We start from the raw sequence: 268,546 nt of genomic DNA, 5'->3' as shown, positions 1-268,546 counted from the left end.
GACTAGAGGCATACGTGAGTGGACTCCTCACATTGTGTCTAGGTGCTCTGATACGTAACGGGATGGGGGCTTGCTTTTACTTCTATTCCTTACGTGTCTTTATGAACTTTTTATGAATAAATGTTGAACTAAAACTATGAGATTTCTGATGAAGCCTGCGTGCCAAGACTTTTATTATGTTGAACTATTTTCCGCTGCGAAGTTTCAGCTTTTATGATGTTGAATTTTGACGGATAATTATTATTATCCGTCAAAATGTTGCCCTTCGTATGAGTAACTTGCAGGTAACAAAGACTAGAGGCGTACGTGAGTGGACTCCTCACATTGTGTCTAGGTGCTCTGATACGTAACGGGATGAGGGCTTGCTTTTACTTCTATTCCTTACGTGTCTTTATGAACTTTTTATGAATAAATGTTGAACTAAAACTATGAGATTTCTGATGAAGCCTGCGTGCCAAGACTTTTATTATGTTGAACTATTTTCCGCTGCGAAGTTTCAGCTTTTATGATGTTGAATTTTGACGGATAATTATTATTATCTATTTTATGATTTTCAATAAGTAATGTGACATTCCGTTTATGATTTAAATACTCTGATTTTATACGAAATTTTTATGTTGGGAAAACGGGGTGTTACAATGCCTAGGAGACACGCCACATCATCTAATGTGATGGTCATCTCCCCCAACAGGAAGATGGAAGTTGTTGGTCTCCTCATGTCATCTCTCTGACGTCGCACAAACTAACCCGTGAGAGATGTTCTCGTACCCACTAGTCAGGAGGGGAGTAAGACTGGACATATTCACTTCTTCCCAAAACCAATCATTTTGTACTCCCAGTGTATAGGCAATGTCAAGTTTTTAAGGCTCAACTTCTTCCCGTGCGAGATACCTTTCACCCTATGTTTTTTTTTTCGAAACTGAAATACAAAAACAACAAAAAACAAACAACACTGTTATATAAATAATAAGTAAAATAAACATTAAATATATTCTAACATAAATTTTAATTCTAACATAAGATAAGTAAAATATTCATTAGAATAAGTAAAATAAACATTAAATATATTCTAACATACATTTTAATTCTAACAAAAAATAAGTAAAATAATAATTAGATTAAATTGTATAAATAGTAAAAGAAGTAAAATAAACATTAAAATATACTTACATTGGCATCGACCTATATCCTGCATGCCACATGTCCACCGAAACAAGGTAAAAGCGTGAGGTCAGAAACATCACAAAAACAAATAAAGTATAATGAAATTCACAAACAAACTCAATCTAAAAAATAGAAAATACATAACACTAAAGAGGGAACGATATCATGCATCATATTATCATATTAGCCTGTCTTCCACCGTAAGAGCCTTAGGCCACTAGCAACAAAAAAAATGTGGCAATAACATAATTAGTTGATACCAGAGATTGAAACCAGTATGGCTTTCAAATTTCATTCATTAGAGAGAGTTCAAGGAAATTGAAGTAATTGACTATATTGAATATATGCAGCCTTCTCAATCTCTGTTCCAATCTATATGAATGTCATACGCCAGATGGTTAGCTCATATCTACAGCCAAACTAATTCCAACTGAGACATGGGAAAGCACGTTGGACTATGTTTCCTCGACGTTTGTATAAACAACAAAATCTAGTTTAAAACATTACAAGCAAGACAAAGGCGGCATCAACCAATACCCAAATAAACGAACAGATTTACCCACCATATATAATAGCCAAAAGGAAAGTTAACATATTTTGCCTTCAACTACAGAAAGAGATCAATTTTACTTTATCTAACAATTGCATAATAGACCTTTCTTTAAATCTAAAAAGCCTATCATTTCTTTCTGTCCACAAAACCCACACCGATGCAAACCAAAGTAACCGTGAAAAATTACGGCGGGCACATGAACCTCATGTGGAGTGAGATTACTCATGAAAATGATCCATAATGGTCTGAGGATCTACCGAGTAAATACCAATTCAAGACCGCACTTGTGGCCAAAGGAAACTGAAGAAATCGCAATGAAGGAACAAGTATTGAGTTGATTCAACTTGATCGCATCCACTCACACAAAAATGATGTTCTGGAGAAATAATGCCACGTCTGACTAAGTTGTCTTTTCTCAGTAATCTGCTGTGCAAAAGGCGCCAGGCTCAAATAGACACCTTCAACGAAACCTGTTTGTGCCATACACTCTCCAAAACCACATCTAAGGTATGATCCTCCTAATGAGTGAGCAACCATCTCCTCGATTGGGAAGCCACTTCCATTCATTAGGATTATTAACCTCTAACCGGATTATTGTTGTCGAATTATAAATTATGAATGATGATGTATTGTTGTTAAATAATGAGCGAGTTAATTGTTTTTCAAAAAAATTAGTGGTTGTTAAATTGTTTGTGTGTTGAGTGTCTAGGAAAAATTGTTAAATTATGAACGTAACCATCTTTGTGTTCTCCGTTCTACATATGCATCCTAATTCATTATGGATCGATTCTTAACTCTTGATCCTAGCGGCCGATTGTAACTCTCGAAGGAAGCATTTCTAGCAATTCGAGATGCTTGTGAGCAATTAAAGGTGCTTAAAAGCAAATTTCAAGTTTAAAACCCATATGGTTGGTAGTTTTTCTTCGGTTTGACCTTGGGCTGATAGGTACACAATAAGTTGTAGCCCAATATCATATTTTAAGAGGGTAAATGCTTTTCCCACCCTATAAAATCTCTCACGTGTCCTATGCAGTTCAGATTACATAATCTTAATATCATATTCACCATTTAAAACTCTCCAAAACACGTTAAACATTTTGGATTTTAGAATCCAAACAGAGTACGCGAGAAGAGAATAGGATGGAAAGAAAAATTCCCTTTTAATAGAGCCCGTTATTTTATTTAGTATATGGAAATGCATTGAATAAGGAGAAGTGGTGGATCAAAATAAGCCTTAACCGTAAGGCCAAGCAATGTGGACAAAAAAGAAAAGCAAATCTTAGCGATGTCCATTTTCTCTCATCAACATCTTTTTTCTTTCTTTTTTAATATAAACAAATGATTTCTATACATATCCAATTATTTTTCTTTGCTCTTTTTTTTTTACTTCGTCGTTTTGGTGTAGCGTTGTTTTTATTATTTTTTTTGTCTTGGTGCACTGTTCATTTGTTATGATTGTTAGATCAATTTTTGATTTAATGATTCAACTATGTCGTTAATGTTGAGAATACGAAGGCATGAATATTTCAGCCACCTTAATTTTATCACATTATTCATAGACATTTTACCATTTTATACTATTAGTTTAGAAATTGTGAGTTTGTTTGTAGATCCATCCTTTATTGTTTTAGCAAAGTTCGCAAATTTGAGATTAAGCAAAATTTACTTATACTTTTTAAATTGAAAAAAAAAAAGCAGATCTCAACAATTTCTCTTTTATTAAATTATATATTTAATCTCCAAAATATTTCTTTCATTTTCATAATTTTTATTTTATTTTAAATTTCTTATTTATTTTAACTTTATATATTTTCAATGACTGAATTGACAGACTAATCATTTTCGCATGATCAAATTTGTTGTTAAATATGATCAATTCTTAATATGAATAATTGATTTCATTTTGGTTTATAATTCCGTATATTTTATTATTTAATGGGATTAAATTATAAATCATTTAATCTTTTATAATTTTTTAATTAATTCATATGAAATAATCTAAAGTACTATAGATACATACTACATGCTCCATAACTTTATTGAAAAAAGAGGACCACAAATACCCCCACACGGACAGTGCATGCAATATCTCTGAAGCCCACTCCTTCCAAACCTAACGGTCAAATTTTTGTTGCCCATAGATTGATATAAAGCTACCCTCTTTACAAGTATCTTAATCACAAGTAAGGCATGTTTCCAATATAAGATATAATGATAGCTCAACACATATATCCTTTTCAGCAAAAACCAACCCTTAAGTTTATGATGGCATGCACAGTTAAAAAATATTAGGTTAAAACCTTTAATCGTTTAAAAAAAAAAAAACTAGAGAGAAAAATTTGTTATCACTAATTATTTTACAACTATTTTAGGTGAAATTTAAACTTCATGTATTAAGATTAGAGTATTATAAGATCATGACTCTACGTAAAGCTGACATGTAATGAAGAAAAGTTTATTTCAGAATATTAAAAAATTAAAATAAGAAAGCTTTGAAAATATTAAACCAAAAGAGAAAGAAAGTGTTCTTTGAGTTCCACACTGTCATGCAGAAGATCCTCCTTCGTTAATTATCAACCTTTGTTTTTTTTCTTTTCTTCTCTCTCTTACACACTTATCTGACAGAGAGAAAGTGAGAGATTGAGGCTTGACATGTTCAAAGATTGGTTTTATATGCTTGTATTGTGGAGGTGATAAATGAGATTCCCAAAGAAAGAAAACAAAGACTTAGAGGAAGAAAGTAAAAGAGATTCTCATAATGTGATAATTAAAAAGGGTGGATATCACATGTAGAATAACAATAGCTTTATGTTGAATGGAGAAAAAGTGAGAAAAAAGAAAGTATATGATGTATTAAAGAAATTACCTATTTTCACAAGTCAAGATGCAAACGATTTTTCCCTTAAAAGAGAGGCAAGCACAAACACACACATGACTCCCTTAATTAGAAACAATGTTGTTTAATTAGATACACGAAAACGAAACCATATAAAATACAATGTGGATGTGTATTGACGTGGGAACTAAGGAGAATCAAAGAGAGAGGAAATTATTATAAAAGCAAAAAACTATAGATATATATTTGGGGTAATAGTCATTTTGGTCGCTGAACATATAACGTAGTCATAGTAGTTATCAACGTATCAAAATTTTAAAATAGTCTATGATTATGCACTCCGTTAGTCAAAATGGTCTCTGACGCTAAAACAGTCCTTCAATGTTGACAACAACTCTTTTCTTATAAAATATAATACGACAATAAGTAAATATTTACATGGATTGATAAGACTAGACTATATATACATGTATATTATTTATAAAAAAAATATAAAAAATAAAATATATATACACATTAAATTAGGATATGATCCTTCTTTTTCTTCCCTCCTAACTTTTCTTACTTTTCTCTTTGTTCTTTTTTGTTTTTTCATATTCATTTCTTGGTGGTTAAAATAAAGTAGGGTCAATATGGTTGGGAGTATATATGAGCAATAATGGGCCTAAAGTGAAAGGGAAAGATATGCATGAAGATAGTTTGAAGAGGAGAATCAATCCTTGCATCTACTTCTCATCTACTCATCTTGAAAGGACTTCTTTTCTCTTGCTAATTCATTTAACTTATTCAAGAAACATGATATTGTTGGCAATTGTTTAAACATCAAATTCTTTGGCTAATTAATTGGATTAATTAGCTTGAATGTCCTCTTGCTTTTGGTCTTTATATTTATTGCCTAGGACCATGTAGTATTTCAGAAGAAAAAAAATAGTTGTATATTAAATCATGGAAAAAGATACCCCTCCATATGCAATAACTAATAATTTTCCTTTTCTCTGCCAAGATGTGATAATTCATGTTACTTCATGATCACGTCCCATTCATTTCTATTGTTCATAATAATACAACCAAAATAATGTCCCCTTGCTCTTTTATAGGGCCAAAATTTAAGTCACATTAAGCTATAGGGAATATCGAGAACAATAAAAAAATATCATACCTATTTGCCGTGCATGAATAATTATGCCTTGGTTTCTATGTCTGTACGGGTTGCCTGCCCTCACTCATATAAATATATATTACTTTGTCATAAACTTAATTATCTTGTGGAATAATCTAAACTTATACCCTTGTGACTTTATGCTAATCATATATTATTATAAGGTCAAGTCTCCTCAAATATTGATCCGTGTAGTTCTATTAAAATTTAGGAATCCATGGTTGGCATTGCCACGTTAAAATTGATTCTTTTTATTGTAAAAGTTTAGGTGAGCTTGCAACACGAATTCTTTTCAAGTGGTAATCCTTTTATTATTACTCTATTTAAAATGCTTAATTGATTAGAAAGAAACAAATGAAAATTAGATAGTAAATTAGTGTGTTGATATGACCAAACTTTTTTTAGCAATATGATCACACTTTATATAATTTGACTTTAGTATCCCTTTCATCATTTAATACTTATGTCGGAGTTAAATTTTTACTGTCCCTTAGGTAGCAAGTTATCATGTCAAAGATTTTTTTAGGATAAAACTTGCTAAAAAATAAACTTGAACAACATCGTATAGTCTGATTTTGTTCATAATGCAGTGAATTGAATACTCATACCTGTAATTGAAGTCTTGCATTGACCATGTTCTACCCATAATAATACCATAAATCAAAATCAAAATAAAAGCATGTCCAGATCAACTTTTTTAGGAAAACTACTCCATTCATGCCTCGTTGTGATGATGTTGTCCAAGCAATGGGAAAAATCTGCAATAAAAAAAAGGAAATGTTAACTTGTGCCTTTGGGGCACCTTTGGGGCACAAGTTTAGAAACTAAACATAGAAATTTTTTCTTGAAAATTGTGCATTCAATGTGTTAAAAGTTTGAAATTTTGACTTTTCAATACAAAAGTTACTTTTTATTTCCATTTTTAGTTTCTTAACTTGTGTCATTAGGGCACAAGTTAACATGACCCTAAAAAAAAAAGTTGAAAAAAAAGGGAAAAAATCTATACAATTAATATGTTTGCATATACTGAAGTGGCACCAGCATGTGTGCTTAATTAATGAGAATGCACGTCTAGAATTTAAAGCAAGATCTGTTCCATAGTGTGTATTTAAATCACATATTGATAACTTACCAAACAAAAATCCTATTTTTTTACGAGTGTTTTTTATGAAAAATAATAAAATCCTATTTTTATGAGTGTATTATAACCATCTATTCTTACTATAGTTTTTTTTGTTTAAAAAAAACTAGCTGTTAACATTTCATAAAATAATGTTACAAGTCCAATAATTATATTGATCTTTTATTTTTTACATACGTTTTTCTTCAAAGAAAGGTTTCAGACAACAATGCTTTATTATGTTTCTTTTGTTTGGGGATTTAAAACCTTAGTGACTAAGCTTGTTCAAATTGTGATCCACAACCACCTAATATATATGTCAATTCTAGTTCAACTTACTTCAACTTTTTTTTTTCTTCTAAATTGTGAAATTGAACCAATTATTTACACTTTAATTGATAACTTCATTATAGGTGTTTGATTATTTTCAATGTAGTTATAGTAGGTGATAATTAGTGGTGCATTATTCTAAATATCAATATCTTGAAAGAAACACATGGTACCAAAATTATTAACCTATCAAAAATACACAATAAATATGATAATAAACTTTTTATGGAAAAGTGATAACATAGTACACGCAACCATGGATGGAGGGGGCATGCTAAAAACAATAATGAATTCAAAACATCCATATCTATCCATAACTTTGAATTTTTTATGAATGTGGATATGGACAAACTCTTAGGTTCAAAGAATGCATAAAATCAAAGCATAGTGATCTCAAATTTAATTAGTTAGGCCTTACTAGAAATTCAGATTTGGAAGCCAATTTCAATTAAAGAAAGCCTATGCATTCAGAAAGGAAAATAGATAAAGTCACAAGCACATGACAAATTTGATATCTTCACAAAAGTTCAACATTCATTATTATAAAAGTTAACGCATCCCCCTTCACTAATTTCCTTTTTCTTTTCGTATGAAAGGCTGTATATATCACTTTTTTAATATATATTTCTGTCGCATAATATTTTGTTTCTATGTCCACAAGTTCATATATTGATCTAAAATACTCCATTTATGTTCAATGCATAAGTATGCAATAATCTCTATCCTTAAAAAAGTTAAATATAAATTAAATACTTATTGTATGCTTATGTAAAAAGACATGATCTCTCGAATTGGAATATGACAACAATGAATAATATAATTGTTGATTTTTAGAGTTGATTGCAAATCAAAATATTTGATCACCCTGGGCGAGATATAAATCAGAGTCGGCCCAACACATATTGAGACTTCATACATATTTTAACATGAAGCCTTTTTAAAACTGTAATATATTTCAGAAAAATGAATAATTTTTTTTTTGGATATTTTAGAATATAAAAACATTTATTAAGTGAACATAATTGATTAATTTAAATATTTCCTTTTCAATTGATAATAGAGTCGACTAATATAATCTTTATTGATAATAGAGTCAATTATATAATATATTTTATTGATTTTAATTTTGAGAAAGTGATAGAATGTGGGTAAATTGTTATTTTTTTAGATACTTAAGATGATTGTTTTAGTAATCTTACCCTTAAATCGATTCTGATTTGAACGTCTCATGCAAAGACTCTTGTATTTTAAAGCATTTAGAAGTACTATTGGTTATATGGTAATTTGAAGAAAAAAAATCCCTATGCATCACACTAATTGAACTATTTGACATTTTTACACATATTAAAAATATATAAAATAGAGAGAATGACAACAACCTTAATGAAGAGTTTGAGACCTTTCTATGGCTTAAAGTTGTCCCCTTGAAGGTGAATATATTTATCTGGCGCCTCTTTTTAAATAGGTTATCTACTAAGGATAATCTGCTTAGGAAAGGAGTTATTGATGCTACTCAATTGCATTGTGCGACTCTATGTGGGGAATCTGAAGACCATATTCATTTGTTCTTTCGATGTGACGTTTATGGGCGGCTGTGGCCTTTGGTTATGAAGTGGTTGGGGTTTGAGGCGGCTCTTAATGGCGACACAATTTCTCATGCTCATCAGTTTCGTGACCTTGGGGGATTTTCTAAAAACTCAAGGTGTGCATTTATAACGATTTGGAGTTCCGTTCCTTTTATTACTTGGAAAGATCGCAACAAAAGGATTTTCCACAATAAATCTAATACTCTTGAGACTCTCACTGAAAAGGTTAAGCTTCAGACATATTGGTGGTTCAAGTTGTACTACATTTTGTTTGATTTTGATTACCCTGTTTGGAGGCAGAATCCACTTTCTTGTCTCAAAGCCATTGTGTAATTGTTTGTTTTTATGCTTTTTGGCTGTTTGTGATCAAACCTATTGTAACAGATACTTTGCAGCTCCCTTAAGCACACCTTGTGATTGAGGAGTTGTCCATTGTTTTAATATAATTTATTTTAGCTTCTTCAAAAAAATACTCCCTCCGTTTCATAATGAGTGTCGTTTTAGGTGTTTACACACATATTAAGAAATGCAATGATTAAAAGAAAGAGAATGATTATTTTACCAAATTATCCTTATTAGCTACTCCCTCCGTCCCAATTTATTTGACCTCTTGGCTCATTTCACACAGATTAAGAAAAATGTATAAATAAAGGGGAAAGTGGAATATATTGTATTGGAAATGATAAAAGTAGTATTATTTAGTGTTATATTGTATTGGGAATGATGAAAGTTGTATTGAAAATTGAAATGAGTCAGTTATTTTGAGACACTTTTTTTTAGAAAATGGGTCAGTTATTCCAGGACGGAGGGAGTATTGGTTAGTTTTAAAAGTAATACTTTGGAAAGAATGTGCAGAGTATTAATTGGAGGTATAATTGAAAAGAAAAAGTTATTATTTCATTGGAAACTGAAAGTGACACTCGTTTTGAAACGGAAGGAGTATTACTTTGAAAATTGAATGTTAAATTATTTTGGGACAAATTTTTTTTTTTTTTTTTTTAAAAAACCACCTCAAAGTGGTTTGAAATTTCCAATAACTACGGTACGGTTTTCCAAAAGAGACGTAATTGAGGGAGTATGGACCAAAACGCAACAAATATCAAAGCAAAACAAAACGCGACGTGTCATAGAATGGTCCAACGTAACACAACAGAAACAAAGAACGTTTCCCACCATTTCATGACTCAACCAAACCAACCAACAACATTTTCATTTTTTCATTAATTTTCTCATCACAAGTCACTAAAAACCAAAAGAAACTGCCAAAAAGTCCCTTCCTTCTCTCTCTCTCTCTCTCTCTCCGGGTACACCGTACCAATTTCACCGGGTCCCACGCCACCTTCCACGCTGGCACCTCGCACGAGCCCCACTATTTTCATCTTGTACTGTTCCCTTATAACCCTGCCACACACGTGTTTTCTTCCACCTTTGTGGGTCCCACTATTATCACGTTGTTCTTCCTTCAACGACCAGAAATCATAGAAGAAAACAACAACCAGAGAAATTGTTGGATTCTACTCATTCCTACGTGGCGTTACCTTGTTGGCACAATTACGTGGCGCTTTTACTACTCCTATATCTATCCTTTTTTTGACTAATTAATTAACCATTGGTTAAAACTCAAAGTTAATGTCTTTGCTTATTTAGCCAATCCTAGTTACGATATAAACGAAACTTTTTACTAATATACCCTTAGAAATTTGCATTAACTTCGGCTTGACTTGTCTTATTCTTTATGCATAGCTGGCTGCTCAGAATTTTATTTATTTTTAGAAAAGAAAGCTAAAAATATCTTCTTCCTCTTACTCACACAAATAAACACTTACTTTTTTTTTTCTTTTCTAAAATAATTTTTTATTAAAAAAATCATAAAAAAGGAAGATATACTATCAATAATTGAGTAATTTTAGATCACTAATAGAAGAATTTTACATTTGAATCTAAATTATGATTTTGTCTAACATGTATAAATATCATTTTTACCATTTTATCAATATATTATATCTCATTTTATTTAATGATATAATTTATTAATGCAATGATAGAAATTTGTTTTTTTTGTCTTTGTGAGCATAGCTCAGTTGGTAATGACATACATTGTTATATGCAGAGGCTGGGGTTCGAACCTCAGACATCCCATTTATTCACCTTGAAAATGTGAATTCTAACCACTAGACTTCTTGACAAAAAAAATTATTTTTTTAAGGAAGAAATTTGTTTGTATATATGATGTAATGTAATACTAATGTCATTTATGCAAGATATATAGAATTGATCTAAAATTGTCTTTGTGAATTTAACTTATTTAATAAAAATGTTACAAAGGAGACGATGTTCGAACCCTAAACAACCTACTTAACCAACGCACTACTAAAAAAGAAAAATTGATCTAAAATTATTGCAGAGGTAAGTGGAAAATCCAACTATTTCCATTTCCCTTTTATTAATAGAGAATCATTTACTAAAATTTAATAATAATAACGTGTGGTGGACCATACACAGGGAAACAAAGTTTGGAAAACCCGGGTGGCACTTTGGTGACATAATGTCACCGTGACATTAAATCTGGGCCACACAACACACACCTTTGTGTGGCCCAGATTTAATGTCACCCATACATCACATCTGGGCCACACAACACAACCCTTTGTGTGGCCCAGATTTAATGTCACCGTGACATTATGTCACCAAAGTATTATCCGGAAAACCCCACCCTATAAGTTGTCAGCATACCCATTTATTTTCTTCGGTTTTGATTTCATTCATTCAATTCACTACTTGTATCGTCCTCTCACACCAAAGCGCATTATCCCATCCCCAATCCCACCACCACCTAATACTCCAAATAAAACCCACCCCCTAAAAACGCTTATAGTAGTTCCATACATAAATAAATCTCCAACCATCTTCATTTCATTTCATCCTTTCTTTCTCTCTTCATGGCTGTTGAGGCTCACCATCTTCACCTCTTTTCCCCTCAACTCATTACTAACCGGTACATATACATATCCATATAACATATCATAATATTCTCTATTATTATTAATATTTGTTACTCTTTATATATCTATGTTATTATGTGTTAGATTTTAATGTTCTAAAGTTTCATTTTTTGCAGAGAAATGATGAACCCGATTGAAACAAACACATACAACATCTACAACAACATATCACAAATGGGTTATTCATCAATTCCACCATCTACCATCAAAACCACCGCAACGGAAACTATGATTCTTCCACCGTACAACTCAATAACAACCGATTCATTACCTCAGAAAACTGCTATGAACTCTGATAGTGGTCTCACCTATAATGTTCCTCCATTGAGAAAACGTTCTAGAGATTCCAGAGACTATTCAAATTCCATCAATTTTCCTTATCCAAATTCCTATATTTCTCCTTCAACACCACAACAAAACAATCATAGAAGTTGTGCTTCTTCTTCTTTCTCTTTTCTTGGTGAAGATATTTCTCTTCAGATCCAAAGGCAACAACTTGATATTGATCAACTCATTTCACAACAAGTAAGTACAATTTCTAGAATTTAACTATGTAATTTCAATTTAGAGTATAAATCTCTAATGGGTCATTTGTAAAATAATGGATAATGACCCATTAGTATGATTCTTATAAAAATTTCATTTCTATGAAGAAAAAAAAACTAATTTTTTTGTTACTTTATTTTGTTTAGATGGAGAAAGTGAAATATGAGATTGAAGAAAAGCGTAAGAGACAAGCGATGAGATTGATTCAAGCAATTGATATGAGTGTGACAAAGAGAATGAAGGCTAAAGAAGAAGAAATAGAGAAAATTGGGAAAATGAATTGGGCTTTAGAAGAAAGAGTTAAGTCACTTTGCATGGAGAATCAAATTTGGCGTGATTTGGCACAAAGCAATGAAGCAACAGCCAATGCTTTGAGGACCAATCTTGAACAACTTCTACAGCAACGCGCCCCGGCCGGAGATGGTAACGAAGATACCGTTGTTCCGGCCGGGCCGGTTGCCTTGATGGATGATGCAGAGTCATGTTGTGATAGCAATGAGAGTATCAATGATGATGATGCAGTTGATCAGTGGAGAAATGTGGTGGGGCATAATGGTAAAAACATTGGAGCAATGAAGATGGTGGGAAATTGTGGTGGTGGTGGTGATAGCAATTTTGTGAATAGCATGAAACTGTGCAGTAACTGTGGGAAAGATGAGTCATGTGTGTTGATTTTACCTTGTAGACATCTTTGTTTATGTGCTGTTTGTGGGTCTTCTCTTCATATTTGTCCTATTTGTAAATCTTTCAAAACTGCTAGTATCCATGTTAACATGTCATGAACATGGATGAATTTACCTTAGGTAGTTTCTTAGAGAAAGAAAAGTAAAATTACTTGATGATGGAATGGTAAAAAAAATCATTTTGATCCCAATCTCTTTTCGATATTTTGTCTATGATATTTTGTCTATGTTTTTGTTTCATTAGTCCTTTTTTAGATCATTATTTTATTGTTGTGTCTCTGCATTTTTTGCTTTGTTCATTTGGGGTGCGATTTTGGTGTCATCATTGTGAATGCTATGTTGACTGTAAAAAAAAAGTAAAAAAAAAATATTCACTTGATGGGAAGGTAAAAAAAATCATTTTGATGCAAAATCTTTAGTTCAATACTGTGTGTGTGTGTATTTCAATTCCTTTTTGCTTCCTCTCTCAATTGTGATTTTCACATTTGATATGGTTATGTGGATGATTTCATGACTAATATGCCAACTTATTTTATTCAATTAAGAGATCCAATTCTCATTTTAAGACCATTATGTCATGTCACAAATTATATGACTTTTTTTATAAATTCCTCTCATTTGAAAGTATAAATTAATTTTCAAAATGTTAACTAGTGCCCCAGAGCACTGGTTAAGGGTCCAATATAGTAGGATTTGCATTGAGAGATGTGTAATCAGTGCATTAAAAACTGAAAAAGTATGTTTTTATTTAAAATTTTCTCTTTTAACTTCCTTAACCGGTGCTCCGAGGACACTGATTATCAAGACCCTATTTAATTTACCTATGAAAAAACATTTCCCAAAAAAAAATATAGTATGTTCTTAGAGCATCCACAATGGTAGTTCCCTAACAAGGACTCCTTAAATGGACCCCACGTGACACATCACTTATTTATAATTTTTTAATAAAAGTACCTATTAAGGACTCAATGACTCCAATGGCAATACACTAATAAGGACTCCAATGAAAAATATTTAAATATGTCCCACTATCTTTACATATTAAACAAAAATAATTTATCTATTACTCATTTTTACATGTGGGACCAAGTAGTACACATTTTATTACTTCTTTATGCAAGTGGGACCAAGTAGTACACATTTTATTACTTTTTTAAACGTGGGACCCGTTAGTTACTCAGAAGAGAGAGGGTCCTTATATAGTTGCCCGTTCCTTAACGGGGACTCAATTTTTCTTCCTCCAATGGAGGGTCCTTAACGGGGAGTGGTCCTTGTTAAGTAAGGACCCCCATTGGAGATGCTCTTATATACTCCCATGTCCCATCAAGTGATTTTGGAATAAGGAAATGTGAGTATTAGTTGAATCACTGCATATTTTGCTTTGTTGAATTGGGGGGTGTGATTTTGTTGTGTCATCATTGTGCAGTCTACATTAGAGTAGAGGGGAGGGTAAAAAGTGAAAAAAGTACAGTAAAAAAGTTTATGTGGACGTGGGGCCCAAGGCACAATGATCTACTACCTGACAGTTCCCCCAATAGAGAAACGAGGTAAACCTCGAAAGGATAGAGAGATTGTTTAGATAAGAGATGCGCGTGTGAGTGAATAAAGGCGCGTGGAGTCAACGTTGTAGGGTCAAGAAAGGGACGAGTGTGCGGCAAAAGCTGACACGTAGGACGCGCGCAAATGTCGCTGTTATTGTTTGTAGCATAGTGTGTCTGTAACGGGCTAACGGCCATTTTCTTATTATTATTAGCTCACTCTTTTAACCAAAAGCCATTTCTTTATCACAACCCCACACCTTCTTTTTTCACCCGTGCTTCCCAACACAATTTTCATTCTAATAAAATACTACTTAATCTTATCTAAATTCAAAATTGTTTTAGAAAAAAAAGATTGGTGGATGAAGGAAAGTCTTCCAATTTGAATCATGCTAACAAATGTTTAATGACGTTGTTTTTGCGTGTATTTTGTGGTTTGTTGTAGACGATGACATCCACCAAAGTTTAATGACGTAAGTTCATATTAATAGATCTCGTCTGTTGAATTGAGGTCTGGTGTTTTCAATTTTTATCCAATTTAAAAGTAAAAAACAATCGCAACCATTTATTTTAATCGGAGGATTGATATTTGCAATTGCGTCACACAATTACAATAAGAAATTTCATTACAAAATTTACAAGTTTCTAGTTCGAATCCAACTAAGATGTTTAACTTTAACAATGCCATTTTTAGTTGAGTTAAAAAATAAACCCTACATAAGTTTATACCTGAAAAAGGGGTGTTAATTTGGGTGGCGGTGAAGTGGATATTAAGGACCATTTTGGGGAGTGTGAAAATGGGTGATAGTAGTTGAGTGAGGCGTGTCGTACGCAACTTACTGTGTGACCATATTTCACTATCTTATCACTGTTAAATAGGGACTAGAGCAAGCAGTATCATCAACCCAATTGAATCAATTATGTCTTTCCTTTATGTCTACCTCACATTGAGACGACATTTCAAAGAAAAAAATAAAACATTTTATGAATATTGTGGTGGTGAATTAAATTTATTAATTCCATTTAAAAACTTATGAATATTAATAATGAAATATGAATATTGTACTATGAGTTAAAGTAGGGTAGGGTACGGTTGTCCTCTGAGATTAATAATTGTGTATGTACAAAAAAGATAGTGGTGCAGTGGAGAGATTTTACGGCATGCGGTTAAAAATGGGAAACACTGCTTCACTGCTATTATCATTACTTTACTGGTTTTGTTTTTGTTGTTGTTTGTTCTGATCTGTTGTACTCAATGTGCTGTTTTGGTTCAGATTTTATTTTCTGATTCCATCAACTCTGAACAATGAAATAATGATGGCTTTTTTTCCTAAACAACGGGTACAATTTTCAGTGTTTTTACGTATTTTCACACCCACCCTGGCATGGGAAAGAGGTTCGTTGATGAATGAAAATGTGGGTTGAATGAATAGCATGTGAGTGGCACGTGACTGGTCAATTGTTTTAATAGAAAGTCAATGATCAGCAAAAGAGGTGGGGATCTTGGAGCATGCGTTGTTTAGAATCTGAATTTCATTTTATTATTTTAATCAAACACTATTGCTTGGAGAGCTAAAGACAATAAAACTTATGAAAAAAAAATAGAAAAATACTACTCCCTCCGTTTCAAAATACATGTCCATTTTAGAGAAATTACACGTACCAAGGAATCAACTAAATGCTGTTATTTTTGATGCAATTCTTTGTGTTTTTTCTATAATACCCTTACTCATTTATTATTTCATTCTATTATTTCTCTCTCTACAATAAATATATAAGGGTATTATTGATAAACCAATAATTAATGTTGCATTGAAACTTGAAAGGGACAAGTAAAGTGAAACAAAATTATTCTCCAAAATGGACAAGTATTGTGAAACGGAGGGAGTACTAACTAAGAAATGTTAAGAATTAGTGTTTTGAATGTTAAGAATTCCATTAATAAAAATTATGTATTGGAGATTGTGTTAATTTATTATTCAAAATGTTTAATATCAATTTTTTCATTAAATTCTTACCCTTTAAAAAATTGATTTTGTTGTTCTTGCCAATAAAACTCAATTGACATTTTAGATAAGTTCCTTTATATAAAGGGATTAAAGTTTTTTTTTTCTAGGGAAAAGGGATTAAAGTTTGTACTCATGATTTTTCATTTTTTTTAGGGATCATGATTTTCCATTTATTCATTAGAAATTGTTAATGAGTGTATCATGCACATTCTTTAAGGACCATATGTAATAATCTAACAGTAAAAAAAATACGGTAAGCAATTAGGGAGAATAAATTAAATTTTATGTTTTTGTGAAAAAGGACATTCACACTATACAATATAATTAAATTGTAAATGCAATGCAATGGTTCTATCATAAACTATTTGTCATACAAAATATTATTAGATATTTGCGTTTATATTTCTATTTTTTTTTACAATATTTGGATCTATATTTCAAGAATGAGGGAGAGCCATAAATTTTTATTTTTATTTTATACAAAGCAAGAGCCATAATACATTTATCGGATAAAAAAATCTAAAAATATTAAACATTGTTGAAACTTCAACTACATGACATAGATATTGGAACAAATTCCAAATATTATTATGGATTATATTTTGGATGGATAATGTTTTCCATTGAATTGTGTACATGGAAATGGCCCGGAAATGATCGGCTCCATAAGAAAATACGACACTGAATTTTCAATTGATTTTTATATTATGAAAAACGATTCAAGCATTTTAGATGATGCAAGATGATAAATAGATAAATATGGAACAAGAGGTAAGAGGTCACAAAGAGAGGTGAGAGTCGTGAGGGTTTGTTTGGGTGGCAAGAACAAGTCAATAGTAGCAAATGAGTCGTTATCGACAATTTGGCATGAAATTCAATTTGACTAATAAGAAACATATAGATAACTAACTCTAATTATATAATATATGTGAAAAACGTGGATGTCATTTTTGGATAAAACCAATTGTGAGAAACAATTAACTTTGAATTAAGCAATTCGATTCAAATAGGTAATAAATTCCACCAGAAAAACAAATTATTTAGAATGAAAGAATCTCAATTTGAGCCTTTTGTTCAATATCTGAATTATCGTACTCTCTTCTTTAAAAATTGGAGGGTTAACTCTATATTTAATATGTTAATTTTGTATGTATGTATTTTTAAGTTACACTTGTATATGAATGTGTTTTAATCTAACTTTGCAACTTAAGATATTTACCTGTCTTAATAATTTAAAGTGAAATTTATATTCAACTGATCATCCCGTCACGAGAGGAACATCTCAATTTCATCATTGTACTAATGAATTTGAGTTTATTCAAGAACTAATGCAAAAAGATTGAATCATATCTCTCAATCACGTTGTTCGTAAAGAAAATATTTGTGCAGACGTTTTAGAGGAACATCTCAATTTGATCATTGTGTTAATGGCTAGAGATTATTCAAGAATTCATGCAGAAAGATCGGACCATATCTCTACATCATATTGTTCGTGAAGGAAATGTTTGTGCGGATGTTTTAGCCCATATGAGAACAAAAAAAATGAAATTTAAATTTAAGAACATTAATTATTATTATTTATTTTTGACAAAAGTAAACGATATTCATTCAATCAAATTGATAGAGTACATCGATACAATACAAATCCAAATTCGCTAAAAACAAAAAGGATAAATCTGTGAACAAACTCACAGCATCCATGTTAATAGCATAAAACGGCAAAGTATGTAGGCCTACAAATATGCCTAATATGACTATATTCAAATTTCCGAAATACTTATGTCTCCAGATTTGCAACGTTGACGACGCCAAAGTCATTGTATTGATCGGATCTGCACTTGCTCAAAGCTAATCTTTCAACCTGAATCAAATAAACACCGCACTATGACGGGAAATCAAAAACACACCGCACAAAGACTTGAAATCAAAACAAACAGAGTCGTTCAGAGACGACGAAATCACAAAAACAAACGAAAGAAAACAGAAAATATGTCAAATCACTTATTCAATTAGGATAGAAGGAAAAACAACTCGGAGGGGTGATTTTTGGGTCAAAATTGACCCTAAATCACCCCTCTGACAAGAAGAAGAAGAATGGGGCGACAGCTAGGGTTTGAGAAGGAGAGAAGAGAGATGACTTAGTACTACTGCTTGCAATCAATTTTTATATATGTATGTATAACATTAATTATTTTTTTAAGAAGTTTATATTTTGAGTAATTAAAAAAAGCTTATATTTGAGAATTGGTGTAATATATACTAATATCGGTAATCTCCAAGTCAAAAATCATGAAACAAATAAATGAGACAAATTGCAATAGTAAGTACTAGTAACCATGTAGATCACATTGGAATCAGCTATCTTTGGTCACATTCATCAAACAGCAAAATAGTACTTTCATTTTCCTTACAAAACAGCAAATAACAGTAAATAGTAAATTAGAATATAACAGTAAATAATTACCCTCCCCCATCTACTCCACTTCATTGGAAAAGCAAGTAGCTTAGCTAGCACTGGCAGTAGTCACCATGTTATGTTCCACGTTCATTGTGCAAATAAAATTTTCCATATCAATCGACCAGTCACCACCACCTTCCATACATACAGTGTCACAGTCCCACTAAATTAAAACACTGCTTAGATAGTCCAAAATTGGTTTATGTATTCATACAGAAAAATAAAAGCTACTCCCTCCATCCCGGAATAACTGATCCATTTTCTAATAAAAAGTGTCCCAAAATGACTGATCCATTTCAATTTTCAATACAACTTTCATTATTCCCAATACAATATAACACTAAATAATACTACTTTTATCATTTCCAATACAATATATTCTACTTTCCCCTTTATTTATACATTTTTCTTAATATGTGTGAAAAACAAAATTGTGTCAATTAAATTGGGACGGAGGTAGTATAATATATTAATGTTTGTTGATTTGATGCAGTTTAGGGACACAAGAAACCACAACCTCTTGAAGTGGACCCAACTTAGGTCAGGTACAAATGCCAAAGGTAGCATTGAGTCTCTAACAAGGACAATACAAAAATAATGGGTGAGAGATTTTTTTTTTTTTTTTTTGATTTTGTAGGATGGGGATCTTTTTGGGTCTATGTGGGTCCTACTAGATTAGGACCATCTGTCCCTTTGTGACCGGCAGCTCTCCAAACACGTGAATGTGATTCCCACTTATCATAATTTAATATTGTAATCAAGTTTGATAGCACAATGTTAATTAAATTGGGTCTGAAAAAAGTTAATTGATTTTTTATTTTTGAGGCAAAGGATCTGTTTGGTAAACACTAAAAAAGACCTTTTAGCTCTTAGTTTGCTTATAAGCTCATTTGACAAAAAAAGTTCTGTTTGGTAACACTTTTTGACCATGAGCTTATAGCTTATTTCACGAGCTTATAAGCTATTTTTCAGAAGCTATTTCAAGTAGCGTTTGAGCTTATAACTTCTCATATTTTCTTCCACTTTTACCCCTATTGTTTTATCTAAAATCCATTTTTACCCTTTTATTATAATTTAATTCAAACATACAATTCCCTAATATACATCCCTCGTTTTTTTCCCTAATAAATATACATCCCTCGTTATTATTATTATTTTGTTTTTGACAAATACATCCATCGTTAGTATTTATCCCATTTGCCTTATGTTGCTGACAATATATATACCTCCATTTATCTCTCTTGCCTTATGTTGTTGACAAAAAATGTATATACCTCCATTGACAAAAAAAGTATATATACCTCGTTATACTTAAATAAATTTTTTAGTGAATAAAATTTAATTTACAATATAAAAGATATATTAAATTTATAAATTTCAATTACTTTTTAAAAAACAAAATTGAATTAAGAATTCCTGAATATTTAAATATCAAGTTATATAAACTTTATATTTTGAATTAATAATACCCTTTTATGTCATTTTACATTTATCAGCTAGTTAAACCGCTAATTTTACCAGCACTTCAACTAACTTATCAGTCATCAGTCATCAGTTAGCTTATCAGCTAAAAGCTATCAGTTAGCTTATCAGCTATCCGCTATTTTTACCAAACAGAGCCAAAGTTGATTAATCAATTTAGTATATGACTTGCTCACACTATATCGTTTTGTTTATTCATCATATCATTAGAATATTAGAATATGGAAAATGCTAACACTCTTAAAATAATGATTAATTTATTAAATGATCAATTAAGGTATGTTTGTTTCAAGGGAAAGAAAGTGGTGAGGAGAGAAAGGTGAGGGAAAGAAAACCTTTCTATTGTTTGGAACTCCCTAGAAAGGTCAAGGAAAGAAAGAATTTTTGTGGGACCCACGTTGGAAACTTGAGCGGAATGCTTGAAGAACACTAGTGTTTTGTTCAAAATATCCAAAATGCCCCTATTTTTATTCATTGTTCATTTTACTATTCCAATTGTTGTCTTTTTTCATTTATTTTTTTCAATTCAACGCTAACTTTTTTTTTTTTTTTTTGGAAATAATTTACTGCCTAACGTTGGTTAGCACATGTGGTTGTTTTACGCCACATTTTATTTTTCCACTAAAACTATAGACAATTAGTTTATATATACTAAAATATTATTTGTGTTTAAGGGTATTAATGTCAATTACTAAATTTAGGTCTTTCTTTCCTCCAACTTTCTATTCCACTTTCTCTTGTACCAAACATTCAAAACAATCCTCTTACTTTCTACTCCTTCCGTTTCAAAATGAGTGTCGCTTTAGCCAAAAACATTTGTTTCAAAATGAATGTCGCTTTCAGTTTCCAATGCAATAATAACTTTTTCTTTTCAATTGTACCCTCCAATTAATACTCTGCACACTACTTCCAAAGTATTACTTTTAAAACTAACCAATAGTTAATAAGGATAATTTGGTAAAATAATCGTTCTCTTTCTTTTAATCATTACATTTCTTAATATGTGTGTAAACACCTAAAACGACACTCATTTTGAAACGGAGGGAGTACACTATTTCTTTTCTTTAACAATATTTCCTTTCTCATTCTTTCCTTACACTTTCTTTGTGCATCCAAACAAAGCCTTAAAGTTATTCTTCAATATTGTTTTACTCGATTCGAATCTAACACCCGTAAAGAACAAGAGGAAAATAACAATATCTATTTTTTTATCAATTTTGTAAGATTAAAATATTTTTATTATTTATTTAATCATAATGATCTCTAACTAAAAATCCGATAATTGATTTGACAAAATTTGATTATTCACATTCTCATTTATTTTGACCTTTTTTAATTTTTTTTAATCCATACGTAATGTTATTTGTTTTTTGCTACAATTCAACTATAATTTGTACTTGCACAAAGAAACTACTCCATAATTTAAATATGAGTACGTGTATATTTAAATTTAAAAGTACTATCATTAATGGCCAAATTAATTGGTCACCTAGCATAGTTGCACTTCGACTTACCACCACCTCAATAATTATAAAATAAAATTCGTAAGAGATAAAATAATTTACAAAGGATGTTTCTACCTAGGAATGTAGGCAAGATTTAGTGAATAATTTACCTAATCACAAGAAATGATTCCCTTTGGGCATGCTTTTTACCATAAACAATGTAAATTTTTATTGGATTAATTGCAGGCTTAGATTTCAGACACTAGTGGACATGATCTGTGATGCCGAAAGATTGTCCATATTTAATTTCTTCTGTAATTTATTTATGGGCCTGCATTTGATCACAAATTAAATCATTGAATTATTTTTATATACTACAAAATAAGTATTTTATTTTTCTTTTGTTTTATAAGTCATTGACAACTCATATATCATGGTTGAGAATATCAATTGTTTTCTCTCTCTTTGAAATTGTCTATACCACCCACCTCTATATGGATCATACTTCATGAAATTGACTAATCTTTTCCTTTTTCAATAATAAATTGTGGAATCATTCAATTGGGTCACCTCATCACCCCATGCTTAGACAACAATTTTTTGGACAAATTATTCATTTATTTGGCAATGGATATAGTGACCTGACCCCTCAAATGAATGATCGATATATTTTCTATTTCCCATCAGTTTGCCGTGTTGAATTTGATTGCTCATAAAGAATCTTGTTATGTTATAGTTAGATATCATATTCTTGGCGGTCGTTTTATTTTTTCTTTCACATTTTTTTTTTTTGAGATTTTCAACTATTGTACTTTGAAATTTAGAGGTCCTTGTCTTACTATGTCATATGCTTGTCTTCTAATTGCTTAGAAAGAGAGTCCTATTTTCATTTTTTATTTTTAAAGAGAGTCTTAATTCACAAAATAGAATAGATTGGTTTAATCGGCAAGTAATTGTCTTGTCTCTAGTATTTTATAAGGATGTGAGTTTAACTCTCAATGTTGGCATACATGAGAATTTTATCGGTGAATAATATGTAATTACGTATGTAAATGTCTTTTGGGTCTCGAGTTATTCTCTGATACTTGTAAGCTTTTAAGGCTAATTTATCTAAAAAAAAATTCAATCAAGATTAAAATATGGGAATGTGAATTCAATTAAGAAAAATAGAAAAAGAAAAGGAGTGGTAAAAGTTTATTATTCATTTTGGAGTTATGTTTTACTAAGACTATTAGCCTACAAGCTACCATGCATATATTTTACTTAAACATTTATACAAAAGATCCAAGTGGTTGAGTCACTTACATAATGAATGATCTATGCATCATCACTTTCCCTTTTTTATTTTTAGAGGAGTTATTTTCACACTACGACACCATATAATTGATGATTTTTTTTGACTAAATAATTGATGAATTTTGAAAGGTTGTTCTTGATTTGTCTTCAACGATTGGCACCATTATTTAGCCGTCTATTTATAGCAGCATGAGCCATCATGAACCGCCAAATTGGTACAATGAACATTGTTTTTCATTATTAAACCTTTTTTTTTTTGGTCATTTTCAAATTGTTTATATGGGTTACTCATTTAAGAAAACTAAGCATGATTTGACCTTAAGCGTGATTGAACATTTGGCTCTAGTTCAATATTTAAATTAAATTAAACATAGTCTAAACATAATAAACAAGGCAAATAACATACCTAGGAATATAATAATAAAAAGTTATATAGATTGTTGATTGTACTAACTTGCAATGGAAAATGACGGTTGTTTTAAATCAATTAAGCATTATATATAGTGCATCCACATTGACATTTTTGCTAATTAAGAAATGGTAATTATGTTTAAATTGATGTCTTTGTGAAGATAATTGAGATTTGTCAAACGGTACATCTCATGAAGGTGTTTTGGTTGAGTGGTGCATTGCACATTGGAATCCTCCAACTTTTTCAAGCTTTGAAGTGCCTTTACGCAAATCATCATAAAAAATTCAACCTATAAAAAATACCTCGTACCATGACTCTTATGATTTTGGATTAGGCATAGGTTTGATTTCATTTGTAAAGAGATTAAATTTGATTTTTTATTGCTCTTAATAAAATTGATTTTCTCTTAAAAATTAATTTTAACCTTTTTTTAACCTAAATTTTAAAATTGAAGCTTTTTATATACTTAAATGTATTCAAATATAAATAACTTCACATTCAACCAAAATCAATTACATATAATCGATGTAAGATGATAATTACTTTCACAAATAAATTTATATTCATGCGGTATTTCATTAAATGTGAAAGGTTTAAGAATAATAATAGAATTAAACTAATCAATATTGATAGTGAAAACTTTTTACACATGAAAACAATATGACTTTAGTAAAATCTAACTTAAAAATCATACAAATGACTTTATTATAGTTGAACATACAAATTAATCTCATAATAAATAATATTATTTATTTGTATAAGGAAAAAGGCAATCCAACAAACACTACTATAGTGCACCATGTCTCCCTTTTAAGACAAAGACGTGTGAATAAACTAACCCACTTTCATTGCTTTTGTTCCCTTTTCAACATAGAATCACACATCAATTTCATGTGGGGTCAAAGCTAAAAACCTCCCTTCATCCCACCTTCTCCATCTTCTTCACCTTCCAATGACAATTCATTTTTATGAGTAAATTGCTCATTAATTAAACATCTTAATCTATCCACTCATAAAATTAGTATTTAATTAATTATGAATTTGAAATTAATTAATTATCCAAGGCAGGTTCAAATATATATATATCCTTCTTCGTCACGTACACACTACGCACCTATCCTCCAATTAAGACAATGATACTTAAACCAATGTTACATCACATTATATATAAATTTTATCGAGAAGCTAAGGTGATAGGAGACCTTTCTAATTATCTTGGCCCATGCCATGTTGCTTTCTTTTATTTTATCTTGTTCAAGAATGTGTAGACGTGTTAGACTTTGTGCAAAAGGGTTAGAAATGTGTGTCACATAAGTTGTCTATATCATATCGGTGGTATATATAATTAAATATAATGTGTATATATATTCCAAAATTTCAGTTGGGGGTTGGGTGGACCTGCTCCAAATATTGGGATAGTACAAAACAAAGCATAGAATATGGATGTCATTAAAGAAGGCATATATAGGAGGGGTCCATGATGTGGAACCTAACTTAATTTCTTCCCTTGTGAAAGAGGGCATGCTCATGTACTAGTCCTAGGTCCATCATCATAGAATTGATTTTGTTGTTTCCTTTTGTTCTATCCTAACACATGTTTTCATCTTTTTTAAAAATTAAAGAGGAGAGGACCCCACTAATTCTCTCCCATATCATAAGTCACTTAAAAAATTAAAATTATGATGATAAAACCTATGGTGAACAATTGAATTGAAATGAAGATGGCTTCCAAAGTAGCATGTCCAATTATGTCTCCATAACAATTGTGAATCTCAAAGTCTAAAGGTGCTATAGTGAAAAGCATAGATTGAAAAATCCAAAGAATGGAATTCTTGGTTTTCAATCATATTCAATGACATATTGATATTTGAGGTCGGCCTAATTTTTTAAATCAAAATCAAATTTATTTTTAAATTAAATTAATGTAGATGGTCATACCAATAGGCATTATTTAAAGTCTCATTCTCTTTATTTTTAAGCCAATGTGAGTGAGGCTTCTGTTTTTAGATATATTCCTTTCTCAACCAAAAATTCCCACAAAGAGAACCTAAGGTTATCATGTGTAACATTGATAGTTGGTCTCCTCTATTTATATTTTTATAATTCATCCTAATTTTGTTTATAAGAGATTTATTTTGGTATGATGCAATTCTATATTGGGAAGTGCCTTGTTGGCATCTTAAATTTGATCTTTTATTACTTTTTCACATTCTATGATATGATTCTCACTTTACTTTGTAAGGATAATGGGGTGATAATATCAATATGTATATATTGTGAAGAAAAGACATGGTGGGTCAATGTAAGCAATTACAAATCAACTAGCTCATAAAAGAAAAGAGGCACAATAAACCATTCACCTAAAAATCATATCTCACATAATGAGCATTTCTTTATAGGGGAATTTGAATGACCTTCCATGAGTTTACTTTACATGAATGGATTTGGTGCGATAGGTGGAGTAATGCTAAAGAATAGGACATTATTATTTATTGCATTTTTGAAAGTATAAGCCTCCTCTCTCTCCCACTATGGATGAAAGTGAAACATGGAAAAGAAAACTAAAATAAACATGAGAATAAAAAGGAGTGACAAACTTTGTTAACTATTGTTTTTCTCTTGCTTTTAGACATATTGGTTTGTGCAAGTGTAACAATCAGCTTTCCCCACTAACATAATTTCCATGTGCTAAGGTCCACCTAGGCTTACTCATCCCATTAATGTACTATTGGAGTTTGTGGTCACAAACCCAACTTCCCCCCATCTTGGGTAAAATGATTATGCCTTTGCCATTCTTCATCTTTCCTATCTCCCTTTCTTGTCAGTAGGGACTTTGTCTAAAAGTGTTTTAATAGTTCCTTCTTGTCTACCAGAGCCTCTCCTCCCAAATCTAAATTACAAGCACCTTGGTTACTACTAGTTGGAATTTGGATTGTTAATAGTAGGTAAAAATATTTAAAAATACCTAGTTTAAAATTTAAAGCATCTGATCTCTCAATTCAACGATCATCAATGTATCAACCGTATAAATGTGAAAAATTATCGATTATTAGATTCAAACGAATTCAGGAATTGCTAGTGTCATATAGATAGGGTTTTCTAGGTGTTGCAATACTCTGATCAAAATCTAACGTTCATATTTCAGCTCAATGAATCATATTCGAAAATCACATTAAATTATAAGTTGTTCCAAGTGCATGAATTAAATAAATTTAGAAGTTACTTTGTGAAGTTGGGGTGAGATTAGACTAATCATGACAATATGACATAGAAAATTTGAAGTTATTTTGTGAATAATAGCAAGGTTGACATTAACATCTACTACGTGACCCTATTTTTTTTCACTTAAAATATATTTATTTATATAGCAAATGAAAAGATGAAAATATATTATTTTTGTTCCATAACCCTTTTCTTACTTCTCCAAAGTCTCACATTGAGTTATGAGAGAATTGAGATTCCACCAGCTATCATCACTCTTGGACGAATATATTATGAGGGGGAAAATATTTGGTATTATCATCAATATGAGAGAGTTTATCACATTGTGCTGTCTACAATACTTTTGGAAAATTGCTCTTCTCCCGGCAAAAAACATTCACTCTCATACAAACTATTAAAATACTCCAGTGTGAGTTAACTCATGCAGGTGTTACCTGCGTGAGTTAACTCACGCAGGTTATAATCCAGCGTGAGTTAATTCATGTAGGTTATAACCCCAACGTGAGTTAACTTATATGTAGGTCATAACCCTAGCGTGAGTTAACTCATGTAGGTTATATTTCAACTTACCGAACGTGAGTTAAATCATGCGGGAGGTATTTTAATCGGTTTGTATGGAAGTAAACATTTTTTTGTTAAGAGAAGAACAATTTTCATACTTGAATTTTGCTCTCCACCCAGCACATTTTGCTCGCACCCTGCAGCCATGCCCAAAATGCCCTTGCGCTAGTTAACTTGCGCAAGTATAAATTAATGTGCATGTTAAGTCACGTGGCGCAAGACTACTTTTTTTTTAAATTTATTTACTATTTTCAAATTATGTTATTAACTTTATTCAAAATTATTTTGTTTATATTAATCTAAATTATTAATCTAAATTATTTTCTTAACTTTATTCTAAATTATTTTCTTAACTTTATTAACTCTATTCTAAATTATTTTATTAACTTTATTTTGAAATTATTTTGTTTAAATTAATCTAAATTATTTTCTTAACTTTATTCTAAATTATTGATTCGATATTATTCTTTAAATAAATACAAATATAAATAAAGGTAAATACAACATTAGAAACTAAAAGCAAATATAAAATAAAGGAACAAAATTGAGGCATAAATAATATCTCATTTTATTAATAATTCATACATTACAATAATTCATACAATAAGTTTGAACTTATTCACTATATCTACTTATTTTCTCCTTGGGGTAAAAAGTAATCAATCTTCGTGGGGTAAAATAGTGAGCAGCCTTCTTGGGGAAAATACATCATCAACCCTTGGGCTAAATTTAAATCTGGTTTTTTTTACCACAAGAAGTTCTTTTTACCCACGGTAAAAAGTTTCTGCGGTTAAAAAAGCAGGTTTAAAATTATCCCATGGGTCGATCACTTCCCCAAGTCGGCTACTCACTATTTTACCCCGACGAAAATTGATCACTTTTTACCCCAAAGAGAATATTGAAAAGAAAAAAGAGAAAGAAGCGAAATAGAGGGAGAGAGTGAGGAGGGGGAGAAAGTAATATGGTGTGAGGAATTAGGGAAGTATGGAGGGGTATTTATAGGTAGAAATGGGGTAGAAAAGGGAGCCTAGGTTGTAACTACCATAAATGTGGTAAAAAAAACGTGTAAAGTTTGTTAAAAACGTGTGGATTGAAGGTTGAAAACCTGACCACCGTCCAAAAAACGTGTGTTCTTGAGGACAGACCACCGGCCAACGTGCGTGAGTTAACTCGCGCATAGGCCAGTGGTGCGTGACTTAAGTCACACATTGCTTACAACGCGCGTTAGTTAAAAAACGCTGCGTGACTTAACTAACGCAAGGGTATATTTGGAAGCAATGCAGGGCGCGAGCAAAATGTGCTGGGTGGAGAGCAAAATTCTTCATACTTTTGGTGAGTGAGCAAAATCAAGCCCACATTGATAATGGACCATAAAATTTTTGTTGTTGGAATTGACAAACCAATTTGATATGGCTCTAGTAATTTTCAGTTGAGGATTTTCTACGATGACTTTAGCTACTATTTTTTCCCTTTCATTTTTTTTGGTCCGAAAAAAAAAATTGGTCTGTTTTTATTTAAACGAGTTTTTTGGTCTGTTTAGAATCAAAGAATTAATAAAGAAGTAAAATCATAATTAAGGCATGAAAATAGTTACATTATTTTAGGTAAACCATCAATTTCATCTTTTTCCCTCATGCTTTTAAAATGGGGTTACAGTGTTTTCACACTAAAGTAATGTCTCCTCCTTAATGTTGTTTCCACTATTAGAATGTCCAATCAATTCACAATACAGTAATCATTCAGTGGAGGATCAATGAAAAGATAAAAAAATTTACATCAAAATGCAACATCATCTCATTCAATTCAATTTAGACTTTTGGTTGTTAGGCATACTATTTTCAGTGCATGTGGACAAAAATGGTAACATGTTTCATGTTCCAATTCCATCTTAATTTTGATCTTGGTAAAATATGTTGTTTCCTCTTGAATTGGACCTAGTATGATCAAGGATACCCTACCATACAATAAATAGATACTCCCTCCGTTCCTTTTTAATTGTCACTTTTGGGTTTTTTACACAAACCAAGACAACAATTACATTTTACTACTTTTGATACAACAATTTATATTTTTCCTATTATAACCTTCAACATTTAATATTTCTTTTCATATCTTTCTCTCTCTGCAATAAATAACCAAGGGTAATAAAGGCAAAACAACATTTAATGTTGCATTGAACTTTGAAAGTGACAGTTAATTAGAAACAAAAGAATTTTGCAAAAGTGACAATTAAAAAGGAACGGAGGGAGTAATAATATTTCACCATTAAGTTATAGCGACTTAAATGCTGATATACCCCATCTTGGAATTGAATTGGCTTCTAGCTGAATAAATTTATTTTTTTTTAAAAAAAAAAATACTTTTTTCTAAATACCCTACTTTTTGTAAATATCCCTTTTAAAAAGTAGGATATTTTAAAAATCAATTATAAAGGAATTATTTTTAAAAAACTTATTATATAATTATGAGTTAAATATACTTTAAGTCACTTTAGCTTATTCATTTTCTGATTTTAGTTTCTGTACAAAGTTTATTAATGTTTAGTCCCTACCTTTTATAAAAACAAGTGATTTTAATCCCTTCATAAAGACTAAAAACACCTATTTTATAAAAGATGTAGACGACAAATAGTAATTTTTTTAGAGAGACTAAATTTAAAAACATGATTAACCTTACGATTATTTACAATTGCCATTACTTTTACTTTCCCATAATTGAGGTCTATTTAGTCTATCAACTACACTTACCACATGAAGATTATTATGATCTTACACTATCTAAAATGTTTAGTTTATTGCACTTGTGTAAGAACAAATTAATAGGGCCATATTGAAGAAAAGTAGGATAGGTGTGTGGTGTAATGTATTGGGCCTCATTGACAATAGGATCCACTTGAATAAGAAACTAACAATCTGACCTATTTGATCAAGCAATGTCCCATTTTAAAAATATCTGACTCTTTTAACCTTATAATAGAATAAGAGATAGTGACTACACATGCTAAAATTGCCCCCACTTTACATTGTCATCACAGAATGTGTAGTATGAGGTTAACACTCTCCATGTGCTTATCATTCATTGATGTCATAATATAAGGGTGATATGCCAGCAATTAATAATGACACATAACACATTATTATAAAATTAAATGAAGGTGCAGATAATTTGTTGGCCTCTTCCTTGGAGTAGTGTTAGTTTGTTGTCATCATAAATTGACAAGAAATGTGACAAAAGAAGGCTAGAAGGCAATTAAATTTCTACCTTCCTAAATATATAATTGCAAAAAAAGAAAAGAAAAATAGGTGTACTATAACATATAATTGAGAGGAATATTGTTAATGTGATGATGGAAATAATTGGAAATTTCCTCCCCCACTAATTTCTCTAATTCAAGATGATCACACAATCTTGAAAACGAGTCTTAATGGTGATGTTACAATTCCTTGTACATATCTCAACTAAAATCTAAAGATAAGCACAATATAATTGCATGCATTAAAATGATGAGTGATGAGAAAAAATGCAGTAAAATACAAAGTCGGTGATCAATATAGGGTGGTGAAATAGACTTCCTTGTTTTCTTGCTAACTAAAAATAAATAAATAAAATGCAATCATGGATATGCATGCATGTGAAGCAAAAAAGTGTGTGCGACAGACATAAATGTACACGTCAATTAATAATAAAAACAGACACGAAATAACATCGAAATGAGTGTCTTTTAGTTACAGATCCTAGTGGTTTAAACCTGAAAATGACATGTATCGAATAAGACCAATACATAATCAATGCATTTTTTTTTGTGTAGGCTTAAAAAAAGGTGAATTTTAAAGCATAGGTCCAAACCTTCTCTCAAAAAAAAAAAAAAAAAAGCATAGGTCCAAACTTATGGTTCAGTATTAAATATTCATAGCCCTAAATGCAAAAACTGGTAGGAAAGATAGCAAAAATTGTTTTATCAAGAATGTAAACTCCAAAATAGTGTGTTTTACCATTGGATTAATATGTGGTATTATTACTTAGGTTATTTGATTATTTTTCTTGATGAATTAGAAGCATAAATAGTGTGTCCTGAGAAATCACAACTGATAGGATACTTCACACTTATATTGTTCAAAAACATTTGGGTTTTTATTATTAGAAATATCAAAATGAGGGATTGATATAGTTCGTAAGAAGTTGATTTATATCATATAAGAGTGTTGATTTAACTTATGTCGAGATCGTTATAATCTTGTTGGTGAATAATTAGTCGAGGTCTACTCTAACCCAAAATTTGATGAGCCAAGACTTAACTCATCTAAATTTTTTTATTTCAAAAAGAGAAATATCAAATATTAAAGTGGAGTACTGCCTAAATCTTTTTGTTTAAAGGAAATCAAGTCATATTTACTACTTAGGCTTTTTTAAAAGAAATCAAGTTAATAAAAACTTATACTTTTAATGAAAATCAGCTTAACTACTGCTTAGACCAACCATCATTGCTACCTCAATATAATAGACAAACGTAAGGACCTCCTTTCTAGTATTCTAAAATTTTTCGGTTGAGTTTCCGCTTAACAAACTAATGTAGTTGTTCATACTCTTGAAAATGCAGTCACCGAATAAACTAGTTGCCTGCGATAAGCAAATGTAGTTGTTCACACTCTTGCAAATGCGGTCCCGTCCCTAAATAACTTGTCACTATAGTTTTGATTACCTACCATTTTAAATTGCTGATATTACATTAAAAGGCATTGGTACCTCAAGTGGACAAATCATGCATATCTATAAATATATACCAAGTTAAAAAATTTGATAGTAGGAAGGAATAAAGAAGCTCCTTTATTCTATTAAGTATCATATCACATTCATATGAAGACACCAAGTGGAAGAATTTGGATGACCACAAATGCACCATTGTAGAGAACATGCAAGAGCCCCTAGCTTGTTCTTGTTCATATTGAAAATTCACAAAAATGGATTCGGTTCCTATAGTGGCTTCTCAATCAATGTACACTATAAATAAACTCTCCAAATGGAATTTCATATAGTCATATTCTCTGATATCTATTAAGTTGATTTTACACCTTTAAGCACTAGTCTCTTTTTCAATTCATACAAAGCAAAAAGAAAAGTCTACCTAAAAAGAAAAAAGAAAAAAAACATGGTTCTTCATTGATTTGAACTAGTCACGTAATCAATGATCTTGTTTCTCATTGATGATGTAACAAAAGTTCAAAGAGCGTGTCCCATATAGTAACTGCTTTTTCATGTTATGGTATAGGATTCCTTTAAGAAAACTTCCAGTCTCACCCCAAAATTTCAAGTTACATCCTCAGTCAAGTTTTGAAAAGCTCAAATTATTTAAATAAGTTTGCGTTAAACGTACTTGTATTGAGTTTCAATGAACATATTCGAGTTGAGTCTATGCAAAGGTAATTGAATTGAGTTTGCATAAACGTATTTGAACTACGTCTGTGTAAACATGGTTGGACTGATTTTGTGAAAGATCTAGAAGCTCGGATGTTGCACGAAATACGTGAACTCAATTTACATAAATGGACTCGAATTGGGTTCCCGTAAGATCTCGAAACTCAAAATTTACATGCAACCTGTGAACTTAGTTTAAGTGCATATATTTAAATTGAGTTCTAGTATGTGTACACATCATAAACTATTTCTAAAAGTATTATAAAACATTCATACAAATATTACTGCCTATATTATTAAACCAAAGAAGCTCTTCAAAATTAATAATTCTCTAACAGCATGTACTCAAGTAACACAATTTGAACCAACTGAAAGAGACTACATCAACCATGGTGCTTTTACAGTGTCCATCCATAGAATACATTATCAAAATCCTCTCTCTCCTACCTTCAAATCACAGCAAAAAGTAAGCAACTTTACATTATGGGAGAGTTCAATGGAGGCCCTCCAGTGCTGGTAAAAAGTTCTTTTAATATTCCACATATTGAGAACATGCTTTCTTCTAACCACTAGCCCCCAATAATGACCATTGCATGTGTAAACAAAGGTGTACTGAGATGATTATGAGGTGTTCCTGTGTGATTAAAAGTAAGCTTCAGAAACAATAGATATCTGCAATAGTAGTATCCACACACTTTAAACTTTATCACATAATATAAATGAGTAAATTGAAAATCTTGTTTTGTTTACATGGACTGTTCAAAAGGTGACATATTCTTGTCAAGTGACCCTAATGGCTGGCCCATGTACCACATTCTTTATTGAGAGTTCTACTTAATTGTACCAATAACTAAATCACATGAGGTGTTGGCCGTAATGATCAAAGAGATTTGCTCTATTTATCTTTGATGATGGCCAGGGCCGGCCCTGTGCAAGTGCATCAAGGCCCTTGGCACAGGGCCTAAAACTTAGAGGGGCCTCAAAATTTTGAAAAAACAAAAAAAAAAACTTGTACCTACGGCCAAAATCCGTCACTAAATGTTCTTTTTCCCTAGGTAAAAGTTTAAAAGACATCAATTTTGCTATCAATTATGCATTATCCATAGGTAAATGCCTATTTGTCTGTGGGTAAAAGTCTTTAGATTTTTTTCAGTTATTTTTAAATGAAAAATTGTCAAGATTATAACGGGGCCTCCGAATTGTCGGGGACGGCCCTGATGATGGCACATATCATGTTTTCACTACATAGGTTACAACCTGAACCACTTATCCAGAGAATAGAAAATTGACTCTCCTAAATGTACCTAATTTTTATGAGGAATGCTTCTGTCAAACTTTTCCAGGAAAGATCATTGTTGTCGTTCCTGGATTGCAGAAAATCGCAGTTTCTTCCAATTTCGCTATGCTACAGTGCTATAGCACCACTATAGCCGCTATTTGACAACACTATATACTAAATATCGTATTGCAGAATTGTTCAAATCCCGCAGCACTATGCTATATTGATGCTATAGCAACTATTTGACAACACTGGGAAAGAACTAATATTATCTAGACAATACCATTACTTCATATCCAAAAATACATAGAGCAATTGTTACAATCTTGTAGTACATATTATAGGTGTATTATTCACAATTCATATTATTCTTATTTAATTACCTTCATAATATTTTACGTCCATTTAAAAATTGTGCTTGTAGTTTTTAAGCTACCAACCTTCACAATGCAACTATTGATTTGATTAGTGGAAGACACAGTCAATTTTTATTTTAGTAAAAGTATATTGATTATCAAATGAATAAAAAGTACCAAAAAGAAAAAAAAACATCAATTTAAATTTCAAGTAAAAAAGCTGTCCCTGTATTCTCACCATACTTGAAGTTCCCTTCTCAAAGCAAAGATTCTGATAAGCATGGATGCTCCAAGTACAATTGCAAACACAAAGGTTCACTACTCATTGACTTGATAGGGGTTATAAGTGGAGGTTGCTGCCACTGCTTTGTGTCGGTTGGGATCCACAAGTCTGCTTCCTTGCTTGTACCGGCCTCCGGAATGGATCGAAAGTAAGCAGTTATCTCCCACCTGCAATCTGTTTAGAGTTGACACAATAAGTTTTGACCTAGGTTTTAGCTAATGTTTGGATAAATAGTTTAATTAAGCGTTTACGGCACAAATGTTTATTATATAAGTGCTGAAGTATAATCTATTCCTATAATAAAATATAAAATAAATTCAAACTGTTTCCATATAAGCTATAATCTGTTTTTCCAAACAGTCTAACAAGTGTTTATGCCAATAGAGAAGCTCAAATAAGTCAATCCAAACAGGCCCTTAGCCTCTATACACACACAAACGAGTCCGGGTATGCTCCATTTACCCCATTTAGGGTCTTGGATGAATGACGTGTTAAAAAAGGATTCAATGGTTCAGATTTAAAATAAACAAAACATTTATTTTTTTAATAAAAAAAAAATAGAGACAACGCCCTTCCTCTTTCTCATCTCTCGTTACAATTGATGTTACATCAGGTGTTACTCCGGTGAATTCTTCAAACGGAAGCTGGGATTTAGGATCCGGTTCAGGATCAAGAACCAAATCTGATTCCGGTTCAGATTTTAAATCGGAGAATCAGTTTTTGTATAGCGGTTTTGTGATGTCGGCAAAATATGACGGTAAAAAAGAGTTGCGGCAGTAAATTAGAGAAAGAGGAAGCGTTGCAAATTATTCTCTATATTTTTTTATTTATTAAAAAAATAGATATTTTGTTTATTTTAAATCTGAACCATTGAATCATTTTTTAACACATGTCATTCATCCAAGACCCTAAATGAGGTAAATGGAGCATATGGTAAATGGAGCATACCCGGACTCCCCACAAACACACACACTACAAAAATTGGCAAACTACTTCCAATTGATTCTAAACTAGCAATCTAATTGATTCTAAACTAGCAATCTATACGAACTGTAACGGATGATGAGATATGGGATTATTGCAAATTTACAGCAAGAAAAGTACGAGAAAAAACCTAAAAAGAAAACCATAATTACACTTTAGGTCCCTCATTTGTTTGAAGCAATCAAATCCTCAGTTTTAATTGAAAATTATGTCTGTATTTTTATTGTTCAGTTACTCACAAGTGTAATGACCTGATGACGTGGCAAACGATTTGTATACACGGCATGACAATTTACCGAGTTGTGATCTCAATGGACCCATAAGTGACTTTAGTCTATTTAAACTCCTCAAAATAAATAGATTAAATATAAAATAACACATTTAAATAAATTAACTTCCTTTACTTAATAGTAAATTCATGTATGTAAATTGTTGGCCACATAACTAGTTCTATAGGTAATTGGATGGCCGAACAACAGAAGGACCTAAATTTTCAACCAAAAATTGAGGATTTCATTACTGGAGAAATTATTGGGCATTGTTGGATCTTTACCATACTGCCTAACTGGAGGAGTGTTTGTAGATTGGGCTCTAGTGATCAAAGCTTGGTGACTCTATGATCTAAAAGGTCTAAACTAATTGAACTTTAGCATTATCTACTACATGATATCTGATGTGAGAATTATACCGTTATTTCCCGCATCCGGATGGATAAAATTGGATAAAATGATGTTTTTTCCCATCCGGATGGATAAAACTGGTCCAAATCTTAAAGGCCATCGGCTTATTGATATTTTTAGCTTGCCTAGTCTTGTACTTCTTGAGTCTTAGAGGCCCATTTTCTATCTATTAGTTTGGATTGATACAAGTTATCAGGCCATCAGGCTCAGATATCATGTTTGGTTTTTAGCATAGGCCCAATTGGAGAAGTGTTTGTATATTGGGCTCTAATTATCAAGCCATGCGGTTCCGAGGTCCAAACGGTCTAAATCAATTGGACTTCACCTCACCTTGCTTATAAACACTTTAGCTTTCTCTATTTTATTCGATGTGGAACTTATTTTTTCTACAGGAAGCAAAACCATGTCTTGACCGTATAGCAGAGAGATTAAAAATACAATTAACCACAGAGAAAGACAAGAAAAAGAGAAACAGAGCTCTTTGCAGAATAATTATGAGCCTGTTTGTTTAAGATTTAAATCAAAACAAAGGTGATTATGGAGTATTAGATAAAATAATCTAGATATTTTATGTGAAGCAAAAGCTAATTTGTGTTTGTTTATAATAGCGAAAATCAGTTTTTTAATCTTCTCTCGCATCAACGACACTCATTAAAATCAGATTTTTTTCAAAACCTACAAAACAACTTCTCATTTCTAAAGAAAAAAAACATTTTTTTTTTTAAATTCTGGTTAATTTAAAAAGCTTAAACAGGCACAATCAAAACAACTGAAACATTTTTCTCTCAATTAATTTGTAACAAACGGGCTATGTTCTGTCCTTACCAGGAGGCAGCTTCTTAGTTAGAGATTCTGAGATTGACAGCTTGCTCATAAATGATCTGAGAGAGAGCTGAAGATCAACCTCTTCCACAGCTGAACTATAGGAGAGGTTCATTGCAAGCTTGAAAACAAATTTCTCGAGAGGAACATTATCAGCATTGAAGAAAATAACAGCTATTCTTTCAACCATCCCCTAGTAAATGGAAGGTAATGAACAAATCAGCAAAACAAAGATAGCAGCCTGTGTAAAAGATCTGGGAGAGCACTTTTTATTTTTATTACAAAGTGTACAAGTGAAATTGTGCGCATGAGCTAGACGCTACACGATAGGATGTAATTGGACAATAACTAATAGCCTAACCCCTAGCATATCATCAACATAACACCGATAAGTGCTAATAATCTAAACATAAATGCGTATATTCTAACATAGCCTTTTTCACCCAGCAAACTTTTTATAGAAAAAGATTGTACTATGATTGCAGCGGTCTTATAGAAGACATCTGAAACATAGCTATAAACACCGATGATAAAAGAAACATGATAAATCTAAGTGTCTGTTTGGCTATAAAGTCTTTTCTGTTTTTCATTTTAATTACAAAACCGTCTCATTGTTTTCACTTTGCTTTTCTGTCTCAAACAATTGTAAAGGAAACAGTGAAAACAACAAAGTTATTTTTTTATCACTATTTCTTGTACAAGTATTTTTTAAAAAAAAAAAAAACAAAGTGAAAAAAGGTGTCGGATTGATAGTTTCAGAGAATTTACCTTACTATATGAGATAAAGAAAAAACTTTTCCACAAAATTATTGGAGCCAAAGAAATTCAGTGTTTTGAGATTTGAATTCCTACCTAACAAATGCAACATTCCCTATGCCCAAATTCACTGGGTTCTCAATTCTCTTTGGTACATGGTATGGTTATGCGATATGCTGCCTATTAAGTATCCGATACGTGGAGGGTATACTGTCAATAATTTTGGGTTCATAAGAGTTCTCATACACCAAAGAATATTACCAAACTTTTTTATCTAATTAAAAACTATAATTGAATGATATAAAATATCATTAATAAAAATGAAATAGATGGAATCATTAGTGTTTATCCATATGGAATAAACAACATAATGCATATAGTTCAGTCACTCTAAGCCTTGAAATTCTAATGTATTCAACATAATGCATATGTTTGCAGCACTGCTTATCTTCCTAAGGTTATAACTTTACACCTTAAGGTTCTCTCTCACCCTACTTTGGTCTTTTTCCTTTGACAAGTGTTTTCTTTCAATTAACTCTTTCAGCTTCCTTAGGTTTACTATTCATAAACTGCCCTATTTTGAAAACTTCTCACCTTTGTGCGAACCGGCACGCAGTAATTAGCGGTTCCAGGAGCGAATTATGTGACTATGTCCCTGAGTAAAAGACACTGTAATTGAGGTACTGATCTTATGGTAAATGGTTGTTGTAGCTAGGGAAGCACCTTCCTTTTCCCCCTCCAAGTTGAGATTATTGTAGGTAGGCATGTGGGGGTGCGAAAAGCTCTAAGACCAAACCTCCAGGTTAATCAGAAACTATAATATTTAAGAGTTTAATGGACATGCAATGATGTAAAATAGTTTTACACCAACATCCAATTAGAACTCATGAAATTGCCATCTAAGCCCACTTTGTTACCACAATATAAAAATAACTGCAAAATAGTTGATTTGGACGTCAGTGTAAAACTAGTTTACACAAACGGTGCATCTCCTCTTTTCTCAATAATTAATAAGTCCTAACCCTCTAACTTCGACAATGGGTTGCCATCACCAACAATGAAACAATAACAAATCTCCATCACCAAATAACATGCACAATATACTCATTTAAGATATATCTGAATCCTACATCACATTTGAAGCAACCTATATTCTATCATTCAAATTCCAAAGCATGACACATATTAGGATGAGTGAAAAAAAATTAAACTATTAAAAAAGACCAACCTTTTGTATAAAGGGAAGAAGTCCTGTAACAGTGGCATGTATGTAATATCTAAGCTGAGGATGACAAGCCCTTTGGACCACCACATTCATATACCTTGCCCTCTCAAAAGCACCTTCTCCATAACCAAAATAACAAAAATCAATTCCAATCATTTATTCTGTTCAGTTATCAAATAAACTAAAAGGAATGTACATACAATAACATAAAATTGCACTGTGCAGCCAAAAATCATTGCTTCTTATTTTTTCAAGCACCCAAACAAACATAAAAGAGTACCTAAATTAAACTTATTGAAGGTGCCTAAATTAAACTTATCATTTTCTCCTATTTGGTACTTAAACTTCAGAAATATAATAAAAAGTTCATAAACTATTCTAAATCTGTCAAAATAGTGGCTCCATATTCAAAATTCTTAAAATTTTGGGAGGGAATAACTTATCCTTAAAAAATGGCTTACATGGTGAGGACTACACTCACTTACAAACTCAAGTTTAAGTATTATCTCATCCAATGTCAGACTCTTAACACACGCACTCATACCCATTATTGGACATTTGGAGTGAGACCCAACCCAAGTGGCCCGGTAGCGTTAATTGATAGCAGGAGCCTCAAAAGATTTTGGATAGGCTATCATACCATCTTAAAATTTGGGCTAAGCCTAACTTATCCTTAACAAAAAATATGATAGATGATAACAATCTAGAGACTAACTTAATACATTGAATATAGCTAACTCTACTCGTCCGTCCTAAAATGAGTGACCTAGTTGACTGTTTTACACGTACGAATGCTTAATTCTGATCTTTAATATCTTTAATTATCTATTAACAAAAATTATATAAAGTATATTCTGAAAATATTCATCTAGACAAATCCAACAATATCTTATATGCGACAATTTATAAACATGTTGGCGATGAAAGAAAGAACAAACCTTGAGGATAAATCCCTTTAAGAAAAACAACAGAGGTAATAGCAACTTCCAAAAATTCAACCAAAACCCGACCTATTTGCCCTGCAACATTAATCATTCTTAATCAGTACTAAAACACAATAATCAAATTCAAAATCAAAATCAAAATCAAAACTTTATTTGCTAAATTTCAAACCTTGTGGAGTTTGATTCTCTCTTCGCTCCATTACAAAAAATCCCCATGTTCAATTTTCAATTCTAATTTCTCTCCAACACTCTTGTATAAAACCGAAAAACCCCTTTTCCAAAAAGGGCATAAAGTTCGATAAAAATAACAAATTTACCACAAATTCGACCCGTTTTCAATTCGGGTCACGGCAAAACCATACGGGTCGAGTTTGACCCGAGTTTTTTTTCTTCTTCTATCTGCTACTTTTGATGACTCTCTCTGTCACTACCAACAGCGAAAATGGCAGGTGAGATTCTTATTTTATTTTTCGTTTGAATTTTGATTAATTAATATTCAATTTTGATTGAAAAAGATTGGATTTTGATTAATGGTTGAATTGAATTTTGAGTTTTAACATTGAAATTTGAAAATTTTAGGAAAAAGCAAAGAAAAGATGGAAGGAGGAAGAAGAGGGAGGGCTTGTGTTGTTGTTTTGGGTGATATTGGACGCAGCCCAAGAATGCAGTATCATGCTCTTTCACTCTCCAATCAGGTTTTGAATTTTTTTGTTAATTTCCAATTTTTGTATAATTACATGTTATATTTAAACTTAATTAAGAATTTAATTTGCATGCACTGCCTGTGTATTCAATCACATCTCATCATGTAAAATTTGTGGAATTTTTTTTTACACTTTCAGTGTATAGAAATTAATTTGTGTATTGACTTGATTTGATTTGATTTCCTATTAGATGAGTATTATTATATCTGTATTGATTTATGAGTTCCTGTAATGATTTTATTTGTACTGTTGGTTGATTGATCTAATGGCTTTTCTATGTGTCATTTCAGGTTTTCCTGGAGGTAGATATTGTTGCATATGGAGGTAATTTTTTTTAGGTTGAAATCCTCTGTAATACCGGTCACTTTCATTTGGAGAGAGATAAATACACGAGAGATTGATGTATTAAATTTTTTATCATTCAAAATTTGTGATTGTCTCTTAGTGTTGTCAATCACGGATCATGGAAAATAGCAGTTTGTTCAAATTTGGATATGTTACATTGTTATAGTGTCACTATAGCCGTTATTTGACAATACTTTGTAAACAATAGCTATTTGTTCAAATTCTGCTATTGTATAGTGCTTTGACAACTCAATCCTACTTTTTCTGTATTGGAATTGTTTAAAATGAACCATTTGGGTTGGATTTTATTAGTACAACATGTCAGGAGCTAATTGCCACTTTTCAAATACAATCTGAATAAGTTTTTGTGTTCAATGTTTTTAACAGGTTCAGAGCCTCATACTTCTCTTCTAGCCAACCCATCTATTCATATTCACCTAATGGTATGTAAATGAAGTAATCTTTTGAGGACAATTTTTTTCCAAAAGTTGATTTAGTTTTGGAACATTCTCAAATTTACAGAAGCAGTGGTCAACAGCACGTCAAAACTTACCGAAGATACTTCAACCTTTCATGCTTTTGTTGAAGCCCTTGATTCAGTTTGTCATGCTTCTTTGGTACCTTTGTGTAAAGATACCTTCTCCTGATATTTTTATTGTCCAGGTTAGTTAACCTTTTATGTTTTCTTTCCCCGTTTATTGATAGATTCAATCCTACTTGCTCTTGCCTAAGTTAGATTTAATGCAACCAGAGATGTGTACTTCAAAATTGGATGAGGCCACTGTGTGAGAAACATCGCAGAAGCTAAATAAATACCATATTCACCTTGTAGTTTGTGTTCGATTAGAATAGTTTGGTGTTTAGGCTGTAAGAGAGATTCTATATTACCCAACTTTACTATCGTCATAGATGATGTTAGGCACTCTATCTGTTGAAGGAAATTTATTCTGATTTTTGGTTAGACTTGGGCCATGTTTGGATAAACAGTTGAATTAAGTGTTTATAGTTTCTATAACAAAAGATTAAATAATGTCAAACTAATTTCACAGCTATAAGTTGTTTTCATAAATTATCCTGGAGAGCTTATGGACATGTCATAAGTTGTTTCCTTATGTTCTCTACAACAGTCTCACATGTGCTGATGCCAGCAGATAAGCTCAAATAAGTCATTCCAAATAGGCCTTAAATGTGTAATGATTCAATAACAAATGAAGAAAAACAACCGGAGCTAGCAGCAATATGATTCTGAAGTTTTGTACTTCATTTCTCCCGTTCCTTTGTTTGTGCAGAATCCTCCTTCCGTTCCAACTCTGGTGGCAGTAAAATGGTCTAGCTGGTTGAGGAATTCATCATTTGTTATAGATTGGCATAATTTTGGATATACTCTACTTGGAATGTCCCTTGGAAGGAATAGCCGTTTTGTCTCTTTATACAAATGGTATTAGTTTATCATTTTTAAATTTTTACATTTGCTGAAGTGAATTTTTCTATTTGCTCTTTCATGACTTTTGCTTTCTTAAATTTGTTGCTAATGTGATTAATTTTCATAACTCCATTTAGGTTTGAGAAGCATTATGGTAAAATGGCAGACGCTTCACTATGCGTAACAAAAGCTATGCAACATGAATTGGCTCAAAACTGGGGAATTAAGTAAGAAACTCAGCTAAAAGTTCAAAAATATTGTTTCTATAACCTATAATTGTTTCTGTGAACTGTTAAGCAATCTAATATGGTGTTCATTCCTTAACTTCATAGTGCTACGGTATTGTATGACCAGCCCCCCGACTTCTTTCATCCGGCTTCACTCGAGGAGAGGCATAAGGTGATACAGTTGTCCAATTGTTTAGTGACTCTGAATGTTGTTACATATCGTACCAAACATTCTTCAAGATTTCCTAATACAATATAGATAGTTTATAGTTGTTTTGCAGATTGAATGAACACTTTCATCATCCTCTTGATGTTAGAGATTGTGTTAGCAATGGTGAGATTGCTTTACAATCCCGATATATATTGATCTTAGTTGTCGGCATATTATTTGTTAATGCCCTTGCTTCCTGCAGGAACATCACTGATGAGTAGCCAAATCCAAAATGAGACTTTATTTACAACTGAGGCTGGTTCAAACGTAAGTTTGAAGCCAAACCGACCTGCACTTGTTGTAAGTAGCACAAGCTGGTAAGTTTATCCTTTAATTAATTGCATGCGTTATTAGCATTAAAATTGTCAGTATATATGTTTTATTTACGTCGTATAACCCCAATACAGGACTCCTGATGAAGATTTTGGCATTCTCTTAGAAGCTGCTTTAATGTATGACAGACGTGTTGCTGCTATATTAAATGAAGATGATTCACTAGATGAGGAGGTCATTTGGAAAGAAATATCTGACGGAAAACAATGTTTATATCCGAGATTGTTGTTCGTCATCACTGGTATAATTTTTTTTTATATTTCACCATCTGAAGCATTGAGAATCATAAGGAACTATTTAACGAAGAATCTTCCTTGATAAAGGTAAAGGTCCTGAAAAAGCAAAGTATGAGGCTAAAATAAAGTCATTGAAACTTAAACGTGTGGCATTTCGTACCATGTGGCTGTCTGCTGATGATTATCCATTACTGCTAGGTACGTTGGTTTGTTCTTTGATTTATAAAATTTCGTTGCATAGTCGTGAATTATTTGATGTTAACATCTTAGAGTAATTTCAGGATCAGCTGATCTTGGTGTTTGTCTACATACTTCATCCTCGGGATTAGACCTTCCCATGAAGGTAACCTTGTTATATATCGTTGGATAAACCAAGATGTGATGTGATATGTATAGGCTATTTTTCATTTCATGTCATAAACTTTGCTTTGGTTTTGAAAGTAGTTTTTTCCGTGAAGTCGCCAGCTTTATATTTTTTGAGTATGTTGGTAACATTTGACATCGTATTTCATTCAATACAACTATTTCTTTGAGTCATATCTATTCAGCATGTTTCTAAATTTTCTTCTTTGGCTGTACCAGGTTGTTGATATGTTTGGCTGTGGACTGCCTGTTTGTGCTGTTTCATATTCTTGGTAAGCTATGTACTTCCTTTCAAAATTGATGCTTGTATTTTTTGAAGTTCAGACATTATTATCGTTTCATTTATTGGTCAAATCTATTACTTTCTTGAAGCATTAAAGAGCTGGTCAGCGTTGACAAAAATGGTCTTCTCTTCTCTTCATCTTCAGAGCTGGCTGATGAATTTTTGGTAAGTTTGTTTATGATTGCATGTCCGGAGCTCACTAGATAATACACAATCTATTTAAACTATATCTTAGCCATCTGTATGCATTCAGTTTTTGCATCTTTGTGGTACATTTAGATGTTAGATGCAGATAGACATTACATTTCATATTTTTAGATTGTTTTATCTCTTTAAGTTCTTGATTCACAACATGGACAATATTTATGTCTAATCATGAGCATACTAATTTGTTTTCTTGTTGAATCTACGTAGACACTCTTCAAGGGATTTCCCAACGAGTGTGATTCTTTGAAGGTTCTCAAATCAGGTGCATTAGATACCGGTGCTTCATCAAGGTGGGTTACTGAATGGGAAGAACATGCAAAGCCACTGATAACCGAGGCAAGTTCATACTGTTTTGCTTTACATATTTTCATAATCAATTCTATCATTCATATGTATGATTCATAGCCAATTCTACTGTCACCTTTTTATATGCTGCCTTGGTTTAAAGGGTTATTCCTGTTAACCTGAAATTAGTGGCATTTGAATTTGCAGGTTATATCAAGATTTTGATTTTCTGTGTTCTTAGAAGACGTCTTTGACCACTAACAGAAAAATTTGGTAAATCTGTTGGTTTGATTGATCCTATAGATGGTGGATTAGCATCATATGCTAATAATATGGTTTGACAATGTTCAAGTCAGAGTTGCCTTCAACAGAATATGTATGCAGCGATCTTTAACATCTGTCTAATGTTGACTTGCTGCATTTGTTGTAAATAGAAGTCTGAAAATTTTGTTTTATTTGAATTAGGGTTTATTTTCTTTTAATATGTACCGATTCTGAGATTCATTATATATTTCAGTAAAAGTGAGGTTATTTTATACTAAAGCTTGCAGATTAGATTGTTGTTTTCTGGTGATCTTGTGTGTACTTTTGACAAACTACTTGTTATTTAAGTGTGGCAGAACTCGCTCCCAAGATTTAATTAACAACCGGAAAGATAAGATGCAAAATTAAAAAGTGAAATTGTATACTATTAGAAAACAAATGAGTAAATGAGAAACTACAATTGAAATATCTAGGACAGTACTATTAAGAAATTATAATTAAAATATTTAAAATCACAGCAACATGACCCTTACACACACAAAAAGGAAAAATAGGAAACAATGAAACTATACAAACATCGTTTCTAGAATAATTTATTGACACGTTAAAGCTTGTCCTCGAACTCGGAGAGAGGAATCAGCTGATCCTTTAAACCTTTCTTTTTTCTTATCTCGACAACGCGTGCAGCAGCTGGTGTCCCGGGTTCTAACGGATCAGATGGCAACATATCCCAGTGGTCAAATACCAACTGAGGGAAAGCCTGTCCTCCAGTTTGAGCCCTTAATGATTCATTGAATTGAAATGATTCAATAACAGGCAAGTATGCCTTAACATTGTAAAGTGGGGTGTTAGGCCTCTGGAATTCGTCAAACACATGACCTCTTTTCTGATTAAGAACACTGTATATACCTCCAAGAGCATGTTCAGGTGCTTGTATTTCAACCAGATACACCGGCTCTAGAAGTCTCGGCTTTGCTGTAAGCATAGCAGCATAGAACACTCTTCTAGCAGTTGGAATGATCTGGCCGCCTCCTCTGTGAATGGCATCAGTATGAAGAACAACATCACAAACCTCAAAACAGACTCCTCGCAGGTTCTCATCAGCCATTGGACCTTCTTTTGACGCCATCTGAAAACCTGTAACGACAGAGTCCTTGATTTCGTTCAGATATTGTACGCCTTTACATGTGTCTACCACCATGTTGGGACCTGTTGTCTCAGGGCCGAAACACCATACTTTTTTGGCAATATCTTTGTCCCAACCAAACTCGTCAGACAATATTTTTAAACGGTTTTTTGGGTCATCCCTTGGTCCAATCTTTCCATCATCGATGGCCTCTGCAAGCCCTTCCTCCATTGGCCTTGCTTCCATGTATAAACGGTTGTGTTTGTTTGGTGACTTGCTCATCACAGTATGGCTAGACTTCTCAAGCACAGTCTCGCGGAAAGAAACGATAGGATCTGATTTTGTAATCTCAGCTCCATTCATGAAATCATCCTGCAAATCCTTCAAGCAGATTTCAAGATGCAGCTCACCAGCAGCAGCTATGATATGTTCTCCAGTCTCTGAAATTGTACACGCCACCATGGGATCTGACTTTGCTAACCGTTTAAGGCCTTCGACTAGCTTGGGAAGATCAGATGCAACCTTGCATGTAACTGCTACACTTCCCACAGGTGACACTGAAAACTTCATAGCTCTAATAGGGTGTGCGTCGACTTCTTTCTCATTTGTTAAAGTAGCATTCTTGGTAATGAATTGATCCAAACCCACCATGGCAACTGTATTTCCACAAGGGACATCCTCCACCGTTTCTTGCTTCTTTCCCATCCAAATAACCGTTCTCTGAACACTTTTCAAATACAAATCTTTCTTCTCCCCAGGGATATAATTTGGTCCCATAATTCTGACCTTCATACCAGTTGAAACCTTACCTGAAAACACACGACCGAAAGCATAAAACCTACCATTATCAGAGGCAGGAATCATCTTTGAGACATAAAGTATTAAAGGTCCTTCAGGATCACAATTTCGGATCGCAGAAGCATAAGGATCATCAAGGGGGCCCTCATACAAATTCTCGACACGATACTTTTGAGCCTTGGCAGGAGAAGGAAGGTGAAAAATCATCATCTCCAAAAGGGCAGTACTAGCTGGGAGCCAACTCTGCATAACACGCTTCATCAAAGCCTTTCCTGTTAATTCTTTCTCTTCTGACTTCAAATTCACCCCAAGTTTCTGCAACATCGGCCACAACTTACCCTTCTGATCATTCATACAAAGTTCAATAATCTGCTTGATTGGTTCATAACAAAACTGAACAAAACCGCGCTTGCAAGTAGGCGTCGATGTGTGCTTGTTGGTCCACTTTTTGGTAGAAGAGTCAAAGAAATTCTCACCCCAAAGCCTATTCATCATCTTCTCCTCATCAACTCCAAACTTTGAAGCATACATCTTAGCAAAGTTGGTGAGAGTAAAAGACCATCCATGTAAACCAGCTGAAAAAGAAACTGTTCCCTTTTCAGGGTAAACCTGAACATCACCAAGTAAAGCATCTTCATATGTTGCCATGACGACGTTCACACTCTCAATGACTCTCTGAATGGTTGAGTATGCCTCTTCTCCATCAAGATGAAGCTCAAGAAAACATCTATCCATTTTGTTAACTGTTAAAACGGGTTTAATCCTTTCTCCAAGTGCTTGTCTCAGCACAGTTTCAGTTTGTACACAGACCCCTTCAACACAATCCACCACAACAAGTGCTCCATCGGTGATGCGAAGTGCGGCTGTGACCTCTGACGAGAAATCTACGTGCCCAGGTGAGTCAATGAGGTTTATAAGGTACTTGTTCCCTTCCCGTTGTCCCTTGAAATTCTTCAAATCACCATCACTCATCTCATAGTAGAGAGATATACCGGTTGACTTGATTGTTATGCCACGCTCAGATTCATCTTGACGAGTATCTGTCATCCTAACCTCTCCTGCAACCTCTTGTGCTATAATGCCAGCAGCAGCCACAAGAGAATCAGTTAGAGTTGATTTTCCTGCATTCAAGAAACTAAATCAAAATACTGTAGTATCGACAAAATAATCCAATTGAATGAAACAGAATTTGAAAATATTTTTCGTTTTTAGTTTTCTGAGAGAATAATTGAAACAAAATTTATCAAATATTTATTGCTCAATTACATTCTCAAGTGTTAATTATCAAACAGCTTATTTTTTAACTGCAATACTGTCTGAAATTTTTGAACTTGAAGCAAAAGTTCAGATAAAATTTCAATTTCCGAACTACAATTATTTTCAAAAGATCTAGGTGTACCATACCGTGATCGACATGAGCAATAACAGACATATTCCGAATGTTGTGTTTGAGGTCCATGATCCATCGAAGTTCATCCACTGTGAACTTCACCTGCACAATTGTACATTATATATTGACAAGTTTACCTTTAAGGAAAATGAATAGTATACAAAAATAAATTTGAATTTGTCAAAAAAAAAAAAATTTGAAAAACAAAGTGAGAGAGAGATAGAAAGCCTTGTCAACTCACCATCTTGACAGGTTTTATTCCTTGCAAACAAGAGCTTGACTGTGAAAACATAAAAAATGAGCATAGGTTTAGTACTTGAAAGATCAAAAGTTTGAAATCCAAAACAATACTAATATTCATAATCACTGTTATATTTCAAACAACAAAAGGAAAATGAACTTTACCACAGACACTTGACAAGTACGAGGAAGTTGATTGCATGTTAGAGTAGAAGACTAATAATTGTCATTTATAGAAGCGAAATGTTTAGCTCATATGTCTGTTGAGTAATTCCGTCAAAAAAAAATGTCTGTTGAGTAATTGGAGTCAAACTTTGAAAAAGAGAAATTTATTAAAAAATGAGATAAGAATTGAGATAATTTGACTTGGGAAGCTTTATTTTTTATTTTTGGTAGAGTGATCCATCCAAGGAAGTTTCTTGGAGTGCTGTGCAAGAAAATTGACTAGTTCCTTTTTTCTTAAATATAGTAAATTATTTTTATTTATATTGTTTATTTGAAGTTTGAAATTCATGTTTCAACATATCAAATGTTCGTACAAAATTTTACTATATGAGTTGTACTCTTTTAAAAAAAAACTGTACGAATTGTATTTACTGTACAAAATTGTAACACTCTATTGAATACTTTTGTCACAAAAAAAAAAAAAACTTTGAATAGGTACTTCCTTAACAATTCTCTATAAATATGAAATTTCACCTATTTAATTGTTTAATTAATGTCGTATCATACTAATGATCAAATGCACAAAATTTGATTTGTAATCTTAAAAGTTGACATTTATTTACGTTATTAAAAATAATGGAGTTACACCACACGTTGTTACTTTTCCCAAGACACACTTCATAGTTGAGATTTATGTGAAATGGACGGATCATAGAATTTGTTAAATGAAATCTCATTTTCTTTTGTTTGTAGATGATGTGACAAATATCACATAAAGCTACACACAATTGTGAAGTTCCGTCTATGAACTATTTAATAAAAAAACTTCAAAGTTGTTTTGACTGTGTGACGTCTCAAACTATAAGGGGCACCAGTAAAAAAAAAAGAAGTCAAAACTCAAAGCTATGAAAATTTCTCAAGGTTTTAAAAGACAACCAAAATTACATGTGGGAGATTTTCAATTAAAAGTTCTAGCTCATTTCAATTTGGTCCCTGACTTTTGGCTGCATGTAATATGGCTTGAGTGGCTAGCAAGTCACGTTAACAGACTAAAACTAACAGGGAAATTAACTTGATCAATGTTATGATTAGTTGCTCTGAAATAGAAATTATGATTTTGACCCCAAAGTAGCAGTTCAGTTCGTAACTTGCAAATGGTTTTCATCTGTTTATAAACCCTTCTTGTGTCTTTATAAGCCCTTCGAGAGCAAATGTGTGGTGGCTTTGGCTACCCAATTTTTTATTTGAAGAAATAAGCATAATTTGGCTACCTTAAGTAAGTTCATTTGTCATTAGTTAATTAAAATAAAAAAGTAAGAAGATTATCGCTTGTTTGATAGATTTATTTTATCTTATTTTTGACAATTTATGTCTTTTTAGCAACTACAAATAGAATTTTTTAGCAATGAAAATCTTCAATACAAAATTCAAACATAAAATAATTTGTGAGTTTTTTGCTAATTAATCAGTTGCTTACGTTTAAAAAAACGACATTGTTAGTTAATTTAATATAAAATCAATTATAGATGTCACTTGAATCTTTACGAACTCAAAAAATTAAGTAGCTATTTTTAAGTTTTCATTTTCTTGGTGTGTTTCAGTTTTTATTTTCTTGGTGTTGCTTTAGTCTACATTTTATGTAAGTAAAATTATTATGAATTGTTTTGAGGGACCAAATTGTGTATTTACCTATAAAAACTAAAACCATAATCTGCATGTTATATTTCATTGGGTAGACACATGCAATTGGAAAATCAGTTTACTTGAAAACAATATTGCATTTCCCTTTGTTTTAATACATATATTTATTTGTATATTTTGGTTGTCTCATAAGTTGTCTCAAAGGGTTGTTCAAATAACATTCCCTAAGTGATAACATAGGACTAGTTGTCATCACGGTTCCTTGCAGTCCAAGCCTTTCAACAATATTGGAATGTGCATCCTAACACTTATATTATTTGTCTTAAAATAAAAATAAAAATATATTGGAATGTGCATCCTAACACTTATATTATTTGTCTTAAAATAAAAATAAAAATTGAAGTGGAGAGATGGAGAACATTAGTGAGGCTAGCCAAATCCAAAAATAGAGACAACCACAGCCCCTTTCAAATGAGAGCATTGCCAAATGAGGCAGTTAATTCAAATGACGTCTAACTCAAATAACAAAATTCTTAATCATATGTAACCTGAAATTTATTGTATAATAGTGGAGTATTCTGAATTATACATAATACATTTGCACACTTAAAAGCAGGCAACTCAGGATAAAAATCAAACCTTACCATTCTTATGCTAAATATGTATAACAAACAATATAAGCAATTAGTAGGTGACAATCTTTTTAATAGCTAAGCTCTGTTAATAAATGTCCATAAGAAAACTAATTATTCAAATAGATAAGAAAACTAATTATTCAAATAGCATATTATTTGAATAGCATAACAGACTATCATGGAACCAATAACAAATTCAAACAAAGTAAACAACTAATTATAAGTACAGTGGAAAAACTAATTGTAGCTACTCAATTGTCAGCCTTGATATTACATTAACCTGAAAACGTGCTATCTGATTAACTAAGTATGAAAATGACCCATGAAACCAAGCTCAGCAGATGGACACAATTGTGAGAATTTTCAAAATACAAAATTAAAACAGATTAGAAGAAATACCAGATTAATTAACTCATATCAAATTTATCAAAAGGGAAGCACAACCAAAAAAAAACGCAAAGAGATTGTGGAATAAATAATGCCTAAGCAGGGCAAAATCCTAATCTGTGGTACAATGCCACTGCAAATTTCAACAGAGTGAATGAACAATTTCATGATAATATCATGAAAACACCCTAGTTTCAGCCTAAGCAATTCAATTGATCTGTGACTTTACTGCTCCGGTCATAACATTATAACAAGTATATTCATCCATACCACTACCATTGGTTTGGTAATTAGTCAACACTTTTCATTAAAGATACTATTTGGCAGTAGTAGTTGTATAATTTATTCATCAAACCCAATTAGATCTGATCATTTCATTAAGGATGCTATCTGGCAGTTGCAATGGTATAACCATTAATTAAACCCAGTTAGATTTGATCATTTTCAAACTACCTTATAAAAGCAGCAGAAAACTATAGAAAAGGAGTATAAAACAAAATTTGCATAATAAGTTTAAACAGCACGATTGCAAATCTTACAACCAAGGCCAAAAATAGACCGACTCAGACAAATTACTCAAAGTACACCACTAATAAGTTTAAACAGCACACGATTGCAAATCTTACAACCAAGACCAAAAATAGACCGACTCAGACGAATTACTCAAAGTACACCACAATTTACTGCTAAAGCCGAAACAGAACTCAATAAAACTTTAAAAACTAAGGTAACAGTTTAAACAGAACATCCGCTAAGTAATAATCAAAATAGTTTTCCATTTAAAGCTTATCTTCAAACTCGGAGAGGGGTGTCATCTGCTCCTTCAAGCCCTTCCTCTTGCGAATATCGGTCACAAGTTGTGCAGCTTGTGATCCAGCCTCCAATGGATCCGATGACATCATATCCCAGTGATCAAACACACACTGAGGGAATGCCTGCCCTGATGTTGCGGCCCTCAACTGGCTGGAGAATCCGAAGGACTCAATGACAGGAAGGTATGCTTTGATGTTGTAAAGTGGAGTACCAGGCCTCTGCATTTCTTCAAAGACATGTCCACGCTTCTGATTAAGAACACTGTAGATACCACCAAGAGCTTGCTCAGGAGCTTGGATTTCTACCATGTAAACAGGCTCAAGAAGTCTGGGTTTCGCTGTCAGCTGTGAGGCATAGAAGACTCTCCTAGCAGTAGGAATGATCTGACCACCTCCTCTGTGGATAGCATCGGTGTGGAGGACAACATCGCATACTTCAAAGCAAATGGCTCTCATATTTTCTTCGGACAAAGCACCTTCTTTTGATGCCCACTGGAATCCAGCAACCACGGAATCCTTGATTTCATTCAAGTATTGGACTCCCTTACACATATCAACCACCATGTTGGGCCCGGTGGTCTCAGGTCCAAAACACCAGATTTTCTTGGCAAGATCCTTGTCCCAACCATACTGTTCGGACAAGATCTTAGAACGATTCTTGGGGTCATCCCTTGGTCCTATTGTGCCCTCATCAATGGCCTCTGCAAGCCCATCCTCCAACGGTCTAGCTTCCATGTACAATCTGTTGTGCTTGTTGGGTGACTTACTCATCACAGTGCGGCATGATCTCTCTAGAACAGTCTCTCTGAAGGACACAACAGGGTCGGATTTGATAATCTCAGCTCCACCCATGAAATCATCCTGCAAATCCTTCAAACAGATCTCAAGATGAAGCTCTCCTGCACCAGCAACAATGTGTTCTCCAGACTCCTCAATGGTACAAACAACCATAGGATCTGACTTAGCAAGACGTTTGAGACCTTCAACAAGCTTAGGAAGATCTGAAGCAACCTTGCACTGAACAGCAACACGCACAACAGGTGAGACAGAAAATTTCATAGCACGAATAGGGTGTGCATCAACTTCCTTCTCATTTGTCAATGTAGCATTCTTGGTGATAAATTGATCCAAACCAACCATAGCGACTGTGTTACCACAAGGCACGTCCTCAACAGTTTCTTGTCTCTTTCCCATCCAAATAACAGTTCTCTGAACACTTTTCACATACAAATCTTTCTTCTCCCCAGGGACAAAATTTGGTCCCATAATTCTGACCTTCAAACCAGTTGAAACTTTACCAGAAAATACACGACCAAAAGCAAAAAACCTTCCTTTATCAGAAGCGGGAATCATCTTTGACACATAAAGCATGAGAGGTCCTTCAGGGTCACAGTTTCTGATAGCAGTAGCATATTGATCATCAAGGGGACCCTCATACAAATTCTCAACACGATACCTCTGAGCTGTAGATGGAGAGGGGAGGTGAAAGATCATCATTTCAAGAAGTGCAGTGCTCGCTGGGAGCCATGTCTGCATGACACGTTTCATCAAAGGCTTTCCCATCAAGTCCTTTTCCTCTGATTTCATGGTGATCCCTAGCTTTGTCAACATCGGCCACAACTTATCCTTCTGATCATTCATACAAGTGTTAATGACCTGCTTAATAGGCTCATAACAGAACTGAACAAACCCACGCTTGCAAGTAGCTGAACCAGTGTTCTTGGTGGTCCATTTCTTGGTGGCAGGATCAAAGAAATTTTCACCCCAAAGCCTCTCCATCATCTTTGTCTCGTCAACACCAAATTTAGAGGCATACATCTTTGCAAAGTTGGTCAGAGTAAAAGCCCAACCGTGCAAACCAGCAGAGAAAGCAACTGTTCCTTTCTCAGGATACACTTGAACATCACCGAGCAATGGATCTTCATATGTAGCCATGATCACATTAGCATTCTCAATAACTCTTGAGAAGGTCTGATAAGCCTCCTCTCCATCAACCTGGAGCTCAAGGAAGCATCTGTCCATCTTGTTAACTGTCAGAACCGGCCTGATCCTTTCTCCAAGAGCCTGTCGCAGCACAGTTTCAGTCTGCACACAAACCCCCTCAACACAATCCACCACCACTAGTGCTCCATCAGTAATTCGAAGTGCAGCAGTAACCTCGGATGAGAAGTCGACGTGCCCAGGGGAATCAATAAGATTAATGAGATACTCATTCCCATTGCGCTCCCCCTTAAAACTCTTCAGAGAAGCGTCACTCATTTCATAGTATAGAGAGATACCAGTGGACTTGATAGTGATACCACGTTCAGCTTCATCAGCACGGGTATCTGTCATTCTGACATCTCCAGCAACCTCTTGCGCTATAATTCCAGCGGCAGCAACAAGGGAATCTGTCAAAGTTGATTTTCCTGCAATTTCAAAACAAGAGTCGTTATTCTCACGAGGAAAATAGTTCATAACATGACAAAAATATTACAATTCACTCAGATATAAAAAGCTAAACAGTTGTATGAAAACAATTCAACATCTTTATCATTTGCAAATAATAGCATGAATAAATATGCTTTAGACTATCAGTCCCTAAATAAATTGCATCCACTTTCAGTCCTTATTTTCCTTTTCATAGGGGTTATTTGCTGAAACTAAAAGCACCTATTTTTCATAAAAAGTTTACAAAATAAGGACTAACAGAGAATACAATTTATTAAGGAACTCGTTTGGATAAAAACACTTAATTGCAGCTTATAGCACAAGCACCTAACATGATAATCACTTATATATAAGCTATTCCTATAGCAACAACAACATACTTGCCTTTCTCATAAATTAAATTATTTTCATAAACTAGGGCCTGTTTGGACTGGCTTATCTGAGCTTATTAACAATTTCTTAAGTTGTAAAATTATGTCAGTAGATAGACTCAAATAAGCCCGATCCAAACAGACCCTAACCTTGAAATTGATAAGGTTTGATTCTATAGAGACTAACATATTTTCAACCAAATATTATAAACACCTTCTTTAGCAAACATTAAAATAAATACAAACTTCACAAATTATGACACTTATGTTTTCTTTACAAACAAACACCAAAATCATTCTGTTCGTGAAACAATACCATGAGCAACAACAGACATATTACATATTATATACCGCTAAATATTAAAAAAAAAAAAATTCATTATTTATATTTTTCTACCAAATATTTAAAAAAAAAAAAAAAAAAACTTGACAGATCATGACAGTAATATCAATTTAAGCAAACATGAATGAAACAAGAAATTCTTAATCATACCATGATCAACATGAGCAATAACAGACATGTTACGAATGTTGTGTTTGTAGTCCATAATCCGACGTAACTCATCAGCTGTAAACTTCACCTGCAAATCCAAACACAAAAACAAATCAATATTCATATTCATATTCAAAACAAACCAAAAAAACAACATTAAGAGTTTAACTTACCATTGTGCCTAGTCTTTCAAATAATCCACACGCAAAAAGAGTGTTATTCAGTTCTGAAACATGAAAGATAAAAGATTATTATAGATTGAAAGGAATATAAAAAAAAAATGAATGAGAGGATGAAAACTTACATGAATCGAAAGGCGGATCTCCACCGACAGACAGAGCAGTGGGAGGAGATGAGGCTGTTTGTGATGAAAATGAGAGTGTGATAGGTTTTTATTGTTAGGGTTGCCGCAACGCTGAACACTATCACTCCTGCATGGGCCAAAGGACAAAATGGGTATGGATTTGTTGCTTCAACATATATGGCCCAATAAACCTTTTTATCCTTCTTTTATTTAATTTCTTATACGTATATTAATTAATTAATGAGAAATATATAATTTTATTTGTTTTTATTTTTTGCAACTTGACTTCTTGAGTTGTACTGTATATGGTCACCATTCCAAGGTTATTAGCAAGTCATACTAGGAGGAGTGTTCAAAACCGAATCAATTCAATAAAAAAAACTGCAAACTGAACTAAATCAAACCGAAACCGTATTAGATTTGAATGTATTCAAATCATTTTTTTACTCAACCGTATGGTTTGGTTCAGTTTGTGGTTTTTATTTTACCAACCAAACCAAATCAAACCAAACCAAACCATACCGAAACATAAGAAAAATACTAATTGAACCTATGTCACATAAATCAATACTCATAAAAACTTTTAAAGATTGATATATTTTCTCTTTTGTTAAGTTTCTTCTTTATTTTTTATTTCAAAAGATATTTATGTACTACTTGAAATTTTATACAATGACAAAATCTTAGTGTTTTACACTTCTTATATAATAGAATTACTTTTTGTTCATGTTTTTAATTTCGTTTATATTGTTTGTTGAAAATAAAATTGTAATGTTGGATGAAATTTAAAATATTGTCGGGAACATTGTTGGAAATATGTTATGTTATAGCTTTTTAACTCGATTTTAATGTTGGAAACAAATAATTGTATTATCTCGGAAAAAAAAAACCGCACCAACTGATCCAACCCAAACCACATTGGTGTGGTTTGGTTTGGATTTTATTTTAAAAGTCAACAGAATCAAACCAAACCAAACTGCATGTTTTTTTATCTTGCGGTTCGGATGACTTTTAACCTCAAAACTGAACCAAACCGCACCACGAACACCCCTACATATTAGTGTATCTCTTATAAAACTCGACATAAAATTGTTATAGAACGATGATAAAAGAAATCTACTTAAAATAGAAACTTCCTTGGTTGTATCAGTGCTTACAAGTTAAAAGAGTTCATAACTTGATTTTTTTTTGGTAACAGTTCATAACTTGATTGAACTCTAATTGTTGTATCAACAGGATAATTGCTAATAAGCATGAAGCCTCGACATCTTTAACATTCAAAATATGTTGCAACTAGAGCTGGAAATGAGTCAAGTCAAGTTTAAGAATTTGTTCCGCTGGACTCTCGGCTATGAAGGTGAGAAAAACATAAGAAGGGGGTTGAATTGTGTTGACTTTTTCAAAACTTTTTCTAAGTGTTTTTAAAAAGGTTCAGAGTCCGAAGCAAAACAGAGTCTTGTTCAGAGTCTGGAACAGAGTTATGCAGCAAATTAAAATCAAACACACACACACACACACACAAAAAGGGAGAAATGGATGACACAAAACAATTATATTGGTTCCTCCCACAAACTGAGAGTAGTCAAGTCCCCTTGCACTTCAAATGAATTTTTACTATAATCTCAAATTGATCGAGCACACAAACAAGGGACTTCCTTTGCTTAATCACACAAGAAGACTTTTATTGCTCAATTACACAAGAAAGAGACTTTTACAGTCTAATTTAATAAAATAAAAGATTGTTTGTTTGTCCACTTGATATACAATCAAACGTGTAATACAATAAAGTTCAGATGGATTTTGAAACTTAAGAAATTCTAAAATATGAAAGTTTGTAAGAATTTCTCTAAGTGTTTGTGCACTATTTGATTTTGACAGAGTAAGCACACTTGTAAAATTCAAAGCCTTATTTTGTTTTTCTTCAACTGCTCAGGTCCTTATATACGAGAGTTTATGAGAACCGTTGTTGAAGAGCGTCAGCGCATCAAATGAGCTCTTGAAAAGATTAATCAGAGACGTTGAAACTTTTCCTGAAATGGATAATGTCTTGGAATAGACATTCAAAATTCTTTTGCTTCTAATAGAATGATATATTACATTTTCTTTGTCTTTGAATTCTATTGTTTGTTTCTGCGCGTGGTCATAAGAAGACAAATTGTACTGGAGTCTGATGGTGACATTCCTCCATAAGACGACAGACTGGTTCAAAGCTTTCAGCTTCTGACGTCACATTCAGAAGCTTGATCCTTCAGAGTCTTCATTCCTTCAGATGTTTCTGATCTTCAGATTCTTATGAACTAAATTCCTCCTCTAATAAGAATGTTGACATTCTTGCTGACCTTTCTTCAGATGATCTTGTTCCTAGTCTTTAGCTTCTCACTTGCTTCAGATGCACTCTCAAGTGTTCACAATCTTGATGTTTCAGAATCAAAACTTGATTTAAGAACTATAAATTTAATTACATGGTCCTGCATACTTGAACACATATTAACATATATCCAAGTGTTCTTGCATACTTTATTATCATCAAAACTTAAAATGCATTGTACAACATCCATTTTGGTTCAACAATCTTCTCCATTTTGATGACAAACATATGTATTCTCTAGAACAATTGTTGTTGTTTGATTAACTTAGCAACTTAAAAAAAAAAAGGTTTGAAAGCTTCCCTTGAGTTTCAGACTCCATAGGCGAGGTTTATAAGCTCCTCTAGGTCTGAGCCAGGTTAATTAATTGATTTATAATGCAATGTTAATTTTTCAGAAGCATTAAAATCTAGATTTTGCAGAGTTAAACAATTAATTGCAAAGAATTAAATTTCTAAACTCTTACTCACCTTTTTGTCATCAACAATATTTTCAACAATAGTTTTATGAAATTTTGATTAAAATTAATTTTTTTTGATTAAAATTATAGGTATAGATAATAGATATTTTCAACAATATAACAAATATAAGATCTTTAAAAAAATATAACAAATATAATATAAATTCTCATCTTTTTGAATATAACCAACAAAATAACATTGTGTTGGTCATAGGGTATAATTGGAAGGAGAAAAAGTTAGTCAAAAACTATTTATTTTCTTTATATATAGTATAGATGTATAACAACACTTGCGCAAAAACTGAATAAAAGAGGGGTAAAGAAAATCTAAGGGTTCCTAGTCCTCATCAGAGTCAGAAGAGACTTGATGTCACTTGCCATCATATCTTGCTTGGCAAGAATTGTATCCAGTTTTGCTTCCAGGGCCTCTTGTCTGACAGTCATTTCTTCCTGCTTCTTCCTCTGAGCAGCCAATTCTTCTCTGACTTCAGCCTTGAAGGCTTCCAGATCAGGATTCTGCAATGCCGCTCTGCTGAAATCAGTGATTCCAGCTGACTTAATAGTGATACCACGTTCAGCTTCATTACCACGAGTATTTGTCATTTGGACATCTCCAACAACATCTTGCACTTTAATTCCAGACTCAGATGGAGAGTTTTCGGTGGACTTAATAGTGATACCACATTCAACTTCATCAACACGGGCATCACCTAACATGATAATCACATACATATAAGCTTTTCCTATAGCAAAACAACAACCTAGCCTTATTCCAATAGCAAAAACTAAAATAAAGTTGATTTGTTTTCATAAACTAGAGCTTGTTTGGATTGGCTTATTTGAGCTTATGAACAATTTCATAAGTTGTTTCTATAAATTATCTCAAAAAGTCTTAGAAAAATTATGTCGGTAGATAGACTCGAATAAGCCCCATCCAAATAGACCCTAAACTTGAAATTGAAAAGGTCTGATTCTATAGAGACTAACAGGTAACAACATATTTTCCTCCAAATATTATAAACATATTTTCATTAACAAACATTAAAATAAAGGGTTAATTATGTTTTTGGTCCCTACAAAATTGCGACCTTGTAAGTTTAGTCCTTACTTAATTTTAATAGCTTTTTTAATCCCTACAAAAAATTTCTGCACTCAATATTAGTCCTTGCTCAATCCAAATTTGTTTAATTTATGATTAAACTCTTAAGTTTTTCAACAATTTTTTACAGGTGTGTTAAGAACGTTATTAAAAGGTCCTCCGAAAAAAATATCGCAAAAATTTGATTTCTACGTCCATATTTTTGTTACTTATATCTTAAACTTTTGTCGTTTTAAAAAATTCATATTTAATTTATTTCATGTTAAAAAATTATAGATTTTAGTAAATGAACCTTTCATAGTGTTTTAAACTTGTATAAAAAGAATCGTTAAAATTTTTTAAAGTTTAAAGATAATTAAACAAAATTTATTTTAGCAGGGACTAAAATTATAAGTAAATTTTTTTTTGTAGGGATTAAAAAAGCTATTAAAATTAAGTAAGGACTAAACTTAGAAGGTCGCAATTTTATAGGGACCAAAAACATATTTAACCCTAAAATAAAATACAAACTTCATAAATTATGATACTAATATTTTCTTTACAAACAAACACCAAATCAATCTGTTCATGAAACAATACCATAATCAACATGAGCAACAACAGACATACATATTTACCGCTAAGCATTAAAAAAAATAATTCATATCATGTATTTTTCCACCAAATATTTGAAAGAAAGAAAAAAAAAAAAACTTGATAGATTACGTCGGTGATATCAATTTAAGCAAATATGAATGTAACAAGAAATCTTAATCAAAGCATACCATGATCAACATGAACAATGACAGACATGTCACGAATGTCGTGTTTGTAGTCCATAATCCGACGTAACTCATCAGCTGTAAACTTCACCTGCAAATATAAACACACACAACAAATCACACTTCAGATTATTCATATTCGTTCAATTCAAATTAAACAAAAACCAACATCATTGATTTTAACCTACCATTGTGGCTAGTCTTTCTTATAATCCACACACGAAAAGAGTGTTGTTGAGAACTGAAAGATGAAAGATAAACGATTGTTATGGATTGAAGAAACAAAAATACCTTGAATATAGAAAGATGAGAGCTTACATGAAGCCGAAGACGGATCTCGACTGACAGACGGAGTAGTAGGAGGAGATGAGCGGCTGGTTGTGTGTGGTATATGGATGGATGAAAATGAGAGTGTGATAGGTTTTTATTGTTAGGGTTGCCGCAAACACTATCAATGCCGCATCTTATTCAAGGACAACATTGTTACTTCTACAGCCCAATAAACTTTTTATTCTTCTTTTAATTTCTTATAAGAATATTAATTAATTTATTAATGAGAAATATCCATTTTGATTTATTTTTATTTTTTATAAGGTAATGAGCAAATCATATTAGTCTATCTCCTATAAAACTTGACATAAAGTTGTTCTAAAACGAGGATAAAGTACTACAAAATCTATTTAAAATAGAACCTACATTAGTTCCATTATTGCTTACAAGTTAAAAGAGTCTATAGCACTCTTCAGTCAAGAGTAAAGATGACTTGCTTGAACTCTAATATTTGTATCTAGTTGATAACCGTTAAAAAGCCTGAAGTCTCACCTTCTTTAACATTCAAAATAGGTTGCAATTAAGTTGGAAATGAGTCAAGTCGAGTTTAAGAATTTGTTCCGCTTGAAACTCGGCTTGAGTTCGACACAAACTTTTTTTTTTTTAAAGAAAATTGAATTACGTTTCATATTATTTATTTGATTTTTTAATATACTTTATGGTATTTTTTGAGAATTATATAGGTTGACATAATTTTCATTCTACATATGTTTATAATTTTTATATCATATTTACTTACAATGGTGATTTTTTTTATAAATAAATGCATAAAATAATAACTTAAACTATCTTGTGGTTGACCTTCATTGATGAACTTTTTTTTTAAAGAAAATTGAATTACCTTTCATATTATTTATTTGATTTTTTAATATACTTTATGGTATTTTTTGAGAATTATATAGGTTGACATAATTTTCATTCTACATATGTTTATAATTTTTATATCATATTTACTTACAATGGTGATTTTTTTTATAAATAAATGCATAAAATAATAACTTAAACTATCTTGTGGTTGACCTTCATTGATGAACTTTTTTTCTTTCTTGGAAAGATTCACTAATGAACTTAAATTGTAGTTTTAAGTGGTGTTTTAATATCACGTCAATTTTAAGCAATATATCAATCTTTCAATGGTGCAATTTTTCAGAGACCAACACCTTTACATAAATTATTTCATTTGAATATTCTTTGTTTGACTTTTAATTTAATTATTTGTAGAAATCTAATTTTGAAATATTAGACGGAAATCTAATTGTTTTGAAACTTTGTGATTTCTCAATTATTTTTTAGATAATTTTCTTTTATAAGCAAGAAATGAACTTGCGAAGAAGAATAAATTGGAAGGACATAAACCTAACCCATAAAAGAAAGAAGATAAGAAAAATGTAAATAAAAAAGCTTTTCATATTAAATAAGGATTTCATTCCTACATTCTTGAATATAGTCTTCCTATGTCATTGTATCGCTCAAAGAACCAACAATACACATATCAAGAAATGTATTATCCTATTGATCCTCTATTTAGTTTCCTGGATTGATTTTCGCTAAATCTGCTACATGTTATTTATTGTTGAGAAACATGACATCCATGGATAAACTACGGTAAGAAAAAGCTCAAAGAGATTTTATATTAATAATAGTGAACAATCTTACAAATGAGAAAGTTGAAGTAAAATAATACATACCAAAACCCATATAGGCATCCACTAACTACTAAATAATACTCCTAATAACTAGCTAACTATATCTTCATTAGCCTTCCACAAGTTGGAATTTGTTCGCAACGCTTCTAAATTGAGATGACCAATACAAAAGTACATAAAAAACGAAAGAGAAAACAATGAGAGAGAGAGGAAGAAAACAAAATACTTAATCATTAAGCAGAAGCCACAACACATGTTTAACCACTTAGCAGAAGCTATCATCAACAAAACCATATGGCCAAAGACTTAACCATCCTAAGGCATAAACGCAAAGAGAGACCGAAGAATGCTAAACCACGATAGGGCAGAAGCATGTAACAAGGCCAAGAAAGGACAAAAATATCACCAAGAAACACACATCATCAAATATTTGATGTGGACATAAAATTGGAAACAATTTAAGTAGCCAATATATCTCTAACTTCCTTACAACACACTAAAGAATAGTCATTGAATATTCATCAGAAAGAAACAAAATTTAGCATAGTGCTCTAACCAGCAAAAAGTAGACATCAATATGTATAAGTTTGAAGGAAACACTAATACGTAACTCTTCCTTAACCATATCTTGATACTTACAGCAACAAAACCATACACAACCATTAAAACAAATCTATCTCAAAATTGTATGCGAAGGTGAATAAAACCAAGTGGAACTTCAACCCAATATCAAAGTTGAACAAAAAAAGATTCTCGAGAGAGCATGAGAGTCTAGCTCACTAAGTAGCAGAATACCAAGAATACAAATCTGCATGATATGTCATATGCGGGAAAGTACTTTCAACCAACAAAACCATACACAACCATTAAAACAAATCTATCTCAAAATTGTATGCGAAGGTGAATAAAACCAAGTGGAACTTCAACCCAATATCAAAGTTGAACAAAAAAAGATTCTCGAGAGAGCATGAGAGTCTAGCTCACTAAGTAGCAGAATACCAAGAATACAAATCTGCATGATATGTCATATGCGGGAAAGTACTTTCAACAGAACTTCAAAACAACGGCTCCACAAATCCAATAGAATCAACTATATTACTGAATAAAAACCCACTTGAGTTAGCCTAGTGATATTGACTTAAGACCTAAAAGTGTACTCCTCCTTAAAGTCTAATGTTCGATTCTAGTGCTAATTTGGGTGGGCTAATTTAACTTCATAAAAAAAAAAACATATTACTGAATAAAGCTTCCAAATTTGGCTTAGTCTTTGTACTCAAGAATAAGTCTCAACTGTGCATAACCCTTCGAGAACTCAAAAGTAAAGGCTCCTTTAATATACTTCATATATCCAACACCAGAAAGCAACATTATCATCAAATATGATTTTTATCAAGCATCTTGTGAGGTTTATCAACTCAAAGCAAATGACACATTCTTGTAAATCAAAACAACTTCAAATCACATATTTACCAAATTCCCTTTCATAAGGTTAAGAATAAATTGTTCCTCATTGTTATTGGAACAACACACAATGCTTTTCATCTCCTTAGCAACCATGTTCTACAAATCTCCCATGGGTTTAGAATTTGAGATTTGACTCTTCTTAAAATTCTTTTTCTTCCTTGAGGATAGAGTTTCCTTACGCCTTCCTACTTGGGAATTCTTGCCTCCTGTAAAGTTTTGCATCCTAGTCGATGATAAAATTGATTTCACGAGTTCTTCACTCTCCTCCACAATTTTTTAATTCTATAAACCCTAGTGGCGAAACTGATCACATACAAAGTGTCAAGAAATGAAGAGTCCTTAGTTCAAACTCGCGCCATTACATATATTAAATGTTACAGTAACTATTATATTTTTTTTTTTGGTTACAAGGCTAAAAGAAGAACAAAGAAACAACAGAAACCGAAACAAAAAAAAGAAGCTAACGCCTTAAGAAAAGCGTTCCTAATTCATCCGTCTGCAGTAAAGGGAGGAGACCCTCAGGAGGGTGGGAGTGAATAGTCAAATCAACATCATTAGAAGCTCCTAGCTTGGCCAAAAAATCCGCGCACTGGTTACCTTCTCTCAGAGTATGCTGAAGAGAAAAGTTTCGAGAACTGAGGAGATCTTTTATGTTTTGAATGATCACGGCATAGACATGAAAGTGGTTTGAGTCTTCCTTAATGAGGTTGATGGTAAGAAGAGAATCTGTAAAACACGCCAACTCTTCGTAATTTAGGTTGACAGCTAGAACAAGTCCTTGATAGAGGGTTGTTAACTCAGCAAAAAGGATGTCATCAGAGTGATTTATATGGCCTGAGAAGCCTGTTATGAAGCTGCCAGAATGGTTCCTAAGAATTCCTCCAAAACCTGATCGGATGGGTACACCATTGCAGCTGCCATCAACGTTCAAAATGGTACAAAGATGATTATTGTTGTTCCATCGGGTGAATCTGTCAAAGGGAGGAGCGGCTGCTGTAACATGATAAGCAGAGCTGATAGATTCTGCCAAACTATAGATATTGCAGCACAGACGGGTAAGAGACAAAGTTTCATTACCGAGGCATATAAGATTGCGGTGTCTCCAAATCCACCATAAACCAGTCAGGAAGAGAGTAGACCGAGAGGAATTAACACCCTCCTTTAGCCAAACCTGAACCGAGTTGGAGGAGAAGAATAGAGGGGAAAAGAAGCCAATTTTTTTTTTCCAAATAACCATTGAAAAATTGCAGTCCCTAATGCAATGTAAAAGTGATTCCTCATGGTCACCGCATTTAGAGCACGTAGGCGAGGCTACCATATTCCTGTGATTCAGCAAGGATAAAGTGGGCACAGCCTCATGACAAGCTAACCAAACCAAAAATTTGAATTTTTCCGGGACTTTCAATCTCCAAATCCAGTTCCAAGTGACACTATGATTGTTATCCGAAGCTTGATGAGAAATTAACCAGTTATATCCACTTTTGGTTGAGTAAATACCATTTTTGTTTTGAGGCCAAATGAAAGCATCAGCTATAGAGGGGTTAAAATGAAGCCGAGTGTTGTTAATGATATCCGCCAATGTAGAAGGAAGAATGGTGTAGAGAGGTTGAGTGTGGTGACCATCATTAGTGATAACATCATGAACAGTGAGGTGAATATCATGGATGTCTACAAACGGGACCTGAGAACTGAGAATACCAGGAGGACTCCAAATACCATACCAAAAGGAAGTGTTACCTGAACCTGCTCTCCAAGTGTATCCGTCTTTTAGAACATTTTGAGCACGTATTATAGAAGACCAAGTAGGTGAACTGTTGCGATGAGATGAAGCGTTAAAAAGGAAGTCAGGACCACTAGAATAATTGCTGGAAAGGAGATTCACCCAAAGTTTGTGGTTGTTCTGCACCAAATTCCAAACAAGCTTACCAAGGAGGCTAGTGTTTGCTGCTCTAGCAGCTCTAATGCCTAGCCCCCCAGCATGCTTCGGACTAGCAACTTTTTTCCAATTAACAAGATGAACACCTCTGTTATTATTGCCTCTCCAAATAAAATTGCGAGTAGTTTGATCAATGTTGTCGCAAATACTTTGAGGGAGCCAACTAATCTGCATGTAATAAGTTGGAATGGAAGATAAAACCGAGGATACAAGAGTCAGTCTACCTGCTTTGTTGAGAAGTTTTCCTTTCCAAGAAGCCAGTCTATTCTGCATTTTTTCTATAATAAATAAAAAATCACTTCTCTTTGGGCGCCCCTTAAGGATGGGAAAGCCGAGGTATTTATCAAGAGAGGTAGTGCTACGGATTCCTGATATTGTGGTGAGCTTGTTAATCTTAGCCTGCGGGGTACTTGAAGAGAAAAAGGCTCGAGATTTGGACAAATTAATTTTTAAACCGGAAGCCTTGCTTAAACCTTCAAACAAATCAGAAACAACTTTGAATTGGGAGCTTTTAGCCTTAGTGAAAAGAAGCACGTCATCCGCAAATAGGAGGTGAGATAGAAACGGCCCAGAATTGTTGATGCAGATTGGGTCCCACTTCCTTTGATTGACAGCAATGGCGATGGCTATTGAAAGCTTTTCCATACACAATATGAAGAGATATGGAGAGAGAGGGTCACCTTGGCGAAGACCATGAGTTGGCTTAAATTGAGGAAGCTTGTTACCATTCCATAAAACAGAGAAGGTGGAGGAGGAGACACAATGCATTATGAGCTTGGTGGTGATGTCAGGGAACCCGAAGTCATGCAGACAGTTTTGAAGAAATTCCCAGTTGACATTATCAAAAGCTTTTTCCAGGTCCAGTTTAAAGGCCACAAAACCTTTCTTCCTTTTGGATTTTCTCATGAAATGAACAATTTCCTGCAAAACAATTGAATTGTCAGTGGTGCCCCTACCAGGTAGAAAACTACTTTGATAGGGGCCAATAATAACATTTAGGATCGGTCTGAGACGGTGAACCAAGACTTTGGGGATGAGTTTATACACAATATTGCACAGGCTAATGGGTCTAAAGTCTTTAAAAATGGTGGGAGGGTCGATTTTGGGTATGAGAGCAATCAGAGTGTCAGATATATGAGGATCAAAGGCACCAGTTTGGAAAGCAGATTGAACCATATGAAAAATATCATCTCCAATAATGTGCCAATATTGCTTAAAGAATATGCATTGGAATCCATCAGGGCCGGTGCTTTGTAGGGTTTCATGGTGTTAAGGGCGGCTAGGACTTCAATTTTTGTGACAGGTTTAGTGAGGGAGATTGCGCCTAGTTCATCAATGGTGGGGTGGGTACCAGTGATATAGCTACGGTTATGAGGAGGTTGGCTACTAGTAAAAAAGTCCTTGAAATATTTGTGGGCTTAATCTTGGAGGATGTCACAATCTGTGGTGCAAAAACCATTAGGGAGCTGAAGGCTATGGATTTTATTTTTCTTTCTACGGATAATGGTTTGGGTATGATAGAAAGAGCTGTTTTTATCTCCAAATTTAACCCACATTTCTCTGGATTTTTGGTACCAAAGCATCTCTTCTTGAAAAAGAATATGGTTATATTCCTGCTGAAGTTCTTTTTCTAAAAAAGTATGTCTAAGGGAATCCACTCTTTCAAGGTAACTCTGGATCCCTTTGAGCCTGCTCTCTACATGTTTCTTCCTTCTAAAGATATTACCAAAGACTTCATGGTTGAAAATGATGGAGTTTTCTTTGACAATATTAAGAGCAGTGATGGTATTGTGATTAGAGGAGTTCCAAGAGTTTCTTACCAGACTCTCATAATCTTTGTGGTCAATCCAAGCAGCTTCAAAGCGAAAGGGTCTGGGTCCTCTAGCTAAGGGGAGGCCACCAAAGCGGAGGAGGATAGGATTATGATCATAGTGAAGTCTACAAAGCACTTCCACAAAAGCTTCTGGGAAAGACATGCGCCAATCAACATTAGCTAGACCTCGATCAAGCTTTTTGGAGAGAATTCTAATGCCATTGTTGTTGCGATGCCATGTAAACCGACCACCTGTTGTAGTGATATCAAGAAGGTTGCAGTTGTCCATAAAGGTAGAAAAGAGTGCAGCTCTGTTATGTTGAAATATGCCTCCTCTTTGATCACTAGGGAGAAGAGTTTCGTTGAAATCACCAATAAGCATCCAAGGGCTGATGATGGATTGGCTGGTGGAGGAAAGATAATTCCAAAAGTTTGTGCGCATGGTGGGATTAGGACTTGCATACACGCAGGTACAAGTAGTGATAGCAGTACCACGACTTATAGTGAAAGTGATAGAGTACTGGTTAAAATCAAGGACGGTAGAAGTAGTTGTACTAGCTGTGTGTATCATAAGCCAAATACCTCCGGAGTGACCATTTGCTTCAATAATGTGAACAGGAGAATAACCATGATTATTCCAAAAGGAATAAAGCTTGGCATAAGGAGTGTGGGTTTCAAAGATGGTTAGGTAAGTGGGATTATACTTTCTCAGTAAATATTTCAGTTGCCTTCTTGCATTATTATTTTGGGCCCCTCTGATATTCCAAGAGAGGATTGTTGTATCAAAGAGAGCTTCCATAAAAATAATGAAGATAGGAGGGACGCTGGAAAAGAGATGAGGTAGGTAACCATGTCCTCCTTGGTATCACTGGAGGTCATTTGTTGCTCTTCTATCACAGTAGCATTCACGTTCATCATGTCAAGGCTTTCTTGGCTAACCATAGCATTATCTTCCAATTCCTGATTGTTATGGACGTTGGTTTTGAATTGAGGTTCATTACCGACAGTTCCAGGATGTTGGGAAGTAATTGTATGAGAGATGGCAGTTTTGTAATTTGTGGTGTTGTGGGGGTTAGACAAAACCGGTTGGATTTTGTAGGGTGGGGTCATGCTGGTTTTTGAATGGCTAACTTTTGTGGGGCAAGGCACTTCTAACATGACCTTATCTAGAATGGGGCCTTTAGGATTTTGTTTTTCTATTGTGTGGGACCACTATGATTGACTTTGGGAGTGGTGGTGATTGTTTGAATGATTGAGTCATCATTTTCCTCATTATTGTGGCAGCGGCGCTTCAATTCTGTTGCTGAATTGGGATTGCGTGTTGACTCATAAGGATTGGGTCTAGGTGGATAGTTGTGGGGTTTAGTTTGGTGGGCCAAGCTAGTCAACACAGAAAATCTGTTTGCTTTGTTTGGATTGGCGTGTTTTGAGGGATTTGGCTGTTGGTTATTGGCGGTTTTTTTTCTCCTTGAAACAAGGAGCCAATCTCCATGTAGTTCCTGGGGTCCTTCATTAATGCTAATAACACCTCCATTAACATTAGAATCTTGATTGTTAATGTCATTTAATTCATTTTCGTTATTTTTTTTTGCGAAAATGAATGACTGGGAATGGTTGTGGCTTGCTGATCAACAGGCTGGCTAATTTCTGGGTGGTCGGCGGCGGTTTGGTTGTGGTGGTGGGGGTTGACTTTTTCAGGTTTTGTTGTTTTTTGGTTGCAGCTTCTCCCAAGATGTCCATAACATCCACAATTCGTGCAGATTAAATGGAGGCCTTCATACTGAATTTTATACCAGTGACCGTTAACCCATATTTTACCCACAACTGGCACTGTAAGATCAACCTCTACACAAACACGAGCAAACTTTCCTCTTTCCACTTTTAAGGTATTTGTGTCAACTTTTATCGGACGACCTATTGCTGAAGCCATAGCCAACAAGAAACTTTCATCGTAATAGACTAAATTGAGGCCAGGAAAACGTACCCAAACAACTGTGCGTTCCACTCTAGCCTCTAGTGACGCAAATTCCGGAGACCAGTGTGTGACAGCCAAACAATGATCAAATATCATCCAAGGACCTCCTGTGATGACTTTCTCCTTATCTGCTTCTTGGTCAAATTTGACCATGTAGAAACCATTGTCATTATCCATAATTTCAAAGCCACTTTGAAGCTTCCAAATTCTTTGTAGACGGTCCTTCATGGTGTTGTAGCCGAGGTTCTTCCCTAGCAATTTGACTACCAAAGCATCTTTCCATGGTGTGCACAATTTTTGAAAGGTCTTTGGCTCCAGATAGACCTTTGGGAGGAGTCGATTACCATTTTCCAGTTCAATGCGGACAAGTTGTTTTTCAATCAAATCCTCTTTTTCACGGGTTGGGATAACATTAGGGGATCCTAGAAGTTTATCACGAAAAGAAGTCTTGGTTTTGGGGGGGTCGGGTGGTTTTTTCGTATGCTGAAAGCTTGGTTCACCTTGAGCGGAGAAGACAAATTACAGTAACTATTATATTAGTTGCACTTATCGGACTAAATGTTTTGAAGAAGTAAACGACTATAAATGTTATCACCACTTAAAAAAGACGGACATTCACATGTCTGTCTTTCCGCTTTTTTTTTATTGCGCGAACGTTTGAAAACTACAATGATGTTTTTATTTTTATGAAATTTTGGTTATGACTACAATTAAAAATATAAATGTTTGTTGCTTTTAAATTATAACAAACCAAATTATAGCAAAAATATTATAATTGTATATTGGACCTGGGGTTATATTTGTCGTGTTGTGCAATGTAACCAACAAAAATGGAAAAGGCATGGCAAAACAAGCTACAAATAAATTGGTTTTGAGTCTTTGTTTTTTCTTTTATTTTTCAATATTCAATGAATTGGTTTTATTATTAAAATTTTGAGTTATTATTTTCTTATCTAAATATTAACAACAATATTATCTATACATATTTCCTTAAAAATAAAATAAAATTATCTATACCTATTAATATACTTATCTTATTAACATCCAATATTAGCGCGTATTTGAAAGTCACTGATGTGGTTCGTTAGTCTTGACATACATGCCTTTTTTACCAGTGCTACATAATATTTGGTGGAGGCAAGTTATAAGGCATGTATCATATTGGTAGAGTTGGTGGATCAAAGGTCCACCATAATATTATTATTTATACTTTCATTTATTTTTGTTAACCATTATATATAGTTTCAATTAACGTTGCCAATTTGCTAACCCTGTCTTATAATAATCAATTTTTGTTCAGTTCCAAACATGGACTCTAATAGGCTGCACGAGCTCAAAGCATTTGATGACACAAAAGCCGGTGTTAAAGGCCTTGTTGATAAAGGTGTTGTCAAAATCCCAACATTATTTCACCACCCACTTGATAAATTTGGTAAGGCCACAAATTCAAACAACACACAACACATTATTCCTATTATAGACTTTGCAAATTTTGGTAATGATCCAAAAACAAGGAATGAAATTACAAGAAAAATAAGGGAAGCATGTGAGACATGGGGTTTCTTTCAAGTGGTCAATCATGGCATTCCTTTGAATGTTCTTGAGGATATGAGAAATGGGGTGATTAGATTCTTTGAACAAGATATTGAAGTGAAAAAAGAGTTATATTCTCGTGATCCAATGAGGCCATTTTCATACAATAGCAATTTTAATCTTTATAGTTCATCAGCACTCAATTGGAGGGATACTTTTGTGTGTTCCTTGGCTCCTAATGCTCCTAAACCACAAGACTTGCCACTAGTATGCAGGTTAGTTATTGATTTTTTTTAAATAGCAAATAAAACCAGGTTAGTTCATGTTTTAGTCTCCTATTCCTAAAACCAATTTTTTCCCCCTTGTAAGCAAATTTTGAGATTTTTTTATCCCCACCATTTTTGAAGATGTGGTGCTCTTATTAATGACGCGACGGTGATATAACATTAGTGAGTTGAAAATAACGAGGCCACACTAACATAGAAATAGGGTTACGATTTTAAGGAAAATAGTGAGAATAAAAAAAATGTATTGAAACCAAAATATAAATAAAGGAGAGGAAGAATATGCTTTTTTTCTTCGTCTAATTTTGTCGGTAAATTTCATGACGAGAAAACTAGAGAGTAACGATCATAATTTTCGTTACATATGTCTGTTGCTAATTTTAAATTCTTTTCTAGATAGGACAGAAATTTTAGGCTAATTTGATCATTGAATAAATTAATATATGAAGATGTAATTAGGCGATGAATAATGTTGTAATTAAGTCGAGTGGAACTTACCTCAATTCAACTCAATAAGAATTGATTTAACTTGTATCAAAAAAAAAAAAAAGAATTGATTTAACTTGAATCAAGTTATATATATCCCATACATCTCATTTAGTGAATGAACTAAATTTTCGGTTTAAATTAAACTCATTTGGTCAATGAATCAAGTTTAACACAATGTTTTAAAACCCGGTGATCGATCCGGTCAAGACATTGAGTCACTGGGTCACTGGTCGAACGAGTGGGTCACTGGCCGGACCGCGTGACTATTGACCCGGTATATATATAAATATTTATGACCAAAAATTACATTATGAATGAAATTTTGATGATAAAAATCCTGTCATTTTTTTTTCTATTTAAAGTTAGTACATTAAAAAAAAAATATTCACAGCTCCAAGTTTGCAAGTTAATTTCTTAATTGCAGCACAAAAGAAATTAACTTGAATTGTGCTGCAATTAACTTGAAATTAGCTTGAATTGTGCTGCAATTAACTTGCAAACTGCATAAAAAACCTCACAAATAATAAGTTCTAATTCAGTTTCCATCTAATTCAGTGTTTGTTACTGCCTTTTTATTAAATAAATGAATGGAAAAACGGGTCAGGTGGGTTAAACTGGTTCAACGGTCCACCCACTGACCCGGCCGGGTCACACCGGGTTTCAACGGGTTAATTGCATATCCGGTCCTGTAGCCTGCCCGAACAGCTGCACCCTCCGGTTCGCAGGCCGACCGGGTCCGACCGGACGGTTCGGTCTGGGTTTTAATACACTGGTTTAACAAATTAATTAATTGTCTAATCGAATTTTAAACTATGTTCGAGTTGACTCAGTTTATTGGGAGTTCTACCGATAAGGAAAATAGAGAGATTTGTTCAAAAAAAAAAAAAATAACTTGACACAAAACTTCAAGCTATAAAATCATATATGGAGATTCAGATTCCCAACAGTTTATAATCGAATAGTTGATGAAGTTGCAAGTATTTCAGATTGAGTAACTCAATTGGTTTGAGATAAGAGATTTAAGGAGTTGATGAGTTAAATGTCTAGGGTAGAAACAATTAATATATTAACATGTGCCATTAAAAAATGACAAAACTCACAATTCTACTCTATCAAAACATTTTTTTTAAGAAGCAAAACATATTTTAAGTTCAACTAAGTGATTAAATTTAAGTGGATAATAAACTCTACTATAAACAAATTATTTAAGAAAATTCGAGTTTGATTTATGAGTAAGACATTTCTTTACCTACATTTCGGCCGAACTCTATTATTCATTCCCCTGCAAACTAGAGGGTTAACATAAACAAAAATACTTTAAATTTACACTTTGCATGTGAGCTACAAGGAAATCCTATACGGTCTCTCCACTTATATAGTTTTCACTTAGCTTTATTACTTTATAACAACGTAAGGTTTATTTTATAGGATATTATTACCTCTAAAATTAATAGGTTATCTTGTAGTCATTATCTCCCTAAAAAAAATCTTGTAGTCATTATCATCACCTTATTTTCTACTTAAAACAATAAACTCATATCGTCTATACTGTTGGTAAAGCACAATTGGAGCACGTGCACTCTATTGTAAAAATAATATAGGAGTATTCGAGACTGCTTGTTCTCACAAAAGAATAGAAAATAAATTAGACTCCTTGTATCCAATCTACATGAATGAATTAAATAAACAAATATTTAACTGATCGAGATCTTATGTTGTTTATACAATTATACTAAGAAAAGTAAGGTTGGTTAATCAACAAATTACACAAAAAATATTAGCTAAGTCAACTACTTATGCATGACAAGCAAATCACCACATGCCACCTCATGTCGGCTCGGGAAAATGTTGTGAAAGCGCTTGTCGTTGGATCTAGCATTTTCCTTAATATATAAGAAAATGTTAGATCCAACGACAAATGTTTTTAAGATATTTTCCCAACATAAGGTGACATGTGGTGATTTGCTTGTCATGCATAAGTGCTACTTCCCCACTCTATGTTTTCCGCCCATAATATAATTTGATAGGTTAACTTCATTTCCTGAGCATTTATTGATATAAATTGTCGCTATAAATAGCAGTCCTGATGTATTAACTATGTATAGTTAATTGCTTGTTGACTGCATTATCTTGTAGGGATGAACTTTTGGAATATGGTGAATATGTGACGAAACTTGGAATGACAATCTTTGAGTTACTATCAGAGGCTCTTGGATTGCATTCAAATCATTTAAAAGACATGGGTTGTGCTAAGGGGATTCTATCACTTAGTCATTATTATCCTGCTTGTCGTGAACCAGAATTAACTATGGGAACCACAAAACATTCTGATAGTTGTTTTCTCACATTGCTTCTTCAAGATCATCATATTGGTGGTCTCCAAGTTCTTCACCAGAACAAGTGGATTGATATACCTCCAATACCTGATGCTCTTGTTGTTAATGTTGGTGATCTTCTACAGGCAAGTTGTTCTTTTTTATTATTCTACGTATGTAGTATGTGTGTGTGTGTGTGTGTATATATATATATGTGTGTGTGTGTGTATATATGTATATATGTGTATATATGTATATATGTGTGTGTGTGTGTGTGTATATATATATATATATATATATATATATATATACATACATAATATATATATATATATATATATATATATATATATATATATACACACACACACACATATATATATATACACACATATATACATATAAGGTGAATAAGCGGGGTGTTCAGGGTTTGAACCCCGGCCCCTGCATATAATAATGTTTTGTCCTACCAACTGAGCTATGCTCACGGGACATATGTAGTATATTTTATTGGAGAATAACTCGTACATTTTTTTTGGAAGAAAACAATGTGTTATATTTTACTATTCTTTCTTTTTATATGCATGTTAGTGTATAATTTTTTATATTATCACTAAATCATAAAAATCAAATCATAAAATAGTTTGTCTTTTTATCTTGATTACTTTGAAAGTTACTTGTATGGATAGTTGTGATTTCTTGATGGTGAAAGACTTTTTACATTGTTCGTGTATCAAAATTAACTTATGGTCGATCAATAGTATGATACTTGTTAGAACAACAACTAGTAACAAAAGATTAACAAGAAACGAAAGTAAAAGACAATGAACGCACGAACTTTGTTAAAACAGTTCGGCCAATATGGTGTCTACCTCTGCAACTATAAAGCATCTATTGTTCTGTTTGTGCCATTCAAAAAAAAAATCTATAGTTCCGTTTGTATTACCATGATAAATTAGGGTTCAGTGTTACAAGTAATATATAGGCTTAAACGCACTTTTCACCCCCTAACTTTGCATAAGTTGCAATTTTGGTCCCCTATTAAAAAAAATGGCAAAAGTGACCCCCTAAGTTTACCACCTTTTGCAAAACTCCAATTTTGACCTGGTCAACGCCATGTGTCAAGCCACTCAGCATGAAAAGTTGCCACCTCTATATTTTTTGAATTTTAAAAAATAAAAAATCCACATATTTACCAATTGAATTAAACAAAATGAAAAAGGAAAAGAAAAAAAGGTAATGGCACGTGAGAGAAAAAGGAAAGGAAGGAAGTGAACCACACACCAGCAGCTCTCTCCCTCACCTTCAACTCTCATGTCTCATTCATCTTCATCCTTCTTCTTCAGAAAATCATCAATCTTCAATCTTCAATATTCATAAAATCATCAATTCCAGATATCTAACACACCCAGAATCTTCAATCTAAATTTTTACCCTAAATTCGTTTACCCCAAAATCATTAAACCCAAATTCAAGTTCAAGCAAACCTAAATTCGTTTACCCCAAAATCATTAAACCCAAATTCAAGTTCGGTCAGATTATGTGGGAATTCGAAGGATGATGCAGTGGTTGTATTGGTGGATGAGAAGCGTTTTGCGGTTGATTTGGGGTTTTTGGTGACAGTTTTGAACATGAGGTTGATGATATATTTATTGGGACATTGATGAGGTTTGGTACGTAGAAAAATCAAAGAAATGGCTGGGACGAAAATTGTGATGGTCACGAATTGGATGGCACAAAACAGATTTCAAGGAAGAACCCGTCTTAGTCTTAGCAATTTTTTGAATATGAATTCGAATGGTAGGAGTAAGACGAAATTCAGAGTGAATGATCAGAAGGTGAAGCAAATTGCACCCCCAAATTTTTGGATCTGCGTTTATTTTCTTAGGCTTCAGCTGCAAAATCAAGAGCATCAGAAGTTGCAGGATATGTGTTCATGAATGTGTTAATCAAATGTTTTATTTATTTCATTGAGTAAACTGACTCTAAAAGAAGAGATTTTTTTTTACATGATTTCATGAACATAACTATGTTTGAGCACCTTACCTGTTAACTTGGATGAAGCTTTATGGTCGTTGTTTTTTTTTTGTTTGACAAGCTGTTTAGATAATTTATCCATGTATCTTGTTAGATGAAGGAAGGAAGGGATTGATGAAGAAAGAAGGGAGAGAAAGAAGGAAGAAGATGAGTTGCAGATTCTCACGTGCCCCCTTCCATTTCCTTTTTAATTTTTAATTTTTTAATTCATAAAATATTTTTCTTTTATTTTTAATTTAAAAATTACACATGTGGCATCCAGTTCATTCAAGTGAAGTGCCACATAAGCATTGACCAGTCAAAATTGGAGTTTTGCAAAAGGGGGTAAACATGGGGGGTAACTTTTGCCATTTTTTTTAATAGGGGACCAAAATTGCAACTTATGCAAAGTTAGGGGGTGAAAAGTGCGTTTAAGCCTAATATATATAGTTCCACCCCTTGCTTTCTTTAATGTCATGAATATATGAGTCATACTTCTAATTATTCTCCCTACATGTTCTTATTGTGTGTGTAAGGAACTTTTATATATATATATATATATATATATATATATATATATATATATATATATATATATATATATATATATATATATATGAATGTGGCTAATTAATATTGTTATTTGAGTTACAGCTGGTAACAAATGACAAATTCAAGAGTGTCGAGCATAGAGTGTTGGCAAACATCATAGGTCCCAGAGTATCCGTTGCATGTTTTTTCAATGCAGATCTTAACTCTTTCTCAAACAACTACGGACCTATAAAGGAATTTTTATCAGAAGACAATCCTCCCAAATACAAAGAAATAACTATTTCAGAATATGTAGCCTACTACAATACAAAAGGGATTGATGGGATCTCTGCTCTTCAACGTTTCAGAGTTTGACTTGGCTACTTAAGTTGAAAAATTATGATGTATAAGTTTAAGGAAAATGCTAACAAGTGCCCTTGGGACACTTGTTTAGAAGTTCAAAGAAGAAATTTTTTATTGGAACTTGTGTTTTCACTACATTGAAAATTAAAATTGAAGCATTTTCTATATGAAATTCATAAATTATTTCATCTTTTGAATCCTTAACCATTGCTCTTAGGGCACTGGTTAGAAAGATCCTAAGTTTAAATAAGTTTTAGTTCATGCAAATATCTCAATATTTGCTTTTGCTCTTTGCGAAACTTTTTTGTTTGTTTTGATTCTTGAAATAAAATGAATATTTGCTTTTGAATATAGTTTTTTTTGACAAAATTTAATTATTGTTTTTGTTCCTTCAATATTTATTCATGTTTTTTTTTTGTTTTGACCAAACATGTTGGTTTTAAATCGTATAAGGGCTGGACAAGGACCCGTGACCCGGTCTAACCCGAAAAAACCCAGAAAAGAAAACCGAACTGAGTGGGTTAAAGCTGGTCCACGGGTCAAACGGGTCACAATTATGGGTATTTAAGGGTATGAATGGGCGGAGGCGGGTAAGGGAACTTCACCCGCGGGTACCCGAACCTACCCGATTTATAATGTATATTTTAATCATGTCAGCAAAGTATCTCGAGACACACAAAGCTTCAGACTTTCTTTTTATTGAAAATAGCACTAGACCACTAATCAATTTCCTTAAAAAGTGGATACCACCTGCATTTTGAAAACCACCAAAAGAAAACCACTAACCAATTTATCTCTCTAGAAAACCTGTGTGCATTATTGTGACATTTTTTCAATTTTTTTTTTATCGTTTAAAATTCCAATTTAGATCAAAATACTCTCAACACCACACACATTTAATTTATTTTTTTTTTCTGAAAATTTATTCTCTTTCACCAATAGAGAGACGGTGCAAGCATCTCTAGTTTTTCACCATTCTCAGTTAGTACTTCCGTCTTCATCCTAATTTCTCATTTTGTTCTTTCATTTCACTCACTCAACGTATCATGATTACTCCACTCTCTCTCTTTGCTTTTCAATTGGAGTAGTATTTTCTTTTCTAATAATTATCTCTACCCAATTTAATATTTTTTGCCTAGATCAATTACAAGTCTAGAATTGCAAAGGTTGTGCTTCATTTCAAATACCCAATCTTCTCTCTAAAAAACAAACCACAAACTCTTCAATCATCGCTGCCCCTTACTACAATTTCTTCGAGAAAATGAAAGAAAAAGTATATGATTTAGTCTTCACTCCATCTCTTTCTTTGTTTCCTCTATGTGGAACAACCATGCAAGAACCTCCCCTTCTTCTTCTTCTTCTCAAAGCTCATCTTTTTTTTGTTTTTTTTTTGTTTGATGATGTAGATCTACATACATATGAACAACCCGTATATATCCGCCCGGTAACCCGAACAACCCGGCAGCCCGAACCCGAACAACCCGCTTACTAGTTTTGGGCACAATTGGGCTAGAGGTTTGAACCCTTCGGGTTGGGCTGGGCTGCCACTTTAGGCCCAAACCCGCCCATACCCGCCCGATGCCCATCCCTACGTATAATAATTTGCTAGGCATATCAATGTTAGTCCATGAAATATGATGTATTATATATCTCATATTAACGTCCTTAAAAAAAAAAATCTCATATTAACGACCAAAAGGAAAATTTCCTATATCTCAAAGAAAAGCTATTATGCATATTTACAGAGTCGACTTAAGTTTTGTTTTAACCTTAACATCTATCAAATTTAGTATGATTATTATATCAACTATATATGTTGTTGACACTTGCTGCTATATATAAGGATAAATTATAAATACTGATATGAAATGTTTCCTTGGTATGACTTTTTTTCCCAACAATAATTTGAAAGAGTAATGATATGTGGACCCTTGCAAAGATATTAATCGACTTTTGGGTGTCTATCAAATATTTTTCTTATTGAAATTTGTTATGGGGATTAGGTGCCAAGCCCAACTCTCTGATTCCAATTCAATTTTTTATTTTATTTTTATCATTGATAATTTTAGTGTAGAAAGGTTTAATTATATAAAAAAAAAAGTGGTGATAAACACCCTTAGGTGACATACACACTTAAACCTCCACATAAATATGTGACATGTGGCCTAGACCCCACAAACACTTAGCAACTTTGTCTCTCTTCGGTCTCTCTCCTCTCATCTTTTCCCCCTCTTCCTTCCCCATCATTGGCCCCCACCACTAACCTCACCCTCAAATCTCCCCACCTCACCGTCGTCCTCTTCTCCGGCCACCATGTCTCCTTTTCGGTCACACCACCACCGGATCTAACACCACCATCACCTATCCTCCTCTTCACCACCGCCGTTCACCCCACCACCGGATCTACTCAAATCTGTCCATCCTCACCACCCCACCTCATATTCTCTAACCACAACCCTCCCGTCCAACTTTTTCGTCACCGTTATGCTGATCCGGCGTAGTGGTGGTGGTGGTTTAGATCCAGCGTGTTCCGCACGAGATCTTGCCGGCCATGGCGTCGTCGGAGAATAGAAAAATATTACGAAGATGACAGAGAGAGAACATGAAGGAAAGTGTGGAGAAGATGATGATGATGAAGGACGGAGGGTGGATAGAAGAGGAAGAATATGAAAGAGAGAAGAAGGATCATGGAAAGAGAAGAGAGTACTGAGTTTTTTTTGTTTTTATTGGATGAAATAAAATATAAAAATTAAAAACAAATGCCAGCTAGGGGGGTGTATGGGTGATATGAAAATATGAGTGGTCCATTTATCATTTTCCATCCAAATAATGTTAAAGAGTACCCTTATGACATTGTTTAAAGAATTTTGTATCCGACTCAATTATTTTACTCTGAAGCTACATGTTTATCAAGAAATTGTAAATATAAGGCAACTTTCTTGCTCTGCGAGACCACAAGGCTCTTTCTTGAAACGCAAGAGAAGCAATGCGGCTGCTTCACTTGTTTGATTTTTCCTCATCAAGTCTTACAGTCCACAAGGGTATTTCTTTAAGTGCAAGACAATCAAGGTGGTTCCTTCACTTGTTTACTTTCTTGTTGCTCTCCAAGTCATGTAGGCCATAAGGCTATTTCTTGAAATGTAATACAAGCAAAATGATGCCTATATATAAAGGCACATGTTTTCATTTGGATATTTTTGCAAGAATGATGGGTCTTAGGACAAGATTTTGAGTTTATAGGATTCACGCATATGTGGCATTTCACATGGGAAAGGCCAATTCTTTCCCATCATAGGAAAGTTGGTATTAAACCATTAGAACAATTTTATTATGCTCTCTCCACACTATATTTTTGTACACACTTTTACCACCATTCTCTCTCCTCCATATCCTTCACTCATCAATGAGGCGATTTGTAATTTTAAGATTTGAATGTTTCGTTTTCCACAATTGATTTTCAAGGGTTAGGTCGTCTGTAATGAACATATGAGATTAGCGGTAGCTGTGGCCCTTGATATTGATTCCTAAAATAGTTAATGTTGTTTCAAGTAATTACGACTATAGCAAATACCAACATCCCATGGTTTTCAATATAAACCAGTACGAATAATATAAATTCATTAAAATATTAGTAGCCAATTGCTACTCCATTTGAGATAAGTGATGGAATAAATGGATGCATGTACTTATTATGTTCCTAATTTTTTTCATGGATTAGATCGTTTGGTATGAAGAATAATAGGCTCTTTCTTTATGATTACTATTATGGTGTTTCTTTCAGATGCATGTACTTGTTATGCTCCTAATCAGTAGTACTATTTCTAATATTAAAGAAATTATCAAACATCTTAATCATTTGTTAGTTGTTATTGTGTGACAAATCTTCTTACCTAGTTTGATAAACATGTTTCCATATAACCTTTCAATTTCTCAATAGGTGTTTATTGCTTATTATTCTCAAAATTAGCCAATTGATATATATTATCATTTTTTATTGTACAATATATTTTATCTATTCTAGATATTTTTATTCTTATTTTATATATTTTGTCAAATGATCTCTATAAATAGCATCCGATTGTATTCAAGTTTGACAACAATAAACTATTGGTTGATCAAGATGAAAATCAAGCATTTTTTCTTCATGTTCTTCCTTTGTTTACTACTTATTATATCTACTAGGGCAATTCAGACATCCAAAGATGGGAATCAATGTATATATATAAATTGTATGTTCATTTATCTATTTGTTTATTATATTTAATAAAAGTTTTTTTTTTTAATTTTCAGTTGGTGTAACGAAAGAATCCAAAACAAAAATAGGAATTGATGGTTGGCGAGACTGGGGAGGCTCATTTCCGAACGTTGAGAAAGAGAATAATGGCCGAGGTGACAAAGAAGGTGGACAAAGTAAAAATGCAAAAGAAAAAGGTGAAGTCCATGAAAATGTAACAGAAGGTTGGAGAGACTGGGGAGGCGCATTTCCGCACATTGAGAAAGAGAATGTTGGTAGAATAAACAATGAAGGTGAACATGGAAAGGTTGCAAAAGAAAATGGTGAAGACAACAAAAATGAAAGTCTCTACCACTTAATTAAATGGATAGAATGGTAGAGGTCTACATTTGGGGAAAAAGACATGTGCGGAAGGTGGCTTTAACAGTGAAAATGGAGAGGAAGAGAGACAAAGATGGAAATAAGACTCTACATGTGTGTATTGTATCCCATATAGTATGTAAAATAAAATGATGACTCTATCTTACTTCATGCCTATTACATAATAATAAGAACATATATCCATAGATAAGTAGTTCTTTTACCGATATCATTATATTATACTACTTATATCATCAAAGTTATACGGAAACTTGCTGATTTAAATTCAATCATTAGTTGTGTCATGTTATATAACTAAATAGAGATTAAATTAGTTGAAAGTGATAATAAGTACTTTCATGCTATTTTTTCGAATGGGAAAAAGAGATTCTTATAAATGGAGTACGAGGATTATTGTAACTTATTCTTAACAATAAGTCAATATCCAAAAGGAAATTGAACATCGTTGATAGGCAGAATAAATACATAAAATAAAAATCTACGAATATAATCAAAGTAAGGGGGAGAACTATCAAGGTCAAACACACGAAGATTACACATGAGTGGAAGGCAGGCAGGCATAAAACTACTTTTTTAACTTTAAAACAATGGCGACTACTTTTTTCTTTGAATTTTTTTTACTACATGCTAATTAGTTATTACCCTATAAAAATAAATTGAGTTAACTCCCTTTTAAATGAGGTATCTGTAAATAGAAACAACCTGGTAGTTATCGAAAAGTTTGTTAAGCTTAAAGAGGTGGAAAGTGTCGACTCTTTATTAGTAACAAAGTGATTCATGATATGTAGTAGCCTAAATCCCACATCATTTTGAGGTGTTATTTCTTCTGAGGTGGTGCTTGGGATTAGATCTCATGTGGTTAGATGACATGGTCAACTTGGTGAACCATGACTTGGCCTGTTTATTAGGCCTTTATGCCATATTCCTAAGAGTGGTGATAGGCATACCACCATAGGTGGCATCCACCCCTACACACCCACACAAAATTTTGACATTTGGCAACTGGACCCTACACAAATACACTCACCAATTGTTTCTTTCTCTCTTTTTCTTTCTTCCTTCACCCTCTCTTCTCACACAAATACACGCTCTTCCTTCACCTTCTATCTCTTCCTTCATTCTCGTCCCCACCTTTCTCTCTTCTTCACCCTTTTTCTCCTTTCCCCCTCACTGAACACCACCACCGGCCACACCCCAAAGCTCACCACCACCGCCGGTCCACTTCTTTTTCGACGACGGTGATGGAAACGACGATCTCCCATCCATTTTTTTCAGATTTGGGCTACCTCCGTTCTACTCACTCCATTGTCGTCGTTGTCTCCCGTCAACTTCTTTATAAATCATGTGGCAATTGATGATTTCTTCAGGTCCTTTCAATTTTGAAGCAGCAAAGACAAAGGGAAGCCGGCCAACTCTGCACCTCAATCCATATAGCTGGACCAAGGTATGAATTTTTTAAAAATCAGTTGAATTTTGAAAGGGAAGGATGATTTCTTCTCATAGTTTGGTTTTGGGTAGAGACTCTATAGGGTTGTTTGTATTGACTTATTTAAATTTATGTATAATAAGCACCTGTGAGACTGTTTGAGAGCTTTTGAAAAGAATGAGCTCTTCATGATAGCTTATGAATGCAGCTTGTAACTTATATGTAAACTGTTTGACCTTATCTTATGTTATAGAAATAACTTATATGTAAGCCCTTACATGATAGACGTTTATGCTATAAGTAAGTAGTTAAGTTGTTTATCCAAACAAGAGTTGTGTAATTCAACAATCACTAGTTATTTTTTCTTGTTATCAAATGGTATATGATTCTGATTTTGCATTACAGGTTTCCAGTATTATATATTTAGACTCTCCTGCTGGTTACATAGTTGGAAATGGTGTTACAGATGAACAAATTGATGGCAATGCTCTTGTTCCATTTGTACATGGGATGGGTCTTATCTCAGATGAATTGTTTGAGGTGAAAATATACCCTTTTAAGAGCAAGTTTGGAACTATATCTATTGTTTGAAACCTTGCTATATATTGTCTTGTAAGTATGTTTCTTTAAGTCATGTTGCACTCTGTTGCAGGAGGTTAACCGCGAGTGTGATGGGAATTTCTATAATTCACTCAGTGATAATTGTACAAACAAGCTTGCAAAAATTGATGAGGTGATTTAATTATACTACAGTACTGAGATTATAAGAAATAAGTGAATTTGGCACTCATTGATGATTCTTATTATTTTAGGACATTGATGGGTTGAATGTATATAACATTCTAGAACCATGCTACCACGGCACAGAGGCAGATAAGATTATCTCCTATATTAGGTTACCGTCTAGTTTCCGTGAGTTAGGTGAGACTGAAAAACCTCATCCTGTGAGGAAAAGAATGTTCGGTCGCGCTTGGCCCCTTAGAGCACCTGTGAGAGATGGCAACGTACCAACTTGGCCACAACTTATCAATAGCAACAATGTTCCATGCACAATATGTTTCTTTACTACTATCTAAGTGTCTATATTTACCATTTAATATCTCCTTATTAGCTACTAGTTGATTTAATTGCTCGATTATCATTGCATACTTGTTTAAACCTTAGAAATGCTAATTTTTTATTGCAAAAAACAAGTAACATGACCTAACAATATCTTTAGGATGGCTCTGTTGCAAATGCATGGTTGAACAATGAAGAAGTCAGGAAAGCAATTCACACTGCAGAGGTGAGGTTTCTTGTAAGATACCTCTATACTTTGAATGTCAAAACACTAAATTATTATCTCTCTGATGAAACAGAAAAGTGTGGTCAGTAGTTGGGATTTATGCACAGACAAAATTTCCTTCGATGTATATTTAGTATAAAATACCAATCATGATGGGAATGATGTCTTAGAGAGATATGAGATGTTTGACTATGATTTGTGTGCTTTTTCTTCCTTCAAAGATAGTTATTGTGCAAAACCTCTTGTTTGATTTATTTAGCCCTTCCTATAGGCCAATTCTGCTAAATCATAAAGCATTAAAAGCCAAAGTTGGTGATGAAGTGATAGTGAAGTCACTTGAGGCCAAATTGGTTGAAAGGCAAAGTAAAGGTAGGTTCTTGTGCAATATTATTATACCTTGTCTAAAAGAAAATCTATTTTCTGACTGAAGTAGAACACATGCCATGTTATTTTACGATTTATATGAAAAATCTTCAATGCTATATAGCATTTTTCTTTGGACATGTATATTAGATTGTATATGTATGTTTGTTTTCCCTCTTCAGTTTCAATATTGTGTTTCAATTTACTAATCATTGTCTTATTTATTTTTCTTCTTCTTTTCAGCCAACAAATTTAGAAACAAGAGATGGTAGACATTCATCGGAGTCTAGCTACCGCCTCGAGGATCATTGAAGCAACATCACTAGGGAATATTTAGATAGTTTATGGACTAGAATTAAGAACAATCCAAGACACCGTGTAAAAAGTGGGGTTCTGCTTTCCCCATGGGTGAAGGATGGACGCAAAAACAAGAAGATTTAAATTAATTTAGTGTTTTGATATGATTGTAATGTAGATGTTTTCTGATGATATTTTTTAATTGGTAGGACAATGTCGCACCTATAATATTAAAGGAAACACCATATGTTGTTAGTTACTATCATTGTTGAACTATCGTACAGTTTAATGAGTCAATTTTTTTGTTATTTTTTGTTCTTTGATATAAAAGATGATTGTGTCTTTATTGACAAGTGAAATCTTCACATGTATATATTTTGCCTAAAACGATATTATTTACATCTGGGAAAGATAACTAGCCAAATATATGGTCTGTATGACCACATTTTTACAAATACGTGACCGCTATTTTTTCATAAATTAGAACTTGTCCGTCTTTAGGCGTGATAACTAGCCAAATATATGGTCTGTATGACCACATTTTTACAAATACGTGACCGCTATTTTTTCATAAATTAGAACTTGTCCGTCTTTAGGCGTGATAAACTCGCCGATTGTAAAACAGGTTATTTATGGTTGGAAATACTTTTAGTGCATTGATCAAATGAGATTATGCGTTTGATTTGCCTAAAACGAAATTATTTACATCTGGGAAATATAAACTAGCCAAATATATGGCGTGTATAACCACATTTTTACACATGCGTGACCACTTTGTTTTCATAAATTAGACCTTGTCCGTCTTTAGACGTGATAAACTCGCCGATTGTAAAACAAGTTATTTATGGTTGGAAATGCTTTTATTGCAGTGATCAAATGAGATCATGCGTTCGATTCGCCTAAAACGAAATTATTTACATCTGGGAAATATAAACTAGCCAAATATATGGTCTGTATGACCAAATTTTTACAAATACGTGACCACTATTTTTTCATAAATTAGAACTTGTCCGTCTTTAGGCGTGATAAACTTGTCGATTGTAAAACAGGTTATTTATGGTTGGAAATGCTTTTAGTGCAGTGATCAAATGAGATCATGCCTTCGATTCGCCTAAAACGATATTATTTACACCTGGGAAAGATAACTAGCCAAATATATGGTCTGTATGACCACATTTTTACAAATACGTGACCACTATTTTTTCATAAATTAGAACTTGTCCGTCCTTAGGCGTGATAAACTCGCCGATTGTAAAACAGGTTATTTATGGTTGGAAATGCTTTTAGTGCAGTGATCAAATGAGATTTTGTGTTCGATTCGCCCTAAATGGAATTATTTATACCTGGGAAACAAAAACTGGCCAAATATATGGTCTGTATGACCACATTTTTACAAATGTGTGACCACTATTTTTTCATAAATTAGAACTTGTCCATCTTTAGGCGTGATAAACTCGCAGATTGTAAAAGAAGTTATTTATGGTTGGAAAGACTTTTATGTGTTCGATTTGCCTAAAACAAGATTATTTGTACCTGGGAAGGATAAACTAGTCAAATATATGGTCTGTGTGACCACGTTTTTTAAGGTGCGCGACCACTATTTTTTCAGAAATTAGAATTTGTCAATCTTTAGGCGTGATAAACTCGCAGATTGTAAAAGAAATTATTTATGCTAATACACCATATAGAAGTAACCTCTAGTACACATGTAATGCTAAAATACCACAAGACAAGTACTTAAACTAACATCGTTGTTTGCAAAGCTACTTCAACCTTTACCTTGCATAAACCAATTCTATAGAAACACCTAACAACATTTCAAATTAATTGTAGCAATGAATATTATCTACAAGAAGTTAAATCTTCATGCTCAGGGAAAACATAGGTGTTATTCCATCTGTGATCCATGCTTTGAGAATTTATTTGGCCTTGTAGACAGCTAGATCATCATTAATCACCAAAAAAACTCCATCAATCCAACATAGATAACTAGTTACTAAGTATCTCTGCAATGCATATGATCCATGCTTCCCATGCAGTCTCTCTTGTGAGGTATCTCCTTAATTCATGACTCAATTTCTCCCCATGAGTAGCTGATTGGAAAGCTGGAAAGTAATACACTTGACCAGCAGTGTACTTTGCCAGAGTTCCTACACAGACAGGAAAAAAAACATAATTTACTTCAAGTATAAGATCATCAGCACGCAAGACTATATGGTTAGAAGACTGCAAATGCTGACAGAATTACATCGGGACACGGGGATACATTGATTGTTTACAGATATAACTACAACAATCAACACATAACTTGTGAATTCTTTTTGAGCATCTACAGACCAGTTCATAGTCAAATAGATCCATGAGTTAGAGTATCAGTTTATAATCAAATCATAGTTGAAGCCCATAAACTCATGTCATCAAGTCATCATAAAACACTGCCACAACTGAAGAATCATCAAATATATCAATTAATCAAGAGTAACAGGTTTAAAAATAGAATGGCATAACGAAATACATAGAAATTGAAGGAAAATAAAACACCTAAGGAGGCTATGTCAGTGTACTTATCACTGAATGCATACACATTTACTGAGATTTGGTACTTGAAAAACTCAGCAGCCATCTGCTCATAAAATGGATCTTCAGGCAGTCTTAGTCCATGTTCTTTATCTGTCCCAAATCAATACACTAATACAACAAAAATATCCAATGAACAAATGACTAGTTTTTATCAAACATACAAGTATTTCAATCATCAATTTTTAAAGTCAAACATTTATGCAACAAGCCAAAGCATCTTATTAAAGTCAAGCAGATGATAAATTCTAGATTACTAACATCACACATTTCACCATGGATTTCTAATTACTTTAATCAATTATTTTGAAAAGCAATTTCACCATGTAACAAAGACGTAACCACACATTTTTTCCAAAATTTCAACACTGTCCATTTTTTGAAATAAGTGTGACCACAAATCTTTTCATTAAGAATTGGTCGCTTAATCACTACGCCTTCAGAGGAACAACCAAAGAGAGACTAAATGATTGGAGGAAAACTTGCGATTTTTTACTAAGAATATAACAATGAGAAGTGAAGGTTATTCTATATATGACATGTTTGACACAAACCAACTAAAACATGACTTACCTTAACCAACACAAATTATCATCCCATCCCCATTTGCAATTACTGACAAATCAGACAATAGCAACGACATAACATCTTAATCGGCAACGAGCCAAAATGCAACAATTAGACAGTAGCAAATAACAGAGATTTTAACATAAGTATGAACTAAACTTCTAAATACTATCAAGATTGATTTAACCCAAAATTCTCACTAAATCAGTATCATACCCTAAAATGATTAATTTCTTCATCATGAATTTCTAATTCAACAATTATTTTGGAAAACAATTTTAAAGCTGATCAAATGATTTCAAAATAAATTTTAGGCTTCACCAAATACAAGATTTGAGATAAACATCACCTTCAACGGAGAGAGAGATAGCGGTCGTCGGAGGAAAACGCAAAAAGAGTGGGAGGAAATGGCGGAGAGAAAGGTAGTGATGAAGGAGTTGTGATTCGATAGTGGGAGTTGATGGAGGTGATAGAACGGCATCGACGGCGATGGTGAGGCCAAAGAGAGAAGAGGAAGAGGAGAAGGTCGATCTGTTCAGAAGAGGAATAGGAGAATATTGTGGGGTTGTGAGTGAAACTACCAAACTACCCCTTATTGCATGAAACTACCAAATTACCCCTGCCACATCAGCAGTGGTACAAAGGGGTGTATAGAAAAGGGGTGTACATGAATCTTTTTCCCTAAATGGAAATTTACTTTTCTCCTATTCAAAATTGTTCATTCCCACCTCGAAATTCCCCCAGATAAGCCCAATGCAAGTTAACTGCCGCTAGATCCGGAATGTAGTTAACTCACGCTGGGTAACAGCTCAAATTAACTCACGCCACCCCCAACGACAGTTAACTTGCACTGGTTTCAGGTCTTCTAACAGAACAACAATTTTGCAAAAGAATTGTTGTTTTTTTAAGCACCTAAACACGTAATTAAACTTGGAATTTTTTTTTAAAATTTCCAATCATTCACTACCACAAAATTCATTCACTTCAATCAATCATTCAATCAATTGTTCATTCAATCAAAATTTAAATAAAAAATAATTCCAAAAAATGCAAATGTCATAAATAAAAATGCGAATACGCAATTGTCAATTATTTACATCAAGTTCCAAAATGTCATAAAAATACGAAAATCAAATATATCACGGGGTCGAGGTGCGCCTCTCCCTCCTCTTTCGGGGAATCCGTAACTCGACGACTAGGTGCAGTTCTTCCTAGATCCTGCTAAACATACTATGATAGTATGGATGTGGCTCACCATCACGCAACGCCTCCTCCGTAATTATGTGGACATTACACATAATCTGGAGTGGGTCGAATAGCTCTCTCTCGCATACTCCTCCTCAATAATGACCTCTTAATTACGAGGACTAGGAGGTGGCTCCTCAACAACCTCTGTTGGATGGCTCATCGCAGGATGGGAGACACGGTAGAACCAAGCGGTGAACTCCCCCTTTAGTCCGCCACGGATCCTTTCCCGCAGAACCCCGATAGGCCAAAGGTATCACATGAATCATAAAATCTCTGAAGCCTGGACTATCTTTGGTGGGTGATGTGCGGATTAAGCAAGTGTGCCAAATCGTTTACCAAGTACTAAAGTAATAAGTAGAGTATCGTATCCACAGGATAGTTGTTTCGTCCAAATAATTCGCGTTACTTATTTTTAGTTTGACGATATAATAAAAGATAAAGGTTAGAAGGGTTGAAATTTTTATCTGTTTGCAACAGAGATAATTTACCTGTTTTGGTTGCACAAAAGTAAGCAACGGTTAGGATTCTTCGAATCCCCCTATTTATATTGTTGGATATTAAATAACTGTCATGTCTCGTTTATTTATCTTAGGTAGACTATACAAGTAATGAGGCGTGGGACGTGACTAACCTAATAGGTTGGAAGCTGCACCTGCTGATCACACGGTGATCCTTACGTGTGGGGTCTATAAATCTCGGTTAATTAGGTCTATCCCTCCTAAGTTTGGTTTCACCTATTGATCACACGGTGATCCTTACGTGAGGGGCCTTACCGTCTCTAAGGTAATTGAAAGCATAGACTTTTTATTGGATTTCGAAGATTTCACAAGGAATTGAAGGCCAAGGTTCATGTAGGTCTACCCATCTATGAATCTTAGGACACTCATAGCAAGCTCTCTCTCTCTCTCTCTCTCTCTCTCTCTCTCTCTCTTTCTCTCTCTCTCTCTCTCTCTCTCTGACACACACACACACACACACACGCACACACTTTGTAGTTCTACAAAGGGGCAGACAAACTAGTGTCTACCTTACTAAGGATTTAAGAGAATGCTTCTATTAGGCTACAACTTATTTCCTTCAAGTAGGTACTTGTTTTCTTAATAACTAACTAGTTACATCCTAGGTTCAGCAGAGTTACTACTCAGTCTTAGTAATGTCACCTCCTAAGTACATACTACTAGGGTCAAATCTCTTTCGGTATCTTTCTCTAATTACTAACTAATTACTTCCTAGACAGATAGATATTTGTATAGAGCTTTAAATATAAAGATACAAGCAGCAAGATAGTAATATCAATGTCAGGCCCTGTCACAACCTAAATACCTAATTTAGGGTTGCACCTGCTACAGAAATAAACTAAGGAATTTCCTAATAAAATTTAACGGCGAACAAAAGATAAATAAAATAAAAACAACATTAAATAAAATAAATATCCAACAAAAATAAATAGAGGTTCATCTTAGAACTCTAACCTAAGAAGATTTAACATTACCAACTTAAGTTTTGATGATAACAAGGTATTAAAATGTCAATTGGATATACTAATATTTGTTCAAGTGTGCAGGACCATAGACTAAAATTTTATAAGTCTTAAACTCAAGTATTGGTTCTGAAAGAACAAAAGAGATCAATGAAATTTACAAAGGAAGCTTGGGTTGCAAGAAAGAGTCTGAAGACTGCCAGAGTCGGAAGACTAACAGAAGCTGACTGCCAGAAACTGACGTCATCAAAGAGTTTAAAGATCATCAAAAGTTGAAGTTCATCAGAGTCTGAAGACTGGAAGCTACAGTTAGTTAAAGTTTGTTATTCTGAAGGCACATCATTGCAGAAGGTATAGAAGCATGGATCAATGACTATTTTAGAGAAATTAGAAGGCATTGGATGCTTATCCACTGAAGAGCGCAGGAAAAGGACATAGTACAATTGTACAACCACTACTCCATTACTCCTCTCTTCATGTATGCAATAGTACAAGATAACAGTTATGTCTACGCTGATTATTCTCTATTCAAGGAATGAATTTGAAATTGTTCTCTCCTAGGACAATAACCAAATCATTGGTGAAGATCAAGCTTCACAACGACTCTTTTTGATGTGCTGGCAATCATCAACGTATCTTTCAAACCTCTATATAAAGGAATGAAGATTTGAAGATTGTAAGAGACTCAAGAACAATTTACAAGTGCCAAAACTCTGCTGAATTGTTTTCACATCAAAGTTAACTTAGAATTTCTTAACAACTTTCATATTTTAGAAATTCTAGAGTCTTAAAGAGTCTGTATCTGAATTGTATAGTGAACACCACTGGTTGTATATCAAGTGGACAACCTCAAACATTTCTCTGTGTAATTTTGTTTGTTTATAAGTCTCTTGCTTTTGTGCTTGAGCATAGGAAATCTCTTGAATTTGTGCTTGAGTATTTGGAAGTGTCATGCTTGTATCCTTGAGAATTTGTAATCATATATTGATTTAGTGAACTCTCCTTGGAAGTGCAAGGGGGACAGTACTACTTTCGGATTGTGGAAGGAACCTGTATAATTGCTTTGAGTCTTTCTCCTCGCTCTCTCTCTACATTATCCGCTGCATACGACTCTGAACTCTATTCCAAATTCTGAACTCTATCAGACTCTCAACATTGGACTTAGTTTTAAAAAGAAGAAAAAGCTAACACAATTATACCCCCTTCTTGTGTTTTTCTCACCTTCCGTTGGTACCAGAGCTCTGGTTCTATTTGTCTTAAGCACTTAACAGTGTAACAGAAAAAGACCTGAGAAAAACATGTCATCTGTTGAATGTTCCAGTTCTGGTCATAATGTTGCATCGTATGACTATGGTACTGAAGATAAGTCATCTGGTTCAAACAAACCTCCAATGTTAAATGGAGATCCTAAGACTTTCTCTTGGTGGAAAACCAAAATGTATAGTCACATTTTGAGTTTAGATGAAGAGCTATGGGATGTTCGTGAAGAAGGGGTTGCTATCGATAGAAAGAAACACATTCCTGCTCAGAAGAAGTTGTACAATAAACATCACAAGATCAGAGGCATTCTTGCTGCTGCTTTGCCTCACAAGGAGTACTTGAAGATGAGCGATATATCCACTACTAAAGCTATGTTTACTTCCTTGTGTTCAAATTATGAAGGTAATAAGAAAGTCAGAGAAGCTAAAGGCACTATGCTTGTTTATCAGTATATATGCGTTGTTCAGGATGAAAGATGATGAAATCATTGAGGATATGTACTCAAGGTTTCAGACTATAGTCTCTGGACTTCAGATACTGAAGAAAAGTTACATAGTTTCTTATCATGGGAACAAGATTCTAAGGAGTTTATCTGTCAGATGGAGACCTAAAGTTACTGCTATTGAGGAAGCTAAGGATCTAAACACTCTAAGTTTTGAAGATCTTATAAGCTCTCTCAAATGTCATGAGATTTGTCTAAATGAGCATGAACCTGCTAGAAAGCCAAAAACTATTGCTCTAGCATCTAAAGGAAAGTCTTCAAAAGCTCTCAAAGCCAATGAGTCTGAAGAAGAGTATCATACTGGAGATTCTGATGAAGATCCAGCTGTTGTTGAAAAAATGGCTATGCTTTCCAACAAACTTCAGTATCTGGCTTGGAAGAACAAGAAGTTCTTGAGCAGAAGCAGTGGTTATAAAGGTTCAAGAAGAGAAGATCAAAAAGGATGCTTCAATTGCAAGAAACCAGGACACTGCATTGCTGATTGTCCTGACCTGCAGAAGGAAAAATCAAAGCAAAAATCCAAGAAACCAACCTTCAAATCCAACAAGTTCAGAAGACAGATCAAGTAGAGTCTGATGGCCACATGGAAAGATTTGGATAGTGAGTCAGGGTCTGATAAGGATGAAGCTGGAGATGAAGCAAATGTAGCAGTAGGGTTAGTAGCTACAGTAGCTTCAGAAGCTGAACCTGATACAGACTCTGAAGATGAAGATAAGGTATATTCTAAGATTCCCAGGAATGAACTTATTGAATCACTTAAAGAACTTCTCACACACTTTGAACACAGATCCAATGAGTTGAAAGATTTAAAAGATAAATATGTTGATTTATTAAAACAACAAGAAAAGACTTTGTTGGATCTGAAAGAGTCTGAAAAAGAGCTTGAGAGTTATGACTTCATTTTTAGAACTTATGAAAATAAACTCAAGTATCTTTGTCAGAAGCTGAAAGAAAAGTGTGAAGAGAAACCTTTAAGTAAACAAGAGATTTCTCTTGAGACTATTTAACTTATCACTTTATTACTTGTGTGATTTCGTATACTTGCTAAATTGTCCATCAATGAAGCCCTTACTAATTTTAAGATTTGAGTGTTTCCTTTTATCACAATTGATTATCAAGGGTCAGGACATCTTTAATGTACATATGAGGTTAGCAACAGCTAAGCCCATCGACAATGATTCCTAAAATATTTGATGGTATTTCAAGTAGTTATGACTATAGAAAATACCAATATTCAATGGTTATTGATAATAGTCTGTAGGAATGATGTAATTTTATTAAAATATTAGAAGTCAATTGCTATTTCTTTTTAGATAAGTGATGGAATAAATAAATACATGTACTTATCATGTTCCTAATATTTTTAAATGGTTTAGATAATTTAGTACAAATAATAATTTGTTCTTTCTTTATGATGACTATTACGGTTTTACAAACAGTTAGAACTATGTTTAAGATTAAGGAATTATCTAACGTCTTAGTCACTTGTTAGTTGTTATTGTGTCACAAATCTTCTTACCTCGTTTGATAAACATGTTCCAATATAACCTTTCAATTTCTCAATAGGTGTTTATAACCTATTGTTCTCACAACCAGCCAAATGATATATATTATCTTTTTTCTATTGTATAGTGTATTTTATCAAATCAAGATATTTTTATTTTTCGTTTGTATATTTTGTCAAATTATCTCTATAAATAGCATCCGGTTGTATTCATATTTGACTACAATATACTGTTGGTTTATCAAGGATGAAAATCAAGCATTTTTCCTTCATGTTCTTTCTTTGTTTACTACTTCTTATCTCTACCAGGGCAATTCAAACATCCAATGATGAGAATCAATGTATAAATATAAATATATAAATTTTATGTGCATTTTATTTATTTTTTTTATCATATTTAATATAAAGTGTTTTTTGATTTGTAGTTGGTGTAACAAAAGAATCCAAAACAAAAGTAGGAATTGATGGTTGGCGAGATTGGGGAGGCTCATTCTGGGAAGATGGACAAGAGAATAATGGTGAAAGTGACAAAGAAGGTGGAGAAAGTAAAGGTGAAAAAGAAAAATGTGAAGTCCATGAAAATGTGACATAAGATTGTATGTGCATTTTACTTATTCCTTTATTATATTTAATTAAAAGTGTTTTTTGATTTGCAGTTGGTGTAACAAAAGAATCCAAAACAAAAATAGGAATTGATAGTTGGCGAGACTGGGGAGGATCATTTTGGGGATCTGGAGAAGAGAATAATGGTGGAGGTGAGGAAGAAGGCAGACAAGGTAATGACTATAACAGATACTGATATTCAATGGTTTTTGATAATAGTATGTAGGAGCGATGTAAATTTATTAACATATTTGAAGTCAATTGTTATTTCATTGAAGATAAGTGATGAATAATAATTTGTTCTTTCTTTTTGATGACTATTATGGTTTTACAAATAGTTAAAACCACGATATTAAAGAAAATACCAAACGTCTTAATCACTTGTTAGTTGTTGTTGTGTGACAAATATTCTTACCTTGTTCGATGAACATGGCCCAATATAACCTTTCAATTTCTCAATAGGTGTTTATATAACCTATTATTGTACGTTGTATTTTATCCAATCAAGATAATTTTATTCTTATTTTATATATTTTATCAAATGATCTCTATATATAGCATCTAGTTGTATTAATATTTGACTACAATATAATATTGGTTAATCAAGGATGAAAATCAACCAGTTTTTCTTCGTGTGCTTTCTTTGTTTACTACTTCTTATCTCTACTAGGGCAATTTAGACATCCAAAGATCAAAGTCATTGTGTGTGTGTGTGTAAATTGTATGTGCATTTTATTTTATTTTTATTATATATAATAAAAAGTACTTTTTTGATTCGCAGTTGGTGTAACAAGAGAATTCAAAACAAAAATAGGAACTGATGGTTGGCGTGATTGGGGAGGCTCATTCTGGGAAGATGGACAAAAGAATAATGGTGGTGGTGACACAGAAGGTGGACAAGGTAAAGGTGCAAAAGAAAAAGGTGAAGTCCATGAAAGTGTAACAGAAGGTTGGAGAGACTGGGGAGGCTCATTTTGGGACGATGAGAAAGAGAATGTTGATGGAATAAACAAAGGAAGTGCACATGGAAAAGGTGAAGACAGCGAAAGTGGAAGAGACAACATAGATGGATACAGTGGTGGAGATTTGAATTAGAAAGGTTTGAGAGGTTTGAGGAAAAAGAGAGGTTAGAAAGGTTGCTCTAATAACGAAATGGAGGGGATTGAAGACATCCATAGAAATAAGACTCCTACATGTGTGTATTGTATCCCATATAGTATGTAAAATAAAATCACACCTAAATCTTACTTCATGTCTAGTTTATAATAAAAAGAACATCTATCATAAATATATAAATAGTTCTTTCACCGACATCTTTAGATTATACTACTTATATTATCAGAGTTATATGAAAAAGAAGTACCACAATTTCATGTTATATATTTTGTTCAACTAGTTGATCTAAATTCAACCATTAGTTATTTCATGTTATATAACTCAATAGTGGTTAAATTACTAAAAAGTAATAATGAGTACTTTCATGTTTTTTTTTTTTTTAAATAGCAAAAAAGTGATACTTGAAAATGGAGTACAAAGATTACTGGAACTCATTCTCAACAATAATTCAATATCCATAAGGAATTCGAACATCGTTGATAGGAAAAATAAATACATAAAATAAAAATCTACGATAACTAAAATAAGGGGGAGAAATATCATCAAACAATAACCAAAAGAACATATGTAACGTAACATCGTAAGTTTTGATCCAATGAATTACTTATATCATTTAAATTTGTGTGTGTGTGTGTGTGTTTATATATATATATATATATATATATATATATATATATATATATATATATATATATATATATATATATATATATATATATATATATATATTACACATGAGTGGAAGGCTGGTGGAAGACCAGCTACTTTTTTTAACTTTACAAAAATGGTGACTAATTTTTTTTAAAGTCTTACTACATGGTAATTAGTTTTTACTCTATAAAAATAAATTGATTTAACTCCCTTTTAAACGAGGTCTTTGTAAATAGGATCGTGTCAACTCTCTAGTCTTTGTAAAAATAAATCAATGAGGTGGAAGTTTAAGAGTTTTCTTTTGCTAGTACTATTTCCTTCGGGCTTTGATCTTCATGTTTGTTTTTCCTCTTGCATTATTTTCCTATAATAAAATATTACTTGTATTGAAATAAATAAATTGGTAATTGATTGTTTACTGATGTGAACTATTTAAGGCTTGTTGTCATGCTTAATAATTAACCCACTGACAGTTTATCATTATGGTGTGGATGTAAAGTATTGGGATTAATTGACCCACTAGCGGTATATCATTAAGGCGTCAATGCCAGGCATCAGGTTTACGTGACCGGTAAGTGGATTGAGTGTGTTGATGCATAATGTCGGGCTCAATGACCCAATGATGGATGGTGCTCAAGAAATTTGTATTGTTTGAACTAATATTGCCTTTCGGAACTGAGATAAGAATGCTTATTCTCGTTATGCACTGCACTTCAGATGTCCAGTATTGCCTTGTTTTTTTTTTTTTTTTTTAATAAAACCCGCAATCAAAGTAATTTCTTCCTAGATGACACTATAGAGGTCTGTAAAACCTAGATCGTCCTAATAGATATAGTTTGATGTCATGAGGTATTCCATATTGAGGTGCAATAATAAGTTAAAGTTTATAGGACCAGGGTTTTTGTATTCGATGTGACATAAAGGAGGAGTTACAAACTTTTCTTGAAGGAATGGTTTCCGATTTGAAGAAATCCCACGCCGACTTGATGTGGATTAATCATGAATTTAAGGTTAGATTTATTGTTGAGTTCTTAGCAGTTTCACATAGTCTATTGTTCAAGCTAGGACGATAGCTCCCAAGGTGAGTTTTGATATGACTTATTACACCAAGGTGGTTTGAGATGATCATATATTTAGGGAATTACTACACCAAGATGAGGATGATAGTAAAAAAGGTGACCCTAAAAAAGTTAAAAGGAAAGAAAGCATTCAATCTTATCCTAATGAGCTACTTGTAAGTAGTGACATGGAGGATGACTTGTTTCATCATGAAGTGAAAAGCATGGTGAATAATGATGTAATTATAATTAACTTGTTATCGTTTAGTTAGGAAAAAATAAAGGGTGTCCAGCTAACCAAGTTGGTTTACCAGATGTAAAGGACACTGATAAGTGCTCAAAAGTGATATATTTCTTGTGTTAATTTAGGCACTTTAGTGATTTTCTTTGCAAATTACTTAAGGGAAAAGCTAAAATTTGATGTAATTATGCCATTTATGCTTCAGTTACCTTATTTTACCCATCTATGTAGGAAAACACAAGCAAGGACCAAGAAATCATCAAAGATGCAAAGAAATCCAAAGGCTAACTCGCTTAGAGCGAGACAACTCGCTTAAAGCGAGAAAATGGCAGAAGGTTTGGTTCTCAGCACGCTTTGAACTGGTCAGGAGCGAGTCCAAGCAAAGAGCAACTCGCTTGGAGCGAGCAAATACACTTAGAGCGATGAAATGGTAGAAAGGTCCCAGGATTGCACACTCTTAACTTGCCAAAAGTGAGCTCCCATCAAAGAGAAACTCGCTTAGAGCGAGAAAACACCAGAAGGTCCTAGGATTTGTAAAACCAAACTCGCTTTGAGCGAGTTCATCTGGCTTAAAGCGAGTTCAACAGGATAAGGTACCCTTGGTAGCCAACCATTGGAGCAGCGTGGATTTCAGGCAACTCGCTTTAAGCGAGTTCATCTAGCTTAAAGCGAGTTTTCCCAGACTCAGCCATATAAATAGCTTTTTCTCTCATTTCTCTTCTATCTTTGTACTGTTTTATTCATTTTTCTGGTTTCTAGAGAGAGTTGAGGCATTTCTAGAGAGAGAAACACAAAACAAGGGTGTTAGGAGTAGATTATAATTTCTTGCTTATGTGCTTGACCATTTGGAAATATCTTGGTTGTGTACTTAAGCAATTGCAATCTTGTGTGATTATAGTGAAATTCTTTGGAAGTGCAAGGGGATTTGACTACTTCTGAATTGTAGGAGGAACCAGTATAAATTGTTGTGTTATATATATATATATATATATATATATATATATATATTTGTTTGATATATCCGTTGCAATCAGACTCTAAGTCAAACTCTGAACCCATCAGACTCTGACTAGTGCATAAACACTTGGAAAAGTTTTTAGAAAAAGCCAACATAATTCAACCCTGCTTCTTGTGTTTTTCTCACCTTCAATGTGGTCTGAGATCCACAAGGTGGAACGTTGAGGTCTCCACGACGAGTTGGAATGTTAAGGTCTTCATGATGAGGTGGAATGATGTGGCCCCTACGACGAGGTGTAATCAGGGGCGAATGGCTGTTATGTCATGGGGTAGCATTGGCTACCCCAAAAGGGAATTTCTTTTTGGATAATTAACATAGTTTAATATATAGCTACCCCATTAATATATTATTCGGCTACTCCAAACAATTTTGTTGGTTCAAAGAGAGATGATATTAAAATAATATTGATAATCTATTTAGTTTAGTGTCTATTCTGGATAAATTTGACTTATTAAAACTCCATATAACTCAACTTTTATAAATAACTATTGTTAGCTTTTATTTTCTTTGTTTTTTGTAAGGAAGCTTTTATTTTCTTTGTTGCCGTTTCATTACATATAAGTAAAAATTATTGTGAATTTATTTACGTTTAATATATTAGGTTTTTAAAATATATTTTATTTCTTCATAATGTTTGGCCCCTTCATAAAAATTGTGGTAGCTTCGCCGCTGGATGTAATGATGAGGCTTCTACGACGAGGTGGAATGTTGAGGTCTCAATGACGAGGTGGATTCAGATCTCAACAACGAGGCAAAATACTGAAATCTCTAAGACAAGGTGCGATGCTGAGATCTCCACAACAAGGTGAAAATTGACCAAGGCTCAAGTTCTTTTTTGTTTTGTTTATGACGTAGTGTCTGCTACACGATGATGATCGGCTAATGTCCATATTGTGAGCAATATATTCACTCAACAGATTATCTAATTGCAACACTAAATATGAAAAATGGTTCGTCAACACAATGTTTCTTATAAGATATGGAACACCGATGTGACACCCAAAAAGCAACCTAACTTCAACTACCAAATGGCCTTCACCAAAAAATAGAAACAAATAATGCATCACGAATCAACAAGAAGGAGGTCACGGCCATCAAATGCATGAGGATAACAAAACTTGTACAAAAAAAAAACTGGTGGTCTTGCGCAAGAAACAAGACATGTGCGATCACAAATGAAACAAGACATGTGCGATCACAAATAAATTATAATAATTATATATTATTATATATTATATATTATTATATATTATAATTATTCTTATTATTCTTATTAATTCTCATTTTGGTTGAATGAACCGAGGGAATCGAACCTGTGACACATTGGTAAAAATGACATGTTCAAACCATTTTTTCCTTATGCTTCTTGTATAACTAATTTGCTTTGTTAATATATATAACTTTTTTGATATTTTAGCCACACCAATATCGAAAGTCTAGGTCATCCCCTGACCATGGGTCAAAAGATCACAAATTCACAATTTTTGCAAAATCACCCAACAAGAAATCAAATCAATTACAAAAAATTTCCAAAATTTTGATGCTAGGAACTCAATAGCGGAAGCCATGAATAATTCAAAGAAAGATCAAACTATGTCCTTGACGCTAGAATTTCATAAGATTACAATGACATGATATAATAGAACTTACAAGCAAATATATAGTACAATTAATGAAATAGACTACTAACTTAGAAATCTAAAGAGCCCAATAACATAAACTCAATAACTTATTATCTAAGATACTTATCACGTAGGCCGTGCAAAATTAATGTACCACATTCAAAGCACATGACTGTGTGAAATGCCCAAATAATTGAATAGACTATTACTAAATACTACTACTAATGATATAACATTATTTCGTAACAATTAATCACAGATAAAGTCGTCCTTGCGATCCACGAGCTAAGTTGGTTAAATTAAACTCACGCCTGCAGTGTTACTTCCCCCACAACGTGAAAAGCTACCATGCAGTACTCACTAACTAGATCATTGGTTCACCTTTGCTATTTACTGAGGGGCCGGCAAGCAGTGGTTACATATAGATCCACTAACACCTTAGCAAAAACTTCTCCATTAGTATTTATGAGTTAATGCTTAAGAGTCACCAAGAGTCCATTTTCTCTTCACCATGATGTATAGTTTACTCCAAAATACATGTGTCATGTTCAGCCACCAAACCGTATATATTTTACTACTAGACCAAAATAATATGCAAGTTAACTACTCTTTTCAGTCCCACAACAAGTGGCTAGTCTATTTTATAAAAATAATTTTAAACAAAATAAATGTTTCTTTCAATTTTCAATAAAAATAAATTTTAAGGGTTATTTTGTGCTAAAAAGACACAATTTGACTTGAAGGCCTTGGGTTTCTAGCTCCGCTATTGTTATTAGAGGAAGGTAAATGTTAATACCTTTGTAAGTGCTCTTTAAATTACATAAGTTCTTCCTTAATTTTGATTGTGCCACAATCCTCTCATCCTAAATTTTTTCTAAAAAAAAAAAAACAGAGAAAGAAAATCAATAAAACCTTACCTCGTTTGATAAACATGGCCCAATATAACCCTTCAATTATCAATAGGTGTTAGCGACCTATTATTCTCACAATCGGCCAAATAATATATATTATCTTTATTTTTTTTTGAGGTATTTTATCTATTCAAGGTATATTTTATCTATTCAAAGTATTGTTGTTCTTATTTTATATATATCGTCTGGTGGTCACTATAAGTAGCTACTAACTACATTCATATCTGATTACAATATACTCTTAATTGATAAGGATGAAAATCAAACCTTTTATCCACATGTTCTTTATTTGTGCCCTAATTCTTAACTCTGTTGTGGTAATTCAGTCATCCAAAGGTGAGAATCAATGTGTGTGTATATAAATAAATTGTACGTGCAATTACTTTCTTATTTATTATATTTAATAAAAAAAATGTTTCTTGATTTGTAGTTGGTGTAACAGAAGAATCCAAAACAACTATTGGAATAGATGGTTTGATTGAGTCGGAAGGGAGACAACAAAATGGTGGTGGAGGAAACAAAATATGTGTGATGTTCAGCCACCAAGCCGTATATATTTTACTACTAGACCAAAATAATATGCAAGTTAACTACTCTTTTCAGTCCCACGCAGAGCCCCAAGCGGCTATTCTATTTATGAAATTAATTTGTCACAAAATAAATGTTTCTTTCAATTTTCAATAAAAATAAATTTTAAGGGTTTCATCTTGTGCTAAAAAGACGTTTCATCTTGTGCTAAAAAGACACAATCTGACTTGAAGACCTTGGGTTTCTAGCTCGCTATTATTATTAGAGGGAGGTAAATGTTAATATCTTTGTAAGCGTTGTTATAATTATATAAGTTCTTCCTTAATTTTGATTGTGCCACAATCTCCTCATCTTAATTTTTTTTTCTGCCAAAAAAAACAAGTCAATAAAACTTCACCTCGTTTGATAAGCATGTCCCAATATAACCCTTCAATTTATCAATAGGTGTTAGTGACCTATTATTCTCACAATCAGCCAAATGACATATATTATCCTTATTTTCTTTTTTTTTTTGTTGGTGCAAATATTATCTTTATTTTAATTGTACAATATATTTTATCTATTCAAGGTATTGTTATTCTTCTTTTATATATATTGTCTGGTGGTCACTATAAGTAGCTACTAATTGTATTCATATTTGATTACACTATACTCTTAGTTGATAAGGATGAAAATCAAACCTTTTATCTACATGTTCTTTATTTGTGCCCTAATTCTTAACTCTGTTGTGGTAATTCAGCCATCCAAAGGTGAGAATCAATGTGTGTGTATATAAATAAATTGTACGTGCAATTACTTTCTTATTTATTATATTTAATAAAAAAAATGTTTCTTGATTTGTAGTTGGTGTAACAGAAGAATCCAAAACAACTATTGGAATAGATGGTTTGATTGAGTCGGAAGGGAGACAACAAAATGGTGGTGGAGGAAACAAAGAAGGTGGAAATGGAAATGGCAGAGGTGCAAAAGGAGAAGGTGAACGCAATGGAAGTGTAAAAGACAATGGAGGTCGAATGGATAACAAAAATGGAAGAAAGAACAGAAGTGGTCGCATTGGTGAAGGTTGGCATTTAAGAGGTCCAATAGATTCAGGAGGTGGCTTTAACAGTAAAAATGGAGGGCGTACCCGTAGAGGACGACTTCCATGAAAATCAGACATATGCATGTTTGTATTGTATCCTATATAATGGAAGCATGGACTCTATCTTGCTCTATACCTATAGTCTCTAATAGGATGAGCATATTTTCCTATAAATTAATATGTATTACACTGATATCCTTATTTTTTACTTACATTTCGCAGTTATATCCTTGGTTTGATGTTATATTACTTTGTTCAACTCACAACTTCAATTTCAGTCATCAATTATGTCATATTATAAAACTCAATAGAAAGTGCTGATGTGCATGTTCAAGTTGATAGAACCATCAAAAAAGTCAACATCATTTATAGAAAAAGAAAAGAATCACACGGAAACAAAAGCTACTATAATACAACCAAATTGAGGGAGAACTAACAAGGCAAACAATGATGAAAATCAGAATGGGCCAATCCGCCCCCATGATGATCTACCTCGCTATTAACTTGTCTAAAATGGTGAGGGATGGGAAGGTCAATTAGATGTAATGGATTGAAAATCTCATTCTGCCTCATTTTATGGTGAGCAAGCGAATGATAGGCTACCACGTAAAATTTTTAAATAAAATTTGCTTAATTAAGAAATTCATAAAAACAATGTAGGCATAATTACATTAAGGATCATTGTAACCAAAAAAAATTACATTAAGGATCATTCTAAGTAATCAAAATATGTAACTAATAATATTAATATCCATAAAAAAAATTCAAAAGTTCATGATTCATCATAAAAAATCTATAATAACCAACAAGACAACAAAAATAAAAAGTTAATGAATTTACCGAGTAAAAACTAATAGAAACATGAGACTAAAATTATCAAGTCAAAGTGATCTAATCAAATGAGTTTTCTCTCTCCATTATATGAGTCAAATATAGGATAAAAAATTAGAAAATTGATTGTGATATAAATAAAAAGTAATGGAAAAAATTTCTTCAAAATAAAAAAGTAATGGAAAAAGAATGGATTTTTATCATTATTAAACCTGACGGGCCAACCCATCCGCCCTATGACCACCTCATTTTATAGCGGTTGGGAAGGGCAAGTGCAAAAAAACGGGCTAAACGAAATGATCCGACAAACTCAACCCGTTTTGTCATCCATATAGACATATAGTGGAGCTGAAATATAGATATATATAGAACCATGCCAATACTGAAAACCCATATATAAGGACTCGTCACATATATAACACACACATCTAAAGAAAGTTTCACAACCCGCTCATACTCGTCTTATAGGAGAATTTAGTTTTATCATCAATTGTTCAATGTCTGCTTTTATTAATTTCAAAACTGAATACAACCAAATTAAGTGGAGAACTGTCAAGGGCAAACATTAATCAAAAGAATTATTTTTTTTTTGAAGGAAAAAGAATTATTTTAAATAACTCCTAATTCTAACCATACATATGCCGTAATCTTAAGGACCCTATGAAACTACTATAAACATAACAATTGAAAATAACAACTACTAATATACAAAAATACTTTTTAACTAGAGGTTTATCAGCCTCCTATCAAATTATGTTTTTGCTGCTTAAATGTTGTAATCAAAGGCCAAAGGTTTTAGGTATTAGGAGAGGGTAGATATATATTTGCGTTTGAGGGGGCATGCAAAGTGAGAGAAATAAAAAAATGCTTAACCGCCATCATCATTGGGTAGCTATATGTGTGTGTGAGGGGTGGTTTATCAATTTGGCCAGCAATATAGGCGTGCTTAAGTAGTGTGGTTGTCATTGAGTGGAAACAAAACATGCATACGAGGCATTAATTCTCAACTTTAGAGTGGAAGGACGGTTAAAAATATTGAATACATCTAATCTAAAATTAGGTTTAGCCGATATCAAAATAGTTGAATGAGAAATGACTCCAAATAAGGATAGCCGAATACGAATGAGCTGAATCCTTATCAGGCTTAAAAGAGTCTTACAAAGATTATGGGGATGTTAAAAAAAGTTAAAGATGATTAAATCGATAATTTACAATCAATTCCTCTGTGTTAAGCCGGAAAGGCAAAACATGCATACAAGGCATCAACTCTAAAACTTCTATATTAATGTCAGTTCTAAAAATATTCATTCACTTTAATGCTGTCAAAAAGAAAATTCATCATTATTTATCCTTATTTATTAATTTTGTTACGTCTGCAGCAACTTAACCTAATTTTTTCCCGCTCATTTGTTTTATTAGGTTTGCAATTATTTAACCTAACAAATTCCATCTAAAAAAATGTATTGCACACCAATTTCATTCCTATCCGCTTGCCTTTTTTTTTTGAAGAAAATATTTTCTACCATATCAATGATCTTACGGGTTAAAGATTATTTATTGGTCTCTATTATAGTCGAGAAAACCCGTGCGACGCACGGGTCAAAAGTCTAGTTAATTTTGTTAAGTCTGCAACAACTAAACCTAATATTTTCTCTCCTAATATTAACCCTAATTTTTTTAGGTTTTGTTATTTTTACGTTTTGTTACATCCCTCAAATATTTTAACAAGCAACAAATTTTTACTACTAGGAAGGGATTTACAATTTATGCACATTTGTTTCTGTCATATCTAATTGTTTTGGATTTTTTCGTTCTTCTATTCTTATATAGTTTATGTATAAGTTATTCAACTTACCATCAATCTAATTTATTCAGCCATAATTATGTTAGTTGTTTTGGGAGTTAAACATATTACTATAACATGCAGTGGTAGGATGATTTACAGTAAGATAGTTGACGTATGATAATTTACAAGGAAAAATTATCATTAAAACTAAGTGCACAATATAAATGACATAAATATAGAATCATGACAGATATTTTAAACTTACATACAGAACTGATAGGAATCAAAATATATTTGCTTTGTTTCAGTAATTTATAATTTGTGTGGTGTTTTTGCCAAAATCTCTTTCGTTAAAAAATTATGGATTACTGCTTAATGTCGCTAAAAATATTTTGAATCAATTGCACAATCTACTTTTATAGTTCTATTTAAAATTATGACATTAAAATTATAAGTTGGGATTGTACTATAAAATTTTGATTTTGTCTACTACATTTATAATGTCCTAAAAATATTATTAACAGATGACAATGAGGACTGTATTAACACCACTTCAAATGTAGTGTATAAGGAGATTTTCCAAAATGTGTGAACAACCATTGTATGTTCTTAATTCTTTTATTATCTATGTAATGGATCATATCACAATATATTAGCTTCTCCATTTTTTATGATCCGGGCGGTAGCACGGGTAAAAGTTCCAGTTAATTTTAAAGTTGATTGGTTTATTAATTTTGTGGAAAACACTAACATGTGCCGTTACACATGTTAAGGTACTAAGATGAAAATTATATATTGAAATTGTGTCTTTTTACTTTTTCAAACTTTTAATAAGTACTTTTTTTTCAGTAAATAATTACTATTTATTTATGAAAAACTAATCATGTACCTTTAGAACACATGTTAGCGTGACCCTGATTTTAATATTATTTTAAGAAACAAGTTAGGATAGGAAATGGGGATCGAGATAGCAAATTAGTGGTGAAAACCAATAGTAGAACGAAAAGGGACATGAAATGAGGTGGATCCTGCAACTAGGGGTGTGCATTGTCCAATATTTTGACCGACCATACTATATCTATAAACAAAAATTTACATTTTGCATTCATTCAATTAATGATTTATATAATCTTTATTATAGACCACATACGTCATTTAATGAATGAATCTAAAATGTTAACTTTTGCTTATATTAGTGACCGGAGGGTGTATTTAGATTCATAAATCATAATCATGACTATATTTTATTATAAACCGGTTATGCAACTAGTTATATATATATATATATATATATATATATATATATATATATATATATATATATATATATATATATATATATATATATATATCACACTGTTTTCACAAAATGGGATTTTAAATGGATATAGTTTGATTTAAAAATTGGTCTTTTATCGGTTTAAAATTCAGTTACTTCTCATTTTTTTTGAGGGAGTTACTTCTCATTTAAAACTGATTTTCAAGACCAAATTTTACAAAAAGTCAAAATTTTCAATAAAAAAAATAGAGGAATGCTACGCATAGTTGCTCTAACAACCGCGGCTAAACACACGCTTCCTGATTGGGCATTGTTTCTATTAAAAGCAATGACCGGTTTATAGGTTCTCTGGGTTGTATTTTTTTAAACTTTTTTTTTCATCCATCTAAAGTTCCTCGTTTACAACAAAACGTCAACCACTTCTCCACCTTTCTTGTCCAATTCTTTCTCTTTTGTAAACACCAGTCCACCATCAACCTGGAAAAGTATCCATTAAAAATAACCAGCATAACTTCAATCTCCAGAACTCAATCAACATGAAACTCAAGCGCCAAAGGTCAAACTTTTATCCAACAAACACCACTTCAATCTCCTCCATCAACTTTTTCTTCATCTGAGTAGTGATTCATGAAAATTGTTTTCTTTCTTTCTCACTCAACGCAATTAATCGAACATGTAAATGGTGATTTCGAATCTGGGCACAATCACATATACCTGTAAATGTATATGGTATCGTCAATTAGAATATTTTTGGGTGAAGATAATGTGAACATGGTGGTAACTGGTAATGTTGCAGAAGCTTCTTCAGTTCAGTGTGTAATTTACTTTATGTGATTATCCTTTTAAGTAATTAAAAAAAAAGTAAAAAGCCTTAATAGAAAACAACCAGTAACCAAGAAAAGGGTGACCACGTGGCCCTATATTTGCTCGAGTGTGTGTGAGCGAGTGCTAAAGCGCCTGCCCCTAGCACCGCTCAAAAAAGTAATACCACAAATTTAATAAACCGGTCATGTTTGGACTCACAATTAGAGTATTGTAATACTCATTAATACTAGACTCAATGTGTCTGCATTATACACGTGACAATTCAAGATAAGAAATCAAAAATAGAAAATTAGAGAATTGTACTCATGTAATGTACTCATTAATTAATACTCACAATTAGAGTATTGAACTCATTAATACTAAAAATTAATGTATTGTACTCATTAAATCTCACAATTAGAGTTTTGTCCTCATTACATGTGACCAATGAAGGCTTGGTCCAACTGTGTGAAATCAAACGAATACAAATATGACCGGAGATTTGGTCTATTTATCATCTTCTATTCGATGTCTATTTACGAAAGAAATATACATAAGTAGAAAATTAGTCTGATTCGTAAATGAGATCCATTTATTAAAATGAATCTCAGTAATCTATCAGGTTGTGTTTATCTTTTTTCCAAATTGACGGTAAATAGAGGGTAGATAATTAGAGCAAACACAAACTCACAAGCCCAGTGTAAATAGTGGTTTCTCATTTCACTGAGATCCATTTATTAAAATGAATCTCAGTAATCTATCGGTTGTGTATATCTATTTTGCAAATTGACGATAAATGGAGGGTAGATAATTAGAGCAAACACAAACTCACAAACCCAATGAAAATAGTGGTCTCTCATTTCACCTTTCTTCAAATCTATTAGGAGAAGTGTCCAAAAGAGAAAGTATTGCATGGTCACAAAATATTGGTCACACCATTTTTTTTTGTGGTGGTCGGGGTTTGAACCATGAACCTTGCATATATTATGCATCGTCCCTACCAACTGAACTAAGCTCATGAGGACGGTCACACCATTTAAACACACATAAAAATTCATTTCATTTAATTATTTAAAAAGCAAACATTATTTATATATTTTCTTTTTTCTATTTTTCTCAATTATCTAAACACCAAGCCCTGTCTCTCCTTTCCCTTTTCCTAAACCCTAGCCGTCACATCTTTTATTCTTCTTCATCTACCAAAGAAGGGTGATTTATGGTCAATTTTGACCCAAATCACCCCTCTACATTGTTTTTCTTTCACTTTTAGCAAAATAAGTGATTTTCACATATTTTCAGTTTTCTCTTGCACGACTTTGTCTATTTTTATTTTCCGTCTTTGTGCGGTGTGTTTTTCATTTTCCGTCTTAGTGCAGTGTTTATTTGATTCAGATTGAAAGATTAAATTTGATCAGGTATAGATTTTGCCTCGTCAACGTTGCAGATCCAGAAACATGAGTATTTTGGTAGCTTGCATATAGTCATATTAGTAGGCATCATGTTTTTATCGACTTTGAATTTGTATTGTATCGATTTACTTTATTGATTTAAATGAATGAATATCGTTTATTTTTGTAAAAAAAAAATATAAATATTTGTGATCAACCAACCCCTTCTAATATAGTCATACTAGACGCTGGTTCTGGCCCACCCTATATTTTATTGATGGGGCAAGTAGTGGCAAAAATGAGTAACACGTTAACAAAAACTTCACGATAAGGATGAATTGCCACCAAGACCATGCAACGATTTTTTGTCTTCATGTGCATACATGTGATTTGACTTTTAAGTCACCAAGACCATTCTCTCAAAAAAAAAAAAATCACCAAGACCATATTATGTGGATATAATTAGGCATGACAATGGGGCGGGGTGGGACGGGTTTTACATTCCCGTCCCCATACCCGATTCGCATATAATTACCCGTTACCATACTGATATCCAACGGAGATGAGAAATTGAACCTCATCCCCGTCCCCGATGGGTTCGGGTAACCCCGCCCCATTCCTGTCTTCGGATTGAATAATTTTTTTTAATAAAAAATAGAAGTTTTTTTGCAACCCCTAGAGAAATGTTGTAATGCATTATCCAACAATATGCTCACTTTAACATTCGTTAGATCGATTGATTTTGTTGCTCCTTTAAATATCAATGGTAGTTTTTACAACATGACAATTATCAAACAAAATAACATGGCATATCAACATAATGTAATTTTTTGCATTTGGGACGGGTTTGGGTATGGGTTCGGGGTGGGTACCTATATACCCGTTACCCGTCCCATACCCGTGTTTTGAAATCGAGGAAAACCCAAACCTAGTCAAAACGAGGAAAACCCGTCAAATTGGGTTTGGCTCGGGCGGGTAACCACGGGTATGGGTTTTATTGCCATGCCTAGATATAATTGGCTAATTATGTGACAATTTTCAGTGATTATTTTGAAAGTTGTTCATTAAATTGACTTTTACAAATGTTATTGAAATTGATTACTGCAAATATACCCTTAATATCAAAGTGATCCCTAAAAGTACTTCACTTGAACAAAGAACTTTCATTCTAATTAAGGCACTGCAAAAAGAAACTAACATGGGGTATGCTACTATAGATGAAACTGAAAACAAGTCTGATAGGCTTCAAGAGCTCAAAGCATTTGATGAAACAAAAGCTGGTGTTAAAGGCCTTGTTGATCAAGGTATTCTCAAAATCCCAACCTTATTTCATCACCCACCTGATAAATATGGGAAGGCCACAAATTCAACCAACACACAACACATTATTCCTGTTATAGACTTATCAAATATTGGTAATGATCCAAATACAAGGCAAGAGCTTGTAAGCAAAATAAAGGAAGCATCTGAGACATGAGGTTTCTTTCAAGTGGTTAATCATGGCATTCCTTTGAATGTTCTTGAGGATATGAAAGATGGTGTGATTAGATTCTATGAACAAGATACTGAAGTGAAGAAAGAGATGTATACTAGAGATCGAACAAGGCCATTGGTTTATAATAGTAATTTTGATTTGTATAGTTCACCAGCACTTAATTGGAGGGATACTTTAGCATGTAGGATGGCTCCTAATGCTCCAAAACCTGAAGATTTGCCAGTAGTGTGCAGGTGAGTTCTTTTTTGTCATATACTGCTTTAAATTTTAGGCCACTTTGATATCGATTGATATCGATATTGTATATATTTGTATCAATTATCAAAATAACAATTAGCAATTGGAAATATAGAGAATAGGAGTGTTCATAAGTGGAGGCAGTATTTACCTCACAAGCCGGTTTTGTGGGGTTAAGTTAGGTCTAACTACAAAACTTAAGATGGTATCAGAGACTGAGACTAAGTATCAGAGACTGAGACTAAGTCAGTTTAGTTCGTGAACTGTCCGTTACAATTTGTTCTTTTCATTGCAATTTGATACCGTGTAACGGTTAGCCTGTGTTTTTGGGATTTATTTTAACTTTTTAAGAAGTCATAGTATTGTGTTCTGTTTTTTGTTTTTTAAACAATCCTAATTACAGTTAATAATAGTGATTTGGCACAATTAGGTTTGGAAAGGTACAATTCAGTTTTCTGTTTAAGTTAGTTACTCTTCAATTCGAAAACACAGAACTGGTGCACCAACTTTATACTAGTTTGGTAAAAAAAAAAAAGCTTCCTTAACCAAACCATGAACAATCCTATATTCATCTACATAGCACCGGCACATAGAATTAAATGCGTATTTGGGTCCAATATGTGTCTGTGTTTTACAACAATCCTATTTCAACCACCTACATATTCCTAAATTATTAAAGTCTATGTGCCAGTATTGTTTCTAGTGTTCGTGTTGTGTCTAGTGTCTATGCATGTGTTAACAGAAGTAATTATTGTGTCCGATGACTTCTTAGTGTTGAGTCCGGTGTTTGATTAATATTGTATGGTAATAGAAAGAGTATTGTAATTTTTTTTAACAGCTAAATATTAATAGAAACAGAACTGTAGCTGCACAAGATGAGCCACTACGGAAACATGCTACAACAGCCACCAAAAGGCAAGCAGCACTAAAAAAGGTGTGGTTCCTGTGCCACACAACACAGCTGGAACTGCACACCCTAAAACCCCAAAACACAGTAACAGACAGCTAAATACAGACCACAAAAAACAGAAAAAACAGCAGAGGTTATACCACAGCAACACTACCCAAACACGCACCAGCAGCACCCAGAACAACAGAACCCTCCCACGGCTACCTCAACATACAATCCCTCGTATTCCAACACCATTCGTAGTACAAACACGAGGCAATTTTCAACCTACTAAGACTCCAATGCCACGATAGGACTTTTATCTTCTCCAACAAGTCATCAACCTCCTTGATAGAATTATTGAAAATACAATCATTCCTCTCCATCCAAATGATCCAAATGGCGGCGTGCCAGATTAACCGAAAGCCCCTCCTAACCTTTCTAGGCCTGACCCCATTTGACCAACATAAAAAGTGCACTAACAGATTTGGAGGGGTTACCATCATGATTTGAAGCCAATTCAACACCTTCAACCACACCTTTGAAATAAAATCGCAGTGCAAATTAAAAAGGTGAGTTGATGTCTCTTCCAATCCATCGCAAAAAACAAAATTCACCGCTGCATCCACATTCAACACTCGTCTGAAGATGAGATTAACACGGGTTGGAATACAGTCCAACAACAGCAGCCACGAGAAGGAAACCACCTTAGATGAAGCCGAACTCTTCCAAAGGTACCTAAACAGTTTCTCCAATAGCCTATAATATGATTTTACCGAAAAACCACCATTTCCTTCCGGCCCCCACATCCAAGAATCTCCCTCATCCGTCCCACTAAACCCCTCCAGCACCCTCAAGAGATTATTCAAAAGCCCCGTTTCCCAAACAAAGAGAGATCTACGCCAAACCAACAACCAACTCCCTAAATTCTCTCAACCTCCCCCACCTTAACCTCCTTTTAATTAGATAAAACAAATAAACACGGAACGCCTCACAAAGATTGATTAGATAAAACAAATAGACGTGGAAACGCCTTACAATGAGGATTTGGCGTCACCCACTTATCTTTCCAAAAAGTCATCGACATACCATTTCCCACCTTACACGTCACCTCCGTATTATAACTGACTCCTAAGAAAGTGGAAACTGACTCATTAATCAATCAATACTTCTATTATGAGTGAATGCTACTTAGGCCTCCAAACTCTCCACTAATGAACATCAACAATTATCAATCAAAGATGCTTAGCAAATTATAAAAGGCTAGGACTGGGAGGTTAAGCTTAACATGATATTTCTACCATAGAGAGCTTAATTAATTGCTTGGTGATTTAATCTTCTTGTAGGGATATACTTCTGGAATATGGAGAACAAGTAATGAAACTTGGAATTGTACTCTTTGAATTACTATCAGAAGCACTTGGATTACATCCAAACCATTTAAAAGACTTGGATTGTTCTGAGGCGAATTTGTTACTTTGCCATTACTATCCTGCTTGTCCTGAACCACATTTAACGATGGGAACAACCAAACATTCCGATAATAGTTTCCTCACAGTGCTTCTTCAAGACCATATTGGTGGCCTTCAAGTTCTTCACAAGGAAAAGTGGATCGATGTACCACCGGTACGCGAGGCTCTTGTTGTTAATATTGGTGATGCTCGGCAGGCAAGTTCTCTATTACTATTTTGCTATGTGTATTTCCTGCAACAACAGTCGATTTTTTTTTCTACTATTGTTTGTGATGTGGATCAAACAACAACATAGTGTTTTACTAAATTCTACCACAGTAACTGTGGATGTTTATTTCATTCCTACTAACCAATACAATGTACAATGGTTATTCATGAGTATTACTCTATTTACTGTTAAGTGGGTAGTGGCTCAAGCGTAGCAAGTGGAGCTGTGAACACAACGACATAGCAGATAGGGGTGGAAGTGCCAGCCCCTTGACTCGGCCTAATTGCTTGTTGAGTTTTTGCTGGTTGGTGGAGGTACACCCCCTAATATTCGGGACCGTAGTACTTCAACATTATATTATACACTGTACCTCCATGAACTCAATAATAAAATAAACTACAGTAGCCATTGTGATTTCAAAGTCATAACAATTGGCCGAAACTTTATAATCAATAGTTTGTTATTGTGTGTGTTTTATTTATCAATTTTCTTTAGAATTGGATTTGGTGCTCTAACAATTATAATGAAATGACTTGTGTTCCAAGGTATGTTGGTGTTGAATAATTTTTATTCATATTATTGAACAATACCTAAACAACACCTTATTTGCTATAATATTTTCAATCCTGTGATTGTAAGGTAAAAAGCCATGTGCAAATTTAGTGTCACAATAAAATTCCATATTGTATGTGAAATGAACTTACATGAATGTAGCTAATTATAATTTTTATTTAACTGCAGCTTATAACAAATGACAGATTCAAGAGTGTTGAACACAGAGTACTAGCAAATACTATTGGTCCAAAAGTATCTGTTGCATCTTTTTTCAGGGCAGGTCCTAGAGCACAAGAAAAGCTGTATGGACCTATAAAAGAATTGTTATCAGAAGACAACCCTCCAAGATACAGAGAAACCACTTTTGCAGATTTCGTAGCCTACTACCATGCAAAAGGGCTTGATGGCATCTCAGCTCTTGAACATTTCAAGTTTTGAGTTGGATACTGTGTATTGAGCTGGTTTATTTAACATGATATATGAATGTCATAATAATTTTGGACTTTTTTTTTATGAGAGAATAATAATTTTGGACTTGAAATTTGTGCTATGCTTATGTGTTGAAACTAATATATTGCTAAGTACATTGGGTTTGGTTTCGAAACATCATCATGTTAGGTGAAACTAGAATCTTTGTCATGTGAAGGTACACAAGGTATAGATGTATGCTTTACTACAAATCTTTTCTGTCTAAATTATCAGTGCATTTCTAGACAAAAAAACTAGTCAGGGATGTCTTCCAAGATTTGTATATCAGTCATGGATGAATTCCAAATAGATTTGACCAAATATAGAAAACAAACAGATATAGGGGTACTTGTGGGGAAGTTATTACTCCTCGAGTTCACCATCCTATGGAAGCCTAACAGTGTGTGAGAAAATTCAAAAGGTGGGTATTGTTGATTGTTAATTGAATCATCATTTTATCTTTGTTAACTGTTAACATGTTGAATTGTTTCTAATGTGTTTCATCATATTGTTTTTACAGGGACGCGGCGGAGAGGAGATAGTTACTTCGGTTAGGCGTTCAAGTAAGATTAGGAGCATTGCCACTTCTTCTGTATAAGCTGTTTTTGATGGCTCTCCTACATAACCTAACCAGCGAATAACTTTGCTTGCCTGCAATGTGAATGCATCTTTTTCTATTTTCTACTAACAGAAGTGTCTTGTCTTTTGAATCTTCTTACTTTGCTTATAAAATGTTGAATACCATAAACATATGCAGCTGTTCTGCTCATTTGCATACCTTCTAAAAGTATTTTAAGTTGAGACTTCATAAAAAAATTGCATTGAGTTTTAGGGAAGAACAATTTTAAAAATGTGAGTGTCCATACTCCTACATTATTGTCTTTTTGAGATGAAGAACACCACTATATCATTAAGTTATAACTAAAATGAAGGTTTGAATTATAGTTCTTACACATCCATAAATGAGTTAATAAAAATAAGAAGGAAACAACTCAATTTATGATGTTTGAAACAAAAGAATGTTGGAGTACTACGTCCACAATCCATACTCCTAGATCAACAATCTTTTTCAACTCTTCTGATTTTGAAATTACTACACAACTAACATGGATGGGGAAGAGATCAAACACAACTATATATGTGTGTTCAAGATCCCATACCTGATAATCGTGCACAATTATGCAAGTTAAAGTTTTAATACTGCTCAGTAGTCAAAAGTCCCTCAAAAAATAAGTATTGTAATTGAAGATCAGAATAAAACAAAATTGTGTACTGTATCTTCAAATACTATTCAAAAGGAAGGAAGTCTTTGTAGCAATTATTTTTTAAGGGGTGACTGACTTTTTACTCTATAAAATTTGATTGTCTTTAGATCTCTTCAATGTCGCTAATGTATATATACGGGTCTATTTTAGCTATTTGAAATAATTAGTGGTGTATCTAAATAGATAGACCTGACTACTATCTCGAATGTTGATTGTAGTATATGCTCTTTTGATGCTTTGATAAATATTTTAAAAAGGTGCACATTTCTAATGTTTGTGTAATATGTTTACTTAATTCTCACATTTATAATCAATAACAATTTCTTAGAAAAATGCAACTATCTCCCTTAATTTGATTATTTTTCCTTTAGAACAATTTTTTTACAAAATATGTTATTCAACCCGTGCGAAGCACGGGTTTGTAACTAGTATCAATTCTAAAAATATCCATTCACTTTAACGCTGTCAAAAAGAAAATTCATTCATTTTAAAGTTGATTGATTTATTAATTTTGTTGAAAACACTAATGTGTGCCCCTACACATGTTAAGGTACTAAAGATGTTAAGGTACTAAACATGTGAAGGGTCCAACAGAGAAAGTATTGCATGGTCACAAAAATTTGATCACCCATATTAAGGTACTAAACATGTTAAGGTACTAACCTATCAACTCAGCTAAGCTCACGAGGACGGTCACACCATTTAAATACGCATATAAAAATTCATTTCATTTGATTATTTAAAAAACAAACATTATTTGTAACTTTTTTTCTCTCTATTTTTCTCAATTATTTGAACACCAAGCCCTCTCTCCCCTTTCCCCTTTCCCAAACATTAATCGTCACAACTTTCCTTGTTTTCATCAACTAAAGAGAGGTGATTTATAGTCAATTTTGATCCAATATCATCCCTCCGAATTGTTTTTCTTTCTCTTTTAGCAAAATAAGTGATTTTCACATATTTTCAGTTTTCTCTTGCACGGTTTTGTCTATTTTGACTTTCCGTCTTTGTGCGGTGTCTTTTTTATTTACCGTTTTAGTGCGGTGTTTATTTAATTCAACTTGAAAGATTAGATTTGATCAAGTGCAGATTTTACATCGTCAACATTGCAAATCCAAAAACATGAGTATTTCGGTGGCTTGAATATAGTATGTTAGGAGGCATTCTGTTTTATGTTATTAAATGAATGTTATGCGTTTGTTCGCAGATTCATTTTTTTTTTTAACGACTTTGGATCTGTATTTTATTGATGTACTTTATTGATTTGAATGGAAGAATATCATATATCCTTAATATTTAAATGGAAAATAGTTCTGCCCCAAAGCCCTAGCAAAACCCTAGGCATCCTCTTCAATTTTGTACTGATTTTAGGCATGGAGGGAAAACCCTAGGGTTTGAAACTGAGGGAATGACAATTTAGCCCTCAATGTATCCATGTGCAGTGTAATGAGTACAATACAACAAATTTGGTCAAAGGGAACATGCAGCTGTTTTCATTTCAAAAAAACTAAATTTGGTCGGTCACAGAGTTGCAGAGGACTGAGAACACATTTTGCAAACTATAGGGCGTTTGGTGTCTGCAATACTCCACCGCCCTTAGTCAACAATTCATTGATGTTCATGCTTCTTCATTTCTCTTAAACTCTGTCTCACTTTCACTCCCACTCAGTTCCCAAATCTCTTCCTCCCAAAAAACCCTCTCGTCTGAACCACTCCAACGTAGACTGTCCGCAACGACCATTTCGAATGTCGCCTTTCCTTTCATCCATCGTGACTGGCTCGGATTTGGGAGAGAAGAAAAGAAAAAACAAGATGAAGGTTATACATGACTAGAGAACAAGGGCAATTTGAGGATCGTGAATCTGATATAAGAGGGAAATCGATGGTTCCTTCGCCACCATGACTGGATTTCAGAAATGCTTCATCTCAGGTGATCTGCGCCGCTTAACACTCCATTGGTAACACAACCATCTCTCTCAATTCTCTTATTAATTCCTGTTTAGTTGATTATATGTTCTTGGTATGTTATGCTCATGAGGGGTTTTGTTTGCAAGATGTTTGATGAAATGCCTCAATGATGACAAACTTTTGATTTGGTTCAAATACAATTATGTTGTTGCAGACATACATTGGATTATTATTAATTCTGTTTGGATAAAGATTTCATTATGTGCTTATGAAATAAGCTAAAAACAGCTTATGGACACGTCAGATAAGGTGTTAATATATCAGCTAAAAATTGCTCATGATGGGTTTTGTTTGTAAGATTTCATTAAGTTGGTTTTATAAATTTGATTATTTGTTTTTGTCGTAAACCCAAGTCATGTCCTGCATACGAAGATTGATAAATTTCTTAATGATCTATCCAAGTTCAACACCCTACTCTCTTTTAAACGATCCACCTCGCATATTTCTCCTACTTCAAGTATAAATCACATGCTTATCTTTCTTTTTTCTTTGCTCTGCAGATTTATTTGAAAACAGATGGAGAGAAAAAACTTATCTCAAGTAACAGGCAAGAATTCAAAACAATATAATTTATCCAAGTATTTACTGAAATCATTGGGCAATCCTAATACAAATTTTTTGGCACATTTAGGGGTTTTTAACTATCTCCTCTTCACTGTGACCAATTTAAGTTTCTGATTTTGATGAAATGCTTTTGATAACCAATCTAATTTGTGCATTACTTATCTTATATCACAGTTGAGGGTAGCCTTTGATAACCAATCTAATATGTGCATTACTTATCTTATATCACAGTTGAGGGTAATGCTGGTCCAGATATCGATCGTAGGGTTAGAAGGGACTTGATTAACATGTTTCACATGGAGTATGACATTTGCAGGGTGGGTTATTATATGTTTCATCTGTTTTTTTATTTTTTATGAAATAACCTTCTAACATACATGTTTATATCACACTGTAAGTCTCTATGTTTATAATTTGTTTTTTGTATCTGTTTCTGTTTATGCACTCATGGCTGCCTTCTTATAACTTTGTTATGCTATTTGTGGGACACATATTCATTATTCTATAAAATCTTACTCTGAACTGTTAATATGAGATTGGAAGGGCGCAAATTAAAAATCTTTGTCTACATGTAGCCTGTTACTTTGCAAACTCAGTATAATGCAATTCTTTTTTGAAAACTCAGAACCTCATCTTATCATGTAAAACCTTAGTATATATATGCAGCGCAACACTTTGTTTAACACGAATTATGTTATATTTAGTTAGAAAGAATAACATATAATAAGATCATTTGAAGAATTGAATTGAACGAAGACTGATATACAAATGTGCACGAGTTTGTCCGAAAAAAGTTGTATTATATTTAGCAGCTATTCACTTTGTTTTGATAGTTCCCTCTCTGTTTAATGATAAAACATTATCCCTATCATTATATTATTAACTTTTAAGATTAATTACTAATATTTGGTTATGCATACTCAATTAAGCACGTGTTAGACTTGATTTAGAGCAACTGTTAGCCAAACCATTGCATTTAATATATTGTGTGCTCATCTTTGTGTTGTAACTGTTGGAAACTTCGAACAAGGTTGGCTCTATTCTTACTTCAAAGAAAATAGTAGATGTTGAGTATGCAGCTGCAATCATGTTTTGTATTAGAATGAAAACATGATGTTTTCAAGCCTGATGATGTTGTAGTCATATTTTTCAAACTGATGGTGTTTTGAACAACAAGGCAGTGTTTTTGGTCTATTATGTGTTGGTTTTGCGTCGGCTGTGAGAGAGTTATAAATTGATTGGTGTTTCGGTTTTGTGTCTTCATGTTTTGCTAATGTCTTTTCTGTTACTTTGCCACTGTGTCCTGCCGTTTTTCCCGATTCAAAGCCGTATGTATAGTCTCATTGCGTCACGACGAAATGGCTGCCCATGCGACCTCCTTTACCTCACCATCGCCTCCATGGCTGTACCTCTTTCTCTCTCCCATCAACCATGGATTTTGGTCCCTAATTGTCTAACAATTGATGTTGTTTTTACATCTCTCAACGTAAGTGCTGCACCTTATTAGAATTTTTCATTCTTTCTATTTTGCAGATCCATTGTTTGTTATTAGAATTCTTTGACATTGGAAATTTATCGAATATCAATTTTGATTTCGTAGTTTGATTGTTTGTTATGGTGTTTTTGATTGCAGTGAAAGAGAGTATCGACGAGGGCATGGAATTGTGTCATATGATGATAGTACATTTTTAAACCGGCCTGCCATTCTTTCCACCTTCTTCGCCTCCACTTCAATCCACTAGCATCAGAAGATCGCTGCCGTGCGCGTATGAGAGAAGACCGGTTCTGTCAATATCTTGGCCCAAAATGCTAAAAATCTGTTATGGGTGAAGGAGTTTCATCCAAATCTGTTAATGTTATTTCAGTCCTTGACCTCAACTCCAACCCGGTACGTTTTCTCTTTGGCAAAATGGTATGAATCAACTTTTTTTGGTTATATATGGCTTTTTAGTTTTTGAAAAAATCATTAACATGAGAATTTGATTGTTTAGCATTTAAAAATGACAATTAGTTTTCAAAGTTGCTGGAATTTGATTTTATTTATTTTAAAAAATCAGCTGAATTTCATTGACATATCATATATTATGAAAATGTGATTGGAATTATAATCGTTGCTTTGTTTCATTTGATAGCAAACAGTGAGTGTCATGTTATAAGGAACTAGATATAGCCTTAATAATGCAAATTACCTTCTTAGGCTTAGTAGGAAGGGTGTAGTCCCTATACTACACACACCCGTATCAAAGGTTTAAAAAAAGGACAGGTTGAGTGCCATGTTTATATCCTAAACTATTCAGTCAAGAAACTCTCTCTCTCTCTCTCTCTCTCTCTCTCTCTCTCTATATATATATATATATATATATATATATATATATATATATATATAAACAGACGCGTAGAAGTTAATTTAAAGTATTCAAGATATACAAAAACCACAATCTGTAGTTTCTGTTAACAGCACCTGAAATGCAGAAACCACGCATGAAATCATCTATTTAAATCCTAATCTGTAGTTTCTTGCTCATTTTTTTTTATGCTTTAAGTTGATTTGTCAATTACTTTATGGTTTCTCTTGCTTTTGGACATACACAATACTTTCTCATAAAAAAATGGCTTAATTCAATAATTGGTCCCCTAACTTAATTGTTGTTTTCATTTTGGTCCCATAAGTTCTAAAATGAACGATTTGGTCCCTTTGCTTTTGCTCCGTCTGTCAATATGGTCCCATCCGTCAAATGCTACTCTTTCCCGTTAGTTTTGCACACGTGGACGATCCTATGTGGGTACAACGTGGCACATATATAAGGCGTTTTTGGACATAGAGAGAGAAACGAATGCTGGTTTTAGAAAGTTGAAAAGTTTTAGAGAGAGAGAGCGCGAAGAAGAAGAAGAAACGCTTGGCTGAAGAATCAAAGAGGAAGAAGAAGTTCGTTTTCGATAGCTGAAGACGAAAATGGCTGCAGAAGATCCCGATATTGTGGATCCGATTGTCCAGGTATGTATTCTGTTTCGTTTTGCTTTAGGGTTTAGGGTTTGTTCATATTTCCGGTTTAGGGTTATGGTTTCTGGTTTTTCATGCTGGTTTCTGGGTTTGGGATCTGGTTTAGGGTTAGGGTTTTCGAAAAATAATAATTTTTTAATCAACTGATTATCCTTTTAGGGTTTCGAAATTAAATGAACTGCAAGTCGTTATAATGTTGTTGTTCCTGGGTTGAGTTGTTTGTTTTGATTTTGTAACAGTTAGAAGGTAGGTTTATGCTTGTGGTTCATCATGGGGGGGTGTTTGTTCAATTTCACCATACGAAGTATATTGGAAAAGAAACTGTGTTAGAAGCTGAGCCAGATTACTGGAGTTACTTTTCTTTGCTAGCAACTATTAAGACACTAGGGGAACCCATGATTTCGAGCCTTTGGTACTATGACCCTTATCTAAAGGAAAACTTGATTAGGTTGAGGGATGACCAAGGTTGTAGAAGGATGCAACATATAGCAGAAATGAATAAGATGGTTCATGTTTATGTTATACACTCTGTAGACCCACGAAATTTTGGAAACCTGAACCCTTTAGATGAAGCCAATGACTTTCCTGTAACCAATGTTGGAGTTGTTTTGGAGGAAATTGTAGATGATGTGGAAAATGGGGGTGTTCTTATGATTGAGTACCCTGTAGTGGTGGAAGAAAACGAAGGAAATGTTGTGGATGAAGGAAATGCTGTTGACATGGTGGGAAATGAGGGAAATGCTGATAATATGCATGAAAATGAGTTGAATGAGGGTAATGTGGTAATTGAAGGTGATATGGATGGTGGGGCCAACAATGGGGCACATGGTGGAGTAACTGAGGGGAATATTATAACTGATGTGGGTCCTACTGGTGTGAATGAAACAGAAAAGGATAGGTCCACTGAGTTTGGTGAGGGATTAAATAATGACATAAGTGTTGATGGCCCTTCTGTGGTTGAGAAAATTGGTGAGGAGGGAACTGCAGCTGGTCTAAATGAAGAGTTGAGGGATGGGCTTGATCTTAACTTAGAAGATTATGATGATGAGGGTTTCTGGGTAGGTGTGGAAAAGGAAGATAGTGCTCTGCAACTGTCCTTTGGAGACTCAGAGGAAGAGGTTGGGGATGAAGATAACTTTGGTGAGGCAGAAGTTGAGGAAGCAGATAAAGCAGGTGGGGTTTTAGGTGAGAAAGAAGATGAGGTTTTAGCAGGTCCATCAACTGTTACTGTTTGTGAATCAACTGAGGGAGAAACTGGTCCATCCTCTGCAACTGTTGGTGAATGTAGTGGTAGTAAGGCCAAGAAGAAAAGGGGAAGACCAAAGAAACAAAAACAAAAAAGCAATGAGCCTGTGTTTGAGGATGAGGTCTTAGCTCATCAAGTTAGCAGAAATGAAAATGGTGAGGCAGTTCCTGGTCAATCAATAGTGAGGGATAGAGGTTTAAGTGATGATGAGGAGTACAATAGTGATGAGTTGGATAGTGGTGCTGAAACTGAAGATGAGGAAGAAAATATAGGCAGGAAGCATAAGTTTCCAACCTTCAAGCAACCTGAGAACATGAGAGACTATGAATGGAAGGCAGGGACATATTTTGTGTCTAAGAAGCAGTTTCAAGATGCTGTGAGAACTTATGCAGTCCATTCTGGTAGGGCCATGAAGTTCAGGAAGAGTGATAAAAGGAGAGTGAGGGTTACATGTAAACCTGGTTGTGCAAGGGAGCTATATTTAGCAAAGATACCAAATGAAGAAACATGGCAATTGAGGAAGATAAAGGGGGGGAAGCACACCTGCAGTAGGGATTTTAAAATAAGGTTGATGAATTCAGAATGGTTGGGTAACAAGCTACATAATAGGGTGAAGGAGAATCCAGATCTAAAGTTGGCTAAAATTGTGGATAGAGCTAATGAAAAATGGGGTATTGGGGTGAACTTCAGTAAGGCATACAGAGCTAGAAGCAAAGCATTTGATCTGGTGGATGGTTCTTTCAGGGAGCAGTACACTAGGCTTCATGACTATGCACATGAGTTGTTGAGGTCTAACAGAGAATCTAGTGTTTCTATTACCACTCAACCTTACCATGGAGGTGAAGAAGACCTTGAGAATCCTAATGCTGTTTTCTCTCCCCATTTCCAAAGGATGTATGTTTGTTTCAAAGCCTGCAAGGAAAGTTTTTTCAAGTGTAGGCCAATAATAGGACTAGATGGATGTTTTTTAAAGGGGTACTATGGTGGCCAACTTCTGTCTGCTATTGGAAGGGACCCAAATGATCAAATGCTTCCAATAGCTTATGCATTGGTTGAAGGGGAGACAAAAGAATCTTGGAAATGGTTTTTGGAGCAGCTCATTGCTGACTTGGGTGGACCAGGATTGTGCTTGACTTACACTTTTATTAGTGACCAACAAAAGGTAAATAATTTTAATTTATTTATTTTCTGTTTTAACCTTATTGTCTTATTAATTTAACCATCCCTAATATTGTGTAGGGTCTTCTGCCTGCTATGGATGAGTTACTTCCTGGAGTGGATCAAAGATTTTGTGTGAGGCATCTTTACAACAACTTCAGGAAGAAATATCCTGGTAAGAAATTAAAAGAGCTAATGTGGAAGGCAGCAAAGGCAACATATGATAATGCATTTAATGATGTTATGGATGAGATTAAAGCCATAAGTGAAGGAGCATATGAGTATCTGAAGAAAATTCCAGCTAGGCATTGGAGCAAGTCAAGATTTACAAGTGGACCACTATGTGATGCTCTGGTGAACAACATGTCAGAGGCCTTCAATTCCACCATTATCATTGCTAGAGGAAAACCAGTGGTCACTATGTTTGAAGAAATTAGAGTGTACCTGATGGAGAGATGGGAAGCAAATAGGCAGAAAATTGCTAGATATGAGGATGAAGTCTTGCCTAACATCAAAAAAAGGATTGCAAGAGAATCTTCATACACCAATAACTGGATGGTTAGGTATGTGATCTCATATAGCTACTGTCATTTATATCTTTCTGCCATTATGATTAATTTGTACCCTGAAATTGCTTGTTGCTTGTTGTCTAATTTGTACCCTGTTTATGCTTGTCAATTTGTTAAATTGTTTAGGCGTTCAAGTGAATATGATTATGAAGTCAGACGCATTGCTTCATTAACTGAGAAGTACTCTGTCAATCTACTTAGGAGGGAATGTGATTGTAGGAAATGGTTGTTGACAGGTTTACCATGTTGTCATGCCATTTCCTGCATGAAGAGCCAGGACATTAACATCAATGATTTTGTTCCAGACTGTTTCAAGAAAGAAAGGTATGCAGCATGCTACAGCAGTGTGATCTATCCAGCTAATGGGCAGTGTTTATGGGAAAAAACACCATATGCTGATCTTCAGCCACCACCAATCAAAAGGCAAGCAGGCAGGCCAAAGAAGAAAAGAACCAGGGATGCTAATGAAATGCTTGATGCTAATCAGATGAAGAGGGCTAAGTGGGGTATAAAGTGCAGTAGATGTAAACAGAGTGGACATAACAAGTCCACCTGCAAGCTGCCAGCACCTCCACCAGCATCTGAAGGCACAACAGGGCAGAATCCAACACCTGCAACTGCACCATCTTCAAGCCAGACAAGATCAGTGCATCCTCCACAACCTGCCACTGCACCATCTTCAAGCCAAAGAAGATCAGTGCAGCCTCCACAACCTGCAGCTGCACCTGCACCTGCACCTGCAACTGTACCATCTTCAAATATCAGGAGAAGGAAGGGCAAGCAACATGTTTCAGCAACACAGGCAGGGCAGCCAAAAAAGAAGAAGGGAACTGCTAGAGGCAAGGGTTCAACTTCAAGCCAGCCATAGCTACTTGTTATGTTATGCTTAAGTTTAGTAATGGTAGCTTATTTTGATGCCTAAGTGCATATATTTTGATGTACTCACTGATATGGTTTAAGCTTAGTAATGGTAGCTTATTTTGATGCCTAAGTGCATATATTTTGACGTACTCATGTCACTGATATGGTTTAAGACTGATATGGTTTAAGCTTAGTAATGGTAGCTTATTTTGATGTAATGGTAGCTTATTTTGATGCCTAAGTGCATATATTTTGATGTACTCATGTCACTGATATGGTTTAGTAATGACAAAGTGGTTTATGAAATATTGCAATCTGATTTACATCTGTTCCTGCTACTGATTTACATCTGTTCCTGCAATTTGATGTCTAAGGCTTACCAATTTCATCTGAATTATTAGTGCATAATTTGGTATTCTTTGACAGTCCAAAACATCTTTCATTTTCATTATTTCATATCAAATTACAGAACATTTGAAGCAACAACTTCAATTCAAAACACATTTCAAAACAACAATTTAAAGGCAAATCAACATAATTCATTCATTTCAAACTTGTTCATGTTACACAACCAACCAATAGTACATACCATCATATTACAACTTTCTAACAATCTTCCTATTTCAAATAAACATTACTGAAGTTTCCATTAGGTTTGCATAATTGCATTGTTCCTAACACTAGGCAAACTCCAAAACATAATAATCCTAAAATAATTGACATCTTAAGCCAAGATCTGGTCTTCCCCAATTGATTCTTCAATTTTTGATTCTTTTTCTCCAACTTTGCAATCTTCAAATCCTTCTCATCACAGAACTCTTCATCAACTAACTTGAAGAAACTACAACCCTTGTCAAATTGATTTTTGTAGTTTCTGCAACCCAAGAACTTTTTTCCACAATTTGGATTGTAGGTATCTGTAACAGTTCTAACAACTGTTTCTTCTCCACACCTGCATTCCGTAATTGCTCTCTTTCTCAAATTCGAACCTACAGACATGGCTGATTGACCCAGATGATTTGACATACCTCAGATTCTGCTTCGACCCAGATGTATTGCAACAGGATTGCTTCTGCTTCGACTTTGGGGTTTGAATTCAAATTTGACTTGATTCAGAATTGAAGGATTGAAGGAAGAAAGCAGACACAACAGGGCCACAGGATTGATTCAAATTCGAATTTGCCTTTCAGAGAGAGAGATTGATTTAGAGAGAGAGAGAGAGAGAGAGAGAGAGAGAGAGAGAGAGAGAGGCGTGATTGAAGATGAAGAGGGAAGGAAGAACCCTAATTTTGGGTTTTCAGATGGAATGAAAGCCTTATATATGTGCCACGTTGTAACCACATAGGATCGTCCACGTGTGCAAAACTAACGGGAAAGAGTAGCATTTGACGGATGGGACCATATTGACAGACGGAGCAAAAGCAAAGGGACCAAATCGTTCATTTTAGAACTTATGGGACCAAAATGAAAACAACAATTAAGTTAGGGGACCAATTATTGAATTAAGCCTAAAAAAATTGTGAAAAGTGCACACAATCTATTTTAGCATATATCTTTTAACAAAGAGGTAATGGCTTTGTCATCACTTATATAAAATGTTTGCATTATCGAATTGGCTTGACAAAGAGGTAGAAGTGTGACTTAGAACCTTTTTTTACTACTATATATAAATATCATTCTTCCTAATAAAATGAGGCACAAAAACAACTTGAAATTAAAAGAGTTATTTCCAACTTGAATTAGTGACTATCATCTCTTTATTCACTTGCTCATTCATTTTCGTTGCTGGAAGCATTAATAGTTATATTAACAATCATTGATATGTGACCATTTTTTCATCTGCGAATTCCACATTTTTTCCCTTACAACTCCCATTTTCTTTTTCCCCTTCTTTTGTCTGCAGATGTATGGAGAGACTCTAATTTCCTAGCTTCTGTTTGAGGAATAAATTGAAGTGGGTTCACAATTACTTTTGCTTATGTGTGTTTGTCAGTTGAGTCCAATTCTCGACCTTTATTTAATTGAGTTCTCATATTGATTGGTTTATGCTAGATGTGTAGCTTTTGAAATTGCAGTGTTTCTAGCAACTCTTTAGCTTATTGATTGATTAAGAGGTAGCTTCTATTATTGTAATTTTTATGGAGGTTTACTATTTGTATAATATTTCAATGCTAAATGATTTTTTTTACTGGATTTCAATATTATATCTCAACTACATTCTTATTTTACAAGAAGGATATATTAAAGCGAATTTGATATCAATATTATATCTCAACTACATTCGTTTTTAATAGACCCGTGCGATAGCACGGGTCAAACGTCTAGTTTTTTTAAAAAAATAAATAAAAAATATTTGTGATCAACCAACCCCTTCTAATATAGTCATATTAGACGGCTGGTTCTGGCCCACCCTATGTTTTATTGAAGGGGCAAGTAGTGGTGAAAATGGGTAACACGTTAACAAAAACTTCACCATAAGGAAGAATTGCCACCAAGACCATGCAACATTTTTCTGTCTTCATGTATATACATGTGATTTAAGTCACCAAAACCATATTATTCAGTGATTATTTTCAATGTTGTTTATTTAATTGACTTCTACAAATTGTTATTGAAATTGATTACTGCAAATATACCCTTAATATCAAAGTGATCCCTAAAAGTACTTCACTTGAACAAAGAATTTTCATTCTAATTAAGGCACTGCAAAAAGAAACTAACATGGGGTATGCTACTACAGATGAAATTGAAAACAAGTCCAAATTCAACTCTGATAGGCTGCATGAACTCAAAGCATTTGATGAAACAAAAGCTGGTGTTAAGGGCCTTGTTGATCAAGGTATTCTCAAAATCCCAACCTTATTTCATCACCCACCTGATAAATATGGAAATGCCACAAATTCAACCAACACACAACACATTATTCCTGTTATAGACTTAGCAAATATTGGCAAAGATCCAAATACAAGACAAGAAGTTATAAGCAAAATAAAGGAAGCATCTGAGACATGGGGTTTCTTTCAAGTGGTTAATCATGGCATTCCTTTGAATGTTCTTGAGGATATGAAAGATGGTGTGATTAGATTCTATGAACAAGATACTGAAGTGAAGAAAGAGATGTATACTAGAGATCAAACAAGGCCATTGGTTTATAATAGTAATTTTGATTTGTATAGTTCACCAGCACTTAATTGGAGGGATACTTTAGCATGTATGATGGCTCCTAATGCTCCAAAACCAGAAGATTTGCCACTAGTATGCAGGTGAATTCTTGTTTGTGATATACTACAAATTTTTAGGCCACTTTGATATCAATTTTGTATATATGTGTATTAATTTTCAAAATATCAATTAACAATTCAGGATTAGCAAATTAGGCTATAAATTGCGTATGCTGCTAGGGGTGATAAAAAAAACAAAAGATCTAAACGAACCGTGCTGAAAATAACTCAGTTTAGTATTGTCCATCATTTAAAAAATACATAACCGGCGCACCAAACCATGAACAATTATATTTCAATCTATGTAGCACTGACACATATTTAGTGTCCAATATGTGTTAGTGTTTATCCTATTTCAAAAACCTAAATTTTCTTAAATTATTATTGCGTCTGTTTTCGTATTGTTTCTAGTGTTTGTGTTGTGTCCAGTGTCTATGTATGTACTAATAGAAAGAGTTATTGTGTCCGGCTTCTGTATTAATGTTGTGTCGGGTGTCTGTTTTTGTTTTAATAGAAGGAATATTGTAAACTGACTCATTAGTCAATCAATATTTCTACCATAGAGAGCTTAATTAATTGCTTGGTGATTTAATCTTCTTGTAGGGATATATTTCTGGAATATGGAGAGTATGTAAAGAAACTTGGAATTGTACTCTTTGAATTACTATCAGAAGCACTTGGATTACATCCAAACCATTTAATAGACTTGGATTGTTCTGAGGGGAATTTGTTACTTTGCCATTACTATCCTGCTTGTCCTGAACCACATTTAACGATGGGAACCGCCAAACATTCCGATAGTAGTTTCCTCACAGTGCTTCTTCAAGACCATATTGGTGGCCTTCAAGTTCTTCACAAGGAAAAGTGGATTGATGTACCACCAATACCCGAGGCTCTTGTTATTAATATTGGTGATGTTCTTCAGGCAAGTCCTCTATAACTATTTTGCTATGTGTATTTCCTGCAACAAAAATTGATATTTTTTTCTACTACTGTTTGTGATGTGGATCAAACAACGACATAATGTTTTACTAAAAAAATTTCCTACCACTAATTGTGGATGTTTATTTCAGTACTACTAACTAATTGAATGTGCAATGGTAATTCTTGAGCATTACTCATATGTACCGATAAGTGGGTAGTAGCTCAATCGTAAGAAGTTTAGGTGTAAGCACAGCGACATAGCAGAGTGGAGCAGAAGTGTCTGCCCCTTGGCTTGGCCTAATCATATATTCTGTTTTGACTAGGAGGGTTGGGGGTACCCCCCTTATATTCGGGACCGTAGTGTTTAAACATTATATTATATGATGTAACTCCATGAACTGAATAATAAAATAAACTGCAGCATCCATTCTGATTTCAAAGTCGTAAGCTAAGCACAATTCGCCGAACTCTATAATCAAGAGTATATGTTATTTAGTGTGTTTTATTTATCAATTTTCTTTAGAATTAGATTTGCTGCTCTAGAAATTATAATGAAATGGCTTGTGTGCCAAGGTATGTTGATGCTGAATACTTTTTATTCCTCTTGCATCTTCAAATTGTGATGTGGAGTATCATATTCCTGTGATTGTAAGGTGAAAAGCTATGTGCGAATCTAGCACTTCGCAATAAAATTCTTATTGTATATGAAAATGAAATGAACTTACATGAATGTAGCTACTTATAATTTTTATTGAACTGCAGCTTATAACAAATGACAGATTGAAGAGTGTTGAACACAGAGTACTAGCAAATACTATTGGTCCAAGAGTATCTGTTGCACCTTTTTTCAGGGCAGGTCCTAGAGCACAAGAAAAAATCTATGGACCTATAAAAGAATTGTTATCAGAAGACAACCCTCCAAGATACAGAGAAACCACTTTTGCAGATTTTGTAGCCTACTACAATGCAAAAGGGCTTGATGGCATCTCAGCTCTAGAACATTTCAAGCTTTGAGTTGGATACTGTGTATTGAGCTGGTTTATTTAGCATGATAAATAAATGTGATAATAATTTTGGACTTGAAATTTGTGCTATGCTTATGAGTTAAAACTAATATATTGCTAAGTACATTGGGTTTGGTTTTGAAAGATCATCATATTAGGTGAATCTAGAATCTTTGTCATGTGAAGATACACAAGGTAGATGTATGCTTCGCTACAAATATTTTCTGTCTAAATTATCAATGCATTTCTAGATAAAAAACTTGACAGGAATATCTTCCAAGATTTGCATATAAATCATGGATGAATCCCAATTGACACATAATTGATTTACCAGGAATCCATGATGATCCTGTTTTGAGAGATACACAGTTGTGAGAAAAGTTCAAAATCCATGTGAGAAGAGGTTTTTTCTTCAATAAATCATGGAATTGTTGGTGTAAACCCTCGAGACCAATAGTTATTGTTAAACTTATTGTATGTATCATAACTTTTATTATTAAATAAATAAGACATTCTTTATTATACTTGTTGTAAGATTCATGAAGTCACTAAAATAGACAATTCATGTGATGAAACATTAAGTGTGACTTAATCATGAGATTACATTAACATAAAGAACACTATTCTTAAAAGTATTCATAATCAAGCTTTATATAAATTGGTATAATAATAAAAGACTATTATGTATGTAGACCGATGACCACATCTCATGGGTCATGAATATGAGATATTAAGTTTGTACATATGTATTAATATTATGAGTAATATTTGTACTGGATTGATCCATCGTGGGAATACTACATAGTATCTTATGAAAGTGTCATAAGATATTCTCATAATGATAATGGTACACTCTTAGATCTGAAACCACTATGATCCCTAAAATTGGACTTAAGTGTTTTATTGTCATTCAAATGTTGTCTGTAACAGGATAACTATAATGTTGGTTAATGGGCATTTGACGGATCATGTTGAGGGACATGAGTGTTCTAGATGAGATTTGTCCCTCCTTCATAACAGGAGATATAACTTTATGCCTCTTAATGAAATATGAATGTAAAATTGCATGATCATGTCGAATTAAGTCAATATGAGATATTGGACTTATTCTTTATTCAGTATATTTCGGGATCAAGAAATATTAATTTTTTTTGAAGAAATGTTAATATTGAGCTATACAAGGGTGACGCAATCTATGACTTGTGTTCAATATATGTATATGGACAAAGAAGTAATTTTACACACGAACATCATCATGGAAAAAGTTTCGTCTGATCAACATTCTTATCACTTGGGTAACAGTGATGTGTTGCTAGTACCGTTTACGGTTTATTAAATATAAGATTTAATATATGGACAAAGAAGTAATTTTACACATGAACATCATCATGGAAAAAGTTTCGTCTGATCACTTGACATTCTTATCACTTGGGTAACAGTGATGTGTTGCTAGTACCGCTTACGGTTTATTAAATATAAGATTTAATATTATTGTTAACAGGTCACACACAATAGAACATTCAAAAGGAGAAATATAAGCAAGACTTATAACATGGGGTGCATTTAGCAAATGACGCTAATTAGTTAGCGAAGGCTGATGGGCTAATGGTCTTACAGAAGCCTGTTAATGATTACTTGACTTGCAGAGCACACAAGTATTTCTATAAATAAAACTCTTATGCAAGTCAGTGTTACACACTTTGGAGAAACCCTAAAACCGAAATTCAAACCCTAGTTCTCCTTACGTTGATTTGTTGTTATCGAAATCCTTTTCTACGCTTCAAGAGGTAACAATTTCATAATGATCATGTCAAATTCGTAATGATCCAAGAATTGTTTTTTTTAATTTCTGATGCTACCCTTCAGGAATTTCAACACATGTTTTGGATGAGATGATCAAAGGAACTTGTCGATTTCATCAACAAGATGTTATGGTGAGGAAAGATTACTACACATTTGATCCGAACATGAAAGTTGTTTATGTTTCTAATTCTAGTCTTTATCATAACCCTGCCTGCTAATTGAAGGGACTCCCTTGGTGTTTTGAATGTCCAAAAGTTATCAGGTTCTTTTTATTGCTTTTACCATCATCGTTGAAGTTAAAAATACAATTTACTGATATAGGATCCTTGATGTTAAGAGAATAATAACTTTTAAATATTCTTGAAGAAGGCCTATAAACTATATATAAAAGAATAGGTAATAGAAACTCGTCATTTTCGTACCTGCTATTACGATGTTGATGTTAGGAACTAACAGAGCATATTCAGTACACTCTGGGGAATAAAATAGCGTATTTCACCTTCTGGTTGAACTTTGATTTATGAGGACCACTTTTTCCTGAGAAATCGAGGGTCAAGATAAGGAAAAATGATGTATTTCATATATTTTATGAGCTGCTTATTATTTCCGATGAAATTGATTCCTCGGTAACGTCAGCCACTCACAACTCCCCACGTCCAACAGTTCTGTATATATGGTAATGAAATTTTCATCGCTAATTCCTCATAAAACTTTCCTCGGTAAATTCCTTGGAGATTTTGGTAGGAAAATCCACTATTTCTTGTAGTGAAGAGACCATATAATAAAATAAAGGATTAATTGAATAAATGATCCGAGATGGTTGTTAATAGCACAAAACAATTGGTAGATGAAATAAATGAAATAACTATGAAGAGTGTAACACCCAAACGCTTAGAAATTGCCACTGTCAAAAATTAGGACGAAATTTTGCAAAACTTTGCTAAAGAAAAAGATTTGTATGAGAAAGAACAGAGGTTGCAAAGAATCAGTTGGTAAATTGTTCTCAAGTAAAAGAGACACTACTCCCATTGTTGCAACTAAAACACATTAGGTTACAACATAATATTCTCAAAAGGCAAGGAATCTTGCTCAAAATTAATTGGTGCTAATATTCCAAAGGTATTAAGAAACTACAATTGTATTAAGAAACTACAATTATATGAATATAAAATTACTAATAATGACACAATATGGTTAATACCTTTGGAATATTAGCTTCAATTAATTTTGAATGAGATTCCTTTCCTTTCGAGGGTATTATGTTGTAACCTAAGGGTGTTTTGGTTGCAACAATGGGAGTAGTGTGTCCTTTAGTTGAAAACAATTTCCTGACACTACGATTTTTAGCGGATTCTTTGCAACTCTATGTTCTTTTTCTTACAAATCTTTTTCTTTAGCAATGTTTTGCAAAATTTCGGCCAAACTTTTGACATCAGCAATTTGAGAGCGTTTTGTTGTTACACTCAGCACAATTATTTCTTTTATTTCATCTACAGATTGTTTTGTGCTATTAACAACTATCTACCGATTATTTCATCATTTGTCACATCACTAATGCATTTGTAACCATTGGAATTCTCTTTTCCCTTGCTCACTGCAAACACCATTACTATCCTGCTTGTCCTGAACTAGATTTAACGATGGGAACCGCCAAACATTCTGATAGTAGTTTCCTCACCGTGCTTCTTCAAGACCATATTGGTGGCCTTCAAGTTCTTCACAAGGAAAAGTGGATTGATGTACCACCAATACCTGAGGCTCTTGTTGTTAATATTGGTGATGTTCTGCAGGCAAGTTCTCTCTTACTATATTGCTATGTGTATTTCCTGCAACAGCAATTGATTTATTTTTCTACTATTGTTTGTGATGTGGATTAAACAACAACATAGTGTTTTACTAAATCCTACCACAGTAATTGTCGATGTTTATTTCGTTGCTATTAACTAATACGATGTACAATTGTTATTATTGAGTATGACTCATATTTACTGATAAGTGGGTAGTGGCTCAAGCCGTCAAGCGTAGCAGGTGGAGTTGTGAGCACAACGACATTGCAGAGCGGAGATGAAGTGTCTGCCCCCTAATATTCGGGACCGTAGGACTTAAACATTATATTATACACTGTAACTCCATGAACTCAATAATAAAATAAACTACAGCAGCCATTCTGATTTCAAAGTCGTAAGCTAAGCACAATTCGATGAACTCTATAATCAAGAGTTTATGTTATTTTGTGTGTTGGATTTGGTGCTCTAATAGTTATAATGAAATGACTTCTGTTCCAAGGTATGTTGGTGCTGAATACTTTTTATTCCCCTTGCATCTTCAAATTGTGACATGTGCAAATGTACTACTTCACAATAAAATTCTAATTGTATGTGAAATGAACTTACATGAATGTAGCTAATTATAATTTTTTTTTTGAACTGCAGCTTATAACAAATGACAGATTCAAGAGTGTTGAACACAGTGTACTAGCGAATACTATTGGTTCAAGAGTATCTGTTGCATCTTTTTTCAGGGCAGGTCCTAGAGCACAAGAAAAGCTCTATGGACCTATAAAAGAATTGTTATCAGAAGACAATCCTCCAATATATAGAGAAACTACTTTTGCTGATTTTGTAGCCTACTTCAATGCAAAAAGGGTTTGACGGCATTTCAGCTCTTGAATATTTCAAGCTTTGAGTTGGATTCTGTCCATTGAGCTGATATATTTAGCATGATAAATGAATAAGTACATTGGAAAAGAATACCATTTTTCAATTTGATTGTATGTCATAATTTTGGACTTGAAATTTGTGCTATGCTTATGTGTTGCAAGTTGCAACTATAATAATATTGCCAAGTACATTGGTTTTGATTTTAAAACATCATGTTTAGTGAAACTAGAATATTTTTCATGTGAAGGTACACAAGGTAGATGTATGCTTTGCTACAAAGAATTTCTCCCTAAATTATCAGTGCGTTTTCTAGATCAAATCTTTGACAGGGATATCTTCCAAGATATGTATATTAATCATGGATGAATCTCAATTAACGCATGATTGTGGAGAATCTAATACCAATGATGTTTCGGAATTCAAAATGATTTACCAGGAATCCATGATGGTCCTGTTTTGAGAGACAAAGTTGTGAGAAAAGTTCAAAATGCATTTGATAAGAGGTTGTTGTTTTTGGAGTAATAAATCATGGAATTTCAACTCATGTTTTGGATGAGATGATCAAAGGAACTTGTAGATTTTATCAACAAGATGTTACGGTGAGGAAAGAGTATTATACATGTGATCCTATAACAAAAAAGTTGTTTATATTTCTGAAGTCTTTACCATGACCCTGCTGCCTCTTTGCGTCTTGCTAGAGTTTTGGTAGATGAAAAAAAAAGTCAGTTTTTCTTTATCTTCTTTTTTTGGCACGTATTTAATTGGAAAATGCTTGATGTAACGAAAACTTTTTTTTGAAAGAGTCACGAATGATGCGGCAACAAAGCGCTTTTTACTCAATAATTTTGCTTTTCTCTTGATCATTTCCACTATGAAAACACATAAGTGAAAGACCAATACATTCTGAGCTCAATGGTCCATCCATCTCATTTTCCCTTCAACCTACTCTTCATTCGTTAAATTATTTATTTATTGGCACACCATGTCTATTTCATTCATTCTCTCTTTATCTTATTTTTTTGTCCTTGCAATTATACTGCAGCGTAGTGCATTACCGGTTGTCATAAAATTATCAACACGCAACAACCAGTCCTGTTGTTACTCTATCATATTCAACCAACTGTCCACAGTAGATGATTCAAATCAAGGGACATCCTCCATTATGTTGTGTGCAACGTTGTATGAACTATGGAGTATATCTATATGTATGGATTGAGTTTACAAACCAAATAACCCCTTTGTTTAGATACCAAAACTGAAAAGATAATCATAAACATATCTGATATTGTAGTATTGAATTGAAGAAAGAAAAATTGTAGAGAGCGAAAATGAATGAATGTAGAAAAAATAAGATATGAAGAAGAAGAAAAAAATTAAGAGGTGAATGGTAGAAATTAAGGTCGTTGCTGGCACCTACATTATTGTTTCCAGCCACGATGAAACAGAAGTTCGAGCGAGAAACATTCAAGGGAAACCATCTCCATAGGGTCATTTCCTGCGGCAGAGGTGCATTACTAGTCAGGGTGCTTAACGGCAAATTTTGACCCCTTATAAAAAAATAAGAAAATTTGAAATTTTCTTTTTTTTGTGTGTTACCGGTGGCTATGTCCGCCGCAATGGTACCAGCAGCTGTGCTTAACGGCAAGTTAAGATCCTCTCCATTCAATCTCTTCTCCATTTCTTTTGGTTGGAGAGATGAAGACACAATTTTTTAAAAATAATTAATGATAGTGGGACCAATTTAATGATAGGACCCACAACCTATGTTTTATTTCTATCTCTTTCATAATAACAATCTCCACTTATTTGAGAGGATCTCAACTCCATTTTTAATTTATTTATGTGGGTCAGAGGTCGTCGGAAACGTTTGCGGGGCAAAAGCTGCCACCAATATCATATTGACCGCCGAAAAATATGTGAGTAGTGTCGTTTTCATATGGTTTCATTTTCAATGGATTTGGCTACCTCAAGAAATGACATCCAAAATTTCAGTGGACAAAAGTTGTCATATGTTGGATACTAGTGTAACAAAATATTATCATGCAGTTAAAATAAGAGACGAGAAAAGAGGAATTGAACACAATATTTACGTGGAAACCCCTCAACAAATAAGGGGAAAAAAACCACGGGGGAATAATATAGAATTTTCACTAAGTGGAAGAAATTACAGGACCTCTCTCTAAATACAAGGAGAGTACAATTACCACCCTCTCTTGTAAATAGGAGAATACTAACACTACCTAGGAGAAACCTCAGAGGAGAAACTATTTTTCTTTCTCTCTTTTTTTTTTTTCTCTCTAACTTTACTAGAACAAAACACTTGTTATTGTGTTACTTTGTTCTATGATGGGATGATTTACAATGGTGCAAGAGCATGCTATTTATAGGAGTGAAAGAGCCATGCCCTAACCATTTACATTTATGGCAGGGTAGTATTTTCAACTTTGGTGCAGTAATTTTGCATGTGAAGACAAGAAGAACCATAAGTCATTACTTGATAAATTTCCACTAACTTTCAGCCATGAAATTCAATTGTCAACAATATTGGCTTTACCATGTTCACAATCTCCCACTTAAAGCCACATTTGTGAGCGTTCAAAATCTCTCTACCTCGCCAACTTCCGTTGCTACGTTTTCAATAGGCCATACAAGGATCGATACCATAGAAATTTGTCAGCATTGATCGGCTTTGTCATTACATCTGTTAGGTTATCATTGGTGTGAATATTCTGCATATCCACACTTCCCTCCTCCACTACTTCTCGAACAAAATGATGTTGAACACTTATGTGCTTCGTCCTTGAATGAAAAGCTGGATTCCTTACAATGTGCAAGGCACTCTCACTATCACAATACACAGTAATTTGCTCCTGCTTGTGCCCGAGTTCCTCCATTAACCTTTACATTCAAATAGCTTCCTTGCATGCATGGGTAGCTGCCATGTACTCAGACAGAGCAACAATAGTTTGTAACTTGGATAACCAACTTACTGCTCCTCTTGTAAGCGTGAACACATAACTAGTAGTAGATTTTCTTTTATCATGATTACATGCAAAATCTGAATCAACATAACCACCGACAGTTAACTCTGATCCTCCGAAACATATTGCAACACCTTAGGTTCCTTTAGTGTACCTCATGATTCTCTTAACAACATTCCAATGCTCTTTACCAAGATCCTCCATAAACCGACTAACCACTCCCACTGCTTGTGCAATGTCTGGTCTTGTACTTATCATGGCATACATAAGGCTTCCCACCACCGATGCATACAGTACTCGAGACATTTTCATCCTCACCGCTTCATTGCTAGGACTCATACCTGAGGATAATTTAAAATTCACAGGAAGTGGGGTAGAGATTGGCTTACAGTCTAGCATAATGAAGCGCCGCAAGACTTTCCTTAGATAATTCTTTAGAAAAAGCCAAATCTTCCTGTCTTTTCTGTCTCGATGAAATTACATCCCTAAAATCTTGTTTGTTGGTCCTAAGTCTTTCATATCGAACTCCCTAGCCAATTGTGTCTTAATTTTGCATGTGAACACAAGAAGAACCATAAGCCATTACTTGACAAATTGCCACAAACTTTCAGCCATGACATTCAATAGTCAACAATATTGGCTTTACCATGTTGATCACGCCGTATTGTTTTTTTTTTGACAAAAACAAAATAATATTCATTCATTCAAATCGAGATATTACATCATTCAACACCGCTTAACACGTAAAGGATGAATCTGCGAACAAACTCACAGCACCCAAGTTAATATCATATAACGGCATAATGCCTACAAAAATATATGATAAAATTAAATTCACCGGAATATCCATGGCCTCCGGATCTGCAACGTTGACAAATTGCCACAAACTTAAAGGATGAGATATTACATCATTCAACACCGCTAAAAACGTAAAGGATGAATCTACGAACAAACTCACAGCACCCAAGTTAATAGCATATAGCGGCATAATGCCTACAAAAATATATGATAAAATTAAATTCACCGGAATATCCATGGCCTCCGGATCTGCAACGTTGACAAATTGCCACAAACTTAGCCATGACATTCAATAGTCAACAATATTGGCTTTACCATGTTGATCACGCCGTATTGTTTTTTTTTTTTGACAAAAACAAAATGATATTCATTCATTCAAATCGAGATATTACATCATTCAACATCGCTAAAAACGTAAAGGATGAATCTGCGAACAAACTCACAGCACCCAATTTAATAGCATATAACGGTATAATGCCTACAAGAATATATGATAAAATTAAATTCACCGGAATATCCATGGCCTCCGGATCTGCAACGTTGACGCCCAAATCTTTGATTGAATAATCGATCTTTCAATATGAATAAAATGAACATCGCAAGAATACGGGAAAGCAAACAAACGCCGCACAAGACGACGAACAACAAACCACCACACTTAGATGATGAAATCACAAAGAAAAAACCTAGATCTATGTGAAAGTCACTTATTTAGATTGAAATAGAGAGAAAAGGTTGAAGAGGGGTGATTTCAGGTCAAGAATTGACCCAAAACCACCCCTCAATGAAGAAACTAGAAGAGAAAACCTAGAAAAAACTAGGGCCGGCTTGTTGGAGAGGGAGGGGAAGACTCACTTTTCTGTTTGGAGGAGTCTAACTTAAAGTTGCCGTATTGTTTTCTTAATTACTTGATTTATTAAAGACAAGTTGCACCATATATAATTTAATTCTACACTTGAATTATGGTGGCAACGTGTGTTTATTAAGAAGCAGTTCTTGTAATATATTATACCTAAAGAATAAACCACTATCAATAAAATACTTCAAAATTGTGGCATTTAACTAATCTTTGTCTTGATGTTGATGATTACAGCCTAATCTCCTCGTTCATGTGCAGATTATTTAAAACCGCAATCTCCTCGTTCATGTGCAGATTAAGAGTTTAAGAATTATAGTAGTACTATTTGTACAATGGGGTGAAATTTTAAAATCCAAACCTTGGTAATCGAAAACAACAAGAATGCATTTTTATAATGGACATTTGTTTGATTAGATCTAGCGATCATAATTTGTGTCTCTAATTATTTTGATTATAATTTACAGGGTCTTGCTAACAAGTGTCCTAAGGCATTGTTTAAGGAGTCCATAAAAAAAATTGTCTTGAAAATACAGGTTAAAAATATGTAAAAGACGCTTGAACAATGTTGCTCTAAGGCATTTGTTAGCGTTTTCCATATATATGTATATTCACTCACGGCAAACTGAAAAAACCTATGAAGCACGGACACTCCTCGGATCAGGCGTGTCCCCGTGTCGGACATGTGTCGTGTCCGACACAGACACGACACCGACACTTGTAATTACACTGAATTATGTGAAATTTTCAAATTATTAGCTGTGTCAGCGTGTCAGTGTCCATGTCGTGTCCGGTGTCCGTGTCCGTATCCGTGCTTCATAGGAAAAAACTAAGATGGGGTTACTGCTACAGATGAAGTTGAAGGCAACTTCAAATTCAACTCTGATAGGCTGCAAGAGCTCAAAGCATTTGATGAAACAAAAGCTGGTGTTAAGGGCCTTGTTGATCAAGGTATTCTGAAAATCCCAACCTTATTTCATCACCCACCTGATAAATATGGAAATGCCGCAAATTCAACCAACACACAACACATTATACCTGTTATAGACTTTGCAAATATTGGCAAAGATCCGAATACAAGGAAAGAACTTATAAGCAAAATAAAGGAAGCATCTGAGACATGGGGTTTCTTTCAAGTGATTAATCATGGTATTCCTTTGAATGTTCTTGAGGATATGAAAGATGGTGTTAGAAGATTCTTTGAACAAGAGACTGAAGTGAAGAAAGAGATGTATACTAGAGATCGAACAAGGCCATTGGTTTATAATAGCAATTTTGATTTGTATAGATCACCAGCACTTAATTGGAGGGATACTTTTATATGTGACTTTGCAGTTAATGCCCCCAAACTAGAAGATTTGCCAGTAGTATGCAGGTGAGTTCTTGTTTATATATATACTGCCTCAAATTTTAGGTCACTTTCATCAATATTGAATATATTTCATTTTTTTTTTTTGGTCTAGATATTGAATATATTTCTATTAATTAGCAAAATAGGTTAGAATTTGTCTCCAAATCCATTCAAGACGAACCAATAATAGTTTGTTTCAATTTTACCAAATTTTTATAACAATTTTGTCCGGGTTGATCATTTTCCTTTATGACCTAGACCATGAATAGTCCCATCTCCAACTAGGTAACACCAAAAAGATGTATTTGGTGTCCTACACGTATCTATATAACACTGACACATATAGGTACATTCATTTAATTAATAATTAATTTTTTTAATTATATTCTTGTGATGATATGGCCGTGTCGTGTCTGGTGTCAGTGTTAGCATTTCATGTGTCTCCAAACTCTACTAATGAACATGGAAAAATTATCAATCAAAGATGTTAAGTGAAATTAAGCAACTAATTATAAAAGGCTAGGAGGTTAAGTTTAACATGATATTCCTATTATAGGGAACTTAATTTATTGCTTGGTCATTTCATATTCTTGTAGGGATATACTTATTGAATATGGAACACGTCTAATGAAACTTGGAATAGTACTCTTTGAATTACTATCAGAAGCTCTTGCATTGCATCCAAACCATTTGAAGGACTTGGATTGTTGTGAGGGGAATATGATAATTGGTCATTACTATCCTGCTTGTCCTGAACCAGATTTAACAATGGGAACCACCAAACATTCTGATGTTAGTTTTCTCACAGTGCTTCTCCAAGACCATATTGGTGGCCTTCAAGTTCTTCACCAAGACAAGTGGATCGATGTACCACCGGTACCCGAGGCTCTTGTTGTTAATATCGGCGATCTTCTGCAGGCAAGTTCTCTATTTTACTATTAGGCATGTAATATTGTATTGAAAATTAAAATTGTTGATAATTTTGTGATAGATTTTTTTTTTTACAAATTAGAAATTTTTAATGAACGACAGCTCATAACAAATGACAAATTCAAGAGTGTTGAACATAGAGTACTGGCAAATGGCATTGGTCCAAGAATATCTGTTGCATGCTTTTTCAAGGCAGGTCTTAGAGCAAAAGAAAAGCTTTATGGACCTATAACAGAATTATTATCAGAAAACAACCCTCCAAGATACAAAGAAACCACTGTTGCTGATTTTATAGCCTACTTGTATGCAAAAGGGCTTGATGGCACTTCTGTTCTTCAAGACTTCAAGCTTTGAGTTGGATAATTTAGATTGAGCTGGTTTATTTAGCAGTTGGAAAATAATAAAAAATTTCAATATGATTGTAGATCTTGATTATTCTTGGATTTGAAATTTTTGCTATGCTTATGTCTTGCAAATAATACATTGACAAGGAGATGCCTATTTCTAACGTTTGCTTGGTTTTGGTTTCAAAAAACATCGTCTTGTGTGGTGAAACTATTCTGTCATGTGAAGCTACAGTGGCATATTTTGATTGCCTCATTTAAGTTTATCAATTATTGGTATAAGCACTTGTTAGTCTGTCTTTGAGAACTTATAGAAGACATGTCCATGAGTTGTTTTCAGCTTATTTCTACACGATTTTCTTGTTAAATTATGAAAATAGTTTGACTTCTTGTTAAATTATGAAAATAGTTTGACTTCATTTTATCTTTTTTGACAAATAATTTATACATAAGCACTCGTAAGATAAGCACTTATTTTATAAATTGTTAATTAATATGCTTATCCGAAAAGGGCCAAGTTCGTTTATGCTTTACAAGTACTAGTTAACACTCATCAATTACACAAGTTGTGAGTAATGAGTTGAAGCAAAACATAAAGAGAAATAAGTTACTGGCACTAGCAATTCTTAAAGGTATAAAGAAGGAAAGAAGTCACTGTTGTGGGAAGAGATGAAAACCTATGTGGTTCTAGGCAGGGGCGGATGTATTAAGAGGCTATGTGGGGCTAAAGCCCCACATCCAACTTTCCTATTTTTTTAAATTATAATTAGGAGTAATTGTTATTTTGGTCTTTGAATGTGTAATGAGTAGTCACAATAGTCTTTTAATGTATTAAAATTTTAAAATACTCTTTGGTTTTGTACTTTGTTAGTCAAAATAGTCATGAAGTGACAATAAGTAAATATATTAAAAGATTAATATGGCAATATTGACAAATTATTTTAATGTTAGAAACTATTTTGACTAGCAAAGTGCACAATCAAGGACTATTTTAAAATTTTGATACATTGAGGGACTATTATGGTTACTCCTTACACATTCAGGGACCAAAATAATTATTACCCCTTATAAATAAAACACGATATGTTAAAAATAAGACCAACAAGTCAACAACCTTGTGCAAAACTTATGGAAACAAATAAGTGCAACACATTTGTTATGATTTATAAGCTTTTGATGTTGGATTTGCTTTTGTCGGTAGTAAATGCAAGTGTTAGCAACTTAGTCCGATTTTAGCCCCACATGCACGAAATGTCTGGATCCGCCCCTGGTTCTAGGAAAGAAGGAAAGGTAGAGAAAGATAATCTCTCTAAAGAATGCTAGAAAGATAATCTCTCTAAAACAATAAGAAAATATATTTTTGTCTTACATGTTGTTTTCTATACCAATCATGTACGAATTATGTGAAATAAAATAGATAGTATTTTATTTGCTTAGATATGAAAATGGTCGTCAAATATCAAAAGTTTTGGTTTAAGTCCCTATAAAAATATATTTTCTTTTGATCCCTTGTAAATATACCATTTTTAGTTTTTGGTCCTTATTGTTTTATTGTAGTCATTCATATATAAATTGGTCTATATAATATGTAAAATATTTGATTTTAATCCTCAAAATAAAGACTAAAATAAATAACGCATGGGCCAATTTCAACATGAACCGATTTCAATATTTTTATAGGGACTAATATATAATCCTCAACTCTTAAACATCACATGAATGAGGAGAAGATATGGTTTTAAGTAAAGGTTTGAAGTCCCGTTGTTACAATCTAGTGGTTTATGAGAATATTTTATATGGAATTCCGGATTCGAACCTGTGTCACCACATTTCCCCCACTTGTCTGTATTTATTTGTGTATGTGTTGGTTGCTAGGAAAATAGCTAAATTAAAGAAGCGCTGTAATCCTCAACATCAAGACAAAGAATAATTAAATACTTCAATTTTAAAGTCTATTATTGATTGTAGTCTATTAGAAGAAATGGTTCTCAATTGGTTGCTTTATTAAATCCAAGTTGTCACCATAATTTATTTATCTTCCATATTGAGCATCAAGATGTTAAACATGCTTGGTTTATTCAGCTCTTGTAGAAAGAAAAAAAAATTGAAATCAAAGCCTGTAAGTTTCCCTTTTCAATTCAATATTTACTACTTCACAAGCACACATGATTTGGAGGGAGAAACTGCTTCAAATTATGACAGGAAAAGTGAATTGAAAGAATTTGATGATTCAAAAGCTGGTGTGCAAGGACTTGTAGAAAATGGTGTCACAAAAGTTCCACATATGTTCTATTGTGAACAATCTAGTATCAATGATGTTTCAGTCAATGATTCAAATTCAAATGTTAGTATCCCTACAATTGACCTAACAGAAATCCATGATGATCTTGTTTTGAGAGATGAAGTTGTGAGAAAACTTCAAAATGCAAATGAGAAATGGGGATTCTTTCAAGTATTAAATCATGGAATTCCAACACAAATTTTGGATGAGATGATCAAAGGAACTTGTAGATTTCTCTCATTTGTTCTTCAGAACCTATGCTTGAATTAAAGACACTGAAATTTTTTGTCTATGGTCCTGCACACTTGAATCAAATATTAGCATATCTAATTGACAATTTTTAATACCTTGTTATCATCAAAACTCAAAGGGTAATCAATCTCCCCCACTCAAAGGGTAATGTTAAACACATTTTGTTCCAACAAAGTTAAATGGATATATACGATTTTTCGCGCGAAAAGGGAATTAGAATGGTAAAATACATATATAGAGAGTTTGATATGTTCACCTGAAGTGAATAGGTAAATGTCTATCATTTATTTTTAAGAGACATATATTCTTTAAAGACATATTCACCTGAAGTGAATTCATGAACTTTTTCATACTTGATTTAGTTCAGTAGCACATAAAAGGCTCAAATTATATGAAAGATGTGTTACAATTTATTTATATGACTCACTTGATAGTGATGATCATATGAAACTCCCTGAATGATTTCATTTGTGTAAGACATACTATCAAAATTATTGAATTGATGGCATCATTTGTCCATTTTAATGATATGGAAATGAATTTCTTATAATCGATTTTATGATAATCATATAAATATTAATAAAACTCCTGAAGATATACTAAAATTTGTTATATAAAGGTCGATATGAACAAATCTAGTAGATTATGTAATAGAATGATTGTGATGTCACTTGATATGAGCAATTTGAATTGGTCAGATATTGCGGCAAAGTCAAACATACAATTTGTATCTTAAAGAAACAACAATATCATTCGATCATTTGAAAATGTTAGCAAGTGGAGAATGCTCTTTGTTAAGGATTATGATTTCACACATACAAGAAACTTGTGATTTTCTAATTTTATAAGGAGACTCTTCCTACAACTCAATATGAAGACAATATCTCAAGAACTGATAATTTGGAGAAGAGCATGGAGATATACATATCTTTCTATATAGTCACCGTCAAGTAAAGATTTTGGGTAACTAGCATAAAAGATTATTTGACCTTCTTCGTCTCACATATAATTGTCTTTCTGAAGGGGAGACACAAATGTGTTTTGCACTCTTTTTCCTTTAACCATGGTTTTATCCCATTGGATTTTCCTGGTAAGGTTTTTAACAAGGCAGATTATGACACAAAAGGATGTTATACTCTTTTTTCCTTCATTATAATTTTTTTTTTCCCATTGGGTTTTTCTCTAGTAAGGTTTTAATGAGGCATATCTTTTATGGACAACTAAGGGGGAGTGGTATAAATAGTAATAATATGATGTGGATGTCCATTGTCCCTGGACCTTCTATATCCCTTAACTACTATGACTAAATGGCTTTATTCATTCTTATTAATATTTAGTCTCATTGCTCTTCATGTAAATGTAAGTTACAACTTTTGTATCCTATAAATAGGACCTACATTGTCATGCAAAGTACATACTTGAGAAGCAATACAATATACTCTCTTGTTCTCCCTCTATCATTTTCCCTCTATTTTTCTATGTTCTACAATATCTTGCAATACTTTAGATTAATTTTATAACACGTTATTAGCACGAGGCTCTAACCAATAGAGGTAATGCTGATTTTTTCTTATTTTTGGTGTGGCTTGTTGTGTCATTCTATCCATGTTACGTTGGTTAGATATCCATTTCCAATCTGTACCTTAAATTATCTCATAGGATTAGATTCCACATTACATAATTGTTATCATGATTGTTTATGATTTTCTTGTTTATTTAGGATTAGGAGTCTTGTATATTATGAATAGGGGTTAGTTTTAAGTATTTACTTCTTACTATCAAACTAATATCAAATTAGTATCAAATCATATTTCATCTTGTGAAATATTTCATATAGTATATTATAAACTTGGTTTATATTTTGTGTATGTGATGATTTATTTTTAAATTATCTTAAACTTTTCAGGAAGTTGATTGACTATGAAAATGAATGTGTCTTAGTTGACAATGTTCATTCTTTTCTGTCTTAAGAAAAGTCCTCAAGTTGCCTTTCATGAATAATTTTGTTTGGGACAACCATTAGTGCTAGATCTGATGTGATATTTGAAGTTATTAATTAGGAGCAGATTACCCAAGTCATAAATTTCCAGTGGCTACACATTAGGTGTTGTTACCAATACCATCATGAGTGGCATATTAAAACATTAATAGTTGTGCAATGGTTATATTTATATCCGTTTCTTTATTTTATGAGCATAATCAGATCATTTGATGTACCGATCATTGCATCATACATATGAGTACATATATTATGTATGTGTAAAGAAAAGAAAAACTAAATTTAATATCGAAGCATCCCTTAAGGATCACTTAAACAATGAATATTTTTTCATTGTTTAAAAAATTTGAGATATAGTTCCTAACGAACTAAAATTTAGCATTCAAGCATCTTTGAATGATTGCTCAAACAATGAAGATCTTTTATGATATAGTTCTTGAAGAATTGTTTTTTCTTTTATTTAATATTAAAGTATCCCTGAAGGATTGCTCAAAGAATAAAAAATAATTATCATTATTTTGAAGATATGCGATATAGCTCTAGAAGAACTGATTTAACATCAAGCATTCGTGAAAGATTGTAGAAAAAAATTGTGATTTTCCTTTGTCATTGTCGATAATGGTTTGTGTTTGAGTTCCTGAAGAACTATACATTTAGACCATGATCACAATTAATAAGATCTATTTATTAACCTGAAGAAAAAAAATCATGAAGGTTAGATGTTGCGTTCATGAAGAACTACACATTTAGATCATGATAGAATTTTATAGGATCCATTTGATCTTCACATTGATCTGAAAAGAAAAAGAAAGAGACAATATGTTAATTTATATACCACTAAAATATGGTCCTGAAGTAGCAAAATTGAGAAAACATCTTCAAGAATATTTTTGAAATATTAGTTAAATTTATAATTTACAAAGAGTGGTTATTGATTAAAATAGTGAAAGATCACATCAAAAATTGAACGTCATTCCCTGAAGTGAATGATTCATGCTATTTTTTTTATACAACCAACATTGTGGTTATGGTAGTTTTTTCTTGACAAATTGTGGTTATGGTAGTTGATTTAGCTGATATTACTATTGATATGATACATGTCAAAGTCATAAAGTTCATCTAGTACGAACTTAGATGAGTTGGAAAATTAGTTTTTGATCAAAAATTTGTTTTATTTCATCAAAGAATTATTTTATGAGGTAATATTTTAAACTTCTATTATATGCTTTGTTTTCTTTTAAAATATTGCAAAAAAATAAAAATAAAAAATGTTATTCTATGATTTCATTCTTTCTTATTCCACGAGAATTTTATCTCATAAATATTACATGGGAGATATGCATATTTTCTTTTGAAATAAATTTATTTGATTTTAATCTTACATATAATATAAATTTTGGAGATGTTAAACTTTAAAAAATATATTATGTTGATAATTTGTGTTGCCTAACTACTCACGTGAAAAATGTGTATGATTTATAAAAAAAAAACGTGAAAAATGTGTATGATTTATAAAAAAAAAAAAAAAACATGTTAAGTATTATTTAAATTAGACACCAAACTTGGATACTCATAATCTACAATTTAATTTTGAACTTAATCTAAAATTTAGAGTTTTACTTTTGGTTTATTAATTTAAGTGTTACAAATATTAATTAAATAAAAGGTAAAACCATAATGAACATATTAATTTTAAATTATAATGTAAATTTTAAATAATAGATAAATCATTCACAATTGATTTTTCTTTAGAGTTATGCATTTCAATCACAAAGAATGTCACATACTATTTGTATGACACCATCGATATATCTTGCGAGAATACATATTTCTCTTGAAGTCATACATGTCATGTGAGATTGAATATCATATATGTTTGGAATACAAAACAAATGTAAATTTCAACTCATATTACAATTATGTATCATGTATATATTATCTATTAAATAACTTTTTTTTCAAATAATAATTTAAATTTTGTAATACTCTATTGTTTTTTTTTTTGACAAATTAAAAATTATATCAGTTAGTACTTTGAACTTAGATGAGGATTAACATTAACAATAATTCTTTTTTTCTTCTCTTATTGATCTTTGCATATTCGTTTGTATTTTTTTTCTTTTCCTTTCTTCTTTTTACACACATACGTAGAAATAATATACTTCCTCCGTTCTGGTTCCAAATTACATGTCACTTTGAAGTATCAAGGAATCATTAATGCTTAATTCCATATTATGACCCTTACTATTTATTACTTTATATTTTTTCAATTATTTTAATTTATATTTTTCATACCGTTAATGAAGAATATTTTTGTAAAACAACTCACAATTACTCTATTCTATACAAAATAAATTACATTTCTTAATCCATGTGAAATTGCTAGAATGACATATAATTTAAAACGGAGATAGTACAATTTTATTAACACACATGTACTAAAATTATTACCCTACAAAAATTACTACCCATATAACTATTAACATATATACAAAAATTATCAATATATATCTGATACTCCTGCTAATTATTGAAATTAGACACTAGTCAAAGACTTTTTTTTTTTTTTGGAAAGAACACTAGTCAATGACTTGATACTCTAACAAAAAAGCGAAAATGTGGAAGTTTCATGCGCAAATATGTGGAAGTTTCATGCGCAAATCAATAAATTAAAACAAAATATGACTTCTATAAAAATAAAAAAAAATTAATTTAATTTTTCTAACCGATAGAAACACAATGAGTTGTACCAAAAAACTTTATCCTATTCCACAAAAAATAAGAAAATGTATTATTGATTCCACTTGTAGAGATTGTGAAAAATTGATTATTGGATGTTTGGTTGTTCTCGAAATAAAATTAATTTTATAATCAAAATTGATTTTAGTTGAAACTATAAATTTTACTTTTTGATTTTAGAATAGATTTTTACTCACAAATTTATAGTTTTCCTTTTTAAACACAGATAAATTTAGTGAGAATATTTTGGTCAAAATTATTCAATTATTATATTTCAATTTATTAATTTAATCTATTTTCATATACGTGCAAGAACTTAGAAGAAAAAAAAACCCCAACTAGAAGATATATGTTCGCAACGGGCATGGCTAGGACAAAGTTCTTCATGAGAACTTCTCTCTTGTTGCTGCTGCTGCAATAAAGGGTGAGGTGCAGGAACTTGTTGAGGCTGTGCTGGATTTCGCCGGGCTACTCTTCTCTTTGCGAAGTATGGTGGTAGTGGTTCTGGTGTATGAGAAACACAACAACATTGAAAAGAAAAGATTTTATTTTGAAACTCTTTGAAGTTCGAAGATTGTTACATGCAATGCGATTATATAGAGTGACATTAAGTATGTTTGAACTTCTTGTTGTAACCGTTTTCTAATTTGTTGGTTAGTTAGCTTCTTCTTTTTTTTAGAGTTTAGAGGTATTGATAGATCAATAATCTTAGGCTGTTGTTGCTTTCTAATTTTCTATAATTTGGAATGGAAAAGGTACAATTTTAATTTTGTTAACACACATGTACAAAAATTATTACTCATATAACTATTAACATATATACCAATCTATATATGAAAACATTTTTTGTTCTTAACCCTTGCAAATATACCATTTTATGTTTTTGGTCTTTATTGTTTTGTTTTAGTTCCTCCAAATTCAATTCAAATTGAAATTGGTCCCTGTATTATGTAAAATATTTGATTTTAAGAACTAAAATGAATGACACATGGACCAATTTCAATATGAACCAATTTCGTTATTTTTATAGCGATTAAAATATAAAATTATAAATATATGTATTAGTTTTTTGTACGGAATTTTTACAAATTTTTTTAATGCTATCTAGTCATTTAACTTTTCTTTGGTTAAATTATGGTCAAATAACATTACGAGGATTGGTTAAAAATACAATTTTGTTGCTTTTGATTTACGTACTTACCAAGGTTTGGATTTTAAATTTTCACCCATCTATACAGCTGGTATAATCCTCAACTCTTCACTACCAAAAAAAAATCCTCAACTCTTAAACATCACGTGAATGAGGAAAAGATGTGGTTCTAAGTTAGTCACATTGTTACAACCTAGTGGTTGAACTGTTAAGACATTTTATGTGGAATCCCAGATTTGAATCCGGGTCACCACATTTCCCACTTTTGTTTGTGTTTATTTGAGTATGTGTTGACCGCTAAACTAATAGCTAAATTAAAGAAGTACAGTAATCCTCAACATCAAGACAAAGACTAATGAAATATTTCAATTTTAAATTCTATTATTGATTGCCGTCTATTACAGGAAATGGTTCTCAATTGGTTGCTTTATTAAATCCAACTTGTCACCATAATTTATTTATCTTATATGTTGAGCATCAAAGACTGTAAGTTTCCCTTTTCAATTCAATATTTACTACTTGATCATCTATGGTTGTCACAAGCACACATGAGTTGGAGGGAGGAACTGTTTCAAATTATGACAGGAAAAGTGAATTGAAAGAATTTGATGATTCAAAAGCTGGTGTGCAAGGACTTGTAGAAAATGGTGTCACAAAAGTTCCACATATGTTCTATTGTGAACAATCTAGTATCAATGATGTTTCAGTCAATGATTCAAATTCAAAGCTAAGTATCCCTACAATTGACCTAACAGGAATCCATGATGATCCTGCTTTGAGATATGAAGTTGTGAGAAAACTTCAAAATGCATGTGAGAAGTGGGGATTCTTTCAAGTATTAAATCATGGAATTTCAACTCATGTTTTGGATGAGATGTTCAGAGGAACTTGTAGATTTCATCAACAAGATGCCAAGGTGAGAAAAGAGTATTATACACGCGATCCCAACAAGAAAGTTGTTTATGTTTCTAATTATAGTCTTTACCATGATCCTGCTGCTAATTGGAGGGACTCACTTGGCTTTTCTATGGCACCAAATCCACCAAAATCAGAAGAATTTCCAGAAGTTTGCAGGTTTTTTTCCTTCTTAATGTTGTGGGATCCTTAAGGTTAAGAAAATATTGACTTTTTAATTTATTCTAGAAGGGACCTTTCAGTCTAATTTAATCTCTTGAAGTATATAAAGTCTATAGGCAGTCTCTATAATCTATGAAATCCGTCAATTTAGTCTATTTTATTAGGATGTTAGGGACTAACGTAACAGATTTTTATATACTTCAAAAATTCTTGTTTCGTAACACAATTATTGTTTAGGTATCCTGCTGCTAACCTTAATGCATTGATAATGTATATGCAGAGATATTGTGATTGAATACTCAGAAAAAGTAATGGTGTTTGCTTCTATATTGCTTGAGTTATTGTCAGAAGCTCTAGGGCTAAACAGATTTCACCTCAAGGAAATGGGTTGTGCTGAAGGGTCTATTGTTCTATGTCACTATTACCCTCCATGTCCTGAACCAGAATTAACTATGGGAAATACCAATCACACAGATAATGACTTCATAACCATACTTCTGCAAGATCATATTGGTGGCTTACAAGTTCTTCATGACAATCAATGGATTGATGTAACTCCCATCCATGGAGCTCTTGTTGTAAACATTGGGGATCTTTTGCAGGTAAATAATCATTTCGATCTGCGTAGTTGAAACTTGAAATTGATTTTGATTGAGTTTCATAGAATCGTTGTGTGCCATTGTTATTTTGGCAACATCACAGTGTCCGCATGGTTTCATGAACATCTATAATTTTTTTATCATTAGTCATATTGTTCTATTTTTCATGAACTAATCAAAATTTTCATATGTTTACATTGAAAAATCTTGAGAGAACGTGAAGTCAGAGGGTCAATAGATAGGTAGCAAAGGTTATAACATGTGAAATAAGAATTGGATTGATTACCAAGTTAATTTGTATTTTGTGCAGCTTGTAACTAATGACAAGTTCATTAGCGTTCAACACAGAGTTTTAGCAAAGCATATTGGTCCAAGAATTTCAGTAGCATCATTGTTTAGAACAGATGATGAATCAATAGTTTATGGTCCAATCAAGGAACTATTATCTGAAGAAAATCCACCAGTGTACAGGGATGTTTCTTTAAAAGACTACTCAACACAATATTATGCAAAGGGCATTGGAACTTCTGCATTATCACACTTCAAATTGTGACTATGAACAACTGCAGGCATTTCTCGTCTCTTTTAATTTTATATATTAGATTATTCTAGTGAACTTTTTATGATTTTAGATTTTTTTCTAGTCGCATCCACTAAATATCCGGTTACACCCAAATTTAATTAAAATTAAATAATCAAAAATCATTTTTATTTCTCACTCTAAATATTTACCTCACATCACTTACAAAAACATCATTGAATATGTGACCAAATACAGTCAAAGATTGAGTCACACTGTCTCGTTAATTCTCAATGTCACCTAATGAGAAGATGAGAGAAAGAGTTTTAGGTTTGTCACCTAATGAGAAGATGAGAGTTTTAGGTTATTTTGGAAATTTAACAGTATATTTGTCATTTCAGGATGATGAAACCAGGTTTTAAAGGACTGCCAGCCACTAGAAAAATTCATGATTTTATTATAAAATTAGGCATTTACTCCACTATAAAAATTTATGATTTTATTACTCCCTCCGGTCTTATTTACAAGAGAAAGTTGACTTTTTAGATACATTAAATAATGTATATATCTAGTCAAGAACCTAAACCAAATACATAAATTATTTAATATATCTAAAAAGTAAATTGTCTCTTGTAAATATAACCGAAGGGAGTATAAAATTGGTGCAATTTAGCCTGGGAAAGGCTTGTTTTTTCCCACCATGGGAAAGTTAGTTTTTAACCATTTGATTAAATAGGGAACACAATTTTATCATGGTCTTTCAACACTGAATTTTTTCCACATCATCTTCCACCACCATCCTTCTCCCCTGCCTTTGTGCCTTTTTTTACTGCAACTGTATTTGAAGTTTTGAACAGTAACACATCTCACACCTCCATCTCTTCTTTTAATTCAACACTTATACAATATGTGTTTTCTCTATCAATATCAAAAGAATAATCTTTTCTTTAATTCTTCATCCTTTTACTCACAAAATCCATGACCTTTTGGTTTTCCAGTTTTTCTATCAACAACAACTAATCTGTACATAACAGAAAATCAACTCCCTTATACCAAATAAGACTTTTTTTTTCAAACTAAAACATACCCATAACTGCATAAACATTAAAAACACGTTTTTTTAACATAAACAAATAAATAAACTAACGTGAAAGTTAATTCCAAAAAATCCAGAGCATATGATTGTTCATCCTTTCCATTATTATTTTCATCTCACAAAATTAATTATAAATCCAGAAAATTAGGAATGAAAAGCCATAAAATAAAATTAAGAAATTAAAAAAAATCCAAAATCATATCAATCTTTGATCAAATTAATCAAATCATCACAAAATATAGGGAAATTGAAGGAGATCTAGGTGTTAAACATGGTGGTGGTGGTTATGATGGTTCTGCTCGGAGAGAGGAGAGGAGAGGAGGAGGTAGAGAGAGAAAGTGAGAAATCGTTGATGTTTGTGTGGTTGAAGAGAGAGGGAGAAAAATTGAGTGTTGAGGGAGTATGATAAGGGTGTATACTTCATGAGATCTAATGGTTAAAACTTACTTTCCCATGGTGGGAAAAAACTAGCCTTTCCCATACTAAATCTCACCTATAAAATTAGGCATTTACTTGTGCATTCAGACGAGCCGTGTTTGTTTATGCATATCAGATAGGTTAATAGAGAGGGCTGCATCAAAATCTTGTATCTTCTATTTAAAGATAGCTCTTACTTAAAATTTAAAGGTGCAAACTAATAGTGCAATGTTATTATTGAATAATCCTATATCCCGTAGGTGACATTCTTTTCAGTAGTTAAGTTTTGATACTAAATGTCTATAAGAATCCTTGAAATTCCATCACTGCAAATTACAGTAAGTCGTTCTCTTCGTGCTACAATAACACAACACTATTTTAAGCCAAGAAACCAATAATCAATGCAAACAAAGTAAACAGCTAATAGCTGCACAATTGTCAAGGGAAATGTGATTAATAAATAGCATGTACTAAGCAACAAAGTTCATCAGATGCTTTGCAAAAAATTATGAGAACATTCTAAAATATATAGTAGAAGTTACAACAAAAAAGAAGAAAAGGCAAAGCGTGTAGAAATGAATCGTGCCTTAACCGGGTAAAATTCGGTTTTGGAACAGTGGCTTCAATTCCCAATACCTATCTCAAATTAGACAGATAGATCAAATAATAACATGATCTATTTTCAATAAGGATGCTATTTGGCAATAGTAGTGTTATAATTATCCATCAAACCCAATTAGATTTGATCATTTTCCAGACCGCCGTCTTATAAAAGCAACAGTACGTCATTGAAAAGACGGTATTAAAACAAAATCTGCTTAATAAGTTACACCAGCAGGAATGCAAATCCGAAGTACACCACAACTCGCTGATAAAGCCAAAAACAACTCAAAGTACTGATCCTAAAAAACTAAGGCGACAGTTTTAATAACAAGAACATCATCTAAAATCATAAAAAAAAATAAAATAAAAAATAAAAAAAAAATAAAAAATTCCATTTAAAGCTTATCTTCAAACTCAGAGAGAGGTGTCATCTGCTCCTTCAAGCCCTTCCTCTTGCGAATATCGGTCACAAGTTGTGCAGCTTGTGATCCAGCCTCCAATGGATCTGATGACATCATATCCCAGTGATCAAACACACACTGAGGGAATGCCTGCCCTGATGTTGCGGCCCTCAACTGGCTGGAGAATCCAAAGGACTCAATGACAGGAAGGTATGCTTTGATGTTGTAAAGTGGAGTACCAGGCCTCTGCATTTCTTCAAAGACATGTCCACGCTTCTGATTAAGAACACTGTAGATACCACCAAGAGCTTGCTCAGGAGCTTGGATTTCCACCATGTAAACAGGTTCAAGAAGTCTGGGTTTGGCAGTCAGCTGTGAGGCATAGAAGACTCTCCTAGCAGTAGGAATGATCTGACCACCTCCTCTGTGAATAGCATCTGTGTGGAGGACAACATCACATACTTCAAAGCAGATGGCTCTCATATTTTCTTCGGACAAAGCACCTTCTTTTGATGCCCACTGGAATCCAGCAACCACGGAATCCTTGATTTCATTCAAGTATTGGACTCCCTTACACATATCAACCACCATGTTGGGCCCGGTGGTCTCAGGTCCAAAACACCAGATTTTCTTGGCAAGATCCTTGTCCCAACCATACTGTTCGGACAAGATCTTAGAACGATTCTTGGGGTCATCCCTTGGTCCTATTGTGCCCTCATCAATGGCCTCTGCAAGCCCATCCTCCAACGGTCTAGCTTCCATGTACAATCTGTTGTGCTTGTTGGGTGACTTACTCATCACAGTGCGGCATGATCTCTCTAGAACAGTCTCTCTGAAGGACACAACAGGGTCGGATTTGATAATCTCAGCTCCACCCATGAAATCATCCTGCAAATCCTTCAAACAGATCTCAAGATGAAGCTCTCCTGCACCAGCAACAATGTGTTCTCCAGACTCCTCAATGGTACAAACAACCATAGGATCTGACTTAGCAAGACGTTTGAGACCTTCAACAAGCTTAGGAAGATCTGAAGCAACCTTGCACTGAACAGCAACACGCACAACAGGTGAGACAGAAAATTTCATAGCACGAATAGGGTGTGCATCAACTTCCTTCTCATTTGTCAATGTAGCATTCTTGGTGATAAATTGATCCAAACCAACCATAGCGACTGTGTTACCACAAGGCACGTCCTCAACAGTTTCTTGTCTCTTTCCCATCCAAATAACAGTTCTCTGAACACTTTTCACATACAAATCTTTCTTCTCCCCAGGGACAAAATTTGGTCCCATAATTCTGACCTTCAAACCAGTTGAAACTTTACCAGAAAATACACGACCAAAAGCAAAAAACCTTCCTTTATCAGAAGCGGGAATCATCTTTGACACATAAAGCATGAGAGGTCCTTCAGGGTCACAGTTTCTGATAGCAGTAGCATATTGATCATCAAGGGGACCCTCATACAAATTCTCAACACGATACCTCTGAGCTGTAGATGGAGAGGGGAGGTGAAAGATCATCATTTCAAGAAGTGCAGTGCTTGCTGGGAGCCATGTCTGCATGACACGTTTCATCAAAGGCTTACCCATCAAGTCCTTTTCCTCTGATTTCATGGTGATCCCTAGCTTTGTCAACATCGGCCACAACTTATCCTTCTGATCATTCATACAAGTGTTAATGACCTGCTTAATAGGCTCATAACAGAACTGAACAAACCCACGCTTGCAAGTAGCTGAACCAGTGTTCTTGGTGGTCCATTTCTTGGTGGCAGGATCAAAGAAATTTTCACCCCAAAGCCTCTCCATCATCTTTGTCTCGTCAACACCAAATTTAGAGGCATACATCTTTGCAAAGTTGGTCAGAGTAAAAGCCCAACCGTGCAAACCAGCAGAGAAAGCAACGGTTCCTTTCTCAGGATACACTTGAACATCACCGAGCAATGGATCTTCGTATGTAGCCATGATCACATTAGCATTCTCAATAACTCTCGAGAATGTCTGATAAGCCTCCTCTCCATCAACCTGGAGCTCAAGGAAGCATCTGTCCATCTTGTTAACTGTCAGAACCGGTCTGATCCTTTCTCCAAGAGCCTGTCGCAGCACAGTTTCAGTCTGCACACAAACCCCCTCAACACAATCCACCACCACTAGTGCTCCATCAGTAATTCGAAGTGCAGCAGTAACCTCGGATGAGAAGTCGACGTGCCCAGGGGAATCAATAAGATTAATGAGATACTCATTCCCATTGCGCTCCCCCTTAAAACTCTTCAGAGAATCGTCACTCATTTCATAGTATAGAGAGATACCAGTGGACTTGATAGTGATACCACGTTCAGCTTCATCAGCACGGGTATCTGTCATTCTGACATCTCCAGCAACCTCTTGCGCAATAATTCCAGCGGCAGCAACAAGGGAATCTGTCAAAGTTGATTTTCCTGCAAATGGAAAAAAAATCAGAAAATAAATCAATGTTATTATCATTCAAACTAGCAAATTTGGTCTTCTTATAACATGACAAAAGATTACATACACTCTGATAAACAGCTAAACATTTGTATGAAAAAACAATTAACTAAGGGGAGTAGTAAGAATAGAAATAAGTATGATAAATAGTCTTTCTCTATCAAGTAACTAAAAAAATTAGTTGTGACATTATTTCCTTGTCAAGCAAAGATCAAATTAAAATTTTATCTTAATAATCTGAAAGATGGGATAAGTGGAAACATCATAACAATACGGAAAATGCATCATAGAAAACCATTAATCAAATTTAAATTATATCTTAATAATCTGAAAGATAGGATAAGTGCAAACATCACAACAACAAGGAAAATGCATCATATAGAACTTGTTAAAAATGAAAAATAAAAACAATCTGCATCATAGAGGGAAAAAAAACTTATTTTCCTCTAAATATTATAAATAGGTTTTAAACATCAAAATTAAAAACAAAAAAATAATATAAACTTTACGAATAATGCCGCCAATAATTTCTTGTCAAACAACACCAAAGTCAATGTGTTAATGAATTTGTGCATAATCAACATGAGCAATGACATACGCATACTACATATTTACTTATAAATATTGTATTTATAAAAAGCTTTTATCTATTAAATATTACATATATTTAAAAAATAAACGTTATAAATTAGGACAGTAATAGTTTTTTCATGTTAACCAGACACCAAAATGAAGATCAACACAATCAGAGAAGTGTTAATGAAACCATACCATGATCGACGTGAGCAATGACAGACATGTTACGAATGTTGTGCTTGTAGTCCATAATACGACGCAACTCATCAGCTGTGAACTTCACCTGCAAATACAGACACGAATTACAGTTTAGGTCATTGATATTCATTCAAAGTAAACAAACAAGCAAAAATTCGTTGAGCCCTGTTTGTAAACTTACCATTTTGAATAGTCTTTAAAGTCCACAAAGAAGGAGTTTGTTAGAGCTGAAATGTCAAAAAAATCTAGTTAGCTAAATAGAAATATATCACAAGTAAATAAAGTACATCAGAGTTATCGTGATCACTCGGTCAAAACTAAATTATAAAATAAAAACAATATGCTTCAGTATCAGACAACTGGTAATAACAAAATTATAAAAGCTGCTAAACATACAGGCTAACAACATCCAATTGAACAAAACAGATAATAATGTGATTGGTTTTCTTAAGAAAATGTGTCCGGTGTCCAACATGTCGGTGTATGACACCAACACATGTCATTACATTCAATTATGTGATTTTCTCAAATAATTAATGGTGTGAGTCGACATATCGTGTCAAGGTCATGTCCATTGTCCAGTGTCAATTTCATGTCCAAGAGAAAAAACATACTATCGTGTTCAAACAAATAACCAGAACATCAATCTTAAGAAAACCAATTTATCCAAATCGAAAAGCAAACAAATTAACAAAACATCCACATCTCAATTTGTAATCATTTAATAGTTAAAAGAATCGCAAAATCAAGCTATATTATTATCAGTTCAAAACTTAGTGACCTTCAACCATAAAACACATAAAAACCATAAAAATTATGATGGTAATGCTATCTTAATACGATTCACATTTACAACACCAAGATCAGTTCATTACAATTACAAATCACAAACAAACTAGAAGAACAAACAAATAGTAATTAAAAAATTGAAAAAAAAAACATAATTTTGTGTTCAAACAAATTAATAATGAATAATTTCCGTGAAAAAAGAACCCATTAATCCAAATTCATACAATTTCACACATAATCAGATCAAATGTATACAGAAAAAACCATGAAAATCAACGCATAGATCTGAAGTAAATATAATTGAAGCATAAACACAAGTTGATTGATATAATGTTGATGAAAAAAAGTGTAAAATTTACCGAAGAGAAAGAAGAGAGAATCGGCGAGAAGGAGTGTTGAGGAAGAAGAGGTTTTCCCTTCACAGCCGCAGGAAAGAAAAACCCTAGAGTGAGTAACTGAATTGTGAAACCCTGAATCAGCTTAAGCATTATCTTATTTATATATGGGTTAGTTGGTTGCTCCGTGTATAAAAAATTGACAAAATATTTTTACTTTGGTTATCTGTAAATAAAATAAGTTATACAAGATTGTTTCGTTAATGGAAATCATGATCAAGATGATATTACTATTACTGAGAGAACGAAGTTGTCAAAATCTGGATTGTTGAAAGATTTTCAATTTGATAGTCATCAAAAGTCCTTTCATTATATACAATACTTACAACAGCATTGTTTAGCTTCTATCAGAATGTCGCATGTCGAATGAGGTTTCTCTCCTAGGGTTTCGCATGTCGAATGAGGTTTCTCTCCTAGGGTTTCGTCGCCGCTCGCCGCGTCCCTTGTGAGTGTGTTGATTCATCGTTACGGTTAGGTTTTTCCTAATCTGTACGTTCAGTGTCACACCTAATCTACTCATCTTGTGTGATTATGGTGGTAAGGTATGTGTGTCTTCTATGTAATTGGATCAAGTTTCAACATTCTTAGATGTGATTCCATATTCCGTCAATTCCCTCATAAATTCACAAATTGTCTCAATTTAAAGTCAATTAATTACGGGTATCATGATCATGGTCATGGATATTGATTAGATAAGAATGATGTTATTTTCCTCCTGTAGTCTGGAACCGAACCTTGCATTTGTTATCTCCACCTCTTGTTTCATTCTTATTCACATAGATAATAGGATAATGTATCATGGAACTGCCAACAGTCGGCAAGATAATGTATGGGCAGGACCTGATAGTCGGGCCTGCCGGGAGTCATGAGTCTTGTATCATGGAACTGCCGAGGTCTGGGAAACCTGAGTGTAGTTCCAAAATTAAAATTCCTAGTCCGGTATTACAATCCGGATGCTCCTTTCCTTAGTGAGACATTAGTCAACATAAATAAAATCGAAGAGTTTCGTTATTTGTTGGGTTATGATTATTGTTTTGCCCCTGATAGAACAGGAAGAGGTGGTGGCATAGCACTTTTTTGGCGTAAATCTCTGAACTGTACAATTGTTAATTATTCCGCTAATCATATAAATGCTAGAATTGAGGAAGGCAGCAACACTGCCTGGTTACTGACAGGGTTTTACGGCTATCCAGAAGGGGGAAGAAGAAGAGATTCTTGGAATTTCCTTCGTAACCTTGCGAGCAATACCAACCTTCCTTGGTGCGTATTTGGTGACTTCAATGACATTTTACACGCACAAGAAAAGAAAGGTAGAGCGGTTAGAGCAAATTGGCTTATCCGTGGCTTTCGTCAAGCAGTCGAAGATGCAGGGCTAATTGATATGCATATGGAAGGGTATCCTTTCACATGGTTTAAAAGCCTTGGTACGCCTCGTGCAGTTGAAGAAAAATTGGATAGAGCTTTAGCAAATGAAGCATGGATGCAAATGTTTCCTCATGCACGGTTAGAAAATCTTGTAGCTCCGTCGTCTGACCATTATCCAATCTTGTTGGAAAGAAGACCTGTGCAGCGACCGTTCAGAATGCGCAGAGCATTTAAGTTTGAGAACGCATGGAGGTTAGAGGAGGGTCTGAATGAGGTGGTCAAACAGAGCTGGCAAATCAGTGCAGGAAGCAACGTAATTTCAAAGTTGTCTGCGTGTGCAGAAGAATTGACACATTGGAGCAAAAACCATTATAATAAATTACGTGGGGATATTGAAAATTGTCGTAAAGAGCTGAACCGGTGCCGAGGTAATGCAGGAATAGCCAATGAAATTCAGTTTGAATCCTTGCGGAAGAAAATGACTCATTTATTGGTGCAAGATGACATGTATTGGAGACAAAGAGCTAAGGTGCATTGGTACCGAGATGGGGACCTCAACACTAAATTTTTTCACGCCGCAGCTACTTCTAGGAAGAAGGTAAATACAATTTCTTCTCTTGAAAATACTGATGGTGTTCGAATAACTGATGAGGTTGGCATGAAAAATATAGCAAAAGAGTATTTTGAAGAACTGTTTGCCGAGAAGCAAAGTGTCAGACAACCTGTTATTGATGTTTTGCATCAAGTTATTAGTAACAATGATAATGAGCAGCTCACTGCCCCATTTCAGTTAGAGGAGTTTAGGGATGCAATGTTTTCAATGAAGCCAGATAAATGTTCAGGACCTGACGGGTTTAACCCGGGTTTTTATCAACATTTTTGGAAGTTGTGTAGCGAAGAAATATTTCATGAGTGCTGCCAATGGCTGAACGAAGGACATTTTCCCCCCTCGCTGAATGCAACAAATATCGCTCTTATTCCGAAAGGTAATGAGCAAAGATCTATGAAAGATTGGAGGCCTATAGCACTTTGCAATGTTCTTTACAAGTTAGTGTCGAAGGTTCTGGCCAACAGGTTAAAGAGAGTTCTTCATAAGTGTATTGCAGAGACACAATCAGCTTTTGTGCCCGGAAGATCCATCCTAGATAATGCACTAGTTGCTATCGAACTAGTTCATTACATGAAAACCAAAACAAGGGGCAATGAACGGAGTGTGGCTTTAAAATTGGACATTAGCAAAGCATATGACAGAATTGACTGGTTGTATCTTAAAGAGGTAATGTGCAAAATGGGGTTCTCAGATAAATGGATCAGTTGGATCATGATGTGTGTGGAGACGGTAGATTACTCAGTTATAGTTAACAAAGATATTGTGGGACCAGTCATCCCGGGTCGTGGACTCAGGCAAGGCGACCCTTTGTCGCCGTATCTGTTTATTTTGTGTGCAGAGGGTTTAACAGCACTTATAAGAGATGCCGAAGCTAGAGATGAACTTCAAGGAGTTCGTATCTGCAGAAATGCACCGGTTGTTTCACATTTACTTTTCGCGGATGATTGTTTCTTGTTTTTTCAGGCAAAGGAGAGTCAAGCCCAAGTGATGAAGCGTATTCTGAATGTTTATGAGGAAGCATCTGGACAGGCTATAAGTTTACCTAAATCAGAAATATTTTATAGCCGTAATGTTCAACAACAAACTCAAAATAACATCACTGATATTCTAGGAGTGCAAGCAGTTATGGGGACAGGTAAGTATTTAGGCTTACCATCTATGGTTGGACGTAGCAAGAAGGAAACTTTCAGCTTCATTAAGGACCGTGTGTGGCAGAAGATAAATAGTTGGAGCAGCAAATGCCTTTCTAAAGCAGGGAGAGAAGTGATGATAAAATCAGTTTTGCAATCAATTCCCACATATGTCATGAGCATATTCAGGCTACCCAATAATCTGTTAGATGAGATAGAGAAAATGCTTAACGCGTTCTGGTGGGGACATGGTGGAGGTAATAGCAGAAGTTTGCATTGGCTGGCATGGGATAAATTATCCATGCCTAAAAAATTTGGCGGAATGGGGTTTAAAGACCTTGCAGCGTTCAACGTTGCTATGCTCGGAAAACAAGGTTGGAAGCTCCAAACTGAAACTGATACTTTAGTCTCGAAGGTGTTCAAGGCAAGATACTTTCCGCATAGTAATTATCTCGGGTCAAAATTAGGACATAATCCTAGTTTTGTATGGCGTAGCATTTTTAGTGCGAAAATGGTTGTAAGGCATGGTACGAGGTGGAGAATTGGCAGTGGCTATGACATTTCAATGATCAACGAACCTTGGATAGGAATGGGATTGCGTGTTCCCCCTGCAGCCCCGGGTGATTTATCTTATCAAGGTTATTCGGTAGGACATTTGATTCATCAAGATACGAAGACCTGGAATGAAGCACTTATCAGAGGTATTTTTGAGGCAGGAACAGCTCAGCAAATTCTGAACACGCCATTGTTTCCGCAAGTGAATGAGGATAAGCTGGTTTGGAAACCGGAGAAAAATGGACAATATTCAGTTAGGAGTGCTTACCGGGTTTGTGTGGAAGAGATTGTAGATATGTCTCATTTACACAGGAATGGTTTTTGGGGTGGAATTTGGAAATTAAAAGTTCCACCTAAGGTTAAGAATATGGTGTGGCGAGTGTGTAGAGAATGTTTACCTACTCGTGTGCGTTTGAAGTCTAGAGGAGTAAACTGTCCGTCGTCATGTGTTTTTTGTAACGACCCTCACGAGGACTGTTATCATATGTTTTTCCACTGCTGTACAGCAGTTGGGATTTGGAGAAGTACAGGTTTATGGCAGGTGATACAACCGCTTCTGCATAGGTTTGATGATGCACCGGAAATTATTTTCTATCTGTTGGAACATGGTTCAGCGGTGCAATCTGAGCTACTAGTCACAATTATGTGGAGCATTTGGAAGAGTAGGAATAATAAGTTATGGCAGCAAGTAACAGAATCGAATGGAAGTATAATTGAGCGAGCAAAACACCTCCTTGAGGATTGGAGAAATGCAAACATGAAGCAGCAAGTACAGACATCTCAGCAAGGAAATGCAGCTGCTGTCATGCTGCCAAATACATTACAGGACACGGCAGGAAGCATTGAAGAGACTAGGTGGAAAAAACCAATGCGTGGACGGCTGAAATGTAACGTGGACGCTTCGTTCTCATCTTCCACTAATAAAGTGGGTGTAGGCATGTGTATAAGGGACGAAGAAGGATGTTTTATTCGTGCAAAAACAATGTGGCACACACCGTTATGTTCAGTTGACATTGGAGAAGCATTGGGGCTGTATCACGCTATCCGTTGGGTTCATGAGTTACAACTACAAAATGTGGATTTTGAGGTAGATTCGAAGCGTGTAGCAGACTATTTTAACCGAGGCAATGGTGACATCACAGAATTTGGGGCCATTATGGATAGTAATAGAAACTATTGTTCTCTTTATTTACCAAACTCTCATGTTGAGTTTTCTAGGAGGCAAGCGAATGGGGTTGCCCATGAATTAGCAAAGGCAGCTCTTTCCGAGTCTAGCTTCCGTATATTTGATTATGTTCCAACATGTATTAACGATTTGATATCTAATGAAATGCTATAAGCATATTTTCTTCAAAAAAAAAAAAAGATTGTTTCGTTAATATTGTCATGTTAATCTCTTAATATATTTATTGTTATATTAGACTTTATAAGTATTTACCGTCATCATTCAAAAAAAAAATATTTACTGTTATATCAGTTCTTTTATGAACGTAGTTAATATTAGTATCGAGGAAGTGTTTTAACGTCGTGAATTATTTGGCTACTGATTAGCCAAATAGTTTACGATGTTAAAACAGTTCCTCGATATTAATAGTGGAAATTAACTATTTAGAATTTTGATAAGGGTAAGTTATTTTGTTCCTTTAGGCTTTGTTTGCGAGTTTGGAGGGGAGGGGGAAGGAAATGCTTTGGGAGGATAGAAATATAGGGGAAAATTGATAAATCTTTCACGTTTTTTGAAAGAATATTTTTTTTAGAGAGTGATAAATCAATGTTTATGATTAATATATTTTAAATTTTAAGAATATTATAACAACATATATTAAATTTGAAAAATTTATATAAACCCTCTCAAACCCCCCAAAACCATCCTCCAATACAATTTTTTAATTCCCTTAAATGAGGAGGGTTTTATATTTTGAAGAAAAATAAGTTCCCCAAAGTTCCACAATATAGTAGGAATTGTTATTTCTAAATCACATTTTTATTAAGGGGTGGTATATTTTGGATGGTATGCTTATTGCTAATGAAGCGATTAATGAAGCTCGAAAGTTAAAGAAAGAATTGTTGTTGTTTGAAGTTGAGTTTGAAAAAGCCTATGATTTGCTGGGTTAGAAGTATTTGGAATTACTGGATTAGAAGTATTTGGAATTAGTGGTGAGGAAGATGAACACTTTGTCGAATAAGTGGATTATGGAATGTGTAACTATGGCATCAACATCAATTCTTATTTATGGGAGCCCAAAGGATGAATTTAAACCGGAAAGAGATTTGCGGCAAGGTGATCCTCTTTCTCCTTTTCTCTTTTTGTCGGCAGCTAAAGGGTTAAACGCTATGTTGAATGCTACTGTTGAGGCGAGGTTGTTCTCGGGTTATAAAATTGGGAATTATAGCGCGATTTCTATTTCCCACTTACAATTTGTCGACGATGCTATTATTTTGAGGGAAAAGAGTTGGGAAAATATTACGGCTTGTTTGGTGCACATGATATGATAGAGATATGATATGATATGAAGCTGGATAAGGATATGAAATGATATAGACAGTATAAACATTTATCCTATTACATGTTTGGTGCATACATGATAACAAACATAATATCACAATTATATGACATAATTATCCTTGTAATTAATTATAATTAAATATAATTAAGATATTATTAATTATAAAAGGTGATAAAACAAAATTTTCAATCGTCTTCTTCCTATTTTTAAGGGTGTCGTCATCTTCATTCCTAATGTTCAATTAAAAAAAATTCATGGTTTCTTTAATTATAAAAAAAGTGTTTACTGTCTTCTTCCTTCTTCAATTACAATGTTTTAGTTTTTTTTTTAAGGAAACTACAAAGTTTTGTTAAAACCCCTTTGTGTAACTCCAACTTAATATGAAATTCCTAAACTCTTTGTTCCACATGTTTTTAAATTTGACTTGAATAAAAATAGACAATGAAGAAAGAAACAAACAAAAAATTAAACAAATTGAGGAAAAAGTGAATGTAGGGTGGAATAGGGGTCAGATCTGTAACAAATAGAAGTTATGGCGTTGAAGAGTTCTGGAGGATGAGGCACATGTAGATGGATGGAGAGCATAGAGAACATGAGCGATGAATTGAAAGCGAGGGCAAAATAAGAATTTTAGTGCCAATCATGATAGGATAATTCTAACCCACCAAAAACTATCGATAAAAATAACAAAGGGTGGGTATGATAGGATTAGAAATAGGTTTAAGTTATCCTTTCCTATTGGTGCACCAAACAACAAATTGAATCAGAATATGATAGTTTTATCATATTATGTCTTCCTATCTTGTGCACCAAACGACCCCTTAGAGTCTTAAAGGCAAATTTGATTAGATTTGAAGTCATATTCCTTTTGTGTATTTCGGTCTTCCGATAGGTGATGATCCTTATCAGCTTCCATTTTAGCAGTCACTAATTGACCATGTTTAAAACATATTATCAGGGTGGAAAAGCAAAAATTTGTCTTTGGATGGTTGATTTATGAAATATGGTATGTCATCGCTTCTGGTCTTTTTTCTTTCCTTCTTTAAATCCCCTTCAGTTATTATCTTCTCTATTGAATCCATCTTTAAATATTTTTTTTAGAGTGGGGGTGCTAGAAAAATACCTTCGATTAAATGGGACAATATTTGTTTATATAAGGAGAAAAGAGTTTTCAGGGTTAGAAGGATTAGAGAATTTAATTTGCCTTTGTTAGAGATAGTTGAGGTTACTGTAACCGATATGACATATTTGGTTGCTTTTGCATTTCTGACAGCTGAGAAAGAGGAAAATTTTACTTCGATTTACTTCTTAACTCAGATAAATCTATGTCAAAGGTGGTTGTGACTTACAAGGATACAACTTTGATGAATGTCGTAACAACTGTTCTCCTTGAACTAGTGCAATACTTTGTTATTTTCTTGTTGGTAAAATTGTTAGAGCAAAATGCATCCAAGACTGGAGAGTGAAACCAAAGGATGTAAACGTGGATTGGAAAGGGAAGGTAGTCAAAGAGGTGAAGCCAAGTGATATTGTTAACACCATAATGAGATCATGGGATGATGTGGTTGAATCTCCTACAAAGGATTCATATGCAAGAGCGGTAATGATATTCCGAGATGTTTGTGAAAATTTTCCAAAGTTTCTTAACTATGTTGAAAGTACCATTTTGGATATTGTTAAGGAAAAAATAGTGAGGGCGTGAATAGACTGTGACCTGCATCTTGGCTGCATAACCACCAATAAAGTTGATGGTAAAATAAAGAAATATTTGAGCAATAGTGTGGGTAATTTGGGTACTTGTTGGGAGAAAATACATGATATGTTGGTAATCTATTTAACTAAGAAACATACATCATTTGGGAGGAATTATACAATCTTGGAACATAGATACAAAGACAATATTTTGTACTCTGGGTTGGGGTATGTGTCTAGAGTTGCCTTGAGCTATATTTTTTAGAAAGCAAAACGTTCCAAGGAAACTGGCATGGATAAAAAAAATTGTAGTTGTGTGATAAAAACATCGTATGAGCTACCTTGTGCATGTATCATTGCTATGAAAATCCGTTGCAACAAGCCTATTTGATTGGATGAGATAGGCCATCATTGGAAAAGCCTATGTATGGGTGAAGAAAGTAATGAAGATGGTTTTTCTGTCATGGAGGAGTGTAGTGGTATTCAGGGACTTCTTAAAAAAGTCACTTACCAAATGAAACTACAAATCAAAGAGGGTTTGCATTAGTTAGTATTTTTAGAATCCATAATGTTGTCTCCACCACCAAGAAAGGTACAAACAAAGGGAGCAAAGAAAAAGAGTGAAATCTAAACCAAATGAGGCATTGAATAGTCGAATCCCATCTTCGTTTGAGTGTGTTGATTTTCAATTTTCGGATAGTCAATCATGACCAACAAATTCATCATTTCCTTAAAGAAAAGGTGCTCATATTGGCAATTGATGGTCGAATTTAGGCAAGTGTACCAAATCGTTTACCAAGTAATAAAGTGTAAGTAGAGTATCGTATCCACATGGATTATCATTCCAACTAGGCAATTCATATCACTTATTTGGGACCAATAACAATAAAACAAAATAAAATATAAATGGGGGTTTTGCAATTTAGTCTATTTGCAGCAGAGCAAGAGTTTAAAAGTTAATCTATTTTTTATTCAGAATGCTAGCGGCGGTTAGGATCATTTGAATCCCTTCTATTTGTTTGTTCGGTTTAATTAATGGTCAAGCATTATTCATATTTTATGTCTTCTATCTAAGTGATGAGTTTGTGGGGTTTTACTACCTACGAGCTGTTAAGTTCCACATCCTGATCACACAGGTTTGTATGTGTGGGGCCTTACTCTCTTAGAGGTCTAGTTCATCCCCATCCAGCTGTTGAGTTACAACCTTACACCGAAATTTCTACACTGGTTAGTGTTTAGGGTCGTCATTCTTGTAGGAATATACACTATCACACGTAGAGGTACGTCTAGGTTCTTACTCTCTCAGAGATATTTGAACCAATGACGGAGATTAGGGATCCTAAATTCACTATGTCCTAAAGGTTCCCTCGTCAATTAATCTTAGAAGAACATCAACATATTTTCCATCTAGTCTATCTTACCAAGGATGTAAGAAGAATAAAGTTATTATGCTGATTTAAATCTTGAGTTACTACGTTTCCCTAAATGCATGATCCCCTATTAGTTACTTCCTAATTCAGGTAGGCTTGCACCAATATTAGGTATATCACCTTCCTAAATACCATTATCTCAAGGTTGGTTCACTTTAGAGGATGCAAAGTCTTACGCTATAGTAAAATTATACAGGATTCACAAAATATCTTAGTAAAGAACTTAAATAAAAATAATCCAACAACAAAATAGAGGTTCATCTTAAAATTACACCCTAATAGGGTTTAGTTAATCATGGTAACTAAAGACAATTACAAAAGAAATAAAACATACCCTAAAGACTTAGAGTGAGGAGAGAAACTCCTCCTTTGAAGATATTAGTGTTTTCCTTCCTCTTGAACCGCTTCGTTTTGAATATGAAATAATAAGTGAGAGATTTGGTATTTATAGGCAAGTTTCCAACTGGGTTTGAGTAAAAAAACTAAGTTTTTTCCACTAAAATTTCCAACTAGGTTTGAGTCAAAAAACTGGGGTTTTCCACTAAAAAAGTGGAAAAAACAGTTCTTACCCTCTCTAGCATGGCTGGGGCGAATAGGCCAAAAATCCATGCTCAAGGTGCATGGGCAATGCCCAGGGCGCATGGCAGCATGCTCGGAGTGCATGAGTGTGCGCTTTTGCGCGTAATCACCTGTTTTCATCGTCTTTTTGGGTGTTTCCTTTCATTTAAGATGTCTTGGAACTTGGGAACAAAATTCCTTCTTTTGTAATGTCTTATGAGGCCTTTTGAATCTTAGTTCATGATCTTCCTAAAGTCTTCAAGATGTTTTGCTTTGCCGATTTGCATTATTTCTTCTTGAATTACATCAAAACGCCATAGAATTGTCATGTTTCGGGAAAAACTTGAATTACATGACTCAAATAGAAAACGTTACAAATGTCTCAAAAACCACAAACAATTGTTTTAATACTCCTATATTTTAGATTAAAACTAAATGAAAATGACTTAAAAAGATGTTAAGAATAACGTAAGATCACTTGTCATCAACAATTCATCATGTTCCCTGGTTCCAACGCCTATTCGGGTTCCAAAGCCTATTTGGGTTCCAACTCCTGATGTCTCGAGCCTTTTTGATTATATGCAAAAATTCATGAAACCATTTATTGAGAAAATCGTTGATGTTAGATGCAATGAGAATTGTTGGTTTCAGGCTATAGCTGAGTACATGAGTTTGTCGAAAGAAAGTCATGTTATGGTTTGCAGAGCAGTGGCAGAGCCACGTTATGCCCAGGGGATGCACATGAACCCCCTCACTTTTTCAAATTACACCTATTTTTAGTGTTATTTTAATACTTGAACACCCTCAATTTTATTGCTTGAACCCTCTCTGTAGAGAAAGCTACTTGTTGCACATCTGTATTGGACATTTGGACAGTTAAAGTCTCACATAGTGTAGTCTATAGTACAATATTAGCTATAGGTTTGCAGACTACAAAGTCAAAACACACTAATACTTTATAATCTAGTAATTGGAATTAATATATTTACTCAACTTGATCAATTTAACAACGATATATATTGAATAAATATATTTACTAGCTTTATTATATGTCATTTTTTGTTAGGAAAAGCAACTTCATCTATCATTAATCAGTTAAATGTTGGGATTTTTTTGTTTTTGTTTTTGAGAAAGTTAAATGTTGGGAATTAAAATTAAAACATGTTGCTTTTTTTTTTTTTTAAGGAAAACCATGTTGCATTTGTTTGTCGGTTACAAAATATGTTATCTAAAAACAGTTCATTCCACTATTGTCTTATATATCTTTGGTTAAAGAACATTTTAGTTTACTTATTATGCGTTCATAAAAAAATTATATATCTTAGTTGATGTAAAATAATGGCAATTTTCAGGTCCAAAAATATCCAATTAATATTCTATATTAAAAAAAAAATCCACTTCACATAGTGGGTAACATTAAAATCAAAGGTCTCATCTTTAATTTCATGTCAATCAATAACTGTCTTCAGACTTATATTGAGAGATATGTGTTCGATAACACAGATTATTATTCAATTATTTTATAAACATTAAACCACGTAAAGAACAATTATAAAATATATATGTAATTTTGTAACCAAAAAAAAGGTATGTAATTTAAGTACAATATTATAATTTTTAATATATATAATTTTATATATATTATTATAAAAAAAATTAAAATTTCAAAGTTTGAACCCCCTGCCTTAGGGTCCTGGCAACGCGACTGTTGCAGAGCACTTATTCAAGAGGTGAAAGATCATAGGAGCAACTATATGCGAATACATGAGAGTGAGAATTATTTTAACTATAGTTGGGGTCAAATGCGTAACAATTTTTCTAGTATTAAGTAAGACAAGATTGACAAACTTCTTCGCATTTACAAAAGAGCAACGATAAAATATACTTGTTTAAACACACCCTTGTACGACTCTTTAAAAGCAATAGTTGAATGGGTACTAGTGATAGTTATTTTTTTTGGAATTAAGGAGCTAGTGGCAGTTTTTTTTAGCAAAGCTAGTGACAGTTATTTAAATTCATGTTTGTGCTATGGTGACAATTAACTTGTCATATATTATATTACAACAAAGCATGATTTAGGCCCTTTCAAGGGAATCACAATCTATTTTACGGAGAATAGCAATTTTAATATTATAATTAACAATCTTCCTTAAAAAAAAAAAATTATAATTAACAATCTATCAAAAAATAAATTATATTTAACAATCATATTTGAAATCGGATAACACCTAAACCAGATTCCTAAAATTGAAGTTATTTTTTAAACAAACAAAAGAAGAAGAAGCAACCAGTGGACTGTGAGGTTGTGACACTTATTTAAATTAAATTAACTGCAAAATTCAAATTTTAGCATTACATCATCAAGGTATGATCCATGGAATCAATCACATTTTATATATTTTTTTTACCATAATCAAACAACGGGCAACATTATCGTAAAGCATAAGATACACATCTGTACATATAGTTCAAGTGACAATAATGAAATTGTTGAGCTTAATATTTTCATGGTTACACGAATTTGAACAAATGATCTCTCTTTTATGTGTGTGAGTTTTTATGTGTTGCTTGTTTCTCGTCCAAAAAAAAAAAAGAACGGCAAGATATTAAGAAAATTAGAGAAAGTGTCATACACCATACTGATAAATCTTTTCTTTTTGATGGTGACCATATGATAAATCTAAGATAGACACAAGAAATTACAACCGTTTTCTTTTTGATAGATAGTAATTTATTTCATTTTCACAATCAAAATATCCGTAATACATGTTGGATTTGAATCAAAAACTTTGGGACTAGCACTAATCTTTGACGTTTTTGCAAGTGCATGAGCAACAAATTACATAACAAAACTAATCCTATAGTTTTCACTTGCAAATGGAAACTCCTTACAACATCTCATAATAGAGCCATATTCAACAAGATCTATCCAATGACACAATTCTCCACTAATTTGCAATCTAGTTCTATGTGACCATATAATAGCTTCAAGCATAACTTCCGCTTCACCTGGTTTTGAAGGAGTAAATACCGTGAGTCAAAGATAAGAAGAAAAAAAAAAATCAAGTTTAAGGGACATTTTGTACGTAAGTGTAAAACTCTTCGCGGGGTATTTGAAAAAAAATATCCTATTTTTTACATAAGTTATTTAACAAGTGAAAGAGATATCCCGTTTGGTTTGAGCTTATTTTGAGCTTATGAAAAAGAGCTTATGCAAATAAATAAGTTTTTATCTTAATTCATAAGTTTTCACTAACGAAAATTGTACCTTCATAAGTTGTTTTTCCATAAACTACATTAACAAGCTTATAAATAATACATAAAAGCATATTTATTTGCATAAGTTGTTTTGAATAAGCTCTAAAATAAGCTAATCCAAACAGGCCCATACTCCATCCGTTTCAAATTATAGGCAAAAAACTCATTTTTTTTTTGTCCCAGATTATAAGTATAAAAGACAAATTTTTATTGCATTTAATTATGTTATTTCAAAAAATCATATTTTTCAAAGGAAAATTATATGCAAATTGCATTTAATTTGCTCTCCCTTTTCTTTTATCTATAATCAATACAAATTATTTTTACATCTTCCAATAAAACTTATTTCAATTCAAAGATATATAACACAAAAAACTAATATGTTTTTTCTCTTTTTGATCAAGTATTCTAACGGCTAGAAAAATTCACTATAAATATAAATAAGTAGGCATACATTATCCTTATCAAATGAGCTCACATGGACAAAAACTAATATGTTATAAGCTAGTACTAAATTTTAGTTTTTATTAATAAATATGAAGTTTTTTTTTTTCTTCTTCTTATAATTGATTGGTATGAAAGGGATCATTGAGAAAGGAGGAAATGACCCGTCACCATTATTTATTAATCTCTTTTTTGGTACGTACGTGAGACTGAGAGTGTGTTACTGGTGCAATAATAATAAACATTAAAGTAATCAATGACGATTATATATTAGGCCAACGCATTACCGTAAACGATAGCGAGGCCAATTTCGGTTCAGTATTCATCTTCTTTGGTACGTCAGAGTGTGGATTCCAGCAATGGCGATACTTCATGGCAGTTGGGTCAAGGTCTGTTCTCTCTTTCACTGTTACTCTTGAATTTCATTTCAGTGATGTTTATAATTCATATATATTTTTAATTTTTTTGCTCTGTTTAGCTTATTGGATCATATGATTTCTTCAACATATACAATTTTTGTGTTGTTTGTGAAATGAAAAATTAGGGGTTTTAGTTTATGGATTCTTTCTAGATTTAGGCCATGTTTGGATTAACAATATATTTTGGAGTTTATAGCTTAACCGCTTATGTATAAGCTATTTTTATTTATAAAAGATAAAATAAAGTTAAACTGTTTGCATGTAAGTTATAAGTTGTTTTCATACGTTATTTTGGAGAGCTTATGGAAATAAGCTGAAATACCACTTATGAAAATGTCATAAACTGTTTTCATAAGTTCTCCTAAACAGTATTACTAGTTCTTATGCAAGTAAATAAGTTCAAATAAACCAATCCAAACAGACCGTTAATTGTTCCTGTAGATGTAAGGATGCGGAGGACTGTGACCTTTTGCTTAAGTTTAGGTTGGAATGTCATAGTCGTAAAAGTTTGAACAATTTTTAAGCACGGTGAGTCTGTTGACTATACGAGATACTTCTCCACTCTCGCTATCGCTTGCATATTATAACGTATTTCTCCTTAGATATTTAGGTAAATTAACTTTAAGATTTTTTGAAGTAATTAGGTTGGCTTGAAAAAATTGTTATAGTTCATGTACAGGCTAATAGTTAAGGAAACATTTATTTTTGAGTCTTTTGATTAAGTTCAAAAATATCTCTGTTATCTTCTACCAGTATTCTTGAATAGCTTTTGAGAATTTTGATATTTATGACTCTTGTGTTATATTCTACCAGTATTCTACTAGATGGCATTCGTAAAATTATTTGTGCTACTCCCATATTGTTCTTAAAATGAAATATTCAGATTTTTTTAAATTATTGTTTCAGCTTGATCAAAGAGGAATCTTGCAAGGAGCAAGAAGTTCACATGCTATTGCCGTCGTAGGACAGAAGGTCTATGCATTCGGTGGTGAGTTTGAGCCTCGTGTTCCTGTCGACAACAAGTTACATGTGTATGACCTAGATACATTGACATGGTCAGTAGCCAATGTATCCGGCAACACCCCACCACCACGCGTCGGTGTCACAATGGCTGCAGTTGGAGAAACCATCTATGTATTTGGTGGAAGAGATGCTGAACACAATGAACTCAACGAGCTCTTTTCTTTTGACACTAAAACCAACAATTGGGCATTGATTTCAAGTGGAGATATTGGGCCTCCTAACCGGAGCTACCACTCCATGACTGCCGATGAGCGACACGTGTATGTTTTCGGCGGCTGTGGAGTGGCAGGAAGGCTCAATGATTTATGGGCCTTTGATGTTGTAGATGGCAAGTGGGTGGAATTTCCATCTCCTGGTGAAAGTTGCAAGGGAAGAGGTGGGCCGGGCCTAACAGTTGCCCAAGGAAAAATATGGGTTGTGTATGGTTTTGCTGGAATGGAAGTGGATGACGTGCATTTCTTCGACCTGGCCCAAAAAACATGGGCCCAAGTGGAAACAAGCGGGCTTAAACCAACGGCCCGTAGTGTGTTTTCAACTTGTTTGATTGGGAAACACATAATTGTATATGGTGGGGAAATAGACCCTAGTGACCAAGGTCACATGGGTGCTGGTCAATTTTCAGGGGAGCTTTATGCATTAGACACGGAGACACTATCATGGACGAGGTTGGACGATAAGGTGGAATCAGGTGACCATCCAGGGCCACGTGGGTGGTGCGCATTTGCCGGTGCTAGCCGAGGCAGCCAAGAGGGATTATTAGTGTATGGTGGCAACTCACCTAGCAACGACAGGCTTGATGACATTTTCTTCCTTGCTCTTGCTCAAAGTTAGTTGGTGAATAATTGGATATATTCTCTGTAGTTGCATATGTATGATCAATTCTAGGTGCATATGTGTGATAAGAGAACAGTATGGCATGTGAACTTAGGTATGTTTATTTGTGAATGTACTTGTGTGCTAGAATAAAATGGCAAGAACAAGAAGTGTGTGATGATTGTTGAATAAATGCGTTTTTTGTTTTGTTTTGTTGTTGTTGAGAGAAACAAACTTATAACATTTCATTTATCAAAGCGTGTTCAATACAATCTGGTATTTCAAATAGAACATGGAAACTACTCCCTCCGTTTCAAAATGAGTGTCGCTTTAGCCAATTGCACACAAATTAAGGAATGAAATAAAGTAGTCAAATGTCATAGCAATTTTACCAAATTATCCTAATCAACTATTGGTTTGTTTTTCATTAAAGAAAAAATAATATTTTGGAAGTAGTGTAACATAGTATTAATTGAAGGGTAACATTTTAAAAGAAAAATTTATTATTGCATTGAAAACTGAAAGCGACATTCATTTTGAAACAATTTTTTTAGGCTAAAGCGACACTCATTTTGAAACGGAGGGAGTAGTTGACAATGAGTCCGCCTTAGCTTAAATATATGTTATTTGAATTATACCGTACTTGTATTTCATAACAAGTATTAAAATTAAAATCCTCTCACAAAAAGAAAAGTATTAAAATAAAAATATATGTTAAAATCTCAATGATCCTTTCCTAGTCCCCACCAGCTACTGAGTTTGCAAGTGCTGATAAAACAATGGCCATTTATAAAAGAATGCATTTCTTTCACTTTCATTGATTCGTCTAGGAACCTCTTTCCTTTGAAATACTGTGGCTGAAAATAGTATATAGTTTTTTTCACATGTTTGGAATCATATTTGATTGGCTATTTCTATTTTTTTTTTTTTTTTTACAATAAATTTTGTTTTGAATAAGAAATGACCGGCTTGTTTGGAATCAAAGATATATATATATATATATATATATATATATATATATATATATTTTTTTTTTTTTTTTTCTGAGTAAAAATCATATAGCTTTTTTTTTTTTTGAAGAAAAAAAACATATAGCTTTGTCAATAGGTTGATTTTGAGACACCAGCTAATAAGGACAAACAAAAAATGCTTCTTATCTAGCTAGTTGCTTTATTAAATCCAAGTTATATCAGTAGTTTAGTTGTTCTATACAGCATTCTAGGAAACAATGATCGCTCCTATTTTTCTTTCATCAAGTCCTCTTCAACCTCTTTATTTTGAACCAATCAAACTTTCTTTAATTACAAAATCATGATGGCCACAATCACAAGTGATGATTTAGCAGGAAATGCTGAAATTTATGACAGAAAAAGTGAACTAAAGGAATTTGATGAGTCAAAGGTTGGTGTCCAAGGACTCATAGAAAATGGAGTAACAAAAGTTCCACGTATGTTCTATTGTGAACAATCTAATATCAATCATGGTTCGGTCAATGAATCAAATTCAAAGCTTAGTGTCCCTACAATTGACTTAACAGGAATCCATGATGATCCTGTTTTGAGAGATGTAGTTGTAAGAAAAGTTCAAAATGCAAGTGAGAAATGGGGATTCTTTCAAGTAATAAATCATGGAATTCCAACACAAATTTTGGATGAGATGATCAAAGGAACTAGTAGATTTCACCAACAAGATGCCAAGGTGAGGAAGGAGTACTACACCCGTGATCTCACCAAAAAAGTTGTTTATCTTTCCAATTTTACTCTTTACCAAGACCAATCTACTGATTGGAGAGACACACTTGCATTTTTCTGGGCACCCCATCCTCCTAAAGCCGATGAACTACCACCGGTTTGCAGTGATATTGTGAATGAATACACAAAAGAAGTAATGGAACTTGGATCTTCTTTGTATGAGTTATTGTCAGAGGCTCTTGGCCTTGATTGCTTTCACCTTAAAGAAATGGGTGCTGCTGAAAGTTTTGTACATATGTGTCATTATTATCCACCATGCCCTGAGCCAGAGTTAACCATAGGCACTACCAAACACTCAGATGCTAGCTTTATTACAGTACTTTTGCAAGATCATACTGGTGACTTACAAATTCTTCATGACAATCAGTGGATTGATGTACCTCCCATTCATGGAGCTCTTGTAGTGAACATTGGAGATCTTCTACAGGTGAGTTCATCATGCATAAAATTAGCATTTTCATTCAACTTAATAGATAATTGTCTCTAGATAAGCACAAATGACAACACTGAACACTATAGAATATAGAGGAAAAGCAATTTTTGTGTTGTGTGTGCTATTTTGAAATTGTAAATTCATCACATAGATTTATTATATTAATATGATGTATATTAATACAACATGTGGTTGGTTCGAGTGGTACGAGACTCAATCTACTTAAGCAAGAGGTCTGACTTAGGAGTTCGATTTGACTCTTGCATATAAATGAAATGAGGAGGATCTCTACTCGTAGTTTCCATCTTAGAGTTGACGAGGAGCCATGATCCTAAGTTGATTAACTCTAATTTATTAGTAATAATTTCTCTTCTTTGTGTTGTTGCGGATGACCGGGAGATGATTAGCCTGCAAAATAATAAAATATAAAGTAAAACCTGAGGCGTGACTATGTCACTGGACTAAGGAATTATCCGCAAGATTGCGCAATTCCCCCAGAATACAACAGGTTCTTCCCGGCGATAATCATACCGAGGCTATCAAGACACGAGAAAAATATTGACATAGTTACTCAGGCACTTAGTATTTTTTGTTTAAAAATGGAGGAAGAAAAGAAAACAATAGAAAACAATATATGTATTTCTTCATAACGTGAAAGCAAAAGTTCTTGGTTTATAAAGAAAACAATTTCTCTTGTAAGTAACCGCTACTTCCCCTTAAAAGCCAATATTAATTATTAATAATAATCACTAATGAAAATATGTTTAGGTTGAGCTAGTTTTTTAGGAAAACGGAAACACAGGTGTACAAATACCAAGTCAAATACATTTGAGACACTTAAAGCACATTGAAAAATATTAAGTCTAACAAATATCACCTATTAAATAGGTAGATTATTTCAAAAGAAGTTACACAAGTTATGGTAAAATGTAAAGTGACATTCTGTCAAAAACAGCTTCTTAAGCATAAGGCAGCAAAATTAATTTTCTCAATAAAATTAATTAAAACATTTATTTATAATAAAATAAAATAACTTTTGAAATATCTCAAATATACAACAATCCCCCACATATTTCAAAAGTTTTAAATTAAACTATTTTGCCTGAGTCACCTTTGAGTGTGATGCATCAAACTGGTGTAGCAAGCTATATGAACCAGTGCTAGAATGATATACTTAACACACAGTGAATTGGTGTAGCAAGCTATATGAACCAAAGACACTTGACGTATGTTAGAGGCCTATCACTCGCATCACACCCCCACATTTCTCGTGTTATCTCTGTGTTGCGCATTTAGGCCGTGCGCGTGTCTGGTTTTCATGAGTGCTCTAGAGACCCGCCACGGTCTCATGCAAGCGGCCCCACTTGACACTCATATAGGTGATTCCATCCAGTGCATGCTACAATCATGCACCACCCATAAGGGCTTATGGTAATCATTAAAAGCATTTAAAGCTTACCCCTCAAATTTAAAATTTAATTAGCACTTCTCATTGGCATAACACTAGGAAAAAGACAACAATTTAGTGCTAACATAACTAACAAGTGACTTGTTTTTCCCATATGAACCTTTTTCATGGGATCTCCAATCATAAAGGTTGGGTTCCCATCACTTGTCGTTTTCGAGTGGCATAGTCTTATTTCCTTCTTTTTCTTCCCGGGGTTTTTATCAACGAATTCGTTAAATTCACAAATATTGACTAAGACGTCTCTAAGTCAATTAATCCCATATTTCGTCGAGTCTATAAAAATAAACTCGGTTTTCACAATAAATTTATACAAATTTTCTTATACGAAGTAAGCCACAACATATTCATCAATAAAATAAATCTATTTATTTTATTGGTTAAAACTCAATTATCATCATTGTATTATTTGAATACAATGGTTTATCCTCTCTAAATAATATCACTTGTGCTGTCAAATCAACTTCCTTAATGTGGTTTATCAAGTCTACTTAGATAAATTCCAAGCGACAACGTATCCACAAAGGAGAAAACTAAATCCAAAGATAAAGTTACTATTCAAGTCTATTTAAAAACTTTAAACAACAAACCCCCCACATTTGATTAATATAATGCAGTGTGTAGATTTCTTTTAGAGATCAACTTGAATAATTTTCAGTGACAACACTCTCACCATGGAGAAAACAAATCTCCATAAATAACATAAGCAAAGTTTATTAACCATCACTGTATTACTATAATACAATGGATAATCTATAATATACCATATAATATTTTATGGTATTTCTCAATATCCCATAATTCTACCATAAATTAATTGATAAGATATCTCCTCAATTTTCTTTAAATAAGTGTTATCATCATTCAATTATTTTAATACAATGGCTCAAGAAAAGTCTCATTTGCTTCCAAGATTGTAAGTACGCTAGCATGTTAAAATGTGAGAACATTTATACTCACAAAATTTCAACATTAGAAAACATGTCTCAATTCTACTCATTTAACTCAAATAATTAGCCAAACAAAAAATAATATTTATTTCATTTACTTTTAACATGGCACTGCTATGTTCTAACACAATGTCATGCATATATTTCATAAATTTCTCAAGAATGTTTCTTGTCAATGCACTTCAAATCATATAACCATGGTCAACTTTTAAATTTCAAGTTAAATATTATTTTGGCATAACAGCCTTATAATGATCATAATTCTAATAAACACTCGGTCAAAAATGACTACTTGCATCATTATTAATTCAAATTCAGGTCAATATAGTTATTTTGATTCCTATACCAAGATAACACAAACTAAATCACTCTCATTAATTAATTATACATGCATGCCTAATAGCACAATCGACTGAATAATCAAATAAGCATATATGAAACAATGGTATAAATCTAGGGTACACTCATAAAAAATAGTGGGCAACATAATATCCCAGCTTGACTCAAATAACTCATTGACTTAGAATTTCATATGATCAAATTAAAGGATATCAACCAAAGCTTTATCATAAAATTATATGAAATTATAATAAGAACTAGTCATATTTGTCATCATACGGTATAAATTGTTCACTCCCAAATCTATGAGGGTTAGCTTCTTCCTAGAATCAATAACACATTTTCTATGTTTAAAAAGATTTTTCCAGATCCATAGGATTGTTCATGCCCCACACTAAGCCAATAATTATATTAAAATCAACAGCAATCAAACATTTCGGCGTTGGATGATCAAAGAGTTAAAAATAATAATAGATTCAAAATCGTTTTTTTTTTTTTTTTTAAGCATGTTCATCCAAAAGTCATAATACCTTCACACAAATCTAAACATAGGAACGATAATGTTTAGAGTATGTACCTGGCTCGTGGGTAGGTTTAAGAGAAGAAAGATTTAAATTACCGATGAACTCCAAAACATATATCCATTCATTGTCGTAGCAAGGACGGTACAATCCCCGACTTCTCGTTGCCATGATCACAATCGTCTCCGGCCAATAATTCCTTAGATTGTTGTTGCGGATGACCGGGAGATGATTAGCCTGCAAAATAATAAAATATAAAGTAAAACCTGAGGCGTGACTATGTCACTGGACTAAGGAATTATCCGCAAGATTGCGCAATTCCCCCAGAATACAACAGGTTCTTCCCGGCGATAATCATACCGAGGCTATCAAGACACGAGAAAAATATTGACATAGTTACTCAGGCACTTAGTATTTTTTGTTTAAAAATGGAGGAAGAAAAGAAAACAATAGAAAACAATATATGTATTTCTTCATAACGTGAAAGCAAAAGTTCTTGGTTTATAAAGAAAACAATTTCTCTTGTAAGTAACCGCTACTTCCCCTTAAAAGCCAATATTAATTATTAATAATAATCACTAATGAAAATATGTTTAGGTTGAGCTAGTTTTTTAGGAAAACGGAAACACAGGTGTACAAATACCAAGTCAAATACATTTGAGACACTTAAAGCACATTGAAAAATATTAAGTCTAACAAATATCACCTATTAAATAGGTAGATTATTTCAAAAGAAGTTACACAAGTTATGGTAAAATGTAAAGTGACATTCTGTCAAAAACAGCTTCTTAAGCATAAGGCAGCAAAATTAATTTTCTCAATAAAATTAATTAAAACATTTATTTATAATAAAATAAAATAACTTTTGAAATATCTCAAATATACAACACTTTGTGCATAAAGTCTAACAATGTATCAAAGGTCAAATAAATACAAAATAAAAATTGATTATTGACTATGATCAATTTTAATTTTTCTTTCTACAGCTTGTGAGTAATGACAAGTTCACAAGTGTTCAACACAGAGTTTTAGCAAAAAGTGTAGGCCCAAGAATTTCAGTTGCAACCATTTTTAGAACACAACATGATCACTCACCTGAGAGTATGGAAAAAGTGATGGGACCAATAAAGGAACTGTTATCTAAAGAAAATCCACCAATATACAGGGATACTTCTTTGAAAGAGTATTTGGCATATCGTTTTGCAAGCGGTCTTGGAGCTTCTGCACTATCACCCTTCAAGTTGTTACATAAAGAAGCAACTTAGTGTTCATTTCAATAAATATATTGTTAAGCTGTTGTAGTTTGTGTAATATGTTGTTACCCTTGGAAATTAACTTCAAATTTTTTTAATTTATTAGGCTGTCTTGAAAAATTTGTTATAGTACATGTATCAGGCAAGTAGCTAAGAAAACTAATCCCTTATTAGATAATGAAGATACAGAAGTCAACACTATCAGTTGACTATCATTACTTGCAGTCTAAGCAACTAGTCGTAGAGTAATTAGCTACGGTATAGCACATGATAGCTTAATGTACACAAGCATTTTGTCTATATATACTTGTTGTAATCACTGATTCATTAATGAGAATTCATCTCTTCATTCATTTCTCAAGTTTCCTAATATGGTATCAAGAGCCTTTTCCCTCGCTGGAAAGGTTGTTAGTTGTTACGATCCATAACCGTTTCTTCCTAACCGTTTTTCTGTTGTGCATTTCTCTTTGATCATCTTGTTCAATCGTTTTCATCGTATTTCATTGTTGATCTTCATGATTCTTTGCATTTTGATTGCAGATTCTGCAACTTGATTCTCGTTTTTCTTGTTATTCTGTTTTTTGTTCGATTGAATTCTACTTCAATTGCTCTTTTTGTCTTTGTTTTCTCGAATTCAGTTCTTATTACTATAATTCGTTCCCTTTCTTCTTCATCTCTGTGATTTTCGCATCATACTGGTGTGAATTTCTTCGTTTCTTGTTCCAGAATCTTCAAACTTGTTCTTCATTTATCTTATGCATAAGCATGTCTCCATGAGCTGTTACTGCTCATCTTCAACAACCGAATCAAGATAATGATTATGCTTTCTTCGTGCACCCAAGCAAAGGTCCTAATTCTCTAACTGTTTCTCCGAAGCTTAATGGTTCCAATTACATTGCTTGGAACCAATCTATGCAACAAGCTTAGAGAACGAAGAAGAAATTAGGTTTCATCAATGGATCTATTCCTATTCATGATCTTCAAGATTTGAATTGCAACGCTTGGGAACATTATAATCACTTAGTTCGATCATTGCTTATCAACTCTGTTTATGATTCTATTGCTCAAACAATTGTTTTTTTTTATGATATTGCATTTGAGGTTTGGCAGGATCTTCAAAAACGATTCTCAAAGGTTGATCGAATTCGAATTGATACTTTCCGTTCCTCCATCGATAATCTGAAGCAAGGTACCAAATATGTTTTGATTACTTCACTGAAATGAAGGCACTTTGGGAAGAATTATCATCATACATACCTGTTTCCAATTGTGTTTGTGTTCATCCTTGTCGTTGTGAGGCCACACGTGTTTCTAAGATTCACAGAACTGAAGATCAAATCATGCAATTTCTTTTTATAAATTCTTCGTATCAAATAGGATAACATGTCTATATGCATTCAGGGGTGAGTTAGAGCCACGTGTTCTGAATGATAACAAGTTACACGTGTACGCCATAGATACCTTGAAATGGTCGTTGGTCGATGTATCCGACAACATCCACTGCCACGTGTCGGTGTCACAATTGCTGCACTTGGAGAAACCATCTATGTATTTTGGTGGAAGAGATGCTGAACATAATGAACTACATTATTTTTTACTCCAAAACCAACAATTGGGCCTTGACTCTGTATATTTTGATCTTAAATATTTAAGCTTCTACTATTAAAAGTCTTTTAACCGACAATAGCATACTAATATAAAAACTTTAGAAAAAAATTACAGACAACCGTGGTCTCTGTTGGTCTCTCTTCTAGCGGTTAAAAATAGTGTGTTTGTGTGTGTGTATAATGTTTGGAATCATATTTGATTTTTTTTTTCTACAATAATTTTGGTTTGATTAATTAATGACCTACTTGTTTGGATTCAAACATATACTTTATTTTCAGTAAAAAAACATAGTTTTGTCAATAGGTTGATTGTGAGAACTGAGAAACCAGCTAATAAGGACAAACAAAAAAATGCTTCTTATATAGCTAGTTGCTTTATTAAATCCAAAATATATCAATAATTTAGTTGTCCTATACGCAGAGCATCCTAGGAAACATTGACCTCTCCTCTTCCTTTGTTTTGAACCAATCAAGCTTTCTTTTATTACCAAAATTAATGCAAAGATAAGCTCAAAACAAGATGGCCACAATCACAAGTGATGATTTAGCAGGAAATGCTCAAATTTATGACAGAAAAAGTGAACTAAACAAATTCGATGGGTCAAAGGTTGGTGTCCAAGGACTCATAGAAAATGGAGTAACAAAAGTTCCACGCATGTTCTATTGTGAACAATCTAATATCAATCATGGTTCAGTCAATGAATCAAACTCAAAGCTTAGTGTCCCTACAATTGATTTAACAGGAATCCATGCTGATCCTGCTTTGAGAGATGAAGTTGTGAGAAAAGTTCAAAATGCATGTGAGAAGTGGGGATTTTTTCAAGTAATAAATCATGGAATTCCAACACATGTTTTGGATGAGATGATCAAAGGAATTTGTAGTTTTCACCAACAAGATGCCAAGGTTAGGAAAGAGTACTACACTCGTGATTTCAGTAAAAAAGTTATTTATCTTTCCAATTTTACTCTTTACCAAGACCCATCTGCTGATTGGAGGGACACACTTGGAATTTTCTGGGCACCTCATCCTCCTAAAGGTGAAGAACTACCAACAGTTTGCAGGTTTGTCATAGATAAACTTACACCTTCACTTTCACTTCATCTCCATGTCAATGAAAATTATTTAGTATCTACACCTGAAATCTATGAAGCACGTACTCTGACACATCAACACCGCTAATATAAAAAATATAGGACACTGACACCACTACATATTATAGGCGGTTTAAATGAAAATAAAAATACATACATAAGCATCTGACTTGAGCTAAACAAGAATAGTTTTACCACTGATGATGATGTTGATATCTTAATATTTCTAGTGATATCGTGACCGAGTACTCAAACGAAGTAAAGGCACTTGGTTCTTCTTTGTATGAGTTATTGTCAGAAGCTCTTGGCCTTAATCGTTTCCACCTTAAAGAAATGGGTGGTGCTGAAAGTTTTTTCCATGTATGTCACTATTATCCACCATGTCCTGAGCCAGAATTAACCATAGGCTCTAGCAAGCACACGGATGCGAGCTTTATGACAATACTTTTGCAAGATCATATTGGTGGCTTACAAGTTCTTTATGACAATCAATGGATTGATGTACCTCCCATTCATGGAGCTCTTGTAGTGAACATTGGAGATCTTCTACAGGTGAGTTCATCATGCAAAAAATTAACATCTTCATTATGTTTAAGTAAATAATTTTCGCACAAAAGACAACATTGTCTTAGAAATCGTGGTTTGATCTAACACAATCCCACAAAACTGGCTTGTGAGTTGTAAACTCTCATCAATAATTCTATCTGTCCGATGTGAGACTTGAATTTTTCCTAATACATTACACTTACAAATATGTTGAATTGTAGAGTAAAGAAAATTTTCGTGTTGTTTACGCTAATTTGAAATTGTAAACTTGTGATGTTGATTTATTATACTTATTTTGCTAACATGTGTACTTTGTGCATAGTCTAAAAATGTATCAAAGGTGATATAAATGTCAAATAAAAATTGAATATTGACTATGATCAATTTTAATTTTTCTTTTTGCAGCTTGTAAGTAATGACAAGTTCACAAGTGTTCAACATAGAGTTTTAGCAAACCATGCAGGCCCAAGAATTTCAATTGCATCCGTTTTTAGAACACATGATCATTCACGAGAGGATATGGAAACAGTGATTGGTCCAATCAAAGAACTAATATCTAAAGAAAATCCACCAATATTCAAAGATACTTCTTTCAAAGAGTTCTTGACAAATCGTTTTGCAAATGGAATTGGAGCTTCAGCACTATCACCCTACAAGTTGTGATTTATGCACAAATTTAACGCAATATTTGGATTCATATTCTTGGATTTAATTAAGGTTGTTACACAGAAAAGCAACTTAGTGTTTATTTTGGTAAATCCATTGTTAAGCTCTTGCAAGTTCTCTATCAATCATTGAACAACGGTGCATTTGGTTTATAGTTTCTCTAAGCCGGTCTCTATTTGTCTTGAGCATAGACTTGGTTATCAATAAATTTTACTGTTCCAAAAAAACAAAAACTCAGCTTAAAAATGATATAAATTTAAAACCTTTAATTTTGAACTTTACACTTTCATTTCCTTGTGTAATACAAAAGTATTTCATCAACAACCATTTTTTCATACACTCAAGACACCTAGTTAATCACGTACAAACATATGGTTAATTCAGTTGAATATTCAAGATCACCTTAAAAATGCTGGTTAATTCGTGAAGTTGAATTAACCACAATTTTAACTTTGAATTAAATTCATCATTTACTCATCTGAATTAACCATATTTTTGAATGTGAATAATCAGGTGTTGCACAAAGGTACCAAAAATGAATGTCGATGCATCGTTAATGTTTATAATATTTTGATGGCTTTGTATTGCTTGATGTAACACCCTTTAAACAATCTTGCAGAAATAATGTTAGAAAAATGGAAAATTTGTTCAAGGACTTTATTTAATATATATTCGTAGAAGATAAAAAACAGACTCATTTGCAAAGAGAACCATTCTAGACTTTTACAAATATTCTAATGTAAATATGAATACAAGGACCACAAATCCTTACTCTTCACGTCACATGGTAAGAACTTTTATGAATATCCTTTCACCGCAGCATATCTCAAATTGTTGGTTGCATAGCTACAATTCAAACATATAAAGAATATATTGTGAGCAGCAAAACTTTTATGAATATTACATTTCAAATTCTTCAATGTAAATTTCATTCTTGAAATGAGATGAATTTGGAAATTTTATAAATAAATGGATTTTTTGAAGTATTTTAGAATTTCGAACACTAGCTAAAAAAAAATGTCATTATTACCAAAAAATGTAAAAAAAAAATTAATTTAATATCTTTTTTTTATAAATTTTTTATAAAAAAACTAAGAATTTGAAATTCTTCCCTTACCTATAAAATGTGAATCTCAAATTATTCATTGTAATTTTTTCAAATTACACAAATTTATTCCAATATGCTTCAAAAATTTAAACATTGTTCCTACTTATTTTACCAATTGGTCCATAAAAAATTGTAAACAATTGCAAATTGATTAAAATACATTTCATTTCAGTAAATTGGTCCCTAAGTTTTTTAATGTTACGTTTTTTTGGCTGTCTTTGGAATCAAAGATATGGTTTTATGATATCTTACTGTAGCCAATAAAGGTCAAACAAGAAATGCTTCTTATCTAGTTGCTTTATTAAATCCAAATTAGGTCAAAAATATAGTTGTCCTTTTATGCGGAGTATTCTAGGAAACAAATGATTCCTATTCCTTCCATTTACTCCTCTTCAACCCCTTGGTTTTGAAACCTGCAAAGTATCTTCCATTACAAAAAATTAATGTACACATAATAACCTCAAACTATTATGATGGCCACAATAACAAGTGATGCTCCAATTTATGACAAAAAAACTGAACTCAAGAAATTTGATGAGTCAAAGGTTGGTGTCCAAGGACTTGTAGAAAATGGAGTAACAAAAGTTCCACGCATGTTCTATTGTGAACAATCTAATACTAATCATGGTGGAGCTAATGAATCAAATTCAAAGCTTAGTATCCCTACAATTGACTTAACAGGAATCCATGATGATCCTGCTTTGAAAGATGAAGTTGTGAGACAACTTCAAAATGCATGTGAGAAATGGGGATTCTTTCAAGTAATAAATCATGGAATTCCAGTTCAAGTTTTGGATGAGATGATCAAAGGAACTTGTAGATTTCACCAACAGGATCCTAAGGTGAGGAAAGAATATTACACCCGTGATCTCACTAAAAAAGTTGTTTATCTTTCCAATTTTACTCTTTCCGAAGATCAATCTGCTGAGTGGAGGGACACACTTGCATTTTTTTGGGCACCAAATCCTCCCAAAATTGATGAACTACTACCAGTTTGCAGGTTTGCATAATAATTCTTTAAGAGCAAGCCACTAATTTATTTTAATATATGAGAAATGTTATTTGAATATCAATTTATTTGTCCAACTATGTATTTATAAATACTTTGTAGAAATAATTTCGCTTTTTATTAGTTTTTTTTCTCTCTCCCCTAAAGTCAAATCAATAATTATAAATAATTTACTTTTGTAATTTTATTTTTTTTATAAATAATTTACTTTTATACCTTTGTCAAATACGTTTAGTTGTTAAAATAACTTTCCTGATAAAATAATTTACTTTTAATAATTGACTTTAGTGTGTGTGTGTTTATATATAAATATATAGTTTTTTTAATCCTCCGATTCTTGAGGAAAAAAAATCATGATATAAGTAAAGTTTAGTCAATGATTATTCCAATTAAAGTTCGAATTTAGAACTCTCAATTGATTTGACTTTCATGAATAAAATTACACTCTCACTCCTAAGTTTCCCTAGTTAGTCCATCGCTCGTGTAAATAAAAACAATAAGTAATCACTAGTGTTTGTAAAAGATGACGAAGAAAAAAAATTAGATTGTATAAGACTTTAGTGATATGTAATATGTTGATGTGTGAGTTCAAACATGCAAATCTCCACTTATGTCTGTGAGTTTTTCTGCTAGACTCATTGAAAAAAATGTCAATGTTAGAACTACTAGTAATAAAAGAGTAAATGAAAGATAATTTGCAACACAGTAAACATGTTTGCAACTACAAAGCAGCTGTAGTTCCGTAATATTTCAATGGACAAAGTTTGGGTTTACAATGTTGCAAGCTTTATGTAAATAATACGTCCACATTACAACAATAACCATTAATCGTAGTCTGAGGGCTATCGGCCCCGGCACCACCCAGTCGGCGCCTTACAACAAACAATTGGACCAAACGCATGGGAGATACTCCTATGTGCCATACTCAACGGTCATAGACTATATGTTATTTTTGTTTGCTTGAAAGTAAGAAAAAGTGTGTAAAATCCTAGACAAAATTGGTGGTATACTCTTACTTTTAACATTATGCATTAGCCCTTCTAATCCTAATTATTTCAATTAATTTTTTCAGTTTTTTATAGCTAGAGGTCATCTGCACTTAGAATTATTTGTCCTTGATGAATTACTAATGATTACAAACTTGCAGTGATATTGTGAATGAATACACAAAAGAAGTAACGGCACTTGGTTCTTCTTTGTATGAGTTATTGTCAGAGGCTCTTGGCCTTGATCGTTCTCACCTTAAAGAAATGGGTGCTGCTGAAAGTTTTTTCCATCTATGCCATTATTATCCACCATGCCCTGAGCCAGAGTTAACCATTGGCACTGTCAAGCACTCAGATGCTAGCTTTATTACAATAGTTTTGCAAGATCATATTGGTGGCTTACAAGTTCTTCATAACAATCAATGGATTCATGTAGCTCCCATTCATGGAGCTCTTGTAGTGAACGTTGGGGATCTTCTACAGGTGAGTTCATCATGCATAAAATTAGAATATACTTTTTTTTTCTATTTAAAATTGGGGAAAGGATAAATTATTATTAAAGTTACACTTAGATAACGAGATTAAAACTCTATCATCCGGAGTAACAAAGTAAAACTCTTACCACTAAACTGATATCTCGTAAACATTAAACTAGCATATTCATTCAGCTTAGTAAATAATTTTATCTAGATACAAGATAAGCAAAAAGGACAAAATTTTAGTAATATATTGATAGAAATGCCTTTTCTTAGGTTCTCTTGATCTTGTTTGGCTTAGGCTTGGCCCCCCAACTTTTCCTTATCAATATATTTTTTGACTTTTTATGGAAAAAAAATAAGAAGAGAATTTTTGTGTTTTCTGTGTGCTAGTTTGGAATTGGAAATCCATGATATTGATTTATTATAATATAAATATATGATGCATAGATTGATACCAACATGTGATTGATCCGAGTATTAAGGGACTTGGTCAACATAAACAAGTGGGCATGAGTTTGAACTTTGACTTTTCTTGCATGTGGAGAAAATTCGGATGGAAGAAGATTATCGACTTTGAGTACCTAATTGATTTCTTGACAAAACGGTCGTGAATACTTCGTACGTATAGGGCTATAACATGGTTATAAAAGTTATATGATGTGGATTGATTTGACACATCAATTATTTCTCTTCTTTGTGCATAAAATAGTTGTATATGTCAAATAAAATTGAATGCTACATATGATCAATTTAATTTTCTTTCCGCAGCTTGTGAGTAATGACAATTTCAAAAGTGTTCAACACAGAGTTTTAGCAAAACATGCAGGCCCAAGAATTTCAATTGCAACCCTTTTTAGAACACAACATGATCACTCTCCTGAGGGCATACCAAAATTGATTGGACCAATCAAGGAACTTTTATCTGAAGAAAACCCACCAATATACAAAGATACTTCTTTGAAAGAGTACTTGAAATATCGTTTGGCAAGCGGCTTTGGAGCTTCTGCACTATCACCTTTCAAGTTGTGACTTATGAACAAATTGCATGCAATCTTTGGCTGTGTTTTTATTCATATTTTTGGATTTAATGTTGCTCCGTTAGTAATCAATTTAGTGTTAGAGACTTAGAGTTTGGTAATTCTATCGTTAAGTTCTAGTAATGACAGACTTTATGACATTTTCTTCCTTGCGCTTGCTCAAGTTAGTTGGTGAATAATAAATGTGTGTTTTTTTTAAGAAGTTAAACTAATCCACTAACAATCAGCATATATGTTATAGTGTAATTACATAGTGTGGTGAACTCTAGATGTATGCATGCATGTGGTTATGGAGACAGTCTTACATAATACAAATAAAATTATTTGAGCGCACACAAAAATAAAAAAAATTAAATGATGAATAAATTAGTCACATTAGTCAATATCTTTAAACAATTTTTTTTTATTTTTAAAAAAAGGGTATTTGTATAAGTGTGCCTAAACTTCTTAGTTTTATGTTTGTCCCTAAGCAAATATTTTTGGTGCTTGTGATAAGAGAACAATATGGCATGTGAACTAAGGTGTGTTTATGTTTGTGAATGTACTTGTGTCCGATTTGTGAGTAAAATAACCATCATTTACATTATTGAATCGGTTTGTGCAAATCCACCAATTTTTTATTTTGGTTGGGTTAAGTAGTGGATTATCTAAATTTTTTCTTTTGTTTTTTTTTGTTAATATTAAATGCTAGATGATGAGTTTTCATATCTAAAATGACTTAAACATTATGTGAGCGTTTGAATAACTATATGAAATTGCATGGACATGATCAACACTCTTATAAGTTTCTCACACTATTGAGTAAACAAAGGTTTTTGTACACTATTAAATTGGTGTTAATTTTTAATTCCAACTTAACACTTTTTTTCTCTCTCTCTTTTCTCATCACATTATCATTTATCAACATACCATATCACACTGTTGATTTCTTTCTTTTTCAAGGCATTGTATATAGTACTATAGTAGACCTACGGGTATCCAAATAACTCATTAAAGTATTTAAACTAATTAACCCATTTAGATTGACCTTATCGTGTTGACTTCATACTTTAAAGTATGTTCATCTTAAGGTTAGGTTTGATTCTTCTCAATACCAATTTTGATGAATTTTAGCTTCTTAAAAAAAAGTATTTAAACTAATTATATAGGATTGCATTTCTAATTATTTCTAGTGTACTCCTAGATTACGAACTCCTGTAGAAGCTAAATATAACAAACTTTGGAGACTCAAAAGATGACCTCGTCGTTTATTCACATAAGCAGAGTAGACTATATCTAAGGTCATTTTCCTATATTCTATTATAATGTTTTTTTTATTAATACGTAGCATTATTGGAGTACTCTTCCAGAAGATTGACTGATATATTTCATTTTATTTATGGAGTACTTTTCTAGAAGAAACCGTAGGCATTAAATAAAAACAAGTGTAAAATTAATAATTAAAATATGTTACTATTATTAACTTTCATTTGTTTTTAGTAGCCAAGTCAATTTTTATAACCGTTCAAAAAAGTCTATTTTTTCTAAATTGAGAATATAAGTGTGCTAATCTAGCAGAGAACATCAAACTATTTTCAAAGCTTATACCCCTTTGAGAAAGGACCAATGACAAGTCGACAACTACACCCGTCTAAATGTATACAAGTTGACAACTACATCCTCCCTAGTCCCTTGCAATGAACCAGCCTCATGATTATATCATCAATTTTGTAGTTGTGGATGATATTATGCATGTAAATTGAGAGACTAATTATCTTGTTCTTTACGTGGGTGGACTTGTCTTTTTCTTACTAGAAATACATATTTCTAAACGAGTTGAATATCCATGGACTGCTTATAACCAAGTATTTTGGGAGAATATATGGATATGAATTAGAATTCAACATTGTTTAAAGATCATAAACATAATTAAAGGAACTATGTTAAAATACAAATACAATAAGTGCCTATTTGAATTTGAGTTAGAAATCGCGTCACGTTGAAATATCGCGTCCTAAAGCAGTGGAATCGTAAAAATTGTGAAGCTGCTATTTGGAGTTTCTTGATGGACGCACATTTTTTGCCTTTTCACCACAAAAGCAAACACAGACTAAGTAGAGTAGAATAAGTTAGAGGGGATGTGCTTCAGCCCTCTTTGTAATTAGAAAATAAAAAGAATAAGTTAGAGGACCGACGAGGCTTATGGTCTACGTCAACTAGACTTTGCCTAATAAATGAATTGCCAAGAAATTACGAGTTTTTGGATGAAAGATGTTTTAAGTCAAGAAATTATCCTCTTTTATTTGAAAGTTTTGAGGAATAAACTTAATTGCATAACATAATTTAAGATTTTGGTAGTGTTGAGCAGAAGGTGAATCCAAGCATCATATCATATCATATGTACATAAGTCACCAACTATTGTAAAGGACTAAGTTACACATGTAACAATATCAATAATATTGTAGCTCTACAATAATAGCATATGATTAATGTATTTCCAAATCTATTAATCTAAACATGGCCAAGTATAAAACTACATATGGCAATTATATCAATTACAAACTAGGTGAATCAACAGCAAACCTCACAACTGATCCAAGCTCATCCCAGTTATCAAATGATAACAACTCATTAGCATCCTGCTTAATCCAAAGATTTGATGATGGTGTTACATTATTTTGTTGATGTTGATGAGCCACTCTAGAGCTCAACTGATCTACATGAAACCGATTCCTTTGATCATTGCTTGTATAATTATTGACTGGTTTGTCCTCGTTAATGTGATGATGTTCATGGCTTGCACCGAAATTTATATATGTTTGTTGATTTGTGTTAAACTCCATATTGTTGCCCATTCTGGTGCCCGTGTTACGAACGGCTTGACGTTTGTTAGCTAATTGTTTCATCTCTGGTATTTGTTTCCTTTGTGATACATTTCTTTTGAAAATTCTACACAATGTCCAAATTTCCTGCATGCCATAGACAAAAATCATTAGGACATATGTTTGTTCAATATAAAAAAAATAAAAATTAATTTGATGTTTCATGTTGATTGTAATGGGTTGGAATAACCCTTGTAATCCTATTAGTAATACTCTTGCTTATAAAAAAAATATAATTTTTCTTTTACATTTTTATATAAGATACAAAATTTTACAAGTTGGATTAATTATTGTGATAATGGCAAAGCAGTTTTCCTTTCTATTAACATTTTTTAAAATAAAATGTTCAAATAAATGCACATTAATTTTTTTTCACTACCAAGAGAAAATAATAAAATAATTATGGATTAAAGGGTATGATAAAATTATTCATGCACACTAATTTTTGTAAAAATTATGTAAGTGTATTATCTTTGTTTTTGATAATAAGCAAACTTTTACGTGCAAAGCTACTCCAAAATCAACATATATTCAAACAATAAAAGATTGGTGCTGGTATCTAAGTTACTTACAGCTTCATGAGCATAATCAACATCATTCTTAGCATAGGAAATGTTTGTTTTGGCATCAATGTTTGATGGAAGACGAAACTCATGCATCATCCAATCAGTTTTGGTACCTTTTCCAGCACTACCACGGTAATAAACAAGTGTTTTTTTGAGTCCAACACAATCATTTCCTTCTCCTCCATTTGAGTATATTGGTTTATCTATTCCAGTTGCTTTCCAGAATCCAGAGCCAGTGACTCTATTTGGTCTAACGCTGTTCCTATATTTTCTTCCTCTTTGGCAAAAAAAGTAACATTCCTTCTCTGCTCCAGCTACATTTGCTTCTGCATAATGTATATAACTAATTAATTAGTATAGTTATCTATAATGAAAAGGAAAAATAAAGGAAGAACAAATATTAGTTGCACTATATATAGAGAGAATTAAGTGGGATAGAATATTTTTCAGTGTAATTGAGGCATAATATTTTCAAATAGAATATTATGTTTGTGTATTTTTCTTTTACATGTTTTTATATGTCTGCAAAAAATCATGTATATTTAAGATATATTGTAATTATTCCTTTGTAGCTGATGGCTGATCACTATATTGCAATTTTATATATTTAGTAACAAATTTCATGTTTTCCATTTTAAAATTTTCATAGCTAATATAACTTTTTCTTATTAATTTGTCACAATACTTAGATTTATAAAAAGGTTTCCAATTCTTGATAATCATGATCACGTCTCCAGCGGTAAAAAAAAAATGACCACTTCTCCAGAAAGATGATTAAGACAAAAGAAAAACCTTGAATGTAGTTATAACTAAGGTATATGTATGCAATAATCAAACTATGTGTGTCTGGGCATGCAAATATTGTCAACATGTTTTTCTTCCATTTTTCCTTATAGTTTGTGTCATTTAGAAACCCCTTTCGATAGTGATTTCTTCTAATAAGAAATTTATTAATCTTTAATATTTGTAAATTTAAGTGAGAACTATAAAAGAATCAATTGAAAATTTATAAAAGAAAAAGCAAAAGTATTAATTAGTTAGATGACAACATATACTTGGAAGATCCCAAGGATCATATTTGTAGATATCAATTTGTTTGATGAGATCAATAGCAATAGGTTTCTTGTCAAGTTTTCTTCTAAGATAAAAAGTAACAAGTTCTTCATCTGTAGGATGGAAACGAAATCCAGGAAGTGGAACATCATCATCACCATCTACAACATATTCATTATCCGTGTTGAAATCATCGTTCATACCCATCTTCTCTCACTCTATGTTTTTTTTTTTTTTTATAATCTTCTCTTACTCTTTGTGTGTGTTTGCTTTTTGGTTTTTCTTTATAAAGATATAAAAAGAGAAGGAAAAAAGTCTTGGAAGAATTTCAATGAAACGGAGAACCTTCTTTTTTATTCTAACTTTATTTTTTAAATTGATTTATACGAAAATTTATTAAAAAACATTAGTGGTTATTTTGAAATCATTTGTGAGAGGTCATTTGTGATAAATTAAAATGATAATTTTGATATTATATTTAGGGTCATGTTAACTTGTACCCTTAGGACACATGTTAAGCAACCCAAAAATGGAAACATTTTCTTAAATTTTGTGCATTTAATTATTGAAAAGTAAAAAAGTTAAAGTCAAATGCATTAATTACAATAGAATATTTATATTTTGAATTATTAACTTGTGCCTTGAGGGCACAAGTTAACATTTCCCTTATATTTATTGCGAGAAATTTAAACAACACACAAAAATACGGTATGCTACGGAGGAAATAATTTTCATGTTGGTCAAGTCATGTGATTTGACTTGTTGCATTTATGGTGGAGGGCTGGACTTGCTCTATTATTTTGTTTAATTCAACATCTTACTATTTAGGAATAAGACAGAACTATTTGTCAAAAAAAAAAAAACAAGAAAATAAAGGTTGAACTATTCCGTTCAAGTATCTTTCTCCTATTAAATGTTCCACACTTCGTGGCTTTAACCAAAAGTGTTTTAATTTGCCAATCTCCTTTTTTTTTTTCAAAGAAATTTGCCAATCTCCTTAGCAGCCTCAACATCTATGAAATAAAGCTTGCTTCAAAAAAAAAAAAAAATCTATGAAATAAAGCAGCCTCTACATCTAAAACATAAAGCAGCCTCAAAACAATTAATTTTGTCAAAATTTTACATTTTTTTTAAGCAAAAGATCTACTATAAGAGGTATTCCAATTAAATACATCGTAGATGAATAGAAAAAGATGAAGAGTTAACAGCATAAGTCAAATAATACACAATCAAATTTCCTATAATATTCCTAATGATATTTTGACATCCATTTGATGACAACTTTGTTGACAACCATGTTTTTCTCAATTCTTATTGGTCAAAAACAATGGAGAGGGAAAAAGGAAGAGAGAGGATAACACCATCATGTGAGTATGAGAGAGAAAATTGTCCAAAAATTGTCAAAAAGTGGTTGTCAAAATATCATTTCTCATTCCTATAATAGTAAAATGGAAATGTTAACGAGTGCTTCCGGGACGCTGTTTAAGGACCATAAGTAATAAGTATTTATAAAATATGTGTAATTAATGCATTGGAAATCAAAATATTTTACTTTTTTTTTTAAAAAAAAAAATTGCTTATTTTAAAATGGTTAAAGAGTGCCCAAAAACACTCGTTAACAACCACACACTTCCTAGTTCCATCACACAAGAGACAATGATAAGACTTACATCTAGGTCACTAATCATTGCCAAGCCTTAGCAATACTCAAATCCGCCACCATTGTTAGGAGATATGGGCTCAGTTCTAATGTCTCATTCTACCCACAAAAATTGAGTTTCAAATCTTAGTGACCCCTTTTTCCCTTTACTACGAATTACCTTAAGAAGACTTGTTGACTAAGCTAACACCTAAGGTAATGAAGATCTTTTTCAACGATCAATATGTGGAAATTAACTAACAACACTTTAGAATACATGGCCATAAGTTAAAAAATGTTATGAATCAAGCAAGGGAAGCAAAAGATCAAACATTCATGGTCAGAAAGTTGTTACGCCTAGCCGTAACCACTCAATACGACCAAAACAACTTTAAGAAATAAATTTAGTGGTTTCTTCTCTTAAACATTTGGACGATCGCTTGTAATTGATTGTAACCAAGCTTTGTAATTTTGAAGGTTCACTAAATAAGAAGGCATAGGCTATAAATAGGACAAAGCTAATTAAGCTTGATTTCATACCGCATAACATATTAGAAAACTCTTGTATTGCTGTTATTTCAATAAAGGTTCTTATTTTATACTTTTTGCTATCTTTTATCTCTATTAGGTTGCACATCGTTATGATCAATGAGTAGTTTCCATTTTTCTTGGGATCATGGAAAGATGTCCTATGACGAATTCCATAGTCCTTTTTTTTTTTTTGCTAAGGGAACAGAAAACCCTAATATAGTCTTAGTGCGTCTTAAGGAAAAATATTAGGCAATCACTATGTTGAAGATAAGGGATTGCTGGAAATTTATATAAGGTTGGCAACTCTATGGGTGTTGTGGAAAGTCCGGAATGATAAGATATTTAATGGGGTGCATTTTGAGGTCGATGATGTTGTTGAAGAGGTCAAAGTCCTTTCTTGGAGATGGCTTTTAAGTAGGACCAAGACAAAGACTTGCCTTTATTATGAGTGGTGTTGGGACCCTATTTGGTGTCTTGGTAGAAGAGGGAGGGCATAGGCGAGCTGGTGTGTGTGGTTCAGCTGGATAGTGGTGTTTCTGGATTGGTTTTCTTCTGCTGTACAGCTGTTCTGTGGTTTGTTAGCTGCTCTGTTTGCGCCTTTGCTCCTGCTGCAGCAGCTGGTGCTTGCTCCTTGGGTGATTCTTTTTCGGCTGCAGCTGATTTGCTAGTCTTTTGGGGTCTTAGTTGGGTCCTATTGGCTGTTTGTGTTGCCTTTTGGTGTTGATGCAGGGGTATGCATGTGTGTTACTAATGTATATCCTTGCATCATTACTCTTTGGGTTGTTTACTTTGTTTTTGGGTGGTTTTTTAAAGGGGTTTTTGTTCGAGCCTGGTGATTGAATGGCAACCGATTTCCCCTTCATTGTATTTTTTTTCTCCACCCGGGCTTGTTAGTGCTTCTCGCACGGGCTCGTCGGTTAATAAATTATGCCGTTTCAAAAAAAAAAAAAACCAAAAAAACATTTTATTTGCATACTTTGGAGAAAAAGGTGACCTTGATGATCACACGTTTCTTAAGATTGATAACTCTTTATTACAATGATATACACATACACACGTTATCAATATTTTGGTGTGGTTGTCGTAGACTTGTTGAAAATTGAGGTAAAAAATTTTCGAGTTATATATTTTACTTTAGGTTTAATTGCAATTTTAGCCCCCTAAGGCTTTGTTTGCGAGTTGGGTTTTGGAGGGAAAGAGAGGGGAAGGAAAGGCTTATGATGAGGTAAACCCTTATTTGCGAGTTTTAAAAAAACAAGGGAAAGGTTTTGGGGGGGTTTAGAAGGGCTTCATTTGTTCAATTTTAAAGTTTCCCCAAATTGGGGGGTTTTGGAGGGTTAAACATACAAATTGACAATTTTGTCCTCATAATAATTCAAATTGACAATTTTAGATATAACCCAATTATTATGATCTCTTTTCAAAACAACTTTTTCAAAACAACTTATTTATCCAAAACAGCTTATTACAACCTTTTTTCAAAAAACAGCTTATTCAAAACAGCTTATTTATGCAAATCAGCTTTTAACGGCCTCTTTTTCAAAATCAGCTTATTCAAAACAGCTTATTCATCAAAAACAGCTTATTACGACCTCTTTTTCAAAAACAACTTATTGAAAACAACTTATTCATCCAAAACAGCTAATTACAATCTCTTTTTCAAAAACAAATTATTCAAAACAGCTTATTTATCCAAAACAGCTTATTACGACCTCTTTTCAAAAAAACGGCTTATTCAAAACAGTTTATTTATTCAAAACAACTTATTACGATCTCTTTTTCAAAAACAACTTATTCAAAACAGCTTATTTATACAAAACAACTTATTACCACGTCTTTTTCAAAATCAGCTTATTCAAAACAGCTTATTTATACAAAACAGCTTATTACGACCTCTTTTCAAAAAACAGCTTATTCAAAACAGCTTATTACCACGTCTTTTTCAAAAACAGCTTATTCAAATCAGCTTATTACAACCTCTTTTCAAAAAGTAGCTTATTCAAAACAACTTATTTATGCAAAACAACTTATTACGACCTCTTTTTCAAAAACAACTTATTCAAAACAGCTTATTTATACAAAACAGCTTAATACGATCTCTTTTTCAAAAACAACTTATTCAAAACAGCTTATTTATACAAAACAACTTATTACAATCTCTTTTCAAAAAACAACTTATTCAAAACAGCTTATTTATACAAAACAGCTTATTTATGCAAAACACCTTATTATGACCTCTTTTTCAAAAACAACTTATTCAAACCAACTTATTTATCCAAAACAGCTTATTACGATCTCTTTTTTAAAAACATTATCCAAAGCAGCTTATTACGACCTCTTTTAAAAAAACAACTTATTTATGCAAAGCAGCTTATTGGATGAATAAGCTGTTTTCAATAAGTTGTTTTTGAAAAAGAGATTGTAATAAGCTGTTTTGGATGAATAAGTTGTTTTCAATAAGTTGTTTTGGATGAATAAGCTGTTTTCAATAAGCTGTTTTTGAAAAAGAGGTCGTAATAAGCTGTTTTGGATGAATAAGCAGTTTTCAATAAGCTGATTTTGAAAAAGACGTGGTAATAAGTTGTTTTGTATAAATAAGTTGTTTTGAATAAGTTGTTTTTGAAAAAGAGATCGTAATAAGCTGTTTTGCATAAATAAGCTGTTTTGAATAAGCTGTTTTTTTGATAAGAGATCATAATAAGTTGTTTGGATAAATAAGTTGTTTTGAATAAGTTATTTTTGAAAAGTGATTGTAATAAGCTGTTTTGGATGAATAAGTTGTTTTTGAAAAAGAGGTCGTAATAAGCTGTTTTGGATGAATAAGTTGTTTTGAATAAGATGATTTTGAAAAAGAGGTCATTAAAAGCTGATTTGCATAAATAAGCTGTTTTGAATAAGCTGTTTTTTGAAAATAGGTTGTAATAAGCTGTTTTGGAAAAATAAGTTGTTTTGAATAAGCTGTTTTTGAAAAAGACGTGGTAATAAGTTGTTTTGCATAAAAAGTTGTTTTAAATAAGCTGTTTTTTGAAAAGAGGTTGTAATAAGCTGTTTTGGATAAATAAGCTGTTTTGAATAAGTTGTTTTTTGAAAAAGAGGTCGTATTAAGCTGTTTTGTATAAATAAGCTGTTTTGAATAAGTTGTTTTTAAAAAAGAGATTGTAATAAGCTGTTTTGGATAAATAAGTTGTTTTGAATAAGTTGTTTTTGAAAAAGAGGTCGTAATAAGTTGTTTTGCATAAATAAGTTGTTTTGAATAAGTTGTTTTTTCGAAAAGAGATCGTAATAAGTTGTTTTGTATAAATAAGTTGTTTTGAATAAGTTGTTTTTTGAAAAAGATATTGTAATAAGTTGTTTTGTATAAATAAGTTGTTTTGAATAAGCTGTTTTTTAAAAAGGAGATCGTAATAAGCTTTTTTTTTTAATTTTTTTATAAATAAGCTTTTTTTTAAAAATTGATCGTAATAATTTATTTTTTATGATATAAGTTGTTTTGAATAAATTTAAAGATAAATTACAAAGTATAACACATTGTATTGTTTTTAAGAGGAAAAAGGGTAAAATAGTAAAATTATAACATAAGCCCTCCATTTCCTTTCCTTGTTGGTTTTTTAACTCACAAACAAGGGGAAGGTTTTCCCTCCTTTCTCCCTTCCCTCCCTTTCCTTCCCTTCCCCTCCTTAGCCTTTCCTTTCCTTCCCCTCAAAACTCGCAAACAAAGCCTAAGTTTCAATAAGTTGCGATTTTGGCCTCCTAAGAAAAAAACTACAAAACCTCCCCCTAAGTTTTGCTCTTGTGATAGTTTTGGCCCCCTAGACCAATTTTGGCTCGGTGAATGCCACATATGCGTTGACCGAGTCAAAATTGGCCACATAAATAATTACTTTGCTTTTCTTGTACTAAAACATGATAATTATTGTAGTTTCTCCTTCAGTTTAGGTTTTGATGATGTTCTTATTATTGGTATTATGATTATGTTGTCTATTAGTTATAGTTAGTTTGTAAAGGCACCCTAGCAAATCTGTCTTGATATCTTCTACTATAGCTCCCTTAAGTAGTGTAGGTGTTTTCTTGCTGTTACCTAAGGCTGCAGTCGTAAGAGTAATGATATTTTGACATCCATTTGATGACAATTTTGTTGACAACCTTGTTTTTCTCACTTCTTATTGGTCAAAAACAATGGAGAGAGAAAAAGGAAGAGAGAGGATAACAACATCATGTGAGTATGAGAGAGAAAGTTGTCCAAAAGTTATCAAAAAGTGGTTGTCAAAATATCATTTCTCCAGTCGTAATGCCCACATAAATCCCAACCCATTAAAAAATTCCCTCTCACACAAAAGTAATTTTTCATTAGTCTTTGTATTTTATTTGAGAAGATGGTTGGCTAGTTCATCTTCATTTTCTTATTGACAAATTCCTTTTTCCTTACAATCATAAGAGTTTTCTTCCCTTTTTGAGTTTTCCTCTTTGTTTTACATGTTTCTTTTACATGTCATGATAAGTTTGTAAAGTATCCCAAATTTCTTTAGTATTTTTACATTCAAGTGACATGTCATATTATTTCATACTTAAAGCACATGTTAGAAATAATTTAGCTTTTGACTTTAGAAGTACCTATTCAGATTCATCTTTGGTCGATTCTTCTTTATTTGTAGCTCGAGAGTCTTTTACTTTTGGATTGTAGTTTTCATTTTCCATTACAAACCATATTTGTTGTCTTGTGATAGAAGAAACAATTTCATTTTACTTTTCCAAACGTACTAGTCACTTCCAATGAAGAGAGGATTCTCCTTATGGAATGTACTTTGCAGTCTTAGACACTATTTCTTCTTAATCTTTTCATTTTACATTGTTAAGTGCTCAAACATTTGACAAAGAGATGTGATGCCAATTGAATTAACAAGTAATATCACAAGAAATAGACGGTTGAATTGGGACCTATTAAAAAAAAAATTAATTAAAGGTTATCTCAAGTAATTACTTTAATTGATTGTAGGCTAGTTCTTGCCAAAATATAAATCACTTAAACCAAAAGTGATGATCACAATCGTGTTTCGATGGTATGTGTGAACTTGGAAATTAAATAGAGGGTAGTAAGAAGATAACACAAAAGGAGGTATTCTTGTTTCATCCAATGTAGGCTACTCTAGTCCTCACAATTTTGTGAGATTGTTTCCCTATCTAGTTGAGATTAATTGTTTCTCAACTATATACCTTATCATTTCTTCGATCACCGTTGGATCTTTACAACATGTATTACTACACTTGGGATTAAAAATCTCGAGTTTGAATAACAGTTGTAGTATATATGATTAAGGAGAGACTTAGGATTACTTGAAGATGAGAAATATCATGTTCTGAGCATGGATTAGGTGACTTGAGGAAGGGGTAAACGGCTTTTGATCTGTTGCAACTTGCAAGTACTCTTTAATCTTTTGTCTAGTGTCGTGCAAAGGTGATACAAGACTATATAGATCCTTTCGTTTTTGTGGGACCCAATCTTTTACTATTGATGTTTGTTAAGCTCTCGTTGGTCATAAAATCTGAAATAGTAATGGAAAATTCATTGGATCAAGTATTTCTTTAATATATTCTATTTGTATAGAAAGTCTTCAATATATCCTCTTTGCATGGAATATTCTTCACATTTGTTCTTGAACAAATTTTCAATATCCAAACTGCTACTTCGATATTGAAGTCGAAATAACTCTAGTCTTTATTAATCAAGTTGCTTTAAGTTATTGCTAACAAATTTCATTAGTGTACGTGTTAATGATAGAAAATTAAATCAAGCATAATCTAGAAGATTTTAGAAGTATGATGTGGCTTATGAGATAAGATTGTCACTTAAGTTGTAAAGTTTGAATTGAACACTAATACTTAGCTATTAGTAACTTACTTGTCCATTAAGTTTACTTAACAATTAAGAGTTGTATAAAGAGCAACACATGGATACTAGGTGTCTTATGTTTGTATAATTACTTGGAAGCTAAGTATGCTTAGTCATTAAGAATAGTCTTAGTATTTTGCCTATAAAAGGCCATGCTTGTACCATTGTGACATATCAAGTTTTATGATTGAAATATAAGAGTTCAAAATACAAAAAGTTTTATGAATGAAATATATGAGTTCAAAATACAAAGTCTCTCATATGTTCTTTCCATGTTAGTGTGCTTGGATGGAGAAGAAAGTCTGGATACTTTCATGAAGTTCACAGCTAAAACCATAAGTCAACTACGCCTCACTTCCTCCAACATGCCCATTCCTTAAAAAACTGAATCAGTAAAAAGAATTGCTGATCAGAATGTTCAAGAAGTCAGGAAGAAACAAAGGTCTGACAAGCATGCCAAGAAGGTCATCAGAGATAACCTGACCTCTGAGCTGTAAACAAGCAGATTTCTTTGAAGCATGGGCCTGAAGTTGCAGATCCACTGCTCTCTCTCTCCTGCACAAAGTCCAAGACAGATTTGGTGTACTTTATCCCACCTTTTCCAGCAAAACTGGATGCTTATGGAAAGGCTACTTTTTGGAGGATAAAACTCAAACAAATCTCACATCACGTGCTGGGCAAGCCCAGAAATTCATCCAACATTCATCCATGATGAACCCAGATGAAGAACATCATGAATTTCCAACATTCTGATGAAGAACACAGCAACATTCTGATGTTCATCCTGGGAACTCAACAACATTCTGATGGTCAGAATGTTCACCCAGATTTTCAAGTAAAAGCTTGTGGGGCCCAGGACACGTGGCATAACACCATTGGTCACCTTACAACGGCTATATGAGCCCAAAAACTCTATAAATAGAGATCAAAGGCTCGGCATTACTTGCACCATTGCAAATCATACAAGAAAACAACTTAATTTGTTTGAAGCTCTTGCAATACAATTGATCATCACTGAAGGCTTTCTTCTTACCTTCTTTATAGTGTACATCAATTTTCTTTCTCCCTCTTTGTTATCTTAGTCACAGATAACTTCTTCCTTCCTCTCTTCTTCTGTTTGTCTGATTCACAAACAAACTCTCACACAAATTGTAACAAAGTCTCATCTAGCTTTAGGGGTTCTAAAGTGTTAGCTTGAGCAAGAATTGTAAAAGTCTAAGTGGTTAACTTAGCAAAAAGGTGCAAGCCTGCTGAGGCTTAGAGAATACAGGTTGTAAGTGTTCAGGTGAACACAGTTTTGTAAGGTGCAGGAGTTGAGAAGTTATCTCAAGCATCATAGTGGAAAACTCTCACAAGATTGTGAGGAGAGGACTAGCCCACATTGGGTGAACCTCTATAAATCTCTGTGTGTTCTTTCCTTCTTCCTTATACTCTTTAATTTCAGTATACACAACACACACCAACACATTTACTTCATTAATCAGTTTCTGTGTATGAACTTCAGAACGTTCTGAGTTCAGAAAGTTAACTTAACCATTCCAAGAATTTTCTTGAGAATTATTTTTAAGTTACAGGTTATTTTTAAAGGGTCACAATTCAAACCCCCCCTTTCTTGTGACTATTTTATCTACTTCAATTGGTATCAGAGCCTGGTTCTAAGGGTTTGAACACTTAAACAAGTGTTAGAGAAAAGATTCAGGAAGTATGTCTAAAGTCAAATACATAGCTGAAGGAGGATCATCAAACAGACCACCTCTTTTTGATGGCTCAAACTACTAATTCTGGAAAGGCAAGATGGAGCTCTTTCTCAGATCTCAAGACAATGATATGTGGCAAGTCATCACAGATGGAGACTTTGTTCCAACAACCAAAGAAGGAGCTGTCAAAGAAAAGAGTTCATGGTCAACAGATGAAAAGGCTCAGGTATTGTTAAACTCTAAAGCTAGACTCTTTTTATCATGTGCACTAACCATGGAAGAAAGTGAAAGAGTTGATGAATGTAAGAATGCTAAAGAGGTATGGGATACTCTGAGAATACATCATGAAGGTACATCTCATGTCAAAGAAACTAGAATTGACATTGGGGTCAGAAAGTTTGAAGTATTTGAAATGAGTGAAAATGAAACCATTGATGAGATGTATGCTAGATTTACTACAATAGTAAATGAAATGAGATCTCTTGGAAAGGCATATTCCACTCATGATAGGATCAGAAAAATCCTAAGATGTCTTCCTAGTGTGTGGAGACCTATGGTCACTGCAATCACTCAGGCCAAGGATTTAAAAACCATGAATCTAGAAGATCTCATTGGTTCACTGAGGGCTCATGAAGTTGTACTTCAAGGAGACAAACCAGTAAAGAAGGTAAAGACACTTGCCTTGAAAGCATCTCAGCAAACTCCATTAGTAGCTGATGATGATGTGCAAGAACCACAAGAATTAGAAGAAGTTCATGAAGAAGAAGCTGAAGATGAACTTGCTCTAATCTCCAAAAGAATTCAAAGAATGATGTTAAGAAGAAATCAGATCAGAAAGAAGTTTCCAAACACCAACAACAGCACCAGAACTGAAGCTGACAAAAGCCAAGTCACTTGTTATGGCTGCAACAAAACTGGACACTACAAGAGTGAATGTCCTGACATCAAGAAAGTGCAAAGGAAACCTCCTTTCAAGAAAAAGGCAATGATTACTTGGGATGACTTGGAAGAATCAGAACCTCAAGAAGATGAAGAAGCCAACATGGGATTGATGGCTCAGTCAGATGATGAAGAAGAGGTAATTATCTATAAAACTGATTCTTTTTACAAAGATCTTGAAAGTAAAATAGATAGTCTTTTATATGACTCAAACTTCTTAACTAATAGATGTCATTCTTTAATCAAAGAACTTTCTGAGATAAAGGCAGAAAAAGAAACACTTCAAAACAAGTATGATGAATCTAGAAAAACCATACAAGTTTTGCAAAATTCCCATTTTGAAATGTCAGAAAAACAAAAAGAATTAAACAAAAAGCAAAAGGGCATTTTATCCATACCTTCTGAAATGCAAAAGGAAAATAAACTTTTGAAAAAGGAAGTTGAAAGGTTAAAAAATGATCTTACAGGCTTTATAAAATCTACAGAAACATTTCAAAACATTTTGGGATCTCAAAGTAGTACTGCTGAAAAATCTGGCTTAGGTTTTAAAAATCCTAGCAAAATCATTGAAAGTTTTGTACCTAAGAAAACTGAGATTAAAATGAAATGTTCTTATTGTGATAAGCTATGACATAATGAATCAATATGTCATGCTAAGAAAAGATTTATCAGAAAAAATAAGATTAATCTTAGTTCAGAACGTTCTCATCTCAATAGATCAGAAAGTTCACAAAAGGCTGAGAAGGCTAAGAAGATATGTTCCTACTGTAACAAATCTGATCTTACAAGACAGAATGTTGCAACAAGGAAAGATCTCTTAGAAGAACTAACCCTCAAGGACCCAACATTACATGGGTACCTAAAGTTTTTATCTTGTCAAATGTAGGTCCTGCCTCAGGGTGCTAGAACAAAGCTATGGTACTTGGATAGTGGTTGTTCTAGGCACATGACAGGTGACAGGAACTGTTTTCTGACCTTTGAAAAGAAGGATGGAGGACTGGTAACATTTGGAAATAATGACAAAGGTAAGATCAGAGGTAAAGGTACTATAGGTAAGCCTAACTCTGCTAAAATAGAAAATGTTCAGTATGTAGAAGGTTTAAAACACAATCTACTTAGCATAAGTCAATTGTGTGATAGTGGATTTGAAGTGATTTTTAAACCTAACATATGTGAAATAAGACAAACCTCCTCTAACAAACTGTTTTTCTCTGGATCAAGAAGAAAAAATTTGTATGTTTTAGAACTAAATGATATGTCTGCTGAATCCTGTTTCATGTCTCTTAAAAAAGACAAATGGATCTGGCACAAAAGGGCTGGTCATATAAGCATGAAAACCATTGCTAAACTTTCTCAACTTGATCTGGTTAGAGGATTGCCTAAGATTAGCTTTGAAAAGGACAAGATCTGTGAAGCTTGTGTTAAAGGTAAACAAGTAAAAAGCAGTTTTAAAACCATTGAGCTTATCTCAACTCAGAAACCTTTAGAGCTTCTTCACATTGATCTCTTTGGTCCAGTTCAAACTGCAAGTCTAACAGGCAAAAGATATGGTTTTGTTATTGTTGATGATTTTTCCAGATTTACATGGGTTCTGTTTTTAAAACACAAAGATGAATCTTTTGAAGCATTTCAAAACTTTTGTAAAAGAGTTCAAAATGAAAAAGGTTCTAATATCATTACAGTTAGGAGTGATCATGGAGGAGAATTTGAAAATGCATCCTTCAAAACATTCTTTGATGAAAATGGTATTAAACATAATTTTTCTTGTGCAAGAACTCCACAACAAAATGGAGTTGTTGAAAGGAAAAATAGGACTTTGCAAGAAATGGCTAGAACAATGTTAAATGAATCTAATGTTGAAAATTATTTTTAGGCAGAAGCCATTAACACATCTTGCTACATTTTGAACAGAGTTTCAATAAGAAAGGTTCTTAATAAAACCCCATATGAACTCTGGAAAAACATTAAACCTAGCATATCTTATTTTCACATATTTAGCTGCTATTGCTACATTCTGAACAACAAAGAAAAATTGGGTAAGTTTGATCCTAAATCAGATAAAGCTATCTTTTTAGGATACTCTACAACTTCTAAAGGTTATAGAGTGTACAATCTAAAAACCCAGACAGTTGAAATTAGTATGCATGTCATATTTGATGAATATGATGAACATTCTCAACCAAAAGAAAGTGAAGACACAGAAGTGCCAGCACTTCAGAATGTTCCCAGTCAGAACACTGAAACTTCAGCAGAGAAAGAAGATGATCAGAATGTTCAAGATCAAACCTTCCAAAGTCCACCCAGAAGTTGGAGAATGGTAGGAGATCATCCTGTAGATCAAATCATTGGAAGCACAACTGATGGTGTAAGAACCAGATTGTCCTTTCAAGATGCCAACATGGCAATGATCTCTCAAATGGAACCCAAGTCAATCAATGAAGCTATTATTGATGACTCTTGGATTGAGGCCATGAAGGAAGAACTTTCTCAGTTTGAAAGAAACAAAGTTTGGAACCTAGTTCCAAATAATCAAGAGAACACCATCATTGGAACAAGATGGGTTTTCAGAAACAAGCTTGATGAAAATGGTAAGGTTGTCAGAAACAAAGCAAGGTTAGTTGCTCAAGGTTACAACCAACAAGAAGGTATTGACTATGATGAGACCTTTGCACCAGTGGCAAGGTTAGAAGCCATCAGAATTCTTCTTGCATATGCTGCACATAAAAGCATTAAACTTTTTCAAATGGATGTTAAAAGTGCATTTTTAAATGGATTTTTAAATGAGGAAGTTTATGTAAGCCAACCTCCTGGCTTCATAAATGAAGAAAAACCAAATCATGTTTTCAAACTCACTAAAGCACTCTATGGTCTTAAACAAGCTCCTAGAGCTTGGTATGACAGACTTAGCACATTTTTGATTGAAAATGGTTTTTCTAGAGGAAAAATTGATACCACACTTTTTAGAAAAACACATAACTCTGATTTACTAATTGTTCAAGTTTATGTGGATGATATTATTTTTGGTGCTACCAAAGAAAAAATGTGTGAAGAATTTTCCAACCTTGTGCAAAGTGAATTTGAGATGAGCATGATGGGTGAACTTGGTTTCTTCCTTGGTTTACAAATCAAACAACATCCAAATGGAATTTTCATTAGTCAAGAAAAGTATGTCAAAGACATTCTTAAAAAATATAAAATGAATGAGGCAAAAATCATGGTCATCCCTATGCATCCATCTTTAAGTTTAGATAAGGATGAGAGTGGAAAATCTATTTCTGAAAAAGAATATAGAGGCATGATAGGTTCATTATTATATTTGACTGCTAGCAGACCTGACATAGTGTTTGCAGTAGGATTATGTGCTAGATTTCAAACATGTGCAAAAGAATCTCATTTAACTGCAGTTAAAAGGATTTTTAGATATCTAGTAGGTACTACTGATCTTGGCCTTTGGTATAGAAAAGGTTCTAGTTTTGATCTTGTAGCATATTGTGATGCTGACTATGCTGGAGACAAAGTTGAGAGGAAGAGTACAAGTGGCTCCTGTCAATTCTTGGGAGAAGCTTTGATTGGATGGTCTTGCAGAAAGCAAAACACCATTGCACTCTCCACAACTGAAGCTGAGTATGTATCTGCAGCTAGTTGTTGCTCTCAAATGTTATGGGTAAGAAATCAGTTGGAAGATTACTCATTAAGGTACACAAATGTTCCTATTTTTTGTGATAATACAAGTGCAATTAATCTGTCCAAAAATCCTATTCAGCATTCTAGGTCTAAGCATATTGAAATTAAGCATCATTTCATTAGAGACCATGTTCAGAAAAAGAATATTGCATTAAGCTTTGTTGATACAGAAAATCAACTAGCTGACATTTTCACAAAACCCCTTGTTGAGGATAGATTTAATTTTCTTAAAGAGAAATTACAAATCATTAAAAATCCCAATAAAGATTGATCATTAAATCACTAAGGGCCTAAAACTTACCCCCTTGATGTTATCTGACTTAAATCAGTAAGATCAATCTTAATCTAAACATTCATCAGAATGTTCAAGAGTTCAGAATGTTCATCAGAATGTTCATCAGAATGTTCATCTGATAGTTCAGGTCAGAATGTTCATAAGGTTCAGAATATTCAGTCTTAGATTCTGGGTAAAAATCCTGTACGCAGGAAATCATGGGATTTAATCCAGTAATCTTCTCAAAATCTCTAGCATTTAATGCTTGATTAAGGGTTGTTGTGCTAAAGCTATGTCCATTAGACAAAAGCTTAAAAATTATTTCAACCACTCCCCTTCCATCTTGTCAAACGGCTAGTTCTTTCTCTCCCACAACTTTTCAGTTTTCATCTTTCCCAATAAAACTGCCAACACTCCTTCACTTCCTCTTTCCACTCTTACACGTTGGTCTATAAATCATTAAACCAACTCCAAACCTTTCATCACATCTTCAAACATTCTTTTTCTCTCAAAAATTCTCAACACTCTGTTTTTCTAACGAAAATGGCGAGAACCAAAACCACCTCACGCTCTCACTCCCAATCACCACCACACGCTGCTGATCAACACTCTGATCATTCTCCACTCAACGAAACTGCTGTTCATACCATTCTTCCTGATGAGATCATTCCTCTATTTGACTCTCCTAAACCTAAATCTTCTAAAAAATCTGCCAAACCAAAACCTAAGGCTACTAGAAGATCAACAAGAATGAAAAGAGGATCTTCATCAACACCAACCACTTCTCACTTGGACCTAGTCTCTGATGATGAGAAGAAAGAAAAGGAAACAGCTTCTGAGGAAGGAACACACTCTGAAAAGAACGAGTCTGACAAAACAGAGAAAGTTGAGGAAGAACTTTCTGATAAGGGAAAAGAAATTGCTCAAGAGGAAGCAAATTCTGAAGAAACTGGTGAAACTCTTCTTCAAATGGCTAAAACTGCTAAGAAGGTTTACCAAAGGAGGAAGAAAATTGCTGCTGATGCTCTGCCTCTAGAGAAAACTGCTTCTCCATCTCAGGAAAATGAAGAAGTTGGAAAAGAAGAGAATGTTGAGGAAGAAGTCCCTTCCTTGAGAAGAGGAAAAGGCAAGGACATTGCCATTCTTGCCTCTGCTTTGAAGGTTCAGAACTTGGAGAAAATGGCAGCTAGGCCATTAAGCAAAGCAAAGTTCTTTGATTTTGAAAGTCTCAAAACAAAGGGCTGGAACTTGGAAGTTTTCATAGATCCTCAAGGATGGTCAGGATTTGTCTCTACACAAGAACCAACCTTTGAGGACTTGGTGAAAGAGTTTTATGCATCAATGAGAGTCAAGGAAGAAAAAGGAGAAAAATTCCTAGAGTCCACAGTCAAAGGAGTAAAGTTCCAAGTCACTCAAGACTCTCTCTCAAACATTCTGAACATTCCCAATCAAGGTAAACAACTCTTTAACACTTGGTTTTCTTGCTCAGATGTGACACGTGAGCAACTCATCCTAGAGTATACCAAACCAAACGTTGATTTCACCTCCACAAACCTCAAAGATGCTCCCAAAATCCTTCATAACATGATTAGGCACACCATCTTACCTAGATGTGGAACCTTTGATGCAATCACAGACCTAGACCTTTGCATTCTTTATCATCTTCTGAACAAGACTCCCCTAAATCTCTGCTATATCATGATTCAATACATGATTGACCAATGCTTCTCCTTCAAGCAAAAAGTTGTTGGTTTACCATATGGGATGCATCTGACACCCATCTTCAAAGTTGTTGGTGTGTCTCTGGATGGAGAAGAAAGTCTGGATACTTTCATGAAGTTCACAGCTAAAACCATAAGTCAACTACGCCTCACTTCCTCCAACATGCCCATTCCTTAAAAAACTGAATCAGTAAAAAGAATTGCTGATCAGAATGTTCAAGAAGTCAGGAAGAAACAAAGGTCTGACAAGCATGCCAAGAAGGTCATCAGAGATAACCTGACCTCTGAGCTGTAAACAAGCAGATTTCTTTGAAGCATGGGCCTGAAGTTGCAGATCCACTGCTCTCTCTCTCCTGCACAAAGTCCAAGACAGATTTGGTGTACTTTATCCCACCTTTTCCAGCAAAACTGGATGCTTATGGAAAGGCTACTTTTTGGAGGATAAAACTCAAACAAATCTCACATCACGTGCTGGGCAAGCCCAGAAATTCATCCAACATTCATCCATGATGAACCCAGATGAAGAACATCATGAATTTCCAACATTCTGATGAAGAACACAGCAACATTCTGATGTTCATCCTGGGAACTCAACAACATTCTGATGGTCAGAATGTTCACCCAGATTTTCAAGTAAAAGCTTGTGGGACCCAGGACACGTGGCATAACACCATTGGTCACCTTACAACGGCTATATGAGCCCAAAAACTCTATAAATAGAGATCAAAGGCTCGGCATTACTTGCACCATTGCAAATCATACAAGAAAACAACTTAATTTGTTTGAAGCTCTTGCAATACAATTGATCATCACTGAAGGCTTTCTTCTTACCTTCTTTATAGTGTACATCAATTTTCTTTCTCCCTCTTTGTTATCTTAGTCACATATAACTTCTTCCTTCCTCTCTTCTTCTGTTTGTCTGATTCACAAACAAACTCTCACACAAATTGTAACAAAGTCTCATCTAGCTTTAGGGGTTCTAAAGTGTTAGCTTGAGCAAGAATTGTAAAAGTCTAAGTGGTTAACTTAGCAAAAAGGTGCAAGCTTGCTGAGGCTTAGAGAATACAGGTTGTAAGTGTTCAGGTGAACACAGTTTTGTAAGGTGCAGGAGTTGAGAAGTTATCTCAAGCATCATAGTGGAAAACTCTCACAAGATTGTGAGGAGAGGACTAGCCCACATTGGGTGAACCTCTATAAATCTCTGTGTGTTCTTTCCTTCTTCCTTATACTCTTTAATTTCAGTATACACAACACACACCAACACATTTACTTCATTAATCAGTTTCTGTGTATGAACTTCAGAACGTTCTGAGTTCAGAAAGTTAACTTAACCATTCCAAGAATTTTCTTGAGAATTATTTTTAAGTTACAGGTTATTTTTAAAGGGTCACAATTCAAACCCCCCCTTTCTTGTGACTATTTTATCTACTTCACATGCTACCATTCTTCCTGCCAAGTCTGGCTTCCCAAGTACTTGCTTGATGGGGTAGTCGGATTTTACGACAATCTTGTGGCTCTGGAAGTATGGCCGTAGCTTCCTCGCCGTCGTTACTACGGCCAGAGCTAGTCGCTCTATCTTCTGATATCGTAACTCTGCGCCTTTAAGCACCCTGCTAACGAAGTAAATTGGTTGTTCTCCTGTTTCTGATTCTTCTACCAGGACTGTGCTTATGGCGTTTTCTGAGACCGCCAAATATAAGAATAAGACGGTGCCTGAACTTGGTCTTTGGAGAACAGGCGGGCTTGACAGAAAACTCTTTATCTGCTGGAAAGCCTCCTCACACTCTGGCGTCCATTCGAATTTTTCCTTCTTCTTGATGGAAGCGAAAAAAGAGAAAGCCTTGTCTCCAGCGCAGGATAGAAAACGAGATAATGCTGCTAATCTTCCTGTGAGTTGTTGTACTTCTTTGATGCACGAGGGGCTTCTCATGCTGATGATCGCCTGACACTTCTCGGGGTTTGCTTCAATGCCTCTTCTGGTTAAGAGGAAACCTAAAAATTTTCCCGCCTGTACTCGGAAGGAACACTTTGCTGGATTCAAGCGAATTCTGTATCTTCGAACTTGGCTCAGAATCTCTTCGAGGTCGTCTGCATGACTATGCCCTTCTTTAGTTTTTGCTACTAGATCATCGATATACACTTCTAGATTGTGCCCTATTTGCTGAGAAAAAGCTGCGTCCATAGACCGTTGGAAAGTGGCGCCTGCGTTCTTGAGGCCAAAAGACATGACCTCGTAGTGATAGTTCTTGGTGTTGGTCATGAACGCCGTTTTGGGAGCGTCCAGGGGGTCCATACGTATCTGGTTATAGCCGGAGTAAGCGTCCATAAAACTCAGGGTTTTGTATCCAGAGGCGCTGTCGATCAGGTGATCAATATTGGGGAGGGGATAAGGGTCTTTAGGACATGCCATGTTTAGGTCTGTGTAATCTACGCACATTCTCCACTTCCCGTTGGCTTTCTTTACAAGGACCGTATTGGCCAACCAGGTAGGGTACTTTATTTCACTTATGAAGTGGGCGTCTACCAACTTTTTTACTTCGTCATCTACAGCCTTTCTTCTCTCTTCGCCCATTTTCCTTTTTCGCTGAACAACTGGTTTTACGCCGGGCTTTATTGACAAATGGTGGCATGCTACGTCAGGATCCATTCCTGGCATTTCAGATGGGCTCTAGGCAAAGAGATCCAGATTCTTTTGCAGCAAGTTTATCAGGGCGGTTTCTTCTCCAGGGCTTAGGGACGTACCGATCTTCGTGGTATGATGAATTTCCGGTCCAATAGAGATTTCCTTTAAGTCTTCGGTGGGCTCCAGGCGTTCTTGCTGAAAATCCTCCCTGGGGTCTAGGTCGATCATGTTAACCTCATGAGTTATCTTGTTATTGGGCTTCTTCTTTGCTTTCTGCAGGCGCAAACTATTGTGGTAGCATTCTCTAGCAATTTTCTGATCGCCTCGTATGGTGCCGACTTTCCCATCATTCAACGGATATTTCATCACTAAGAATTTAGTGGACAAGAATGCTCCCAGGAGGTTGAAGGATGGTCGCCCTATGATAATATTGTAAGAACTAGGCGAGTTGATCACGAGATACCTGACGCGAATGGTTTTGGCGTGAGACCCACTTCCGAAAGTTGTTTTTAGGGTGATATAGCCCCTTACATGAACCTGCTCACCCGTAAATCCTGTCAGCGTCCCTTGGAAAGGTTGTAGTTGTTCTGGATCTAAACCCATTCGATCAAAGGTGTCATAGTACAATATATCGGCTGAGCTGCCTGGGTCTATTAAAACTCTCTTTACATCCCAGTTAAAGATCTGCAGGGTGATGACCATAGGGTCATCATCGTGTGGCACCACGTCTTGATAATCTCTGGCTGAGAAGGAAATGTCGTGCCCTCGCTGCTGATCATGCTCCTCATACTCTTGGCACAACATCACCTGACGCATGTACTTCTTCCGGGATGAACTTGACTCGCCCCCTCCGGCGAAACCGCCAGATATAGTGTTCAATGTGTGCCTTTTTTCTTCGGCGACTTCTTCCTTCTTGCTCGCCTTTGGCCTTTCATCTCTTTTGTCCCGAGTGTATCCCCGCAACTTTCCGCTCTGTATTAGTTTCTCAATTTTCCGGCGAAGATGTATACACGAGTCGGTGTCATGGCCCCTTAGTTTGTGATACTTGCACCATTTGTCCCTGTCTTCCCCCATAGTGGTGCGTTGTGTTGGGGGCGGCTCTGGGATCAGCTTTGTTTCGTAGACTTCTTTCATGATGCGCTCTGGCTTTGTGTTCAAAGGGGTGAAGTTTTCCAAGTTCGGCTTGCGGTAGTAAGGATTGAAAGGTCGTTTGTCTGCTCCTCTGTAGGGGGCGCGGTCTCTGCCGCCCGGCGGTTGGTAAGGACGCCGCTCCGAATTGTTGGGCGCGCGCTCCCTGGCGTCTCTTGCTTTCTTCTCAGCGTTACTTTCTTCACCTTTGATGTAGCACTCTGCCCTGGCCATGATTTCTTCCATGGAGTCGGCGGGCTTCTGAGCCAGGGATTCGTTGAATTGTCCTGCTCTTAGACCGTTCTGGAAAGCTCCCACGAACACCTCTTGGTTAGGGTTGGTGACCTTTATGGTTGTGTCGTTGAATCTGGCTAAATAATCCCTTAGAGATTCGTTGTGTCCTTGGCGAACGTTGAATAGGCTGGTTGCTGAAACCTTGCGGTGGCGACTGGCGGAGAATTGCTGGGTAAGTTTCCTGGTCATGTCTTGATAACTGAGGATGGAGAATCGTGGAAGGTTCATGTACCATCGTAGGGCGGCGTCCGAAAAGGTACCCGCCAGCAGTTTGCACTTGAGGGAATCTGGAGCTCCGACTACGGCCATGCGAGTGTTGAAGGCCGTAATGTGTTCCATGGGATCACTCTTGCCGTCGAAAACGGAGAGGTGGGGAGGTTTGAAGTTTTCTGGGACTGGCGCGTCCCAGATCTCGGCGGACAGCGGTTGTGGTTCGGGATCGTCCATCTCGCCCTGATTCGACTCCTCCTTTTCTTCTAATTGTTTCTGTTGAATGTTCTCCATCGAAGCTTGTAAAGCATCGTTTCGATCTTGCAGCTGAGCGAGCTGGGTTCGCATGGATTCCAACTCTTCCTGTGTTGCCATGAGGAGAGGCTTTTCTCTAAATCGTACGTGGGGTGCGATTTAGGTTGGTTAAAAAGGGCTAGGGTTTCTGAATCGCAAGGGAATCTTACGATTCAGAGGTCTAGTTTTCAGGGGTTTCCGATCTGGCGATTCAGAAACGTAGTCAAGGTTAGTTTTACCTTTTCCCACAGACGGCGCCAACTGTACTTGCAAAAGTACCGTCAGGATTCTAGGGTTAGAAATCGTATATTAGGGTTTTAAGCTGATTATTGGATGCCTTGGGAATGCTCCCAAGAGTGGTATTTATAGCCTGCCACGGGCTTGGGCTTTGGTTACTTGGTTTCCAAGCAACGGGGGTATTTACGTATTTATGGGGTTTTTAGGCGGTTTCTAGAAGGCCAATGGGCCAACGCCTCTAGCGGAGCGCGCCCGGCCCTGGGGGTCCTTCTGGAGGGCGCCCATACCCTTCTGGAGGCTTTACGCCCCTTGAGGATGTTTTGGAGTCCTCCTGGAGGCCCTCTAGGACCCCAGGAATATTATGACGGTCCAGGTCTGTACACAATTTCTACATCAATTCAACAAGTTTTCATCATCTAATCATCAAATCTCTCTCAAAACCCTAATTATCAAATTCTCACAAACTCTCCCCAACTTGTTAGATGTAATCTAATGATTTAACAACTTAATATTAATGCAAGATAGTTTCACCCTCACCTTAGATTAATTCCTGAATCAGCAGCAGCGTTCTTTCCTAAGGTCTTCTCCTTTTCTCTTGACTTTTCTCTTCTCTTCTCTTCTTTCTTGTTCTCCTCTTTTCCAAAAAGCGGTTTTAGGTAAACTCTTTCTAACCTAAGCTTCTCTATTTATAATACTAAAATATTCTTCCCAAATCTATTTAGGCCCAACAACTTATTCTTCTTTCTATTCTAACCTCTAATTTTACTCACACTAATAATCCTCATATTCTAATAAATAATATTTCTCTACTAAATATATAATAATACACCAAATAACAAATATATATCTATAACAATTAACAAATATATTATGCTAGTAAATACCAACATATAACATAACAAAATATCGCTCAACAAAATATATTAACTAAATTATAAAAAGACATCTAATCTCAACAAATCATATATCTCTCATATACATCATATAAATATATAAATATATTCCTTTTTAAAATCTCTTTTGAGATTCCATATACTACCAACACCCACCACCATACAAATTGTAACTAGATCTCAAGTCTATTGGGCTTAATAGTTTGAGATAGAACTTTTCTTGTGTGATCAATAATCGTAGAAGCCTGCTGAGGTTGATAATACAGAGTGTAACAGACTGATCTTGTGTGATCAACATATTATAGTGCTATTCAGAAATTTCTGATAGTAGGATACTATAGTGGATAATCTCACACGTAGTGTGGGGACTGGACGTAGCCGGTTAGGCGAACCAGGATAAATCTCTTGTGTTCTCTCTCTTCTCTCATCTCTTAATTTCTGGCCGTCACATATAACTATAACTAACTATTTGAAGAATGCTCTATTATTGATTATATTTTTTTACTAAAAAATTAATGTTTTTTTTTTTGAAAACTCTGTATTCGATCCACGAATCGACTAATCCGAGGGGACAATAATATATATGCAAGGTTCGAGGTTCGAACCCCGGACAGCACATAAAAAAAACACATGGAAAAGGGGAAAAAATGTCCATTTCAAGTCTAATAGTACACACTCAAACCACCACCAGCATAAAATTCACTCATAACTTGGGTTCTACCTTTTGCAGAAACAAGATGAGCTTATCTCAATGCAACAGTAGAGGAGATTAACAATGAAAATATTATGATGTGCACATTGAAGACATTGTGCATAGTAATATTTGGAATGTTAACTTTACTACCAAATCCAACATAACACCTTTCATTTTCATATTATTGTATCATTATTCATCACTGACACCTCAAATTTACTATTCTTGCATATAAGTATTTTTTTCATGATCCCCTTGATTTCTTATTCAATGGCTTTCAACTTCTTTCGATCAATATTTGTTACATAAGAGATAACACGAAAAGTCACAAATTTTTTTTAATCTTTGTTATAAAAGGAAAAATAAGTTAATCCAATGACCAGATCATCGCTAAAGTAATTGCTTAAAACTGTCTCAGTAACACCTCTGGGGTCATTTCGATAGATGGGGCTAAAACTTACTCAAAAGTCAAAACTGCTGAATTTTTTTAAAATAAACATCAATATACAGAAAAGTGGGCAATTGTTTGACAGGAAAAATATCAAAAGGAACTGTTGACAATCCATGAAGGAAATATGCAAAGAATCACAATTTTTTTTTTGAAATATTCCCAAAAAAAGGAGATTTTTTTTTTTGAAAATTTAACGATAATTTTTTCAAATACATGAAATATTCCCAAAAGACAAAAAATATATTTGTTTTTTGTTTGTTTAAAAAAATTAAAATATTCAATAATTTTTTTTAAGTAATCTCAATTATTTGAATTTCGATTGCACAATATTCTTTCTTTGCAATATAATTTAAATTTTTTATTTCGTTCAATTAATGGCTACAATTAAGGATATTGTTTAAAGAACATTTTAATTTTTTGGTTGACCTCTTTAAAAAAAATGCCTGGCCTATTAAACAACACAATTTAATATTTATAGGATCAACCCAATTAAAATGAAGCATAAAATATAATTATTATAAATTATAAAAATATAATATTTCAAAATTAATGACAAATTTTTTTGTTTGTAAATTAAATAGTACCTCAAAAGAAATGAAGGTAAAACATTAATAAAAAAAGTTAAAAGATTCAAATAATTCAGTTTTTTTATACGGATGATTGAACTTTTTGAATTTTAAATATCGTTCATTTATTTGATATAATATACTTCAATATTTGTTTGTTTCCATCCTTTTTTGGTTTAGTTGTTTCCTTTAATTAAGGGTTATAATTAACGCTATTATTTAATTTGTTTTCTTTTTCCTTCTCATCCATCAAATGAGGTCTTTTCCTTCTAAATAATTAAATGATACATTTTAATCTTTATGAAATCATTCTAATTTAAATTAAATGATATATTAATTACTCTTAAATTGCTTTATCGTTATTATCCTTAATACAAATATATGAAACTTTCATGTTAATATAATTCATTTTGGCTTGTTAATAATACCAAATACGTGAAACTTAGAAAGAAAAAAAGAAAACAAAAAGAAAAAAGACATGACATTGAGACAAAAGATTGAAAAGAATACAATTTTTTATTGAAATTGTGCGTGGAATTGCTTGCAATGGATGTTATTTATAATACACTATAGATAGCAAAATTAACAATATTTTTAATAGTCCCTAAAAAAATTATTTAATAGTAACTTTCTAATTGACAAATCAAAGGAGTAAAAAAGTCATATATTTATTGTCAAATAAATGAGATGAAATGACACTTAAAGGATTATGTCCTATATTATCAAAAAAAATAAAAAAATAAACCATGATTATTGATCAATAGTTGATTGAAGCTTTTGATACATTCTATTGAAGAAACTATGATAAGTGAAAATCCGTCATAGTAAAACATGATGAAGTTAAGATGTCTTCTTATAAGAAAAGGTTTGTCCAAATTAGATGATGTGAACCAATTGTATGCAACCTTTAGGATGATGTTTAACATGTCCGGAGATGTGTTTAAAAACATCAATTATGATTCATCAAATAAGAGTTCATGTGTAATATATCATTTGTGCAAGACAAAAGTTCATAAAATAAATATAGATAAAGACTAAATCAATTTATTGAGATTAGTTTTACGACATATCAATTCATTAAAAATATTCAATCAACCTAAGGTATCTAAACTCCAACATCTTGATTCTATATCAAATACAAAACATTGTCTTGACTAAAAATTATATTGTTGATGTTGAACGTCTTGAAGTCGTAGAATGTAGACACATGCTCTCCAATGGGACCCTGAGAAAGTAGCATCAACAATTAACAATTAGATACAAATAAAAAAGAAAATCAACCCTATAATCTACAACCAAATGATTACACTTCTATGCTTTTAAAACACATAAAATACTTGTTATTACAAAAAAAAGATTATGGGGGAAGAGACACATGAAAATAATGAAAAACAAATTGTCTATATATTGGGGAAAAATCAAGGCATGATCAATTTTGATTGGTTGATGAAAACTAAATGAGTCATGACTCATGGTTCATCTTGATTGGCTAATAAAAAAAATGAATGAGTCATAATTTAATTTGATTGGATGATAAGAAAACATTAAACGATATGAAGAATGTGAAGATGACACACGCTTCAAATAAATTAAGGCAAATGTTTATAATAAAGATATTAATTTCAAACTCAGTGATCATTAACTATGCACACTACTCAATAAGCCTTCACTAATCAGGTTTTTCATCTCCTCAAAGGACGAATTAATACTCACAGCAGCCTATTTTCATTTTCTTGAATGCAGCTACGATTTCTATCCATCTTCTCCATAGTTTTCTATCCCTCTGCATATTTCATTTCCTTGAATCGAAGACATAAATCTCCATTTCCATACCCTTTTCTTACTAAATCGAATATATGCTAAAACCCCATCCATTTCTCCACAATCACTCACTGAATCCATTCAATTTTTCAATTTTCATTTCAATTTTGTGATTTCCTTTATCAATTCAGTATTACGATTACTATTAATTGGTATTTCTGTTTTCAATCACTTTTTCACAATCACTCACCGAATTTAATTAAGTAATCACTTTGAATTTTATGTTTTTTTCTTACAGTTTTAGACATGCACACCACATGTTTGATAAAATGTTTTAGTGAGCAATTAGATCTCCAAAGCTTTCTCTGACCACGTAAGCTTTCACTTTTTTTTTATTTTATAATATTTTTGCTTTTATATTTTATATTGGTATTGCAAAGTGAAGATTTCTGAATTAATTTATTAATCAATTTGAATTTTAAGTTGTTCTCTTTCAGTTTTAGATATGCATACCATGTTTCTGATAAAATGTTGTAGTGGAACGGGAAACTTTCTCACTAAAGATAGTCCTCTCTATCGAGTAAGCTTTCATTTTTAATAATATTTTTGCTTTGGTTTTATCTTAATAAAAAATTCAATAGGATATGAGACTTGGAATGAGAGTTGTATTGATAATGTTTTCTTTTCTTTTAAGTGACATTTAGATTGATGCTTCCCTCTTTGGAGTATATGTTTGTGTGTCATTGTTGACTATTGTGCAAGTAAAGTGATATTGGAGTGGTTGATATCTCTATATAAATAGTCCATGATCATCGCTTTCATTCTTACTATTATGTTTTATTTTCAGAGACTAAAGAATAGGGGTTTCCCATTCATATTGATCACCATTTATAGCAGACCTCTTTTACTCTACTGCCTTTAGATTAGCGACGGCATACTCTCTTTCTCACTCGATAACCCAAAATCAGATCAAGACATGGATCCCATTGCGTTGTTACATGACACTTCAGTTGCACTTCACAGTCTGAAAGGTATATGATGGTTTACTTTCTGTGTTTTTAATAGTCAGGTAGCATAATCAGTTCTGTTATTGTGCTAAAAAATTGTTTTATAACATCTGCTATCTGAATGGCGTTATTGTGCTAGAATATGACTGCTATCTGGATAACCGATAACAACTATATTTCTCCATTGAATTGATGGAAGGGATTTACAAAGGTACTAACATATCAAGAGCACTAATTAATTAGGCCGTCTAAATTGCTCTTGGACATTGTGAATCGATAGATAGAACAGCAGGTATAGCTGTATTATAATTACTTTCATCTTGATCAATGTGAACTTTTAATAGTTAGTTAGAGGTGTCGGACATGAGCTTAGTGTTTGCCAAAAGTTCCGTCTATGCAAAGGCTAGCTGTCCTATGACAGATAGATCATTTAATGTAAAGGCTAGCTAGCATTCTAACTTATTACACTATATAAGGACAAGGCACAAGTGAAGATGCATTCCATTCCATAACAGTAAACTTTTGATACCAAACAGCAAGATAGAACTAAAAATGAGATCAATACACTTTGGTTTACTTGCAGCTTCACTAAAGTCACTGAATAGTTGTGCTAACAGCAGCTTCACTAACTTTTTCTCTTTGTTTGTGCTATTGGCAAGCTAACATGTTCTTCATATCAGCAAATTGGCATCAACATCCCTCCTTTGTTTAGGCCGAAATCCTTTAAGAGTTACACATCAGCTCTCTTGCTTATTAATCGTTATGGTTCACACTTCTCCTATGCATAAATCCAACAAAAGATGTCTAAATACATCTTTAATTGATGGCATTGGCATGGATTAAATTTATCTTTGTTGATCGTTTGTTGCTTAAATTTATATAGCACAATAGTTTTTCTTTGTGTTCTAATTTTTTTTATTTCCCAATTCATGGAAACTGTTCAGCATAATCTTTCTTTTGTCTTGCATGTAATTTCAGATAATTAAGTGTTAGTATCAACTCAGTTTTAAGTAAGATTGCATCAGGCTATTCTTATGGCGTTGTTCTTTGAACATGAATTATAGTAAAGCATTAGAAATTATATATGAACATGAATTATTAAGTTATGGTACCAAATTTGAAGCTATGAATTATTTAATTGTTCTACTCTTTTTTTTAGTGCAAGGGAAAGCTATACCTGCTTTGCTTGATTTGCAAGAGAAATCGGAATGCAAGTTGCTCCCAACAAAATTAATAATCACACGTTTATGAAGGAGTTAAAAGCTTCTCATGTTAACAGCTTAGTGAGAAATGTTTTATGTAACAAGAGTCAAAATTTTACATAGCTTTTAGTTTTGCTTCTGTTTTTTTTCCATGTTTGGCAAGTGTATTTATTGATCTAAACTACTCTTCTCTTCCAACCAACTGCTACTACTTCTTCCTTTTCCTATAAACTTTCTTCTTTTATCACAAATTTCTTCTTAATTTCATTTTTTTTTTCAAATCTCATGCTCTCTTTTTTAATCCCTGCAAAATATCAATCGATTTGGGGTTAAGTGGGTGAACATTCAGAGAAAAAATTGCGTGATTTTACCCTCTTTATGAGTATGTTTATGAGTTTCCATGGCTATGACAGTTAAGGAATATTTCAGTTTCTGATGGTAATATTTTCAGAACAACAGGGTTGTTTATTTTTCATCGGAATCGTATATTTTTGTTTGATTTTGAAATTGTGAATTTATCTGATATCAAATTTAATTTTGTAGTTTGATGTTTGGTTATAGTGTTGTTTGACTGCAGCAAAAGAGAGTATCAGATAGGGGACGTCATTTGTGTGGTATGCAATAGTGATAAGATTATTAGGAATGAGTAAAATCAAGCTACTGCTTTGCATTAAGATTATTACTTATAAAATCACGCACATTTAAGATATTTGATTGCATTGTGTAGTTATACCATGAGACATGGTTGTTCTCCCTTTCAAGTGATTTTCATCTTCCAAGTTCCAAGTATACTGTGTTTTGATAGTGTGTTTTTTGTGTTACTTGACTTTAGTTTTTTTATTTTTATGCATTTGTCTTTTTGGTTTTGGCACTAGCATATGATTCGTTTTGGAAGGAATTGAGAGTTATTAGTACCATTGTAGTTTTTGTTGCAGACTTACAGTTTATTTGACAGTCCATAATTGAGGAGGCTCAACAGGCTATAATCATATCAGTGTTAAAGGTGATGGATAGATACAGTGGTGAGTTTCCTAAATGTTGTTTACGAGTCAATTTATTAATATTGGTAGCAAACTGAGCATTGCTTGATATATGACAATGCAGTCCAGTGAAATTACGGCAAAAACGGCATTGTAGTTGCTCTCACTCACACATGTATTCAATGGAAATGCTCCCCCTGTTCAAGCTATGAAGGTAGAGTTTAGGCAGTCATAAAGTTTTATTTATGTGCCTTTGAAATTGCCTTTGAAATTGCAGACCCAAAGCATGATGTGCCTTGGAGTTTAGGCAGTCATACAATTTTTTTTGTTCTTACTGATTTGGATTTTTTTCTTCGTAGTTAATTTGTTTTTTGTTTTTGGGGAATTTATATATGTGTAGTTCCTTTTTAGAATTTATCAACCATTCAAGGTTTCTCCTTCTTCATTTTTTACAATTTAATAAAGCTTTGAGGCCATTGCCATTTTGCTTTCATCTTTCATTCATAATGATTTGAGTCTATAGAAGTGTCTGCTATTTTTACTGATTTGAATTCATTGTAGATGAAAGCTGGATATTCTTCAACATTTTTCTTTGGCCTCTACTGTGGTTTTGTATCCGATTCTGCAGTTAAAGGTTATGCTTCATAAAGTTTGCTCTTATGTATCAGAAACTATGTTTTGTTTGACTCGATTTTCTAACTCTTCTCTCATTTCTTTTCTTTTGTTCTTCTTTTACTCTGTTTGTTTCAGGTATTCCAATTTTATGCCCATAATATAGTATGTGAGGTAAGTTTCATTTCTTTTTCCTTATTATTTTATTAATTTTGTTCCATCGAATATCTCTTTTAGAGATTAGCGTCACTTTTTCATGTTAAAAAAGCAATATGATTGAAAAAGACCAGAAATAATGTCCTTTTCTTGATCTACAATGCTATGACTTTCATTCTCAATATTATTTCAATTCTTTTAGTTTTTTTTTTGGCTTTAACAGGTGCATGATAAGTGAAAGGTAGAGTTTTTAAGTTAAATTTGAATTTTAACAGGCTTAACTATGCCTCCTTTTCATAGTTGATCTGTACTAAGCTATTATGCATTTATTATAGATTATTTTGATATTTCTATCCATCGTAGCTAAGTTTTCGAATGTCATACAGTTGAAGAGAGCTTGAAGATGCAATGCAGCTAAAGGAAGAGATGTGTTCAGTGACCTTCCAGTGATGAACTTTTGGCTGTTTCAAGTATTATAAAATCATTTAACAGCATTTTCTGACAATGTGGTGAGCTATCTTTATTTGACCTGTTTATGATATTCTATGTTTTGGCTGCCATATTCTCCTTACAGTATCTGTTTTAGTCCCTATTATCTTTATGTTGCATGGTTTGGGTGCATATGGTTCCTTTTTGCTTGGGCTGGTGCAGTTCTTTACGATTGTTTTGGCCATTATTGTTCCCCGTTATCATACCAATTTTCATAGCAATTGATTTAAATCGTTGACTATTTTCTTATTATATTAGTGTGATTCAAGTTAAGTTGCACATGTTTTTTCTTATCAAGAAAACAAACCTTTTTTTAAAAAAAAATTCAACATTGTTTTTTTTTTTTTGAAGGATTTTAACATTGTTATTAGGTTAACTTATCCTAATTTAAATTTTAATTGACTATGAAAGTTAACATAGTTTGGTTGACTATATTAAGTAACATTAGCTGTTAAAAGATGTGCTATTCAAGCTACTACCATCGCACTTTAATTCTTAATTCATCACACCATATGGTCTTTTAATATTGAATGAACCTACTAATATGTAAAAATAAACCTCTGTATTGACAGAGTTGAATTCATTAACCATGTTGATGTGCTCAAGGTGATAAGTTAGTTTGATAGCATCATACCCTTGCCTATATTCATAAATGCGCAGCCAAATCAATGTGATAGTGTACTAAGATGACATAGGCATGTAAATTTAATACACACCTTTGGGACCTCACAATTTAATTCTTGGTTTTTGTGTTTCTGAATGTTATGTTCATGCGCATGTATTAAGACCCCTATGCCATTCCTTTAAATTGGTGATACTGTTTGGTTTGTTTGGCCATTGTCTCAAGTTAGTTTACCTGCATACTAAAGTTCAGTAGAGAACCTTTGGTATCTTGAGCTCTTTTGAAGCGCATCCATGGCAAGCAAAGGTCTGTTTTTGTATACACTTACATTTTTATGTTTCCCTTTCATATTCCTACTATAACGAATATATTACTTCTGTCTAAATATTATTCTACTTTTGATTTGTAGCAAAAGCTTCAACGATCTCAAAATTTGCAAACATTGTTGGCAGAAAGATTGACTTTCAAATTCAGGGTCGTGTGATTAATCTCTGGACTACTCCGGACCATTTCAATCCAAATGAAGTTGGCAGTATGCATATGATCTTGCTTGATGATCAGGTAATTTATGAGCTTTTTCAGTTGATAATAGGTATTATAGATCGTTCCACGTATGGGTTTTCTTAACAAAGAATAAGCATATAGGTTTCTGTATTAATGCAATAATAGGAGCATAAAGAATGAAAGAATGAGTAAATATTTCTGTTTTAATAGCATGCACTGTGGTTTTAAGTATAATAATGAAAGGCCTGTAAAAATGCGGTTTCTATCATCTAAAATTATCAGCTGAAAAGAAGCAATCAAGAAAGAACATAAGAAATTATTTGTCTATTTGGCGTGGCAGTATGTTCTTATAGTTTCTTCAATGTATATTTTAAACTCGATATCATGCAATTTTGATGTTTTTTTATTTTGAAACTTCTCATTTTATTTATGCAGAACTAGGTGTAAGAAACACCATAGAACGCCAAAAAGAACGAATACAAATGAGCCGCACAAACGCGGAAACAGCTTGACCACCTAACTGCTGCTGTAACAACTAAAATGCCATAGCAGATGGCCAAGAAAATGATACCAAACAGCTCTAAAAGATTTGGACTAACTGTTATGCTTCATTTTAATTTTGGAGGCTCTTGAAGGAGGTGATTCAAGCAACAAGGGAGAGGCTGTTGCAGCAACTGATACTCCAGCAAGCAAACCGCTGGGAAAAAGGCCAGTTGAGAGTGTCGAAGGGCTGGATGCAATCACCATTGAGTTTGGAGAAGGCTCTGCTACTAAAGAGCCGAAGATGGTTTGCGTCAAGACTGAAGATTTGAACTGAAGCAACATCAGTTGCGTGAAGATCAATGGTGTGTTATGTCTGATGGCTGTGTTGTACTTTTTTATTTACTTATGTTTGTCGTTTCGTTGTGTTTGTCTTTCCATATGTAATATGAACCATGTAGTGCCTTTAGTTGGTCCCTTTTGAACCAGCCTTTTGGTGTAAGTTATGTGCGTTTTCAGGATTCGTCTTTGAATTGCTTCATTGTTCAGTTTATGTGGATTTAATTTATCATTGCAGTGTTTTATAAATTATATTAACCATCCTCATTATCCTACCTATAACTATGTGTGTTTTATCAAGATTACAATGTATTTTGCTTATTTTGGTTTATACATGTTATAAAAGGCCTTAATTTTTTTTTTCAATTATAAAAGGCTTCAATATTATCACTGAGTATAGTGCTCTTTTATCTAAGACGAACGATGGTTGCCGGGCTTCCATGAGGCATCCAAGATTAACGCTGCTACAGCTAAGTTCCTGGCAGGTGTTTTGGAAAAGTGCAAAATGAGAATTCTAGAACTATGACAGAACACAACTGAAAGTATAGACTGGCGACAATCAATGAAGTGCTTTTGGTTTTTCCCAGCCAATCCTTTCCGTCAATAAGATTTGCTGTTAAAATCATTACCTTAATATCTAAAAACAAATATACAGCTTAACTCTAAGCTCTTTGCACTTTTTAATCTTCCAAAATATAGAAAAAATATTAGGCGAAAAAACAAAAAGTCCAATTTAATTAATTTTTTTAAAAAAAAAGATAGAGGTAGAGAAGAATACCTCCTGACCTTTCTCTTTGTTTTCATTTACAAGAAGCTTTATTTGTATTTACTATTTGTGCCTCATGAAGTTCCAGTACTTTGCTGGGTAGTTGCCTAACATTACCGTTATTTGTCCTCGTGAGCTTAACTCAGTTGGTATGGACAATGCATAATATATGCAAGGTCCGGGGTTCGAACCCTGGTCACCACCAAAAAAAGAAGAAAAAAAAACATTACCGTTATTTATTTGCCTATAAATTGTGTTAGTTTTGAATCAATTTGTCACATAGTTTTTCAACCTATACATTCAAATAAAAATATCAACCCACATTTCATCTTCTCTTATCCCTAAAAAAAATAATTCTTCTCAAAGTCTTTCAAATTTTATTATGGATCCAAACACCGACTTTGATACAATTTGGAACTAAATCATTGATGATTGTTTTGATGACAACACTGAAGAAGAGTTCTTGAGGGTATTTCGCGAGATGCAACAAGACAACAATCCCACTAGGTGCAGACGAAGAAGAACAATCATTGATGGAAGTCGTGAAGAAGGGCATAATCGATTGTTTAATGATTATTTCTCTAAACATCCAGTATACACAAGCTCAATTTCGACGAAGGTTCCGAATGCAAAGACATGTGTTCCTCAGAATTGTAGAAGCCCTTGGAATTCAAGATGAATATTTCAGAATATTTCGGAAGGGTTGATGCAGTTGGAAGAAGGGGCCTTTCACCATTGCAAAAGTGCACTGCTGCTATTCGTATTTTGGCATATGTTTCACAGACTGACAGTGTAGATGAGTATGTTTGAATTGGTGAAAGCACTGCAGTGGAGTGCTTAGAGAGATTTGTAACAGGTATAAATGCAGTATTTGGGGATGAGTATTTGAGAAGGCCTAACAACCAAGACCAATAATGCCTTCTACAACTAGTAGAGGCATGCGGCTTTCGTGGTATGTTAGGTCCCATTGATTGTATGCACTGGGAATGGAAAAATTGTCCAGTTACGTGGAAAGGTCAATATTGTCAGGTGATCATGGAAAACCCACAATCATGCTTGAAGTTGTGGCATCCCAAGACTTATGGATTTGACATGCCTTTTTTGGCGTTGCTGGTTCTAACAATGACATTAACGTGTTAAACTAATCTAATGTGTTTAACGATGTTCTGTCGGGAGAGCTCCGACATTACAATACGCGATGAATAGAACCACATATAATATGGAGTATTATCTAGCAGATGGCATCTATCCCGAATGGGCTACATTTGTTAAGACTATCCCAATGCTGCAAGGAGAAAAGAGGAAGTTATTTGCCCAAAAACAAGAATCGACAGGAAAGGACATGGAACAGACATTTGAAGTGCTTCAATCTCGATTTATGATTATACGTGGTCCGGCCCGTGCTTGGCACATGGCTACAATCAAACACATAATATATGCATGCATCATATTGCATGATATGATTGTTGAAGATGAACGACACACATATGATGGTAATTTTGAGTATGATAACGTAAACAATGACATCGCCGCAGCTGAAGTATCCAATGGTTCTCATCCTGATTTCGCCACATACTTGCAAAGGAGAGCACATGCTCGTGAAAGAGAAAAACATCGACAATTGCAAGGAGATTTGTTGGAACATATTTGGTCACGTTTCGGACATGATAATAATGAAAATTAATTTTTCGCGTTTTTATGTATTAACTTGTTCTCAATAAATTATGTATTTCTTTTCATAATTAGATAATATATGTATTTTTTTTCATTATTTAATATTTTTTTAAAAATAATATAAAAATAAGTATTTTAACTTAAAAGTATTGAAATAAATAAAAATATGTGGGGTCAATTGTAGGACCTTACTCCCTTTGTCCCTTAATGTAACCTCCCTTTGCATTTTTCACATTTCTTAAGAAAAATTGTCAGTTCAATTAATGTGTCTGTTTTGTGTATTAATATTACCAAATTGTCCTTTGTATGTATGTGTATTAAATTTGACTATTCATATTTCAAAACAAGTTAGTAGTATTGATTACGGGTATGTTTAGAAATTAGAATGTTGGCAGCTTTGGACCCCAACAAGAACATAAATACTCTCAAGGGTAATTTTGGAATAAAAAGTAGGCTACACCAAACCGAAAGTTTTCCATCGCTATTAATAGTTATAGATTTCTCTCTTCACAGCTTCTCTTCCAAACCAAACACACGAAAACTTATCTTTGATCCATGTCTCCTTGAAGTCTAATGATGAAACTATTGTTCTTCAAGTCAAAAACGATGCTTTTAGGAAATGCAGTCAATATTTACTGCCTTGGTCCTAACTCTTCTGAGCCTGAATATAGATATAATATATTGGCTAGATCTCAGATGTGCAAACTGAAATTGCAGTCTTTTGCGAAGGATGTCCAGCATGTTAGTTTCGGAACTCTTTCATCAGAGTTCCTTTTGATTCCATTTGGTACCTCCTATCTCCTTTTCTTTGATTTCTTTATTTTTTCTTCCTATTAATGTCTTATTATTTTCTTTTTAAGTTTTGAATTTATACTCTAGCGTTTTATCTGAAATTCATCCGTTTTTTCAAATGCAAAAATAGTAATAAAAAAAAATCCTTCCATAGCAACCAATTTTTTTAATTACTAAAAAATAAAAATAAATAACGCTGCAACCCAATTGTAGAAAAACAATAAAAAAAAAAAATTAAATCATGTGTGTCCTCACTACCCACTCTCCATTTCTCCGGAACCTTCCACATTGATTTAACCATATCTCCTTCTACAATCTCAAAACTCTCTCCCTTCTATCATTCCTTCCTCATTCTCTTATTTCTCAAATTTCTTCTTCCATTCTATCAATTCTCTTTACCCATCTCTCGCATTTATATGCATTTTCGTTCATCAAATAAATTCCCCTCCTCGTTCACCAATTACAGGGGTAGATGATCTGGGTGATCGCATCCTTCTACTTCCATCAGTACCGCTGAAACATTCCACTTCAAAGCTATTCTGATAAGTCAATATCATAATCTCCTTACCTCTTGCACCAAACTAATTCTCTTCTTTGTTTTCTTCTCAAATCATTACCTCTTGCGCCAACAACTCTCTTTAAACCAAAGTCATCACGATTCTCTATTGTTTTTGCTGGTTACGAAATCAGATTGGACTCAGGCTGATGCGGTGGGATAATTTGCTTGATTGTTGAGAATTGAGGATTTTGGGGGAAGAAAGTTGGTTCCGGCCGGGTTCACTTTGTCTCTCATCTAATTTAGTGTTTTTTTTTTTATAATTATTTTACATTTTTTCATCCACCGTTGGATTAATCCAACGTCTTATATAGGCGCAGAAGGGACCACAGTAGAGATAAAACAGGAGAGGATCCGGATCCGTTTTCCATCGCTATTAATAGTTATAGATTTATCCCAGAAAAGAAAAAAAACCACACAACACGCAAAACCTAACAAACAAACCCTCCTCCACCGCCAGCCGCCGCTAATTCCAGTTTGACAATGGTTGATTCGGCAAATCGTGACGCCATACTCCAAATCGAAAGTCGTATCGATAAATTAATGGAAGATCCAACCAACAATGAACAAGGTATTCGTGAGTTGAAGAGTCTTCGTGAAATTCTTCTTAATCTTAACAAAGAAGATGTCGAATCCACGCAAAACCTTACAAACCCTCCTCCACCGCCGGCCGCCGCTAATTCCAGTTCGACAATGGTTGATTTTTCTAAGAGCGACGTCATAGACATAATCGAAAGTCGTATCGATCGTATCTATCAACTACAGGCATATCCAACCAACAGGGAACAAATTATTAGTGAGTTGGAGAATCTTATTAAAATTCTTACAAACCCTCATCCACCACAACCGGCCGACGCTAATCCCATTTTGACAATGGTTGATTCGGCAAATCGCGACGCCATACTCCAAATCGAAAGTCGTATCGATAAACTAAAGGAGGATCCAACCACCAACAAAGAAGTTATTCGTGAGTTGAAGAGGCTTAGTGGAATTTTTCTTCGTCTTTACGAAGAAGATGTCGACGTAGAAAGAAGCAAAACGATGATTTTCGACGAAGAAGCCTTGGAAAAGATGATTGAGAAAACTTGTGTCGTTGGTGCTATTGTCAACTTGCTTTCCTTTGCTTCACCAGAACATAGTTTGTTTAATCCAGATATGCTTTTTATCTTTCCTGATGGTGATCCGATGCTTCTTCTTACTAAAAATGATTTGGACTCTATCCATCAATTTGTTTCGAAACCTGATGATTACAGAAATCTGGAAATTATGCACGCTATTTCGTCATTCTGTATCAATGCTAAGTCGTGGCTTGAACGCAATCCTGGTGTTAATGATTTGAGTATCAGCTTGAATAAGATCATTCATGCAATCGACAATGCTGTATAATATAATACTTTATTTTTTTTTGTTGCTTTGCCTTTGCTGGATTGGATATACTATTTTCAATGAGTTTAATATTAATTTGCATGTTTTTTCAGGAGGATAAACTCAAGAAAGATGCCGCCGCCAACTTTGAAGTAAGTCCTCAATTTGTTTGGTGTTTGGTTTTTAAGAATTTTAAATTTGGTTAAAATTAGTTATATTACCTTGGTTATTGGTCCTGTTATGGGCTGGTGTGTGTTAGGAACCCGATTCACACAGTTGCAATTTACAGGGAAAAAAATAGATCGACAATGGAAAACAAGAGTATGTTGTTTATGAAATTAAAAGATAAATTATGACTAAATTATCATTGGGTGCGTGTTTGTCTTGGAGTCCCTAAATCATGACTAAATTATCATTGGGTGTGTGTTTGTCTTTTCCATTGGCTTAACATCACTGTCGTTTGGTAGCAAATATGTAACTATAAATAGTAGTTTGTTAATTTATTTTAGTGTGGAATTTGCTAAGTAGGAACCGGCTAGGGGGAGAGGGAAGACTCTCAATTTCCTGTCATTTGTTTATTTCTGTTACTGCTGTAAATGCACTTTAAGAAACTGCTTATACAGTTTCAGCCAGACAAAGAACTGCCTCTGCAGTCCTTATTGTTCATCAATATTATTCAGTATATAGTGGTGTAAATCTAGAGTCTAAATTTTACCTAAATCTCTTGCCTCTTAATTGATGCCATTGTTAGTTGTAGAATTTTTCTGCTCAAACCAAAACAATAAAATTATTATGATTCTTTCTTCAAACTGTTACCCAATGCATCTTAGCTGTTGTGCAAGGTGTTTTTTTAGAGCTGAAGCTGATTGAAGAAAATCTTCTGATTAAGTTATTGCTGCCAGTTTGTTTCTATGAAATGGAGGAATAAGCTGCTGTTATGTTCTTATTTGTGTATAGTAGCGCTTAGGAAGTTTTTCATATATGTATATGTTGTTATATCGTATTTATGGAACCCCTGGTTAGTATGTGCATCATTCTACTAGATAATATATAATATTGGTTTGTCCAACATAGTTAAAGTTTTACCTTGGCCTTGATTATTTGAACTTCCAAATTATGTGAAGGAAAGCCTGTGTTGTGTTGTTATTTGGAATTTTGGATGGATTTATCTTGCACTGCATTATTGATGACGATATTTGGATGGATTTATACTGCAGTTCTGCACTGTGTTGTTATTGATATTGAAGTTAAATATCTATTTTTGTTAAGTAGTTTACTGTTAAATTGGTCATGTTTGTGTTTCCCCTTCCTCCATTTTATCCGATGCCCACAGAGCAAAGCTCCTATAGTGGCAAGACACCCTCCCACTCTTTCCTCACATCCCTATAGAACAAAACACATCACTCAATCCATATGCTCCCTCACTCCCTGCCACATAATGGGTTTGGACAGAAGATTTGCTGCTAATTTACTATTTGGGCCCAGATTCTCCTTTATGGCCCTATTTTGACCAATGATTCTATTTCCTGACTGGATATCGTCTCCGTAGAAAACCTCTTTGAGGACGTACCTTCCACAACAATTGTCTCTATATCCACATAAGTCCTATTGTAAGCATAGCCAGTGTTATTACCAAGGAAAGGCACACAAACTTATTTGATCCATCAATTAGACTTTTAACACATGGTATAGCCCTACTCCTCTCTATATGCCATAACTCAATGCTTGAGAAGAATTACTCACTGTTAAAATTAAGAATCTTTAGATTTTCCTTTAATTGTACTACTTCCTAGATTGATTGCTATTACTCCTAGGGTATACAACTTCTTAGGACAGTGCATACTCATAAATACTATGTGTGTGATCTCATTATACATACATGGAGTTTTACATATTTTTACACTCGCATTAGCCAAAACAAAAATTGAGAAGCTAGTATCATCTACTTGACTCACGGATTGAATCTCAGAGTCTTTGTTTAAGAAACCTTTCTGCTTGTGGACAACATGGTCTAGAGTTCCAAGAGTCAACATTATCACATTATCACTATAGCTCATAGTAGTTAATAGCGGATAGCGGCGCGTAGCGGCCGACCCCAAAAATGCTATAGCGGGATAGCGCCTAGCGCTATGACCGCTATTTCATTTAACTTTTTGGACAAATTATATAAATAATACTATAAACTTCTCTCAAAAAAAATATAAATAATACTATAAATTATAAACAAACATATATCACTTGTAACTTCTGAGTTGTCCCAACTGAGTTGTAACCAAGTCTGCCACTTCATTACATTCACAAAGTGTCTCAATGCATTTATGCAAACCTCTCAGCAATTTGAGATCTGTCTCAATTTCTGGTTTGCTATAAAAGTATTTAGGATTGATTGAACACCAGAAGCTGGGATCCTTCCAGTGATTAAATTGCCAAACAATGTCGAGATTATCACCGGTCCACTTATGTCTTTGAGCACATGAGTCAACAGACACAGAGTTTGATTGAACACCAGAAGCGGAAGCTGCCATGACTGTGTTGTCCACAAAAACAACAAAAATAAGGAAACAGAGAGCAGAATAGAGGATGAACAAAACAGAGGATGCTTTTTAGGGTACAGATCTGATGCTTTTGAGAGAAGATTTAATGAAGAGAGGAAGTTTTTTGAGAGAGCAGATGCGTACAGATCTGAAAGGCGCCGTAAAGAATGAAAGAAGGAAGAGAGAAACTGAAGTTATTAATTAGGGTTTGACGAAAATGACAAAAATACCCTTGTTTTTTATTTAAAACCAAGGAGAATCTTGTATTTTCACGTAAAATGAAATAGCGGTGCAAGAGTGCAAAACCGCTATGCAGTGTTGCGGCCGCTATTGCGCCGCTATCTCATAACGCTACGCCATGGCTTATTGCATAGCGGTCCTGGACCGCACCGCACCGCGCGGCCGCTATTGGCCGCTATAGCGCCGCTATTAACTACTATGCTATAGCTGTACCATAGTGTATCCAAGGGAGTTGATACATGTCATTACCTGTGTAGGTGGCATTAGTCTTCGTACTCCAGATTTGAGAAACAGACACGTTAGAGCTAATGGGCCAGACACATTAACGTGCGAATTTCCAAATTTGCTCCTTGCCCTCCTTTTCTCACGAAAGTCAAATCTGTAGTTGAGTAAGGTGCTGGACCCACCGTGCCAAATACCCATGCTCCACTCCCCTCTTTCTCCAACAAGGGAAATGTTTCGACGTTCTCGCGGGAAGATTAATCAATACAATCCATACAATAAATTTGAATATCTCAACATATAAGTTTAGTTGCTAATTGCTATTGTTGATTTGGATTCTCTTTATTAATGTGGGTTTTGTATCTTGTGAGTTTAGTTAGGACTTCAAAACGACAGGGAATAAGAATTGTAAGTATGTAAATTGTCAACTAGAGTTTATAGGTGCTTTGTCTTGCTTCACCTTTTATTTCTGTTTTCCATGTTGAAGAGGGGATTGCAGCTCTTTCATTATATCCTAAGCTGTTATTTTGTCTATGTTTGCTCACTACTCCTTGTTCTCTTTATTTGTGTTGGTTGATATATGACATGAGGGATGGGTACTAGAATTAATAGATCTCCTTGAATCAAAATCGTCCCCAGACATGTTTTTGATTGATACTTGGACTAAATTTTGAGGGAGAAAATGGTCCTTTAATTGCATTCTGTTATGTTTATTGAGGCGTAAAGTGGTTGGATAGCTTGATAAAAGAGGGTTGGCTTAATTCGAACATGTTTTATTACTTGACATGAGAGCAGAAGGTAACAATTATATCTAAGTCATTTACATTGTTGTGGGCTACATATGAAATGACACAATATTATATAGTTTAGAATATGCACTGTCTGGTTTCATGTAATGCACTAATGTGTTGGTAGGTGTCATTAAACATGCTAGCGGGTTCATGTTCTAGCATTTGGAATGTTGTCTCGTTGTATTGGAAGAAATCTTGCGTCCGTGGCTAGGACACTTTTGTACTCATGCTATAGTTTAGATTGTTCTCTAGTTTGTCTTTGTGCTTAGTGTAACATCTATTGTAATACTCTATCTATACAATGTATACTATTATGTAGATTATTTTGAATGAGTTTAATATTTGCATGTTTTTTCAGACACCGGAAATGGAAAGGGAAAAACTCTCTGCCAACAATGGCCAGCAATCTAATAGTCGAGACAGAAAACGAAAGTCAAGAAAAACTCTGTAAGGATTTTGTTATTTTTTTCTCTTCTTCTTTTGAAGTCAATGGTTCATGACTTTAATGTCATCTGTCAATGTGTCTGCGATATGTTTTTATACATATGTTAGCCCACATGGATGCATGTGCTTGTTAGCTAGTCTTACAAGGAAAAACTGCAACTTTTAACATCAAGCAAGCATTTTAATTGTTCAGAGTTAAGGATGTACAAAACCAAAGAATAATGTTTGGTAATTGATTAAAATGCAATAGGTTCTGATGGGTTTGCCGTTGGAGCATGATGATGAAGATGCTAGAGCAAAAGGTGATGATGCTGTGATGCTGGAGTAAAATGTGAGATGTTAGAGCCAAATGAAGGAGTTTGTTCACTCGTGTTCTTTCAATTGCCCAACTTTGAACTCAAAACAGCTCTTGTCTATCTTAATTGTAGTACTAGTGTGGACGTTATTTAATAACTAAAACTATGTCATAATAAAAATATCAGTGTACTATGTATCACCTTTCTCAATACTACCAGCTATTTTGAAAGGCAGTAGCATTTTAATAGTCGAGATCCGGGTTAGGATATCTGGCTTTTACGCCGGAGATCCGGGTTTGATTCTCGGCAATGGAATCTTTTTTGTTAAATATAATTATTTTCGTGTATACATGCTAAAATGCGTAATATTTAAATTAAAAATGTCTATTTTTTTTTAGAGAAAAAGATGCTTTAGACACAGTTTAAGTTGAAGAATGCTCTATTATTGATTAAATTTTTTTACTAAAAAATAAATGTTTTTTTTTTTGAAAACTCTATTCGATCCACGAATCGACTAATCCGAGGGGACAATCCCACCGCACACTTGCGGGGATTCCGTTTAAAGTCAGAGCAAGCTCTGTATGGACTTAGCCCACTCGCATAATATGATTGATGCCATGTTCATAAAGTCTTCCAAATTATAGTTACCAACCTCTGTAAAAAAAAGTGTTTATGTAGTGTTAAGAAATGCAAGTTCACTAGCTTATTTTAAATTTTGCTGCACATGTTTATAGTTTATTTGGAATTTAAGAGTCAATTCTCAGAAAAATATTACATGATGGGGGATCATAAATGCTGAAGTAGGCAATCTTCAAAGTAGGCAGCCTCCACCCAATGAAGACTTAAGAGCTTAAGGATAAAGGTTAGACTTCTCACTAACAGTGTACAAAGTTTTTTTTCAAAACTCATTCCATGAGGTCTAGGTAACAAAAATAAGCTAAGCCTACATGCCAAATTTGATTGAATTTGGACTTGAATAATTATTTTGGTCATGTTACGAATTGGAATCTAAAAAAAATAAAAATGAAAATAGGGAACTTATGATATTGGTTTAATGTGAGAAAAGAGAACTATTTTCCCACCATGTGTTAACTGTATTGTGATAATTAGAGTTGGTTTGAGGTTGCTTGACTTGAGTTTATGAATTTTACTATATGTTACATAGTTACAGTACACATTTATTTTGACAATACACATTTAGATAGTTTAATATCATAGAATACCAGTAACCTTTGTCTTGCATTTTCTTCCACAGGAGAGTATAGGTTTCATATTTTCAATCAGCTCAGTCGGTTCCCTTTTAGGCGCATTACATACCAACACGTGCTAAAGGATTACGCATTCAAAGACTTACTCTTTTCGACTCAGTTGCTCTATGGTCTATCAGGGATGTTTGATCTAATTTTAGTCATGAGATTGAACCTGAAGTTTGGTATACCGGATTACGTCTTTGTTGTGATTGTCGAAAGCATAGCTCATATGACTTTTAGGCCAAAGTGGATGCCTATGCTTGTACTCAGCTCAAAGCTTTATCCATGTGGCATTGAAGGAACATTCTTTGCTCTATTAATGTCGATTGATAATGCTGGAATTCTTTCATCATCATGGGGTGTTGGATTTGTACTTCATGTACTAAAGATTACAAGAACAAAGTTTGAGAATCTTTGGTTAGTGATTTTGATTTGGAATATTTTATTTCGTATTTTAATGACAGTATATTTTAAATGTGGTTTGGATATAGTAATCCAACCCTTTTTTGGTAATCAACCTTAAATTGGTTATACACTACATGGTAGCATCTATATTTCTTAATTTGAACATCTCTCCTTTAGAGCAAAATTTTTAAAAAATACTAATTCAACCCGTGCGAAGCACGGGTTTGTAACTAATATACAGTAAAATGTAAACATAACAATGTCAACTTCATTTTGTGAGGGATAAAAGTGATTTTGAGAAGCGGCTGAAGATATTTAGACAATGTTTTAGAAAGAAAAAATAGTGTTTAGTTCACCAAAAAAAAAAACCATTAGAATAGAGGACTTGAAGGGCAGGCTTATGGTTGATATTTTCCTTATTTGAATTTAAAAAAGGAGGTAGTGAGAATCAATTAAAAACAAAAGAGGGGTTATTAATTTTTAACCCCTCGAAAGCTTTCCTTTCATCGTGTTTTTGGTTCTGCAAATTGAGGAAGAGGGTTGTATCCCTTCATATACCAAGTGAATAATTATCTTCAGTTTTCTCATCCAATCCCTCCCTTCCAAACTTTCAAATATACTCATGTTTTGATATCAGTAAGCGGTAAAGTCCTTGAAAACTGATATCATAAAATATATAATTATTAAACAAAGGTACCATGATTTTTTAAGTGTGTCAATTTTCATATTATAACATTTATGATTGAACTCAATTTTTTAATAACAAATTGAACTCCATCTGCGAACTTGAACTTAAACAATAATGACATGATCCAAAAACAATTAAAGGAGTCATCCTTAAGCCACCCAGCAAAAACAATTCACGAGCTAGATAAATATAAAGAAAATCATGTCTTAGGGTTTCTTGGATAGCCTCAGCAGTTCTCTTGTGTTTCAATCTCAGATTTGATGGCATCAATTTTAGCTTTTACAATAAGTAGAGTCAACACCTACAAGAACGATGCTTACGTAAAATACAAAACAAAAGAAACATAGAATCATGTATCCTTAGGAGGAGCTTTCTTTGCAGCCTCAGCAGCAGCTTTCTCTGCTTCAATCTCAGCCAAATGGCGTCAATTTCAGCTTCCTTCAACTGACGCAGACCGTGCTCCTTAGTCATCACAGCAACTTCAATGTTCTTACCACCACTCTCGACAACCTAATTACACATACCAACAAGGAAAAGCCAAATGTAAAGTATTTATCAGACCCAGTTCCAAATATATAACAAGTTACTAGTCCATAATAGTATTACATTTATGCAACAGGAATGGACAAAAATGCTTGATCCATTATAATGTTTGAATGTACAAGCCATACAACCATCAGCTAGGAATATCATAAATTGAAATTAATGGTTTTGGCATAAATGAATCATAGATTTAACACAGGTAAATATGAACGGGTAGTGCTTAAGATTTGTGTTTCAATCTTATTCAACGATAATTATTCTGCAAAAGAAAAAGCTATAAATCCATTGTATAGCAAGTTTACAGTATTGACTATGTTATGTTCACATGTACAATAAAAAACTGTGTTGATCAAGAATCAGAAAGAGGCGAGATCTCAAATGAATGTAAAAAACAGGAAAGTTAGTGCTATATAGGCCCAGTTCATAGCAGGATTTAAGGAATAGTCAGACTCAGAGACCACATTGTGGGTCAATTGTTGGCAATGTTAGAGTAAATAGATTAAGCTAAGATAGATAATGACTAAGCCCTGTTGTTCTATCCCTATAAATATTGTCCTAATCATTGTTTTGTGAAATCTCAGGACTCTTCTAAGGTGCTTTTAAGAGGTGTTCTTGGACATGATGGTCTCTATCAGTTTGAGGACACCGAGTCATTCAAGGTCCCTGCTCCTGTCTACCAAAACTCTAGAGTCTGCAATAAAGTTTCAGCACAGTCATTCAAGGTCCCTTCATCTTTTGCTCCTTTAGAACTTAACACTAGTCTCAACTCTAGCAACTTTCAATGTAATAATGTTGAGCACTTACCTAATAGTTCAACTAGGAGTTATGTTCAGTCTTTTCCTTCCTTGTATAGCATTTGGCATAGTAGGCTTGGACACCCTCATCATGAGGTGCTCCAAAGCATTATCAAACTTTGTAATGTCAAATTACCAAATAAAAATGTTTCAGATTTTTGTACTGCTTGCAGCCTTGGTAAAGTTCACAGACTTCCATCATATGCATCTAAAATGACATATACTAAACTGCTAGAATTGATTTTCTGTGATTTTCAAGACTACAAATTCCTCAAGAGCTTTGGCTGTGCCTGCTTTCCATTTTTAAGACCTTATAACTCTCACAAACTTGATTTTCATTCCAAAAGGAGTGTGTGTTCTTAGGATACTCTAATCATCATAAAGGCTATAAATGTCTAGATGCTTCTGGTAGAATTTTTGTTTCAAAGGATATTGTGTTTAATGAAACTAAGTTTCCTTATCATGAACTATTTCCTTCCCACACGTGTGTGTTCTTAGGATACTCTAATCATCATAAAGGCTATAAATGTCTAGATGCTTCTGGTAGAATTTTTGTTTCAAAGGATATTGTGTTTAATGAAACTAAGTTTCCTTATCATGAACTATTTCCTTCCCACACAAATCTCTGTCAAACCAGATGGCCCAACTCTATCTACTTTCTTTCCCACTCCTATTTCAAATCCATCCCAGTCATCTTTCTCTGCTAGTTCAGGTTCTCACTCTCCATCCATTGAGCCTGAACCTTCATCTCCTGCTCACCAGCTCAGTCACATCACTCTGAGTCTTCACCTATAACTACAAATGTGCTAAATCCCACTCCTATTACTGTTTTATCTCCTTCTCCATCTCAAACCTCTGCTTCTGAGTCTTCTATTGCCACCAATGCATCTCAACATTCTGTGTCTGTGACCCCTCCTCCTGTTCCTCATAGAATCCATCCCCACAATACTCATACTATGAGAACAAGAGGTAAACTTGGTATTGTGAAGCCTAGACTCCATCCTACACTTTTACTCACTCATGTTGAACCTACATCACATAAAATTGCTATTCAGGATCCTAAATGGCATCTGGCTATGAAAGATAATGACTAAGCCCTGTTGTTCTATCCCTATAAATATTGTATTCTCTATTCATTTCATATATTGAATAATAATAACAGATTCAGTATCCTTTTCTCTCTCTCTCTCTCTCTCTAAGCTTTTCTAGCTGTTTCCATGGAGTTCAACTTCAAACAGGCAAAAGTCAAACCCAGCTTAAGCATATGAATATCTTTCTAAGACAGGTAATTCATCCTTAACTTCCTCATAATTTGCAGTCAAATGATTCTGTGTCTGTGACCCCTTTCATAGGAAAATGCACAAACCCAAAAATACCTAAACCAGTAAATTGATAGAGAAACAGGACAAACTAACAATTTGAAAAAATAATGTTGAAATCACATATCAAAACGCAAGAGAAATAAAATGGGCATGTAACCAAACACACTGTAAGTTGGTTCATGCATACAGACTACCAGAAACATAAAACTAAAGATTTATAAGTGAGTAAAGAGATACGAGAACACTTTATCATCCTAAATTTACCTGGATAAGCTCAAGCTATTGATGATAACAAAACCACCGATGCTCATGATAAAACCGGTAAACGCGGCCCACGGCCTCATTCTCAAAAGCAACTGCCTCAATGTCAACTGCTAATGTCAGTATGTCATCACGAAATTTATTCCCAAATAGTTGACTGATGGTTTCCGTAGTTGGGGCTATCTTCTCCAACTCTAACATACGGAGCACTTTCAACAATTTAATTATCTCAACAATTGAGTCTTTGGTTAATTGTTGACGTCCCTATAAATAATTATAAACCAAAAAGTAACAAATTGATAAATTTCTTAACTCAACAACTTGAGTGAAAGTACATTTCACAAATTAAAAAAGTTGTTACCTTTGCATAGAAAGGTGGGAGCCCACGAATACAATCGAAAAAATTCCAAAAAACATCAGCTACATCAACTAGTTCAGCTAATTCAGGGTTCTCAAAATCAGTCATCAGGAAAATATTATGTCCGCAATCTTTGAGCTCAGACATTACACTCGAATAAAAACTATTCCCCGTGATGAAAATATAGTTTGCACGAGGTCGGTTAACCGATGACAAACCAGCCTTCAAAGGTATTCTAGTGCTGAGTGCATTTTTGATTTTTTTTTGCCCTGAACTACTGTAACTGTCACATCTGCCTGATAAAACAGCTTCTCTAAATACCGTGTAGGTAGCACCATGGCATATCCTTTTTCCTTCACAAATACCTCAATAGTAAGATTTCCTTTCATTCCGTACTTACGGACTGCTGAAACCATGTTTGCAAAGAGTATTTCTCTAAATTCAAATTCTGCTGGAACATGAATGCTATCATAATCCCACAAAATATAGATATCATTAGTATCCCCTTGCAGCCCAATAACGGATGGGTTGGAGATGCTCCTCTTAGAATAGGGAATCTGGTGATGCCACTAATTATAATAAAGTGTGAATGTAAGTGTTAGTAGTAATAGGACTCCAAAGGGCAGAAGTTATAGAACAAAAGCATATTGGAGAAACTGTCAGAGAAGAAAAAAACAGTCACCACATAGTACCTGTCTTTGTGAGAGAGTCCGATAAAAAGACCTAATATTAGCATCACTAAATTCAATCCTGCCAGCGTAAGAAGAAGTGGGGATCCACTTCATCCACCTAAGCTCACCCACCATGACTCTTACCATGGACAAGATATCACTAAGGTAGTGTTCTTGTAGGAAATTGCATCTGTTCCTCAACCTTTCAGCGGCCTCATAGCTGATAATGATATCAAACAACATAATATAACAGATGTTTAGAAAATGTTAATTAAAACAAAAATTCAGAAAACATACTCGTTGGTGGAGCTGATAAGCCTGTTTTTCAAATCACCATGTAATAAGGCATCACCAATCATTTGCCAAACTTCCCTGCTAAATCTTTTGGAAGAATCAATTTGGCCCACATTGTGGCACATCCAGTGTGAGGCAGCAGGAAACCGAAAATAGCCCTCTGAAGAAACAAATTTACGGAGTTGCTTTCCCAGTCTTAATGCCATATAATACTGGTGATCATCTCCCTCAAAAGCTAGCCTAAGGTTCAACTGCGAAGGTTCGATGCGCTCCTCTCTAAATGTGCGCATTATTGAGTCCATGTGGCTCACAATTCCCACAGTTTTCCGATTTGCTAATTTCTCCGGAACAGTTCTCTGTTATTAAAATAAATTATTATATATTAAATTTCCAATTAATCTTTATTGTTACAGTAAAAATTATTATATGTTAAATTTACCTTTTTATAAAGAGGTTCACGTCCTTCGAAGAAATCTGCGGAAGACCATATTACATCGGCATTGGCAGACAATATTCCCTTCTTAATCGCAGATGGTGTCATCACCACAATGACATTGTGTTGTCTTCTTTTATACTCAGCTATGAGTGCTGCAAAATCTGAGTCCCCAGTGATAAAAACCACATTAAGAGGTGAGGCGGGGGGGTTGGTTTCGGAGTACCGAAACCGCGGAATTGAGCAAAGATATATCTGCTACCTCTTTTAAACGCACCTGGCCTGTACATAATAAAAAAAAAAGGCATATTTAAACGTGTATAAAACATAGGTTCAAATCAACATGTGAGTGATACATCCTTTATTATAAAAGCTAGACTTGCTTGGCTAGCATGTTTGCCCTAATCCTCCCTATTTTGCCCTAATTCCCTAGCTTTTTTCCCTCCTAAACATGTAGTAATTGCTCGAGTAATCTCATCCGTTCAAGCATTTGATCACATCCGTTTATTCGACCTTGAAAAAAGTTCTCTCACTTCGTTAATGCAATTGAATACCTATTAAAGCCTAATCAAGTCGAAACATGTACTAATCACTCTACCAATTACTGTCAATTGAATACTTATTAATGCTCACTTATAATGGCAATTAAGAACGTAGTTAATGGCTTGAAAACGTCGTTAATGGCCATTAAAAATGTTTCACGCATACACATAAACATCCCTAAGTTTATGGCAATTGAAGATGTTTCGCGCATACATTTTTTAGGCCTTGCTGTTTCACGCATAAAAATCATAAAAAAATAGCTTTTCAAATAGCTTTTCATAAAAATCATTTTTGAAAGATGTCATTTTGAAAAAAATATGTGATTTTTACTATGTAAAATCTCGAACAATGAATATTTAAGTTAGTGAATGTCAAAATCTCTTTTTTAACGTATATCAAATGAGTTTGAAATAACTTTTACTGTTTTTGAATAAATTTCAAAAAAATTCATTTTTAAAAATACAAAGAAAAATTCATTTTTTTAAAATCTAAAACAAAAGGGCCCTAAATAAAGAAAGACTTAATTAATGATGTGGTCCCTTAAGTTATTTGTTGGTTACATTTTAGTCCCATAAATATGTTACAATTTTGTCCCTTTAAGTTATCTTCCGTCAACCAAATAAATTCTCACCATCAAAACCGTTAACCCACTGTTTAAAGTGGATAGACATTGCAATTGCAAGTTGTCACGTCACCGTTCACATGTGTTTATTTAACGTTTTGGCAAAAGACTGACACCGAGGATTTATTTGGCTAACAAACAAATAAGGGACCAATTGTAACAAATTAATAACTTAAAGAATACCATATCCTCCGCGTTTATTAATTGTAACAATTAGACAAACCAAATAAGGGACCAATTGTAACAAATTAAGCCATAAAGAAATAAAGAATATACCATATCCTCCGTGTGGTCTTTTGATATGCGAGAACTTAATTGGCACCCTTAGAGCATCCACAATAGAGACACCCATTTTTGGGTACTTAAATGGATCCCACACGTACACATCACTTTTTTATTATTTTTTAATAGTAGTACCTAATAAGCACTCAATCCCTCCAACCCAGATCTCACACAAAGTTCTTAAATGGGACCCACTAATCAACTATCAATAACTTTATATCACTACATTTCAATTTTTTAATATTAAAAGCGTGCGGGTCCCGTTTAAAGTTGGGGGTCTTAAATAAGACCCCGGGTCTTAAGAGACCCCCAAAAAAAAATTCCCCAATGGGGGTACCTATTAGGTACGGTGTCTTAATCGGTAAAGACACCACCATTGGGGATGGTCTTATAACCTCGACTGTAAAGTCTCTTGTTGTCAGCGTAGTAGCATCATTGTTTAAGAGTTCCGCCAAATCTTGCGGCGTATTATCCTCTTGACCAAATACATGCAAAGAAATGGATCCCGTCATATTAGCATGTCTTAACGCTCTTGCAAAATTCGAACAAGCACGACCTCTGTTTCTAGTAGGAGCACAGTTCTCGAAATCCCACCAGATGTGGATGGGTAGATCTTCATAACCCTCCGCCATTGTTTCTTCCATGGGTGACGCGGAAGCTCACAAACTTAGGGTTTCCGGAATCCACCAGAATTGAGAGAAAATCTCGAATAACTTTATTGAATCAAAAAGTGTGTCTCTTAGGCTACATAAGTTTTGCTTATATAGTGAAAGAAATAACAAACCTGTGGGCCAAAATAAAATAAAACGTAATAATAATAGAGAGTTCTAGAAAATAACTAAGATTTGACTAAATAATAAATACAACTAAATTACTAATAAAACCCTCCAGTGTGCCTCTTAGGCTACATAAGTTCTGCTTATATAGTGAAAGAAATAACAAACTCGTGGGCCAAAATAAAATAAAACGTAATAATAATAGAGAGTTCTAGAAAATAACTAAGATTTGACTAAATAATAAATACTACTAAATTACTAATAAAACCCTCCTACATCACGGGGTTAGGGTTTTGGTTTCACGTTGGTGATGTGGTTAGTGTGATATTCCGCCGGCGGTACGAAGAGGTGGAATGATCGTCGTTGATGATGTCGTGAGTGTGATTTCCTACATTCCGGGTGTCGGAGATTTCTGTTCCGTTTACGACTGTTACGGAGGAAGTAGAGGCGTATAGAGAGAGAGGTTGCTGCAAGTTGTTCTAAACCTAACCCGAACCGGTTCCAAACCAGTTTTGTGAAATGGTTTCAGGTATACCCGTGTTCTAACTTTTATTGAAAACCACAGTTATTTATTAAAAAATTGCATATTTAAAATAAAATACAAAAGTTCCAACATAAACTTACTGCTTTAAACCTCTTAACATTTAGAAAAATCCTTTTATTAATTGGGTTAGGTTTCTTAAATATGGAATGGTTTGGTTATTGATTTGGTTAGGATTTTTTAACCAAAATTAATTCTACAAAATCAATTCATTCAGGGGCCGTTTGTTATAGTTTTTAAAAAAAATGGATTTTTGTAGTGTAATATGTTTTTGTTATAATTTTTTTAACAAAGAAATTTTTATGGAAAGTTTCAAATGAAAAATTCGTTGGAATAGTTCATCTTAAAATGTCATATTAAGTATTTCATCATTTTGTTGTAATTTTTTTTGGATGCTAAAATTTTGAAAAAATCTCTAAAAGAAAACTATTTCAAATGGCTTTTCATAAAAATCATTTTTGAAAGATGAAATTTTCAAAAAATATGTGATATTTATTACGTAAAATCTAGAACAATGATTATGTAAGTTAGAGAACGTCAAAATCTCTTTTTTAACTTATAACAAATGAGATTGATATAACTTCTACTATTTTCGAATAAATTTTCAAAAAAATCCATTTTTAGAAATACAAAGAAAAATCCATTTTTTTTAAATCTAAAACAAACGGGCCCTCAAAATCAATTTTCACTACCGCTAAACCAAACACACACGTCACGAAGAGTTGGTTGATTTGGGTTTTGACCCTCTTGTGTCTCTGACCCGGAAACATTTGTTCTATAATTTAATAATATTTAATATTGATTGTTATTTCTTTTTCTTTCTTTCATAAATACCATTTGTGATTTATATTTTTTTTGACAAAAATAAACTATATACATTCATTCAGGAGAAAAATATCTTTTTATTATATGATTTGAATTGTATTAGTATAAGGATTAGTATGTTTTTTTAATAGTACTTGATTAGACCTTACTTCACCTTTGGTCAGAAAACATTGAAATCACAACCGAGTATTATTTATATATCGATGATGATAGGATGATATCAAAACGAAATGCTGCAATCTAAGCATTTATATACAACAACATACAACAAATAAAAAATACTCCATCCGTTTCAAAATGAGTGTCGCTTTAGCCAAAAAAAATTGTTTCAAAATGAATGTCGCTTTCAGTTTCCAATGCAATAATAACTTTTTCTTTTAATTGTACCCTCCAATTAATACTCTGCACATTACTTCCAAAGTATTACTTTTAAAACTAACAAATAGTTAATAAGGATAATTTGGTAAAATAATCATTCTCTTTCTTTTAATCATTGCATTTCTTAATATGTGTGTAAACACCTAAAACGACACTCATTTTAAAACGGAGGGAATACTAAACAATAATGAGAGTGGTTGTAAATGTGGTGAATTGGGTATAAATGGAATTTTACTCAACATTTTACTCCCTCCGGTCCTATTTATAAGAAAAATTTGACTTTTTTGATTCATTGTAGAAATAATGTATTTGTATTTGGTCTATATTCTATAGCAAGTACATTAATTACTCAATGAATCTAAAAAGTCAACTTTTTCTTATAAATAGGACCGGATGAAGTAGCTTATAACATAAACTTGTGTATACTCTATTTTTATTTGGGTTTTTCTATCATGTGCAAATTTGCACATGATAAGAAGTTTAAAGTAGTAACTTTGACTTGGTACTTGTATTTTTTATATTAAATATGTAACTTTTAATAAATAATTGTTGGTTTTCAATGAAAAGTTACTACTTTTAGTTGCCTTAACATGTGCAATATTGCACATGTTAGACAAACCCTTTTTATTTTTATCATAATAGATAAAATAAAAAATAAAGTCAAATTGTTTTCTTATAAATTATAAGTTGTTTTCATAAACTATATCCTGATGAGCTTATGGAAATAAGCTGAAAACAACTTATGAAAATGTCACAAGTTGTGTTCATAAGTTTTCCCAAATAGTCTCACAAGTACTTATATCCATAAATAAGCTCATATAAGCTAATCCAAACATAAACTTTTGATTGTCGTCAAAGTTTGAACAATTTTCAAACATCGTTATCAGTAGACCACACAAGATACTTCACTATAGCAATTGCTTGTATGTTAGCTAAAGAAACTAATCCCTAAAAAATTGAAATCTCAACTTTAATTTCAAATCCTTTGATTATATTGAAAAATTATGCGTTATCTTCTACCACCACCTTGAATAGTTTCTGAGAATTTTAATATACTAGAGAATATTCTTAAAATTCTCTTAGGCCCTACAAATACTATTTATGACTCTGAAAAATTGAAATAATCTTATTGTGCTAAAAGTGATTCCTGGTACATTTTTTAAAATGAATTATTCAGAATATTTTAATTATTGTTTCAGCTTGATCAAAGAGGAATCTTGCAAGGAGCAAGAAGTTCACATGCTATTGCTGTAGTAGGACAGAAGGTTTATGCATTTGGCGGTGAGTTTGAGCCACGTGTCCCCGTTGATAACAAGTTACATGTGTACGACCTAGATACCTTGACATGGTCAGTAACCGATGTATCCGGGAACACACCGCCGCCACGTGTTGGTGTCACGATGGCTGCAGTTGGAGAAACCATCTATGTATTTGGTGGAAGAGATGCTGAACACAATGAACTCAATGAGCTCTATTCTTTTGACACTAAAACCAACAATTGGGCCTTGATTTCAAGTGGAGATGTTGGGCCTCCTAACCGTAGCTACCACTCCATGACTGCCGATGACCGACGTGTGTATGTTTTTGGTGGCTGTGGAGTGGCAGGAAGGCTCAATGATTTATGGGCCTTTGATGTTGTGGATGGCAAGTGGGTGGAATTTCCATCTCCTGGTGAAAGTTGCAAGGGAAGAGGTGGGCCGGGCCTAACAGTGGCCCAGGGAAAAATATGGGTTGTGTATGGTTTCGCTGGAATGGAAGTGGATGACGTGCATTTCTTCGATCTGGCCCAAAAAACATGGGCCCAAGTGGAAACAAGTGGGCTTAAACCAACGGCCCGTAGTGTGTTTTCAACTTGTTTAATTGGGAAACACATAATTGTATATGGTGGGGAAATAGACCCTAGTGACCAAGGTCACATGGGTGCTGGTCAATTTTCAGGTGAGCTTTATGCATTAGACACGGAGACACTATCATGGACGAGGTTGGACGATAAGGTGGAATCAGGTGATCATCCAGGGCCACGTGGGTGGTGCGCATTTGCCGGTGCTAGCCGAGGCAGCCAAGAGGGATTATTAGTGTATGGTGGCAACTCACCTAGCAACGACAGGCTTGATGACATTTTCTTCCTTGCTCTTGCTCAAAGTTAGTTGGTGAATAAATATATTCTGTGTAGTTGCATATGTGTGATCAATTCTAGGTGCATATGTGTGATAAGAGATCAGTATGTCATGTGAACTTAGGTATGTTTATGTGTGAATGTACTTGTGTGCTAGAATAAAATGTCAAAAACAAGAAGTGTGTGATGATTGTTGAATAAATGCGTTTTTTTTTTTTTTGTTGAAAGAAACAAACTTATAACATTTCATTTATCAAAGCGTGTTTAATACAACCTGGTATTTCAAATAGAACTTGGAAATTAGTTGACAATGAGGCCGCCTTAGCTTAAATATATGTTATTTAAATTATACCGTACTTGTATTTCATAACAAGTATTAAAATTAAAATTATGTAGCAGGAAATGCTCAAATTTATGACAGAAAAAGTGAACTAAAGGAATTTGATGAGTCAAAGGTTGGTGTCCAAGGACTCATAGAAAATGGTGTAACAAAAGTTCCACGCATGTTCTATTGTGAACAATCTAATATCAATCATGGTTCAGTCAATGAATCAAATTCAAAGCTTAGTGTCCCTACAATTGACTTAACAGGAATCCATGATGATCCTGTTTTGAGAGATGAAGTTGTAAGAAAAGTTCAAAATGCAAGTGAGAAATGGGGATTCTTTCAAGTAATAAATCATGGAATTCCAGTTCATGTTTTGGATGAGATGATCAAAGGGACACGTAGATTTCACCAGCAAGATGCCAAGGTGAGGAAGGAGTACTATACCCGTGATCTCACCAAAAAAGTTGTTTATCTTTCCAATTTTACTCTTTATCAAGACCAATCTGCTGATTGGAGGGACACACTTGCATTTTTCTGGGCTCCCGATCCTCCTAAAGCTGATGAACTACCACCGGTTTGCAGGTTTGTCTTAATACTACTTTAAGAGTAAACCACCAATTTCATAGTTTTATTCAAGGAAGAGACCATGTAATCTAGAGTTCAGCAGGAGGGTAAGTATAGTTTGACTAGTGATTATTCCGGTAAAAGTTCAAACGCGGGTACACTCTTGATTGATTTGACCTTCACTAAAACTTACAAATGAAATTACACTCTCACTCTCAAGTCATCCTAGTTAGTCCCTCATGTAAATGAAAAAAACAAGTAAACACTAGTGTTTGTTAAATATGATAAACAAGTAATCAAAGCCAAAAAGGCCCCTTTCTGTGCACTCAGTGTGTATGAGTTTTGCTGCTTGGCTTTATGAAAAAAATGTCATATACCATCTATTAATTTTTGTTTACTTGATAGATGAAATAAGAAAAAGTGTGTAAAATCCGAGAAAAAATACGTGGTGTACTCTTACTTTTGTCTTTCCAACTTTTTAGTTCCTTATAATTAGAGATCATCTTCTATACTTAGAATTCAATGTCCTTGATGATGGCTATTGATAACAAACTTGCAGTGATATTGTGAATGAATACACAAAAGAAGTAATGGAACTTGGATCTTCTTTGTATGAGTTATCGTCAGAAGCTCTTGGCCTTAATCGCTTTCACCTTAAAGAAATGGGTGGTGCTGAGAGTTTTTTACATCTATGTCATTATTATCCACCATGCCCTGAGCCAGAGTTAACCATAGGCACTACCAAGCACTCAGATGCTAGCTTTATTACAGTACTTTTGCAAGATCATATTGGTGGCCTACAAATTCTTCATGACAATCAGTGGATTGATTTACCTCCCATTCATGGAGCTCTTGTAGTGAACATTGGAGGTCTTCTACAGGTGAGTTCATCATGCACAAAATTAGCATTTTCATTCAACTTAATAAATAATTGTATCTAGATAAACACAAATGACAACACTGAAAACTATAGTAACATGGTGAAATGTATAGTAAAAGCAATTTTTGTGTTGTGTGTGCTAGTTTGAAATTGTAAATTCATCACATAGATTTATTATACTAATATGATGTATATTCATACAACATGTTGTTGGTTCGAGTGGTAAGAGACTCAATCTACTTAAGCAAGAAGTCTGACTTAGGAGTTCGATTTGACTCTTGCATATAAATGAAATGAGGAGCATCTTTACTCGTAGTTTCCATCTTAGAGATGACAAGGAGCCATGGTCCTAAGTTGATTAACTCTTATTTATTAGTAATCAGTAATAGTTTCTCTTCTTTGTGCATAAAGTCTAACAATGTATCAAAGGTCATATAAATATAAAATAAAAATTGATTGTTGACTATGATCAATTTTAATTTTTCTTTATTCAGCTTGTGAGTAATGACAAGTTCACAAGTGTTCAGCACAGAATTTTAGCAAAAAGTATAGGCCCAAGAATTTCAGCTGCAACCCTTTTTAGAACAGAAAATGATCATTCTCCTGAGGGCATACCGAAAGTGATTGGACCAATCAAGGAACTTTTATCTGAAGAAAACCCACCAATATATAGAGATACTTCTTTGAAAGAGTACTTGGCATATCGTTTTTCAAACGGTCTTGGAGCTTCTGCACTATCACCCTTCAAGTTGTTACACAAAGAAGCAACTTAGTGTTCATTTCAATAAATATATTGTTAAGCTGTTGTAGTTTGTGTAATATATTGTTAACCTTGGAAATTAACTTCAATTTTTTTTTTTTTTAAGTTATTAGGTTGTCTTGAAAAAATTGTTATAGTACATGTATCAGGCGAGTAGTTAAGAAAACTAATCCCTTATTGGATAATGAAGATACAGAAGTCAACACTATCAGTTGACTATCATTACTTGCAGTCTAAGCAACTAGTCATAAAGTAATTAGCTACGCTATAACACATGATAGCTTAATTTACACAAGCATTTTGTCTATATAAACTTGCTGTAATCACTACCTCTTCATTCATTTCTCAAGTTTCCTAATATGGTATCAAGAGCATTTTCCCTCACGGGAAAGGTTGTCACGATCCATAACCGTTTTTTCCTAACCGTTTTTCCGTTGTACATTCCTCTTTGATCATCTTCTTCGATCGTTTTCCTCATATTTTGTTGTTGATCTTCATGATGCTTTGCATTTTGATTGCAGATTCTGCAAGTTATTCTGTTTTTTGTTCGATTGAATTCTACTTCAATAGCTCATATTTTCTTCGTTTTCTCGAATTCAGTTCTTATTACTATAATTCGTTCCCTTTCTTCATCATCTCTTTGATTTTCGCATCATACTGGTGTGAATTTCTTCGTTTCTTGTTCCAGAATCTTCAAACTTGTTCTTCATTTTTCTTATGCATAACCATGTCTCCACGAGCTGTTCCTGCTCATCTTCAACAACCGAATCAAGATAATGATTATGCTTCCTTCGTGCACCCAAGCGAAGGTCCTAATTCTCTATCTGTTTCTCCCAAGCTTAATGGTTCCAATTACATTGCTTGGAACCGATCTATCCAACGAGCTTTGGGAACGAAGAATAAATTAGGTTTTATCAATGGATCTATTCCTATTCATGATCTTCAAGATCTGAATCGCAACGCTTGGGAACGTTGTAATCACTTAGTTCAATCATGGCTTATCAACTCTGTTTCTGATTCTATTGCTCAGACAATTGTGTTTTATGATACTGCATTTGAGGTTTGGCAGGATCTTCAAGAACGATTCTCAAAGATTGATTGAATTTGAATTGCCACTTTACGTTCCTCCATCAACAATCTGAAGCGAGGTACCAAATCTGTGCTTGATTACTTCACTGAAATGAAAGCACTTTGGGAAGAATTATCATCACACAGATCCATTCCCAATTGCGTTTGTGTTCATCCTTGTCGCTGTGAGGCCACAGGTGTTGCTAAGATTCACAAAACTGAAGGTCAAATCATGCAATTTCTTTTTATAAATTCTTCGTATCAAATAGGACAACATGTCAATGCATTCGAGGGTGAGTTTGAGCCACGTGTCTTCGTTGATAACATGTTACACGTTGAAAACATGCCACACGTGTATGACTTAGATACCTTGACATGACTGGTAGTCGATGTATCCGGCAACACCCACCGCAACGTGTCGGTGTCACAATGGCTGCACTTGGAGAAACCATCAATGTATTTGGTGGAAGAGATGCTGAACATAATGAACTCCATCCTTTTTTACTCTAAAACCAACAATTGGGCCTTGACTTAGTATATTATGATCTTAAATATTTAAGCTTCTACTATTAAAAGTCTTTTAACCAACAATAGCATACTAATATAAAAAAATTAGAAAAAAATTACAGACAACCGCGGTCTCTGTCGGTCTTTCTTCTAGCTCCGTTTCTGGCTAAAAATAGTGTGTGTATAATATAATGTTAATTTGGAATCATATTTGATTTATTTTCTACAATAATTTTGGTTTTATTAATTAATGACCTACTTGTTTGGATTCAAACATATACTTTTTTCTGAGTAAAAATCATAGTTTTGTCAAATAGGTTGATTGTGAGAAACCAGCTAATAAGGACAAACAAAAAAATGCTTCTTATCTAGCTAGTTGCTTTATTAAATCCAAGATATGTCAATAATTTAGTTGTCCTATACGCAGAGCATCCTAGGATACATTGACCTCTCCTCTTCCTTTCATCCATTCCTCTTAACCCCTTTGTTTTGAACCAATCAAGCTTTCTTTCATTAAAAAATTAATGTAAAGATAAGCTCAAAACAAGATGGCCACGATCACCAGTGATGATTTAGCAGGAAATGCTCAAATTTATGACAGAAAAAGTGAACTAAAGGAATTTGATGAGTCAAAGGTTGGTGTCCAAGGACTCATAGAAAATGGTGTAACAAAAGTTCCACGTATGTTCTATTGTGAACAATCTAATATCAATCATGGTTCAGTTAGTGAATCAAATTCAAAGCTCAGTATCCCTACAATTGACTTAACAGGAATCCATGATGATCCTGTTTTGAGAGATGAAGTTGTGAGAAAAGTTCAAAATGCATGTAAGAAGTGGGGATTCTTTCAGGTAATAAATCATGGAATTCCAACACATGTTTTGGATGAGATGATCAAAGGAATTTGTAGATTTCACCAACAAGATGCCAAGGTTAGGAAAGAGTACTACACTCGTGATTTCAGTAAAAAAGTTATTTATCTTTCCAATTTTACTCTTTACCAAGACCCATCTGCTGATTGGAGGGACACACTTGGAATTTTCTGGGCACCTCATCCTCCTAAAGTTGAAGAACTGCCAATAGTTTGCAGGTTTGTCATAGTAGTACTTAATAAAGGATTGATCTATTTGTTGGTATATAGATAAACTTACACATTCACTATCACTTCATCTCTATGTCAATGAAAATTATTTAGCATCCACACTTGAAATTTCACACGGACTCCCAAAGGTCGACACCGCTAATATAAAAAATATAGGACACCGACACTTTTTTTGGTTGTGGTCGGGGTTTGAATCCTGGACCTTGTCTATATTATGTATTGTCCGTACCAACTAGGCTAAACTCACGAGGGACATATTGGACACCGACACTGTTACATATATATTAATTTATTTATAGGCGGTTTAAAATGAAAATAAAAATACATACATAAGCATCTATAACTTGAGCAATTTATTTTATTTAAAAAAAGTTCTAAAACAAAATACCATAGTTTTTTTTTTAATTGACTAAAATTATTAAGGTAAACCTGCACAAGAAGCGCAAACAACTATTCAAAGAGACAACAAAACAAAATACCATAGTATTTGACTTTTATTTATTCAACTACTATAAAAAAAGCTAAAAATGTTGTAATCAACATTAAGTTCTATAACCCTGATCAACATTTTAATATCCATGTCAAGGGTACAAACTAATATTTTTATTTACAACCCTTTTTTTTAAGAAGCAAAATTAGCCTATCTGAATTGACATCGGAGAGAATCGAACTGAGACCTAGAGGAGGAGCACACTCCCATGTCCCAAGTCAATATCACCGAACCAACCCAAGTGGGTTGTTGTCCTCGAACTTGATAATGGATATAATTTTTTTTATGAACACTTGACATGGATATATCATATATAGATGGCTGAATAATTTCTTAAAATAGTTTTACAACTGATGATGATATTGATATCTTAATATTTCTAGTGATATTGTGACTGAGTACTCAAAAGAAGTAAAGGCTCTTGGTTCTTCATTGTATGAGTTATTGTCAGAGGCTCTTGGTCTTAATCGCTTCCACCTTAAGGAAATGGGTGGTACTGAAAGTTTTTTCCATGTATGTCACTGTTATCCACCATGTCCTGAGCCAGAATTAACCATAGGATCTAGCAAGCACACGGATGCGAGCTTTATGACAATACTTTTGCAAGATCATATTGGTGGCTTACAAGTTCTTTATGACAATCAATGGATTGATGTACCTCCCATTCATGGAGCTCTTGTAGTGAACATTGGAGATCTTCTCCAGGTGAGTTCATCATGCAAAAATTAACATCTTCATCATGTTTAAGTACATAATTTTCTCTAGATAAACACAAAGGACAACATTGTTTTAGAAATCGTGGTTGAGCCTAACATAATCCCACAAAACCGTTTTGTGAGGTGTAAACTCTCACCAGTAGTCCTATCTATCTGATATGAGACGAGCTTTTCCCAATACATTACACTTAAAAATACGTTGAATTGTAGAGTAAAGAGAATTTTCGTCTTGTTTACGCTAGTTTGAAATATTAAACTTGTGATGTTGATTTATTATACTTATTTTGCTAACTATGTGTTCTTTGTGCATAGTCTAAAAATGTATCAAAGGTGATATAAATGTCAAATAAAAATTGAATATTGACTATGATCAATTTTAATTTTTCTTTTACAGCTTGTGAGTAATGACAAGTTCACAAGTGTTCAACACAGAGTTTTAGCAAACCATGCAGGCCCAAGAATTTCAGTTGCAACCGTTTTTAGAACACATGATCATTCACCAGAGGATATGGAAAAAGTGATTGGTCCAATCAAAGAACTATTATCTCAAGAAAGTCCACGGATATACAAAGATACTTCTTTCAAAGAGTTCTTAACACGTCGTTTTGCAAATGGAATTGGAGCTTCTGCACTATCACCCTACAAGTTGTGACTTATGCACAAATTGAATGCAATATAGGGTTCATATTCATGGATTTTTGGGTGTTGTGCTGAAAAGCAGCTTAGTGTTTATTTTGGTAAATCCATTGTTAAGCTCTTGCAAGTTCTCTATTAATCACTTATTAACGACGCATTTGGTTTGTAGTTTCTATTAGTCAGTTTCTATTTGTGTTGAGCAGAGACTTAATTATTAATAAATTTTGCTGTTCAAAAAATAAATAAAAAACTCAGCTTAAAAATGATATAAATTTAAAACCTTTAATTTTGAGCTTTACACTTTCATTTTCCATGTGTAATACAAAAATATTTCATCAACAACCATTTTTTCACACACTCAAGACATCTAGTTAATCACGTACAAACGTATGGTTAATTCAGTTGAATATTCAAGATCACCTTAAAAATGCTGGTTAATTTGTGAAGTTGAATTAACAACAATTTTGACTTTGAATTGAATTCATCATTTACTCATCTGAATTAACCATATTTTTGAATGTGAATAATCAGGTGTTGCACAAACGTCCCAAAAAATGAATGTCGATGCATCATTAATGTTTATAATATTTTGATGGCTTTGTATTGCTTGATGTGACACCCTTTAAACTTGCAGAAATAATGTTAGAAAAATGGAAAATTTGTTGAAAAACAAGGACTTTATTTAATATATATTTGTAGAACATAAAAAAATAAACTCATTTGCAAAGAGAACCATGCTAGACTTTTACAAATATTCTAATGTAAATATGAATACAAGGACCACAAATCCTTAACTCTTGACGTCACATCGCAAGAACTTTTATGAATATCCTTTCACCACAACATATCTCAAATTGCTGGTTGCATAGTTACAATTCAAATATATTGTGAGCAACACAACTTGTATGAATATTACATTTCAAATTCTTCAATGTAAATTTCATTGTTTAAATGAGATGAATTTGGAAATTTTATAAACAAATGAATTTTTTGAAGTATTGTAGAATTTCGAACACTAGCTAAAAAAAATGTCATTATTACCAAAAAATGTAAACAAACTAAATTTAATATCTTTTTTTTTTTATAAAAAAATTTAAAATTTGAAATTCTTCCCTTACTCTATAAAATGTGAATCTCAAATTATTCATTATAATTCTTTCAATTTACACAAATTTATTCCAATATGCTTCAAAAATTTAAACATTGTTCCTATTTATTTTACCAATTGATCCCTGAAAAATTGTAAACAATTGCAAATTGATTAAAATACATTTCATTTTTATAAATTGGTCCCTAAGTTTTTTAATGTTACGTTTTTTTGGCTGTCTTTGGAATCAAAGATATATGGTTTTATGATATCTTACTATAGCCAATAAATGTCAAACAAGAAATGCTTCTTATCTAGTTGCTTTATTAAATCCAAATTAGGTTTGTCCTTTTATGCGGAGTATTCTAGGAGACAAATGATACCCATTCCTTCCATTTATACCTCTTCAACCCCTTGGTTTTGAAATCTTCAAAGTATCTTCCACTACAAAAAATTAATGTACACATAATAACCTCAAACTATTATGATGGCCACAATAACAAGTGATGCTCCAATTTATGACAAAAAAACTGAACTCAAGAAATTTGATGAGTCAAAGGTTGGTGTCCAAGGACTTGTAGAAAATGGAGTAACAAAAGTTCCACGCATGTTCTACTGTGAACAATCTAGGATCAATGATGTTTCAGTCAATGATTCAAATTCAAAGCTTAGTATCCCTACAATTGACTTAACAGGAATCCATGATGATCCTGCTTTGAGAGATGAAGTTGTGAGACAACTTCAAAATGCATGTGAGAAATGGGGATTCTTTCAAGTAATAAATCATGGAATTCCAGTTCAAGTTTTGGATGAGATGATCAAAGGAACTTGTAGATTTCACCAACAGGATCCTAAGGTGAGGAAAGAATATTACACCCGTGATCTCACTAAAAAAGTTGTTTATCTTTCCAATTTTACCCTTTCCGAAGATCAATCTGCTGAGTGGAGGGACACACTTGCATTTTTTTGGGCACCAAATCCTCCCAAAATTGATGAACTACCACCAGTTTGCAGGTTTGCATAATAATTCTTTAAGAGTAAACCCCTAATTAATTTAATATATGAGAAATGTTATTTAACAACCATTTAGTTGTCCAACAACTACGTATTTATATACTATGTAGTTACAATTTCGTTTATGATTAGTTTTTTCTTTCTCTCCTCAAGTCAAATCAATAATTATAAATAATATACTTTTATACAGTTGTCAAATACATGTCAAGTTTTAGTTGTTAAAATAACTTTCCTTTATATATATGGTTTTTTAATTCTTTGGTTTTTAAGGAAAAAAATCATGATATATAAGTAAAGTTTAGTAAATGATTATTCCAATCAGAGTTGGAATTTGGAACTCTCAATTGATTTGACCTTCATGAATAAAATTACACTCTCACTCCTAAGTCGCCCTAGTTAGTCCGTAACTCGTGTAAATAAAAATAATAAGTAATCACTAAGTGTTTGTTAAAGATGATGAAGAATAAATTAGATGGTATTAGACTTTAGTGATCTCTATTATGTTGATGCGTGAATTTGAACCTGCAAATCTCCACTTCTGTGTGTGAGTTTTCAGCTAGACTCATTACAAAAAATGTCAATGTTAGAAAACAACTAGTAACTGAAGAGTAAATGAACGATAATTTGCAACACAATAAACATGTCTGCAAGTAAAAAGCAGTTGTAGTTCCATAATATTTCAACGGGCGAAGTAATTAGGGTTTACAATGTTACTAGCTTTATATAAATAATACGTCCAGATTACAACAATAACCCTTAATCAAAGTGTGAGGGCTATTGCCCCGACACCCCTCAATCGGTTCCCTACAACAAACAATTGGGTTAAACACACGGGGGATACTCACTGCGCTCGCTCAGCTACCTCGCCCCTTGCCCCCTTGACACTGCCTATGAGCCATACTCAACGGGCATAAACTATATGTTATTTTTGTTTGCTTGAAAGACCAAGTAAGAAAAAGTGTGTAAAATCCTAGACAAAATTGGTGGTATATTCTTACTTTTAACATTAAGCATTATCCCTTCTAATCAATGATGACATTATATGCTTTGGCTGCTAATATCCTTATTTCCATTAATTTTTTTGGTTCTTTATAGTTAGAGGTCATCTGTAATTAGAATTCTCTGTCCTTGATGAATTGCTAATGATTACAAACTTGCAGTGATATTGTGAATGAATACACAAAAGAAGTAACGACACTTGGTTCTTCTTTGTATGAGTTATTGTCAGAGGCTCTTGGCCTTGATCGTTCTCACCTTAAAGAAATGGGTGCTGCTGAAAGTTTTTTCCATCTATGTCATTATTATCCACCATGCCCTGAGCCAGAGTTAACCATTGGCACTGTCAAGCACTCAGATGCTAGCTTTATTACAATAGTTTTGCAAGATCATATTGGTGGCTTAGAAGTTCTTCATAACAATCAATGGATTCATGTAGAACCCATTCATGGAGCTCTGGTAGTGAACGTTGGGGATCTTCTACAGGTGAGTTTCATAATGCATAATAAAGAATATACTTTTTTTGTTTATATTTAAAATTGGTGAAAGGATAAATTATTATTAAAGCTACACTAAGATCTTTATACATATGTCTTCAACGAGATTAAAACTATAATTTGGAGTAACAAAATAAAACTCTTACCACTAAACTGATATCTCCTAAACATTCAACTAGCATAATCAGTCAGCTTAGTAAATAATTTTATCTAGATACTATAGACAAGCAAAAAGGACAAAACTATAGTCAAATATTGATAAAATGCCTTCTTTTAGATTCTCTTGATCTTGTTTGGGTTAGGCTTGGCTCCCCAACTTTTTCTTATCAATACATTTTTTGACCTTTATGGAAAAAAAATAAGAAGAGAATTTTTGTGTTTTCTGTGTGCTAGTTTGGAATTGGAAATCCATGATATTGATTTATTATAATATAAATATATGATGCATATATTGATACCAACATGTGATTGGTCCGAGTATTAAGGGACTTGGTCAACATAATCAAGTGGACATGAGTTTGAACTTTGACTCTTCTTGCATGTGGAGAAAATTCGGATGGAAGAGAATTATCGACTTTGAGCACCTAATTGATTTCTTGACAAAATGGTCGTGAATACTTCGTACATATAGGGCTATAACATGGTTATAAAAATATATGATGTGTATTGATTTGAGACAACAATAATTTCTCTTCTTTGTGCATAAAATCTAAAATTGTATATATGTCAAATGAAAATTGAATGCTGACTATGATCAATTTAATTTTATTTCTGCAGCTTGTGAGTAATGACAAGTTCAAAAGTGTTCAACACAGAGTTTTAGCAAAACATGTAGGCCCAAGAATTTCAGTTGCAACCCTTTTTAGAACACAACATGATCATTCTCCTGAGGGCATACCAAAATTGATTGGACCAATCAAGGAACTTTTATCTGAAGAAAACCCACCAATATACAAAGACACTTCTTTGAAAGAGTACTTGAAATATCGTTTGGCAAGCGGCTTTGGAGCTTCTGCACTATCACCTTTCAAGTTGTGACTTATGAACAAATTGCATGCAATCTTTGGCTGTGTTTTTATTCATAATTTTGGATTTAATGTTGCTCCGTTAGTAGTCAATTTAGTGTTAAGAGACTTAGAGTTTGGTAATTCTATTGTTAAGTTCTAGTAATGACAGACTTTATGACATTTTCTTCCTTGCGCTTGCTCAAGTTAGTTGGTTAATAATTAATGTGTTTTTTTTTTTTTTAAGAAGTTAAACTAATCCACTAATAATTAGCATATATGTTATAGTGTAATAATTACATTGTGTGTGGTGGTGAACTCTAGATGTATGCATGTGGCTGTGGAGATAGTCTTACATAATACAAATAAAATTATTTGAACGTACACAAAAATAAAAAAAAAATTAAATGATGAATAAATTAGTTTATTCAATATCTTTAGACAATTTTTTTTTTAAAAAAGGTATTTATATAAGTGTGCCTAAACTTCTTAGATTTATGTTTCTCCCTAAGCAAATATTTTTGGTGCTTGTGATAAGAGAACAATATGCCATGTGAACTAAGGTGTGTTTATGTTTGTGAATTTACTTGTGTGTGTGAGTAAAATAACCATCATTTACATTATTGAATCGGTTTGTGCAAACCCACTAATTTTTTGTTTTGGTTGGGTTAAGTAGTGGATTATCTAAAAAATTTCTTTTGTTTTTTTGTTAATATTAAATGATTAAATGACGAGTCTTCATATCTAAAATGGCTTAAACATTATGTGAGCGTTCAAATAACTATATGAAATTGCATAGACGTACTATGATCAACACTCTTATAAGTTTCTCACACTATTGAGTAAACAAAGGTTTTTGTACACTATTAAATTGGTGTTAATTTTTAATTCCAATTTAACACTTTTTTTTTCTCTATCTCTTTTCTCATCACATTATCATTTATCAACATACAATATCACACTGTTGATTTCTTTCTTTTTCAAGGCATTGTATATATAGTACTATAGTAGACCTACGGGTATCCAAATAACTCATTAAAATATTTAAACTAATTAACCCATTTATATTGACCTTGTCGTGTTGATTTGAGACTTTGTAGTATGTTTATTTTAAGGTCAGGTTTGATTCTTCTCAATACCAATTTTGATGAATTTTAGCTTCTTAAAAAAAGTATTTAAACTAATTATATAGGATTGCATTTCTAATTATTTCTAGTGTACTCCTAGATTACGAACTCCTGTAGAAGCTAAAAATAACAAACTTTGGAGACTCAAAAGATGACCTCATTGTTTATTCACATAAGCAGAGTAGACTATATCTAAGGTCATTTTCCTATATTCTATTATAATGTTTTTTTATTAATACGTAGCATTATTGGAGTACTCTTCCAGAAGATTGACTGATATATTTCATTTTATTTATGGAGTACTTTTCTAGAAGAAACCGTAGGCATTAAATAAAAACAAGTGTACAATTAATAATTAAAATATGTTACTATTATTAACTTTCATTTGTTTTTAGTAGCCAAGTCAATTTTTTATAACCGTTCAAAAAAGTCAATTTTTTTATACATTGAGAATATAAGTGATACTGATCTAGCTGAGAACATCAAACTATTTTCAAATCTTATACCCCTTTGAGAAAGGACCAATGACAAGTTGACAACTACAACCGTCTAAATGTATACAAGTTGACAACCACATCCTCCCTAGTCCCTTGCAATCAACCAGCCTCATTATATCATCAATTTTGTAGTTGTGGATTATATATGCATGTAAATTGAAAGACTAATTATCTTGTTCTTTACGTGGGTGGACTTCTCTTTTTCTTACTAGAAACACATATATCTAAACGAGTTGAATATCCAAGGACTGCTTATAATTATTTTGGGAGAATATATATAGTTCAAGCTATGAATTAGAATTCAGCATTGTTTAAAGATAATAAACATAATTAAAGGAACTATGTAAAAATACAAATACAATAAGTGCCTGTTTGGATTTGAGTTAGAAATCGCGCCACATTGAAATATCGCGTCACAAAGCAGCGGAATCGTGAAAATTGTGAAGCTGTTATTTGGAGCTTCTTGATGGATGCGTGTTTCTTGCCTTTTCACCGCTGAAGCAAACAAAACTAAGTAGAGTAGAATAAGTTAGAGGGGCTGTGCTTCGGCCCTCTTTGTAATAGAAAAAATAAGAGAATAAGTTAGTGGGACCGACGAGGCTTATGGTCTACGTCAACTAGACTTTGCCTAATAAATGAATTACCAAGAAATTACGAGTTTTTGGATGAAAGATGTTTTAAGTCAAGAATTTATCCCCCTTTATTTGAAAGTTTTGAGGAATAAACTTAATAGCATAAGTAGAGAATTTAAGATTATGGTAGTGTTGAGCAGGAGGTGAATCCAAGCATCATATACACATAAGTCAATAAGTATTGTAAAAGACTAAGTTAAACATGCAACAATATCAATAATATTGTAGCTCTACAATACAAGCATATGATGATTAATGTATTTCCAAACTATTAATCTAAACATATGGCAATTATACTATTTACAAACTAGGTGAATCAACAGCAAACCTCACAACTGATCCAAGCTCATCCCAATTATCAAATGATAACAACTCATTAGCATCCTGCTTAATCCAAATATTTGGTGATGGTGTTACATTGTTTGCATGAAACTGATTGCTTTTTTCACTGCTTGTATAGTTATTGATTGATTTGTCCTCATGAATGTGATGATGTTCATGGCTTGCACCAAAATTTATATATGTTTGTTGATTTATGTTGAACTCCATATTGTTGTTCATTCTGGTGCTCGTGTTATGACTGACTTGATGCTTGTTAGCTAATTGTTTTGTCTGCGGTATTTGTTTCCTTTGTGATACATTTCTTTTGAGAATTCTACACAATGTCCAAATTTCCTGCATGCCATAGACAAAAATCATTAGGACATATGTTTGTTCAATATAAAAAAATAAAATAAATTAATTTGATGTTTCATGTTGATCGTAATGGGTTGGAGTTACCCTTGTAATCCCCATTAATAATACTCTTGCTTATAAAAAAGAGAAATGTTAACGAGTGCCTTCGGTGCACTCTTTAAGCCCTTTAATTAGTAATTTTTTTATGAAAAGTTGTGTATTGAGTGCATTAGAAATTATAATAGTTGACTTTTTAAAAGAATAATCGCTAAATTTGGTATGTTTAAAGAACTTTTTTTTTTTTTTACATTTTTATGTAAGATAGAAAATTTTACAAGTTAGATTATTGTGATGATAACAAGCACTTTTCATTTCTATTAACATTTTTTAAAATAAAATGTTTAAATAAATGCACTCTATTTTTTTTTTGTCACTACCAAGAGAAAATAATAAAATAATTAAGGATTAAAGGGTATGATAAAATTATTCATGCATCAATTAAATGTGAGACTTGCACTACATCCCCTCACATTAACTAATCTAAAGTGCAACCCTAGTAGTTCGATAGCAGGTGCCTCTCATTCTATCTATAAATTTGGGTTCATTCTCAATCTTATAAAAACCGGCTAATAAAAGGTGAGGTAAAACTCAAACATGTTTAAATCATATCTCATTAAATATGAGACTCTTTATCTAATTTAATTTTTAGTGTAAAGAATGTTTATCCCAAGAAAAAGTGAAAAATGTGACTAGAAATTTAGAAAGAGAGAAATAAATTCCATGTGTGTAAGAATTAACCTATGTACAAAATTTGTAAAAATTATGTAGGTCTTATATTTGTTTTTGATAAGCAAACTTTTATGAGCAAAGCTACTCCAAAATCAACATATATACATACAATAAAAGTTTGATGGTGGTATATAAGTTACTTACAGCTTCATGAGCATAATCAGCATCATTCTTAGCATAGGAAATGTTTGTTTTGACATCAATGGTTGATGGAAGACGAAACTCATGCATCATCCAATCAGTTTTGGTGCCTTTTCTGGCACTACCACGATAGTAAACAAGTGTTTTTTTGAGTCCAACACAATCATTTCCTTCTCCTCCATTTGAGTATATTGCTTTGTCTATTCCAGTTGCTTTCCAAAATCCAGAGCCAGTCACTCTATTTGGTCTAACGCTGTTCCTATATTTTCTTCCTCTTTGGCAAAAAAAGTAACATTCCTTCTCTGCTCCAGCTACATTTGCTTCTGCATAATGTATGTAACTAAATTAATTAGTATAGTTACCTATAATGAAAAGGAAAAATAAAGGAAGAACAAATATTAGTTGCACTATATATAGAGAGAATTACGTGGGATAGAATATTTTTCAGTGTAATTGAGGCATAATATTTTCACATAGAATCAGGGGCGGATCTGAGATTAAATTATTAGTGGGGTTATTTTTTTTTTTTTTTAAAGGAAGTAAGACTAAATTTTTTGGAGAAATAAATATTAATAGATAATGCACAACGTAAGTTACAAAATCTTATCTTAGAACTCGTGCGCGCGCACACGCACACATTCACGCGCGCGCGCCACACACACACACACATATATCAAAGTTGCAAAAAAAAAAAAAAAAAACATTGCAAGCATTATAGCTTATTGGAAGATAACCAAGTCAATGTGTTTGGAGTTCACAAGTTCGACTCTCATTGAGTTTATTTTTACAAGTAAATTTATTTGTTTATGTTGTTTATATTATCATGAAAAAATTATTAAAAAAACGCAAAAGTTAAAAGTTGAACCGACAACAACCAAACACAAATGTCGCGCCACTAGACCAAAATATGATTTCACATTATGTTTCGAAATAGAACATATATATTATATAATTATGCTCATTATATTTCAAAAAAAAAAAAATTATGCTTTGTATATAAAAAAAAAGAAAGAAAAGAATGGGCTGGGCTGGTGTGGCAATAGCCACACTCAGCCTCCCACAGACCCGCCCCTGCATAGAATATTATGTTTGTGTGTTTTTCTTTTACATGTTTTTATATGTCTGCAAAAAATCATGTATATTTAAGATATATTGTAATTATTCCTTTGTAGCTGATGACTGATCACTATATTGCAATTTTATATATTTAGTAACAAATTTCATGTTTTCTATTTTAAAATTTTCATAGCTAATATAACTTTTTCTTATTAATTGTCACAATACTTAGATTTATAAAAAGGTTTCCAATTATTGATAATCATGATCACGTCTCCAGCAGTAAAAAAAAAATGACCACTTCTCCAGAAAGATGATTAAGACAAAAGAAAAATCTTGAATGTAGTTATAACTAAGGTATATGTATGCAATAATCAAACTATGTGTGTCTGGGCATGCAAATATTGTCAACATGTTTTTCTTCCATTTTTCCTTATAGTTTGTGTCATTTAGAAACCCCTTTCGATAGTGATTTCTTCTTATAAGAAATTTATTAATCTTTAATATTTGTAAATTTAAGTGTGAACTATAAAAGAATCAATTGAAAATTTATAAAAGAAAAAGCAAAAGTATTAGTTAGATGACAACATACTTGGAAGATCCCAAGGATCATATTTGTAGATATCAATTTGTTTGATAAGATCAATAGCAATAGGTTTCTTATCAAGTTTTCTTCGAAGATAAAAAGTAACAAGTTCTTCATCAGTGGGATGGAATCGAAATCCAGGAAGTGGAACATCATCATCATCTGCAACATATTCATTATCCATGTTGAAATCCTTGTTCACACCCATCTTCTCTCACTATATGTTTGTGTTTATGTTTGATTTGATTTTGGTTTTTCCCTATAGATATAAAAGGAAAGGAAAAAAGTCGTGGAAGAATTTCAACAAAACTGAGAACCTTCTTTTATTAAATTTAGAGTTTTTTTTTTTTTCCTTAAGAGGAAGGTTCATTTTATATAGATTAAAAAAAGCGAGTCTTACTTTATTTTTTTTAAATGATTTTTATGAAAATTTATTAAAAAACATTAGTAGTTACTCATTTGTGATCATTTTATTTTTTTAGAGGTCATTTGTGATAAATTTAAACAACACACAAAAATACGGTATGCTACGGAGGAAATAATTTTCATGTTGGTCAAGTCATGTGATTTGACTTATTGCATTTATGGTGGAGGGCTGGACTTGCTCTATTATTTTGTTTAATTCAACATCTTACTATTTAGGAAAAAGACAGAACTATTTGTCAAAGAAACAAGAAAATAAAGGTTGAACTATTCCGTTCAAGTATCTTTCTCCTATTAATTGTTCCACACTTCGTGGCTAGAACCAAAAGTGTTTTGATTTGCCAATCTCGGTTTTTTTTTTTTTTTTTTTTTGTGAAAGAAATTTGCCAATCTCCATAACAGCCTCTACATCTAAAAATAAAGCAGCCTCTACATCTAAAAAATAAAGCAGCCTCAAAACAATTAATTTTGTCAAAATTTTACATTTTTTTCTATAAATAAAGCAGCCTCAAAACAATTAATTTTGTCAAAATTTTACATTTTTTTCTATAAGCAAAAGATCTACTAATATAAGAGGTATTCCAATTAAATTCAACTTAGATGAATAGAAAAAGATGAAGAGTTAACGACATAAGTCAAATAACACACAATCAAATTTCCTATAATAGTAAAATGGAAATGTTAACGCGTGTTTTCGGGGCGTTGTTTAAGGACAATAAGTAGTAATTATTTATGAAATATGTGTAATCAATGCATTGAAAATTGAAATATTTGACTTTTTTTTTAATAATAATTGTTTATTTTAGAATGGTTAAGGAGTATGCTGAAAACACTCGTTAACAAGACCGATAGTAAAATAGATCCACACTTCCTAGTTCCTTCATACAAGATACAATGATAAGACTTACATTTGGTCACTAATCATTGCCAAGCCTTAGCCATACTCAAATCCACCACCATTGTTAGGAAAAATGAGCTCAGCTCTAATGTCTCATTCTCCCCACAAAAATTGAGTGTCAAATCTTAGTGACCCCTTTTTTCCTTTACCACGAATTACCTTAAGAAGACTTGTTGACTAAGCTATGACCTAAGGTAATGAATACCTTTTTCAACGATCAACATGTGGA

The 268,546-nt window shown here is 33.5% G+C and overlaps 33 protein-coding genes, 2 long non-coding RNA genes and 3 pseudogenes across 57 annotated transcripts; 28 read left to right on the top strand and 10 right to left on the bottom strand.

The window, feature by feature from the left end:
- The first annotated feature begins 11,496 nt into the window (after nucleotides 1–11,496).
- On the top strand, nucleotides 11,497–13,170 carry BRG3 (SBP (S-ribonuclease binding protein) family protein). The gene is made up of 3 exons (XM_085745186.1): nucleotides 11,497–11,743; nucleotides 11,867–12,275; nucleotides 12,443–13,170. Exons 1-3 carry the CDS (start codon nucleotides 11,688–11,690, stop codon nucleotides 13,076–13,078), a joined length of 1,101 nt encoding a protein of 366 aa, XP_085601312.1. The 5' UTR covers nucleotides 11,497–11,687; the 3' UTR covers nucleotides 13,079–13,170.
- Nucleotides 13,171–33,004: 19,834 nt separating this feature from the next.
- On the bottom strand, nucleotides 33,005–40,370 carry REV7 (DNA-binding HORMA family protein). 4 transcript variants are annotated; one of them, XM_085745191.1, is made up of 6 exons: nucleotides 40,313–40,370; nucleotides 40,138–40,218; nucleotides 39,203–39,318; nucleotides 37,222–37,411; nucleotides 34,688–34,906; nucleotides 33,005–33,448 (listed from the first exon to the last, which is right to left on the bottom strand). In XM_085745191.1, the coding sequence occupies exons 1-5, from the start codon at nucleotides 40,341–40,343 to the stop codon at nucleotides 34,707–34,709; spliced, it is 618 nt and encodes a 205-aa protein (XP_085601317.1). In that variant the 5' UTR covers nucleotides 40,344–40,370; the 3' UTR covers nucleotides 33,005–33,448; nucleotides 34,688–34,706. The 4 variants fall into 4 exon arrangements, with proteins under 4 accessions (XP_085601317.1, XP_085601318.1, XP_085601319.1 ...); XM_085745192.1 differs by having other exon boundaries at nucleotides 34,693–34,906; XM_085745193.1 differs by having other exon boundaries at nucleotides 39,203–39,315.
- Nucleotides 40,371–40,566: 196 nt separating this feature from the next.
- LOC146949088 (UDP-Glycosyltransferase superfamily protein) lies at nucleotides 40,567–45,334 on the top strand. Its single transcript, XM_085745190.1, has 17 exons — nucleotides 40,567–40,592; nucleotides 40,723–40,838; nucleotides 41,138–41,171; nucleotides 41,580–41,635; nucleotides 41,715–41,855; nucleotides 42,482–42,630; nucleotides 42,753–42,842; nucleotides 42,948–43,014; nucleotides 43,113–43,176; nucleotides 43,256–43,370; nucleotides 43,461–43,627; nucleotides 43,710–43,820; nucleotides 43,904–43,965; nucleotides 44,205–44,257; nucleotides 44,358–44,433; nucleotides 44,683–44,811; nucleotides 44,968–45,334. Exons 1-17 carry the CDS (start codon nucleotides 40,586–40,588, stop codon nucleotides 44,983–44,985), a joined length of 1,455 nt encoding a protein of 484 aa, XP_085601316.1. The 5' UTR covers nucleotides 40,567–40,585; the 3' UTR covers nucleotides 44,986–45,334.
- Nucleotides 45,335–45,430: 96 nt separating this feature from the next.
- Nucleotides 45,431–48,881, bottom strand: LOC146949087 (elongation factor 2-like). The gene is made up of 4 exons (XM_085745189.1): nucleotides 48,744–48,881; nucleotides 48,580–48,618; nucleotides 48,353–48,440; nucleotides 45,431–48,069 (listed from the first exon to the last, which is right to left on the bottom strand). Exons 2-4 carry the CDS (start codon nucleotides 48,580–48,582, stop codon nucleotides 45,629–45,631), a joined length of 2,532 nt encoding a protein of 843 aa, XP_085601315.1. The 5' UTR covers nucleotides 48,583–48,618; nucleotides 48,744–48,881; the 3' UTR covers nucleotides 45,431–45,628.
- Nucleotides 48,882–51,893: 3,012 nt separating this feature from the next.
- Nucleotides 51,894–55,878, bottom strand: LOC146949086 (elongation factor 2-like). Its single transcript, XM_085745188.1, has 4 exons — nucleotides 55,817–55,878; nucleotides 55,686–55,738; nucleotides 55,513–55,600; nucleotides 51,894–54,626 (listed from the first exon to the last, which is right to left on the bottom strand). Exons 2-4 carry the CDS (start codon nucleotides 55,686–55,688, stop codon nucleotides 52,186–52,188), a joined length of 2,532 nt encoding a protein of 843 aa, XP_085601314.1. The 5' UTR covers nucleotides 55,689–55,738; nucleotides 55,817–55,878; the 3' UTR covers nucleotides 51,894–52,185.
- A 2,896-nt stretch (nucleotides 55,879–58,774) lies between these two features.
- On the bottom strand, nucleotides 58,775–60,982 carry LOC146949085 (elongation factor 2-like). The gene is made up of 4 exons (XM_085745187.1): nucleotides 60,821–60,982; nucleotides 60,691–60,743; nucleotides 60,506–60,593; nucleotides 58,775–59,352 (listed from the first exon to the last, which is right to left on the bottom strand). The coding sequence occupies exons 2-4, from the start codon at nucleotides 60,691–60,693 to the stop codon at nucleotides 58,970–58,972; spliced, it is 474 nt and encodes a 157-aa protein (XP_085601313.1). The 5' UTR covers nucleotides 60,694–60,743; nucleotides 60,821–60,982; the 3' UTR covers nucleotides 58,775–58,969.
- Nucleotides 60,983–64,402: 3,420 nt separating this feature from the next.
- LOC146949084 (uncharacterized) lies at nucleotides 64,403–69,894 on the bottom strand. The gene is made up of 4 exons (XM_085748483.1): nucleotides 69,485–69,894; nucleotides 67,454–68,515; nucleotides 66,103–67,127; nucleotides 64,403–65,979 (listed from the first exon to the last, which is right to left on the bottom strand). Exons 1-4 carry the CDS (start codon nucleotides 69,892–69,894, stop codon nucleotides 64,403–64,405), a joined length of 4,074 nt encoding a protein of 1,357 aa, XP_085604609.1.
- Nucleotides 69,895–70,958: 1,064 nt separating this feature from the next.
- On the top strand, nucleotides 70,959–77,382 carry LOC146949083 (1-aminocyclopropane-1-carboxylate oxidase homolog 1-like). The gene is made up of 3 exons (XM_085745185.1): nucleotides 70,959–71,474; nucleotides 74,109–74,433; nucleotides 76,958–77,382. Exons 1-3 carry the CDS (start codon nucleotides 70,975–70,977, stop codon nucleotides 77,207–77,209), a joined length of 1,077 nt encoding a protein of 358 aa, XP_085601311.1. The 5' UTR covers nucleotides 70,959–70,974; the 3' UTR covers nucleotides 77,210–77,382.
- Nucleotides 77,383–81,293: 3,911 nt separating this feature from the next.
- LOC146949081 (uncharacterized) lies at nucleotides 81,294–96,302 on the top strand. 7 transcript variants are annotated; one of them, XM_085745163.1, is made up of 4 exons: nucleotides 81,294–81,411; nucleotides 94,747–94,866; nucleotides 94,978–95,097; nucleotides 95,706–96,302. In XM_085745163.1, exons 1-4 carry the CDS (start codon nucleotides 81,318–81,320, stop codon nucleotides 96,017–96,019), a joined length of 648 nt encoding a protein of 215 aa, XP_085601289.1. In that variant the 5' UTR covers nucleotides 81,294–81,317; the 3' UTR covers nucleotides 96,020–96,302. The 7 variants fall into 7 exon arrangements, with proteins under 7 accessions (XP_085601289.1, XP_085601288.1, XP_085601287.1 ...); XM_085745162.1 differs by having other exon boundaries at nucleotides 94,747–94,872; XM_085745161.1 differs by having other exon boundaries at nucleotides 94,747–94,887.
- Nucleotides 82,847–85,442, top strand: LOC146949082 (serine carboxypeptidase-like 20). 3 transcript variants are annotated; one of them, XR_015027141.1, is made up of 6 exons: nucleotides 82,853–83,256; nucleotides 83,644–83,778; nucleotides 83,891–83,971; nucleotides 84,458–84,523; nucleotides 84,795–84,892; nucleotides 85,130–85,442. XR_015027141.1 is itself a non-coding variant. In XM_085745169.1 (5 exons), exons 1-5 carry the CDS (start codon nucleotides 83,155–83,157, stop codon nucleotides 85,196–85,198), a joined length of 453 nt encoding a protein of 150 aa, XP_085601295.1. In that variant the 5' UTR covers nucleotides 82,851–83,154; the 3' UTR covers nucleotides 85,199–85,442. The 3 variants fall into 3 exon arrangements, 2 of the variants coding, with proteins under 2 accessions (XP_085601294.1, XP_085601295.1); XM_085745169.1 differs by lacking the exon at nucleotides 84,795–84,892 and having other exon boundaries at nucleotides 82,851–83,256; XM_085745168.1 differs by lacking the exons at nucleotides 84,458–84,523; nucleotides 84,795–84,892; nucleotides 85,130–85,442 and adding an exon at nucleotides 84,051–84,389 and having other exon boundaries at nucleotides 82,847–83,256.
- A 6,373-nt stretch (nucleotides 96,303–102,675) lies between the features above and the next one.
- Nucleotides 102,676–103,394, top strand: LOC146949080 (uncharacterized). Its single transcript, XM_085745160.1, has 2 exons — nucleotides 102,676–102,818; nucleotides 102,913–103,394. Exons 1-2 carry the CDS (start codon nucleotides 102,737–102,739, stop codon nucleotides 103,215–103,217), a joined length of 387 nt encoding a protein of 128 aa, XP_085601286.1. The 5' UTR covers nucleotides 102,676–102,736; the 3' UTR covers nucleotides 103,218–103,394.
- Nucleotides 103,395–110,355: 6,961 nt separating this feature from the next.
- LOC146949079 (1-aminocyclopropane-1-carboxylate oxidase homolog 1-like) lies at nucleotides 110,356–114,698 on the top strand (annotated as a pseudogene). The gene is made up of 3 exons (XR_015027143.1): nucleotides 110,356–110,966; nucleotides 113,206–113,527; nucleotides 114,281–114,698. The product of XR_015027143.1 is annotated as a 1-aminocyclopropane-1-carboxylate oxidase homolog 1-like (transcript).
- Nucleotides 114,699–117,109: 2,411 nt separating this feature from the next.
- Nucleotides 117,110–127,393, top strand: LOC146949077 (uncharacterized). The gene is made up of 6 exons (XR_015027142.1): nucleotides 117,110–117,785; nucleotides 118,296–118,342; nucleotides 118,591–118,676; nucleotides 119,686–119,845; nucleotides 119,993–120,247; nucleotides 127,098–127,393. It is a non-coding gene; the product is annotated as an uncharacterized LOC146949077 (long non-coding RNA).
- On the top strand, nucleotides 120,960–125,500 carry LOC146949078 (uncharacterized). Its single transcript, XM_085745184.1, has 3 exons — nucleotides 120,960–123,768; nucleotides 123,846–124,327; nucleotides 124,460–125,500. Exons 1-3 carry the CDS (start codon nucleotides 121,615–121,617, stop codon nucleotides 125,199–125,201), a joined length of 3,378 nt encoding a protein of 1,125 aa, XP_085601310.1. The 5' UTR covers nucleotides 120,960–121,614; the 3' UTR covers nucleotides 125,202–125,500.
- Nucleotides 127,394–127,806: 413 nt separating the features above from the next.
- On the top strand, nucleotides 127,807–130,487 carry LOC146949076 (1-aminocyclopropane-1-carboxylate oxidase homolog 1-like). Its single transcript, XM_085745183.1, has 3 exons — nucleotides 127,807–128,457; nucleotides 129,019–129,340; nucleotides 130,102–130,487. The coding sequence occupies exons 1-3, from the start codon at nucleotides 127,916–127,918 to the stop codon at nucleotides 130,351–130,353; spliced, it is 1,116 nt and encodes a 371-aa protein (XP_085601309.1). The 5' UTR covers nucleotides 127,807–127,915; the 3' UTR covers nucleotides 130,354–130,487.
- Nucleotides 130,488–133,708: 3,221 nt separating this feature from the next.
- On the top strand, nucleotides 133,709–134,831 carry LOC146949075 (1-aminocyclopropane-1-carboxylate oxidase homolog 1 pseudogene; annotated as a pseudogene).
- Nucleotides 134,832–138,022: 3,191 nt separating this feature from the next.
- On the top strand, nucleotides 138,023–142,230 carry LOC146949074 (1-aminocyclopropane-1-carboxylate oxidase homolog 1-like). The gene is made up of 4 exons (XM_085748481.1): nucleotides 138,023–138,197; nucleotides 140,276–140,816; nucleotides 141,389–141,710; nucleotides 141,825–142,230. The coding sequence occupies exons 1-4, from the start codon at nucleotides 138,023–138,025 to the stop codon at nucleotides 142,074–142,076; spliced, it is 1,290 nt and encodes a 429-aa protein (XP_085604607.1). The 3' UTR covers nucleotides 142,077–142,230.
- A 1,901-nt stretch (nucleotides 142,231–144,131) lies between these two features.
- Nucleotides 144,132–144,617, top strand: LOC146949073 (putative 2-oxoacid dependent dioxygenase). The gene has a single exon (XM_085748480.1). It carries the CDS (start codon nucleotides 144,132–144,134, stop codon nucleotides 144,615–144,617), a length of 486 nt encoding a protein of 161 aa, XP_085604606.1.
- A 6,358-nt stretch (nucleotides 144,618–150,975) lies between these two features.
- Nucleotides 150,976–152,794, top strand: LOC146949072 (1-aminocyclopropane-1-carboxylate oxidase homolog 1-like). Its single transcript, XM_085745182.1, has 3 exons — nucleotides 150,976–151,561; nucleotides 151,845–152,166; nucleotides 152,474–152,794. Exons 1-3 carry the CDS (start codon nucleotides 151,017–151,019, stop codon nucleotides 152,714–152,716), a joined length of 1,110 nt encoding a protein of 369 aa, XP_085601308.1. The 5' UTR covers nucleotides 150,976–151,016; the 3' UTR covers nucleotides 152,717–152,794.
- A 2,099-nt stretch (nucleotides 152,795–154,893) lies between these two features.
- On the bottom strand, nucleotides 154,894–159,698 carry LOC146949071 (elongation factor 2-like). 2 transcript variants are annotated; one of them, XM_085745180.1, is made up of 4 exons: nucleotides 159,586–159,698; nucleotides 158,619–158,664; nucleotides 158,435–158,522; nucleotides 154,894–157,635 (listed from the first exon to the last, which is right to left on the bottom strand). In XM_085745180.1, exons 2-4 carry the CDS (start codon nucleotides 158,619–158,621, stop codon nucleotides 155,195–155,197), a joined length of 2,532 nt encoding a protein of 843 aa, XP_085601306.1. In that variant the 5' UTR covers nucleotides 158,622–158,664; nucleotides 159,586–159,698; the 3' UTR covers nucleotides 154,894–155,194. The 2 variants fall into 2 exon arrangements, with proteins under 2 accessions (XP_085601306.1, XP_085601307.1); XM_085745181.1 differs by having other exon boundaries at nucleotides 158,619–158,665; nucleotides 159,596–159,698.
- Nucleotides 159,699–173,467: 13,769 nt separating this feature from the next.
- LOC146949070 (thiohydroximate-O-sulfate sulfur/sulfate-lyase (nitrile-forming) NSP5-like) lies at nucleotides 173,468–175,632 on the top strand. The gene is made up of 2 exons (XM_085745179.1): nucleotides 173,468–173,559; nucleotides 174,496–175,632. Exons 1-2 carry the CDS (start codon nucleotides 173,530–173,532, stop codon nucleotides 175,441–175,443), a joined length of 978 nt encoding a protein of 325 aa, XP_085601305.1. The 5' UTR covers nucleotides 173,468–173,529; the 3' UTR covers nucleotides 175,444–175,632.
- An 884-nt stretch (nucleotides 175,633–176,516) lies between these two features.
- Nucleotides 176,517–182,280, top strand: LOC146949069 (1-aminocyclopropane-1-carboxylate oxidase homolog 1-like). The gene is made up of 2 exons (XM_085745177.1): nucleotides 176,517–177,603; nucleotides 181,871–182,280. The coding sequence occupies exons 1-2, from the start codon at nucleotides 176,737–176,739 to the stop codon at nucleotides 182,147–182,149; spliced, it is 1,146 nt and encodes a 381-aa protein (XP_085601303.1). The 5' UTR covers nucleotides 176,517–176,736; the 3' UTR covers nucleotides 182,150–182,280.
- A 31-nt stretch (nucleotides 182,281–182,311) lies between these two features.
- Nucleotides 182,312–186,324, top strand: LOC146949068 (1-aminocyclopropane-1-carboxylate oxidase homolog 1-like). Its single transcript, XM_085745178.1, has 3 exons — nucleotides 182,312–184,806; nucleotides 185,067–185,388; nucleotides 185,788–186,324. Exons 1-3 carry the CDS (start codon nucleotides 184,265–184,267, stop codon nucleotides 186,043–186,045), a joined length of 1,122 nt encoding a protein of 373 aa, XP_085601304.1. The 5' UTR covers nucleotides 182,312–184,264; the 3' UTR covers nucleotides 186,046–186,324.
- A 1,146-nt stretch (nucleotides 186,325–187,470) lies between these two features.
- On the top strand, nucleotides 187,471–190,875 carry LOC146949067 (1-aminocyclopropane-1-carboxylate oxidase homolog 1-like). Its single transcript, XM_085745176.1, has 3 exons — nucleotides 187,471–188,156; nucleotides 189,313–189,634; nucleotides 190,399–190,875. The coding sequence occupies exons 1-3, from the start codon at nucleotides 187,627–187,629 to the stop codon at nucleotides 190,657–190,659; spliced, it is 1,113 nt and encodes a 370-aa protein (XP_085601302.1). The 5' UTR covers nucleotides 187,471–187,626; the 3' UTR covers nucleotides 190,660–190,875.
- A 2,060-nt stretch (nucleotides 190,876–192,935) lies between these two features.
- Nucleotides 192,936–195,408, bottom strand: LOC146949066 (transcription factor JUNGBRUNNEN 1-like). Its single transcript, XM_085741495.1, has 3 exons — nucleotides 195,151–195,408; nucleotides 194,102–194,421; nucleotides 192,936–193,616 (listed from the first exon to the last, which is right to left on the bottom strand). Exons 1-3 carry the CDS (start codon nucleotides 195,353–195,355, stop codon nucleotides 193,203–193,205), a joined length of 939 nt encoding a protein of 312 aa, XP_085597621.1. The 5' UTR covers nucleotides 195,356–195,408; the 3' UTR covers nucleotides 192,936–193,202.
- Nucleotides 195,409–204,909: 9,501 nt separating this feature from the next.
- On the top strand, nucleotides 204,910–207,748 carry LOC146949065 (uncharacterized; annotated as a pseudogene).
- A 2,594-nt stretch (nucleotides 207,749–210,342) lies between these two features.
- Nucleotides 210,343–211,698, top strand: LOC146949064 (uncharacterized). Its single transcript, XM_085748479.1, has one exon. The coding sequence runs from the start codon at nucleotides 210,343–210,345 to the stop codon at nucleotides 211,696–211,698; it is 1,356 nt and encodes a 451-aa protein (XP_085604605.1).
- Nucleotides 211,699–211,707: 9 nt separating this feature from the next.
- LOC146949063 (uncharacterized) lies at nucleotides 211,708–216,150 on the bottom strand. Its single transcript, XM_085748478.1, has 3 exons — nucleotides 214,263–216,150; nucleotides 212,999–214,169; nucleotides 211,708–211,873 (listed from the first exon to the last, which is right to left on the bottom strand). The coding sequence occupies exons 1-3, from the start codon at nucleotides 216,148–216,150 to the stop codon at nucleotides 211,708–211,710; spliced, it is 3,225 nt and encodes a 1,074-aa protein (XP_085604604.1).
- A 4,378-nt stretch (nucleotides 216,151–220,528) lies between these two features.
- LOC146949062 (uncharacterized) lies at nucleotides 220,529–227,314 on the top strand. 9 transcript variants are annotated; one of them, XR_015027133.1, is made up of 13 exons: nucleotides 220,529–220,883; nucleotides 220,970–221,044; nucleotides 221,169–221,251; nucleotides 221,519–221,702; nucleotides 222,838–223,494; nucleotides 223,816–223,902; nucleotides 223,985–224,074; nucleotides 224,422–224,494; nucleotides 224,611–224,646; nucleotides 225,015–225,137; nucleotides 225,904–226,045; nucleotides 226,149–226,300; nucleotides 226,679–227,314. It is a non-coding gene; the product is annotated as an uncharacterized LOC146949062 (long non-coding RNA). The 9 variants fall into 9 exon arrangements; XR_015027138.1 differs by lacking the exon at nucleotides 220,529–220,883 and having other exon boundaries at nucleotides 220,905–221,044; nucleotides 225,969–226,045; XR_015027137.1 differs by lacking the exons at nucleotides 221,169–221,251; nucleotides 222,838–223,494.
- A 1,697-nt stretch (nucleotides 227,315–229,011) lies between these two features.
- Nucleotides 229,012–229,512, top strand: LOC146949061 (uncharacterized). The gene has a single exon (XM_085741493.1). It carries the CDS (start codon nucleotides 229,027–229,029, stop codon nucleotides 229,510–229,512), a length of 486 nt encoding a protein of 161 aa, XP_085597619.1. The 5' UTR covers nucleotides 229,012–229,026.
- A 1,753-nt stretch (nucleotides 229,513–231,265) lies between these two features.
- Nucleotides 231,266–237,091, top strand: LOC146949060 (uncharacterized). Its single transcript, XM_085745173.1, has 4 exons — nucleotides 231,266–232,230; nucleotides 232,329–232,367; nucleotides 236,361–236,449; nucleotides 236,697–237,091. Exons 1-4 carry the CDS (start codon nucleotides 231,334–231,336, stop codon nucleotides 236,701–236,703), a joined length of 1,032 nt encoding a protein of 343 aa, XP_085601299.1. The 5' UTR covers nucleotides 231,266–231,333; the 3' UTR covers nucleotides 236,704–237,091.
- Nucleotides 237,092–239,234: 2,143 nt separating this feature from the next.
- On the bottom strand, nucleotides 239,235–244,043 carry LOC146949059 (uncharacterized). Of its 2 annotated transcripts, none has more exons than XM_085745174.1 (6): nucleotides 243,768–244,043; nucleotides 243,332–243,684; nucleotides 243,056–243,254; nucleotides 242,367–242,932; nucleotides 242,009–242,269; nucleotides 239,235–239,595 (listed from the first exon to the last, which is right to left on the bottom strand). In XM_085745174.1, exons 1-4 carry the CDS (start codon nucleotides 243,867–243,869, stop codon nucleotides 242,588–242,590), a joined length of 999 nt encoding a protein of 332 aa, XP_085601300.1. In that variant the 5' UTR covers nucleotides 243,870–244,043; the 3' UTR covers nucleotides 239,235–239,595; nucleotides 242,009–242,269; nucleotides 242,367–242,587. The 2 variants fall into 2 exon arrangements, with proteins under 2 accessions (XP_085601300.1, XP_085601301.1); XM_085745175.1 differs by having other exon boundaries at nucleotides 242,367–242,920; nucleotides 243,768–244,042.
- A 4,872-nt stretch (nucleotides 244,044–248,915) lies between these two features.
- Nucleotides 248,916–250,079, top strand: LOC146949058 (thiohydroximate-O-sulfate sulfur/sulfate-lyase (nitrile-forming) NSP5-like; the record flags this gene model as incomplete). The annotated part of the gene is made up of 1 exon (XM_085748477.1): nucleotides 248,916–250,079. A coding segment is annotated over one exon (960 nt), but the record flags the coding sequence as incomplete, so codon positions are not given.
- LOC146949057 (1-aminocyclopropane-1-carboxylate oxidase homolog 1-like) lies at nucleotides 250,076–252,607 on the top strand. The gene is made up of 3 exons (XM_085745172.1): nucleotides 250,076–250,754; nucleotides 251,296–251,617; nucleotides 252,111–252,607. Exons 1-3 carry the CDS (start codon nucleotides 250,348–250,350, stop codon nucleotides 252,387–252,389), a joined length of 1,008 nt encoding a protein of 335 aa, XP_085601298.1. The 5' UTR covers nucleotides 250,076–250,347; the 3' UTR covers nucleotides 252,390–252,607.
- A 496-nt stretch (nucleotides 252,608–253,103) lies between these two features.
- Nucleotides 253,104–253,478, top strand: LOC146949056 (uncharacterized). Its single transcript, XM_085748476.1, has one exon. It carries the CDS (start codon nucleotides 253,104–253,106, stop codon nucleotides 253,476–253,478), a length of 375 nt encoding a protein of 124 aa, XP_085604602.1.
- A 775-nt stretch (nucleotides 253,479–254,253) lies between these two features.
- On the top strand, nucleotides 254,254–257,158 carry LOC146949055 (1-aminocyclopropane-1-carboxylate oxidase homolog 1-like). The gene is made up of 3 exons (XM_085745171.1): nucleotides 254,254–255,041; nucleotides 255,927–256,248; nucleotides 256,654–257,158. The coding sequence occupies exons 1-3, from the start codon at nucleotides 254,500–254,502 to the stop codon at nucleotides 256,909–256,911; spliced, it is 1,122 nt and encodes a 373-aa protein (XP_085601297.1). The 5' UTR covers nucleotides 254,254–254,499; the 3' UTR covers nucleotides 256,912–257,158.
- A 1,167-nt stretch (nucleotides 257,159–258,325) lies between these two features.
- LOC146949054 (1-aminocyclopropane-1-carboxylate oxidase homolog 1-like) lies at nucleotides 258,326–261,732 on the top strand. Its single transcript, XM_085745170.1, has 3 exons — nucleotides 258,326–258,996; nucleotides 260,157–260,478; nucleotides 261,267–261,732. Exons 1-3 carry the CDS (start codon nucleotides 258,467–258,469, stop codon nucleotides 261,525–261,527), a joined length of 1,113 nt encoding a protein of 370 aa, XP_085601296.1. The 5' UTR covers nucleotides 258,326–258,466; the 3' UTR covers nucleotides 261,528–261,732.
- A 2,161-nt stretch (nucleotides 261,733–263,893) lies between these two features.
- On the bottom strand, nucleotides 263,894–267,290 carry LOC146949053 (transcription factor JUNGBRUNNEN 1-like). The gene is made up of 3 exons (XM_085745159.1): nucleotides 267,003–267,290; nucleotides 265,358–265,677; nucleotides 263,894–264,424 (listed from the first exon to the last, which is right to left on the bottom strand). The coding sequence occupies exons 1-3, from the start codon at nucleotides 267,202–267,204 to the stop codon at nucleotides 264,050–264,052; spliced, it is 897 nt and encodes a 298-aa protein (XP_085601285.1). The 5' UTR covers nucleotides 267,205–267,290; the 3' UTR covers nucleotides 263,894–264,049.
- Nucleotides 267,291–268,546: the final 1,256 nt, after the last annotated feature.

Source organism: Medicago sativa, chromosome 2 (assembly GCF_051527215.1).
Source record: "Medicago sativa cultivar Bolivia chromosome 2, Bolivia_mono, whole genome shotgun sequence".
NCBI lineage: Eukaryota > Viridiplantae > Streptophyta > Magnoliopsida > Fabales > Fabaceae > Medicago > Medicago sativa.
The sequence above is the reverse complement of the archived record's forward strand: the minus strand, read 5'-3'. Positions and strand labels throughout refer to the sequence as shown.

Bases quoted from the DNA above. Each gene is read 5' to 3' on its own strand.
- LOC146949080 (XM_085745160.1), top strand. From the start codon at position 102,737: ATGAAAATCAAACCTTTTATCTACATGTTCTTTATTTGTGCCCTAATT. The intron at 102,819-102,912 runs GTGAGAATCAAT...CTTGATTTGTAG, and splicing joins GGTAATTCAGCCATCCAAAG to TTGGTGTAACAGAAGAATCC.
- LOC146949066 (XM_085741495.1), bottom strand. From the start codon at position 195,355: ATGGGTATGAACGATGATTTCAACACGGATAATGAATATGTTGTAGAT. The intron at 194,422-195,150 runs GTATATGTTGTC...TACATTATGCAG, and splicing joins TGATCCTTGGGATCTTCCAA to AAGCAAATGTAGCTGGAGCA. The intron at 193,617-194,101 runs GTAAGTAACTTA...TATGGCATGCAG, and splicing joins TTGATTATGCTCATGAAGCT to GAAATTTGGACATTGTGTAG.
- LOC146949084 (XM_085748483.1), bottom strand. From the start codon at position 69,894: ATGAAGGACCGTCTACAAAGAATTTGGAAGCTTCAAAGTGGCTTTGAA. The intron at 68,516-69,484 runs GTATAAAATTCA...TCTCTTTTCCAG, and splicing joins ATATGGGTTAACGGTCACTG to CGTCCCTCCTATCTTCATTA. The intron at 67,128-67,453 runs GTACCAAAAATC...AACCCTACAAAG, and splicing joins TTTCAAGAAGAGATGCTTTG to CACCGGCCCTGATGGATTCC.
- LOC146949068 (XM_085745178.1), top strand. From the start codon at position 184,265: ATGGCCACAATCACAAGTGATGATTTAGCAGGAAATGCTCAAATTTAT. The intron at 184,807-185,066 runs GTTTGTCATAGA...TAATATTTCTAG, and splicing joins GAACTACCAACAGTTTGCAG to TGATATCGTGACCGAGTACT. The intron at 185,389-185,787 runs GTGAGTTCATCA...TTCTTTTTGCAG, and splicing joins ACATTGGAGATCTTCTACAG to CTTGTAAGTAATGACAAGTT.
- LOC146949074 (XM_085748481.1), top strand. From the start codon at position 138,023: ATGTCTGGTCTTGTACTTATCATGGCATACATAAGGCTTCCCACCACC. The intron at 140,817-141,388 runs GTGAGTTCTTGT...ATATTCTTGTAG, and splicing joins GATTTGCCAGTAGTATGCAG to GGATATACTTATTGAATATG. The intron at 141,711-141,824 runs GCAAGTTCTCTA...AATGAACGACAG, and splicing joins ATATCGGCGATCTTCTGCAG to CTCATAACAAATGACAAATT.
- LOC146949056 (XM_085748476.1), top strand. From the start codon at position 253,104: ATGTCTCCACGAGCTGTTCCTGCTCATCTTCAACAACCGAATCAAGAT.
- LOC146949082 (XM_085745168.1), top strand. From the start codon at position 83,155: ATGTGGCAATTGATGATTTCTTCAGGTCCTTTCAATTTTGAAGCAGCA. The intron at 83,257-83,643 runs GTATGAATTTTT...TTTGCATTACAG, and splicing joins ATCCATATAGCTGGACCAAG to GTTTCCAGTATTATATATTT. The intron at 83,779-83,890 runs GTGAAAATATAC...ACTCTGTTGCAG, and splicing joins TCTCAGATGAATTGTTTGAG to GAGGTTAACCGCGAGTGTGA.
- LOC146949070 (XM_085745179.1), top strand. From the start codon at position 173,530: ATGGCGATACTTCATGGCAGTTGGGTCAAG. The intron at 173,560-174,495 runs GTCTGTTCTCTC...TTATTGTTTCAG, and splicing joins TTCATGGCAGTTGGGTCAAG to CTTGATCAAAGAGGAATCTT.
- LOC146949087 (XM_085745189.1), bottom strand. The intron at 48,070-48,352 runs GTATGGTACACC...TCTTGAATGCAG, and splicing joins TATTGCTCATGTCGATCACG to GAAAATCAACTCTAACTGAT.
- LOC146949063 (XM_085748478.1), bottom strand. From the start codon at position 216,150: ATGGCAACACAGGAAGAGTTGGAATCCATGCGAACCCAGCTCGCTCAG. The intron at 214,170-214,262 runs GTACGTCCCTAA...CTGAAATGCCAG, and splicing joins TCATCATACCACGAAGATCG to GAATGGATCCTGACGTAGCA. The intron at 211,874-212,998 runs GCAAGTACTTGG...GACTTTGTGCAG, and splicing joins AAATCCGACTACCCCATCAA to GAGAGAGAGAGCAGTGGATC.
- LOC146949088 (XM_085745190.1), top strand. The intron at 43,177-43,255 runs GTGAGATTGCTT...TGCTTCCTGCAG, and splicing joins TAGAGATTGTGTTAGCAATG to GAACATCACTGATGAGTAGC. The intron at 43,821-43,903 runs GTACGTTGGTTT...GAGTAATTTCAG, and splicing joins TGATTATCCATTACTGCTAG to GATCAGCTGATCTTGGTGTT.
- LOC146949057 (XM_085745172.1), top strand. From the start codon at position 250,348: ATGTTCTATTGTGAACAATCTAATATCAATCATGGTTCAGTCAATGAA. The intron at 250,755-251,295 runs GTTTGTCTTAAT...ACAAACTTGCAG, and splicing joins GAACTACCACCGGTTTGCAG to TGATATTGTGAATGAATACA. The intron at 251,618-252,110 runs GTGAGTTCATCA...TTCTTTATTCAG, and splicing joins ACATTGGAGGTCTTCTACAG to CTTGTGAGTAATGACAAGTT.
- LOC146949067 (XM_085745176.1), top strand. From the start codon at position 187,627: ATGATGGCCACAATAACAAGTGATGCTCCAATTTATGACAAAAAAACT. The intron at 188,157-189,312 runs GTTTGCATAATA...ACAAACTTGCAG, and splicing joins GAACTACTACCAGTTTGCAG to TGATATTGTGAATGAATACA. The intron at 189,635-190,398 runs GTGAGTTCATCA...TTCTTTCCGCAG, and splicing joins ACGTTGGGGATCTTCTACAG to CTTGTGAGTAATGACAATTT.
- BRG3 (XM_085745186.1), top strand. From the start codon at position 11,688: ATGGCTGTTGAGGCTCACCATCTTCACCTCTTTTCCCCTCAACTCATT. The intron at 11,744-11,866 runs GTACATATACAT...CATTTTTTGCAG, and splicing joins CCTCAACTCATTACTAACCG to AGAAATGATGAACCCGATTG. The intron at 12,276-12,442 runs GTAAGTACAATT...TATTTTGTTTAG, and splicing joins ATCAACTCATTTCACAACAA to ATGGAGAAAGTGAAATATGA.
- LOC146949061 (XM_085741493.1), top strand. From the start codon at position 229,027: ATGAATAGAACCACATATAATATGGAGTATTATCTAGCAGATGGCATC.
- LOC146949083 (XM_085745185.1), top strand. From the start codon at position 70,975: ATGGACTCTAATAGGCTGCACGAGCTCAAAGCATTTGATGACACAAAA. The intron at 71,475-74,108 runs GTTAGTTATTGA...ATTATCTTGTAG, and splicing joins GACTTGCCACTAGTATGCAG to GGATGAACTTTTGGAATATG. The intron at 74,434-76,957 runs GCAAGTTGTTCT...TTTGAGTTACAG, and splicing joins ATGTTGGTGATCTTCTACAG to CTGGTAACAAATGACAAATT.
- LOC146949072 (XM_085745182.1), top strand. From the start codon at position 151,017: ATGGTTGTCACAAGCACACATGAGTTGGAGGGAGGAACTGTTTCAAAT. The intron at 151,562-151,844 runs GTTTTTTTCCTT...ATGTATATGCAG, and splicing joins GAATTTCCAGAAGTTTGCAG to AGATATTGTGATTGAATACT. The intron at 152,167-152,473 runs GTAAATAATCAT...TATTTTGTGCAG, and splicing joins ACATTGGGGATCTTTTGCAG to CTTGTAACTAATGACAAGTT.
- LOC146949081 (XM_085745161.1), top strand. From the start codon at position 81,318: ATGAAAATCAAGCATTTTTTCTTCATGTTCTTCCTTTGTTTACTACTT. The intron at 81,412-94,746 runs GTATATATATAA...TTTGATTTGTAG, and splicing joins ATCCAAAGATGGGAATCAAT to TTGGTGTAACAAAAGAATCC. The intron at 95,098-95,705 runs GTAATGACTATA...TTTGATTCGCAG, and splicing joins TGAGGAAGAAGGCAGACAAG to TTGGTGTAACAAGAGAATTC.
- LOC146949078 (XM_085745184.1), top strand. From the start codon at position 121,615: ATGCTTGTGGTTCATCATGGGGGGGTGTTTGTTCAATTTCACCATACG. The intron at 123,769-123,845 runs GTAAATAATTTT...AATATTGTGTAG, and splicing joins TTATTAGTGACCAACAAAAG to GGTCTTCTGCCTGCTATGGA. The intron at 124,328-124,459 runs GTATGTGATCTC...TAAATTGTTTAG, and splicing joins ACCAATAACTGGATGGTTAG to GCGTTCAAGTGAATATGATT.
- LOC146949064 (XM_085748479.1), top strand. From the start codon at position 210,343: ATGGCGAGAACCAAAACCACCTCACGCTCTCACTCCCAATCACCACCA.
- REV7 (XM_085745191.1), bottom strand. From the start codon at position 40,343: ATGGAGCGAAGAGAGAATCAAACTCCACAAG. The intron at 37,412-39,202 runs GTTGGTCTTTTT...TCCATTTACTAG, and splicing joins TTCTTCCCTTTATACAAAAG to GGGATGGTTGAAAGAATAGC. The intron at 34,907-37,221 runs GTAAGGACAGAA...AACTCTAAACAG, and splicing joins AACTAAGAAGCTGCCTCCTG to ATTGCAGGTGGGAGATAACT.
- LOC146949086 (XM_085745188.1), bottom strand. The intron at 54,627-55,512 runs GTATGATTAAGA...TTGAAATTGCAG, and splicing joins TATTGCTCATGTTGATCATG to GAAAATCAACTTTGACAGAT.
- LOC146949054 (XM_085745170.1), top strand. From the start codon at position 258,467: ATGATGGCCACAATAACAAGTGATGCTCCAATTTATGACAAAAAAACT. The intron at 258,997-260,156 runs GTTTGCATAATA...ACAAACTTGCAG, and splicing joins GAACTACCACCAGTTTGCAG to TGATATTGTGAATGAATACA. The intron at 260,479-261,266 runs GTGAGTTTCATA...TTATTTCTGCAG, and splicing joins ACGTTGGGGATCTTCTACAG to CTTGTGAGTAATGACAAGTT.
- LOC146949071 (XM_085745180.1), bottom strand. The intron at 157,636-158,434 runs GTATGGTTTCAT...TTCCATTTGCAG, and splicing joins CATTGCTCACGTCGATCATG to GAAAATCAACTTTGACAGAT.
- LOC146949053 (XM_085745159.1), bottom strand. From the start codon at position 267,204: ATGGGTGTGAACAAGGATTTCAACATGGATAATGAATATGTTGCAGAT. The intron at 265,678-267,002 runs GTATGTTGTCAT...TACATTATGCAG, and splicing joins TGATCCTTGGGATCTTCCAA to AAGCAAATGTAGCTGGAGCA. The intron at 264,425-265,357 runs GTAAGTAACTTA...TATGGCATGCAG, and splicing joins CTGATTATGCTCATGAAGCT to GAAATTTGGACATTGTGTAG.
- LOC146949076 (XM_085745183.1), top strand. From the start codon at position 127,916: ATGGGGTATGCTACTACAGATGAAATTGAAAACAAGTCCAAATTCAAC. The intron at 128,458-129,018 runs GTGAATTCTTGT...ATCTTCTTGTAG, and splicing joins GATTTGCCACTAGTATGCAG to GGATATATTTCTGGAATATG. The intron at 129,341-130,101 runs GCAAGTCCTCTA...ATTGAACTGCAG, and splicing joins ATATTGGTGATGTTCTTCAG to CTTATAACAAATGACAGATT.
- LOC146949073 (XM_085748480.1), top strand. From the start codon at position 144,132: ATGCTTGGTTTATTCAGCTCTTGTAGAAAGAAAAAAAAATTGAAATCA.
- LOC146949060 (XM_085745173.1), top strand. From the start codon at position 231,334: ATGGTTGATTCGGCAAATCGTGACGCCATACTCCAAATCGAAAGTCGT. The intron at 232,231-232,328 runs GTATAATATAAT...ATGTTTTTTCAG, and splicing joins TTCATGCAATCGACAATGCT to GAGGATAAACTCAAGAAAGA. The intron at 232,368-236,360 runs GTAAGTCCTCAA...ATGTTTTTTCAG, and splicing joins ATGCCGCCGCCAACTTTGAA to ACACCGGAAATGGAAAGGGA.
- LOC146949059 (XM_085745174.1), bottom strand. From the start codon at position 243,869: ATGACACCATCTGCGATTAAGAAGGGAATATTGTCTGCCAATGCCGAT. The intron at 243,685-243,767 runs GTAAATTTAACA...TTTTAATAACAG, and splicing joins GTGAACCTCTTTATAAAAAG to AGAACTGTTCCGGAGAAATT. The intron at 243,255-243,331 runs GTATGTTTTCTG...TATCATTATCAG, and splicing joins CTTATCAGCTCCACCAACGA to CTATGAGGCCGCTGAAAGGT.
- LOC146949055 (XM_085745171.1), top strand. From the start codon at position 254,500: ATGGCCACGATCACCAGTGATGATTTAGCAGGAAATGCTCAAATTTAT. The intron at 255,042-255,926 runs GTTTGTCATAGT...TAATATTTCTAG, and splicing joins GAACTGCCAATAGTTTGCAG to TGATATTGTGACTGAGTACT. The intron at 256,249-256,653 runs GTGAGTTCATCA...TTTCTTTTACAG, and splicing joins ACATTGGAGATCTTCTCCAG to CTTGTGAGTAATGACAAGTT.
- LOC146949069 (XM_085745177.1), top strand. From the start codon at position 176,737: ATGATGGCCACAATCACAAGTGATGATTTAGCAGGAAATGCTGAAATT. The intron at 177,604-181,870 runs GTGAGTTCATCA...TTCTTTCTACAG, and splicing joins ACATTGGAGATCTTCTACAG to CTTGTGAGTAATGACAAGTT.
- LOC146949085 (XM_085745187.1), bottom strand. The intron at 59,353-60,505 runs GTATGCTTTGAT...TTATCATGTTAG, and splicing joins CATTGTTCATGTTGATCATG to GTGATGCCCGTGTTGATGAA.